This window comes from Zophobas morio, unplaced genomic scaffold (assembly GCF_036711695.1).
Source record: "Zophobas morio isolate AGI-343-1 ecotype UQ-CSIRO unplaced genomic scaffold, CSIRO_AGI_Zmor_V1 ptg000005l, whole genome shotgun sequence".
Classification (NCBI taxonomy): Eukaryota; Metazoa; Arthropoda; class Insecta; order Coleoptera; family Tenebrionidae; genus Zophobas; species Zophobas morio.
Window position 1 is genome coordinate 11,654,429 of NW_026972110.1, and position 288,358 is coordinate 11,942,786.

At 33.3% G+C, this 288,358-nt stretch overlaps 14 protein-coding genes and 2 long non-coding RNA genes across 28 annotated transcripts; 11 read left to right on the forward strand and 5 right to left on the reverse strand.

Moving 5' to 3' along the window:
• The first annotated feature begins 2,587 nt into the window (after window positions 1-2,587).
• LOC135122728 (zinc finger protein 271-like) lies at window positions 2,588-10,771 on the forward strand. Of its 2 annotated transcripts, none has more exons than XM_064047118.1 (8): window positions 2,588-2,904; window positions 2,999-3,260; window positions 3,314-3,763; window positions 3,824-4,044; window positions 8,178-8,548; window positions 8,673-9,346; window positions 9,394-9,728; window positions 9,778-10,771. In XM_064047118.1, the coding sequence occupies exons 1-8, from the start codon at window positions 2,764-2,766 to the stop codon at window positions 9,955-9,957; spliced, it is 2,634 nt and encodes an 877-aa protein (XP_063903188.1). In that variant the 5' UTR covers window positions 2,588-2,763; the 3' UTR covers window positions 9,958-10,771. The 2 variants fall into 2 exon arrangements, with proteins under 2 accessions (XP_063903188.1, XP_063903187.1); XM_064047117.1 differs by having other exon boundaries at window positions 2,728-2,904; window positions 3,815-4,044.
• LOC135122733 (ubiquitin-like-conjugating enzyme ATG3) lies at window positions 10,152-11,578 on the reverse strand. Its single transcript, XM_064047126.1, has 6 exons — window positions 11,403-11,578; window positions 10,973-11,305; window positions 10,795-10,920; window positions 10,598-10,744; window positions 10,412-10,539; window positions 10,152-10,362 (listed from the first exon to the last, which is right to left on the reverse strand). Exons 1-6 carry the CDS (start codon window positions 11,472-11,474, stop codon window positions 10,212-10,214), a joined length of 957 nt encoding a protein of 318 aa, XP_063903196.1. The 5' UTR covers window positions 11,475-11,578; the 3' UTR covers window positions 10,152-10,211.
• Window positions 11,579-11,597: 19 nt separating this feature from the next.
• On the forward strand, window positions 11,598-29,172 carry LOC135122734 (ankyrin repeat domain-containing protein 39). Of its 4 annotated transcripts, none has more exons than XM_064047129.1 (3): window positions 11,598-11,690; window positions 28,455-28,758; window positions 28,809-29,172. In XM_064047129.1, the coding sequence occupies exons 2-3, from the start codon at window positions 28,464-28,466 to the stop codon at window positions 29,030-29,032; spliced, it is 519 nt and encodes a 172-aa protein (XP_063903199.1). In that variant the 5' UTR covers window positions 11,598-11,690; window positions 28,455-28,463; the 3' UTR covers window positions 29,033-29,172. The 4 variants fall into 4 exon arrangements, with proteins under 4 accessions (XP_063903199.1, XP_063903200.1, XP_063903197.1 ...); XM_064047130.1 differs by lacking the exon at window positions 11,598-11,690 and adding an exon at window positions 17,966-18,096; XM_064047127.1 differs by lacking the exon at window positions 11,598-11,690 and adding an exon at window positions 18,955-19,079.
• On the forward strand, window positions 18,103-18,698 carry LOC135122736 (uncharacterized). Its single transcript, XM_064047131.1, has one exon. It carries the CDS (start codon window positions 18,281-18,283, stop codon window positions 18,611-18,613), a length of 333 nt encoding a protein of 110 aa, XP_063903201.1. The 5' UTR covers window positions 18,103-18,280; the 3' UTR covers window positions 18,614-18,698.
• Window positions 29,173-29,517: 345 nt separating the features above from the next.
• Window positions 29,518-31,770, reverse strand: LOC135122730 (ankyrin-3). 2 transcript variants are annotated; one of them, XM_064047120.1, is made up of 3 exons: window positions 31,531-31,770; window positions 30,392-31,453; window positions 29,518-30,300 (listed from the first exon to the last, which is right to left on the reverse strand). In XM_064047120.1, the coding sequence occupies exons 1-3, from the start codon at window positions 31,607-31,609 to the stop codon at window positions 29,762-29,764; spliced, it is 1,680 nt and encodes a 559-aa protein (XP_063903190.1). In that variant the 5' UTR covers window positions 31,610-31,770; the 3' UTR covers window positions 29,518-29,761. The 2 variants fall into 2 exon arrangements, with proteins under 2 accessions (XP_063903190.1, XP_063903189.1); XM_064047119.1 differs by having other exon boundaries at window positions 30,392-31,483; window positions 31,531-31,769.
• Window positions 31,771-31,872: 102 nt separating this feature from the next.
• On the forward strand, window positions 31,873-51,518 carry LOC135122731 (uncharacterized). Of its 3 annotated transcripts, none has more exons than XM_064047123.1 (6): window positions 31,873-32,051; window positions 32,166-32,803; window positions 32,856-33,071; window positions 33,128-33,163; window positions 40,007-40,712; window positions 40,770-41,367. In XM_064047123.1, the coding sequence occupies exons 2-6, from the start codon at window positions 32,347-32,349 to the stop codon at window positions 41,011-41,013; spliced, it is 1,659 nt and encodes a 552-aa protein (XP_063903193.1). In that variant the 5' UTR covers window positions 31,873-32,051; window positions 32,166-32,346; the 3' UTR covers window positions 41,014-41,367. The 3 variants fall into 3 exon arrangements, with proteins under 3 accessions (XP_063903193.1, XP_063903192.1, XP_063903194.1); XM_064047122.1 differs by lacking the exons at window positions 40,007-40,712; window positions 40,770-41,367 and adding exons at window positions 50,278-50,983; window positions 51,041-51,518 and having other exon boundaries at window positions 31,878-32,051; XM_064047124.1 differs by lacking the exons at window positions 40,007-40,712; window positions 40,770-41,367 and adding exons at window positions 50,278-50,983; window positions 51,041-51,518 and having other exon boundaries at window positions 31,878-32,047.
• A 7,090-nt stretch (window positions 51,519-58,608) lies between these two features.
• On the reverse strand, window positions 58,609-60,065 carry LOC135122724 (uncharacterized). Of its 2 annotated transcripts, XR_010279443.1 has the most exons (3): window positions 59,645-60,048; window positions 59,402-59,592; window positions 58,609-59,351 (listed from the first exon to the last, which is right to left on the reverse strand). It is a non-coding gene; the product is annotated as an uncharacterized LOC135122724 (long non-coding RNA). The 2 variants fall into 2 exon arrangements; XR_010279442.1 differs by having other exon boundaries at window positions 59,402-60,065.
• A 155-nt stretch (window positions 60,066-60,220) lies between these two features.
• Window positions 60,221-62,311, forward strand: LOC135122723 (zinc finger protein OZF-like). The gene is made up of 4 exons (XM_064047109.1): window positions 60,221-60,478; window positions 60,533-61,073; window positions 61,275-61,718; window positions 61,773-62,311. The coding sequence occupies exons 1-4, from the start codon at window positions 60,344-60,346 to the stop codon at window positions 62,222-62,224; spliced, it is 1,572 nt and encodes a 523-aa protein (XP_063903179.1). The 5' UTR covers window positions 60,221-60,343; the 3' UTR covers window positions 62,225-62,311.
• Window positions 62,312-62,875: 564 nt separating this feature from the next.
• Window positions 62,876-65,842, forward strand: LOC135122725 (zinc finger protein 436-like). The gene is made up of 2 exons (XM_064047111.1): window positions 62,876-63,090; window positions 63,145-65,842. The coding sequence occupies exons 1-2, from the start codon at window positions 62,953-62,955 to the stop codon at window positions 64,654-64,656; spliced, it is 1,650 nt and encodes a 549-aa protein (XP_063903181.1). The 5' UTR covers window positions 62,876-62,952; the 3' UTR covers window positions 64,657-65,842.
• An 8,649-nt stretch (window positions 65,843-74,491) lies between these two features.
• Window positions 74,492-76,539, forward strand: LOC135122726 (gastrula zinc finger protein XlCGF57.1-like). The gene is made up of 4 exons (XM_064047112.1): window positions 74,492-74,698; window positions 74,753-75,629; window positions 75,700-75,915; window positions 75,965-76,539. Exons 1-4 carry the CDS (start codon window positions 74,558-74,560, stop codon window positions 76,387-76,389), a joined length of 1,659 nt encoding a protein of 552 aa, XP_063903182.1. The 5' UTR covers window positions 74,492-74,557; the 3' UTR covers window positions 76,390-76,539.
• Window positions 76,540-76,769: 230 nt separating this feature from the next.
• Window positions 76,770-83,944, forward strand: LOC135122732 (uncharacterized). The gene is made up of 2 exons (XM_064047125.1): window positions 76,770-76,864; window positions 81,772-83,944. The coding sequence occupies exon 2, from the start codon at window positions 81,773-81,775 to the stop codon at window positions 83,069-83,071; it is 1,299 nt and encodes a 432-aa protein (XP_063903195.1). The 5' UTR covers window positions 76,770-76,864; window position 81,772; the 3' UTR covers window positions 83,072-83,944.
• LOC135122727 (period circadian protein) lies at window positions 83,376-105,483 on the forward strand. Of its 4 annotated transcripts, none has more exons than XM_064047114.1 (22): window positions 83,376-83,461; window positions 98,629-98,738; window positions 98,785-98,865; window positions 99,528-99,703; window positions 99,751-99,858; window positions 100,057-100,196; window positions 100,247-100,454; window positions 100,512-100,727; window positions 100,777-100,962; window positions 101,018-101,181; window positions 101,238-101,357; window positions 101,440-101,586; window positions 101,764-102,005; window positions 102,061-102,225; window positions 102,282-102,633; window positions 102,691-102,889; window positions 103,143-103,438; window positions 103,555-103,674; window positions 104,092-104,259; window positions 104,538-104,699; window positions 105,003-105,137; window positions 105,200-105,483. In XM_064047114.1, the coding sequence occupies exons 2-22, from the start codon at window positions 98,653-98,655 to the stop codon at window positions 105,284-105,286; spliced, it is 3,558 nt and encodes a 1,185-aa protein (XP_063903184.1). In that variant the 5' UTR covers window positions 83,376-83,461; window positions 98,629-98,652; the 3' UTR covers window positions 105,287-105,483. The 4 variants fall into 4 exon arrangements, with proteins under 4 accessions (XP_063903184.1, XP_063903183.1, XP_063903185.1 ...); XM_064047113.1 differs by having other exon boundaries at window positions 101,440-101,604; window positions 105,200-105,482; XM_064047115.1 differs by lacking the exon at window positions 103,555-103,674 and having other exon boundaries at window positions 101,440-101,604; window positions 105,200-105,481.
• A 6,633-nt stretch (window positions 105,484-112,116) lies between these two features.
• LOC135145500 (putative gustatory receptor 28a) lies at window positions 112,117-118,864 on the forward strand. The gene is made up of 6 exons (XM_064077619.1): window positions 112,117-112,529; window positions 112,580-112,848; window positions 112,902-113,299; window positions 118,272-118,340; window positions 118,398-118,487; window positions 118,722-118,864. Exons 1-6 carry the CDS (start codon window positions 112,117-112,119, stop codon window positions 118,839-118,841), a joined length of 1,359 nt encoding a protein of 452 aa, XP_063933689.1. The 3' UTR covers window positions 118,842-118,864.
• A 9,846-nt stretch (window positions 118,865-128,710) lies between these two features.
• Window positions 128,711-216,396, reverse strand: LOC135119515 (uncharacterized). The gene is made up of 7 exons (XM_064043926.1): window positions 216,260-216,396; window positions 215,900-216,206; window positions 166,456-166,661; window positions 149,782-149,917; window positions 149,587-149,720; window positions 139,080-139,344; window positions 128,711-129,441 (listed from the first exon to the last, which is right to left on the reverse strand). The coding sequence occupies exons 2-7, from the start codon at window positions 215,946-215,948 to the stop codon at window positions 129,353-129,355; spliced, it is 879 nt and encodes a 292-aa protein (XP_063899996.1). The 5' UTR covers window positions 215,949-216,206; window positions 216,260-216,396; the 3' UTR covers window positions 128,711-129,352.
• Window positions 133,683-134,456, reverse strand: LOC135119490 (uncharacterized). The gene is made up of 2 exons (XR_010278243.1): window positions 134,337-134,456; window positions 133,683-134,264 (listed from the first exon to the last, which is right to left on the reverse strand). It is a non-coding gene; the product is annotated as an uncharacterized LOC135119490 (long non-coding RNA).
• LOC135119498 (uncharacterized) lies at window positions 189,024-190,937 on the forward strand. Of its 2 annotated transcripts, none has more exons than XM_064043914.1 (3): window positions 189,024-189,489; window positions 189,575-189,684; window positions 190,397-190,937. In XM_064043914.1, exons 1-3 carry the CDS (start codon window positions 189,246-189,248, stop codon window positions 190,895-190,897), a joined length of 855 nt encoding a protein of 284 aa, XP_063899984.1. In that variant the 5' UTR covers window positions 189,024-189,245; the 3' UTR covers window positions 190,898-190,937. The 2 variants fall into 2 exon arrangements, with proteins under 2 accessions (XP_063899984.1, XP_063899979.1); XM_064043909.1 differs by having other exon boundaries at window positions 189,575-189,675; window positions 190,352-190,937.
• Window positions 216,397-288,358: the final 71,962 nt, after the last annotated feature.

Genomic DNA, 288,358 nt, shown 5'->3' on the forward strand with positions numbered 1-288,358 from the left:
ACAGGGTTAAAGCATCAAAACTGATGAGTGCTCTAATGGCTTAAGTTTAGTAATAGAATGGTGTAATTTATGTTTTCAAGATTGGTAGTCATTACAAATATCACTGTCAAATAACAAATAAAATAAACGTCAAAAGAATGAGCACTGTTTTTCGTATGCAGAACTAAGTTTATTGTGCAATAAATTCTGGATGCTACTTTGCTACTTTGAGAAATTTACCGTATTTTTGGTTTTATACATTGTTATTAATAATTTATTGTTATGAACATTAATTTCCAAAAGTTACAGTCTAAAATAGGTCGTACCAATCACTAAATTTAAAAATATATATATATTTAAAAATGGATGGAAAAAAGTGCGAATTAGAAAAAGTTAAAATACTCGTAAGTTTTCCAAGATATTTTAGCGCACTCATCTCAGTTTCGAATTTCAAAATAGTGCTAACAATATAATCCTAAATCTTGTAATTTCGAATTTTGATGTACAGTCGTTGCCGTTGAAAAATACTACACTTTGACATATCTAAAATTTTGTCGTTGTGAACTCCTCTGAAATTGAAGTTTCTAAAATGTTCCTGAAAACGGTGTAGTACTGCAGAAATTTCCTAGCTGCTAAAAAATAAGACCGATTTTGGCAAATGACATACCTTCTAAGAAAAGAGAGGGTGGGTGGGCGGGGCTAGTACCTGCTAAGATAAGACTCATTTAGGCAAATGAGATACCCTCGCAGAAAAGAGAGTGCTAGTGCTGCTTTAGAGGGTATATCATTTGGCAAAATCAGTTTTATCTTAGCAAGTACTTGCCCCGCCCACCCGCCCTTTATTTTCTTAGAGAGTAGGTTATTTACCAAAATCAGTCTTATTTGGCCAAGTACTAGCCCCGCTCACCCGTCCTTTATTTTCTTTTTCTTTATTTATCCTGCCATAAAAAATGCAAGACAGACTTTAAAAATAACCCTATTGCGATTTTTTCGTAAACCCTTCCACTAACAACAAATTTGAAGTAAAATTGAAATAACATCGGAATTTAAAACATAAACTGTAGTTAAAAATCTTAGGGGCACGTTAATGAAAATATAATCATTAACTCTACAACCTTACAATTTTGTGCTGCACATTAATTACATAATATTACTTTGTATACATAAAAAAATTGAGGACGGTTGTATGTTTTAAAATTGTCTTCGCGGAATTTCTTTGAAAGAATTCGACTACTAGCACGTTCAGATAACAAAGAATGCATGAGAATTTGGTTTTGCCATTTAGAAGTTAAATTGTGAAATGTTATTATACAATTTTGATTTTTTGACAAAATTTTGGATGTCTAGAATAAAAACTCAACACGGATTCATAAATAACATGGTATTTTATAAAATTTAAAGAACTTCATTATCGGCAAAATTGCAAGATTACGCCATCATTTTTTATTTTAATTTTTTATTTGTCATGCTTCCTACATACTTGTCAACAGCCGCAACTATACTTATCAAATCCTGCTATTTCAAATTTCAGAAAGTCGAATCCTGATGGACGGAATGCTTCAGTCTAAAATTTTGTTACACCTACCAACTGAATCCTGTTATACTAAACTTACTTGACATACACCTAGTAAAACTTTTATGACTTAAAGGTCTTAACCCAAACTACCCTTAGAAGTCAAACTGACTATTCTAAGCTTTGTATAACCGAACCGCAAGGATTATTACTGTCCATTGTTGTCATAATGAGTTAAGTTATACAATAGCCAGTTTCACTTATAAGAGTGGTTTGGCTTAAGCTGCTTAAGCCGTAAAAAGTTTTACTAGGTGTATGTCAAGTGAGTTTAGTATATTTCGTTTACTGTGACTAATTTCTGTTCATGTCGCTTAGTAGAGACAGAACGAATGTAGGTATACCAAACATTTTTAGACTGCTTTCTGCTGTTGACTGAGTTCATTTTACAAAACACTATTTTAGAATTCGAAAATATTTCAAAAGAATGAAATTTAACTCGGCTTTATGAACAAAAAGAACAAAGAATCAGACACGTTAATCAGAAAGCGGTAAAGAGTGGTTCACATTAAATCCGAACTATTCTACTCTAAAAAGAAATGCTGCAAAAAAAAATATGTTATCAAACACAAATATCAACAAATAACTTTTTATTAATGGAATCTAATTCTTAAATAACTGAAAATATTTTACTACAATTTGAAAATGTCCTTTGTTAGTTTTGAAATAATGTTAAATTGTATTGTATAATATGATTATAAAAAAAAATAATATGCATCATTAACTTCATTTTATAGGACAAAATGATTGAACATGCATGCTTGTCAAGCTTGCAGTTCCGTGTGTACCCTCCTTTACGGGCGCTCCTGTCAATAATGACAACTGTAATTCAGAATTGCCAACATAAAAATTCGCTGCAATATTCAGTCATTATTCAGTCAATTGACTGTTTGTGATTGCCACCTCATAAAGGAAAGAATATTATATTCATTCCTTCTTGAGTCACTCGCTCACTCGGTAGCTTTATTGTGAATAAGCACCTCTGTTTTGTCGGTGTTACGTCATTCTTGATTCTTAATTTCAAATTCATTTCCAATATACAGTTAATAATGTTTTTAATATTTAATCGGAAATGTAATTATTTAAAAATGAACTGAGATAACTTGGGAACTGCGTACAAGCGAGAAATAAAAACAATCCATACCACGTGACCAAACCTTCGCCTTCGGTTGGCTACTCGGTGACAGGAACATTTCCGACAATCTAGAAACAAAATGGAGTTGACAGCGCTGATATGTGAAATGTCTCTTTGTAGACTATGTGGCCAGGAAAATGTAAATGGAACAGAATTGTTCCCCACGACAGAAAACGAAACCGATTTAAGTGAACTCGTTAACAAATATTTGCCGCTAAAGGTAAGTACTAATTATGAGTAAGGGACTTGCTTTGATTCCTTTATTACTTTGTGTGAATTTGTGCGGGAAATTCAAGTGTGACAATTCTTTGCAGATCGAAAATGACAGAAAATTTCCAACAAAAATCTGCCCCGGGTGCAACATTCAATTGGAAGCTACGATCTCGTTCATGGACCTGATAGTTCAAGGGCAAGTAAAGCTGAGACAGTTGTACAAGTTGCAGCAAGATAAGTTGTATCGACAGGAAAAACAAAGGCAACAGTTGGAAGAGGCTTTGAAAAGTGTGAATCCTAGTTCGAGTGTGGACACTTATACTATACAGTCTGATGAAACCGGAGAGAAATTTCTAATACAAAGTATTGAATTTACTTACGGAGATAATTTGTGTTGCTACATGTGCCTGTTGCAGTTTTCTCACAAGGACCTCTTTTCCCTCCAGAGCACGAGTTATCCTTAAGAGCTGAAGGTCTTACAAGACCTAGGCGAAAAAGAGGAAGGCCACCCAAACCTATACTCACAAGCAAAGAGGATGAACCAGCCCCAAATATTGCAGAAGAATTAAAAAATGAGGAAAAAGAACAAATCGATGAAACAGAAGATGGTAAAAGAAAGAGACGGATTAAAGTACCTACTCGTTATTCTGAAGCAATACAAGGAAAAGAATTGGATAAAGTATTTAAACAAGAAGGTGTAATAGATGAAGAATCTATATCCGATGAGGATGAAGTATTAGAAAGTGATAATTCAGCTAAAGTGGAGGAAGTTATTGGTCGGTTAGAAAATGAAAATGGAGAAGATTTGGGACAACCAGTTATTCTAAACAAAAATTTACATAAAGCGAGGTTTAAAAACAAAACAGGTATAGTTAGTTTTAAATGTGTTGATTAATATTGTTAATTTGAGTGAGAAGTTGGGACAGGTAATCAATCAAAAAGAAAAAGGAAATATCAGTGTGAGATGTGTGGACGCGAATTTTTGCATCATGGAAGATATGAACTTCACAAAAAGATGCATGAACTGGAATATAAGTGCAGTCATGATGACTGCAATTTTGAAACTGATAAAAAGTCGTCTCTGGAACAACATCAGCAGGAAAGTGGTCATTCAGACTTTACAGTGAGCGAAAAAGTTGATAAATATGTAAGTTTCAAGTTTTTTTGTTTTGTTATTGTTAAAATTTTAACGTTCATTTAGCTACTGCTTGCGAAATTTTATTTTTTTTTGTCTTTAATACTGAGTGACAATTGATGCTTGTGATTTTTTTTTGTCAGGTTGGCAACCTAATTAAAATTTTATGATGGGATACCTGATTGTCAAAGTAACATTTATGACAGCTGCCACCATCTCAACCAATCAATACGTTTGTTAAGCGTGCTCATTTCAAAATTGACAACTGTGAACTGACCTACTGACATTGATACCGATAATTCAGAATTGCCAATATAAAAATTTGCTTCAATCATTAATAGTCACCTGGTATTAAAATCATTCAGATACTTAATTAGTAGACTTCTCCATCCACAAATAACAAGTTTAACTTACTTATTCTGTTTTTTAAAAACTATAACAAAGTGTGAAACTTTTTTAAAGTCGCACTTTATGTCTTACATCAAGACAAACTTTCGAAAATCCATGGCTGTCTTTGATCGTGATCGCTATTTGTAGAGTAATCTTTATATTACTGCTTGCTGTCACTTTCATAACTTTAAAAGAAATCATAAAATTAAAAAAAAAAAACACATCCTCTTAAGCCATAATTGAGTAGGTAACACTAAAAAACTAAAGATTTCAAATGTTTATGTAGCTTATTGATTTGAAGTTTTAAAATTTCGCAGATTACTAATAAGTCAATGAAAATGACTTATTGTAGAATAAATTTGGATTCCGTTTTATTTTTTGCATTCCCGCAAGAATACTATTTTTCGATATTTATTTACTGTGTCAAATTTCACAACTGTTTGTTTAAGATGAAGTTCGAATCGTTCCCATTCTCCTCTATTTTATACAGGATGGTAACTTTTCCGTTATTGCTTCTTTTAGTTTGGACGCTGTAAGAAATGCAAAGGTGGTGGAACTGATTAAAATAGTTGCTATGTTTTGCATATTAACAACCTGCTAACTGCTTATGAAAGAAACAAACTCGTAATAGGAACTATCTATGAACTATATTTTCACCATACACTACATATATGAATGTACTTTTTATTGTACCATATTGATAACATACTCCTGTACTTGTGGTTTATGAATACGTTTTAAGTTTACACTATACCCACCAAAAATCAAAATTGTATAGTAACTTTCTCTTTAGCTCCAACGGTTAGGCTTGCTAAGAACGCGAAGGTCGCCGGTCCAATCTCTTCATGGGATTGTTTTCGTACACTGTGCTCGATACATATTATATATTTTTTTAACCGGAGTTATTTTATTATATTTCAGGGGTGAGAGAACTTGTGCCTAATAACATGAGACCAAATTTTTGTTGTAGATAATGTAGATTACATTTTGAGAATTTTTGATATCTTGGTTGGTCATGCTTATATAAACTACGCCTAAAAATATAAAACGCCCTTTACCAATTTTTGATTATAAAATTGTAATTGCCCATATTGAAGTTATAAATAAATTGAAATTTGAATTCAGAAAGTCTATATATTTGACAAATTGACAGTTACGGTTGTCATTTTATGTTTTTATAAACTGATGAATCAATATAAATTTAAAAATACTAAACGCATATTTTGACGATTTTGCCAACATAAATTTGAATTTCCAACGCACACTGACATGTCAATTACATATTATGAAATATACTATTAATTCATATTTTCGTAAAAAAAATATATACCATTTCATTCGTTTTAGATTTGATTATAATAGGGTCCATCCAGCGAATGGTTATTTTCATGTTTTCTGGATATTGGATATGACCTATAGAATATGAAACAATAGATCTCCCATTTCCGTCTGTGTCGATTTTTGTTAGAGATTCTTCGAAACTACTAGATCGATTGTCAGAATTTATATGAAGTTTAGGAATATCGTGTGGATGGTACAACGTTAACCACACTTTTTCTAATGCTCTCCACCAAGAATGTGGTTACATCAGTTCAAAATTTTGCATAATAAATGTTATTTAAATTTTATAAAATAACATACTCCTGTACTTGTGGCTTATGAATTCGCCTATTATTATAATTTTATTTAAAAATTTAAAACCTTCTCTGGGGCGCCGAATGTCTTTTTTTATGTAAAACCTTCTGAGAGGTCCCAATTGTCTTTTTTGAAAAAGTGTAAAACCTTCTCGGGAGTTCCAACTGTCTTTTTAAAAATGTAAAACCTTCTCGGGGGGGTCCAAATGTCTTTTTTTTATGTGAAACCTTGTCGGGGGTCCCAACTGTCTTTTTTAATAATGTAAAACCTCGGAGGCGCCAAATGTCTTTTTTAAGAATGCGTTACCTTCTCGGGGCTTCCAACTGTCTTTTTTAAAAATTTAAAACCTTCTCGGGGGTCCAACTGATATAGAACCTTCTCTGGGGCCCCAAATATATTTTTTTAAGAATGTGAAACCTTCTCGGGGATCCCAATTGTCTTTTTCCAAAAAGTGTAAAAAAGAATAGAGCCCCGAAGGTCTTTTTTTTAAGAATGTGAAACCTTCTCGGGGGTCCTAACTATCCTTTTTTAAAAAAGGCGAAACCTTTTCGGGGGCCCCAAGTGCCTTATTTTAAAAATATTAAATCTTCTTTTTTTTTTCTTTTAGAATGTGAGACGTTCTTGGAGGTTCCAACTGTCTTTTTTAAAAATGTAAAACCTTTTCGGGGTCCCAGATGTCTCTCGGGGGTCCCAACCGTCTTTTTCAAAACGTGTAAAATCTTCTCGGGGGCACCAAATGGTTTTTTTTTTTTTTGGAATTGTGAAACCTCGGGGGTTCCAGGGTTCTAACTGTCTTCTTGAAACATATAAAACCTTCTCGGGACCCCAAATGTCTCTTTTTTTTTGGAATGTGAAACCTCGGGGGTTCCAACTGTCTTCGTGAAACATGTAAAACATTCTCGGGGCCCCAAATGTTTTTTTTTTTTTTTAGAATGTAAAACTGTCAGGGGTTGCAGCTGTCATTTTTAAAAATTTCAAACCTTCTCGGGGCCCCAAATGTGTATTTTTTTTTAATGAGAAGCCTTCTCGGGGGTCCCAACTGTCTTTTTTAAAAATGTAAAACCTTCTCGGGGGCGCCAAATGTCTTTTTTAAGAATAGGGTCCCGAAGGTCTTTTTTTTAAGAATGTGAAGCCTTCTCGGGGGTCCCAACTATCCTTTTTTAAAGAAGGCGAAACCTTCTCGGGGGCCCCAAGTGCCTTATTTTAAAAATATTAAATCTTCTCGGCGCTCCCAACTGCCTTTTTTTAAGGAGGTGAAACCTTCTTTTTTTCTATTACACTGTGACTAGTACCTTTTACATTGTTTTTACTCCATTGAGGTTATAATGTAAAGTAAAATTCCACAAAATCAATTTTTATCATTTTTCAGAGAAACAGTATTTGTTGGACTGTACTTCAGAAGCGAGGGAAATTTTGTCGAAATAACTTTCGTCCAATTTTTTTTTTTATTTATGAAATCAACAATTCACATGTCTCGAAAATTTTAAAATACATTAATGTTGCGCGTGCTTAAATTTAATAATAATATAATAAAATTTATCATAACAGCAACTTTTCAAAAATAATATTCATGTTTTTTGTAATTTTTTGTATCGTAATTAATAATTATTAATTATAATTAGCCCTCTCTTCTATTTGAGGAGACAAAATAAATCAAATTTCATTTTCTCTTAACACAAATATGTTTTATCTGGCGCCGCATATTCTGTATGTGCTTAATAGTGGAACTCTTTCAATGTATAAATAAATATAAGCAATCGAAACATGTACTGATACTTTTTTTTAGTAGTTATCTGCTTTAAATATACATATTTTATATTGTCCGTATCTGTATTATTTACGCCACCTCATAAAACAGTCCGCACTTCTTTATTTTAAATTATTTGAGTGATTATAAAAAACAAATAAAATTCGCAAAATTATTATAATTTTTCCAAACATTTTTAAGCTATTGGAATAGGCATTCAAATAAATTTCAAATTAAACAACTAATCATGGTTAAATAGCACAATATTTTGCATTATATTTTCGAAGTTTACAATGATCAGCACTAAAACAGCAATAACCTTGAATACCTAATACACGTATTAAAAAAAAACCTAAACAATTGTGCATTTCAGGGAACACTACAATTGCCAACAGAAATTCAGCCAAACCAATCAAAGAAAAAAGAAAACAATCAAACCGATAGCATAGTAAACGAGAAAAGAGAATTCGTCTGTAAACAGTGCAATAAAGCTTTTTCGTGTAAACAAAACTACGAAGTTCACTTAAAGGCAGTCCATGCTGGTGAGCGACCGTTCGCTTGTGAAATCTGTAATAAACGTTTCTCTTACGCTAATTGTTTAAAAGTACATCTTCTACAGCATTACTCAAAAACAGACAACGACGATCTCTCTACGCAATACAAGTGTCCATCATGTCCAAAAACCTTCCGCCATCCCAGCAGTCTGCAGTACCACAAAGACTCAGAACACACAAATGGCCGCAGGTAATGGTAATCGATGAATCACTATGCTCAACCCACTTCATTGAATGAAGTCAGGTTGAGTGCAGATTTTTATTATACGGTGTGGATGACATCTACTCATTTTTCGTTTTCTTTTTTTATACAGATTTGTCTGTAACAAGTGTAATAAACCCTTTAAGCACCGGCAGCTCCTCCAGCGGCACCAAACCGTCCATTCCAATGAGCGTCCTCACCGGTGCTCTCAGTGTAATTCCGCCTTTAAAACGCGAGCAAATCTCATACACCATACTCGAACGGTACACGCAGGACAACGCAGCCACTGGTGTTCACAGTGTGATAAAACTTTTGCCCACAAGACAGCTTTTACATTGCATCAGAGGTGGCACGCTGGAGATCGTCCATATCAGTGCGAATTTTGTAAAAAGTCCTTTTCACAAAAGGGTAATCTGGTGGAACACAGACGGATACACACAGGAGAAAAACCGTACCAATGTGATTATTGTGGAAGAGCGTTCACAACGTCGTCACAGTTCAGGCTACACAAGAAAAGACATCTGGATGAGCGACCTCACAGATGTGAATATTGTCCAAAGAGTTTTCTGTATAAGGTTACTTTAAGGTGTCATATGAGGAGGCATTTGGATGAGCGACCATTCAAATGCCCACACTGTCCCAAAACATTCCCAGAAGCTTGGACTTTGAAGAAGCATGAAAGGGTACATACGGGAGAAAAACCGTATAAGTGTGACTTGTGCTCTAAAGCGTTTGCTGATAGCTCGAATTTGGCCAAACATCGTCGCATCCATCGAAATTTTAAAGGTACGTAAAATATACATTGTAAATAATCGTGATGGGTTTGTTTTTAGATAAACAGATGTTGTTTGTTACTTATGAAAAAGATGTAGGTGATGCTATTGTCACCTATATTGAACCTCAAGACTCAGAGTCAAACACACTTGTTCATGTTACTGAAGATGTTGAGCATCAAACAATACAATTGCAACAGTTAGTTGATCAAGAAGGAAACCCCATCAGTTTTATTACACAAGATGGACAACAAGTTAAAGTTGTGACGAGTACTGAAGATGGTCAAGAGAACATTCAGGGGCTGCTACCTGATGGTACTTTGGTACCAATTAGCTTAACTACGGTTCCTGATAAGAATAAATCACTGTTGAATTCGGTGGACGATTCGGCGCAGGTACATTAAACATGTTTCTTTTATTCTTTTGATAAACGTATTTTTTTAGAAAATTGATGTGCCGTTAGAAGGGCAGTTATTATCTACAGATATCCACTTTTTACCCAGCGATGATCCAAAAGTTCCTGGCAACATCCAATTTGTCGCTGAAGATAATCAAAATATGTGCTTAGTAACAACTTATAACATTGAAGATTCAATTAATCCCCAATATCTTAATATGCCTTAGTGAGAAAGGTATACAATAATTAGACGAAATCTGTGTAATATAAGGTATATTTGGCTGTTTTTAGAAATTGTGTAATTTATTTTTATGACTGGTAGAGATACATATTTTTAACGTTGCCAATCACAATTGTAGATATTTATTACACAAGCGTTTTAATAAAAAAATAGAATAAAAAATCGCTCAGTATTTAAAAATAAACACAACAATAATAAGCTATAATGACTATGAATGTGGCGTGAAGCAGTATAACCTCATTACATAGTGAAATTCTGAGTATAATCATATTCAATTGTTGGTATAACAGATTGCATAAATTTCAAAAATATAATAAGATACATATGGACCCCTAACTCACCCCCACCCTCAGTCACTGTTTCAATAATGCTTTTCATCACTTCAGCGTGTCTGGAATAAAAAAATTATATCCAAAACTTAACAATTAAAGTTGTGTCACCTGCATGGATGAACTGATGCCATTTTTGGTACACTTAAGTGGGGATGAGTCTCCATTGTGACAGTCTTCATGGCATAATCTTTACTAACGTCTTGATACAATTCTTCTACAGTTAGAGGTTTGTGGTGCTATAGAGATTTCAAGAGTTCAAATATTAATAAAAAAAAATTGATGGGAAATTAGTACCTCATTGTAACCAGTTAGCCAAAGCCTCGGTGTCTGATAATATTTATCATATGTAATGTGCAAATCGTATGTGCGTGTATGAATAATTTCACCATCTTCATCAGCTTCTTTACTTGCAGATGATGTGGGTTGAATCACTGTAGTAGCCTGAATAATAGATATTTTTATAAAAGAGCATACTCGTTTTAACTAAAAACCTGTTCATCATCTAACATGCCACTCTCTTCAAACGCTTCCATATCCGCTGCCTCCTCATCATCTTCGTCGTCCTCACCATCATCATTCTTCTCATCATTTAAAGCCGCTTCTTCCATACTATCACCCTACACAATCATAATTTGAAATTTCATTATTACAGATGGCGCTTGCCTCTACCTTAGAAGCACTTAAAGTCATTTCTGAAATCTTCTCTTCCACCGCAGCGGTACTTTGATCCTGATCATAGTGATGTGTGTCTACCCAACCATTATCAGCATCATCTGACACAATAATCCTCTCCAACTCTCCAGAGTATTCCATTTGCTCACATCTTCTTGTACAAGGTACATTTCGAGTAACTAGAAATTGTTTATCTTTCGGTAAATATGGCTTAGCTTTACTTTCATCACCAGCTGCCCACTGCCAAGTTGGACAATGATGCACTAAGTGGTCTCCAGCAGCAACAAATTCTTCAGGTGTTAACACGCCAGTTTCTCTGAATTTGGATTCCTGTAAAATTCACAAAAAAAAAATAAAAAAAACCGCGTTACGTTTGTTCTATTCTATTACGACAATGCATGCATGCCCTTTGACCAGGCACAATTACCTTCAAAACCGGAGTTAAGTATTCAGCGACACCGAGTGCCGTGCCTTTCACACTATTAATAACGTTCTGCATTTTTCGTAGCTCTTAATACGTGCAGCAGTTATCAGCTTTTTTTTTTCGATTTAATTATGAACTTTAAATTCCATTCTTTGAGGTTATCGATCGTTCATTGAAATTTTGACATTTGACAGGACGATGACATAAAGCAGCTGATGCTGGGAAAACCTATTTTACCTATTTGTGAGAAAAACATCATCACGTCGTTACTTTGCGGCTTCAAAAGTTACGGTAAGATTGTTTGTTGACTTTTAAAATTAAGACTAAACAAAGTGGGACGATCATTATTTTCATCGTAACACTGCTTTTATTACTTGTTGTTATTTCTGAAACCGTTTTTACCGCTACTAAGAGCGCTGTCGGGTAAGTTTATTTAGAGCTCTCTGTTTACACTGTGAAGCAGTTTCATCGACCAGTGGCGTGCCAACTTTTTATTTCTTTTGAAATCGTAGGGTGCAGATTGGAATTGTGGTAAATATTTTATTATCTGAAAAATTTTTAAAGTTCCTGGATACCCAAATTTTTCTGTTTAATTTTTTTGTTTTTATTCTCCTTTAGTTATTATTAAAAAAAAAATTTTCAACTTTAAATTTAAGAAATATGGTGTTTAAGACGTTACATGTTTAACATTTCACAGTTTGATTTCCCTAATTTCAGTAAAAGCACTGTGTTGGTCCAAACATGCCGCCAAAATGAGATACGTGAAGAAATTTAAAAACCCGCGAAAAATTCAAACTGTTATCTTGAACTGTGGTTAACAAAATGGAACTCCACTTTTTTATGGTGGGATGCGTCCAAATGCAAACCGGAAATTGACATTAAATAAAATGCAAAATATGGAGGGCAAATCAAATATTACCAATCGATACAGCTATTGTGTGATACCACAAATTTAAATACCCAACGGAAAACAATCGTCATTAAAGTTAGTGGATGGTAATACACAAGTTATTACGGTGGTGTGATGGAAGCCAAAGACTATATGGGAACTCCAATTATAGATCACGGTTACGGAATCGATGGTTCTGATCAAGGCGATCGAGCTCTGCTCAGTTTTCAGCGTTACTCTGTATTGCGAGATTCACGAGTTACAACACATACTCATCCTCGTGGGGCAAGGGCTGTTGCATAATTAACCGCGACATCCACTTGCTACCAGACCGGAAGACCTGCTCATTCCAATGGAAACGGAATAGAAAATGCCTGTATAATTGTCTTAAAATTTCCCCCCACGACACTGTGGCAATTGACCGATGAACTTCAACTTGTTCATTCTATAATTGTTGGTTACAAACGTCCCGACAGTTGTTAAGTTAGAACAAGTCAGAAAACTGTCCGGTTTCAGATTCATGCCTTTTATACAGGTAACCGTATTAATCTGAAATTTGTGCTCCCGAAATTCTGATGATGTTTAATTAAACCACCGAAACTACATAGCAAACAAATGTCCGTTACACCACACTGCAGCAAGAACTTTAAACAACATTTTCGAATCTATGATAATACATATCAGCTTAAATGATGAACATTTTCAAGGTCTTTTCTCCCAAAATGGGACAACTTTTAAGATTAATTTAAATGCCATAAACGAACTATTTTAAATATCGAGTGAGAAGTGTGAATAATGTAATAATTTAAGTAAAAGTTAAGTTTTTATACGGACATTTACATTGTAGTGTCCCAGTTTGAATTAAAATTTCGCGCTGAGAGAAAAAAAAACAACACCGCGAAACCGGATAAACGATTTTTGTCCTCTATGTTTTGTGTCTGATTTAGGGACACTTTTCCAACCTCATGGTTCCCCACTTTGTATTTCATAGTATTCCGCCATTAAAAACACACAACGTAGGGTTCCACTTTGTTGACGATCATAATTCAATGCTAAATTTTTGAGTTTTTCGCGAGTTTAAAATTTTGTTCACATAACAAATTATGACGGGATGTTTGGGTTAACACACCTGATTTTTATATTTTTTCGACGTTTCATGACCCACCCCTACAGCACGAAAAGGTAGTCTCCCGTTTCCGTCTGTCTGTATGTCTGTCTGTCTGTCTGGTGTTTGTATCCATTTTTATTAGACACGTCATCTCCAAAACTGCTAGACCGATTGTTGTTAAATTTTTTATTTGTATTAGAAATATCATGCAGATGGTTAAATGCTAACCAAAGTTTTGCTGATCCTCCCCATCAAGAATTTGATGACGTTATTTTAAAGAATTTTATGTTTATTTGATTTAACTGCTATACAACAATGTACTTCTAGGTATAAGTGTTTTTCCCTAACCGTTTTTTCCCTATTCGATTCCAAGCTTGGCCATTCGTTTTTTTTTTTTTCTTTTTTTTTTCTCTCTCTCGCATTGTGTATTATCGATGTTTATGACGTCATAACAAATTTTTTATTGGTCAAATTAAGAACGAATCACTCCATTTTCTCGAAAATGTGTTAATACGCACGTCTTTATATAATAATGTTAAAATAAGTATTGTAATATTCACAACATTTTGTTCGATTGCGGTTTAATTAATAATTTTAGTCCTGTGTTTTGAGAAAATAAACTCATCCAAATCAAACTAATTTGTACGTGACATTCTTTCGATGTATAACCATAAATAAACACTTCAACTTCAGATTGCTATTACCTAGTGCTGAAGGACATTTTATCCCGTTAGTTAAGTGCTTTAAATATATTTTACATTGTCCGTATGGCGCAGGAATTGCGGGTGTGTTATGTATGCCTCTGGTTTTTACTTTACAGCGGTTATTTTAAAACGAAAATCGTAAAATAAAATTTTATAATTTTTTTAAAGAGCTGGATTTGTCAGATTATACTTCAAAGGCGGGGGAAGTTCAGTTGAAATAGCCTTCGACCATTTTTTTGTTTGTTTAAACAATTTCCCTTTAGTGAAATTGCAAACCAAATTAGACGTACAGTCGTGGTCATAGAAAACCGGAGCATTTAACATAACGAAGTAATTTTTTTTACTTCCTCTTGTCTTGTTAAAGCTCGTTTACTGTCGTCTGAACTAACTCGGTAAATTAGCCTTTACACGCACCCTGCCTGTAAAGCGTTACCGTGGCAGCTTTACAGGCACCTTGCCTGTAAAACGTTATCATGACAGCACCGGAATCAAACACACATTCGCTGCGTCGGCCTTTTTCTTAATCTCACTAATACTGTGCTAATACTAACGTTAAAATCACCTTCAAACTCTTCATCTTCATCGAATTCCACAATTAACAGAGCTCAGAAACAAAATTAAACTATTTAAATTATTAATCGAATTTACAAATTGACAGTCCCGTTATTTTCAAACAATTCAATTTCTATGACTGTAATTTCAAGTAAAATTTCTAGAGATGCCAAAGTTGTTCATTTTCAGGATTTTCAGCAAGAGGAAGTAAAACGTTGTACGCAGCTCGCTTGCAACTAGCCTTTACTGGGGCTCACCGGATTACAGAGCTCGCTCCTACGTCGCTCGCCCTGCAAACATTCCGGCTCGCCCGTAAAGGCTAATTTACTAAGCTTGCCACGTAAATAACTATTAATATCCTAATAGCAGTTTGAATGTACGTTCTTGATTTGAAAAACAGGAGAGTAACTTTGTCGAAATTGTTTGATTTGTCAAACAAAGCATTAATTTTGTTTAAATTTGGAAGTATGTGTTGAACCTACTGGTCGCGACTGTACTTTTAATTTTAACAAGTATTTTCGCTACACTCATCACTAAACAAAAAGTAACTAGGTCAAGTGACCTTAAATTTTTATATAGCTATTTTTGTAATCATCCGGTAATCTCTTCTGTTATGTGAATAAAATGTTAGTAAACCAATTACTTAACAGAATTACGTGGCCCTTAGTCACTGTTTCACGCTGTTTTTAAAAATATTTTTGACTACTTCACAATTTTGAGTCATAGTTTTCTCTAAAACCATTATTATAATTATTATTATTATTATTTTACTGTATTTGATGATATTTTTTGGTTTACCGCGATATTGTTAAATACCACAAGAAGTCATATACTATATGAATATTTTTCAGTCACAACACGTAAGACACGCCTCTTTTTATCACGCTTTTATTAGCTTGGGTTGTATCTATGTATGTATGTAACGGAATCTTTGAGCTTAATTTTCATCGGTTTCTAAAAGTCTGATCATCTTGAAACTTTGCACACGTCTCAAGGATCGATGACAATGCAATAATTTGAAAACAGTTTCCCATTATCCTTATTAGGACCGCCAGGATTTATAAATTCTTTTATGGATCCTGTGTAGTGGAGTAAAAGAGATAAAGCTATATACAAACAGAAATACAAACATGGAGGAAAATTAACTATTTGGGGGGTAAAACTAACCACAATGATGAATTGTGTCCCGTTGGTCCGTGAGGGCGATTGATTTCGAACTAATTCCCGTTGATCGATCATACGGAGACCACTGAGTGGTTCTTTCTAGAAAAATCTAAATAAGTAATTAATTCCCCAATTTATGAATTTGTCGCAGACTAAAAAATGAAAAATAAATAATAGTTTAAAAAACTAAAAAAACACGCTTTTATTGCTAATCGAACTAAAAACTAGAAAATAATTTTTAATGACAGAGTTTAATATTACAGTAGTAGAAGATCAAACAATCAATCATAATAAATCACCTCAAATTAAAATTATAATAAAATTTAAGTTATTAACAGAATAATTCAATTCAGAGTAAAAAGCGTGGGGTGCATTTTACTGCGGTTCATAACTATCCTCTCATAGATAGTTGCCAATAGAATGATTGTAATATTTAAAATATCAAGCACCCCACGCTTTTTACTCTGAATTGAATTATTCTGTTAATAACTTAAATTTTATTATAATTTTAATTTGAGGTGATTTATTATGATTGATTGTTTGATCTTCTACTACTGTAATATTAAACTCTGTCATTAAAAATTATTTTCTAGTTTTTAGTTCGATTAGCAATAAAAGCGTGTTTTTTTAGTTTTTTAAACTATTATTTATTGCTTTTAATCCAATTACATTCGAGAAACTCGTATTTATAGATGGCTGTTCCACGGAATTATTTAAATTAAAATAAGTCGATTTGTGGTAATCTGTGTGACGTATACCTTGATAATATTTCGTAAGTATGTGGTTCGGTGATGTTTGCGAAGAATTAACTTATTAATTAACAATAGAAAAAGTATAGTGCTGTTATAAACGGACAATACAGGGATTTCTACTTTTAACACACCTAAGATCTTCGGATTTTATGGGAAAAATATAAGAAAATTACGTATCCCTTTTATCTTTTGCTATCGTGCAATAACTCACTTGGAAACTTTTCGTGTTCCAAAGTTTTAATAAATAATGAAACATCTGTAATAACGCAGTGGGAACCAAACACTTCCTTAGAAATTCAAATTGATTACATTTTCAAGTTAAAACTTTATATATATCACCTTTACCTACTATTTTCGGAAATAACGTCAACGTTTTCTTTTCGAATAGAATGGAGTATTTTTAAGTAGTTTAAGTAGCAGCGTCTCAATTTACACATGCCCTTTTAATATCTCCCTTATTCGAAAAGATAAATAGGTACCTATTTGAAAGTTGGAAGGATGTAGAAAAATATAAAATGAATCTTTGATGTTATGTACCAGTTTTTCCGAAAATGACTGAACTTCTTTTTTCAACTATTACAATGTGCCACGTTTTATAGATACGTCAAATAGAATACCCACTTTTTTATTTTTTCAATAGTGTAGTACTTAACGTGAATTTGTTTCATAGAACGTGTGTATGTACCACGGTTAAAATACAGTTTGAACTTTTTTCACCAAATTTTTGCAACGTAAATGACAATTGACAAACACGAACAAGGATTTCTCCAAAAAATGGTCATTACTGAAACACATTACCATTGGGGGCACTGAAAACTGGGCAGAGGTGTCACACAATTGTCAAAATTTCTAAACCAGGCCTTAGCTATTCATAACCACGCTTTTACTGTCTGGCGTATTTCTCATTTTGACACTGACAAAGTTGAAGTTTTGTTAAATCTGTTTCAATTATATTAACATGCAGCTACTGCTCGAGATTTGTTAAAAATTGATACAGCTGGCATGTACGTAGAACCAACTGATACATTTCAAAGTTAATTTGACAGTTTTTTCGAAAATATCAATCATATTGACGCTAAAGGTGCATTTACATTGACAAGAACAGACTGCCCAGAATTCCATGTCCCATAGTACCAAAAAAAGTGCAAAAAGGAATTGTTTGCCAACTGTTGCTGTACATACTGTGTATATAGCATTATAGCATTAATTTTTCTAACATTGTTAACAGAACAACAGATAACAGAAGACATTCTAAATTTCCCACTAGATTTTTTGTTGGAATCCGACTCCCAGAACACCGTAAAGTCGGCGCCCATGCAATAAATTAAGCCTTTATTCCCAGAATTAACAATGAATTTAATAGTTTTCGGCCAACTTCATCCATAATCAAACAGCCTAATTTTGAAACAATGCCAACGCAGACCTTGACGACGTGAAGTTAATTCCACTTGACGAAAGCACCAATGAAAATCCCACCCTGCACGCCTCTGCACCTGCACACACTCCGTTCTCGCTTCAGTTCGAGAAGGTATGTTGTACACGTTTGAGTTGTTTTCTTGACTATCGCCCCCAGTTCCGTCCGGAAGCTTCCGGCTTTCGAACAATGTGATAAGCGTGCAACATATCGACAAACCATGTTATCGGCGCCCCAAAGTGCGTCATATTATCAGTAATCAAGCGTTATCCGTTATCGTAAAAGGAGGCGTGCCCCAATGCCCTATATCTTGGTGCGCGGCAATTTGGCGGCCTACGGACAACGTTACCCTTGGCGAGTGCTCGTTTCAGGCCTCAAAGCCGCAGACATCGAACAATTAAACCGCTTCGCTTCTGGGGGCTACTGCGACGATTGCACCATTGTTTACATGCAACACCCGTGTGTTATCCTCACGGCTTTAGAGGTTTTGGGGTACAAAGTGGTGGCTTCGTCCTCTACGTCGGTCAAACAAGACTACAACGAGTACATGTGGACAATGCGCAAGGATTTTTCCGAGCCAGAGCCCCCTGTTGGTGACGTGTCCGCCGCCGCTGAACTCAAAGAAGATTAATAAGTCATAAGTACACAGTGTCAAATCTTTTAGATTAGATTTATAGTCAGTCGTGACTTGTGATATGGAGATACCAGCAAGCTTACTAATGTCGTCCGGAACCTACGCCTATGTGGCTGTGAAAGCTTCGATACATGCTGCTGATAGTGCTGTCTTTGGGTTAAACGAAGCTGAAACTGTTGCCCTTGTGAAACGTTTTGATAACTACAAGAAGGACGTTATCAATGGGATTCTGCTGAAGGCGGCTCCTATGCAAGTTGTGAATGCTTTAGGGCAGTTGGGATATCGTGTTGTTGGGACCACAGGCGAGGCAGAAATCGTTTGGACTATGCAACGTGATATTTAATAATGAGTTTACAACAGGATTGCGTGTGCAGACTTAATGAAACTCTTTTATATCTGCTATAAAACCGTGGCATATCTCAGTGCTATGTAAACTTTCATATTTTTTAATTTATTATCTAAGGTGAGTGTAACCCAGTATTTTGTCTAATCGTAATTTTCGTGACAAACATTTATTGCGTTGTGTGGTTATGATTTTTCTAAAATTTCCTGCCAAATCGACGATAAGGTTCATTTGAAATGTATATGTTACGGTTAAAGTGAATACTCGGCTAGTTTCCAAACTATCCGGTTGTTATGCAAACTAACCAAGTCGCTAGTTATTATAGACGAAAAACTATTTTCTCTTACATTAGCAGGGTTTCTTGGTTAATTTGTAAACTGCCCAGCTAGTTTATAAACTACCGTACAAGTTTGGATAATTTACATACTTTTTTTAAAGTACATAAATTAACCGAAATAATTGGTTAGTTTACAAACCAGCCACTTTGTTCTGGTTAAAATAAGAACTTTTTCTCTAGTACGATAAAATAACTAACGAATTGTATCATATTTTAGGCAGTTAGTATGCAAACAGACAGTTGTTTTAGTGTTCAATGCAGGCAATGATACAATTCATTGGTTATTTTATCGTACTAGAGAAAAAGTTCTTATTTTAACCAGAACAAAGTGGCTGGTTTGTAAACTAACCAATTATTTCGGTTAATTTATGTACTTTAAAAAAAGTATTTAAATTATCCAAACTTGTACGGTAGTTTATAAACTAGCTGGGCAGTTTAAAAATTAACCAAGAAACCCTGCTAATGTAAGAGAAAATAGTTTTTCGTCTATAATAACTAGCGACTTGGTTAGTTTGCATAACAACCAGTTAGTTTGGAAACTAGCCGAGTATTCACTTTAACTGTAACATATATATACATTGTTATCACATTACTTTGGTATATAGGTGAATAAAGTACATACACTGGGTGTTGTTACATGATTGCCTAGGTATACAGGTAAAAAGGTAAAAAAAGCTACTGTGATTGGATTAGATTCAAATTTTTTTCTGAAACGGTTAAATAATACCTGATGGTGCCTTACTTATTCTTACAAATTTGTGATGGAGTTCAAACAAGTAGGTACAATCGGTAGACATATAAAACTGATGGTACAAAGAAAAATTTCCTAATGTGTATCAAGTTTGATTCCCGGGACCGTTGCCGGTCAAATATGCGTTATCCATCTGTCATAGCATAACATAAACGTGAAAAAGACAGATTTACACAAGATAATTTTTTTATTTTCCTTATAATTTTTATGACAATTTGTACCAGTTTTATATGTCCACCGATTGTACATACCCCTAATAGTAATATTTTTGACATTGGTACATACATTTTTGCCAAGTAGTAATATATTCTTATTTGGAACAGTTGGAGAAGGCTCGTTTTCCAAATAGAATCCGGATATGACAATTCACACTCCAGTGGCGTATCGCAGACGTTTGGAATACGGATACTATCGGGGTTAAAATATTAAATACAAACCAAATTCAAGTAATGAGTTTAATAAATATGAATTGACCCTTCTGCAGCAGGCCAGCGGAGGTCAAGTTGACCGTTTCTGGGTCGTTGCCAATGGTAGCCAATGTGAAAAACCTGCGTCACTTATTTTTTTAGATGACAAATTTTTTGTATGACACGTGCTGAAATGATTATAACTTTATTTTACTGCCTAAGAAATGTGCTTTCAATAATAATAATAATAACAATAATGTGACTACCCTATCTGGACAAGTCATTAATGCATGGTGGGCTACTGAATCTTCGTTATAATTTCCTGATTTTGGTGATTTTCAACTGGCTCCTGTGCCAACACTATTGATCTGAAACAGTTCATTTTTTAGGCATTTAATACTCGTACAATAGAAAATGTAACGGAAGTTTTAAGTTCCAGGACTAATATTTTCCTGGAGGAAAAAATGTCTGAAATGTGCAAACTTTCAGAAATAGTCTAATTTACCCTCTGAAATCGGTATGTCGAGGAAAAAATACAAATTTGAAACTTTCTGGAAATATAGTTCATACGTTCATCTTTTCGCTCCAGTAAGTCCTGTTCTGTTATTTTCGTCTCACTAAGTAGAGATATTTTTTTAAAAGGTAGTCTCAGGAGATATTAAAAAATTAAGTTCTAGAACACGCCTGTGAATATATTTGTATATTCACGTAAGTTTCTAACAATACAGGGTGATTTCGAAGTACATGCAATAATTGTAATCACTGTAGTAATGTGGAAATATAGAAAAAAGAAATTCGATGCGATGGCATTGATTCACCTTTTAAACAGTAAATGGAAAAAGGTTCGAATAAAAACGGCGGTGTATATTTAGAATTAAGAATTAGGAATAATTTTTTACAGTAGTACAGTCGCGGACAGTGAATTTCGTCCACACAATTCACGCGAATTCACAAAAATTCACTGTAGTCGGTGCTTTATTGTCATGATGACTGACGTAAGTATTGCCAAATTTAATTTAGCTTCGAACCTGCCATCGATTAGTTATTTTAATGAAGGTAAACTAATATCCCTTTTCCAAGACGGGATGTCGCTACACTTTTGGGCTTATCGCGGTCTAGTGTTAGTTATCGTATAAAAAAATGTTTGCCCCTTTATGTCGAAATGACAAAAAAAGGTTAGAAAGATCTAAGGGCTAATTTAGAGTTTTTTTCTATCAAAGAAATTGGGTGGACGAAATTCACTGTTCACAACCGTACATATTATTTATTAAAAATTGGTCAAAGATTACCTCGACAGAAGTACTTTACTCTTGAAGTACAGTCCAATAAATTTCGCTTTTTAAAAAAAAAAATGTTTTCTGACAACCTCTATACTTATATTAAAAACCAGTGATGTAAATGACACCTCGAACCACCTGCGCCGCTAGGGCGCAAATTCCAAGGAGATACCGTTCGCAGACATACGGACATATGAAATATATTTAAACCAAATAAACAACGGAAAAGAGTGTATTATTATCAGTGTGCATGCTTAACTTCGATTATTTATGTTTATACATCGGAAGAATGTCACGTAAAAATTTCTTTAATTAGAATGAGTTGCTTCCTTAAAACAGAGGACTAAAATTATTATTCTTATTTGATCATAATTAAATAAATACGGGGCTGTTCTCATATTTTCTACAAATGGTTCTTAATTTGATCAATAAAAAATTGGTCGAAAGCTATAAGTATAATCCGACAAATCCAACTCTTTAAAACAATTATAAAATTTAATTAAAGTAAAAGTAATAAAGTAAAAACCAGCGGCATAAATAACACCCCCGCAGCCTTTCCGCCGCATGGACAATGTAGAATATATTTAAAACACATAACTAAGGTGATAAAATGTCCTTCAGCACTAGGTAATAGCAGTCTGAAGCTCAAATGTTTATTTATGTCTATACATCGAAAGAATGTCACGTAGAAACTAGTTTGATTTGAATGAGTTTGTTTCCTAAAAACGCAGGACTAAAATTATTAATTAAACCACAATCGAACAAAATATTCTGAATATTATAATTCTTATTTTATCATTGTTATTATAAAGACATGTTTTCCACATTTTCGACTGGCTACTTTCATGTTCTCAACGTTTCATGATCCTAAAGTAAGAAAAAAGTAGTCTACCGTTTCCGTCTGTCTGTTCGTCGTTCGTGTCGATTTTTATTGACAGATAATCGCCGAAACTACTGGACCGGCTTTGTTGTCAAATTTTGTGTGTATATTAGGAATATTATGTAGATGGTAAAACGCTAACCAGAATTTAAGTAATCATCCCCACCAACAATTTGAAGACATCTCAAAACTTCCTTTATTAAAATTGTCTCAGTGTTATGCAGTAATATACTCCTACACTTGTGTTTTAATCCGCTTTTAGTTTTCCCCTAGGCATCCAAATTAAAAAACAAAAAGTCACAGATTATAATAATATGGCTCTTTTTTATCTCTTGTATATCGTTTTTACGGTATATTAGGGGAGAGGGAAGTTCTCTTGAAATAACTTTTGCCCAATTTTTTCAGTGGTGCATTTCATCGGAATTTGTTGGATAAAATGCTTTAAACAATTTTAAAATTCTTCGTCCGGTTTACTCGTTTCATTATATTAGTTATTTTAGAAAACAAAATTTTGAAACTTTGTACTGTTAATTGACGTAAAGAAATCTAAATATATAAAATTGTTTATGGATCGGATATCTCTGAAATTAATTGGACATTTATAAATGTGGAGTTCGACCTCAACCTTTTTACTAAATATGTATATAAAATTAGTACAAAAAATATACAATAAAATTGCAATTTCCGGTCACGACATTCATTGTTTTACAAATAAAATGGTGAATCTTTTTAAGTAACAGTCAAGTTAACATCTGGTGTGTTTTCAATTTGCGAGGTTACTGAGAGAACTAAGGTTTTCGCTCCGCCTTTTGCTATTATTAATTTTTTATTATTAATTTTGTATTTTTATTTACAATTTAAACCCAAATACAAATTTTCAAGCCCATTTTTGCTTCCTGGGCGTCAGCTAAGAAAATATTATGGACTCCATCGGACGAATGGCTATTTTTACGTTTTCTTGACGTTTCATGACCCCTAGAGTACGAAAAAGTATAGTGAACCAAGACCTATAAGGTTATATGGCCATCATAAAAGTAGTTGACCGCAAATAAATACCCCCTTTGTGTGGTTCGCACTAAGCTTACCGGTTGCCAATAAATTATCTTCTAAACATTTCTTGCTCATATTTAACAGGGCCGGCTTTCAAAGCGAGTGGTTATTTCGGAACCCTCAGCGGCTGCAGGTAGTAAAGAAATAGTGGAGTGGTGGATTTTCATATTTAGTGAAAGCCGCCCCTGAACGAAACCACAAGAGCCGGTCGAACTGCAGTGGACACGTTATTTACGACCCTAAAACCTTTTCTATTGTAAACAACTTAACTTCGACACAATGGGATGATTTTATGATGGCCATATAACCTTATAACTCTTGGTTCACTATAAGTCTTTCGTTTCTGTCTGCCTAGAAAAATTCAAAATTATATTTTACAATTTAATTTTGAAATGCTTTAAAATCTTGGAAACGTTTTTAAGGTTTTAGGAAGCATCAAAATTTATTCATTTATGGCCTCAAAAAATGATGACGTCCTCTTATAATTCGAAAAAATGTTCTTCAAATTTATAAGTGTTTTCGGGAAGAAAAACTGTGTGTAGTTAATTAATCCTCTCTGCTGCGTTGAGGAAACAAAATCAGTCAAATTTCATTTTCTTTTAACCGCTGATGCTTGTAATCTGAACGCGCTAATAGTCGAATTCTTTCGAGATATAAGCGCAATATAGATATCAAATTTTCGATGTGCCAGAAAAGTAGACACATCCGTATCGTGTGTATAGTTAACACAAAACTAAAATCACAAAATCAAATTTTATAATTTTTTTCAAGAACCGGGATTTGTGGAACAACGCTCCAGGGGTGAGGGAAGTTCTATCAAAATAACTTTAGACCAATTTTTATATTAGTTTTTAATTAATTTGGGAAAAATAATTCACATTAATCGTTTGGTTAACCACAAAGTGTTAAATAGTGAAAAACCAAACGTTTTCAACGAAAAGGAAGTGGGTATGCCCCATGAACACAATTTTCCAGCAAAACAAATTCTAAGCCGCATGTATTTCGTATGTAGGACTATTGCAACGATTGCACCTATATTTGCATACAGGATCTTACGTTGGCCTCACTGCTTTAGAGGTTAGAAGTTTTGGGGTGTAAAATGGTGGTTTCGTCTTCAACGTCGGTCGAACAGGGCAGTAAATACACGTGGACAATGCGCAAGGCCTTTTCCGTGCCAGAAACCCCCTGTTTGTGACGTATCCGGCGCCGCTGAATTGAAAGAGGATTAAGTAATAAATTCAGTGTCGAATCTTTGAGATTAGATTTATAGTTAGTTGTGACCAGTGATATGGAGACACCAGCAAGCTTACTCATGTCGTCGGGAACCTATGCCTATGTGGCTGTGAAAGCTTCGATACATGCGGCTGAGAGTGCTGTCTTTGGACTGAATGAAGCTGAGACTGTTGCTCTTGTGAAACACTTTAATAACTATAAAAGTGACGTTATCAATGGGATTGTGCTGAAGGCCACCCCTATCCAAGTAGTGAATGCTCTAGGGCAGTTGGGATACCGTGTTATTGGGACCACAGGCGATTCAGAAACCCTTTGGACTATGCAACGTGATATTTAATAATAAGTTTAGAACAGGATTGCGTGTGCAGACTTAATGAAACCCTTTTATACCTGCCATAAAACTTAGACATATCTCAGTGCTATGTAAACTTTCATGTTTTTTTTATTTATTATCTAAGGTGAGTGTAATCCATTAGGTTGTCGAACTGCAATTTCCGTGACAAACACATTTATTGCATTGTGTGATAACGATTTTTCTAAAATTTCTTGCCAAATCTACTGAGGTTATTTTGAAGTGTATATATTGGACCCTGTTATCGTATTGCCGACCTTGGTAGGTCGGCATACATACTTTGTGTTAAAGCATTGAATAAGTGAATTGTTAAAAACTTCTTTAGTAACTTTTTTGTTAGATTAAACTCACATTTTTTTTTTTTTTTTGAAATGCGATAAATAATGATTTATAGTTACATACAGATTCTATATCATTTTAGTCATTAAGAGGAGGAAGACTCCTGATTTAAATTCAGTTTATATTTTTGGGATATAATTTGCAAACACAAAAAATCTACCTACTTTAAATTTAACTGGTACAAACCCAGATAAATATTGTATGTATATTTTTAAATTCTTTTATAAATTGTACAAATTTACTGCTTCTGAAAAAAATTGTACGTGACACGTGATGTCGTTTCTTGACTCTGGTTCATCGTCATATAATAGCTTACTTTTCTTACGTACTGAGTAAATAACCGATTTGTGCGATCGATCTTTTAAACGTTTACCCACATTGTTTCTCGAGACGTTATAAGTAATGTTGACAGTCAAGTCTGGTTGTTAAGAGTAATAAGGCGCACAAAAAGCGCCAGGACGATAGTAAAAAACCTTGAAAATGAAATGGATAAATATGTAAATTTGCGAGAAAAGTGATAAAAGATAAAGTCGTTTTAGTTTTAACGTTGTTGGTAATGGGAACATTTTCTTTCGACAGACTGTTAGTGTGCTAATTTCATTTTCAATTCAAATTTGTTCGTGCATTTATTTAAGTGCATTGACATGTGGTGAGTCAGGAATCGATTCAAAATTTAGTTAGCTAACTTCATTTTACTCCTCACGAATTCCTAGCATGTACTTCAAATACTGCAGTCGATGTCCATATACTATGGTGTTTTAAATCTAAAACATTGACCTTAAATGATATTTTTGATTACGTTGCTCCACACATTTTCCTTGTGATATCTAGATAATAATTAGATACTTTTTCCTACTATATCGTCGGGTTATATCCACAACAGCTAAATTTACATGCAGTTTATACAGGGTGATGAAAAAATGACGTATTTGCTCGATGGTACATTGTTAAGACGGCTCTGCAAAACTCGAAAAAATGGTTAAAAAATCTAGAACTCCGATAAAAATTGTCAAAGTGACATCTGTCAGCAGTAAAAAAATGACTTTATCATTCGTATTCTAGCAAAATTATTATTAAATTATTAATAACTTAATTGTTTACCTGTCTATTAGAATATGCAATTCATTAAAACAAATCAGAATTACGAAGTTGATTCTTCAAGTTTGACATTCAATATTGTCAGAAGTTTGATGCAGGGATTTTTTAATCACCCTGTATTTTAATTAATCTGATTTACTTTATTATTGTGTTGATCATGAAGAAATTATAATAACCGATAATACACATCCATCGCCCTTGAAACTTAAATAACTAATATTAAAGCTTTGAATATTTCTAAAAGAACTACTAAGTGTGCATTTGTTCTATAAACTAACAGAGTGGGTTGAATGTAGGTTGTCACAACCGATGCAGCAATCATTTTCTAATATCCATCGTGGAAATAAACAATATAAACACGATGAATAATCTACAGTAGCATTTCATAGGAGATATACGTAACTTTTGTTTAAAAAAAAATGTTTCCGATACAATAATACAAATTCGATACAGGTGACTATAAAATATGCTTCATAAAACATTCTTATAAAACTTCAGCTTAATTAATAATGATATTTTATCACTTATGTACTGTCATTGGGACGTACTTCAATTGTCTTTGTGTGGATAAATAGTAAACTTGCTAATCAAATTCTAACAATACAGTGAAAAGTCTTTAAATTGTTTTCAATTGTCACCTCAGTCACCTACGTTAACGTAAAAGGCACAAATTTAATCATGTTGCATTTAATAAAAACAAAATACCACTGTTTTCCATCGATTCGGAGTCTTCAGCACCCCGGGAAAACAAATCTGCCAGTTTAACAAACATTCGGAAATGTGGTTCGATGGTTATCTTATGCGTTTATCTTCGTTTCCGAATCTTGAATTCGCTGTGAACGCGAATTAAAAAAGGTAATCGATTGCTTTTTGTGATAAAATCTGGCCTTCCAAAGTGTTGTTCTAATTCTACCATAGTCGTCAATAATTTTATTCTCAACTTTTTTATCTTCTATCGCTCTATCTTCACTTGAGATTGCGGTATCGTCGTCGTATTTTTTTGAAATTTCGCCAAAATTGCTTATTTGCCCTTGTAATCTGGCCATACGCCAGCGTTAAAAAAATACAAACCTTAAATTTCTTTATGTTTTCAACAACACACTTTTTATAAATTCTATTTAAACATGTGGTCCTAGTACAATTTCATAGTAAACTACTCCGGACTTGTATAACTTATCTTGTTTTCACTTCAGTTTCTTGTTGCTTTTACAAAGGTTCCTTCTGTACTCATGTAAAATTTTATTTTGTGACAAATAAGAGTAGTTTATTTAATGAATATGGAACTTCTTTAATAAATTGTAATTTTCTATAAAATCAGTAGCTAGGTTTTTTATATCAAGGATATTCTGTAATCACCCGGAAGTACATACTTTCCGAAAATTATAGTGTATAATTTCTTGAAATATCTATTTCATTATAGTTTCATTATTTTCATTATGTTCGTGACGAAGTTTATAGTAAAATGCCAAGTTACTTTCTCGAAAACGAGGCAATTCTCAAAATAAAATTGTAAGCCGCCAATGCCATTTTGTATTATTTAACCATTCATACATTTCTTACAAAAACTACGCTTGTACAGTGCGTGTTTCCCATTCTTAATTCCGTGTCTAATTTTTGAATCAAACAACTTTTAACGATCCATAAAATACCCATCACAAAAAGTGTTTACGCTTACTAAACCTCTATAAATATTCCTGACCAAAGTAATCGCCGTAAAACTCATTCACTTGACACTGACATGTAGATAAATTTATTTTTGAACTTGTTACAGATCTGCGCAATGTGCGAATGCGGACATTCAGGACCAAACTCAGTATCACAGTCATTAGATGAACTAGAATTCGAACGCGGACTATGGTTTGCAGCTCAGTATGGTGACATGGAAAGATCCCTCCACTTATTAGAAACAGGTTTCCGAGTAGATCAGAGGGATGCAGCTGGATACACCGCCCTTCACTATGCCGCCCGAAACGGCCATTTGAATATTTGCAAGCTACTACTGGACAGAGGCGCATGCGTGGACGCTGCCACTGCACAGGGCAAGGCAACGTCACTGCATCGAGCCGCCACTGTAGGTAATTTTTGCGAACGCGGAATGTTCAGATTTGCAATTTTTGTTTTTTAGGAAAATTGGACGTTGTCAAGTTGTTAATAGAAAGACGGGCGAATTGTCTTGTGAAAGACAGTGATGGCAAAACGGCTCTGCATAGAGCGGCAGCCAATAAGCATGTCGATGTTTGTAAATATTTGATGAAGATTGAGCCCAGTTTGAAGGATGAAGTGGATAACCATAAGAAACGACCGGTTGAATATGTTCAAAGTGCTGAGCTGCTCATGTTACTTACTTAGACAATATGGGTTTTTTAAATTTGTGTGGATTCAAGTAACATAATTTTTTACCTATCTTAATGTTTAGTGTAAAGGGTAATAAGTATACTATTGAGATTATTAAAGGCTGCACTGACACACGCAATAATGGTAGGCCAGAATTTTTAGGTGTGTAATTCAGATTTCCTTTCCTACGTTTTCCCTAAAACAAGAACACGTTTTATAAAAATTTATTTTATTTAAAACATTAAAATATCACAAAAAATAAAACATACATTATGTGTCTTGTTTCCAATAATAATATCTATCCTTTAAATTGACTAGATACTCTATATGAATAAAACAAGGGAGGGAATGCTACAAATCGTATGGGTGTAAAGGCAGTTTAAAAATTGAGACAAATGTTTAGATGGGCAACAAATACAATTTTAAATTATTTTTCGTAATGGGTGCTATAAAATTGCTTTATTTGTTTTGATGTATTTGTACCGACCTTTAAACCTACCTACCCTAGATTAAGAGGGCCAGATTTAGGCTTCACTATTCAAGGGCACTATTCTTTTTTTGTTTTTACAATAATCGTATCTCTACACATCAATGGTCCTCTTTTTTAAACATCTACTCATACTGAAATACTTAAGCCCATTAAGTTAAAACGATTCATATTTAACCATACATTAGTCACTTAATACTGGCTATAATAATACATAAGAGATCATTTCTTTATAAATGTAACAGATCATTAAGCTTTCAAATGATTTCTAAAGCTAAATATCTTTGCAACCAAACAGGTAACGGAAGTTTGCCAATTTTACCCATAATGTGTTTATTCAAACATTTCCTTATTTTAATTCTACAAATTTCTTTTAATTGTAAAGGCGTGCTTTTAACATAAACTAAGAAATCGTGTACGTGATCGTCTGGTTGATTTTTAAGAGAATTTAAGTCAAAAGCTAAGTTAGATAAGTGAAACCCCGCGTAAACTATCAACTTAACTAAATCAAGATTTCCGTGTCGTTTTGCCAAGCTCAAATTGTCAAAATAAGCTCTTTCGTCTCGCATGTTTACATCCACACCATGACGCACCAACGCATTCGCTCCATGAAGATTTTCTAAAATAATTGAATAAAACAGAACACTTCCTTGGTAGCTTGTTGCATTCATATCAGCATCATAAGACACTAGTAAGTCGATTAATTGCTCCAAGCTTCGTTTTTCCCTGATATCTTGAACGCAAATGTGTAAGGCAGTCATGCCGTTTATGTTGTTCACTGCGTTGACGTTAGCACCTACAAACCAAACAAAAAAAAAAAGATTATTTGTTTGTTGTCTATGCAGGTAGTAGTTTTGAAGTAGCAGAATAACATTTTTTTAACTTACCATGTTTTAGTAAATACTTTACTACTGTTAGGTTTTTTCTTGAACATGCCACCATTAAAGGCGTATTTCCCTGATCATCCCTGATATTTAAAAGGGCTCCAGATTCATGTAGAGCTCTGACCATTTCAGCATTATTACTCCTGGCAGCAGCATGTAGCAAATAATGGGACTGGACAACTCTAGCCCCAGCATTTAACAGCATCATAGCAATAGAAGTGCAGTCATTCCAAACTGCTCTCCGTAAAGGAGTAAATCCTGCAGCGTCCTCTTGATTCAATCTCGCTCCATTTTTAATCAACAACTGTACTGCCGTCTCCCTTGATCCTAAAACTGCCAATGATAAAGGCGACCGTTCTTTCATATCAAAAACATTGATGTCTGCTTCATTCTCGATCAACACTTGCATAATCTCGACATATCCATGTTGGGCTGCTACATGTAGAGGAGTCCTACGTTCACGACAAGTACAATTGACATTAGCACCTTTATCAACGAGGTAACGTACTAGAGGAAGGTGACATTTGGACGCTGCTATGTGTAGGGGGCTTACTGACGCTGCATCACTTTGATTGACACTGATTTCGTTGAAGGTTTCAACCAAATAGCGAACTAATTCCATATTGCCTGACCTCACAGCATAGTGAAGAACGTTCTTACCGTGACTGTCAAGTCTAGCAATATCATTATCTGGAGACTTCAAAACTAAAGAACTTCGATTCAATATGCTGGCATACCACTGGTAGATGTTCATTTCTGATGGTTCTTTCTCTGGTTCAGGTGGTGGTTCATTATTTACCTCCATGTCCCACTCAAGACCTTCCATTCCTTCAGGAGTAGGACCTTCCCCAAAATCAGGTTCATCAATGTCCTTTCTAACAACAAAATAACCAATATTTTTGTATTTTCTCTCCGTGCTATGTAGATCTAAATGCAATAAATTTGGCTTCGTGCTCGCGTCACTCTTTATCGTGAAATCAATACTAGAACAGTTAGAATAGTCGATCAACATTTTTACTATCGAGAGATTCCCAGTCTGAGCTGCTACCCCTAAAAGGGTCATGCCTGTTGAACATATTTTATTGATGTTGACACCTGTGACGGGAAATTAAGTAACATTTTGAGTAAATTTAATAGTTTACCTCTTTTTAAATAGCATTTGAGACACTTCGTATCATTTTGAAGGATGGCATGCATTAACAATTCATTTAGACATTCCATGACCTATTTCTTTATCATCTAACTGAGAACATGATGTGATTCTTGAAACTGTGTTCCTAGGTGCACTACGTTATTAATTTAATGCGCATTACAATCATTTGCTATATTTTTTTCTGAAGTAAAGTCCGAAAATTGTTTACTTTTTTGACATTTTGTTGACATTTACTTATAATTAATCAAGATTGGTGCTTTTGTCTAGATATGTTGGTACACTTAAAAATTTTAGTGTCATTTCTGTCACTTTAAAATACGTTATTAATTATGCATCATTTTAATAATTATTAACACTAATAATAAATAAGAATATTTTCGTGATTACGGATCGATGTCGTTATTTTTCGATCCAAATTAATAATTAAAACAGCTGAAAGATCTCTAGTGTATACAACCAGTAATGCAACGTCTTTCGGTTTCGGTGTGATTAATTTTTTGTTGGCGGTAGGTGAGTGTATTGTTTTATTAACGTGTTTATTGTTAATTTAGTGGTACACACACATTATTTAAAACCAGCAAACATTGTGAGATTAACATTTAAATAATGTTTTATATTATGCAGATGAGGAGAATCACGAACTCTGCTACATGACGTAACCGGTTGACCTTTTGAACTCAGTTGACTTGACCTCTCTGCCAGGAACCTGTTCAGTTAGTAACCGATTGTTTACGAAGCAGTTATTCGTTGAATTTATTGAAAAAAAGCCATTCCAGTCGACTCACTGACGAACGTCGCCTCGAAAATGAATACTGACGGTAATAAAGAATATTCCGTAAATTGGAAAAACCACATGAGCCACGTCCGCAAGGCTTTTGACCATTTACTCAATTCGAATGAATTGACTGATGTGACGTTGTGTTGTGAAGGTAAAAAAATCGGGGCGCATAAAATGTTGCTCTCGGCTTGTAGTGGTTACTTTCGGGACACTTTCAAAGAAGTGCCTTGTCAACATCCAGTTATTATTTTATATGGAGTTGAGTACAGTATACTGTCAGATATTCTGCGTTTTATTTACAATGGGGAAGTCAGTGTGGACACAGCAAAGTTGGATTCGTTTTTAAAAATAGCACAATTGTTGCAAATAAGTGGTCTTACTGATGATCCAAGTGATTCAAAAGTTGAACCCAGTGGTGTAGAACATTCAGATAGTACAGTTTCAAATTTGGGAATAGAAGAGACGTTTGTCGAACCTACTACTTGTGAGTATATTGCGCACGTTTCATTTTCAGTGAGTGATTTATTTTTGGTTAGCCACATCTAAAGCTGTAAAAAGAGTGAGAACGAAAGAAGTGGAGGGACCACAGTATAAAATCCTGAAGCAAGATGAAGATCCTGTTAGACAAAATGATACTGTACTAATATCAGATGTTAAATGTGAGCCGAGTGAATTAGTTACTTTTGAAGATCCTCTGGAGGATCCTTTACAATCTGATCACTCATATGATGGAAGACAGTTATATGGATTTGGTAAGTTAAATTATATAAACCCTGATTGTGTTATTTACTTGATTGATTTATTACAGCCACAGATCAGAATGCAGCTGAAGAAGACATGAAAAGTAAGTTTTGTTTACATATTTACATTTTTCATAGTTTGTACTTTTCATATAAGCTACATTCTTGATACCTAACAGCATTTTTAATTTTCAACATGAATGTAGCTTGCTTTAACCATTTAGATTTTACAATGATGATGTATAAAATTGAATATACATGTTAAAACCTATTGTCTTCCATTGGTGGACTTTTAGCGGCTCAAATTGTAACCAGTTTTATGACAGTCCACATCAGTTAAACAAAAAAATGCTGGTGTGTGAAGACTAAATAAAAAAATTATAATTTCGAGATTTATGACAATGACATTTTTGGTTACTATTTTTGGACCATTTTTGATAGTATCAGACTTGTGAAAAATCTATCTACAGTTTTCTAAGTTGTATGATTATGGTTACAAATAGTATGAATCAACAAAAATTAACTGAGTGGAATTCAGTTAAAAAATATATAACTAACACTGGCCAGATTTTCCATTACTATATTCTTTTCAACTAAATCGTTTACGACTACATAACAAATTATTTTTTGTTATTTGGTCCGCTTTGTTAAATATGCGCTGGACCGCGAACCATGTTTTTGAATATATTCTGCTATATATTTTATTAAAACACGTTACAAGCCTGCGGCGATATGTAGTGTATGGTACGCATTGCGCCACTGTAATTTTGGAAAACTCGCGATACTTTGTTATTTTCCGTAATATTTTTACAGTCCATTCAAAAATAAACATTTCAATGTACGAACGTGTTGAAACGAGAAATGATTATGCGTTATATTACAAGTTTCTATAATGATTGACCTAGAAAGCCCGGTTTTTGTTTATCTTATTTCAATAAATGTCATAAGTAACGTTACTTAAAAATAAGAGATGTTTTCGCTACGAAGGTGCAGATGTCGCACACGATGATTGGTAATAACGTGCACTTTCTGGACTCCAGCGATATGTACGGTAGCGAACAACTGTACAGATTTTGAATCCGGAGTCAACGTGTATAATCTTTTTGTTTGTAGTAAGATTCTGGTTGTTTTCTTTAGTTTTGTGGTTAGCAATCTACTACATAATTTTTACATGTATTTTTATTTGAAACTATGTATTTTTAAAAGGAAAGAATTTTGTGTTGGTTCATAAAAGCATTAATATTATGCCTTTATGACGCAATAACTTTTGTATATGTATGTTAATTTGATTATAATGCTCATTCATCGAAAATTAATTTGATTATAATGCGATGAATGAAGTTAATAACGAAAATGTAAGTTACTTGTATGAAATTACGCTATTGGCCGATTTAAATTACTGTTTACTAGTTTCATAACAGCGGAATTCAGTATAATACGAATTAACTAACTGCTAACATGTGTGCCATTCTGATTGTCTTGTTATATTTTAAAGCAGAACATACCATTGGATCTAAATACTAAAATATTTGTTTGCTTACAAATTTGTAGTATACTAACAAAAGATATTTGTTGAGATTATTTTCTCTATACACTTACCACGTAGAAAAGCATGTTTAGTTTCTGTGTAGGTGTATATACCTATCTGTCTTATGCTCCCTACGGAGATTTAAAAGTAATTATTACATTTTCCGCAATATTTTGTAAAAATTTTACGTACACTATCTGTGTGTCCATCAAGAAATGGGAACAGATATATGTATAATATTATGAACCAAACAGCCTTGATCCAGACTGGCCATGAAACCATACGAAACTCCATTGAAACGATTTGGTCCAATTAATAAAGGCTTGGTTAACTTGGTTAATAGATCGTGTGATCAAATCCAAGAATCAAACCCAAATGAGATTTGAAATATTTATTCAAGAACTCATTTTTAATTTGCTTCATATAAACTGTTTTATTGCCCGAGCAACACGTTGACTGCCACCTTATGTAAAATTAAATCAGGTCCCACACGCCACCTCAATTTTTTTTACGTCAAATATAAAAAATCAATGAACAAACGTATTTGCACTATTTTGCGAAATTTACCTTTGCTTGTTTTTAGTAAAATATAATTTTTTTGTTGTATTTTCCCGTCCCAACTTTCACAGATGCGCTGTTTTCTATGTCCACTTGCATTTGCACGGATGTAGGCAGATTTTCTGTTTCAAGTTGTAAAATTTACGTCAAAATAATCAAAATATTGATATGTCGGACCAGGCAAAAAGTTACAATTCTTCATTGCGAATAAGTTTAAAATGGTACAGAAAATTAGCTCTTGAATTATTGGCAGGAACGGCACTGGTAAATCCATATGTCCGTTTCAAATCAATAGCGAATGAAACTATGTCAGGAACAAAATTCAGGGAAAAAGTAGTAACTGAACTTATAAACATGGACGAAGCGCCTCCACCAACAATTCGAGCTACCCATAAATTAGAAGATATGGGGCGAAAAGGTAGAAGACGTTGCAGTGTGTGTTACGAAAAATTGAAGGCAGACATAGGCAGAATACAAGCGACAAGAAAGTGCCCTCAAACCGTTTTAAAATGTTCATTATGCGCTCAACACTTTTGCCTTGATTGCTTTTTTGAAAAACATAATGCTGTTACAATTTAATTTTGTATATGCACTAGTCAACTAAGAATTTTTATGTGTTAAATTTTGCTTGTTTTATATGTATTATTAATAAATTTCTATCAAACATTACATTATGCATATTTTTTTGACACACATGTTGCGAAGCCGTATGAATCCACCTTGGTCTCACGTACACACAAGCCAAATAATGCATCTGGTTCACTGTGTCGAGCACTTTTCAGTGCCATATAATTTAATGCAGTTGCGGAGTCCAGTGCTGTTTCACACGGCAAAATATGTCGTTCAGCGATGCGAGTCCACATAGGTCTCACACGGCAGTCAACGTGTTAAGCTAAGTCAATATTATCTCGTGCGACTGGCTACCTTAATGTTTTTTCGACTTTCTATAACCCCTAGAGTACGAGAAAAGATGGTTTTCATCTGTCTGTCGCCCGGGTCGATTTTTATTAAATACATAATCTCCGAAACTACCGGACCGATTGTCGTCAAATTTTGTATGTATTGTAGGAGTATCGTGTAGATGACACAACGCTAACCAAAATTTGTCAAATTGTCCCTACTAATAAGTTTACGACGTCCACTCATTATATTGCATCCTTAAGGTTATCTAAATTTTAAGAAATAAAATACTCCTGTACTCGTGGTTCATGAATTCCCTACGATTTTAATCACAATTACTTACAAAAATATGTGTGCAATATTTTCTCTGGTTTATATAGCCGATATCTCTTTTTACTGTCAAGTGCTTGATGGGGAAAGTGCTGATTTCGGACATGTGCGCTACCATATCCCAACCTTATGAAGTGTTTTTTTGCATTATTTATGTATATTTTTACTTCCCGAGCGTAAGCAAAGGAAGCATTGTAATCGAGTCCATCGGACGAATGGCCACTTTCTCGACGTTTCATGACCCCTACACTACGAAAAAAGTAGTCTCCTGTTTCAGGCTGTCTGTTTGTATCCATTTTTATTAGACACGCAATTTCCGAAACTGCTAGATCGATTGTTGTCAAATTTTGTATGTATATTAGAAATATCATGTAGATGGTAAATGTTAACCAAAATTTGGCTAATCATCCCCACCAACAATTTGATGACGTTATTTCTGTGAATGGTATTCTAAAATGATTTGAATGTTACACAAAAAATATACTCATGTACGTGTAGTGTACGAATCCCCTTTCAGTTTTTTCGCTAAACGTTCAAATTTTCGCAAAAACCTATTACCTAATACTCAAGGACAAGGGGTGTTATTTATGCCTTTGGTTTTTACTTTACAGCGGTTGTCACAAAACGAAAATCGTAAAATCAAATTTTGTCATTTTTTTAAGAGCTGGATTTGTCGAATTGTACTTATAGCTTTCGACCAGTTAAGAACCTCATTTTTCAGATTTGCTTTTACAGGGTCACTAAAAAAATTAATGAATCAGTCAATTTATTTGATTGAATAAGCCAAGAATTGCAAAACTGAATACTTTGAAATCTTGCACACGTTTTAAAGTTATTGGAAGCACGGTAAATTGTTAATCAAAATCTGTTTATTCCCCCCAAAAAATTGACGACGTCAACTCAACATTTTGCCGAATAAATTCTACCCAAAATGTGCAAAATATGATGAGTTTTTACTTGTGATTTATCATTGTATCCATATTTTTTAAATTTGCTTGTACAGGATGTTTTAAAAAAATTGTACTAATCCAAGTTCATATACGTGTCTTTGCAAAAATGTTGATGACGTCTTTACAAAATTGCGTAAAGAAAAAACTCAACTCGAAAATGCTGGATATGTTTCATTGTACTTCAGGGGCGAGGGAAGTTCTGTCGAAACAACTTTCGACCAATTTTTTTTGCTTATAGGGGTCTCAAAATAAATAAAATTTGGCGAAATGAAAATTTTATCGTTTTTCGAATAAACTGGATTTCTTCGATTGTACAGGGCCATCAAAATTGATTGAGAGAGTTGGTAAACCTGAACTAGAATAGTTTGGTTTATTTAGTCGTCGAAAAATATTATCTGTTGGACTTGAAATTTCAGATTTCAAACTGCAAAACGCAGTGGCGTCTTTTTTAGATCTTTTGTTTTGCAAAAAATATTTGTTGACAAGATTTGCAGTTTCGAATTTTCGATTTGTCATTTCTCTAACGTAACTTTTTTTATTGGACAGATGGTAACTGTCAAACTAAACAAGGAACGCGTTGGTGTTGCCAACATCATTGTTTTAAAAATAAATTGCACGGCCTACTAGAGGAGTTTTTTTTTCGATCATATTATAATGCATAAAAGTTCGCAACTTTAAGTCTGTCAGTTACGATTTAGTGGTTGTGGTATATTATTTATATTCTGGAAATGTTTAACACTTCGTTGTCATCTAACATTAAGGATTTTTTTTACATCCTTGTTGTGGGGATAAACGTTATGTTATTATAATGACAATAACGCACCGAGTGATTCCTACATTTGTAGATAATATACTTGAAAAATGACAGCTAATAATAAAAAAACAATTTAAGCAAGAAGGTTAATTCAGTGTCACTGTTTCACACGCGTGCGCATAGTGAACACTTACTTAATGCTCCTATTATGAGCATTGGGTTTATTGGGAAAATATTGAACTACCAGTGTAATGCTTGTGAGTTCGTGTTACCTCCTGCAACTTTTTAGTTACAATGTTTAATTTCTAGTTTCCGCAACTATCTATATTGTCTTCAGTTTTATGTACTCGCACAGCGTAGCTGCGGCAGGATGACCTCATAGGCGCGTTTGCCTCCTGCTAATTTAAATTAGCGCATGCGTAGAGGTTTCATGTTTGTGTGTCTCTCAGTTAGATTCTATGCTATAAGTGGACCTAAAACCACCGTCAACCATAAGCTTCTTATTACATATGCAACATACATTGCTTCAAAATAATAATTTTATTTAAAAGGCTGCATAATTTCTAACATAAAACAGGGTGACTTACGGACTAAATTAAGCAGAAAATTAAGAAAATTAAATTTACGTTTGTGCTAACATCGGACGGTGATATGGTGTTTTCTGACTTTAAAAATAGTTTCCATATTTTCTTTTAAATTTTTCAGTGAAAGTAATTTGTTGCAAATTTTTATTTAGTATAACTTTTTTACATATTGTCGATTTTATCGATCGGGGTTATTGAATGCAATATCTGCCTGTTGTCCTCCTTTAAAATATCAATTAAAGGGAGAGAAAATTAACGTTTAAAAAATACTGGTGAGATCCGAATTTTGATTTGAGAACATCAAATGGAAATTTCACGATTGTTTCCAATATGCAACCCAAGGGAAAATAATGTTTTTATCAACTTTTATTGCAGAATTTTTGTAGTAAACTTGTATGATGAACATTGTAAGTAGTCTCGTCATACTACTTCCATTATTATACCATTCAATTCTTGCTTCCCCGACTGATTACAGTCCGTTTGCCGAACAGATGGAGTGATGACGTGCGCTTCATGTGCCTACAAAGTGAGCGTTCAAGCTTTCTCGATTAAATCAAAATCGAACATATAAAATACTTCTGTGAGATGTCTGAAATATATTCGTTGTTTTTGGAATAACATACAGTATAGTCCAAAATGTTTTTCATAAGAACCGAGCATGGAAAAGAAATTTTCGGATTTCGAGATAACATAAAAATCTAAATAATGTGAAACAACCATTAGTTTAATGTAAAATTATTTCAAGGTATTTCAGTCGAAACATTATTATATCGTAGATTTCTATCTATCTATTTATCTACCTATCTATGGTAAGCAGTGGCACGGTTTTCAAACCGAATTATATTGCGATTGCGATATTTTAATCCCTTAATAACAGTTTTTAAAATTTTAAATTAGAAAAGAGCACGTTAAACTGACACTAAAAATGTTTTATGGAAAAAAACACACTAAAAACTGGAAAGAGGCACGACGATGAAAGGGCAGGTGTTATTTGTTGAGTTGTGTGCAAGGTGGTACCCCAAAATCTCTCAACAGTATTACGATTTTAAAAAATTACGTGAAAATCGCACACTTTTACAACTCCATCTGTTTGGTGAACAGAATATAACTGTATTAAAGAGTGTGCTATCTCATTATTTTACACATAAGGCTGTGTGTTGACAATAACTACCTCTGTTGTGCATACATATTCCTCATACACTATAAACCACAAGAGGAGCAAGTATTTATTAATTCAACAGATCATGTACAACATTATTGCGTGCGTCAAACGCGGTAGTGTTCGGGAAATAGTCAGATAGTGTGTGCATTATTGACTAATAGATTTGTTTGTGTTGTTTAAGTTGACGTGGAAGAAAGCCAGATATTCGAACGATTCGGAAATCAGACTCAGCCCGTGCAAAAGTTAATCCCTAAAAATACAAGCAAAACCAAAAATTACATTTGGTCGTCTTTCAAAACATTTTGTCAGCACCGAAATTATACGTTGGATGAATCAACGTCAACAGAAAAAATAAGCGAAATACTAGCTGATTGGGGTCTGAATATGAGAAAGGCCGACGGCTCTGATTATAAGGAAGGTGTAGTTAAAACAATCTGGAACATTACAGCGAAGATGATTCAAGAAATGTTTTACGATAAATACAAGATAAAATTTGATCCGTTTCGGGATATCGATTTTAAGAAGGCAAGAGATTCACGCGATATTAAAAGGCTCCAGCTGCGATGTTGCCCAGAAAAGAGAAAAGTCAGTTCGATAATTTTTACTGAAACGGAACGTTATAAAATATATACGCTCTGGGACGAAAATACGCCTATTGGTTTGCAGCGAAAATTCTTCCACATTGTAGGATTTGAATTAGCTTGGAAAGGTCGAGAAGCTACAGATTGTCTGACCTATTATTTTCGACAAGAATTTGATCAAACAGGAGTGTTTACTGGACGAATTGAATACAATCCCAGTTTTGGTAGAACGTCTAACGAAAGCGGTTATAATGAAAGTCGATGGTTAGTTGCTAATAATGCCGATCCTAACATATGCCCTGTAAGGTTAGTGTTAGTTTTACTTTTCTAGAATAAATTTGTAAAAAAGAGGAAATGTTACAGGTTATTACTAAAATTGCTAGACAAAAGGACTGCATATAGCAACATAAATACTGATAGGTTGTTTTTGACACCAAATCCTTATTGGAATAAATCTGAAACGAGTGCTTGGTATAAAGATAGCCCAGTAGGTAAAAATCAGATTGCCTCGTGGACTAAAGAAGCTGCTGAAAGAATCGGAATCAACACAAAACTAACTAAAATCACCAATCGTTCCAACTGCCCCACAGCTAGCAAGTTAATTTAGGAAAATCATTGAAATATTTTGTCTATTTTGTACACAATGAAAACCATTGTTCGGTAAATTCGGTGTTTAGAGTTAGCTGTGCATCGCTAAACCGTCAGTTTAAATATCAAATCAATGACGGCGACCGGGAAATTTGAAACCGTTCAGCAATGCACAACCAACTTGGAATGTGAAATTAAACAACCATTAATAAGCACAATATATTTGTACAAACCTTGCTCCAATTACAATAAAAGCAAGAAAAAACTGATCTGTGGTTGTGATTTCGTTTAATAAATGTCGCTGTGTTGACGCCAAGCGTGCTTAACATTTAAACAAACAAAATTTGGAACATATATGTGTACCTACTCTTTTATATCCAACGTTTTTAGCAACATTTGCAATAAAGGAAGAGGAAGAGGAAGGTAGTCAAAGGGAACCAGAACAAGAAGAAACACCTGTAATATTGATGAAATATCACTCATTTGCGAAGAAGGATGGCCTGACAAGGAGGTATTGTAAAGGCTGCTACGCTAAAAAAGCAAGAGGTGAAATATCGAAGAATCGTGTGAGAAAGGTGTCCACTTATTGCAGTGATTGCGAAAATCAACCTCACTACTGCCGGGACTGTTTCAATTCAACGCACGAGCTTGATTTTTTTTGCATAAGGTGATGTTTCTTTAATTCAAGATACGTGTCATAATTCTTATCTCACGTGGTAATTCAAGTCTTTAGTAATAGAGGTGGTTCTTACGGAAGGGGAGCCATACTTAATGTACTATGAATATAAAAATTACAAAACCACCATATGAAAATAAACTATATCTACGTATATAATCGTTTCACGTATTATTTTTCAATTTATGCTTTACCGTTGTTAAATTTTAATAAATAAAAATATTTACACAAAGGACTATTGTTTTTTAAACAACAAAAAAATAATTTGAAATATTGCATTTAAATGGACACGTAGTTCTATAGTTCATTTTATTTTTTATGCAAGTATATTTTATATGAGCGAATTTGTGGTGGTTTTGTCAGTTGTTAAAAAAACATATAGGATTTTTTTAAAGTAATTTTAAAAAACACGTTGACTATGTTACAAGCCTCCGGCGATATGTATTGTCTCAACTTGCAATAGCTATAAATTTGTTATTTTCCCTAATAAATCAATTAAAAAAGTAGTCAACCAGTTTCACTCTGTTTTTCATTATCACTTCAAAAATTGGCACATATCACCAGAGATATGTACGAACGTGTTGAAACAAGAAATATTTTGTCTTGTACATGTACAAATTACACGTTCATTCGTCAGGTCACGCAGATTCACGGATAGAAAACTCAACTGATATACCAAGAAAAAGAGCTAATACATTTATGAAACCTGAGGGATCAGGACGTAAAAAGCGAAAGGTTTGTAAGGGATGTTATAATGAACGCCGACAAACTACCAAGCAAAAAAGCAGGGAAAAAAGTGCGTTGTGTTACAAGTTTCTGCCTTAGAAAATCCGGTTTTTGTTTACCTGGTTTTAATAAATGTCATAAGTAACAAATTTTTTAACTGAAGTGTATTGATAATTTTTTATTCATTTACAACGTGTTCATATGTTTTAGTTAATTTTCTAGGCTCCCTGTTTTGTAATTTATACTTTTTGTATAATTATAAATACACAAATAAACGTTTCTGTATCCTATATACAAATTTTACTTTACCGTTTCTTCCATGTGGTTCTTGTCCTCTGGGGTCGGTATGGTCAATATGTTTTTCATTGTCTTCTGTCAAAAAAACAAAACCAACTTGACGATTTTTTCAAATGAACAGCGAACGACAAAGTGCTAATTTTGAGATCAGCGGTCAACGTGTTTAATACATTTTTATTTTTACTTCCCGAGTGTAGCAAGCGAAGGACGTATTGTAATCAAGTTCATTGGGCGACTTGCTACTTTCATGTTTTCTCCACATTTAATGACTCCTAGAGTACGAAAGAAGTGGTCGCCCGTTTCCGTCTGTCTGTCGTCTGTGTTGCCAGAAACAGAAACTTCTAGACCGATTGTTGGCAAATTTTGTATGCGTATTATGAATATGTAGATGGTCAAACGTCATCTCAAAAGATTCCAGATTAAAATGATTTAAATGTTATACAGTGATATACTCCTACACTTGTGGTAAACTCTTATGGTTTATTTTTTTTTATTATATATCAATTGGTTATCGTATTTTTCTATTGATTAGATCTCAAGAACGGTACAGGCCAGTGTTTTATTATTAGTATTACTCTGCACATGTCGGAATTGTCTTTGGGACAGCTCACTAGAAATATAGGCATAACTTGCCTTTTGTCAATGCATTCATATTTTTGAAGCAATTATTAATCTGCTTCCAGGGGTACCTTGTCCTATGAGGGAGGTGAGGCAATGCCTCAGCAATGAATTTGTGTTGTATTATTGTTATTTTTTTGACCGATACATTTCTGGCCTGTAACTTTTTTCTAATATTTTATAACCAAATGTGAAACATTGTTATTTTTATTTTACAGTCTGCAAACGGTTGACAGGTAATGATATTTCAGCGCGCAGCACGTGCGACTGCGGTGTGCTTTCCATTATTGCATTAGTATTAAAAAGCAGAATATTCAAAATTACGTTACTAAAAAAAATTCACTAAAAAAACGAATTTACTTAATCTTAATCTTAAGTGAGTATAATGACAAAGTGTATTTTTACTTCCTAAAAAGGTACTGTAATCGAGTCCATCGGGCAACTCGTTACTTTTTGTTTTCTCGACGTTTCATGGCCCCTAGAATAAGAAAACATAAGTTTCTCGTTTGCGTCTGTCGATTTTTATTAGACTTCTAAACTACCGGAGCGATTGTTGTCAAATTTTTTATGTATATTAGGAATATCGTGTACAGGGTCGGATTGTGTCCGGTGGAGACCGAAACAGTCTACTTTTTTTATACAATTATTTACATTTACATATGCAGGAAGTTACAATTACAAATGCAATAAATATTCCTAAAAATATAACAGACACAAAAAACGATATATGTAAATATTAAATAAGAGCATCTTTTTACTTTCAGAGCGTAAATTCAGTACGAAACAATAGGTCGCCCGTTTCCGTCTCTCCTGTCTGTCCGGATTTTTATTAGACAGATAATCTCCGCAACTACTGAATCAGTTGTTAAATTTTATATGTGTATTACGAATATCGTGTAGACGATCAAAATTTGGCTAATCATTCCTACCAACATTTGTAAACGTTATCTCCAAAATTTACAGTAGTAAATATTATTTAAGTTTTATAAAATACGATACTCCTGCACCTGTGGTTCATGAACTCCTGTTGAATTTTTATTCTAGACATCCAGATTTTTGCAGAAATAAACCAAAATTTAAAACAATAATCACACGATTTTACAATTTTACCGATTTAATTCATATTTACCAAATCTAATTTTTGGTGATTTCAAAAGCATTGTTTATTATTTCAAATCCAATTCGATGTGAATGACTCGGGTTTAGGATTGGATTATCGGACATTTTAGATGACATTTCTAAACTGAAATCAGTAGAAAGTAAAATGGTACGTTTCACCTTTTTTTTTTTTTTCAATCTATTTATGCTTTTTTTACCTGTTTTTTCATCTATTTTAAGCAGGGGCGGCTTGTCCTATGAGGCAGGTGAGGCAGTGCCTCACCAATGAATTTTACGCCTTATTAGGATTTTTATTATTTTATACGGACACATTTCGGCCAATAATTAGTGTCTTTTTTCTAAAATTTTAAAAATAAATATAGAAAATTATATTCTTATTTTTATTTCGGTAGGTACTCGTTGCTCCCTTAATTAAACAGCGCGCTTAAACACTCGGCACAACATGTATTTTGTGACGCGAATGAGGCCGACTCGAAGCTTGCCTCTACAGCATATATAGAAATCATGTCGTTAATAGGCAAGCAACCTGCTATACACTCATAAGCGGTATGAGTTGAAAAAAGACAAAATTGAGGCTAGCCTCATTTCCGTGCTTGCAAAAGAGATGGAAAACTATAATATTTGCGCGCGGGGAACGTGCGATTACAATGCAGTCTGCATTCGCAGGAGTGTTCAAAATTAGGCCGTTGATTGTTTTGCCACAAATCTGTGTGTATATAAATTGATTCAAAATTTCGATAACAGAATTTTGTCTTAAAAGTGCCTACGTTTGCGTGGCGTTAGTGCTTTGTGCTTGTCATAATTTGATTTGGGTAATCGTTATTTAAGATTACGAGTAAATCGGAATTTTTCTCTACTAACGTTAAATGACAATGGCAGTTCTGTTTTTTCTACTTTCACGTATGATGATAAATTGTATGTAGTTAAGGAATTAAAACCGCCGGTTCCTGATTTGAGTAAATCGTTAATTGATCCATAAAAAAAATTTAAAATAAATCCGTATTTATATTTTATATTTTTTTCATTTTGTTTTTTGTTATAAATCAAATTAGCTTTATTTTATGTTGTATTTGATCTTTTTCGATATGTTTTCTTTAAAGTTTATTTTAATTTTGTTTTTTGTTAGAAGTTATATTAGTTTTTTCTGACCACGCTTCCCTTTCCTTTTGTCCTCTCATTCTCATCCTTTCCTTGCAAGACCTCCTTACACCTTCACGTTGGTTCTTTGTGGACAGTTAAATGAGTATTACAAATTTGTTTATTTGACTAAATAGAAAATATTTAAATAATCTTGATTTATTTATATTTTAGAGCGTTTTGTACTTTGCCTCATCAATTTTTCAAGTCATGAGCCGCCTCTGATTTTAAGGTACTTTATCATGTTTTAAACAAACTAGCCAATTTTGACTTTGAAGTTTTTTATTGCTTTTTTATAAAATAAAAAAAGTCAAGTTTTTTTTAATGCATTTTTTTAACATTTCACCCCATTTTTAAGGTATTTTTTTAAAAAGTTGTGGATTTCTAAAAATTTTGACCATGATTCCAGCGGATCCATATAGAAGCCGCTGACTTTTTTATATATATTTATAAAAAAATTAAAAAAACACTTCAAAGTCAAAATTGCCCTGTTAAAAATGAGAAAGCACCTTATAATAAATTAAAAAACAAAATGTGGGGTGAACGGTACCATTTTACTTGGTACTAATTTCTCCCTTTTTTTTTGGTGTCATACAGGGTATTATTTTACTTTTAGCACCCATACCAATTACCGATTTTATTTTGTACATACCTTTCAATAACACGCTGTACATTTAATTTTATAGGATTGTATACTCCTGCTTGTATGATTCATGAATCCGTGTCGAGTTCAGGCGCGGATACAGGATTTCGTTCAGGGGGGGGGCAATTTTTGTGTGACTATACCTATCCACCAGAAATTCGTTCTAAACAAAAAAATTTATAAAATTTTAGCTAGTATATTCTTTTTTACATAACATGGGTGACATTTGGTTCTTTTCATTACACGTATAGTGTACAGTAGAACCTCGATAATCCTAATTCCTAATTGGGAAAAAGGTGTGTTCGGATTAACGATTTGTTCGGATCAGCAATTTTCCCAAAAATCTGAAAGGAAATTGAATAACAACTTCATACACAACTGAAAACAAACTTCAAGAAATAAACCTAAGTTTTATTAAACAAAAATTAAAGAATTCTTAAGCAACAATGGGTAATAGATACATTCTAAAAAAATATTACTCCGTGACCATAAACACGCTATCTTTTTGGAATAAACACCCCGGGATCTATACCCTGAAATTTTTCAGAATTTTTAGATGAATTTTTCAAAAATGAAATTTTCCACTATGTATTCGTATTACCTCCATTATGCAAATTTCGACCCATTCTCGACGATTTTCGAAATTTAACTAAATATATTTTCTTGTAGATTTTGGACCTCAGAAGTCACTTCTGGCTTCATTTCTTCAATAACTTAAACCATTTTTCCAGTATCGTCCAGTTGAAATATCGCAATTTTTAAAATTGTCGAAAAATTCGAATTTCACAGCGAATTTTCCGAAAATATTGCTCCGTTACCATAAACATGGTATATTTTTGGAATCAGGGTTATATATCCCTGAATTTTTTTAGAATTTTTTGGAAAATTTTTCAAAAATAAAATTTTTCTCATGCAAATTTCGACCCATTTTCGACGATTTTCGAAATTTAACCAAATACTTTCCCTTGTAGATTTCGGGTGTCCGATAACTTCATCCGTTTCTCCAGAATTAGTTAATTAATTCAGTGCTTTGAAATATCGCAATTTTTAAAAATTTCAAAATATTCCATACAACATATGCAGAAAGATCTTGCGTCATTTTTGGAAGTAGCTGCATGTTTTCAAGTTCAGTTCGGGTTGCAGAGTTTTTGTTCGGATTAAAGCGGCATCGACTTCAAATAGCCTCTGTTCGGATTACTGGATGTTCAGATAATCGTGGGTTCGGATTATAGAGGTTGTACTGTATTTACAAAATGAAATATGATTTCAAAATTTTGAAATTGGTCAAAATAAAGTACCTCGGTCGTGTGTCAGGGGGGGGGGCAATTGCACCCATTGCCCCCCCCCCCCCTGGATCCGCGCCTGGTCGAGTTTTCACCCTAGGCATCCAGATTTTTGTGGAAAAAATCAAAATTGTGGAACATTTTACAACTTAACCTTGAAATTGGAATACTTTAAAAACTTACTAAATCCTTAATTAAAATTTGTTCGTTTAAAGCCTTCCCAAAAAAATAATGACGTCATCTTAGAATTCTCCCGACAAGTGTTCCTTAAATTTTAGAAAATAACATGTGTAATTTATGAATCCGTGTTGAGTTCTTACCCTTAGCATCCAGATTTTTGGAAAAAAAATCAACATTGTATAACCATATTACTTTGAAATTGCAAAAACGGAATGCGAAATAACCACTCGCTTTGGAAGCCGGCCCTGTAAAATGTAAGCAAGAAATGTTTAGAAGGCGATTTATTGCCAACCGGTAAGCTTAGTGCGAACCACACAAAGGAGGTATTTATTTGCTGTCAACTACTTTTATGATGGGTAAATAACCTTATAGTTTTTGGACTAGTATAATTTTTTCGATGTTTAGATCTTGGAGGGTCTTGTGCCTTACCTCATAAACTTCTCAACTCATGAGCCCCTCCTGTCCGTTTCCTAAAGACAAGTCACTCCACACCAAATATAAACAAGTGTGTTTTCGCAATATAATGCGTTCGAATCATAGAAAGTGGCAGAATATGTGTAATTAAAGTATGATGGGTTAATGAATTTAGAAAAACAAACTCTGCAAGAATTCTAAAAAATAATGTAGTGTCGTTAAAAACAGTTGCATGTTAGACAAACATTAAAAAATGTATGGGTTGTCAAAACACATTTATAGGATATCATTTAGCTTCTTACATTGCTACTTATTACTTTATTATATTACTCACCCAGATTTGTTTTAATGTATCATAAACAAATAGTTTTTTTTTCTTTAATAAAACAGGTTATTAGCTTTCGATACCGTCTTAAGTTAGTTCTATTAAGTGACATATTGTATCATGTTCGCTAAAAATTTGCTAATGCTATATAATTACTAATTCTTTTAAAATATGCTATGAAGCTTTCCAAAATATTACTGCTTCAATTAACTTCTGTTATTTGATTTTTAATACGAAAATTGAATTTCAACAAAAAAATGTTCGGGTCCGTTATTAGTAAAACTGAATTTGAAAAACCATTTTTTTTTCGAACTAGAGTTGGTGCAGTCTGTCAAACGTTGAGTGGTGTTATTGCCGTCAGTTTGACGTAAATTAATGTCAATATAACCTTTAACTAACTAACTACTTGTTATTTGGGGATGTTGACATTTGACCCTGTTTTTATTTTATTAAAGTACAAGACATTTCTCTGGCGAAAAGATGAGCGAGAAAACGTCGTCTTAACTCAGTTTTGCTGTACATGTTTAATTTTTGACATTGATCGGTGTCAAATTTCAATTGACAAAATGTGTCAGTTGTGCAGTAGTACCACCTGTAGAGTTGATCTCGCAGTCAACTTTAGTTCATTTTAATTTCGAGTACGTGGTATTTTATATGAGAAACTTTGCAGCTGTTGTTAAAAACGCATGGATTTACTTGAAAGTTTTTTTTTTTTTTTTTGAAAAATAAACAATATTTTAACACGTTAGGTACCGCCGTCCAGTCAGTTGGACACGATCTCAGAATACTGGACGTTAATTTATATTTAGTTCCAAAGTAACGGTTATTTGTGGGATTGTTCCAATATTTTCTACCGGTTCAAAAGCAGATTCGAATTTTTGCAGATTTCTGTAAAAAAATATATATGTATTTTGCGTATTTTAGAGTTCCGTGAACACGTTAAAAGAGGATCGTTACACGTACCCAATATTCAAGCACAACAAAATCAAGTAAGAGAAACTATCCATTTTCTGCAACCTTGTCCCGCTACCGAAAAAGACAAGTCTCCAATGAGAAGATGCCGTCAGTGCAGTAAACAGAAAAAAGGATCAAAAACGCGGTACATATGCCCCATTTGCCCGAACCAACCTGGGTTATGTGTATTCCCGTGTTTCAAAGAATGGCACTGCAATAAAGCACCGGCAGACTAAAGTTTACACATTATTGTACTGTCATAAAAAAAATGTGAGTTTTTATAATAAATTGCACTTTATTTGATATGATGTGTGTTTACTTTCGGATATACTACTAGTAAATAATCACATAATAACCACGTCTACTTAACTAGACGTCGGTTCGAAAATATAAATTTTATTACCACAGACCGACGTCCACTAAAGCGCATAGTGCCCGACACTCAAATTTGAATTTTTTTTATCAAAAAATCATTGGGTCCAAGTGTTTTTATTTTTTTATCCAATCAAAAAAGCCGTGGTCCAGAATGAAAGACTACCAAACATGATGCGGTCCTTAACGTGTTTTAAATTAATGTTGGGAGCTTTTTACAAAGTGTGTTAAACACTTGTTAAACTATCTTTAAATAAATGTACTAATATATAAAATAAATACTTGGGGTTGTTTGTTGAAAATGATTATCGACTATTTCCCCTTTAATTAAAGCAATCATGCAGTGCTTCTCATATAAACCAAACTTAACTGTGAGAAGCAGTGTATATATTTTTTAGCTATACAGATTTTATATTCGTGTTAGTTCGCGTTTCTTTTTTTCAAAAACCGCCAGTGTATGTGTCAAACGTGATGGTGTTCGGGAAATAGTCAAATAAGTGTGCACAGTCAAGCTAATTATTTTATTTGTATCGTTTAAGTTGACGTGGACGAGAACTGGAGATTCGAACGATTCGGAGAAGAAGCTCATCCCGCGCAAAAGTTAATCCCTAAAAGCACAGTCAGAACTAAATCGTGCATTTGGTCAGCTTTCAAAGCATTTTGCGAGCATCGAAAATACACGCTCGATCAATCATCGTCGACGGAGCAAATAAGCGAGATTCTGGCCGACTGGGGTTTGAATATGAGAAAGGCTAACGGCTCGGATTACAAAGAGGGCGTAGTTAAAACGATTTGGAACACTACAGCGAAGATGATTCAGGAAATGTTTTATGACAAATATAAAATAAAATTTGATCCGTTTAGAGATATCGAATTTAAGAAGGCAAGGGATTCGCGGGATATTAAAAGGCGCCAGTTGCGATGTTGCCCGGAAAAGAGAAAAGCCAGTTCGATTATCTTCACTGAAGACGAACGATATAAAATATATACCCTTTGGGACGAAAATACGCCTTCGGGGTTACAACGGAAATTCTTCCATATTGCGGGGTTCGAACTGGCATGGAAAGGTCGAGAAGCAGCGGATTGTCTAACGTACTATTTTAAACAAGAATTTGATCAGTCGGGAGTGTTTACTGGAAGAATTGAATACAACCCCACTTTTAGTAGAACGTCTAACGAAAGCGGCTCTAATGAAAGTCGATGGCTAGTTGCTAATAGGACCGATCCTAACATATGCCCTATAAGGTTGGTGCTTGTTTTATTTATCTAAAATCGATATTTAAAGGTGAGGAAATGTTACAGGTTGTTATTAACACTGTTAGACAAACGGACATCCTATAGTAGCATAAACACTGACAGATTGTTCTTAACACCAAATCCTAATTGGAACAAGTCTGAAACGAGTGCTTGGTATAAAGATTGCCCAGTAGGTAAAAACCAGATTTCTACGTGGACTAAGGAAGCAGCCGAAAAAATAGGAATTGATACGAAAATAGCCAGAATAAGTAATAGATCCAACTACCCTACAACTAGCAAGTTCATTTAAAACAATAATTGAAACATCGTCTGGTTGAACATCGTTGACTTGATTTGGTGTTACCACAATCTTCAATTTAGTTCGTACATTATTTGTCAAATCAACTTGACAGGGACCAGAAACGCTAAAGTACATATAGTTCCAAGTAGATATAAAACTTAACAATATCCGTAAGTAGACGCTAATGTAATAATAAATTTGTAATACCTTTACTCGAACAAAATAAAAGCAAATTTAGACTAATATGTCGTTATAATTTCTTAAATTTCACTGTGAACCGTAAAAATGCCATTTCTGATTAACGGGAAAACACCAGAGATAACAAGAAAAAACCCAGAGTTACGGATACAATACAGTCCAGAGTAGTTTAACGCAGCGTAGCTGCTGAAACATCCAATACATTTTTTTCATTGTTGTTTACTAAACCTAAAATAAATTTTCATCATTGTCAGATGAGAGCTGTAATATTGTTTGAGTAACGCTGAAAATTTATTTTAGGTGGCCCATCGTGCAAGTTCGAACCTCTGCGAATCCATGCTGTTAAAGCAGGTACAAATATGTTTTTGCATGGCTACAGATACGTAATTGACAAAAGGGACTATGTTTTGTCCCGAATATACTGGAGATGTCACCAGTACAAAAATGGACGTTGTACTGGACGTCTTATTACTGACTTGGACCACGATTTGATAAGAGTTACGACACCGCATATTCACCCTCCCACGATTTCATAAACCGTACATAAGTCCTCCCTGGTAAGGTCTAGATTGTGCCAAGACGACTGAAGTTTGGTATGAAATAGCTGCATCAAATATTCATATCGTATATTTTACATCATTTTTTTTTGCTACTGATTTTTTACTTCCCGAGCGTAAGTAAAGGAAGGAATCTCCCGGTTCTGTTTGTCTGTCTGTCTGTCTGTCTGCCGTCCAGATTTTTATTAGACAGATTAAAATTTGTCTAAATTGTATAAAATAACATAGTCCTACACATGTAGTTTATGATTCCGTATTGAGTTTTTATCGGAAATGTCCAGATTTTTGGGAAAAAGTCAACATTTTATAACAATATTTTGCAATTTAATTTTCAACCTGCAAAACCGAATGCTTTGAAATCTTGCAGACGTTTTAAAGTTATGATGACGTCAGCTCAAAATTTTGCCGAATAAATCGTATCTAAAATATCCAAAATATGATGAGTCTATACTTGTTATTCCATTCCATTCATAATTTTTGGATTTGCTTATAGGGGGTGTCTCAAAAAAATTAATGACTGATGAGTCAATTTATTTTATTAATTAAATCAAGAATTCCAAAACTGAATACTTTGAAATCCTACAGACGTTTTCAACTTATTGTAAGCATGGTCACTTTTTATTCAAAATGTATTTGTTTATCAATCCCAAAAAACTGATGACATCATCTCAAAATTTTGCCGAATAAATAACATATTCAGTCAACTTCAAATTAGAAGAAAAAGAAAAAATTTTATTAATGTTGAAAAAATTAAATCAACCATTTTTATTTAATTAATAAAATCGCTTGATTTATTCATCAATTTTTTGCCTGCTTTTTCATACTTACGCGAGTGCGATTAACATTCGCATTCCTGAGACTTACCTCCATCCCCACAAAGGAGGCCAGCTAGACGGCGTGATTCACTGGCGGTGAAAATCCGGGATTGCACATAAGCATTCACATGAACAGTGACAATGAGAAAAAACTACATTTAGGTGCGGGTCCATCACTCTTCTTGCGCCACGCGTTCTCGTGCGTTTTATCTCTCTTAAAATTCAATTTTCCCAAATTTTGACGATAATGCAGTGAGTGCTCTAATTATATAAGGAAGCAAAATTTAATTATGCCACACTCTACCAACAAAGAATTTAAATGATGTTAAGTTATACATTAATTCAAGTTATTGATTAAATCAAAGTGAGTTCCGAACAGTTACATCGTGGACCGAATTCACGTAGGTGAAACAAATCACATAATAAATACGGTCAGAATCAAAATAATAATTCAGATTCAAACTGTAAGAAAATAATTAGGTTGTTAAGAAAATAACACATTAATATAAGACAACGTGTATATTATTCTGTCTTCCAAAATAGCTCAATGTTTAATGTTAGTATAACTGACATAAATGAACTATTGGAAACCAGTTACTTAAATAAAAATATCCAGAATTTTAGATACCGTTGTTAAAATAACTTGGCCTGAATAAGGAAATTTTGGCCACATTTTTTATGTGAAAATGTATATTATTTTAGTAAAACAGATTAAAATTATGGACGGTAAAAGGGATTAAAGTGAACTGTGAATTTACAAACAATGAAGTAAAAATTTGAGGGTGACCTTCCAAAATCCCCTCTATTCGTGATGATGATTGCCTATGTCATTGTGTGTTTTTTTTTTTTTTTTTAAATGCGGTTTCACGGCGTTATCTTTTTCCCTAAACGTCAAATTTAATTTTTAAATCGGAACACCACATTGTAAAATTTATTTATATACATACTTAATTTAAAAATGGCGATGTGTAATTCCCTATATACACTACATCCCAAAAAACCGCAACACCCAAAAGGGGTACTTTTAATTAAAGGTTTTGTATGTCATACTGCAATTAAATTCCGCTCCTTTGGCTCTCGACGATTAAAAAAAGTCATAACAATTGAAAGAAATTCAAAAACATGTTTTTAATTTCTCGTAGAGAAATAAGGATTTTACAATTAAGGTCTACCTTTTTTTTTTTCTTAATATACATAATATTCTTTGAACAACACGATACTTAAAAACATGCTTTAACTTCTTGTAAAGAAATAAGTTTGCAGTTAATTTCCGCCCATTTGGTTCACAGCGAATAAAAAAAAATCATCACAATTGAGATAGGGCGGGTGGGCGGGCTCATATTTTGCCTTTTTGTTTTAATATGTGTAGACTTCTTTTCACAACATGAAACTTAAAACATGTTCAAAATGGGAAATTTGTATAGGAAATATCGATTTTGCAATTAGGGTCCGCCCCATAATTTTAAGTTTCTTGTTGTGAAAAGATGGTTATGTATATTAAGAAAAAAAGGAAAAATATAAGCCCTGCCCACCCACCCTGTTTCAATTTTGATGATTTATTTTTATTCGTCGTAAGCCGAGGGGCGGAGCTTAATTATAAAATCCTTGTTTTTCTACTTCGCTTTATAACAAATTATGATCCTAATATGTATTATGGATATAAATTAGTGTGTCAAGGCAGACTAAATTAAGAAAACTTATGATCAGAAAGTTTGTACAATTTTTTTTTTTTTATTCTTTATATTTGTCATCGAAATCATTATTATTATATTATATAAAACATCAACCTCTCCTAATTACTCATTACTAAAATTTTTTGTTTTCTTTGGAATTTATAAAAAAAAATTAAGTGTTGCTTAACATACATACTTACATAAACATATCCAAATTCACTTGTTTTGAAGATCAAATTTTTTATTTTATATTTTATTTGAATCCATTTGGGTTAAGGTATAGGGTTTTCATAAATGTTTATTTGATCCAATCTAGTGACCTGTGAAATGTTGTAGATTTATCACTTTTTAATAATTGTAGGTAGACATTTTTTTTTTAGTTTTAATTAAGATTATTAAGATCTCATCTGTTAGAGTAATTATGACATTTGAACTTTCGTTGCGATGAAGATGATTAGAAATGTAGTCACTATAAATATATGTACACTCCGCAAGAGGTGGAATAAATCAAACCCACTTGGATGTTACAATCATTTATGAAACCCCTGTATAACTAGCACATTTTCAAAGCTGTTATTTCTCCAAATCGCCTTTTGTTATAAATTAAAAGTATAATTCTGATACATTTATATTTAAAATAAATTTTAAATTGAAGCAAATTTTTGTGTTGGCAATTCTGAATTATTGGTATCCGTGCTATATTAGTTCACAGTTTTCAAGTTTGACATGAGCATAAGACGATGGTGGCTGGAACTTTGACAATCAATTATACCATCATAAAATTTTAAATAGGTAGCCAACCTGACAAAAAAATCGGTATTTTGCATATAGTGACGAGACGCAGCCGAATCTCACCTAACGTTTTTCCACAGCTGCTTTTACAAAAAAATAATGAGAAAACTAATTATTTCTGAAATGCTGTCGTTTTATGTGTAAAAGAGTCGCAGTTTTATATATTCAAACTTGAATGTAGACCACGGAACGTGAGCATCACAACAACTGGATTTGTAACATCCATCTGCAAGCACCGACACTGAGGAAAATAAAAAGTGCTACTCAAAATCGCTAACAATTTTAGATTAGTGAGATACTTATTTCTTTGTAATTTTTAAAGAGATGTACATATGTATATATCTACGTAGTCTAAAAATGTAACATAGTAGATTCGTTCTACGTATAAATAAATTCAGTATCACGTGAGACTTGTAAACTGAAACCATTCAAAAACACTAAGTTCCGCCAGATTGAAGTTTTGCGTTCAATTTACAAGTCTTGCAGATGTAAGTTACTTTTCCTGATTGTTGTATTATTTTCCAGTTGAATTCGAATCGACTAGGCTACTGGACCTCAAAACCGAAACAAAGGTCAAAAGTAATTTTTCGGAGGAGTGCCTCAGATGTACCGTGTGCAACAAAATGTTCTCGCATCCGTACAGCCTGCAACACCACAAAGCAGTGCATTCGGGGAACACCAGGTGTCCGATCTGTCATGCAGTGCTGTCGCGAAAATATAACTTGAAAATGCATATGAGAGCTCGTCATAACCTTTAGAACTAGAAATGTGCCGGAAGTGGGTTTAGTAGAGTGAAATATTTGTTTGTGTTGTTACAGCGGAAGGAAAATTTCCCAAGAACCCTTGGCCGATTAGTACTGTAAAGTGTAATATCTGCGACAAGGTCTTCTCCCATCCATATAGTTTGCAGCAACATAAACCGGTCCATGCCGGTAACACACGATGTCCAATCTGCCATGCTGTTCTTTCTAGGAAATATCATCTCAAACTACATATGAAAGCCAGGCATAATCTGACATAGTATAAGAATTGTGAGTTTTTAAGGGTTTGTGAATTGTGGGATTTAAGCTTTATTTTAAGGTGTGTATGTTTATTTAAAATGTTGAGTGTGTCAAATTGATTTCATGGGTGAAATACTTGTAAGGAAAAGAACGTGATTTGATATATTATGAATTTTAATAAGTTGTTAAGTATAAATGTTGATATCGACCACGTTCACTTAGTTCAGTGACTACACTTTATTCTACCACATTTCCTTTGTTGTCAAAAGAGTGGGCAAGAAATAACAAAGATCAATTCATATTCTAATATTTGCGCCACAACCTTACCAACCGCCAAAATTGTTCTATACAATAAAGACACTTTCATTTGAATTAATATACATCATGTAGCCAACAATCTTATGTCTACAAACTGGCCTAGTACATTATTCAATTAATAAAAGTCGTTTGAAATTGTGATCAACAAAGTTGTATGATACTTGTAATGTTTTATTACTTTATAATAAGTTTAAATAATAATAGTACGAATAAAGTACCACTTTTGTCTTGTTTTCCGTAAGTGTGTGTATGGCGATAAGTCATTCCATACATGTTTTCACTCAGTTCTAAGTCTTTTTTTCATAAACTTGTTTTTAATTACAAATTATTTCGTAATCTCATCCTATTAAGTTACCAAAATGTATGTTAGATAAGTACAAATTCCATTGTTAAATTTAAAATTATATTTTTGTAAATAGTTGTTAAAAAATAGGTAACTTCTTTACGGTTGTCAAACTAGGGGTTGTTAACAGAAACCCAGTTATATTGTGTTCTATCAATTTGGTTGTTCCATTTTAATAATTATGAAATTTAGTTTAAGTTTCAAAGACCATGACGCGACGGTAAGTTTTTAGTAATTTAATTTAATAATTTATTAAGTTGGCAGAGCCAACTGAACGTTCGAATACATGGCTATAGTCTCTTTTTTTCCTTTATACAAGAAAATGTTATTTATAATGCGGATTATGCCAACTGATGGCTTTAAATTAGTTCTGGAATCTGTGTATGTACTCAATTAATTACCTTTATTATTTGTTAACACTTTTGTGATAGTTTTGTGTAAATAAAACAGCAGATTTTTTAGCTGAGGGGTAGTGCAATTTATTTCTTCCCTAAATATTTTTTTTGTTGTAAATACAATCTTTCTTAGGTGGTAAAATAAAATGCCCGAAGAAGGTAAGATAAAAACTGTAATAACTTCTTTCACTGTCGCCACCTACTGTTTCAAGATTTACAATAATATGCAAAATGCATGTTAATGTTAAGTGCATTTTTATGCATATTTTAGTATTTTTCCTGGTAATTGGTGAAAAATCGTAATTATAATATAATTTTAATATAGTTGTTTATTGGCTGTATACAGGTAAATAAGTACCAACTTTTTCTAGTAATGCGGACGGGTTTTTCCAAGACTTCATTTATGGGCACCCCTAATTAGGCGTATTACTGAAATTCTTTAAAAGCACTCCGCTAATGCATCGTGCTCTTAAACCCGTCGTGTTTTAAAGGCTTGCTTGTACACCCGTGTTATAATTACTAATCTATTTAATTTATAGGGGTTGTAAGAAATTATAGATATAAAATATTAATGTGTAAAAAAAGTAAAACATATAGTCGTCGGCAAATGGATAAAACCACTTGTTAAAACGTCAGGTTGGTATTATTGCCATGGTAATTTTAAGCCCCTCGGATTGGCAGCGCTTTGACGTTTGTAACCGACAATAACGTCAAACGACTCGTAAACGACTCAAAGAACTTCGAACTAGCGCAGCGTGCTTCAAATTCAAAAAGAGAGCGTTTCAATTTGAAAATAATTATTATGAAGCCAAGAACGCGAACTTTGTTCAAAAAACAAATAAAAGCTGCTATTGTAAAATGTTACGAAGAGTTTCAATGGGCATATCCTTCATCTTCCCAGCGTGAACACGAGTTACGACTAGCGAATATTTTTTCAGTACGAAATCTTGGTAGTAACCAGTAACTATAACATTTCCAACGTTACTTGTCCACCACACAGTTCACGTTGTCCATTTTTCACACCAACCAGTGACTCAGTAACATCCTTTTATCCTATCATTAACCAGCTCATTTTCCTGCAGTGTTCAAGAAGTCAAATAAGAACGCTTTTACTCCAACACAAATCCGGACAACTTCCCGAAGATCCTAGACCTTCCCCACGAAAGAAGTCAAAATGGTTTACGGATTTTGAATTCAAAGAAGACCTAAACTTTCAAATATTTGAAAAAAACTCGTCAGAATGAGTTTTTTACAATTCAGGATTTATTTAATTTTGCCACAGAAAATCTTAATTACAACGCAAGTATCCGGACTCTACGAAGGGTTATTAAATCCATGGGTTACAATTTAAAAAAAGTTGAAAACAGGAAAATTATAATTGAGTCGCCCCGCTTACAGGGATTAAAAATTAAATTTTTAAGGCGTTACATACAGTTAATGGAAGAAGATGTGACATTTGTTTATTTAGACGAGACGTGGTCAGCATGGTGTACCAGTAAGAAGATGGGTGCATGAGAGTGATCAGAGAGGCATGCCTGCGAAAATAGTAATGAATGAGGGTAGGAGGTTTACCATACTTCATGCAGGGGGTAAATTTGGTTTGAAGTGTGAATGGATGAATGCAGAGAATGATATAGAAACAATTATTGTAGAGGTAATAGGTGATTAATTTACCTTGCTAAGTAAATAAATGTCACACCTTTTAACAGTTATTGTATTAATGAGTTAGTTAGTTGTTCCTGTTTTATTCCATTGTTAAAGTTTTTGACAATACACTGATTTGTAACAGTTGAGACTACTGTTTACGTTCCTATAAATTATGTTCATTGAGAATTGTCTTTCTATCACATTTAGAACATTTCATTTTATTTAATTCCCTCCTGTTATTCAACCTTGGTGAATTGATCTGCTTCTTTACATCACTTCCTTTTGCTTCACGCTTTATCTCTTTAAATACTTCATGTAGTTTCTTATAAATTATAACCTACAATTTTCTCATATTTATTTGTATACAGTGGGCTCAAAATACTCAACAGTTCTGGTAATATTTCATTAAAATGTGTAAATCTTCTAATGACGCATTATTAGTACAAGCACCAGAGTTCTGTGATTCAGAAGAACCAAGCCATAAGTCAGTATCGTCCATGGCAGCACAAATAAGACTGATGGAAATATTAATACAAATTACAAACTGCCACTCATGTGGTGATTCTTCGTGCACCATCCTTGTACATAGATAGGTAAAAATACAAATAAAAGTTCCAATTTTCACTATACCTTTGGGTCGCACTTGCCCATTTTATTGATGTCCACCTTTTGTTAACGAGATGGTAAACTGTTAACTGCTTATACCATCAATTGTGGCAGTGCAGATTTATACTGCACTTTCGATTCCACAGTTTGATAATGGCGGTGTATGTGCACTGAAAATGCGTACCCTAAGCTCTAACCCACATAAAAGAGCCCCTTAATTAATAAGCCGTCGCCTTGTAAGCACAGAACCTTGTAAGACGGCGATCAAACAAATGTCAAAAAAAAGTAACTAATGTCATTAATCGTCGGCCATTTTCTCTCTAAAAAGGTACGGAAAGCCGTTTACACCAGCGAAATTTTGAAAACTTACACTAGGGAGTGGTTAAATCGAAATGCCGACGACTGTATATGCGCATATTTTAATACACGTTTTTTTCTGCATACAATTCCGAGCTTTATTAATTATTCACAACTTTCTGATTTGTTGGTCAATAACAGTTTTATATTTCAAAACGAATTCAAAAATTACAAATGTCAGCGTATACGATTGAACGAAGTATGTGCAACTCAAGTATATTTTATCGTTCACACCTCGTACATCTACGCCTCTGCTCAATGAAATGGTGTCACATAAAGCTGTGCGAATTATGTGGTGTACAGAAATATTTAATTTGCCTGTAAATAGTTACAGACTATGTCTACAACACTAAACTTTTTTATATCATGGAGAAAAAACTGAGAAAATTATGTCGAGTATGTATCAAAGAAGTGAGTGAAAATATAAATTTGTTTGATACAAAAATACACAACAGCGACACTTTCATTGTAGACTTTTTACGTCAAATTACGAATTTGGAGGTTATGTCGACGTAAACACTAGTTTTCTTAAATTAAAAACTATAATTCTTGCAGATAATTGAAACGGATGGATTAACTGATTCTTTATGTACAGATTGTTTCCAAAAGTTGTGTACAGCACACGATTTAATTCAAACCTGTGTCACTTCTGATACAATACTACGAAATGTTGCCAAAGATGAATGTGAAGAAAGCGTAATCCTAGAAACAAACTGTGATTCAAATGAAGGTGACCATGTGGATTCTTTAAAATGTGAAGAGAATGCTGATGAGCATGATGAACAAAGCATTAGTACATCGAAATGTGTGAAGTACACATGTAGCATATGTCATGTGTCGTTCAATAACAAAGCAAAATTTACAAAACACAGGAAAATTCACAATGACAATAACCCTTTCAAGTGTCATGAGTGTTCACAGACTTTTCCAAAGAAGTTACATTTAAATGTGCATCTCAGATCGCATATTAAAAATGAAGACAAGAAGTTCAGCTGTGGAAGTTGCAATAAACAATTCATGTATGAGTATTTATTGAAGCAGCATGAGTACAAACACACAGACGAAAAGCCTTATCCTTGTAAATTTTGTACTAAAGGTAAGTAACTACAAAAAATATGTAGTGCGTTCTTTGTAACTTGTGTTGGCAATTCTGAATTATTGGTAGCAATGTCAGTTGACAGCTGTCAATTTTGAAATGAACGCGTCTAACAAATGTCAGATTTGTCATCGTAAAATTTTAGTCATATTGCCAACCTAACCAAAAAATAAATAATAAAAGTTTAACATTTTGTTATAGGGTGCCTTACTGCTGAAAGTCTGAGACGTCATATGAAAATTCATGATAAGAATTACGTAAAAAAGAAGCACGCCTGTCAGATTTGCTTTAAAGAGTTTGCTTATCCCAGTTTTTTGGCAGAGCACATGAAAAATCACACTGGAGAGAAACCACACTTGTGTTCAATATGCGGAAAAGGTTTTCGTCAAAGTGGTGCGTTACACTATCACCAAAGAGTACATACAGGTTATAAACCTTTTATATGTAAAGTTTGTAACGGAAGTTTTATGTCTCAGAGTGTTTTAAAGGTGCATATGAGAAAACACACAAATGAAAGACCCTATGTTTGCCACATTTGTGGAGTTGCGTTTAGACAATCAACAGATTTGAAGAGTCATCAGAGGACACATACTGGTGATAAACCCGTTCTATGTACAATATGTGGCAAACGCATGTCTACTACAGGTATGTCATTTTTTGAAGTTGAGTGTGATTAATTTGAACCTTTAATTCTTTTAGGTCAACTGACTATTCATATTAGATCTCACACTGGAGAAAAACCATTCGTTTGTTCACGCTGCTCCAAAGCCTTCACTACTAAAACTATGTTGGTAAAACACGAACGAATACATACTGGCGAGCGCCCTTATGTCTGTGACATTTGTGGAAAGACCTTTAATCAGAGCAGTACTTTAAGAACGCATCGAAATACTCATCAGACGAATCGAAAAAGAAGAAAAGTTGAAAAACACAAAGAACCTCTAAGTACAAACGAAATAATTATAGAAAAAGCGTACGATACTGAGAATTGCGTTTTGTATAAAAATGAGATTGTGAATTTGGGGACCGAAATCGTCGCTCAAGAGTTTATGGGTAACAGTGTTCAAGACATTGAAGTAAAGAGCACTGACGGAAAAACACAGTTTACAGTGATTTTGCCGGCTCCTACACCTCTTCTTCACAATCTTTAATATACTTTGAAGGTATTACAGTAATAAAATACCCATGTAAGTTATTATTTTAATAAAAAAAGCCTTTTAAAAAGGTCAGAACAACCATATCCTTCGTTTACTTTAATAATCTGACGTGCGTAAACTAAGTTGACATCAGCAAACATTATTTATTGTAAAAAATTATGTTAGCAACAACACGTTCCTTGTGTAGTTTGATAGCGACGGTCAATTAATTATCAAATAGCCGCAATTACAACATCAATTTAAAAATAAATTTCATGGCCTACTAGACAACTTTTTTTCTATCATGTTACTCGCAAGCTAGTAGTCATAACTGATAATTGTTATGCATTATTAACTTCATGGACGAATAAATATACTTATATTTCTACCTCCATGTTTCATGATTGATCCAAGCCGTGAAAGATCGTAACCTTTCAATTCAACTGTGGGAATTTACCAACAATTATGAGTGAGAATTGTGTGATCTATATAACAGTTAGCCCTTCTGAATTGTAATTGATTTTTTATTCCAAGTTATAGAATTGGTATCAGAATTCGCAGGTTTTGTAACGAATTTCAAAGAACACTTGAATTCTTAATTCCTTTGTAATATTTCAGCAAGTACGCCACTGTTTTGACAGTTCTTCGATGGTCACGTGACCCTTTTGGACTATGCCGTGTAAACAATCAAACGAAAACAAGTGTCTATTAAAAAAGGCTTAACAAGTACATCGATACCACAAATGTCGAAAATCAAAATGAGAATGCGGAAAATTAACTTGAATAAAGTTTGTAGAACATGTTTGAGTGAACGTGGTCATTTAAGAGAAATATTTTCGACGAAGTTACCAAGAATGATGGAAAACTGTGCAGCTGTACAGGTAAATAACCACTATCAACAAATCATTTTTCGCTTCTAACATTCAAAACTTTAGGTTTCTGAAAAGGATGACCTTTCTCCCTACGTTTGTATCACTTGCTTTCATTTAATCGCAAAATTTTACACGTTTAAGAAAAAAATGGAGAGAAGTGATCGCATCTTAAGAGCCTATGTTCAACAAAGTGAAATTAAACAGAAGGATATTTTAGATATAGCAATTAGTGAAGCACAAATTGAGCAATCGAATAATGATGAACTGGAAAGTAATGTAAGTGAAGAAGATATACCTCTGAGTAAGAGGCAAGTTAAACAAAGTCCACGTTTAATGAGAAAAAGCAAAGTTAAAGCAAACAAAATAATCGACGATATTCTTAAAGACGATAAAGACAATAACTCTGAAGCCAGTGAAATTTCATTAGACGCAGTTAAAATCGAAATCCCTGAGGAATGCAGTTTTGATTCTCGTAACACCCAAAATTTCACTGATGGCCCCCCACCATTGGTACCTCTTGAGCCTACAAAAAAAAGTGACAATAATGGAAGCACAATTGTAAGAGATTTACCAGAAGAACCGCCTCCGTTAGTACCCATAAAACCGCTAATCATACCGGATAAAGCATTAACGAACGTGATAGAAAATCCAATAGAAATTAATCTGTGCTGCCCTACATGTAATCAAGAATTTAACTCATTGTCATCTTTAAAAGACCACAAGTTGAATAATTGTAAAGAGAATGCGTTGAAATGCAACATTTGCCGTAAAGAATTCAAAGAAAGGAAACGTCTGATTGGCCATTTAAAAGGTCACATGGTTGTGAAGGATTATGGTTGTAAAATTTGTGGGAAGCGCTATCCAAATCCAAGTACTTTCAGGGTGCACATGCGCACTCATACAGGAGAAAGACCCTTCAAATGTCAAATATGTAATAAAGGTTTTATTCGATGGGCAGGAGTGGTAGGACACATGAGAACACACCAATCTCACAAACCTTATAAATGTGACACCTGTGGAAAAGGTTTTAAAATATCTTCCAATTTAGAGCGGCACAAAGTCTTGCATTCTGAAAGCTTGCCATACTGTTGTAATTATTGTGGTAAAACGTTTAGCCAGTCAGATAATTTACAGCTGCATATACGTACTTACCACACAAATGAGCGACCATATCTTTGTAATGAATGTGGGAAAGGTTTTGTAAGTTCCACCAGACTAAACAGACATATGTGGGTCCATACTGGTTATAAACCATATCGTTGCAAAACGTGTCCAAAGGCCTACTCTAATTCCAATGATTTAAAGTATCATGAGAGGAATCATATGGGAAACGCTACTGATGATGATAAACCATACATGTGCAAAGTTTGTGAAATGAGGTTTTATCATCCATGTAGACTAAGTAAGCATATGAAAACTCATGAGAGGCCCTATTCTTGCTCTGTTTGTTTTAAGAGTTTTAGTACTGATACTTTATTAAATAAACATTTGACAGGAAAGAAAAGTACCCACTATGTGCAAGTTGAAGAAGTGCAGTCAGACAATGGTGTTAATCAAATATTCTTGGAATATTAAGTTGTTTATTGTGACGTTTGTGTAGGTTAGATTGTATATAAGAAAGAATGCACACATCTTGTAGTGAAGAATGGGAGTTGGTAATAGATAAAGTTTCTATGTTTATACACAACTTACTGTTAATGAATTGTAATAATAACGTGCCATCATTAAATACCTGGTGTTAATGGTAAATGTGGTGAAAATTATGTAGTTTAATTCTGTGCTGTGTACAGAGTTATTAGTTATAAAATATAAATAAATTTTAGCGCTTAGTTCCACATTTCTGTTTTATGAATCTTATGTTAAACACCGCAATTTCAGTGTGGTTATAGCTAGATCACGTTTGGAAAATGTTTAAATAAGACTAGTCATCAGTATTAACTGACCATGCAGGTATAAACTCAAACGCTTAAAATTACATTTTTTTTCAACTATTGACATTGCAACTCAAATTACTTAAATGTGAAGCTTTGAATCAAATTTTTGTGTCTTAAATTTTAGTTGTCAAATGCTGGAGGGATAATTTCATGTTTTCTCGATGTTTTATAACCTGTCGAGTGTGAATAAGTATGTCTCCGTTTCCATCTGTCTGTCCCCTGTTGGTGATTTTACTGGACTGATTTTTGTAAAATTTTATATTATTTTAGAAATATCGTTTAGATGGTAAAACCAGTGAAGAGTAAAACGTTAATCAAAATTTGTATGATCACCCCCACCAATAATTTGATGACGTCATCTAAAAATGTTCCAGAGTAAATCGCATTTATTATTGATAAATGAGTATATACCTGTGGTTTATTAATTCGCCTTTATTTTTTACCTTGAATACCAACATTTTACATTTTAGCTTAGGAATTGCAAAACCGAATATGTGCAAACATTTTAAGTTTCAAATCAAAATTTATCTGTTTACCTCGCCCCTCTATCTCTCTCTCTCAAAACTTGTTGTCATTAAAAAAAAAATGCTGGTTAATCCTATCTAAGTAAAAGGTGTAAAGCGTATGTGGTCGTTATGAAATTTTAATATAAAAAAAATGCAAAATTTTGTAATTTAGGTAATTAATATTATTTTATTATTGTATTTTAGAATTTTTATAACTCAGTGGTTATTAAATTCGAAAGCAATTCTGTTACTGTGGAAGGAAAAGCTCTAGTTGACAATTTCGATGTATGTGTTCTTTTTAAAACTACTAAGAAGTTGAAATGGCTGATAACTGATAATAAATATTTCACCTGAAGTGTTGTTTTTATCTGATGTTTACTAGAAATATTGAAAAATAAATTCATTCATTCAGTTCTAAGAGATGTTTTTAAAAACTCTACTACAATCTGCTACAATAATGTTTTGACTTATGATAACCCAACATCCCGCCATAATGAAACGTGCACAAACCGATAAAACCTGCGAAAAATTCGAAATTTGGCCTTGGATCCCAAGATTGGAGAAGTGTCTCCAAATAAAAGTAGTTGAATTGTATTAGAACCAAGAACATTTAAAAACCTGAAGGTAAACATTTCAAATTAGAAAAACGCTAATTAACTGGTTTTACACTAATTACACTCGTTGAGAGGATAATGGCGTCGAATACGTTTCATTTTATTTCCCGAGCGTAAGCTAAGCTATTTGAATATGATTATTATATAAATAGTAATCGAGTCCATAGAACGAATAGCCACTTTTATATTTTCTCGACGTTTCATAACTCCTAAAAATCTAGTCTCCCGTTTCCGTCTGTCTGTTTGGTGGAAATATCATGTACAATTACATAGTTTAGATGTTTAAAGGCTAACCAAAATTTTGCTAACCATCCCCACCAACAATTTGATGACGTCATTTCAATGAACCATATTTTAAGATGATTTGAATATTATACAAAAATATACTCCTACGCTTGTAGTGTACGAATCTGCTTTCAATTTTTTCGTTCAACGTTCAAATTTTCGCAAAAACATCTGCAAGGTATAATAATTTTACCAACACAGGGAAAGAGTCTCCGGACAATAGGCGTTGTGGGTTTCATGCCGAACTTGGCCCTTTACTTTTTTTTTTCTTTCACTGGTAATACACTGTGACTACTTTTCTTTTGTGCTGTGACTAGTGTAGGTAAGCAAAGAAAAATGTTGCTTCTCCGGTGGAAATCGAACCACACGTTTACCGCTTGCCGGGCGGGTGCCCTTACCACTAGACTACGGATGAGCTTATTTTCTCCACTTACCAACGTGTTATTGTGCCGCCACAACTAGTATTATCCATGTTGATGACGTCATCACAAATCTTTTATTGGTCAAATTAAGAACGAGTCACCCCATTTTTTCGAATGTGAAGAATACGCACGTCTTTATATAATAATGATAAAATAAGAGTTATAATATTCATAACATTTTGTTCGATTGTGGTTTAATTAATAATTTTAGTCCTCTGCTTTGAGACAAACTCGTTCAAATTAAACTAGGTAATTCTACGTGACATTGTTTCGATGTATAATCATAAATAAACACTTGAGAGATTGCCATTACCTAGTGCTGAAGGACAAGGGGGGTTATTTATGCCTCTGATTTTTACTTTACAGTGGTTATTACAAAACGAAAATTATAAAATCAAATTTTACAATGTTTTTAAAGAGCTGGATTTGTCGGATTATACTTATAAACTGGTCAAATTAAGAACCTCGTTTTTTAGAAAATGTGAGAATACCCACGTCTTTATTTAATTATGGACAAATAAGAATAATAATAATCATATTCAAAACATGTTGTTCCATTGTGGCTTAATTAATAATTTCAGTCTTCTATTTTGAGGAGGCAACTCATTCAAATTAAACAAATTTCTAAGTGACATTCTTTCGATGTATAATCATAAAAAATCTAAGTTAGGCATGTACACTGATAATAATACACCCTTTTCCATTGGTTATTTGCTCTGAAATATTTTTCAAACCTCCTTGGAATTTGTCATTTCCACCAGTGGTTTTTACTATATGTATAAAGGTTATCAGAAAACATTTTTTTTAAATAATTTTTCAAAGAAGCGGAATTCTTTGGACTGTACTTCAAGGGCGAGGGAAGTTCTGTCGATGTAACTTTGGGCCAATTTTTTATTTAAACAATTGCCCTTATGTAAAGTTATAAACAAAAATTGAGACGTACCAATTTTATTTGACTCGTGTTAACCCCCATAATAGCAAAACAGGAAGTGACGTGCGAAAAACAGGAAGTGAGTGTCTTACAGAACTCTCTAGAATAACCAACCTAAGGGGATTTTTTTGTTATTATTATAAAACGTTACTGAGATTTTTTTTTTTTATTTTTCAAATCGGGACACCACAGGGTCTTATAGAAAAAGAGGGATACTACGGTGCATGAGGAGGGGTTAAAAAGGGACCCTTCCTTAGGAAGAAAAGACGCGAAGTTCGAAAGTGACTCGGACGTGCCCTTCTGGCGGCCCAGCAGGGCCAAGTCGCCATCGTTCCTCATCTCCAAAAACCCCCTAGGGCTATATTCAGAGATATATTACATTTCAAACACCTTAAAAATATGAAAGAAAAGACAATCGCGAATTGACAGACATACACATATGAAAAACGAACAAACACAAAATCCTATACATGTGTTTGGAATCAATGCAAATATTTGAATATCACAAATTTAATAAAAACAAAGCTAAATCTGAATTAAAGTAACTGGATGCAAATACACAAGTTATTACGGGCGTGTGGCGTCAGATTTTAAAGTTACGCAGATAACAGGAGCACAACAAAAGTACCCCTGAGGAGTTCTAGCACAGGCGGAGTTTGGGGCTACCGGTCAGGGTTGTTCTCCCCCCTCGACGGTGATTCTATCTATCACAAAGCCTACCCAAACAGCACGTTACACGTCTCTAGGACGAACATGCCGTTCGAAACTAGGCTCAATCTCTTATAACTCTGATATTAACAACAACTGAATAAGTGTTAAAGTTTCAACGAGCAATAAACAACCTTTAAATTCGCCATACAATCTTGTGAAATTTTAAACAACAAATAATTCTTATATGAGATTAAAATTGGACATCAGATAATTTATACGGTGGAAACATTCATCAACAAAATATTTATAAAACAAAACTTAGCAAAGATTTATGAAACAAAAGACCTGGTGTGAAATAAACTTGTGTAAATAAAAATATTATGTGCGGTTAAAATTGCAGTGAATGAGATTTACGTTCAATTAATATTATACAATAAAGGAAAAACTGAGGTTAAAACTGTGAGATTAGAGAGATATTGTATGAGGTGAAAAATTGCAAAGTTAACAAGAATTAGCCCCGCGATTTGGGGAAAACTGGGTCGTTATAGAAATTACGATTGATTGTAGTTAAACGAAGGCTTCCTCCCTTTTATTAACTACCAAACCAACTAATTTAAACTAGCTCTTACCACGTGTTTACATTCACAAAAACACATTCAGACTGACTCTACGCTATGCCGCCCTCTGTCTCTATCAACCCTCTAATTAAAATCCCCTAGCGCTACGTGCATATTTGGTTGCCCATGATTGAATTTTTTTCTCTTTCAAATTTAGATTATTCAAATGTGATTTCGCGCCGCCGTTAATTAATTTCAGCGCGAAAATTTTGATTTAAATTCGGTCACCACAACATATAGTTACATATTTTGTTAAATTCATTTTAAAATTCAAGATTATGTTCTAAAAAAATACGCATTTTCAAATACAAAATGTCTGCATCGCAATACCTCTGTGAATGGTTTATAGGTTGTGTTTATAGTGCGATACATACCACTTTTAACAATTTTTGTGACTTATTCACGGTTATTGTATTGTATTTGAAGGTAAAAATAAAATTGTATTATTTCTAACAAGCTGCAAAATTTTTTAATTAAAAAAAGCATTTTTCCAACGAGTGCTGAATGTAGGAATATTTTCTAGAAACTCCGTACTTTTTAAGATAATTTGAGATAAAATATTTTTAAATCCTGCAAAATAAGGCAATCAGAATTTAATTCAAAATTGAAAAAATCAATATTCCATATTAAATTAAGTACTTAACATACAGGTTTTATGAATTTCAGTAGTTTATTTTATAAAGCGAATGTAATAATTCTTATTATGGGTGAAACGTCGTATATAAAAATACATACTATGCTATTAAAAATTAAATGAGTTAGAGTTGACCAGGAGATCAGTTGTATAGGTGGTGGTACTACAGTACAAATGACATTATATCATCTGCTCTGGTAAAAAAAAATCGAAAAATCCGAAACAATGTTAAAAAGAATGCTTAACAGATAATGCTAACAAGTAATTTATTTTATTTTCGAACGCACGGTATTTATCTATGTTTTAAGAACTTAACGGAAATATGTTTGTAGTCAAGTGAAAATGTTAAAATTTGATTATCAGTCCAACTGTATTATAATTTATACAATAACTAGCGGAACCCGGCAGACGTTGTCCTGCTTGTGTATATATTTACTTTGTATATATGTGGATATAAATGTATGGTCTGGAGCGCAGAATGCGTTGTAGAAAACTGAATAATAAGATAACTCATATTGATGCTATTCCATTTATTTTCATTAGTATACACAATGTACACATTTTTGTATTAGTAATTCACGTGAATGAACAAAATTTTTGACTATTGTATGCGCTATATATGCTAGTCCAAAAGGTATAAGGTTATATGACCATTATAAAAGTAGTTGACCGCAAATAAGTACCCCCTTTGTGTGGTTCGCACTAAGCTTACCCGGTTGGCAATAAATCGTCTTCTCAACATTTCTTGCTCATATTTAACAGGGCCGGCTTTCAAAGCGAGTGGTGATTTCGGAACCCTCAGCGGCTGCAGGTAGTAAAGAAATAATGGAGTGGTGGATTTACATATTTAGTGAAAGCCGTCCCTGAACGAAACCACAACAGCCGGTCGAGCTCCATTGGACACGTTATTTACGATCCTAAAACCTTTTCTATTGTAAACAACTTAACTTCGACACAATGGGATAATTTTATGATGGCCATATAACCTTATAGCTTTTGGTCCACTATAACTGAAACAACTTGAACACATTTTAATCAATACTAACATCTATCGTAACGCTAGTGGGTAAACAATATTTTTGGTTTTTCGATTTGGTGTATAGACGTACAGAGTTTTTGGAATTCCTACTCTGGAGCAAGCAACATACAGTTGACCATGCGAAAAACATGGATTTCCTAAATTTAATCCGGCAACGCGCAGAGACTGCCCTTGGGCTTTGTTGATTGCCATCGCGAAAGCAAGACGCACAGGAAACTGTAGTCGTTTGAATGTAAAGGGCAAATCAGTAGGAACCATTGGAATGCGCGGAATCAGTTTGATTTTTTGGATGGCATTTTCAATAATCTCTAGTAATTCACTCTTTGTTATTACTGAGGATTGTAGACAGTGAACATCACTAATGATTTTATTTTGCGGTCAATACGATTTTTGTTGTAATACCAACGAAAACAATGCTGTCATTGGTGCCGCCATATATCTAATACTTGCTAACTCTTCAGAAGTAACATAGAAACGGTGTTCACGGACAAAGGGAGACGGAAGATATTGTTTTCTGTCTAGAAAAGTACCGAGGGTCTGTGCGCACGTACAGAAAATAGAAGCGAACGTATGAAATGTCAAAACACATCTAGTCACGTTATCGACTAAAAATCAAGCAAGTACGAGTATATGAGCAGTACTGTTTGGTACTATAGAGAGACCACGGCTGTAGAATAGATAGGTTGAGTATCTTTCATTCATTCACGTTCCGGTAGGTGGAATAATTTCTTTCCGTACCAGTTGGCCATGACGCGCGTTGTCAAATGGGTCCCTCTTACGGTATTTAGAGGCATTAACTTTTGCCACATCAAAAGGACACGATTATACCGACATAAATGACAACTTTGACATTTAATAATATTTTTTATGTTAAACGTTCAATATTTTGGAAGCGTCTTCGATCATTGTTTACACAAGCCACTATGCGATTTCTCTGAAACCGTTTTTACAAAACTCTCGTATGACACCCCTGCCCTGATCACGTTCCTACTCTTCAAATGTTGTGAGAAATGTTTGTAGATTTGAAAGTTAGGAACGTGATCAGGGGTGTTGTATGAGGTTTTTGAAAAAACGTATTCGGCAAAATCGCAGTAGCTAATGTAATCAGTTACCGAAAAGTTCTTAAATAGTACTTGTTTTTCGAAAGAATCTGTGTTTACCTGGTCACCGCACATGCTTGTTTAAATGAATGTTTACATCACGTTTATATGAAACAATAGTGCTTGAAATATCAAACAAATCTGCGGTTTCCGAGGTTTGTTATGTAAATGTACGTTCCTCTCTGAATTGGCGATCTCGTTAAACTAATTTAAACAGTAATTTCTATCAATAAGTTCATAATACATCAACTAGAAGTAGAATGACAGTTTTGGCAGCCTGTCAGTTGTCAATTTGGCACTGCAGTAGTGAAAAATTTCATTCATAAAGATGTTAGTGCGTAATAGTATTTCACAGATGGCGATACGGTCGTAATCGCGCCTAAGCCTCCTAGGACCACCATATTCTATTCCACCAAATTTCCCTTAGTGTACCAACCTTATATTCTACAGCCGTGAGAGAGACAAAGAGGTCCGATATATTGCTTTGCCGTTGTGTTTTCGGACTCTTTTGAGGCCTGATAGCAATATAGTAGTATTCGATATATGGGTGCCGCTGATTCTCTAAGTTCATAATACTTTAACAGAGAGGCTGATGTGCTGCAGTGCCATCTAGTGGCAAGTTACAGCAAAATCGATAACGCGAAAATATTCTCCATGGTCAAATACCAACGTATATCAATTTTCATGAGGATCGGTTGATTGGTACAGAAGTTGATGTGTTGCAGCGCCATCTAGTGGCAAGTTACAGCAAAATCGATAACGCGAAAATATTCTCCATGGTCAAATACCAACGTATATCAATTTTCATGAGGATCGGTTGATTGGTACAGAAGTTGATGTGTTGCAGCGCCATCTAGTGGCGACTTACAGCAAAATGGATAGGGCGAAAATATTCTCCATAGTCAAATGCCAACGTGTACCAATTTTTATGAGAATCGGTTGAACGGTGTAGAAGTTGATGTGCTGTAGCGCCATCTAGTGGCTAGTTACAGCAAAGCGGATACCACAAAAACCTTCTCCATGAAAAACCACTTACATGTGCCAAATTTCATGGTGATCGGTCAAACGATTTCGGAGTCTATCGATCACAGATATATATATATATACCAACATCCATTTTTATATACAGGGTGTCTCAGAAATAAGTACATTAATTTTAACCAGTAACAGAACTCGTGAAACGGAACAACTTTTTTATCTAGCATTTTTTCGAAAACTCAAGTCGAATTTCGAATTTTCCCACCCATATATTGACGAGCCGTCTATGTTCACCTTAAATAATAACTTAAATAATAGCAACACTACAACAATGAAGAAGGTACCGTAGCAACCGTTTTGACACTGACAGTCATTTTTATGTCAATGTTTTTATTAAACGTTGTCTCTTTAAAGTTTGTTTGGCACAGATTTCTAATTTATAGTCGAAATGTGTTGAAATGGCTTTGTTTTCAAATCTCGAATGCACCGATATCGTTTTAACGTACGGTGAAGCTCGGGGAAGCGGCACTTGCGCCCAAGGAATTTTTTCAGAAAACCTTCCAAATCGTCTGCCAAATGTGCGCAGTTTTAAGAACGTTGCAGCATTTTCGAGAGTACGGATTTTTTAAACCTGCACCTCAGTATCGGGGTAAGTTACGTAGTAATAGAATTGCTAATATTGAAGAGGCTGTTTTGAAGAGTGTCGAAGCTCGACCGGGCACTAGCACGTATCACTGTCTAGTGTGATCTATCGGAGAGTAGTATTTGGAGGATACTCAGAGAACAAATGTACCCCTTTCAGGACCAGAAAGTTCAGTTATTGAAACTAACAGACTTACCACGTACGCAAAACTTTTGTGAGTGGGTTAATAGAAAAATAAACGAACAAGCAAATTTTGTATCTCTTATACCATCAACTGATGAGGTCGGTTACACGAGGGAAGGTGTTCAACACCCATGTTTGGGCCGATGAAATTCCGTACGCCATTAGGGAGCAGGATTTTCAATTTCTCTCTAAATGTTTGTCACATTGACAAGATTAGGAAAATACGTATCCTAGTAACTGTTTTTGACCATAAATTATTAATTATAATAATTATTAGTGTCCATGGGTGACTGAGGATCCATGGGCGGGTAACCTTAATTGGGGTATAACTTTAACAATTTTTAACTTGATAATTAAAAAGTTCTTGACAAAACTCTACTAAGAAAAGTTGTTGAGTTCAAAGCGCTCTATAACTGATTAAAATTAATGTACTTATTTCTGAGACACCCTGTATATAGATTATGTTATTGAATGATAAATTTTGCTGAGGACTATTTTTTTTTTATTTTGGATACTACATACCTGTGCTACATACGTATGGAATCATATTTATAGTACAAATGTAGGTGTAGCAACGAAAAAGTAGTTTTGTAACTGTCAGATATTTTGAAGCTACTTAAAGGTCTTAAAAAAACAAAGGCGAAAAGTGAGACTGTAGTATGGAACCGTAATACATACCTTTACATTGCGGCAACGAGAATTGGTGCTTTTTTTTTGTTCACTCCTTTCATTTTTGAAAAAAACTTATGTAGGGTTTAAATCTCTGCCGTTATTATCATTATGAAATTATTAAATTTAATATTTCGCGCGTTTTGGACATTTAAACTGGCGCCATCTATCTCACTTCAGCAATAATGTAAAAAGGTGCCAATGTCAAAGCCTCCGAAGCGTTTTGTTGATTGATTGAAGTTTTTGTAATTTTAACCTATTAAAACAACAATGTTTGAAGAAAATTCGCGAAACCTTTGCCGAGCCTGTTTGACGGAAACGGGTGAATTCCAATCAATATTTGTGCCAGACGAAGAAACGGGGCTTTCAATACATCTTTCAGAAATGATAATGGCTTTTGCTTCAGTCCAGGTAAATAACAAAGTTGTAAACTAAATTGTACTTTGATTCTTAACAATTTTCTAGGTAACACTTGGAGACGGTCTACCTGAAACGATATGTTCAACATGCGCCAAAGATACCGTAAAATTGTATTTATATAAATTAAAGTGTGAAGAATCGGATAAAACGCTACGAAATCAATTAGGTAAAAGCCCCCCCATAGAACCTTGTACAGCGGAAGAGAAACCTTGCGTAGAGGATAACGATAACGTGGACGTTTTTAACATAGTGATTAAGCCAGAATTAAATTCGGAAGATTCGCAAATTCATCAGGATGTGGATGATGACTATGACGGTTTTAATATTCAAGAGAAAAGTGATAGTGATGTAGAAGCTACTGAGCTGATTCCAAATAACAGTGGAGAATTTAAATGCCCCCATTGTCATAAAATATTTAATAAAGAAACCACATTAAACCGTCATGTTAAAACACACACAGCAATTAAAGCATATAAGTGTAATATTTGTAACAAATCCTTCTCTCGTAATGATTTGTTGTTACGACATAAAATAGCACATGCAATGAAAATGGCAGATCAGTCTTTTGAATACGATAATAATAGTGATGATGCAGATCAGGATGATGAAGGTGAAACAGTGGTAGTCAAAACAGAAACTGCTTTATATCCTTGTGCAGAGTGCAACCTGATATTTGTAAAAAGGGATGAATTAGATGCACATGTACAGGAACATAAAGGCAAAAGTGATATAATTTGTAAAATTTGTGGAAAAAAATTTAGTAAACAGGCTCACCTCAATAGGCATATGAAGATACATTCACAAAATAAACCTTATGTGTGTTCCACTTGTAATAAAGGGTTTGTCAGATCTGAACAACTTAACAACCATATGAACATACATTCTGGCATTAAACCACATGTTTGTGCTATCTGTTTGAAAGGTAAGACATTTATAAAATTGTCTTTACACAACTTAAAATCTATTATTATGCTGTTTGTTTAATTGTTTAGGCTTCAACCAAATATCAAATTTAAAGGACCATATGCGCACACACAATGGAGAAAAGCCTTTCCTATGTTCTACATGTGGAAAGGGGTTCAACCAATTAGGTAATCTTCGCCAACACACCATTAGACATAGTGGCATCAAAGCTCACCTCTGTAGTACATGTGGAAATGGTTTTGCAAGTAAAGGAGAACTATCAGCTCATCTTCGTAAACATACAGGTGTTAAAGAGCAGTAATATTAGCGATTTATACCAAATGGTGTTTGCAGGTGCTCGTCCATTTGTGTGCCCCATATGCAATCATGGTTTTACAACTTCAAGTTCTTTAACAAAACATAAACGAATTCATTCAGGAGAAAAACCATATGAGTGTGATGTATGTAAAATGAAATTTTCAAGGTCGGGGATTTTAGCGAGACATAAACGGACCCATACAGGAGAAAAACCATATGTTTGCAAGTTTTGCACTAAGGCGTTTTCACAGTCAAATGATTTAACTTCACATTTACGAATTCATACTGGTGAAAAACCTTACATTTGTGACGTTTGTGGACAAGCATTTAGACAAAGTTCAGCTTTAAAGACACATAAGAAAACTCACATTGACAGGAATCCTATACTGGATACAAAGCCTCTCATAGGGGTTTTGCATGCGCCGTTTTATAATGTTAACAGTATAATGAATGCCAATTAATTTTGTTTACACTTTATTTATTGTAAATATACGGAGTTTTACATAATATATTAGTTGTAAATATTATCAATGCCAGTGACAACAGCTGCATTATTGTTATTTGTTTTAAATATATTGCTCAAAATAAAGTCCAAGGAGTACCTAATTGAATGTTTGAATGTTTTAATATTTCCTAGTAGCTTTTAAGGAAAATTTGATTTTGTGTAAATAAATGTGGTTTCCAACATGAAAAGAGTTGATGCATTTAAATTGTTTGGAATTTTCTTGTTGACAGTACATGTCGGTTAGTTAGTAAATGATATTATCGATTTAAACCCCAATAGGCTTTATGGCATTGTGATTTAAAGACTATTTTTGCGTGTTGCGTGTCGTGACTTTTTGACATTCAGTATCGCATTTGTAAACAACGTATACAAATTTGAATTGTTTTAATCAGTAACGTTTTTGTGTTCATTTAATTTGTGCTGCAATCAAGGTAAATCTTTACATTCAGCAGGAAAATTGTTATTTTATTAATTACTACTCTTGCACGCCCGAAAAAGTGGCTACTGGACGTTTTTCGGGCGTTTTCATTTTTTTTTGTAACTGCTTTTAGTAATAACGACTGTCAGAAATCATTCTTTGTGATATTGTTTTAAATTTATAAAATTAAATGGATATATTAGGTAGAAAAAGATATTCCTCGCCCCACGTTCAGTACCATAACCTCAATATTTGACACATTTTTTTTGGTAAGAAGAAAAATTATACCAACCTTTGTATTTGTCTGTTTTGCTTCAGACTTTTTCTTGTAATGATTAATAAAAATAAACTGACGTTTTTCTGTTCTTAATTTATGAATAACAATTAGGGGAGAGTGGTGCTGAATGAAATAGTGGGTACATTTGAATAGTTTATTAAATTTGTGCCGACCAGAAATAAAGCGAAAAAAATATAGCCGCATAGTTTGTAGAAAGGCAAAAAAGCAGTACTTGAACTTCGACGAACTGGAAAATAGGTCTAAAATATATTGATAGAGGGGCGGGAAATATAAATATCTTCATCTTGTATTATATTGCTGGTTGCATATACAAAAATATAATCACAGCATAGATAACAATCAGTAGAGACAGCTCGTGTCGGCGCCTTTGTTCTTTCTGACCCGAATTTTAAGCCGTCATGGGTGGTCGTTGCCTAAACTATTCCTAGATGTCGCCACCCAATTTAAGAAGTATCACTGCATTTACAATTTCAAAAATTGATTCGTACGCAATTTATTGCAAACTGTCTAGTTTGCTCAAATCGTATAATCGTGAATCGCAATAAGAAAAAAGAAAAGTCCATATTTAATTTATAAACACGCTGATTTGTTACAGTTTTTATTTTATTCATAACCACCGTTGTTGTTCGTTTGCGACGACTTTTTAAACAAAAAATGTGTTATGTTTACTATCTTTTCCAAGAATTCCAAACACGAGGGAGAGAATAAGGCGCACAACAGGGATCCGGTATGAAAATTCATCGGACAAAGATTTTACCTTTTATTGTGAAAATTACATTTTTATACTATTTGTACAATTCTACCGGAAAAGCAGTCTTAAACAAGCAAAACTGGCAAAAATATTGTAACAAAACTGCCAAATTTCAAATATTTTAGACGTCAGTTGGGCGCCCTCATTCGGTCATAATGCGAACAACCACCCACGAAAACGGGTCACGAAAAACGGCGAGCCGTCTCTACTGATTGTTATCTATGCTGTGATATAATTTTCTTTTACAGTATGATCCAAAATTTTTCAGATAAAGGGAGGCTGTGACGATAACACGTAGGGGATGATAGATACAGGGCTGATGTATTGGAAAGAAATAGGACAAACTTACGTGCATTAATCAGAGCCTCCCTTTATCTAAAAACTTTTGGATCATACGGTATAAAATTTAAACTTATAGACATAATGAACAATCGTTACTCTAGAAACAGTTACGTCCCGAGACAGCATTAAAAGACACGACCACAGATAGCCATGGATTTTTGAAAGTTTGTCTCTGATCGTTGGTTGCATTTTCAACACCTGAATTGACAGTAATCTGACAAGACCAAAATTCTATCAAAGACAAGTGTTCAAAAGTCCATATATTCGAACAAAATTCCGATTCAACAATTTTCCTGTTCTCCTTTGTTCTGTTCTACATAATAACACCCTACATTTTTTTTCTTCTAAAATTCGTTTTGCCTAGGAAATTTTCATATAAAAAATTTCATTTTTTTGTCATTTTGGTAATTTTTGTTATTAGCGTGAACACCTACTGGTTACAGTTTGCTGTTTCGATAGCGCATCAGTTATACAAGCGATTATAAAAAATTGTGCATACATCAAGTTGGCTTTGAAATTTTGTGAAATGTGCCGTCTCTTTGTGATAATTGATGACTACTCGTCGCTTGTCATAAATGTTACTCACAATCTAACTTTTTTCAGTTTTTGTAATCGACTCCATCGGTCGACTCTCTACTTTTACGTTTTCTCGACCTTTCATGACCCCTAGAGTACGAAGCAATAGGTCTCCCGTTTCCCTCTGTTTGTCCGATTGTCTGAAAATACTGAACCGATTGTTTTCAAATTTTGTAGGAATATCATGTAGATGGTAAAACGCTAATGAAAATTTGCCCCACCAATAATGTAATGACGCCACTTCAACATTGTACATAGTAAATGGATTTTAAATCGTATAAAATATAAAACAACATTTTGCAATTTAATTTTGAATCTGCAAAACTGAATGCTTTGAAATCTTGCAGATCTTTTAAAGTGATGATAAGCATGATAAATTTTTAATCAAAATATGTTTGCTTACCCCCTCCAAAAAATTGATGACGTCAGCTCAAAATTTTGCCGAATAAATTCTACCCAAAATGTGCAAGATATGATGAGTTTTTACTTGTGATTTATCACTGTATTAATATTTTTTAGATTTGCTTAAACAGGTGGCTCAAAAAAATTAACGTATGAGTCAGTTTATTTTATGATTAAATCAGGAACGGCTTACTCCATTTTCCCACAAAATTTTGGGAATACAATACTGTTATTTTTAGTATTACACTGCAGCAATCCAATCGTACATTTTTTTAAAGAAATGTGGATTTTGTAATTATACTCCGTTCTTCGAAGTAACAATAAATGAAAAATTCATCACAATTGGGATAGAGGCGGGTGGGTGGGGCTTAATCATTGACTTCTTTTCCTTAATGGTAAGAGTCTACTTTCAACAACATAATACTTAAAACATAATTCTAACCTAGAATTTTCGATTTTATAATTCTAACCTTGAATTTTGATTTTTTCGATATTTTATGTATTTTATTATTGAAATGGATAAGCCCCACCCACCCGCCCCATCTCAATTGTGACAAATTTTTTTATTCGTCGTAAGACCGAGGGGTGGAGCTTAATCGCAAAGTCCATATTTCTGTACAAGAAAATATTGAGTGAAATATGTTTGAAGCATTATCGTACTGTTTTGAGAAAAAATAGGAAACGAAGAAGAGAAAAAACTTTACAAAAATAAAACTTCACAAGATTTTGCTAATAAACAGATTAAGCAAAAAAAATGTGCAATTTAGTTGGACCGTGGAATGTCAAAACTCTTTTGAACATTGAAAAATGCTTCCCACCGATTTTACAATATCCAAATTTTGCAGAACACTTTTATTTTAAAAACTGACGCTTCTTCTGTTGCATTAGGAGCCGTATTTATATATCTTTTATATTTGTTTTTCACGAGACTAAAGTGCAAAAAGAAATCGTTTAAAATGCGAGCGCAGCGAGCATGCGTGGGTGTTATTAAAAATAATAACAGACGGAAACGGGAGACCTATTTTTTCGTACTCTAAGGGTTATAACAAGTCGAGAAAACATGAGGGTGTAGTCATAGAATTTCACGGAACACCAGAAAAAATAATCCGAATTTTTTAACACTTTGACAGAGAACTTTTGTAAAGTTTACGTTACTATAGTGAGGGTTACAAATCTGTGTAAGGAAAAAACTCAATTCGAAAATGCTGGACATGTTTCATTGTACTTCAGGAACGAAAGAAGTTCTGTCGAAACAACTTTCGACCAATTTGTTTAGTGTGTTTTTTGCGTGATGAGTAGGCAACCAATAATTTAGGTGGCATAATAGAATATTAAAAAAGCCGTGAAACATTTTGATGTACGACATTTCATAGTCACCCTGTATATGACTATGTAGCTTTATAAAAAGCAGTTTTCACTAGGTGATAATAATTTCTTTTGAATTGGTATAAAATTTTGTTTTTTACTTCACTTTCCAAGCGTAAGCTGAGCAAGTATTGTAAAGACTCAAAAACAATTATTAAGTTAATAAGAAATAAAGAGAAGAATAAGGATTAGTAAATATCACATAGACATAGACACAAGTATTGTCGTTTGTTACACGTATTTGTACGTACTGAACATTTTTATTTAATATTTCTTATTTTGGAATTGTGTTTGGATTTTAAAAGGGTCCATTCGACGAATGGCTAGAGTCATGTTTTCTGTATGCATCATGATCTCTAGAGGACGAAACAGAAGGTCTCCGTTTCCGTCTATTCGCCTATTCAACAAATAATCTTCGAAACTACCGGACCGATTGTTCAAATTTTAGATGTATGTTATGTAGATGGTAAAACGCTAGCCAAAATTTGTCTAAACACCCCTACTAACGATGGGTGACGTCATCTCCATAACTTACAACAGTAAATGTTATTTAAATTTCATAAAATAACATACTCCTTCGCTTGTCGTTTATGAATCCGTGTTGAGTTTTCCCCTGGACATTCAAATTTTTGAAAAAAAAAAAACAAAATAGTGTAACATTTTTCAAAGTTTGAAACTGCAAAACTGAATCCTCTGAAATCTTTAGAACCTTTTAAGGTTATCGTAAACATGGTAAATCATTAATCAAAATTTAGCCGTTTATCCTCTCTCAAAAAATTAATGACGTCATCACGAAATTTTGTCCAATAAATGTTATTTAAATTTTATAAAATAACGTATCCTGCACTTGTAGTTGTTTTTTGATTATTAGTTTTTAAGATTTATTACAATTTTTAATATGTTCCACCGTTACGGCGTGGTGATAACGCAATTTTTGTTATACAAAAAAATTAAGTGACGTCATCAATTATTGGTAGTAGATAAATAGACAAATTATCTGTAAAAATTGAAGGTTAGTGTTGTACCTATACATAAATTATTACAACGTGGTTGGCGAAACGCGTAGACAATTTTTGTAATTGATGAACTCTTTTAGTCCTGACAGAATTATATCACTGTAGCTATGCTAATTTTGGATTTTTAAATAAACATTATATTAAATCGTTTGATTTTTTCTCGTTTTCAGAATGGCAGTACCAAGCGACGCTCCGAATACCATCCATTTAATCAGAGATTTCTGGCCAGACTTACAGTTTCATAAAGACGACATTTTACGAGGCAATCCTGATTTCATTAAACTCTTTTACGTGTATCTCATTAACGATTTCAATGAAAAAATTGCGTTTTTGATAAACGAGGACCTTGGCGGAGACGACTTTGATAATCTGAATTACGACGATGAAGTAAAATTATACTGCAAAGTAGCAAACGTGTTCAAAAGGATGCAGCAACACTCACTCAGTCTAGTGGACTTTTATGCCTCAGCAGGCAAAAAAATGTACCACTTGGTGAAGTTTTCCATACACTTTGTAATTTACGTGAACAATTGTGCAGACGAGGTGTCAGTTATTATAAATGACCATTTAAAAAGTCTCGCCGATTTTGAAAACAACAAAATGGAAGAACAACAGTTGCTGCAGACATACGCTGAAATCGTTGAGAGTTTGGCGCACACCAGTGACTTGTCAGAATCCTTACTGCAGAAATTAGACCAAGTAAAAGAAAACTATCAGAAGGTGTTGGAACACAAAGCGAACGATGAGAGAGTTTCTGCACAAAATATTCTCGAAATGAAGGAACTACAGAGCGAAGTCGATTATCTAGAATATGAGTTGAAGTTGCTAGAAGAAAAGGAAAATGAGCTACAGGAGGCCGTAATTTCCGAAAACGAACTCGAACATTTAAAAGAAACTGAAAAATGTTTGGAAATTGAATTGCAGGAACTAAATCGTGATTTTTGTGCTACATGGGATAACGTGACGGATTCAGAAAATGTGAAACGCCACGAAGACTTTGCAAAATGTTTAGCTAATTTGGATCTAGAAGCTTTGAATGTTCATAATTTACAGGAAATTAGACAGGATGATAACCAAATGGCAAATATTGTGAAAACAAATCAAGATGAATTAAATTCGTTGAACAATACTGCGTCTGACAAGAAGGCGAAACTAGACGTTTTGAAACAAACGCTAGAAAAAGCTCAAGCCTTTCTCACAGAGTTAAAAACTAAAGTCGCCGCTGACGAGCAAGAAGAAAAGGAATGTATTTTTCAAGAAACTCAAAAATGTGCCGCCAATTTCGAAGAAAACCAGAGAATAGAAACTCTTAAAATTCACCTCCAAGAGGATATAAGCAACCTAGAAAACGACGAACGGAGATTGAATACAGCAGTCGCCCAAGAATATCGGAGAATATTAATGTTAGACAAGAAAACTACCACCAAATTTCATAAAATGCTGCTAGATTTAACAAACCGCCATGTTTAAAGTTTTTTGTTTTGTACTTTTTTATTATTAGAACTGGAATAATTTTTGAAGTGAAAGGGTTGTCTAAAATGTTGTATAGTTTTAGAGTTGATTCCGAATTGTGGACAAAGGACGATAATGCGAGCTTGCTGCAGGAAAAGACAGCTCACGTTGCTTGAAGCGTGAGTGGTATTCACCGGCTGCGTGCTCCCCTGGTGTATTATTTTGTTTCCTTGTCTCACATACTCTTTACCAATGTCAAGAAATGTTGCGCTAGTAAAGTTCCAGCCAAGCTCGCGGTAATACGAAATAATTTTGTTACGGTCGAATAGTGCGGTTCTATAGTGAAAGTTAAATATTGGTTTCGTATTTTTATAGTTATGGTTAATATCAGAATATTCAAAGCCTTGTGTAAGTATAGCATTTTGCGTAGATTTATACTTGGTGATTTAACGGAGATTTTTTTTTCCGGAAATAATGATTTCATTCATATAACCTCACGGTAATAGCATGTCTTTTGTACATATAATTAATAATAGTAATAATGACGGATAATTAATTTCAATTTAAATATATTAATAAAAGTCTGTTTTCTAATGAATTTAAACTAATACCAAGAGCTAGGTAACTTTACCCTTTTACACTTACACATCTAATTTTAATAGATCAAATTAGATAAAAGTGAAGGTAAGGAAGATGACTGTATGAATATAAAGTGCTGAATTTCTGAATACCCAAGTATATGCTGCGTAATGAATAGTAAAAAGTTTCGTATACCTGGACTCTATATCTAGTCTATATAAATCATCTATATTATAAAACGTTAATATACACCATTATTTTCTACCCACATAGCGCTAAAAAATACACGGGCTTTATAATCAGTCAAAATAATGCAACGTCTTCATTTTTGTACCTCATTTTTCCCAGACGGAAGTGATACTGTTGCAGACAATTTGCACAATACCATGTATAAGTAAGTGTTGTAATAGAGTTGAAACTTGAGTTCAACTGGGGACATTGGAATGATCTAAGGAAATGTAATTAGTGAAACTGTCGATTAATTGTTAATTAACTATTGATAAACCTGACCCAACTGTCAATTCTCTGTTACTACCTACTTTTGCACAACGACGACCTTGGGATAAAAAAATCTTCAACAGTTGGTCTGAATGTCATGCAGTCTAAATTTGTGCGTCAAACTTTTTCAGTATTTTTCAAAAATTGCAAAAGTTTAAACTTTATTCGTATTTTAGAGATCCGCTAAAACTGCAGTTTACTTAGAAGATGTGTGGAAGTTCTTGAAAAGCAACATCAATTAAAACTGGTTAAAGAAATCATTTTTATAAATATTGAAGTAAAAATAGCTGTTTTTCAATATTGATATTATGTAAAATTCTTTGACAAGTTAATTGTCGTTCAATGAAGATATCTATTGCCAACGACAGAACTATTTTTGTATTGTATTAAAGAACTAAGAAAAATTGGTGGAAAGCAATTTTTGAGATTTGATTTACGTAGGTCACCCTTTAGAAGTTGTACTAGAACTATAACTCTTTAATGGCAACTCCCCATGGTTGTATAAGAGAACAATGTTTTGTTTATTATTACCTATGTATTTATTTATAGATTTTTTTGGTTTTGTTCTGATACCTAATAAAAATTGCCAACAGACTGGAAGAAGAAACTTGCACTTTCGTATTCTGGTAGTTATGAAGAGCTTAATGCATACTATTTATCCGTATTTCTTTAGCTTTTTTCAGACAGAAGATTCGTTAACATCACACTTGACTGAACTTCGATTCCCTTGAAAGCACAATCGGTGTCATATTTTTTACGAATATAATATATAAAAACACTAAAAATGAATCTTGGACGTCAATTTTCCGTCATTTTGAAAATTTTGTAGCCTGTGACATTGACATTGACATCGAAGATTTTGTGCTGCAATTGTACATTGTTGGATTTTTTAGATTTTTTTAAATAAAATAATAGTTGATTAGCATCCTTTCGTGGTATTTCCTCTAAAGAGATAAAGATAACTATTCTTAAATTATGGTCAAAGTAGCATTTAAGAATATGGATTTTAGATCAACTTTAATAGCTTCGTGCTCTAAATGGACATAATTATTTAATCTACTTTATAAAATAAACGCTTATTCGCGCCGGAGTTGCATTTTCTCCTGCTATAATAATTATTCTTTTCATATAGAAGGAAAAAACTGTTATTAAATTATGTATGTAATTTGATTGAATGATTGATTGATTAATTCATTGTCTCCTTTTCTTAAGACCATTTCATTGCATCCTGAAAATTTCAAAAAGTCCGTTATAGTAGAATTGAAGTGAATTCTTTTTTTATCGGTAATTAATAATAACAATTATACGACAGGACAATAAATAACACCATCAAAGACAACGATGGATTTTTGGAAGTTTGTCTTTGATTGAAAATCCCATCAAGGACAACTCTTCAAAAAGCAGCTCTTTCATTGATGTATGGTTTTATTAAAAAAAAGTAACTACATATTTTTGAAACTAAAATTTCAATGCTAACTTTAACAATAGTTTCCTTAGCTGTTATTTGGACACTAAGTTTTTTTAAAGCGTAGGAAAATATGTTAGGTGAAGATTTTCTCTTGTACGAACCGAAAGGAAAACTTGAAACACTATTCACAAATTTTATTGATTAAGGAAATTTGGAAGGAACGTGTACAACCACATGTTGATTGTTATTCCAAATATGTTTGAATTACCGGTTTATTTCAAGTGAATATCACAATAAATATCTAACAGATGGTTACGTAAACATTATTTACTTCACCATTCAGTTCACTTTATGTGCTGCACGTTCATTACAACGTGCATAAATAGATGGATAGGTGGAAACCTACAAAGTTTTGACAACTTTATTTTTGCAGGTGCGTGTGGGTATATTGGTTACTATACCACGTGTTGTAAACACAAACACACGCTTTTTCTGATATTTACCGTTTGCTGTGAAGTGTGACTATGAATAAACTTCCTAAAGACTTTTAAAGTTTCAGTTATGTAAAAGTCAAATATTAAACACAACGTGACTGACTTGGAAATTTGAATTGGGAGTTTTAGACAAAGAAAAACTTTGTTTACGGTTGTGCAGAAAATTTAGGATAAATGTATTAATTTTGTTACAATGTGAACAAAAAAATTGGTCTAATGTTATTAGTGTTGCTCTTATATTAGTAATTATAAAATGTTGCACAATTTTGATTTTTTTTTATTTTTATAGGTTTCACGAGTGCTAGAAAACGAAAATGCAAATTTCTCTTTTTCGTCTATTTGCCCGCGAGTACCTCATCTCTTTGTTGTCTCAGGAACGGTTTTTCTAATTTCAAGTTCGCATGTAGATACGTCGACCAAATACCTGAAAACATCATATCATCCAGTTCATATTAAATTTATTGAAAACCTTGTTTGCCTGAATTGGACATATGTATACAACGTGACCTGTGTTCTACATTCAAATGGATAAAATATACTAAAAGTGTGTCTAATAAATCGGTGAACTATAACAGCCGCTTATAGCATACACAAATAAGTAACAATTGCTAATAAAAATAGCAAGTGTGTTAAGGTGATCTTCTAGACACCATTGGGAATGGGAGAAAGGTAACCGCGATCAACTCACTATAAATAATTCTTCCATCTTTTATGAAATCAAGAACTTATTTTTTTCTGTAAATATGTCATAAAAAGGCGATGGTATAAAGTCCCAGTTCACATAACAACTTTGCAGCTGGCATTAACAGAGGTGTCTAACCGAACCTCGCAAGCACGTTGTTCAACATGCGATTTTCTGTTACGACACGTAAATTTACAGACGAGTATTAAATTGCAATGCGATGAATTATGGTTCAGTTAGCCTTAACATGGTATTAACCTCGTGATACACAGGAATACCTAAAATCAAAGAATTGACAATATTGAAAGTATTCATTTATAATTATGAGTTACGTGTTGAGGAAAACAAGTTGTTGAAAATTGAATACCGAATTAATTTATTTTTTATTTAGCGCATTGAATCCTGTCATTGGCAGAAAAGCCTTATTTTTATCCTGTTTGGGATATTTCTGGATTTCAAGGGCGCTATTTAATTTTCAAAGTGTTTGGAATGTAACTCGCTAATTTGCAAGGACAATACATAATATAAATACTCTTTTTACTTCCCGAGTGTAAGCGACTTTCTACTTTTACGTTTTCTCGACCTTTCATGACCCCTACAATACGAAGAGATAGGTCTCCCGTTTCCGTCTGTCTGTCTGTCCGTCCGTCTGTCCGTTTGTCCATCTGTCTGCCGTCCCGGATTTTTATTTGGTAATCTCCGAAAGTACTGGGCCGATTGTTGTCAAATTTTGTATTTATATCAGGAATATCATGTAGATATTAAAACGCTAACCAAAATTTGTCTAATCATCCCCACCAATAATGTGATGACGTCCCTTTAAAATTGTACATTACTATGTACAATTTAAAACCCATTTACTAATGGGTTTTAAATTGTATAAAATCATATAATCCTACACATGTAGTTTATGATTCCGTGTTGAGTTTTTACCCAAAACTTCCAGATTTTTGAAAAAAAAAAATCAATATTACAAAACAACATTTTGTAATTTAATTTTGAATCTGCAAAACCGAATGCTTTGAAATCTTGCAGATCTTTTAAAGTTGTGATAAGCATGATACATTTTTAATCAAAACATATTTGCTTATCCCCTCCAAAAAATTGATGACGTCAGGTCAAAATTTTGCCGAATAAGTCCAATCTAAAATGTGATTTATCATCTCATTCATATTTTTTGGATTTGCTTATACAAGGAGACTCAAAAAAATTAATAAATCAGTCAATTTATTTTATTGAATAAATCAAGAATTGCAAAATTGAATACTTTGAAATCTTGCAGACGTTTTAAAGTTATTGTAAGCATGCTTAATTGTGAATCAAAATGTGCAAAATATGATGAGTTTTTGCTTGTGATTTATCACTGCATTCATATTTTTTAGATTTGCTTATATAAATCAGGAACGGTTCACTCCATTTTCTCAGAAAATTTCGGTAATACAATACTGTTGTTGTTAGTATTACACTACACCAATCCAAGTTGATATACGTGTTCTTGCAAAAATGTTGATGTCATCACAAAATTGTGTAAAGTAAAAACTCAACTCGAAAATGCTGTATCTGACACAACCTGTAGTGTCATTTGTAGTAAAAGTAAAACTTCATTATTGAGGCCAGTGGGTATAAGACTTTCCAACATTTGAAATCATTATCAAATTTATTTACGTTATTTTCAAAATACAGATATAAAAAACCAAATTTGGAGTTTGAACATATAATGGAGAGAACTAGTTGCTATAATGTTTCACAAAAATAATGAAGAGATTTGAAAATACTTACTGAAATAGTAATCGGCCACTTGTGTAATTATCTAATAAGACATCTTTATTAACAATTTTTGTTATGTGTTGAAGTTAGTCACTTGTGTTAAAATATAAAATTATAAATACAATTTTTGGTATGTAGGTATACACTGCTCTCAAAAATATAAATTTGATAAAATATCCGCTTTGAAACTTCTGTCGTATATAATAGATTTAACTTTATCTGAAAGTTAATTTAAAGAGCGAAAATAAAGAAAGGGAAAAACAATGCTAATGGCTAATAGTAATAATAATAAAAATCATCTTGTTTCGATCAGTCTTTTGTGAATATATAAAAATTATCTTGCTATTTAAATGTACCTGCGCACACAGAGAGGATTATTGCTTTTTGAAAGATTCAAAATTCATATATACATTTTTTTGGTTGCTGAAAAAAAAAATTACAAAACTGCAGGGAAATTAGATGAACCGTTCTTTAGAAAATCGCTATAGTAAGTCTGTTCGAACAATCATTTTTAGAAACATCATATTTAATGTGAAAAATAAAAACATAATGCGATTAACAAAGATCAACACAAGTAAATAAAGAAATGCTGTCTAACTTGAGGACATTTTTTTGCCATCAACTTTTGGAGGTTAAGATTCTGTAGCTGGTGGTAATTTATTGTTACACTGAAATTAGCAAAATTTGACAATTATAATAAAAGTTTGGAGATTTAGCCCTAATATTTTAAAGTAAGATTAGGTACTGTGTGATTAACATTTCACAGTCAATTTTCATTCAATTTTAAAGTAATAGGTTCCATAGTTTTTGAGTTTTACCCGAAGGTTATTTCGACAGAATTTCCCCCGCCCAGAAGAAAAATGATAAAATTTGGTTTTGCGCAATTTAATTTTTTTTTGTGATATCCTACATAAATTAAAATAAATTACCCCAATCTTTAATTCTCTCTAAAAACTATGAGTGCATTGATAAATCACAACTATAGAGCCATAATGTTTTGTATATTTCAGAGAGGATTTAGCCGGAAAAATTTTGAGATGGCGTCATCAATTTTTTGGTAGGTGATAAACGAAAGAATTTTATTAACAATTTAACAAGATTACGATAATATTAAAGCCTTTGCAAGATTTCAGAGTATTTGGTTTTGTACTTTCGAGGTTAAACTGCAAAATGTTGTTATAAAATTTAATTTTTTTCCAAAAATATGGGTATCTAGGATGAAATATCAACACGAATAGATACACCATAAGTGCAGGAGAATCTTAATGTAAACATTAAAATGTAAATTTTGGAGATGATGTCATCTTATTGGTGGTGAGGATGATTAGCCCAATTTTGGTCAGCCTTTTACCATCTACATGAGATTTTTATTATACATACTAAATTAACAACAATCAGTCCAGTACGGGAAACCACGTTTTTTCCGTATTTTACGGGTCATGAAACGTTTAGACAAGTGGCCACTCGTTGGATGAACCCCATTACAACACTTCCTTAGCTATCGTAAAGAAGTAAAGTTGCTGCATGAATTTCGCAATTAAGACATTTTTTATCATCTGATAGGGTTAATATAAATGTTCAAATGTTCACAATCTTCACATTACAAGTCCGAAGCCGGCACGTCAAAGTCTCTCCACGTTCAGAGTTGCTTATAAAAGGTGGTAATACAATTTAAATTTTTTGGGAAAAACTTGGATGCCTAGGTGAAAAATCGAGACGGATTTAAAACCACAAGTACATTATTTTATAAAACTTAAATAATGTTTAATGTATAACAATGAGACATACACTTTAGTCAGCGTTTTACCATGCACACGACACTCATAACATGTATTTAAAATTTGAGAACAATCGGCCCAGTAGTTTCGGAGATTATTCTGTTTAATAAAGATGTCAAGCAGACAGACACGGGGACCTATTGTTTCGTACTCTAGGGGACATGTAATGTCCGGAAAATATGAAACTAGCGTTTTGTCGAATTATGTAGTTACTTAGCTTAGGTTCGACAAGTAACAAAAGGTTTGTTTGAATAAAGTAAGTCAATTTGGTGCGAAAGGATAATTGATTAAAAAAAAATGTCGAAGGTTATTTCGACACTTCCCTCGCCCTTAAAGTCCAACAAATCCTTCTTGTTAAAATTTCATTTTGCGATTTTGCGTAAATACCCCGCAGCGTCAGTGCACATGCTTAACTTCGATTGTTTATGTCTACACATTGAAAGAATGTCACGATTGAGCACGTATCAATTTGTTTGATTTTATGGCGAGTTTGTCTCCTCAGAACAAAGGAGGCGACTAAAATTATATTTATAACTATATAAACTAGTTAAGCTACAGTGGACGGAAATGTTCTTATTATTAAATACAGACGTGTGCAACATTACTGTATTCACACATGTTCGAGAAAATAGAGTGACTCGTTCTTAATTTGACCAATAAAAAATTAGAGACTAATTAACCACCGATTCGTTTGTCGAAGTTACAAATTATGTGTGTAAAGATCAAGACGGATTAAACAATACAACAATCTAAAAATAATAAACAAATTATCTGTCTAATAAAAATAGACACAGTCGACAGACAAACGGAAACGGTAAACCAATTTTCATGTAAATAAATTTTGTAATCATAAAATTTGGCCGTTTTTAAAAAATTCTTTGTATAGAGTATTTTGAAATATTCGTTTTTTAGCGTATTTGCCTGATGGAAATACGAAGATCTACATTAACCCTCCCCAAGACACACCTGCAGTATGTTCTTCATCTGTTTCCCGCCCGAAAAAAAAAGACTGCGTTTCTTTTTGAAAGCCCGATATTGTTCAAAATTTTTTTGCTAATCTTGCGGAATACATCCAACTTGGTTGTTGGCTCTCCGAAAATCCTTCTTCGTATATTGTTCTGGATTGCTTCTATTTCGCTTACACTCTCCGTAAATAAGGATCATATCTAACTTTTCGACATTGCTGAATCTTTCGTTTTCCATTTTGTGACATTAAAATATTTCATTTATTTTAATCTAAAAGACAAGCCAGAACACGAGAATAAGAGGAAACGTTGTTTGAGAAACACCACTGTATATTTTTTTTTAATTCACAAGCGTTTTAAAGCTTCTAGATGAATACTGTTATCCTGAATCATATGTCATTGAAAAAAAAAGCTCTCTTTTGTAGTACTACAAACTGTATTCTTTAAATTTAGAAAAAAAAAAGATGTAATTTCCGGTGAAAATGAAGCTAATGCGGTGCCAATAGTCTACTCATTTCATATATTGTATTATATAATATATTGATCATACGTAAGTTCAAATTTTTATGTTTTAAAATAATTGAGATATTTGAGTGGAACGCGTACGCTGGAACACCCGGTGTATATCAGCTAAATATAATCCATTCTTTTAATATATTTTCACATACATATTTTATAATATTTACAGTTAAAAACTAATGTAAGACGTGTAAGTGTTCATACCAAAATCATATTTGCGGTGTTAAATTCAGTTTCTCCTTTCAAGCTAAAAACAATGCCGTTTACAGAATTTCCATACTTTATACTTTTATCTACTCTAAGCTATAAGGCTGAGGACTTTTTTAAGGTATTTTGAGAACGAATTAAAGACCAGTCAACTTATATTTTACAGTTGTTATGAGTCACTTACCATTAACTTATCAAAATGGAATTTACTTATGTAGAAGGTCAAGATTTCACAATTAATTCGCTTAAGTAAATGAATATGAGCATTGTAGTATTTAATACCAAAATATAAACATATTTTTTATAAATACACATTTATTTTCTAATTTTAAATATGTCAAAATATCTTGTGCTTCGAAAACAGATTTTGCTTGTGTATGCGCTAACAATATCTAATTGGAGCCCATTAGTCAATGGATTACAAAACAAAGTTGTAAGAGAATTTTATTTTTATTACACCTTGCTGTGTCTTTTTTAATAGATTGATTGGAACTCAAATACTGAAAACTGAAGCTATAATTACTACTCTTGTTCAGAGTCTCAGATTGTGGGGATATGTTATGCAATTTATAGAAGAGATGAGATTGCCATCTTGGTTTTCCAGTTCAACTGGGTTATATAAAGCATTTGTTACAACTTAAATGTATTATATAAGAAAACTTAATTATCTGAACCAAATCAAAATTAGAACGCTGTTAAAAAAATTGCAGATTGTTTGTGACAAGGACATATTGAGTAATGTGTTTAAAATTAAAACTATACCTACTGATTAGTAATTATATTGTCACTGTCATGCGTTTGTAATGTTCACAGAAAACGATTGAAGTTGGTATCACTATGATGAAATGATAAAAATAAACCTTGGTGTTAAAGTGAGTTATATTTTCTTTTCTTCCTAAATAGGTATATATTTAGCACAATGTAACTCGAAACAGAGTTAATTGAAAAGACCGAAATAATAGAGCATGAACAGTAATTGCCCACGAGTTTATATATAACGAGTTGGTGAAATTATATGCCCTTATTGTACGTTCAGTCTATTCTTGCCTTCACGTTCACGTAATCGTGCTCGCAAACACAATCAAATCGATAAATAAGTTTAAAACGCAATTTAAGAATAATCTTTGTCTGTGAGGTTTTTCGATTAATCGTTTAATACCACGTTATATTTGGTTTTTTTTTTTAAATAGATGATCCACTGGTTGATATACGCACTTGTGCGTCTATTTTCCTTATAAATTTATTAGTAACATTTTGGATTAATTGCAGTCCAATTAATTAATACACGTTATTTGGTATCCTTTAACATTCAAGCACGTTTAAAATAAAATTTACAGAGAGACGATTGTGAAATGCAACCGATTGGTTACTATCGTTTGAAAATCACGTGCAGTGTAAAATGCAATTAAACACGTGTTTCAAACTGAACTTTATGTTTTCTTGAAATTTTAAGCCTCTATTGAAACTTATTTACCGGTAACTTCCAAGTACTGACTATTCGTGTTTGCTTTAATGGTAGGTATATAAATGTGTTGCAATTTTAAACATTCTAAAAGCGTTCAGCTGGTTTCGGTTTTAAAAGGTGGTTTATTTTGTGGTATCTACATATAAAGTAATATGAAGAAGGGACAAAAAATAAATGCGTTTGGAAATTCTGGTTTTTGCATAGTCACAGAATAGTTTAACAATAACAATTATCAAAGTTTAATATTCCTTAATATATCATGGGCAAGGTGATGAACAAAGTACTAAAAAACGGTTTATTTAACATTTGATTCGAAAATTTTGACGGTTTAACCAAAATTGCAGTACTTTTAAATCAATATTATTATTGTTTAAGTCACTGTTAATAATTTAAAGTTATGTAAAATGAACTGCAGCAATTAGAAGTGATTTCACCAATTTTTGGTAAGAACATAATTATTTTTCTGGAAGGGGGTATGCAGTATAGAAATTTTAAATTTTGGTACAACGGGTGTGTTAAGGAAGATTGATAATTTTTTTTATAACTTTTCACCCATGAGCTTAGTGCCGGATTGAGGACATGTGGGTCCACCGGAAAATTTACAAAATGGGACCCTGTGGTATTGTACACAAATGTTCTTTGGGTATTGGTCGTTTCTTTAAAAAATGATAAAATTAGATTTTACGATTTTCGTTTTGTGAATGAAATGTATTTAAAGCGGATAACTAACGGGGAAAAATGTAGATATTTTCAATTTCTCAGTATAAGCTTAATTTCGACTGTTTATGTTTAACTTCAACCGAATTCGACTATTAGCACGTTCAGATTACAAGCATCAGCTATTAAAAGAAAATGAAATTTGGTCGATTTTGTGTTCTCTAGGCAGAGGAAAGGACTAACTGATTAATTTGACGAAATTCGGTAAAAATGTAAGGTGACTAATACACTTTGATTAACGATTAACATGTTTCTAATAATCTTAAAATATTTCCATGATTTTACATCATTCGGTTGTTAGATTGTAAAGTATTGTTACTCGTATACCTACAATGTTGATTTTTTTTTCCAAAAGTCTGGATGTTAAGGGTAAAAATTCAACACGGATTCATAAATCACGCATGCAGGAATATGTTATTTCATAAAATTTAAAAAACGTTTGTTCGGCAGAATTATAAGATGACGTCATTATTTTTTGGGAAGGCTTTTAACGAACAATAAACAACGTTTGCAATACTTGCAGTATATTCGCTTTTGCAATTTTAAAGTCAAATTGTAAAATACAATTTTGAATTTTTTCCCAAAAATCTCAATGACAAGGGTAAAAACTCAATACGGATTCTAGATTAAACATAATTTAAGAAGCATTTGTTCTGCAAAATTATGAAATGACCTCATCATTTTTTAGGATGCTTACGATAGTGAATTTCACCCCATATTTATTTTGTTTTTTAATTTATTATAAGGTGCTTTACATTGTTTTTTAAGAAAACAAGCCAATTTTGAGGTTAAAGTGTTTTTTTTAATTTTTTTTTTGCAAAAATCTCAAAGTCAGCGGTTTCTATATGGACCCGCTGGAATCATGGTCAAAATCTTTAGATTTCCACAACTTTTTAAAAAATAATCTTAAAAATGGGATGAGACGTTAAAAAGATACATTAAAAAAAATTCATAACAGAACTTAACTTTTTATTTTATGAAAAAGTAAAAAAATTCCATCGTCAAAATTGATCTGTTTGCTTAAAAGAATGATACAGTACCTTGAAATAGATGAAAAAATAGGTAAAAACTAGCTTAAATAAATGAAAAAAAAAAGTTGGTTGAAACGTACCATTTTACTTTCTACTGATTTTAATTTAGAAATTTCATCTAAAACGTCCAATGTTTTTGGAATCATCCAATTTATATTTGGTGTAGTGTAAAATGGTGTCATTATCATTTTAGAAGAGCATAAACGAAAAAAAAAAGTTTCCAAGTTAGATTGCAAGATGTTGCAATTTTGATTTTTTTCACCAAAAATGTGGATGTCTAAGATAAAAACTGAACAGACGTTCATAAACTACATGTGCAGGAGTATTTTTTTTTTTATTGAATTGAAATCATATTGATACTGCAAATTTAGGAGATGCGTCAATAAATTGTTGGTAGGGATGATTAGCCAAATTTTGATTAGCGTTTTACCATCTGCACGATATTCGTAATACACGTAAAATTTGACAATTGGTTCAGTAATGTCGACGATTATCTGTCTAATAAAAATCCGGACAGACAGCAGACAGGCAGACAGGCAGACAGACAGACAGACAGACAGGCAGGACAGACAGACAGACATACATGTGTTGTATAAAAAACAGGAGTAGACTGTTTCGGAAAATTTCCCGGTGTCCCGGCGGCACAACCCGACACTGCATGAGCTAACGTATTGTTAAAGTATATTAAAATATACAAATTAAAAAAAAGTCTTTGTCCCACTATAATATCTAGTTGGAATTATTCTTGTAAAGATGTCTTTCACGCAGAAAAACAAAAACTCTAGGAATTTTTATTTATTTTAATAAAACTCAAAAGTGGATTAGTAGTAAGTGGAAAGTAGGCTACGGATTTTTAAGTTTATCGTAAAAATGGTTAATCGTTAGTCAGAATTTATCCAATTATTTCTTTGGAAAAATTTTGCCGAATAGATCTTATTAGATATGATTTATTTGGCAAAATATGCAAATCTACGCTTGTAGTTCATCAAAGCGTTCATATTTTTTTAGAATTACTTATACAGGATAGCTTAAAAACATTTGCACATGTGACAATGTATTTTATTGATTAAGTCAAGAGCAGCACACCCTATTTTCCTGAAAATTTAAGTATACAGTATTATTTTATTAGTACATATATTACACTGCACTCATTCAAACTGATATATGTATGTGTCCTCCCTTAAATGTTGATGACGTCATTCCAAAATTTTCAAATGGAAAAACTCATTTGAAACTTACGGATAGCATGCTTCTTTACGTGTAAAAAATAAACGTTTAAAATTATATTTGTATTTAGTTTGGGATGGAAGACAATAATCCTCTAACCTTTTCAATTTATAGAGGTTATCACAAAAAGAATATATATAATTTTTAAAGAAGTTAGATTTGTTGGACTGTACTTCAAGGGCGAGCGAAGTTCTGTCTAAACAATGTTGGATCAATTTTTTTGAAACTCGTTTAGTCTGAGCAAATTTTCGATTACTAAAAAGAATTGCGAGACATATTGTTGAATATCAGTTCAACACCTTGTTGGTCGTATTTTAAAACATAAGACAGTGAAAATAAAATTTTCTAATTCGGTGTTCTTATAATAGAATCACATTAATCCTACTTTCTTGCAGTATTGTTTTGTAGGTTGGTATTTCTGACTTCATAACAACGTGGCATAATTCAAAATTGAAGATAACTGATATTTGTCACCGCGTCTTTTTTAAGTAAGATTTTTTACTTCTGAAGTCTAAATTTGTAACGTAAACTTACGCTTAGTCTCAAAGCTGATTTAGAATTGGAAAGAATGAGAATACAAACCTTATTTCTTAATTTCACGTCAACCGTGACATTTGTTGGAGCTCGGTGTGCCAACATTCGACAGTAACTTGCATGTCTGCCAACCAAGGCTGCAATTTATCTAAATTTCCTTAGAAAAAATATTATAAAAAACGTATTTTATAAGGTCACTGTTACACTCGTCCTTGAATTCCTGTGATAATAGTGGATCTTATAAAACCTGTATATTGATATGTTATTTTACATCGATTTCAATCATAATTATGACACAAAACAATTTCAAACGCTTATTTTACATTTACATCAAAATAAAAATGTTTAATTTTTTAACGACCAAAGTAAAACTTAAACAATACAAAGTATATATCCAAAAGTTTTTAAATATAGTGATTTGTATTCACTTACTTATGTGTATATGAAGATTTGAATGACAGCGAGCCAGATGGTATTGTACGAAAATTTTTTTGGTCTCTGAGGATTTATAAGACTTGTACACTTTTTTGTTAATTAATATTTCTGTTCATTTATTCATATTTGAATGTAAAAGGCAATTATCCAACTGTCACGTATTTATATTTTTATCTAATGAAATCATAATGGTGATTTTCACTGTATTTATGGGGTCCATAACACACTAGTGTCTTACAATAAACCCATAAGACACTAGTGAAATTTAAATCATTAAAAACAGTTTAGTTTAGAAGGAGCCCGAAATAAAAAAATAAAATCACTTGTTGCGATTGATGTTAACATTTATGTTAAAATATATTTATTTAATTATCTATGTCTACTATATCAATACCATTCCACTTTCATTAGACTTTCTCTTCTCTATTCATATTTGCCGAGGTGATTCCTTCTATTCCTGAATTACACCCAAGATCAATCTTACTTAAAACCGATTCTTAACGATTTCCTTCGGGCGTGACGTTGGAACATAGTAAGATCCCCCCAGCATTAAATAATAAAGTTGCCGAAGTACGTCGCATACTATGCCCTATACGCACTCAAAGTTAAATCTCATCCTTACCAACAATTTATTGACGTCATCTCCTAAATTTGCAGTATCAATAAAAAAAATTGGGTACTTCTTTTAGGAATTGTTCAAGCACTTTTTTTTTTAACTTGTAAGTTCTAGATTCGTTCGAAAAAAGCAATTAATTTCCCATATTTTGAAATATCTGTGTTCTTATAAATCTTCAAAGTAATTTTTAATATTGAATATCAATGACTTAATTTTAGTGTTGAACAAAATTATATCTTATTAGCAAATAAGTCATTTAAGAAAATTTAAACACTCGACCTTCGGTGTCCTGTCGGAAAATTTCTTTCATAACTTATTTGCTATATGAGACACTCGTATAATAAACTATGATTTTAATTAATAATTTTGCAACAACTGTAATGTGTCATACTACATTACCTTTCCGTATGTGGTTCTGATTAACATAATTCTTAAAATCTGACAAATATAAATATCAATAAAAAGTAATTTGCAACATTTAATTGGGAAACTAAAAGAAATCTTACGTGGTATGCAATACTTTTATACAAAGAAATAATTGCCAATTAAACGTAACCTCTAATTACCTACAAGGAAATTATACTTCGGTAGATTGTGTTCCACAGCATCCATGTCTACTTAATTTTTGTGTCTATTTCAAATTAATTTTACAGATTTAATAGAACATTAAAAAAATTATGGAATCCGAATCCGGAACCACGAACACCAAGATTTCCGATTCCGGTTATTCCAATAGCTGCAGCAACAGTAATTCACAAAGAAGGTAAGAATAAAACATACTGTATAGAACTTTTTTAATACTCTTTTAGTGCAAGTTCTAAGTCAAGGCACAGTGGAAGTAATTCAAGTAGAAGTAGTGGATATTGCGGTACTGCCAATCCTGACGAAAGGTATTAGAAATACGATTAATGTCCACTCATCAACTACAATACAATACGACATTTTTGCTTGCAGAAATACATTTTCGAAAACGATTGCATTTTTTAGGATTTAGAATTGGACCTTTTTTTATTTACTGAGTGTACGTCATCATGATATTAAGTATTTGCTAAGATTATGAATTATCACAGTTTTTATTAAACTATTTGTATCTTTCTACAGTAATGATTCGAAAACATTAGAGCTTTTTCTGCCAGTTTTACAGTTCAGAGGCTTAGTGAATACTTCAAATGTCACTTTTGTGTTATTTTTTTAGTAATGTAGGAAAATAAGATGTGTGAAAACTGTTACAGCCAATTTCAGCATCTTGATTTTCATTTTCTGTTTTGTGTTAATTTACTCCTTTGTCATCAACTTTTATTTGCTGCTTGTATATACAGTGGCGTACCTAGAATACTTGAAGTGTATTTATCAAGCGACATAACAAAGTTTTGAAGACTTCTTTGAATGAAGTGTTGGTGGCACTTCAATCTATTTTATTTTCCTAATTGCGCCACTGTATATATATTCAACTTTTTTTTCTAACTCAATGTTATTAACATTCTACAAACGACACTATACGCATTTTATAAACATCTGGCATCACTACGTCTAACTTATTTATATGTAACAGTGGCGAAATCGGTTTTCAACTACCAAAACGCAACAAAGAACACAAAAAGAAAAAATTAAAGACAACAAGTTCCAATGCTAACGTGACCAATATTTCATCCGTAACTGCGACTGCCCCTCCAGATAACAGACACACTTGTTTAACACTAATAGAAGATACAAACGAACAAATTATGGGTAAGAATATTCTTGTCAAAATGCAGACATGACATAGTTACCTTTAGGTGTGGAAGTACTGCCAGTACCTGTTGCAGACACAGCAACGCCAGTGACTGATGCTGTAGAAAAGAATGACACTGTAGTCAGTTTATCTCCAATGGTGCCAGTCACAGGTAATAGTTATGCAATATTTCTTGCGAAAAACTCGCTAATTAATTAAATCATATAATTATTTTGCTTTTCTAACAAAATTCACAACTTTTTACGTTAACACACAATGATTAAAACAAATCGGGTTTTTGCGCTTGAGCTTGGTTTAAAGATTCAGGTGTAACACATTGCCTGCGGTATGTTCTTTTTGCATATGCCAGCGGAGACACCTCCTCCACCTAAAGAACCATGGCCTGACCAACAGTGTCAACAGAAGGAAAACGAAAGTCCTTTGGATATCATTACTACGTCTATTGAAACCTCAGGGGACAAAAGCAAAGTGTCGTCGTGTCAACCAGAAGTAACAACGAACAACTTTTTTTTTAAAATCTTTAACTAATTTCGTTGTAGGGTGGTTTTTGTTGTGTGATCTCCATGTACGATGGTGTTGTGTTATACACAACTCCTAGTTTAACAACAGTATTGGGTTTTCCTAAAGACATGTGGTTAGGGAGATCCTTTATAGATTTTGTGCATCCCAAGGACAGGGAAACTTTTTCTAGTCAAGTTACCACAGGTATTGCCTTACCGCTCGTAGATTCTCAAGGAAAATATAAAGGTAAATTGCCTAAAATACCCTTTTCACATGTTCCTATATTATATAACCACTTCGTAGATATAAAAAATTGTTTACATGTTTGTCTTCGAAAGTATAGAGGGTTGAAATCGTCTGGTTTTGGTGTTGTGGAAAAGGCTGTCTCGTACCAAGCTTTTCAGCTGACAGTGACTTTTAGACACTTAACAGAAACCCCTGATTCTAAAAAGTTTTTTGACACCAATGGTGGGATGTTTTTAGTAGTCGTGGCCAATCCCATCTTTTCTTCCTACAAAGGTACGTACTTAAGGTCTGTCGCGTTTAGTATGCAAAATTTCTGTTTTAGTTCCTGATGAAAGAGTCAAATTTGGCAAATTTGGAATGAGGCACACTGCCGCATGTATTTTTAGTCATGTGGATCCCGATGTAGTTACGAATTTTGGATTTTTGCCGCAAGATATGTTAGGAAAATCTATTTTCGATTTTTATCACCCTGAAGACATGTCCTTTTTGAAGGAAGTATACGAATCAGGTAAACTTAACTATTTCTGGTTCGTAGGTACACCATGTTGATTTTTTATTTCTAGTTATGACTATGTGCCAAATTGCTGGATCAGTTTTTCGCAGCAAGCCTTATAGATTTGCGGTACAAAATGGTGGTTTTGTTATGATAGAAACCGAATGGTCTAGTTTTGTTAATCCATGGTCTAGACGACTGGAATTTGTAATTGGTCTTCACAGAGTTCTTCAGGTAGATACATCTCCTTGCGAGCATAAATTTTTTATAGTTCCATGACTTGTTTACAGGGTCCAAAAAATCCGGACATTTTTGATCAAAATCGGGAAGACGAAAAGAAATATATTCCCGAAGAAGTTATCAAAGAAAGCAAAGTGATTCAAGGTGAAATTTTACTACTACTGAACAAGGTGAGATTTATATGTTAACAATATGTTTACGATGACCTTGTATTTACAAAGAATATATAAATTATATATATTTTATTTGTAGGAGTTGTCAAGGCCGTCTGAGGCTGCTAAACACGAAGTGTCTAGAAGATGTAAAGACCTTGCTAATTTTATGGAATATCTTATGGATGAAGTAAACAAAACAAATTTACAATTAGACTTACCTCAAGATACCGATCCAACTATTTCGGTAAGTCTAAGACGACGGGTAAGTGTTTTTTTTTTGTTTTTATTTTTTTCGGGGATGGGTAACTAATTTGAAATAACAACATACTTACACAGTTTTTGTCGTATATAGTAGCGTGTTTGTCTTGGTGCTTCAATCTGGAGCGCATTTGTTCTGATGTTATAGCAAGTTAATTTTTAGGAACGAGATTCTGTAATGCTTGGTGAAATCTCTCCTCATCACGACTATTACGACAGTAAATCCTCTTCTGAAACTCCTCCAAGTTACAATCAGTTAAATTATAACGAAAACATACAAAGGTTTTTTCAAAGTAAACCAAAAACAACTGCTTCCGATGAAAGTAGTGAAAGACCAAGTGCTTCAAATGATACTGACGCGGAAGGAAAAATTATGCCTTCTGTACAGCATTGCACCACCAATCAGTACGTCGACTTTAAATATTTCTCCTTACATTTTGTTCTTTTTTTTTAATTTTAGGAAATGCCTTTCTCCTGTTGAGACCAGTGGAGCTTCTGGCAGCGGAAGTGCAGGAAATCTGAGTTCCGTCAGTAACCCGAACATGGAAAGTGCCACCACAAGTGCGACTAACACGTCCAATGATTCATATAAACCCCTCCATTTAACAGAAGCAGTTCTGTACAAGTACGAAGCTACAATTAGTTGAAGGTTATCTTGTTTCTTATATAATCTTTAAACAGGCACAATGAGGATATGGAAAAGATCATGATCAAACGCCACAGAGAACAACGTTCAGTGACAAGAGACCGAGAAAGCAAAAAGTCGCATCATAAAATGGATAAAGTGAATGTTAGTGATAAAAATAACTTAGAGAAGAACGAACAAATAATCCAAGGTCATGGGATTAAACGCAGCGTCTCCCATTCTTGGGAGGGCGAAAGTCATAAAATTTCCAAACATAAACATCAAACGGGTCGTTGCAACTACAATGGTAATCATGAACAATCAAATCACATGCGGCCGAAAGCTTTCCAAACTCAACAAGTGCCCACTAATAATGACACCAGCAATGGCAATACGTTTAAGCAAGGGGTTCGTTTTTAATTAGATGGTACGGTCATTTATTCTTACGCTTTTTTTTTTTTTTAGCTCAATGACGTGAATTTATGGCCGCCGTTCTCGGTTACTGTGACGCCGATGAACAATACCCAAGCCATGAATGTTAATTCCAATCCAAATCCATTAGGTGGACTTGCAACAGGGATGTTTCCAGTTTATTACATTCCGACTCAGCAACGGAATTTTGACGGAGACGCTAACAATCCTTTAAATCCGTCTAGATATCAAGGTAACACAGAATGTAAAAACGCAATTCTGAATTAATGCCGCTTATTAAATTTCAAAATATGCACGTGATAAATTAAAACTGGCGGCTGCACAACAATCAATAATTCTCACTATTCGATACCATGTACAGTTAGCAAGATTTCGTTTGTTATATTTTCTTAATCATTAGAAGTCAGTAAGAAGTTTAGTTAATGCAAGTCAGAGTAGGCAGAAAATAAATGTTTATATTCTAATTTTTATTATTTTATTTTCAGTTCAATATATGCCCGGGATGGTCTACAATTACAACCCTATATTTCCTGCTTCCCCTCTAATCTGTTCACCTCTACCGGTCCTTTCGATTCCTGTAACTCCTGTAAATCCAGATATGTCCCAAAGCAAAGCCCCTAATCCCACAGTGAGTGTCGAAGTTCCAACCGAACATAAACCGAGTCCTCATAGTGTGCGTTCAGTTCACCAGTTCCAAAGACCAGCATCTCAGGCCACCTCTGTTAAAGCGGAACCTGGAAGTGCGTTGGGATCTATAGCGTCGGCCAGTGTTGCTAACAAGGTACTTTAAGTTGCTAGAATTTCTATAGGTATAATTTTAAGTATCTAACTAAAATGGCATTGGGAGCTTTTCTGGAGTTTTGATTTTGGGAATACTTGCAACTACGTTTTTTCCAGGCGATGTCTGAATGTTCACGCAAGGATTTAACGCTTCAGTCAGTTTGTTCGCCAGATTCTCCACTGGTTAGTCCTCCCGATGGAGAGACCAATATGGAGAATTTTCATTTGAATTCGAAGGTTAACACACATTCTGTCTGTGTTTGCATGTTGTAATCATCTGTAGAATTTTCTCATTCTTATAAATACCTATAACACTCTAAACTGACACTTTTTTGTCTGTATGTCTTATCATAACTGTTAACATACTTACCTCTGGGCCAAAGTAGCCTTTAACAAAAGCCTTTTTGGAGGGTACTTCATATTAATGCTTTTTTGTTGTGACCCATGATGCGATTTGAGGTAAATGATCCCACCATTCACGTGAGTATAAATAAACATTTTTGTAAATATTAACAGTCAGTACCTATCATTTTGAGCATCATTTAAAGTCATTACATAAATTTAGTTTTCTGTAATGTTAGTGAATCAGAAATGCTTATAAACTTTATCATTCATAAATTTGTTACATGCTTTAAACATTTTTGATACTTTCAGATTTCTAATATAAACGAACATGGTGCCACTCTTTTTCGACAAAACAATGTGATAGATGATGAGAGCTGCTTCTCATCATCGTATTCATCATTCTTGAAAACTGATTATGGATCAGGATCTAATGATGATACGAATGTTACCGAAAGCAGAATAGTTAAGAAAGATGATGTAAGTTGCTGCATAAAGAGAAAATCATTAAATACACGTCGTGAGTTGTTTGTAGGTTTAGTATCATTTTATCAAATATCAAAATCAATAAAAGTTAAATCAAAATATCACTACCCCCACACTTTTAAGTTTGTTTTGTATACTACTCAACTTGGAATAAAATCCACGACACCCAAAATTTAGTTGATTCAAACGTAAAATAAATATCAAAAATTGCAACTTACGACGTGTTTGTATGATTATTATGAAACATTTGATATTGTTTTGCTTGGTTTAAGGCATGCAAGGATCGTAAAAGTTTTCCAGTTCGAAAACGAGATCCACCGTGGTTGGAAGCTGTTAGCGTAACTCCTGACATTATATACAAATATCAGATGACCGTGAAGGGTTTGGATGATATTCTTGAAGCAGATCTCCATGCTCTGAAAAAAATAGATCAGGTTTGACCTAATATAATACAATTTGTAGCAGATCAAATAAAAAAATATGTTGTTACTATTTAAAAAAGGGAAAGCATATGCTATCAAAATCATGTTTAAACCTGAAATTATGTCTAATAAATTTTGAAGTGAAGTTTAACGTAGGCAAGATACAAATCTGGGATTGGCCATTAAATTAATTTACGTGATAATGAAAGAGATATTATTATATACCCTTTGAGCACATAACAGCATACATAAAATTTGGATATTAACTCTACACAATGATAAAATGACATGGAGCTATAAAAATTGTGATTGCAGCCGATGCTGGTGAACGACCAATTAAACCAGCTTTATATCGAAATGGAATTAGAGGGATTATCGACGAAATTAACGTTGGAGGAAGGAATTACATCAAGCAGCAGTGGGGATGAAATTAGTACTAACTCATCAAAAGTAATTTTCTACTATCATCGTTGAGTTCGCTCTCTGATTTACGATAAAATGTATTATTGCAGCCGAAGAAAAAGAGGAGGTCCCAGAATGCAGTGATGATGATGTTTTATGAAGAAAATGCTCCGTTACCTTCTCCGAATCAGACGTAAAGTTTTCCTACAAACAAACAAATGTTACTATTTTTTATAAAAGGAAGTTACCGTGTCTGCGCATTTGCAGCGTTTTCATTTTTATATTTTACTAAAGTCGCAAATTTTGATGTTGTGAAATATACAACCGACTTTATATACTTTCTTTTCTAAAGTTTAGATAAAATGTGTATAAAATATAATGAAAAAATGTGTGTAGATGGTCGCAAATAAATATTTAATTAAAATAAATTATATTAGGATATTTTATTTGTTCACACCTCTTTTTGAACGGAAATAACTGAAAAATTTGTACGTGATAAGAATGCGAAGTTCTTATTTTTTTGTTCGTTATTCGTTTTCTTAAACTGACCGGTGTATCTTAGATAGTTGAAAGACTATTTTATCAAGAAAAAAATGTTTGTCGATTATTATGGACATTAACATTGTTCAAGGATTTTCTCGCTGTAGACGGTCGTACAATTTTAAAGCGGATTTACGTGGTTATTTGACATTTTGTTTACATTTCAGAGACATTGCCATGTTTTATCTACATCGTTATTATTTATAAAATCTTGCATTTATTAAAATCAAGATTTAAAAAAGGTTTTGGATTATATTTTCAGAAAAAACGGTGTTGTACATTTATGGTTCATAAAAATATATATGCATAAGGTAGGAAGAGTATTCTATTTTGATGAAAATAATTGAGATTGAAAGATATCTCGTAAGGGTAACAAAAGATTAGAAAGACGAAAAAGGCAACAAATTGAATAAGTTGACAGAAATCATGATGAAATTGATAAATGATGTAAGAGATTATTTCGTTTACATTAACAGACCAGAAAAAGTATCAAGAGGAAATTATAACGACGAGAAATGAAAATAAGTAGGAATTAAAAGAAGAGAATGAAGACATGCAGAATGATACAATCAATATGAGAAAGAGAGAGAATTCAGAACAAAAAAAAGATAGACAGCTACAACAGACAAAAATTAAGAAACCTTCATGATACACAAACTTGTAGTAATAGTATAAGTCAAAGAGGCCATGAAGATAGGACAGAAAACGTGCAAGATTAAACTACAATATATGCAAAAGAAACGCGAGATAATGGCAAATAAAAATAAATAAACTGAAGACAGTGAAAAAGATACAAAGAACGTAGAAATGCAATAAAAAATTCGAAGGAAAAGAATAAGGGAAGAGAACTCAAAATTAAGTACCAAGAAAAAACATAGACGGAAAGGAATGGAAATGGGAAAAAAAACTCGAGTAAAAGAAAGCTACAAAAGAATCTAAGCGGACCCAAAAAACTAAGAAACTAAGATGAATAAAGTGGATATGAAGAGAGAAATGAATAAAACACAAGAAAAAGAATAACAATTGGTAGAGGAAATGACAATAGAGACATCAGGAATTACGAGAACAAAAAACAAAGGAAAAGGTATGACAAAAATACGTACAGGATATTGGTTATTATGGTCAGGGATTAACAAGGTGAACAAGAAAGAGTGGAAGAAGGGGTAGAATTAATAATAACACCAAATGAGCTAAAGACACAAATAAAAAAATATTAAATACAGAAATGAAGATATCTGACGAAGAACAGTGGACAATTGTAATACTTTGTGAAAAAATTGGTCGAAAGTTGTTTCGACAGAACTTCCCTCGCACCGAAAGTACAATGAAACATATCTAGCATTTTCGAATTGAGTTTTTACTTTACACAATTCTGTGATGACCTCATCAACATTTTTGCAGGGACACGTATATGAACTTGGATTAGTGCAGTGTAGTACTTGGTAAGATAAGACTGATTGTGGCAAATTACATACCCCCTACTAAAATAGAGGGCGGATGGGCGGGGCTAATACTTGTTAAAAATAAGATTGATTTTGGTAAATGACTGAACAATATTATTACGAGTAATCACTGGAATAAAGAGGGGGTGGATGGGCGGGGCTATTGCTTGCTTATAAAAGATTCTGTACGAAAAAGTTAAATTTAGCTCCACCCACCCACCCGTTATCTCATTTTTTTCTTCAGAAATAAGAAATAAATTTTATAGCAAATCAGTAGTATAACAAAAAAATTACGATTAACGCTTTTTTTAAAAGCCTACGTTCTATTAGTTCCCATTCTCACTTTACAAAAGAAGATATAATTCATCATGCCCACCCATCCCGCGTCCATTTTAGTGGTTTATTTTGTCTAGTCCGAATTAAACGTGGATATCAATTAAAGAGAGATAAAATCGTTAGAAATCAATAAGATTGATTTTGCTAAATGCCATACCCTCAAAGAAAATAAAGGGTGCGTGAGGGAGGGGCTCGTACTTGCTAAGATAAGACTGATTGTGGCAAATGACATACTCTCTAAGAAACTAGAAGGCGGGTGGGCGGGGCTAGTACCTGTTAAGATAAGATTAATTTTGGTAAAAAATTTTTAAGAAAAAAAAAGGGTGGGTGGGTGGGGCTAAAACTTGCTAAGCTGGGACTGAACAATATTAAGAGTAGTCAATGGAACGAAGAAGGGGTGGACGAGCGGGGCTACTGCTTACTCATAAAACTAGAAAAAATCTAAAATTTAGCCCCGCCCACCTCCTTTCTTCATTTCACTGACTTATTTTATTTAGTGTAAAATGGAAATTGAAAAATAACAGTAGTGTATTTCCAAAACTTTCTCAGGAAATGGAGTGAGCCGTTCCTGATTTATTCAATAAAATAAATTGACACATTCATTAATTTTTTTAAGCTACCTGGTTAAGCAAATTTAAAAAATATGAATCCAATGATAAATTAGAAGTAAAAACTCATTACATCTTGCACATTTTGGGTAGAATTTATTCGGCAAAATTTTTGGGGGAAATAATTAGATATATTTCGATTAACGATTGACCATGCTTATATTAGCTTTAAAACGTCTGCAAGATTTCAAAGTATTCAGTATTGCAATTCTTGATTTATTCAATAAAATAAATTGGCTTATTAATTTTTTTAAGTCGCCCTGTGTATGAAAATATAAAGAATATCAATGCAATGATAAATTACAAGTATAGACTGATCATATTTTGCACATTTTAGACAGTATTTATTCGGCAAAATTTTGAGATGACGTCATCAATTTTTTGGGGTAGATAAACAGATACATTTTGATTAAAAAATTACCATGCTTGTGATCTCCAAGATTTCGGTTTTGCAGTTCCTGATTACATCAATAAAATAAATTAAGGCATTTATTATTTTTTTCTGTCACCCTGTATAAGCAAATTCAAAAAATATGAGTGGAATGATAAATCACAAGTATAGACTCATAATATTTTCGACATTTTAGATAGGATTTATTCAGTAAAATTTTGAGCTGACGTCATCAATTTTTTGGAGACCATAAGCAAACATATTTTGTTAAAAATTTCATTATGCTTAACATAACTTTAAAGCATCGGCAAGATTTCAAAGTATTCGGTGTGAAAGATTCAAAATTAAATTTCAAAACGTTGTTTTATAATTTTGATTTTTTTTTTCCAAAAAGCTGGACGTTTCGGGTAAAAGCTCAACACGGAGTCATAAACTACATGTGTAGGACTATGTTATTTTATACAATTTAAAACCCATTTACTATGTACAATTTTGAAGTGACGTCATCATATTATTGGTGGGAATGATTGGACAAATTTTGGTTGTCGTTTTACCAACTATTCCTACATGATATTCCTAATATAAATACCAAATTTGACAACAATTGCTGCAGTACTGTCGGAGATTATCTGTCTAATATAAATCGGGACGGCAGATGGACAGACAGAGGGACAGATAGACGGATAGACAGACGGACAGACAGACGGACAGACAGACGGACAGACAGACGGACAGACAGACGGAAACGGGAGACTTACTCTTGATACTCTAGAGATTATGAAAGGTCGTAAAAGTAGAGAGAGTCGGCCGACGAATTCGATTATAATACTTCCTTCGCTTTCGCTCGGTAAGTAAAAAACGAAGATGCCACAAAGGAAACTAAAAACGACGAACTGCGGAAAAAATAGGTGATGGAGAGAAAAATGTGACAATAATGGGAGCTTTAAATGGCAGAGTGGGAAACATAACACAGAAAGAATATTGAAATTACAAAACTAATAAACAAAAAGATAAAAAGAACAGAATGGTAGTTGGTAAAGATTCATAAATTATACAAAGAAGAAACCTGAAGATTATGAGGCATATGAAGCAGAATGAAAAAAAGTGAAGAAGACAAAAGGACGTAAAACAAGAATCATAAATAAGAGTCGGAGAGAAGATGACGCAAAACTGCAGACAAAATCAAAAACTATTTTTCCAAAAACCTCAGCAGCTGAAACAAAAGAAAGAATATAATATGACTAACACAAAAGACAATGAATCAAGAGTAGAAACATAATCACAGATGAAGCGAAAATAATGGACAGATGGGAACAGCGTTTCCGAGAATTGATGGAGAATGATCTAGAAGAAGAAGAAGAACATGAGGAGTAGACTGAATTAGATGAACTAGAAACATTACAACAAGAAGAAAGAAGAGACAAGAAAGAGCACCGGATGGATATAATATGACATCCGAAATGATAAAAGAGAACAATTAACAAGCTAATAAATGAGATAATGCAGGAAATAAAGTTACCAAAGATTGGAAGTACGGGATTACCACAATATCAAGTATCTCCGGAAAAATTTTATCTAGAATAGTATAAAGGAGAACAAAAGAAACGATCGAAACTAATACTGAAGACACTCAGTGTGGATGTAGAAAAAAAAGAAGCACACAATTCAATATTTGTGATCGGACGGACGGACAGACGGACAAACGGACTTCCTTAGCTTACGCTCGGGCTGTAAAATATATGCAGGGATTCCAAAAATGATGCATAAGCTCGATGGTACGTTCTTAAGGAGGCTCTCAAGATCTCTAAAAAATGGTTAAAAATATCAATTAACCAAATTTTTTAAAATATTAAACTTCAAAGTTGAAGAATTAACTTCCTAATTCTGATTTGTTTTAATGCACTGCATGTCTAATAGACAGTTAAATAATTAGTTATTGATCGCATTCTAGCAAATTTAATAATAATTTGCTAGATTACGATCCATAACGTCATTTTTTGTGTTGACAATGTCATTTTTGACAATTTTGATCGAAATTTTAGACCATCATTTAAATTTATAAACATATAACATTTACAAAGTTAATTCTTCAATTTTTTACCATTTTTTCTTAAGTTCTTAACCATCGAGCACGTACGTAATTTTTGGAACAACCTGTATAATAGTTTCAGAATCTACATATGTATATCTGCATGTGCAACTTACATGAGCTTTTGGTAAGACACTACACTTATTTATCTTATCAAAACACAAAAGGTGATAAATACCATAGATCTAAAAATATATTAATGACATCTATATTTTTTCGGCGGATATGAAATCAATAACTTTGGCTGGATTTTACAGTCTTCATGATAAATTTAAAATACTCGTCATAAGCCGAGACAGCACAATTAAAATCTGACAAATCGCAGTCAAAATCACAAACAAATAAATAACAAAAGAACAATACATTATTCGAATTTATTTTATGTATGCATGGATGAAATTTAGTCTTCGCTGTGAATAAACTCTTGAATTCATTGCTACGCAGCTTTATAAATCGATAGGAAAGAGATCAAATTAGTGTAATTGGTTGCTTTACATAAAGCTTTAAGATCCTACGCTTTATAATTGTGATGAAATTGATTAAAAAGCTCTCTGTAGCTCGATTACAAAGCGCTTAAGACTTTAAGCCAATAATATCACCATTTAAGAGCAATTTCGATTTTAAAGAACAGTATTAAAGGTAGATAGGTGAATTTCTAATTTAAATTTACGGACTGAAACTTGGAAATTTATCTCTTCGGGTGAAATTAGCATTACGCGATAATATTTTTACACGATTTATTCAAATTCTGAAAAATTACGACCTATTTTAAACAATTTCGAGCCTTTGAAGTTGTTTGTTTTGTGCGTAAAAAATTAATAACCTGTCCTTTTAATTTGAGACGTGTTTAAAGTCTCTGATAGCAGCGTGTCTCGGTAATGTGAGAAGCCATAGCGAAAGAAGACCAACATCTGAAGCGTTGAAAAGGTTTATTTTGAATAGAAATGGTGTTCAATTGACTTGATTTCAATTGCAAATTCAGCGACATTTTAAACAGTTCTCTCTATTTGAGATAGCTTGCTTCCAGGGATTTTCACCAACAGTCTTTTATGTTATTGCTCGATGTCAGACCTCAAAACTTCATTAATTTGCTTCCAGTCTTTCGGAATTTTACAATTATTTCAGGAAATGATTACAACCGACTTAACGAGCAGAACCTCCATTAAATAAACTTTCTCTCATATAATGCTAAGTTAATTGAGCAAAACGGTGTGTTCACACTTTTGGTGGTTTTATAGCAAAATTTAATCCGCCGTCGAATCTTCAATAACCATTATTTCAGTTACTTTATTAATTCGTTTTGGTTACGGCAGACTGAATAATCGATTCTGTGAACAACACAAGAAAAAAGATCCGTGTTATAACTCCTAAGATAAAATCAAATGTAACGAGACATCTGGTCAATTAAAATAAAACGTTGAGTTTAATTTTGTTAAAGCAAGGAGTGGATCAATTCATGAATAAACAACAATTCTAGGTCATTTCGCCACATTGTATAAATTAGTGTTAACTCCTACAACATAATTACAAAAAGTCATCTAATAACATTAAGTACTTATCGATTTATTCGGGACAGTTTCCGTGCTCACCCCATTCTAGTTTGAACCATTTACAGAGTAAAATGTTTATGGCAAAGATATCCAAATTTTTCAAAGACCCTTGTGATGTGTACTCTGCAATACACCCTTTATTTAACGTTTGTACCCTTTTCGGCCTTGCCCCTTATTCACTGATAAGACTTGAAAATGGAAAAAAGATTTTTAAATTTGCTTGGTGCCCTTTGTTTAGAAACGCACTTTTGGCTTTAATACTGTTAGGTAGTCTTACCTTTCATGCGGTATATGATTTATTTCCTTTGAAAGAGGGCGACCTCAAGCAAAATTTGAGATACGTTCAAGAGACATTTTCAAGCTTACTGTCATGCTGCGCAGTTATTTTTGGGTGCATTTTTGCTCTGAAAATCATCGAAGTGTTTAAAAATATAGAAGAAGTGGATGTGTCGTTTCGGAGTTTGGCTGTCTGGGTGCCATATAAGTACGTTTCAGTTTGAATATAAACCATGAATCGATGTTTTTTTTTTCTAGGAATTTGTATGTCAGAATTATATTGCACTTAGTGGGTTTGCTATTGATTGTGGTTACGCTTACTTTGGATTTCGTGTTTTTTGCTTCTTTGGAATATGGTGATCACATATATTCCTTCTTTATCACGTTTATGACAATAATTTTGCCCTATTTTATAAATTTGTTGATGGAGTTACAGTATTGTCACTACTTGAACATACTGCGAATCAGGTATAAATTGTTAAACGAGTACTTGGAAACTCTCGTTCAGGAAACAAAATGTCCAAACGGTGAGTTTTAAACATCAACAAGTTTTACAGGTGGTTATAATTTGAAATTTTAGTGATTGAAGGCTGGACAGATGACGCAGTTCCTACGATTACCACGAATAAGAAAAAAGAGAAGAAGGAAGTATTTGGGTCTGGAAGTAAAGTACCTAAAAGCATGATGGCTATTTCAGATCCGGTTTTCATAGTAGATCAAGTGGCTGCGTTACATATAAAATTGACGGATACGGCTCACATGATCAATTATGCTTTTTGTGTACAACAACTTTTGAGAATTACTGTTGCTTTTATTAGCATTGTTACTGCTTTGTTTTTGGTTGCGATCAATTTCAACAAATCTTCTTCTCAAAAAGATGACAAAGCTCCACTGGATTACTTCTTTACATTTTGGGCGTTTTCTAATGCTTGTGAAGTGATGGCCATTGTGTGGATTACAAGCGAAACTTGTGAGGAAGTAAGTGAAAATATTTAAGTTATCTACAAATTAAGCAAATACTCTTTATTTCATGAAAATGACTTAAAAGTAGTAGATGTTCAAACAAAAATGAGTTCTTATTCATAAGTACGATTTTTGCTGACATTTCGTAGTTTCGTAGGTAAATTACAATAATTAATTCTCCTAAATTTTGCTTTTTTTGAAATTTTATAAAATTTGATTTTGCGAATTTTGTTTTTTATGACAATCCCTAGAAGCTAAAATAAAGCTACTCGTGGAATATATGTCTCACGAGAGTTTTTCCTTAACAATCCTTTAGCAAGGACACGTACATCTATTTGAATAAGTGCAACGTAATACTATTAATAATTTGATTCTTACGCAAATCTTCAAAATTCTCAAGTTTTCAATACCCCCGTATGAATTTTTTAACCGTTTTCGGAAATTTCGAGATATTTAAAAAAATTGTTTTTCAAACCAAAATTTTCCAAAATCTTGATCCGATCTCATTAACACGTTGTTTTGGAAGAATCAGCTCATCAAAATGTATTTCCCAGATTTTTTGAGAATATTTAGGCAATTTTCCAAAAAACTCAAATTTTCAATTTTCAAAATTTTACCATTTCTTGAGATTTCGAGATATTTAAAAAAATCCATTTTCAAACCAAATTTTTCGAAAATTTTGCTCCAGGATCACTAAAAGTTTATGTTTTTCGAGGCAGGATCGTCGAGATCTATTTCGCAAAATTTTCCGAGACTGAAGAGATATTTTAAAAAATCAATTTTAAAACTGAACTTCTCGAAAATCTTGCGTTATTGATACTTCATGTTTTTCGAATCAACTCGTCGATATTCATATCCCAGAATATTTTAAAAATTTTTAGGCAACTTTTCAAAAGTTTCCGCACGGATTTTTAATCCATTTTCCAAAATTTCAAGGTATTTAAAAAATGTATTTTCAAGTCGAATTTTTGGAAAATGTTAATTTTGCAGCATTAATACGTTGTTTTTTGAATCAGCGCAGCGCATCAAAATGTATTTCCCAAATTTTTTGAGGATTTTTAGGCAACTTTTAAAATCCCAATTATTCAATTGTTGTTTGAATGTTTCGACCGTTTCTTGAGATTTCAAGATATTTAAAATATTTAAAATCCTATTTTCAAACCGAATTTCCCGAAAATTTTTCAAATTGAATTTTTTGGAAATAGTAATCCAAAACCACTGATATCTTCATGTTTTTCGAATCAGCTCATCGAGATGCCTAAAAATTCTTAAAATGTTGTGAGATATGGTTCCAAAATATTTTGGAGAATGTATAGGCAACCTTTCAAAAGTTTCAATTTTTCGATACCCCGGTATGAATTCATCTTCAACTATGTTCCGAAATTTCAAGATATTAAAAAAAAAATCATACCGAATTTAACAAAATGTACCTACTTATTTCCCAGATTTTTTGACGATTTTTAAAAAATTTTTCAAAAATCTGAATTATTGTTTATTTGAATTTTTTGACCGTTTCTTCAGATTTTGAGATATTTAAAAAATCCCACTTTCAAACTGACTTTTAAAAAAAATTTGGTTGGGGACCATTAACGGTTTATGTTTTTGGAATCAGCTTGTCAAAATCTATATCTAGACCAATCCCAAAGTCTGACGTCCACTGATAATATTGCAATTAATTACAACATTAAGGGCCGGTTTATACATAGAACAGCGAGTTAAATATTTAATCCTCGATTAGTTTAACAGAGAATTAAAATGTGGATTGGTTAAAATATGCGCTTTGCCTCGCAACGGACCTAAATTAAAAGTTAATCGCGAATTAACTTTAACTTGGCTTTCTATAAATCGGGTCTAAAATTTTATGTTTCTCGAGTCAGCTCGTCAAGACTTAATTCTCAAAATTTGTTGAGGACTTTTAGGCAACTTTTCAATAAATTTAACTTGCAAAACCCACTTCCATGATAAATTTTAATTTTCCGAGACTGAAGAGATATTTTAAAATGTCATTTTTCAAATTGAACTCCTCGAAATCTTGTCTTATTGATACTTCATGTTTTCCGATATTTCTATCCCAGAATATTTTTAAATAATTTTCTTAAATATGTATCTCGAAATTTTGGAAAATGGATAAAAATCCGTACGTGTTGAAAAATTGAAACTTTTGAAAAGTTGCCGAAATTTTTGAAAATCTTGATCCTGCACCATAGGTACGTTGTTTTTCGAATCAGCTCATAAAAGTATTTTCCAGATTTTTTGAGGATTTTTAGGCAACTTTTAAAATCTCAATTTTTCAATTGTTGGTCGAATGTTTTGATCGTTTCTTGAGGTTTCGAGATATTTAAAAAACGAGTACATATTTAAAATACCATTTTCAAACCAAATTTTCCGAAAATTTTGGTTGCGGACCACTGACAGTTTATGTTTTTCGAATCAGAGATTAAATTCCCCTCCAGAGATTTTGCCTATATGCCGAGATTTCAAGGTATTTTAAAAAACCCAATTTCACATTGAATTTTTTGGAAATCGTAGTCCGAGACCTTAACACTTCATGTTTTTCGAATCAGCTCATCGAGATGCCTAAAGATTCTTAAAATAGTGTGACTTTTTTCAAAAGTCTCAATTTTTCAATACCCCTGTATGAATTCTTCAACTATGTTCCAAAATTTCAAGACATTCAAAAAAAATCATTTTCAAACTGAATTTAACAAAATGTACTTATTTCCCAGATTTTTTGAGGATTTTTATAAAACTTTTCAAAAATCTCTATTGTTTGTTTGAATTTCTGACCATTTCTGGAGATGTCGAGATATTTAAAAATCCCAATTTCAAACTGAATGTTTCAAGAATTTTGGTTGGGCAACATTAACAGTATATATTTTTGGAATCAGCTTGTCAAGATCTATATCCCAGATTTTTTGAGGATTTTTGACGAACTTTTCAAAAATCTCAACTCTATAAAACACTCCCGTCTGAATTTTTTTTATAGTTTTTCGAGATTTAGAGAATAATACATATTTTAATAACATCATTTTCGAATTGTTAATAATTCTTGGTCCGGTACCATTGACACTTTTGTTTTTCGAATCAGCTCGTCGTATCTATATCCCAGAATTTTTTTATTTCCAAAAATCTTAATTTTTCAATAACCTTCGCCCATTTGAATTTTTTGCCTGTTTTTGAGCTTTTGTGGTACGAGTATTTACTCTATTCTCAAATTTTCTGGGAAATTAGGCGAACCGTTCTTGGTTTGATCAATAAAATAAATTGTTCTATTAATTAACTTTTTTGAATCGCCTTACATAAGTAATTCTACGCTACGCTGTTCCACATTTACAAAGTAAGGAGTAAGAAGTTATAAAATACAGCTCGCAAAATTTATAAAGCACGGCGTCGGTCGTGTAAAAACTAAAGGCGGGTTCGTAAACCATGAAAGTATATAGTATTCGTAAGGCATAGAAGTATGTTATTTTATGAAATTTAAATAATGTTTACTACGCAAAATTTTTAGATGACGTCATTAAATTGTTAGTGGGGCCGAGTGGAGAAATTCTGGTTAGCACTTTCCCATCTGCATGCTATTCCTAAAATACATACTTGTAAAATGTTATCAGTCCAGTAGTTTCGGAAATTATCTGCTTAAGAAAATCGCTAACAGACTACACAGAGACGACAGATGTCAGACGACAGACAGACGAAAACGGGGAATTTATTTTTCCATACTCTAGGGATTCTGAAACATTGCTGAAATATAAAAGTAGCCTCTCATGAGGTAACAAGAGTAGTCTTTCCAGAATTTTGTAAAAATTGGATAAAAATTTTTTCAAGTGAAAACTTCAATCGTGCATTCGTTTTGAAATGAAACATTGTGGGTAGTGAATGGGTCTGATCCGTCAGATTTCGGGATGAAACGCTCATTCGAGTAAACTCGGGTTGAGAACCGAGAGAGTCAGTTCATCTAACATATATTTTCATATAATATACTATATTACTTCGAATTGATTACATTCATTCATTACACAAGTTTTCACTTTGGTCGTGCGGTCTTAAGCACATTCATTTTTTATTTAATTAATAAAATTTAATCTACTCATTCAGTAATTTCTTTGTAAACACCCTATGGGAACAATTCTAAAACTATCATCGCCTGTAATCATTAAATCAATGTTGGTTTCTTGCTGAAATTTAGAAAAGTTGTTTTTGCAGACCTTATATTGTTTACTAAATCCATCTGGTGAACGGCTATTTCATGTTTATAACCAGTATACGTATTGTTAAAAATATGGATATAGTGTCGCTTGATCTAAAAAACGTCGTCTAGTCAGCCATGGTATTATATAATTTTGTAAAAACTGTAGTGGCACTACTGTTGTTTTCCATTACTAGCTGTCATTTGACACTTGACAGTGTAATAAAAATAAATGCTTGAAAGATAAAAGGATTTCACAAACACCTGTGACGGTGCAAATTTTGTCAACACAATTAAAAGAAAAAAAAAATTCCATGGGATCCTTGGCGACGTTTTTTTTTAAGCATACAATTGATTTACAAACAAAATTTTGAGATGTGTACAAGGTTGAAAGAAGACGTCCTAATGGATGTTAAACGTCATCAAATTTTTGGTGGGAATATTGAGACGCAGTTTCGGAGCGATGACAGATGACAGATAATAGACAAATAGAAGCCGGACCTATTTTTCCAAGTTCTAAAAGCTCTGAAACATTGACATATACATATTATTAAATTAGAATTATGAGGACTGCCATGGCAACATGAATAACGATTTTTTATTTGAAAATATGTTAAACAACATTTACAATTTGTTTAATTCACTTTTACCGTAATTAAATAAACAGTTTTATGAACTAATTTATAGTCAATATGTAGTTATACGCAGCAAAATAATTCATTGATTAAGTAAATGCGTTCAGTGTACACACCTAATACATTTTGATAAAGATTAATTAATCTTTCATGTAACTGGTTTTAGGCGAACACGTGCCCTAGAATTTTACATAAGATCAGAAACAACACAACAAATACTAATCTTCAAGACACGGTAAGAATTCGCACGTAACTAATTTGTTTGTGATTATAGATTTGATGAAAATTACAGATTGAAATATATTCTCTTCAAATGTATCATAACCGACTTTCTTTCACTGTGTGTGGTTTATTCCCACTTGATTATACATTATTATATACGGTAAGTTAAAATGAAAAAGATGTATACATATATAACACAATAATGTTGTCTGGTCGACTTGATTCTTTGTGTTGGTGTGCCTGTAGCCGTTTATATATTTTTCGTGGTCTAACATTTTTGTTTCTGATCTTTGATCATAACAAAAAATAATGTTGTTATACAGTTCTGAAATTACTTCAGGCTACTCCTACTTCATGTTTTTTATAAAATAAATATTTTTGCTTTGTGTTTCAGATTGTCGCCGGGGTAACAACTTACCTTGTTATTTTAATCCAGTTTAATAACGCCGACTTCATAAAGAAAGTTCCACAAAATTCGTCATTTTCCAACAACACCACCACTGAAAGTTATTAAATACAGTATCACCACATTCACTTAATGAAGACGTTTTGTGTTTGTGAATTGTGCCGTGTATATTCTAGTATATAATATTTTTGTTAAATGTAACGAAACTCGAAATAGGATAGAGTGTAATAAAGTGTGTGAAACAAACCTCTTGCGTGTTATTATTTCGCAACAGCGAGGAGAAGAATGTCATTTTCATATCATCCCACATTCCTCGCCACTCCACATATTAATTCAATGATTAAATTCAAAAATACAAGGGACGGCGTTCCTGCTAATTGAAATACGAAACCCCTTGTGCTTTCAATTGAATATTCAACGATTTCATAATTAATATTTCTCTCAAATTTGGAGAGTAATTGGCAAGTTGACACTGGAAATTGTTTTAAAGTTTGCTAGATTTAATAACCAAATATTAGCTTGGACTAGGGCGCACAACTAAAATAACACCGTGATTTATGACTTACTCGGCATAGCCAAGACTTAGTTTTAGCTATTATGTATAAGTTGAGGTCACACGTGATATCTAGACCGATCCCAAAGTCTGGCGTCCACTGATAATATTGAAATTAGTTGCTCCTAACGGTATCACACTTTAAGTTGCTATCTATACTCACCTACATTTAAATACCCATCCCGCAATTTGTGCTAAACAAGGAAACTAAAGCGACTGCATAAAATACTTGCCCAACAATATGAAGGGGGCAAACATACACAATCAAAACTTTTCACACTGGTCAGTAAATAAATTATAACGTTTCGCAATTGAAAAGAAATAACTAGTTAGTATTTATTTTCCGTAATGATTAATGATAGAACCCAAAAAAGTTAAAAAAAAGTGTCTTAAAATTTACTTTTAGTATTTTTTATTAGAAAAAGTCTTCCCATCATAAAAGTGACTTTGCAATGTAAACCTTAAGATTACTTAATTAAATTAACACTTATTAACAGCTTCCGCTCATGTTAGCCCTCCTTTAACAAATAAGCTGATTTTATTAATAAACATTGTAACTAATTATATTATTGTGGCACTTTACAAATTAGCGACGTCATACTGATTATAAAGTTAATTTAAATTTCATACACACATTCAACAACAACAAGAATATATTATCATTCTCGTAATTCGCTTAAAGTTTCAACTTAACCAAATAATATCGAACCGTTGGTAAATATTTCATTTGAACATGTTGAGCAACTACTTAATATGCTACAATGGTTGAGCTGTTACCATGAATTTTTGAAGGAAATATTTCTGTCTGTGGCTTTATTAAAAGCAATATCTACGTTATACAGAAAACAGAATGTTGTGTACGTTTTTGAAAAACTAATAAAAGTGAAATTTGTCCTTCAAAGCGTTTTTGAGATTTTAAACAAAATTTTTAATTCCTGATGTCGTTATTTAGCTTTATCAGTAAATTATTAACGTATTATAAATACCTACACACAACCTTGACTAATTTTTAGCTTACACTTTACATTTTTTTAATAACTTATGTTTAAAACATCTTGTTGTTATAATTATCTGAAGACAGTCATACATATTTTTTTGCCATAAAATTTTATTTTAAATGATTTCATGGATTGTTAACGAAATCTCATCTAATAAAATGGTTTTCACTGTTTTTTTTTTTTTTTAAACGAAAATAATTGTAGACAGATTCAGAATGACATTGGACCAATAGTAGTTAGAATTCCATGCCAGGGACATGTATATTATTGTTTGTATATGCTCAACTATGACTGTTATACAAGAATTCGACTATTAAGCATGTATAGATGCTGCTTGACCAGAATAAGCGGTGGTAGATAAAAATAATATTTGTTTTAAAAGAAAATGAAATTGAATCGATTTTGTCTCGTCAATACAGAAGAAAAGCGAAGACTAATTATTATTATTAATAAAGCTATAATTATTACACTGGAACAAAACCGTTTGAATATTATTTTGGGTAAGTAGCTAACATTATGAGAATTATTATTGTATTATTATTAAATAGACAGGAGCAACATTGTAATGCTTGTACTACAATTCTACCAGGCACGCTTGCGCAGTTTTCTTTTATGTGTATAAACAAAAAGAAGGACTAAACAGTAAAAATGATAATAACAATAAACAGAACAAGGCGGATTCACAAACCACTGCACAGGAATATGTTATTTTATATATTTTTTTCTTAAAATGCAGATAAAATTTGACAATCAGTTCAGTGATTTTCGAAGTTCTCTGTCTAAATAAAAATAGACACAGACAACAGACAGATGAGGAGATATATTTTTTCGTATTTTAGGGGTCATAAAACGTCAAGAAAACATGAAAGCAGTCTTAATTTACACTCGGAAAGTAAAAATAAATTGTTATGAATAAAATAATTGTTACCTATATAAATAAGAAATTAATTTTTCAGTTTGTTTCAATAGAGTTGTACATTATAAGCTACACTCAAAACCGTGTGCTTAGCCACAATCCAATGTGGTTACAATTTAGGTTAATACTGTAGCGTCACTTAAATATATGTATGTCAAGTGAATGTTTAAACTTTGGATTACAGTGGGGCACAGTGAATCTGCGGCAACCATTTTGAGAGTCAATTTAGGGTATTTTAAGTCTGCTGGGTACGAACAAAATATTACAATGGGTAAATTGGCTCTATTTTTTTTTTATTTTTTGTTAAAATTAATGAAGACAATCATTGTAGACAGATTCAGAATGACACTGGCCCAACAAAAATTTTAATTCTCATAATATTATTTTTTTGAGCCTTGTTTATAGCTGTTCAAATCAAATAACTAATATCCGTTAGGCATAATTATTATTTTTAACAAATTAACAAACATGATCTAAGGTTATGTCGACAGGATGTCTCTCTCCCCTGACGTAAGGCCGAACAAATGCAGTGTCTTCGAAGAATGATGACACTTATATCAGTTTGAATAGGTGCAATGTAATATTTACTTATAATAACAATACTGGATTTTCAAATTTTCTAGAAAAATAGGATGAACTTGATTTGTTCCATAAAAAAAAGCATGGGACCCGCGGAACTTTCATCTGCCGCGACCGCTAGACTAAAACTGTAGGGCTTGTGTCTAAACAATAAGGAGGATTATACAATAAAAATTATAGTAATAATAAATGTATCACAAGTACCTATACTACGTACCGTGAGAGATTGAGTGACAGAAAAGTCACTAAAAATCTCCGCTAAGCGAAATTTGAAATTTCAAAATGAATCTAATCTCAAGCATTATGAGAAATAAGTTTTACGTTACTCGAGAATTTTTATAGTGAGTTTCGTTTAGGAACTATAACTTTACGATACGAAAGTGAATTCCATCGAGTTGATGTTTTTTGGTACAAAGTTGTCTTTTAATACCAGAACACGATGTCTATTATCATTATACCTCTGAATTCTCCTGAAAATTATTTGAAATATCTCCTAGAACCGTTGTCAAGTTCCCGTTAATAGTAACTTTGATGTTCAACTTTTGCCGTATTTAAAGGGGCTGTAGAAAAAAGTGCAGGATTACTTTTTTCTTGTTGTCGAAATAAGTCTACACATTTTAAGAGAAAAAAATTGGTCTAAAGAGTTTAGACAGTACTTCCCTCGCTGTCGGAAACATGATGACTGCATGCCTATTTTGTTTTTTTCTCATTACATTTTTGTAGCGGGGCAATTTAAAAAAAAAAAATTGCGATGAAGTGATCAACATTTTGCAAGGATACGTATATCAGTTTGGATAGATGTAGTATAATACTAAAAATAAAACTACTGTATTCCCACATTTTCGGGTGAATGAATTGGGTCGTCTTGAATATTGATTTATAATCAATAAAATAACGAAACAGTTTACTCACGTATGCCGCGTGTATTAACAGAGGCGACTCAAAATCATTTATGTATAAGCATTCTTAATTTAAGACAACAAGCTGTAGCACTTGTTGAGATTGTGCACATGAGAGTCAAACAGAGAAATTGCAAACAAAACCGATGGTCACCCAGATTTTTTTATTGCTTCGACTTCCGCTTATTATATAAAACGTTGGATTTTATTTTAATTTTTGATGGTTTTTGAATGGTTGATTATAACTTGTCTATACCACATTCATGGAACCTAGTCAGCGCAACAAAACAAATGCACGTCTGTAATGTTAAAGTAAATTTATTTACATTTACAACGTAGTCGTAGTACACTTAAATTTTTACTCGAATTTTTACTTTACAAAATTTTGTGTCTATCAAATTGGGTTGGTGCATTGAATTACTAATAATAACAGTGTTGTATCTCCAAATTTTCGGGAAAATGGAGTGAACTATTCCTGATTTAATCAACAAAATAAATTGACTCATTCATTAATTTTTTGAGTCACCCTGTATGTGTAAATCCAAAAAATTTGAAGGGAATGATAAATCACAAGTACAGACTCATAAAATTTTGTACATTTTAGATACGATTTATTCAGCAAGTTTTTGGGGTGGCGTCATCAATTTTTTAGGGGGGATGAGCAAATACATTTTGATTAATAATTTACCATGCTTATCATAATTGTAAATCATCTGCAAGATTTCAAAGCATTCGGTTGTGCAGATTCCGAATTAAATTGCAAAATGTGGTTTCATAATTTTGATTTTTTTCAAAAAATCTGCACGTTTCGGGTAAAAACTCAATTCGGAGTCATAAACTATATGTATAGGACTATGTTATTTTATACAATTTAAAATCCATTTACTATGTACAATTTTATTTCTTGATTATTTGTCTAATAAAAATCGGGGACGGCAAACAAACAGACGGAAACGGGAGACCTATTTCTTCGTCTTCTAGGGGTCACGAAAGGTCGAGAAAATGTAAAAGTACAGAGTCGGCAGACGGACTCGATTACAATACTTCCTTTGCTTACGCTCGGGAAGTAAAAATGCATTAATATCATTACAAAATTTAGTGTGTTTTCATTGGTCCATGCGGGAAAATGTTCGCTTGATACTATGCTGTCATTGGTTGATGCAGGGAATTTATCGATCGATAAGTTTTTGACTAAAAAAATATTCATATAAGTCGCCTATGATTTGTCATAATTTGATTTTTCTTACAATTTTATTGGACGAAATTTTCTGACGGAAATAGTCTGCCAAAAGACCCCCAAACCTCGAAAAATTGTCGATAATTTTTCATCAATTTTCCGGGTGAGCGCAGCGAGTTTTCTCGGTCTCAGGATCTTACTAGTGACAATACTGTACTTTGAAATTTTCTAGAAAATAGGATGAACCGTTCTTGATATGTTCAATAAAAAAAAAGCATGGGACCCGCGGAACTTTCATCTGCCACTCTACTAGTAAACTACCACTGTAGGATTTGTGTCTGTACAATAAAAAAAATTGGTCTAAAGAGTTTAGACAGTACTTCCCTCGCTGTCGGAAACGTGACGACTGCATGCTTATTGTGTTTTTTTTTATTTATTATGCTCTTTATAACCTTAAAACATCTACAAGATTCCAAGCATTGGGTTTTGTAGTTACTGATTAAATCAATAAAATAAATTTACGCATTCATTATTTTTTTTGAGTCACCCTGTATATGCAAATCCAAAAAATACGAATGGAGTGATATATCACAAGTATAGACTCATCATATTTTGTACATTTTGGATAGGATTTATTCAGCAAACTTTTGAGCTGACGTCATCAAGTTTTTGGAGGGGATACCCAAATATATTTTGACTAAAGATTTATGATGCTCTTTATAGCCTTAAAATATCTGCAACATTTCAAAACATTCGGGTTAGCAGATTCAAAATTAAATTGCAAAATGTTGTTTTATAATTTTGATTTTTTTCCAAAAATCTGGACGTTACGGGTAAAAACTCAATTCGGAGTCGTAAACTACATGTGTAGGACTATGTTATTTTATACAATTTAAAACCCATTTACTATGTACAATTTTGAAGTGACGTCATCGCATTAGTGGTGGGGATGATTAGACAAATTTTGGTTAGCGTTTTACCATCTACATGATATTCCTAATATAAGTACAAAATTTCACAACAATCGGTCCAGTACTTTCGGAGATTATCTGTCTAATAAAAATCCAGGACGGCAGACAGACGGACAGACGGACAGACGGACAGACAGACGGACAGACAGACGGACAGACAGACGAAAATGGGAGACCTATTTCTTCGTCTTCTAGGGGTCATGAAAGGTCGAGAAAACGTAAAAGTAGAGAGTCGGCCGACGGACTCGATTACAATACTTCCTTTGCTTACGTTCGGGAAGTAAAAATATATAAAATTTGTTAACAATCGGGCCAGTAGTTTCTGAGATTAACTATTTAATATAAATCAACGCAGATAGGCAGACGACAAACAGACAGAAACAGGAGACATACTTATTGGTACTCTAGGAGTCATGAAACGTTGAGAATACATGAACTAGCCAGTCGCCCGATGGACTATGTTGCTACCTTATATTTCCTTACTTCTTACAGCTTACGCTCGCGAAGTAAAAACTAAGCAAACAATTTTTTTTGTAGGATTTTGTACAATTTTTCTGACGAGATAGTCGCTTTCTAAAATCCAACTGTAATCTGCCATCTTATTATGGTTCCAACGACCTCGATATCTTTCTTCCATCACATTTATATCTTGGTGGAACTATATCGCGATGCTTTATAATTTCCCAAAAAATGTTTGACCACTCTTTTGAAAGCTTATTTTATTCTACACGTGATACAAAAGTTAAAAAAAAAACATCGACTCAAAAAAAAAAGAAAAAAATTATTTTGATTATGTTTTTTATTGACCCTTAAAATTATGTACATTTTTCTGACCGTTGTGCGTAACTGTCCCTTACCTCTGAGGTAGTTTGCATATTTTTCTGACCACGGCGTGGAACTGACCCATGCCCAAAGAACCGATATAACCGATAAGCTGCCGCGGTCCTATTAAATGGCTTACTCGGTCACCGGATTTAACACCAACTGATTAACCTCAGATCCTTAAGGATTTGCGCCAAAGAATAGTAAATATTTGTGCTAATATTAAAGCAAAAACGTTAACTCGGACACGAAAACCAACACTTTACAGGTTTTACTTCTGTCGAGATATATAGTTTTGAATTTCAAGGTCATAGCGTAACCCTATGATGACAGCTGGGATCATTTAATTACTCTTCCTGAAGAAACTCTTGATTAGTTTTACCTAATGAGTGGAGTTGTACTACGTGTTATTACAATGAAAACTATAGCTATTCGGCAGAATGTGTGAAGAATTTACGTTGTTTTTTTACATAACAGACTTTATAACTGTGGACATAATGTAGCTGATTTGAAGATGGTACCAGATTTTACAGAAACATGTAAGCTTGTGTCCTGTTTTTAATAAATCTTCATATTTCTGACGTCAACGTAATTTTTAACCCGGCTATTGCTCCGTCCAACCTTTCATACTCACATCATGAAATTTTAGCGGCTACAAAGATAACGTCCTTTCAACAACTGTGGTTTTAAAATTTTTATTCTGCCCTGAATTTCATAACAGTGATGGTTGTCGGTAAAAGGACGCATTATTGTTATTAACTCTTGACGCAAAAAGGGGATGTTATAACTTTGAAATCTTTCTCTGCATGTGAGTGTGTCTCTCTCTGTGTGTGGCACCGAAGCTCTCTATAACGAATGAACCGATTTCAAGCGTCTTGTTTTTGTTTGAAAGCTGGTTTAATCAGCTCATATCACAGATGTGGTAGGAAGCAGCTCGGTTCGCACGAAGGTGAGGCTAGTGTGTCGACCGTCGCAGCGAATCTTAACCAATTTCAGATATTTAAAGTGTTCATTGTTTTTGTTTGGGTTTTTAAGTATTAGTACTTATTGAATTAAAATTTTATTTACGTTCGTCTGTTTGTTACTATTGATGTTGCTAAGCATACACTAACCCAAGTTTGTTACTAAGAAAGTGCGTTAATAAAATTACAAAACATTCAGTCAATAATAAATAGGAGTATTTCGATCTGTGTACAACTATTATGGCGTTATTCCTATTAATTGCTTTTGTGTATTTTTATATCTATTTCAAAAATGTAATTAAAAATTGATAATTGACGATTGTTGACAGTTGTGGAATCTCATATTGCAACCAATAACAATTCCTATAATAATTGTCAAAAACTCACTCTTAAATCGCTAACTATTCCGACAACGATACAAATGTCATGTAAGATCGGTTCAGAATAAAACTTTAGCAAGATTGTTTTTTAACCAGAACATGGTTATATGTATAGGCAATTTAGGCACGGCCAATTTAAACCTACAGTTGAAAATACAATGTAGTAGTTAATGTATTTTTGTTGTTTTGTTTAACGATTTAATAATTTATTCAACGTAAAAGAAAAATTAGTAATTAATCATGTACATCTTAGTTATAATTTATCCAAAATTGAAACTCATTATCAAGTTTTTGGAAGAACAAACTGATATATTTTGATTAACGATTTTCCATAGTTGCAATAACCTTAAAAGGTTGCAATATTTCAGAATATTCGGTTTTGCAGTTTTTAAGTTAAAGTGTAAAATAATGTTATACAATTTTAACTTTTTTCCCAAAATTTTGCGCAAAATTTTGAAGTGACGTCATTGAATTGTTGGTGGGGACGATCAAATAGATTTTGGTTAGTGTTTAATTATCTATTTGATATTCCTAAAATACTTATAAAGTTTTACAATAGTCAGTCTAGTAGTTCAGGAAATTATCTATGTAATGAAATCGCCAACAGCCCGTAGACGACAGACAGACAGCTTACAATCGTGAAGTAAAAATCAGTTGAACTCTAAAATAAATGTGGGTAATTGAATACGTTTTAATTTTAAGATTTCGTTGTAAATTGTTCTAAATATAAAACAAATATTTTTCGCTTATTTGTTGCTGTAACAAAAATCGACAATGCGAGTATATGCAAAATTAAATGCAGTTAAACTTATACTTACTGTTTATTTACAGCAGCACCACTCGTTACCTCAGAGAACACATTTACATATGAACATAAAATTTAAAAATAAATTGCACTCTCAAATGATGTCAACGTTAAACTTACCTGTATGTACATACATATGCATCCATTTCTATATAAAAATGTTCGTGCATTACGTTTTAATGCGTTGAAATGTGCAACGTATCCAACAGTAAGAAGAAATGTTCTTTTTGCACTAATGATTCTTTATCTTCGTCAGTACCGTCTTTACTTCGAGTGCAAAACTAATTTAAGTTAAGGAAAGATGTGCATCAACCGTGCGAAACTTAAAGATGACGATAATTTTGATAATTCACTTTGATAAGTTCGTTTTGAAACGAAAGTTTCATGTTTTAATCTCAGCACCCAAATAATAAATTAAGAAATCATAAGCAATTTCCGTGGATTTTATTAAAGACAGCATCCTGTATAAACGTTGGAGTGTGAAATGCTCGTCCCCAGGTTCCATTGAATGTCGCCCAAAATTAAGTTGAATTAAATGCAAACCTGCAAATAAAACTTTCCTACCACTCAACATTTAAATAAATTTTTATCTCGACACAGTTATAATGAAGTCGCGCCGGCACACAAGCGGCCAAACTTGCAGTAATTTAGATTTATTTCAGCCACTCGACGCCCTAACTTCTGATTCTTTACACGCTTTCCACAAATAAAAAGCGTTTTTATCACAAATACACACCCTCGCGATATGACCATCTTCCTTTATATGGAGCGTTAAAAGTAATTCCGCTGTATTTGTTTTATTACTAATAAAAGAACGATTCCTCGGGCGTAAAAGCTGAGTGTTTTTTGAAAATATTTTATTAACTTTTCACTTTACGCAGGAAGATGGAGGAGAAAAGCGGCGTGTAAAGGGTTCAAAACTTTATTGGCTAGATTTAACTCAACATCTACAGAAATTGCGTTACCAGATATACAAACGAAATTATTACTTCGAAAGCGGTTCATGTATACATTCAATCGTGCTTCTAATTTACACGACCATCGAATAACGGCTATAAAAGATGTTACAAAGTTAATTCAGTATAGTTTTTGACCCATAAATTAAAAAACTACCTGCTATAACAATAACATGGTATCTTACATTCTAAAAGTATCACATTTGTACATACTAAAGTATTTATATTTATAATGTTTTTTACAGGATCTATTTCTTCCACTTAAACATTTCCACGTCGTTTATTGCCTTTGGATATAAAAAACAATTGTCATAAAATAAACGTCTTAATCAGTGTTGTTTTAAGATTTATGCTTCTTTCTGATAATTCTGTATACGTTTGATCACAGTTGGAAACAAAAAACTGCTATATTAATAACAAATGTCAAAAATTTTAATAAGTGTGGTTTAAACTGTACTTCGTAGTACACAAAATTATCAGTTTATAATTCCACATTTCAGCATTATTTACAATACATAACAACTAAAATTAATACATAATCATTAAAATTTCATTAAAACAAAATTTAGGCACACTTTGTTTTCTGCTGATCACCATTTCATTATCTTATTAACAGCACGGACATAAACACGAATAAAAAGTTTATTACACTTATTATACTTAAACCTGGATGGCCGCTTCCATCTGTTTCTGAAAAAGAATAATTTTCTATTAAACAGATTTCTCGTTTTACTGTTATTATTTTTTTTTTCGATAATGATCGAGATCAACTATATTTACTTTATGAATCAATTTCTTGTGTTTCTCTTTGCATAGGCTAGAAATAAATAATGAGTAGCAAAAATGTGTAAATGGCACTAGTGATATACCGTTGACGTTATAAAATACTTCCTTTACGCTATTAAAAATGGTCACGTATATCATAAATGTTTGAATAATCGATTAGCTAGTTGAGCACGGTTTGAACTGTAGGTACATCAAGTGTGTCAACAAAACTCTAAATCTGGGTTTAGCAGATAGTATTAGTGCTTCATTCTCAAATACGGGATAAACTACTTGTTATCAAATGTTACGTCAGTAAACAAAATATCATTCATGTCTCTGTGTTGCCGATTACAATTAGAATTCGTTGGTTTATCGTCGGATTTTACAAATTTGGCTTATTTTCTAGTGTCCACGCAAAGGATATCTCGGTTACGCTTGAGAAGATACCAGAGAAAATCAGCTAAGAATATTTCTTAATTTGATCTTTATGAAAATATGTGGTGTGATAACTTAAAAATTGAAATTAAAAATTGAAATTAACTGATACTTATTAGTCAGCGTCATTGTTAAATTTAAGGTAGTTTCACTTAGGCACAGTTTTTTTTATCGTTATCTTGGTATCGCCTTTTCCATGCAGAGAGGCGAATAACAGTTGCTTTGTATTTACGTTTTAAAATAAGCATTAAACATGCTTAAATTCATCAGGCGACCCACCGATGCGAAATTAAACCTGTAATACGTTTTGTGGTTTTGTGACTGCTAGGAATACTCGACTGAGTGAAAATAATCGTTAAAATGTCAGATTTATCCTACCGTAAGGAAGGTGTAAATTGGGATAAACAGTAAATGTGACAGACAATTTCGTTAGTAAATACTTTTTTTATTCACAAATTTGTCTCTTTAAGAAAAAGCCCAATGGTATTTATTTCAGGCAATCCATTATAGTAAGAACACTATATTTTGTAGTAATAAACCTACAACCTAAAGGTTATAGAGCCTAAATCGCAGCCATAATCTGTAAAACAATAAATTATAGACCCTCGGTCGAAGTTTAGCTGCCGGTAAACAGTGAACAGGGGCGGATTTGTTTTATTCGGTAACAAATTTAACTGAGGTGGCTGCACTAATAAAGCATTAAGGTTTAGTTAGTGTTTGTAAGTTGGTATGTTGTTGGTATTAAGGCCCGTTACACAGATGATTAAAAGCGCTGTGCAAACGCGCATTAGTCAAGTAAATCTATGTCGATCAACTATTGTGCTAAATACAACGCTGAAATTTACCCAGATGTCACAGACGTGAACGATTGACGAATTTTCCTACTGTGAAAATTGTTCGATCATTGTTCAAAAGCTTCTTTGATCATGCAATAATAGGGTTACAGAATTTTATAGTAGATAAGTAGTATGTATTAGTATTTAGTATACACTAAATTTTATTATGCAGTGAAATAGAATTTTTGTCAAATGTTTAACAAACTGTGTTAAATGCAAGTGAATTTATTTTGTAGAAAATCTGACAATAACACCTGAAATGCAAGTACTAAAATCTGCTACATAATATAAGACATCAAGAAACACAGTTCGATGTAATAAAATACAAGTGATAGAATCTTAACTTATGATGATTATAATATTGTAAATTTTTTTATTAACATTTTGTATTAAAAGACTCAATTTTATTATTTAACAAAGTGTGTACCTTTGTTTATCTATCAACTATTGCAACACAAATGTTAAAATAATTTTGTTGCGTAGTAATTCGTCCGATGAACTTGATTACTCCTTAGCTTATTACGCTTGGGAAGTAAAAATTCTAGAATACTGAAATAACGTGCCAACATTACATGTAATTTCAAAAATAAACTATGGTTATAGATCCATTTAGAGTACTTATGAACATTTTTTTTTCATATAGGACGTCCTATATGATTTTAATGTATTGTTACGTTGAATGGGTATTTAAAATCGACATGGGTAAAACTCAACAATTTATTTTTTAGTAGCTCAAATTTACACAGCGACTATGAACAAAATAATTCCGGCGCAACTTTAGTGGTTTCTGTCAACATTCGCTGAACTCTACTCGACTGAATCGTTCCCGAAGGTGGCCTCTATTTAAACCCATACTTCTTTCTAGCTGTGCGGCGATCGGGGTCTTTTTGGAATCCATCGCGAATTCCGCTTCCAGGCATTTCTCTAGCGAGCACCCATCAGAAACGTCAACGGTGTCACTGTTATATTTCATGAGGCGGCCTAAGTGAACAATCTTCGTTTTCTTTTTCGGCCCTCGTCGAATTCTGTAAACGACATCGTTGATCCTGGCCACGATAGTATTGGGATCTTCCCATTCTGCTGATAAATTCGGGCAACGACTTTTCCTTCGTCGGGAGTTACAAAACCACAACAAATTCCCTCCTTGGAATCGTATTGAGTTGTCCATAAGGTCGTAACGTGTCTTCATTCTACCAGTCGGCATTCTATTTTGGTGGTGCAGCATTTTGTAAACGCTCGGCAACTTCTCCTGTGAGCCATTCGTAGCCCTTGTTCTCTTCTTCAGTCACTGGGAGGGGACTCGCTATATGTATCTCCTGCAGTTCTTCCAAAAGGCGAACCGACGTTCTGTGGTTGCATCGGTCTTCTCACTTTTTGCACCAGCTCTCGACGTCGTTCTAGAATCTCTACGTGACCTTGGAAAGCGTCATGTTGATTCCAAAATGAACGCCACTAACTGCTTAGTGACATGCCTTCCATTCGGACTTTCCCAGGCTCGCTTAAACAATCCGTTCTCGACACACAAGGAGTCCCATTTAGCCCATAACGCTTTGAAAGAAGGTGACTCGTCTGGTATTTCCGAACAGCCAGGTCGTTCCCTTCCAACTTTTTTCCGCCTGACGAGCGGCCGAATATCCTTGTCTTCCTCCTGGTCCTTTCTACACCGAGTTGTAGTCCATTCATCATCTTCTACAACTGCTTTCTTCCTGCGGTTCAACAGTGCTTTGGACTGCTCAACCTGTCACAGTGTTTGCAGTTATGATAAGCGATCAATTTTGCAGGCTTCGCTTCAATACAACGCTGATTCAACTTGAACTCTTCATTTCCAAGACGTAGGACTTCCCTCACTGGATCCCAAAATGAAGTTTCTTCCATGAGATCGCAATGTCTTATTCTCGGCTGACCAATACAGATTTCTACCGATGCTTCGCCAATGATTGGCGTCGACTTTCCAGTTACAGTTTTCAATCTGATCGTTTCGGGTATAGGTTCTACATCTTTAGCTCTCGTGAGTCCTTTACGTACAAATACCTCAGCATCAGTATCGATGGTGATTGCTGCTGAATTTTCATAAATTTTCCCTGGTATGGTTGAACCACTACCTCTGGTGAAACCTCTTATTTTCACTTCGCTGGCGGTCTTATTCTTACCAGAGAACCCATTGCCCAAAGTACCGGCTCCTTTTCGATATCGGTGAGGTCTCTGTTTCGTGGTTTTTCGTGGAACTGGTAATCGAGCACGACAATCACGTTTGAGTTCCACCAGCCCACACATATAGCATTCCACACTTTGCTTACGAGACACATCATTCTCCCGTCTTCGAAAGACAACATCTATTTGCGCAGCTTCTCTATCTTGTTGTTTTCTGCTTTCTCTGTTTCTGCTGCGCTGACTTTGTAACACGTTCTTGAAGAACTGTACGCCGCCTCCACTTCCAGCGCACGAATCAAGGTATCAGATGATGTCTGATACCTTGATGGTTGTAAGACCTTCTTAACTTCAACGTCGCGAACGCCATTTATGAAGGGTTCTATCGCAAGCTTCTCTTGAATAGTCGGTGGTGCTTCAGAGTATGCTAGACGTACCATTTTTTTGACATCTGCGGCAAATTCTTGTAGAGATTCTCCAACTTTGTGTGTTCTTGTCCTTAATTGGGCCGCAAAAACGAAGTTCTAGTTAAGGCACTACATTTGCTTATATACAGGGTGTTATTGAAATACATGGAAACAAAAAATCTGGTGAATGTAGGGAACCTAAGAAGTCTAATGAACGTTTGTTGTTTTAGTAAAATTTTGAAAGGAAAATTTAACCCCTATCCAAACATTCATTCCTCCACTGATAAATAATGGTTTCACGAAAAAATGTGAAACCTAGTAACTGAAAACTGCCGAGGTGTAACTACTGTTGCTATTAATTTATTGCTAGCAACAAATAAACAATGACAATAATTAATGAACTGACAATTAAAACTTCAAAATCATAATTTAATCAACCATAAAATGAAACAAAACGTAACGTATGCAACTAGAGCAAGTTTTCAAAATGTCCACCACCATTTCGTATACACGCTTCCGCACGTCTAATCAATGATTGTTGCCTTGTTCATGTAGAGTTCTCCACACCACAAAAGGTGAAACTCCCACTCGGTAAGACAATCGTCTAATGCTTATACCTGGATCGTTTTCAACGACATTCAAAATTTCTTCTTCGGCATCAAGTGTCTGTTCTGTCCTTTCACGACCACGATCACTAAAACAAGGTCAAAATTTCCCATTTTCTCGTAGACGCTGAACAACGTTAGCACATGTTTTATGATTTGGCAATCTTCGTTCGGGAAATGCTTCTTGGTATAAACGTCGAGCTTCCAAGGAGTTTCTTAAGGCTTGTCCATACATCAGAACCATGTCAGTCATTTCAGAATTAGAAAAATTCATTTTGTTCTTCCAAAAAATTGCAAAAACGTCAAAAAATGATGGGCTAATAAATGTATTGTCATGTTAACAAGCAACAATTTTACCTACTTTAAATTACTATAGTGATCAAATTTACCTTTAACATTTTTGGAATCAGTAGCGCACACGCAAATTTTAACAGATTTTCAATCAATTTTATCTCGAAAACTAAAGGATTTTTATTAGATCAATATTTGATGCATAAATTCTCTACATCATGACCAATTACCTTAAAAAAAGTTTCCATCTATTTCAAAAATACCCTGTATATCTTCGTCAGACAGGGTTTGAAGTATCTCTAGCGCTATACCTCGCAAAGCTATTACTAAGGCTGTGGGCTTCTGTTCTTCTTCCCAAAGATTCGCTGTCGCTGCTGCCTCAAACTGCTTCTTATACGCTGACCACAATGTCTGGCCATCATAGGTGGGTGGTTGAATTGTTCTGGAAGCTGACGTCAGGTTATATGATCCAGTGGTAGCTGCATTTTTTATTATCTTTTCGAAGTTTTTCATTTTCTTTTCTGTTCTATCTTTTGTAATTTTAATGCGATCTTCCATTCATTTCTTGACTTCTTTTACTTTTTCTTCCATTCGAACCAGATTGCATCCCACAATTTTTTCTTTAACTTTCATTTGTTCTTTAATTTCCTCTATTTCATTCTTCTTTGCTTCCACGTCTATTTTTCGTCCATTTTTTCCATTTTTACGTCCATCTTCTAGTCCACTGCTTTGATTCTTGCGTCCGATTATTCGTCCATTTCCTTGTTTTTTCCATCCATTTCTTCGTTCATTTTCGCAAGCACAGCCGCCATCTGTTTTAGTTGTTCTTCCAACATCGCTGCAGTTTGAGTTCTCGTCTCGATCAGCATAAATTCTTCCGAATTCTTGTTCGATCTGCCCGCAGTTCGCCGTAAAACCACTTATTAAATTCAAATACCACTTCTGACACCAGTGTTACGTTGAACGGGTAAAACTTAATGGTTTATTTCTTTGTAGCTCAAATTTACACGATTAATAAATCAGCGACTATGAACAAAATAATTCCTACGCAAATTTTGTGGTTTCTCTCAACATTCGCTGGACTTGACTCGACTGAATCGTTCCCGAAGGTGGCCTCTATTTAAATCCATACTTCCTTCTAGATGTGCGGCGACCAGGGTCTTTCTGGAATTCATCGCGACTTCCACACATACTAGAAAAACCCATAGGCGTCGCACCGGAGCGGCGTATAGGTTTATTTCGTAATAGTATGTTACTCATGGAACTTTGTAGTTTTAGCCTTCGAATTTTTCTATATTTGAAACAACAATTATTGAGATATAGAGGAATGTTATACAGGAAAAAAATCCAGGAGGTTATTCCTCGGGTTAATTTAAGATTTTTTTGTCTTTGGGTGATTTGTGTGAAAGACGCGTTGTTTCGAAGATACAGGGCGATAAACACGGTTCGAAAAAACCCAAAATTTTATTAATTTATATGAGATGTAAACATTCCTAATACACTAAAACTCCTAAAAATGACTACTTCCAGTTATAATGTATTCTTCATTGACTGCCGAACTTTTTCGAAGATACCACTGTTGTTTCGTATTGCATTGCACCCTTCAATTTCTCAAATTTTCTTGATTTGCTACTAATGTTTTTAAATAGCTCCATAACTAAATATCCAACGGATTTAAGTCTGGGGTTCGAGCGAGGTTCACCTCAACCAATGGAGCGATGTTCGTATGTCCGGTATATTGTAGACAAAAAAATTTAATATAACCCAAGGAATAACTCCCTGAATTTTTGCCGCATGTTTAGTAAACATAGACAACGATGTGTAAGTTTAGTTCTCCTAGGGAATTTCTGGGTAGTATCTAGTGAGAGGGTGTGTAGAAGTTGGTTTGCTTAGTAGAGGGTTGAGGTAGCTAGCTTAAGTTTAGGTGGTTTGGTAGTTAATAAAAATGGAAATTACATCACCGAGAAGCTTTTTTCGCGACCCGGGATGCATTTTGTGTTTATTTACCATGTGTTTGTTTGGGGACAGTCCACGATATAACCTCCCAAAGCTAATTGTTTTAAGTAACCAGTCATTTGGCTCATGGCATAATTTAACATCATGTAAATTCTTTGTTTGAATCGTTGATAAAGTGTGGCATAATTTAATATCATGTAAATTCTTTGTGTAAATCATTGATAAAGTGTGGCAAATATTAACCTCATGTTATTTTGTTAGCTTTGCAATTTTTCACCTCATGAGATTTTTCTCTATCTCACAATTTTAGCCTAAGTAATTTTCTTTGCTGTATAAGTTAAAACGAAAGGAAGTTTTCATGCTCCGCTGTTCCTAACCTCACGTATTTTTTTTGTCTGCACAAGTTTTACTTCACACCAGATGTTTTTTTGTTTTTATAAGTCTTTACTAGTTTTTCTGACCACGTAAATATTTTGTTGATTAATGCTTCCATCATATAAATTATCTGATGTCCAATCTTAATCTCAGATAAGAATTCTTTGCTGTTTAAAATTTCGCGAGAGTGAATGGCAAATTTAAATGTTGTTTATTACTCTTTTTGAAACTTTAACACTTGTTTGGTTGTAGATTAATATCAGAGTTATAGAAATTGAACATTTAAATGGCATTGGGGTAAATAACACAGGAACATGTGGCAGAAGCGGAGGGCGCGGTTCCTAGTCCAGCTAGCGAGATTTATGGCGCCATCTGCACAGAAGACGCGGATGTTGAATAGAAGTAGGTAATTTTGTTGTGCTTTAGAATGAAACTGATATAGTTCGATCGCCAAACTCTTATAGCGACCCAGGTGTCTCCTCAACTTGAGGCGCTCTGGTGCCACTGTCGTTGTGCGCCCCCCTGCATAGTTTTATTAAAATTTTGTTTTCTTGTTGACTGCCATAATTTTTCATTTTTTTGACAGTTTTGACATACACAGCGAGATATTGAAGAAAGGACAAAAAATTGAGTAAAATGCAGCATTTAATAAAATACAGGTGACTCACTCTGTATAACGTTGATAGTTTTTTAAGAAGCACACTGATCTATCGAAAGAAAGAGAACAAAAAATAGAGTAAGGTGAAGTAAAATAAAAGAGGTTATTCTATTTAAAACTGATATTTTTAGTATTTTGGTATAAACATTCTGTATAGTAAAATTTACTTTAATCGATATCACAACAAAACGTGTACCTCTGTTTATCTCTCTGTAAAATAGTATAACACAGATTATAAAAATAATCCCATTGTGATTTTTTTTTGTATACCCTTACATCACTAAAAAATTCTCATCGAAATTTCAAAAACAACCTAAGTATGGTTATACAACCCACAACGAACCAGTCAGAGTATGTTAAATATATAGGGTGTTCTATTAAAAAAAAAAAAAAAAATGCTTGTTACGACTCAAAAACATATAACACTCTATATAGCTAAAAATATTGTTGCGAATATTACTCCAAGAAGCTTATAACCTGATGAGTATTTAACTTTTTTTCTATTTTAAATATAATTAATGAGATATAAGGACAGAGAGGTTAATAACTCACCCTGTATATTAATAACACTATTGGCACAAATTTTTAAATTTTTTTGCAAAAAATGAAGCGTCGTTTATAACAAATATGTGAGCGCAAAAATTTACTCGACTCTATTAATTTCAATAAAAAAATGTATATTAGATTTTTTCAGTTTGGGGCAGTTGCAGAAAAAATTTAGTATGTCATACGCGGGATATAACATTGCTGTGATAACGTGTATCATTTCTACACTCGTAGTGCTGTACCTAATAAATATATCTACCCCCTTATTAAGATAAATATCTACTAAATAACGATATCCTTGTTGATCCGTTTTCCTTTATTTTAGATTTTTTGTTGGTAGGTCCAAATAATTAAAGAAATGTCAACTGTGAACTGTCACATTCTTATTATTTTATTATTATTTGCAAAGAGCAAAAAATATAATGTTTGAAATATTTAAAAAACCTAATGTATTCTAATGGTAAAAATATATACGTAATTAATTGGTACTAAGTATAAAAATTTAATATTATAACTAGGATATCGAAATTTAAAAATTCTTGGGGCATTTTATCAAATAAATTCATATCAAGTATTATACCATAAAAAAAAAATAAAAAAAAAATCTATTCAACCTACTCAAATTGCAAGGCCCACTATATTTGAAGTAAAAAGTTGATGTCAATTTCGAAATAACTAAAGGTTATGTAATGTTTTGGGTCTTAAATTTCAGACTTCTACGTGTTCAAATAACTAATTGATATATTAAAATAGAACAGATATGATTCACATATCAAACATTATCCCAGAAAACATATTCTATTTGTTTTTTGAAAGGAAAACTCGATGCCATTGTGAAAAGAAACAAAAATGATCTAATACTGCACGTATATTCATTTTATAGATTCTCCAAATAACTGAAATATTATAGTGGAATAACTGAACTGGAACATCCAATAATATTACGTAGTTTATATAAAATGTTTAAAGAACCAATCGCTTTTTCTCTAAATTTTCATGTCTTCAGTTAGTAGCCAAATGTCCAAAAGTAAGGCGTTTTATATAAAAATGGCATATTTTTTTATAGATTAATTTTAAATGCTGTTGTTGATATGATAGTATGTAGAAATTTTCTATGCCGTCAAATAATACTAGAAATATAAATTATTACAAAATTTAGTGCATAAAAGTACATAAATTGTTTGACCAAGAAGAATCTATATTTTAGTTGGAGAACCATTTCCAGAACGCAAATATTTTACGAGCGCGATCATAAATTCAGACGTGAAATACTTGCCAAAGCCGCGTATTATGAAAACAGAATTACCTATTATCTCATCAACCTGGCTTTGTGACGATGTTGAACCTAAAACCGGTGCTAATTGGGGTGTATCATCTCTGACATGATCTTCAACGACCTTCTTCCACAAAGTGTAAATTTTTGCTTCGCATTTTACAACCATTAAGCCGTGAATGAAATGAGCCCTGTTTGTTGTTATTTCTATCCGAGACTTGGAAGAATGCAGACCTAGAGCGCTGTCCGTTTCAATCTCCATCGCGAAGAGTTTTACGCTTTCGTTTTCCTCCGTAATCTGAAATAACGTTAAGAGCCATTAGCAACTCGTTGAAAATTTTATCAGCCTAAGAAGAATAAATTCGACGAGATAGTTGCTCATATTAAACAACAAAATAACGGCGTGCTTCTTGAAGTTTGTATGCTCGGGGGCGTCTCAAAGATTTCTTAGACATAAATTGGACATGTCTGTAAACGCCGTAAATCGATTACGGTTACATGACTGAGCAATTGTAGATGTCAGAGAAAAACATCGCGACAGGACAAGAATTATTATGATAGTTCAACATCAATGATTTACTTCGGTACAACTCACAAATTACAGAGAGTGTCAAGTTTAGAAAGCGATATAATAATAAATAGCTGTATCACAAGACAAACATCTATAAATCATACGTTTAAAATTAAAACACGATATTTTGTACAAAGCTGTGCAAAATATAAAGGGGTTTCAAATTAATACATGTACAGTTTAATGCTTATCACGGTACCTCTGACATAAGAGAAGATTAGAATTTGATTAATTTTCGGATGCAGAGTCGGCTGGTGCAGTTAAAATCATTTTGCATACTACATCTCAATATATTTATTCATTGGATCAGAAACACAAAACAGACGCTATTCAGTTTTAATTTGATACTAGATGTTGTTCTATTTTTGAACTCTTGACAGAAAAAAGAACACATAATTGTTTGCTGCTTTTCCTAGCCAAATGTAAATTGCAGTAATTTGCAGGTTTTAACAGAATTTTTATAAAATTAAGTTGTGTTTGACTCATGAAGAATGATTTGCCGCAAGCTAGTAACCCTTGCATAGTGGGCACTTTCAGGAACAATGTATACATATATTCAAACTTATGTCGTGCATGTTCTCTAATTGCGAAACTCTGAGGTTTGCATGGATTATCTTCATACGTATTTAAAAATTGGATTTCTGATTATACATAACTCTTAGAATGCAAAAATTGCTTTAATCCTTATTTACATTACAAGTGGGTAACCACACGAGTAGTGTATTATGCTCTAGCCCACGAGTGCTGTACAATATTTTATCTGCGACTGCTGTGATAAGACACAAAACCAATAAAAATAAATATTTTACAAAAAATTTAAATTTGGCGTCAAAGTGCACTCAATTTTTTGATACCATCATTATGAAATTCGTGTCACAAAAAACGTAAAATCAAGCGTTGTTTGTGACACGAATTTTATAATGAGTGACTCGGACATAGAAGTGTTCCCTCAGATATAGAAAAAGCTGCGACCAGTGTTCTATCCGCGTTATTACCAGCAAATCAAAACAAGTATGAACAAATTTACGAGCGGTATCTGAAATGGTGTAACGTGAAAAAAAGTGCAAAATGTAACCAGTGAGGTTCTGTTGGCATACTTCGACAATCTGTCGAAAAAGTATAAATCCTCCAGTGTCTGGGCTTTCTATTCAATGCTGAGAGCGCCGATTTCTAAAAAACCAATGTTGACGTAAGCAAATGCGAGTAGTTGATTGCATTTTTAAAAAGGCGGTCGGATGGGTAAAGACCCAAGAAGTCAAAAATATTTAGAAAGTTAAGATTGGGAGATTCCTGAAAGGAGCGGACGTTAAGCAGTTTTTGCTTACTAAGATATGCCTAAAATGTCTTTAAATTATTTTAATTAATATTTCTCCAGGTTGCATTGATAATAATTTGCATCGCTGGAGCTTGCAATAAAGAAGCTTGCTTCTAGAAAATATTAAGGATGAAGAGTTGGTTTTCCATGTACAAATCTCGAATACCAAAACAAAACTTTCCAAAGAATTTTTTGTAACAGTTGGTGGTATCCAGGGACTTGACACTGTAGAAATAATTAGGAAATATTTGGCATTACGTCCTCAGTATACCAACCATTGAAGATTTTTTGTTGGATACAGGAAAGGTTGTTGTACAATACAACCTGTGGGCAGTAATACAGTATGTCAAAAAACATGGCTACATTTTTGAGTTGATCAGATCCTAAAGAGGACCCTGGGCATTGCTTCAGACGCTCTGCCACTTCCAGACCTCTTAACCATAAATTGCCATGGAGGCTGAAAATCGAATACAGTGGCGGGGGGGTACACTGATACATCAAAAGAAAATATAAAAAAGTTGTTCTTGTACTTGTTTGTTATTAACTTAAATAAAATGTTCCATCTCTATATTTATAAATTTATTCTTGAAGATCAAAATGAGTTGTGTAATGTCATTACACCACTAGTGAAATAATATTGAAGATTACATAACTCAAATAGCCGTCATAATAAGGAATTATCACGTAGGTAGCAGATAAAGTTATTTATTTATACAGAACTTCCCGCGTCCCTGAAGCACAGTCCAATGTCTTAGATGATTTATAAAACTTTATTCTGGGAATGTAGTCTTTTTATGATAAGTTAAAATAACAAGCTGTTGATAGGTGACCCCCACAGCAATCTTAAACATCCACCAAAAATTATTTATGTATAAGATTTATCGGTGTTCTAACAATAAATTAATAGTGTTCTACAACTATACCAAATTCGATAACTGATATCTTTCTGTAAAGGTAAAGAATGGCCGCACCTTTTAACATTTTAGAAGCGGAAACGTATACTGCCTAAATACAGTTTGTCCCACGAAGACAGAAACAGAACATCCCGTTTTACAACACTGGCAAAATTAAAAGAATTTTACTATAGTGATCATTTAACCCTTCCAGTTTCACGAACATCGTGCATGAAAAACAAGCATTATAATCTCATTTTTAGTTGAAAGTGTGGTTTTTGTGATATTTTTACTTCCAGAGCGTAAGTTAAGGAAGTACTGTAATCAAGTCCATCGGACGAATCGCTACTTTTATGTTTTCTCGACGTTTCATGAACCCCAGAATACGAAAACATAGGTTACTTGTTTCTGTCTGTCCGTCTGCCGTCTGATCATGCCCACCGCCAATGCGATGACGTAATCTTCAAAATTTACAATAGTAAATGTTATTTAAATTTTTTTTAAAATAACACACTCCTCCACTTGTTCTTTATGATTAGGTACGTGTTAACTTTTTAAACTAAGGATCCAGATTTTTGTAAAAAAAATCAAAATTGTGTAGCAACACTGTTTATTGCCTCCAAAAAATTGATCATCTTAAAATTTTGCCGAATAAATCCTATCGAAAATGTGCAAAATATGATGAGTCTATATTTGTGATTTATCATTGCATTCATATTTTTTAGAATTGCTTATATAGGGTGACTCAAAAAATTAATGAATATGTCAATTTATTTCATTGATGAAATCAGAAACTGCAAAAATGAATGCTTTAGAAGTTTACAAACCTTTTAAAGTTATCGTAAGCATGTTCAAATTTTAATCAAAATATATCTGTTTATCCCCCCCCAAAATTGAGGACATAATTTCAAAATTTTACCGAATAAATCCTAAATTTCTACTAAATCTAAATTATACAAAATAAATGAGGAAAATTTGGAAATGTAATACTGTTATTATTACACTGCACTTATCCAAATTGACATACATGTCCTTGAAAAAATGTTGATGACGTAATCACAAAATTTTGTAAAGTAAAACCTCATTTGAAATATACGCGTAGCATGGTTCTTTACATTTACTGTAATATTACACACGTCCTTATAAAAAAAATCAAATTTGTAATTCGTTCGAAAAAGCTGTACTGTTTTACTGTACTTCATGGGCCAGAGAATTTCTGTCAAAATAAACTTCGACCATTTTTTTTAAATTACAAACTAACAGGAAATTATTTATTTATAATTCTTTTATTCGTGTTTTAAAATTCTTCAAATGGCGTCTTCAATTGTTTTTTTAATTATGTTTCATAGATATAAAACTGTGGCTGTAGTTATTTAGGGATTTAGTGGACATATTAAAATTTTGAAGACTAATAAATGTCGATTATAAATTATTATACCGGGTGTCTGGAAAATGACGCTACGCTCTTAACAATCAACTGATGAGTCTGGGAAAAATTTAAAAAAAAATTCCATCTCATATTTTGGTGGAGTTATCATGATTCTAAAATTGGTTCTTTTGCTACGTTTAATAACTCAACAACACATTCATTATCATAACAACTAGTAATAAAACTTTTTGTTAATTTTTCTCTCGCCCATGACCATGTTTAATTACCATTTCAATTAGAATGTACAAAGATATGGTTGTGTTGTTTTTCTAATAATTTCATAAAATTCAATTCAATAACAAAGTTTGCCTGATGTAGAGCGAAGGTACAAATTAGCAAAAATCGAGTAAGCAGTTAAAAGTGTTTGACCTATCAAAAATTGTCAAAGATTTCAAAACCCTACGTTTAAAATGTTCGCGGTTAATTTTAGGTCCCCTGGTGTTTTATTTTCGGATAAATTTACAAGAATCTGGTGTTTTGTTGCTGGATGAACTTGAAAGAAACTTTTGAGCTTTTAGTGTTTTATTTTTTACGAATTTGAAAAAGTCTTGATTACCGCAGTGTTTTTTTAAATTCGGGACACTCTTGGGTACCCATGATTTATTATTTTAGGAACCCACGGAGATTTTTTTGTAAATTATTTAAAATAATTTTGGCGAACTTTGGTGTTCTATTTTTGGAAAATTCTGACCTGACCTGTTTTTGAGTTAATTTTGGGACCCCGTTTTTTTTTGAAAAATTTGAAACAATCTTGAGGTTCTAGGTATTCCTGTTTGGAAAGAACTTAAAAGTGCTTAGGAGCCTCTATGGTCTTTTGTTATAATAATTTAATTAATTTTCTTAGAGGATACATCATTTGCCAAAATCAGCCTTATCTTAGCAAGTACTACCCCCGCCCACCCACCCTCTTTTTTTTTACAAAAAATGATTAAAATTTTGAAACATTACGAGCTTACTTATATACCTTACATAAGGCAGGAATTTTGATCTTCTTTAGTGTTTAGTTGGTTATGCTTTAATGGATTTTTCTTTTGTGGGTTTTGTTTTCGTTTATAATTTATAATTGTCTTATTAAATGTTTTTTTTTTTGTTCATTTATTAATGAAAAATAACAGCTTGTTTTATTAACAATAATGCACAACGATTAATGACTACTGGTTTTTTAGTCATCATCATTACTCAGAAATCCGAAAGTAAGCCGGAGGTATTCACGCATTAGGTGCGTGCAGTGTTAGCCAATTTTACTTTTATAAAATTAGGGTTTCTTCGTAATTTACATCATAAAGAATTTTTTTATAATTTTTTTGGGACTCCCGAAACCCCCGTACATAACGTACTGAAGAGTTAATTCTCCATTTTCCAGACACCCGGTATAAAGGGATGTATAGGGTGATTGTTAATATGTGGGAATAACTTGAAGATTGTCTGCCTCGAATGAAAATGAGAGAAAAAGCTCTTGTCAATATATACCTAAAAATATACTTTTAACGTTATAGGACAGATTAGTTGTAATAGTTATAGCCAAATCCACTTGCGAGTAGTCACATTTTAATAAATGAGATATGCTACCAAGGTGGAGCATATGACACTTATCTGTGTTAAAGGGAAGAAGCCATTCGTGCGCTCAGTTCGAGATAGTTTTAATGTTAGCATTTGTAAGATCATAACTAACACTGGCATTATACATTTTCGCACCATTTGCAAATAATGACAATGGACCCTGAACAACTCATGGAAAATCGGTTGTATCAATAACAAAAAGGAGAGAGCCCAAAACGGGACCTTGTGGAACTTCGCTTAAGAATTCTTTTTGAAAACTAAAGAAACTGCCAATTTTCTAAAAAGTTTTCCTAAAAGTTTTCTAGGGTCGAAATTCTTGAATCCACTTTAGTAAATAACCCCTGAACAGACGGCGAGTGGGAACATCAAAGTAGGCAACATCGACCAGATTGCCGTTGTCTAACTCTCTAGGCTACAAAGGAAGTTCCTAGATAAACCCATGCTGTTCAGAAGTATAATAAGTTTTAATTCAGTAGGAACTACATGATACGATCGCTGACAATAGATTCCATCACCTTCTCAAGAATACCCCCGGAACTGCAAAGTTCGGGCTTCCTAAGAGATCCATCAAGAGAATCTCGAATATATTTATGGAAGGACTTTGGCTTTTTAATGTCAGCAAGATGAGTTTCATAGGCCACTTTGGCGTCTTTAATCTTAATGGCAAGTAACTTAAAAAAATCTCTATGAGTTGCATAATCCATCCCGTTTCCTGTTGCTTTGTATACTTTCCACAAGCTTCTCTTGGGTTTAACCATCTGTAATAAGTGGTAGTTTATCCATAGTTTTTTGGTCGATCGGGTGAATGTTCTTTAGGCAGAATTTAGAAGAAACGACTCAAGTAAACGTGATTTGAAGACTTCCCAGTTTTTCTACATGGTGACATGCTTTAAAATTAGTGATGGATACCGTGAATATTAGTTATCCTGTGAAGGGTGATTTGTAAGCTGGCTAAAATCGTGACATAATCTGATTTACAGACAGGAATAGTAAACTCTAAACTGGAGAGCAAGCCTAAGTTGGAATAAGGTAGAACCAAGTGATAATTTCGAAGAGAAAGTGGGTATAATCGTTCGCCAAATTAGATATTATGTCAAAGGGTTTGGAATCACTATCAAAATCAGTAGAGGGAACGATTAGAAATATTTTTAATTAAGCAATCGATGCTTAACGTATGTGTATTGTAAAGTGTAAAGTTTGACATCACATGGTCGGATACATATATTATACAAACTCGTGCTCCTCTTCTAAACTACACATTTTTTCTGAATAAATGACAGCCAAAAAAGATATTAAGGCATCATGTAACTTAGGGTATTGAGACACGTTTTAGGAATTAAAACCGATGAAGGCATTTTGACTATAACGAAAGCAGAGAAGCAAAGGGTTAAGTGACGTCCATGGATTGTTGTTACTCTTTCAACTACAACTTTGGTGCATAAACCGTTTTAAGCTTCCGCTGTACATTTAAAGAACGATTTCGTATACTGCTTGAGAAAGCAAAGTAGGGGTAGGTTCGGACCGGACACTGCTTGGGGTTCGCTAGTGTGTTGGCTGGCGAATGACCAGCCTGATGACACTTGATTTGATGACTCATACAGCGTGACAAACATATGACGTCTAAAATTGAATCCCTGCCCTTAATAAAGACATAGGAGAAACGGGAATGGTAGGACATCCTTACGTTCAAATAATAATTATTCACTGTGCAAGTGTAATCAGTCGCCGAATCCCAACTTCTCGGTTGTTTATAGTTAAAGAAGATATTTCGTCACAAACTCGTCTACTAAAAGATTATTCTTCAAATAATTACAGATTTTTGAGGTGAAGAGGACATTTTTGAGCTGGACTAAACTGCCAATGGCGTTGAGTACAACAGTTTAGTCGTTTTTGGGGAAAGTATCATGAGTACCAAGGTAGGTAATGATCATATCGGTGAATATATAGAAAATAACCAGTTCAAGTGTATAACAAAGCAAGTTGCCTGATGCTTAGTTTTCTTGAAACCCAGTATATATCTACTGGGATGTTTTTCTGAACAAGCAGCGACAACTGATTATCCATATGAGGTTAAAGTTGTTAGCTAGGAGTGGACACTTTATCTGCGGCTCCTCCAACCCCTCTCTCTATGTGTGTTTAAAAAAAATGGTCCAAAGTCACTTCGATAGAGCTTCCCTCGTCCTTGAAGTACAGACCAACGAATTCCGCTTCTTTAAAAAAATATAAAAAATGTTTTCTGATAATCTTTATACAGGGTCTCTAGAATGTATGGACACCGTTAAATACTTTGAAAACCAATTGTACAAATTAATTGAAATTATGTTGTGGAGTACAAGAAGTTTTTCGAAATCTGGGCTTTCTTGAGAACCCAACTAGACAAACAAAGTCATAAAAATTCATCGATTCTTTTCGGTGAACGGATGAACCGTGCCAATAGCACCTCTCAACTTCTGCGCCACGGGAAGGCAAATTTCAGTTATTATTTTATCATTATTAAATATCGCTGGGCTCATTCTCTATTTTCAAGAAAATAGGGGGACTCATTCTTAATTTGATGAATAAACAATTCTGTGATGACGTGATTAACATAGATAATACTACTAACAAGCCGGACAGAGAGACAGGCAGACGGACAGACGGACAGACAGACAGACAGACAGACGAAAACGGAAGACCTATTTCTTCGTACTGTAGGGGTCATGAAGGGTCGTGAAAACATAAAAGTAAAGAGTCGTTCGACGGACTCAATTGCAAAAATACAAAAGTGGTCAATAGTTCGATGGATTCAATTACTATATTTCCTTAGCTTACGCTTGGGAAATGTAAGTTGACTACATGACACTTCTAATATATGCACAAAATTTGACAACAATCGGTCCAGCAGTTTCGGAGATTAAGTGTCTAATAAAAATGCATACAGACAGACAGACAGACAGACAAACATACATACGGAAACGGGAGACTACTTTTTTCGTACTGTAGGAGTCAAGAAACGTCAAGAAAATATAAAATTGGCTATTCGTCCGACGGACTCGATTACTATACTTTATTAGCTTACGCTCGGGAAGTAATAAAGATAGGAGCTTCACCAGACATGAAACACAAAGTAAACGGTTATCAGAACTGATACTACAGGATTTGGAAAGAGATATTTTAGTTCAACGCCTCATGGTGCTAGTAAGTATGCCATATATTAACATACATGAAATTTAACTAGACATCAAGGTTCGTTCAAGATGTTCATCCCGGCGTTTCTGTTGCCTTTGTTGTTGGACGTTGAACATACAATGATATGATCATGAATTTGTATACAAATCGGTAGGGACTCTTTCTGTCAGCGGAATTTTGATTGTTGATATACGAAAATCAAGTTAAGAAAAAAAAATCAGAAAGTTATTGGTATTTTCCGCACATTCCGCCGGAAGTTAACAATTTTCTTTTCAAAAAATGACTTTTGAAAAGCGACATTTTCAAAAATAAGGTAATTTAATTTAAATCTTTATTCAGTTTATTTTTTTAAACATTTTTTGGATCTAACCCTATGACTATATTTGACATCACAAAGTAGTTAAGCTAACAGAAAATTTTCAGTCATAACTTTCAAATATTAGCAAATGTTAATTATAAAAAATTCATCAAAAAATACAGATTTTAAATCGTTGATGACTCTACAATAGACGGATCTTTCATTATTTTGTATTTCGTTTATGAAGCTTTATTAATAACCACTTTAATAATGGAATGTTTGTATATGAATTAACGCTGTTGTTGCAAACCATTGTGTAAATCGAGCTTTGTCTGTGTAATATTTTTTATTTATCTTACGACATTAACTTTCTAATATTTCCGACAAAAATTACAATAAAATACATTTTTCAGGATAGACATCTTCATTCATAGGCGTATTTGGTCAGTGGAATTAGCCTTGATATGTGTTATTTATATGACATGACAAATTTGTTATGACTTCCCATGGATAATAAATTATTGTTTGTAATGGTCTCAATTTTCTCATTGACTGTAAACAAGTATACATATGTTTGCATGCATTATTTCCTCCATTGTCCTCGATTGTTCGGGCTGCATTAATTAATTAAATTTTTAACGCAACTTTTTTTAAACTATTGTTCTCTTATATTTAAATTTTCAACTTTATTTCAGATATGTTTTGCAGAATTTATTATGATAAAAAATTCAATCCTCAGGAATGTAACATATTTAGATGAACTGATAAATTACTATTATTTTTTGTAAAAATTCTTGAACACTGAAGCTCTAGCGAGAAAAACAAAAAATTAGCGAAGACGTTAGATAACAGTAAAATGCGTATATTAAATAACGCAAACAATCGGACTTAGACTACTGTAATAATTTGATTAACGTTGCTACTGCTTGAAAATGAAATTTAGCGGAAAATACACCTGCAAGTGCCATATGTTGAAAGTGGGCATTTATGAGATGAGTTTTTAAAAGCAAGTTTTACGAGCAAAAACGTGTTGAATATTATATCCTAGTTTAGAACTAATTAGACCTCCTCCAGAAGCACTCGTACATTCTAAATAGCCACAATTAATTCGGAAATAATGTACAACTCTAAAGAACGAACACCGTATGGAGATAATTAAAAAGCTTTATTCCAACGAATTCCAACTGCATTGCTCGCTCTCTGGATAAATACAAAGTTCATCAAATACTTTTTGCTCATCTTGATAAATCGCGCCGTAAAGCATCCTTTTTTCCGGGATTTATTCTTTGATAAGAACTTTTTATACCTGCTCGTCGTTGATATACCAGGTGAGGTTGGCAGGGGGATCGGACCCTGGTGAGTAGCAATCGGCCTTTATCTTCTTCCCAATCTCCACCTTGGTCTGCTCGATATTCATCATGGGATTACCGTTAGGCAGCTCTGCAAAGGTGACTCGTTTATTAGAATGCTCTGGACAGATCCGCAAAATAAAACATCTAACCTGCAACTATCATGTGAGCCACTTTGATATCCGTGTGAAATAGGGGTGCGTCTGCGGACACTTCGCACTTGTAGTCCCCTGTAAGCTCCCGCCGGACCCCCCGCAGGGTTACCTGTGTCGGACCCGACCGGGATATCTGCAAAAAAGGAACAGGATAGGTCTTATTTATGATATCGGAGAACCGATTTATTGTGAAATTTCAGTGATTTGTGCGGCGTGTCCATCAAAATTCGGAAAAGAAATATCTTTACTGCGATAAAAGTTCGGTCGTCGCAGAATGAACGCATGCAAACGTCGAGTGGAATGCAAAATATGCCGGAGTAAAAGCACAGGGCCATAGTTTTACGAGACGAAAATAACGAGATGGAATTTTGTAAAATTTTGCGTTATTATTCATTAGCTTTGTCTGAATTTTCGTTGTGGACAGTTTTTAACTTTTACATTAGGGTAGATATTTTATATTTTGAAGCCACGTGAGTATGTGTCTATGTGCTTTTTTGCATGATTTCTATCTCTTTCTCTTGCTTGTAAACTCGAGAAATACTCTAACAGGGACGTTTCATGATCCTCAGAGTATATATAAAAAAATTGGTTCCAGTTTCCGTTTTCTGTTATCTGTCGTTTATCTGTTTGTCTGTATTGATATTTATCAGACAGATAATCACCGAAACCACGGGATTAATTGTTGTTAAATTTGATATGTACTTTAGGAATAACGTGTAGATGCTAAAGCGCTCATCAAAATTTTTCTGATCATCCTTACCACCAATTTGATGATGTCACCTAAATATTTTGCATAGTAAATACTATCTAAAGGTTCTAAAATAGCTTGTCTAGCTGTAGTTTATTATATTAGTTCGGGTTAAAATAAGCCTGGTAAACCTTTAATCAAATTGTATATGTTTATTCTCCCCAAAAATATATATACTTGTGGTTTTTCAGTTCATTCATATTTTTTAAAATTGCTTACACAGCATCTTTTAATTCACTATTTTGTGTTGGATATTTGAAATCGATCGGACTTTCACTATTCAAAATAATTTTGGAATTACCTTGTCTTTGTCCATTGTTTTCTTTACTTTATATTATAACAAGAAATTTAAAAATTGTTTAGGATGAATCTGAATCTGAATCAAATTGATGTAAGGAATTTTTCAATTAAAATGACAGAAAATAATGTCTAAGATTTTCTGGCTCCAACTGTATGTGTAATCTTGGAAAGACTGAAATTGAATTTTACGGATTTGAATAAATAAACGGTGGAAATGACACAATTTAAGATTACTAAGTGTTTAAGCAAGTGTAGTATGTATATCAATTCCATCCATCAAATTTTTGGTTTGGATCTAATCGAAATCTCAATTTCAAGCTGTTCTAGTAGCATAGCTTGAAGTAATCACATCTTCAAATCATCACACGTAGAAAGATCTTGTAAATATATGAATAATTTTTAATTACTTAAAAGATTTATAGATAATTATGCGATAGAACAAATGCTGATTTTGTAGTATATCATTAGTATATTGATATTTGAAAGTCACCAATGTGACATTAAAGAGTGGCTAGAAGAAATAAATGAAAATGAATACAACATTCAGTAGTTACGTTTAGCGGTGTTTCTTGTATCCTTATTGCTTGGTTTCCAGGGTCGGATTAGAACGCCTCGCCTCACAAAACAGGATTAATAGAACCATTTTCTTTGTTAGTCCAAAAATGGGCCAGCGAGCATGCGACTATCGACAGCACAGTTCAAAAAGACATCGAAAAAACAATGGTATTTTCGAGGAAATCACAGAAGGACAAAAGCTCTTAAGCCCAATCTAAAACTAAATTCCTAGAAGCGTCGATGCAGTTAACAAATAATAATTAAGACAATCTCTAAGTAAACAATAATCGGGCTATCATGTGAGCAACGAAAGAAAATTCAATGGTTAAAATTTTAAAAAACAGGTTTGTAAATATCTTCGACAACTGGCAACAATCAGTCTTTTGGTATAAATGCACTTCTATTGCAATAAAAACGTTGATTAACGTTTCGAAGTCAGAAGGCAACGTTTGTTTTCTCAGTTATTGTGCGCTTAGTAAAGTTCAAGAAAACGGACGGTTTTTGGTTGAAAACGACATCGAAGAACACAACGTTAGAGTGGAAGAAAATGGTTGGGAAAGGATTCTAGTATGTACGGCGACGATGACTCATTGTCGGTGATGACGGCTGAGCGGCGCTCTCTAGGGAAAAGCCTGGAAGCGGAAGTCGCGATGGATTTCAGAAAGACGCTGATCGCCGCACAACTAGAAGGAACTGTGACTTTAAATAGAGGCCACCTTCGGGAACGCGTCAGTCGAGTGTAGTCCAGACAACGAGAGCTCAATTAACAAGTCGAGTCCAACGAATGTCGAGAAAAACCCAGTGAATCTTGTGGGAAATTATTTTGTACATAATCGCTTCGTAAATAGTCGTGTAAATCCGAGTTACTAAGAAGTGTATTGTTGAGTTTAACCGACGCCGATTTTAATACCCGTTCAACGTAACAATATTAAACAAAACAAAAACAAATTAAAAAAAAATCGAGCTGACCAAAGACTAGTAATATATTATTACCGGTTTCTATTAAATGCCTGTTTACATTTATAAAAGTTGGCTGGTAGGAAAGCCATAACCAGGCTTCGGCATCGCGCTATTGTAGTCGTGGTTTACAACTTCGGGAATTCCTAATAACAATTACTACTTTTCGATGTTTTCCTCAGTTATACGAGTTCTAGATGTTAAAATTGCTTTAAAAATTAAAAATGACTGTTCAACGTCAAAATTTTTGTGATGATCTTGATCACATAAACCTTGAGTCTTGAAGTGAATCAAACGCCACTGAGGTTGAGACTGCACAATCGGCTAGCCAAATTTAACGCCTGACGTCGCGCCGTCGTATTTAATATTTGTCTGATTGCTTCCTCATCACTTCGGCTTTGCCTAACTCTGGCCATAAATGTATCCTGTATGTAAAATGCCAACTGTCAACTTTGTCAAGGAATTGCAAAGTAATAAATGTGAAAACCAATAACTGTAAGTTACTTTATTTAAACTGTTTAATGCTTGACTGGCTGCATTTTTGACATTTTCAGGCAATAAATCCACCATTTTTCTAATTTTGTTCACAATTTTTTTTTGAATAAACAACAAAATGTAACCATGGGAAACATCTCATGATCAGGTCTATTTTTTTCAAAGCAAATTGCCTGTTTTAATTGTTTTCAATTTTTGGCTCAATGAACTAAATCCGTTGAAACTTTGAACATACAACGGATGTAACAATGTCATAACAGCCCTAAATGTCTCAAAATCCTCGCTATCGCTCGGATTACGAATTTACATTTGCGGCTGTTATGATTTTTATTACATCCTAGGTATGTTAATTGCTATAGATGTAACCAATGATGCAGTAAAAAAAAGTTGGAGGGAAAATAGAAGAAATAGAGAACAGCGAACTATAATACTCAATGCAGATCACAATCGGAGCGAAGGTCAGAAATGACCTATTTTTAGCCACAAAAAGCATATATATCAGAGGATGTTTTTCAAGTAATCTGCTGAAAGGCTCTTGCAAAATTTATCCGTTCGGAGTTAGCCTGAAAAAGTTTCTTCGACAAATCTCAGAAAACTAGACCTTTTGGAATTCATGTATAAGCATGATTTATATTGGAGAGGGTTGTACAAAAAAAAAATAGTTAGTAGAGGTTTTCTACACAAAAGAATACGCCAAAAATTATGTACCCGATGAAGAAGTTCTTCGTTTGTCACCTTACCATTGGGAATCTACAGAATTACACAAAGGGTTTGGAGTGTTCTAGAGGGAAAAATCCAAAAATTTAGTAGCAAAGCCATTCAAGTAATTAAAAGTCTTGAGTCATCGTTATGACACCATTAATAGAGGAATGGTTCAACTGCGTAGATGGTAAAAATTGAAGATGAAGATGAAGATGAATACTGTTTTGCGCTTTCCTCCAGTACATACCCCTATTTAAATATGCGAAATAAACAAAATATACCTTGCAATTGTTTTAAGTTGTACATAATCACAAAATATAAAAATAATACTCCTATGTATAACGTTCATTTCAATGTGTTGACACTGATCTCTTCGCAGGCAAGGAAGCTTGGCGGTATACAAATTTTTATTGATGTTTGAGGTTAATCACACTATGAAGGATCCTAAAAGTTGGAACAAAATACCTCAGTCATTTTCACTTATTTCTAGTCGTACGTAAAATTTTTAACATAGAGAAGTATGAAATGAAATCTTAATGTCAAAAGTCATATTAGCGAATTTTTCAGTATAGCAGGTAACTTAAAACAACGGTTTTATAGTTATATATAGTATTGTTATGAAAGAAACCCATACGCCACCCCGGTACGACGCCTATGGGCCGTTGAGAGCTTTCTAGTAGGTATGCACGGCAATAACGGGTGGCTCATCGTTGGTGACGGCGGGCGAGCGGTGTTCAAAAAGCCTGGAAGCGGAAGTCGCGACGGGTATTCGAGAAAGGCCTCGATCGCAGAAGTATGAGTTTAAATAGAGGACACCTTCGTGAACGATTATGATTCAGCCAGTTGAGTGAAGAGAGTCCAGTCAAATTGCGCTGGAATTGTTTTGTGCATAATCGCTGTAATAGTTAGTCGTGTAAATTCGACTGTTGAAGGACGTGCTATGTAATGTATACCTGAAGGAAATGCCATTTTTACACGTACTGTAAGAAATAATTCGATATTTATCCTTCTTAACCGTTAAAAAATTAATACTATACACCAACTAAGAAATTGTTTGTGTCTTCTTGCAATAGAAAATAATTGGCATAATTTGAAATTCGACGAAGTATTTTGACATCATCAGCAAACATGAGGACTGGAGTGTTTAAGCGAGTCTAAAACATTGTTGATCTAAAGACAGAACAATAATAAAGGACCTAACGTAGATCCCTGTGGTGTACATGGAGTGGCAGTATAACAATAATATGAAATGAAGTCATTGTTGTAACTGAAATCAGATCGTAGAGAGATATGGGACAAAGAGAATTAAAAGAGAAGGACAAAATCCAAAGGTTTTAATAACGCAAAAGAGAGAAAATGAAATCGTAAAAGTACCACAACCTAATAATCTAAGAAAAATTAATTATTTCTGTTTAAAATCATAATTTCAAGAAAATTTCAATGAAAAGCGTCAAAGAAAAAAATTCAGCACTACATAATAAGGTAAGAAAAACTGAATAATTGCTTTTAAAAATAATCGTTTCAAGAAAAGTGCACACAAAAGTAGATTTTTCGATTACAGAATTTTGTGATGATGTTGTCAACATTTTAAGAAGTAGCCCTAAAAAAACGGACATCAATATTTTTATTCAATATCACACGTTTAAGATCAGTCACGTCCAATTCGGTTTGTGGGTGACGTCCTATACTTGAAATTAAAAAGAAACAATGTTATTTTATCCACCACACAACCATTTGTCCTAAAACTCTTAACATCGTTTATTGTTAATCATGGTTTTTTGAGCGCTACTGCTGCTATACAATTTAGTTTTCGTTTTAGAAACTCGGATTCATAAACCACAAGTATCTACGGAAGAATGTTTTGAATCAATTTTAAATAGTATTTACCAACTAAACCTTTGGTAACATCTTCAAATTGTTGGTGAGGATGTTCAGATAAATTTTGGTTAAAATTACCATCCAGATAAACAGGTAGACGAACGGAAATCGGAGAGCTATTTGATCACTTTATGTGTCATGAAACATTAAGAAAACTTGAAAGTAGCCGTTCGGATGGACGCTAGTATAATACTTCTCTAGCTTACGTTGGGAAGTAAAAAGAAATAAATACGATGGCTCCAGTAAATAGAATTGATACTTGGACAGTAGTTGTAATTGTGGTACCTACCACTCCATAATTTAAAAAATTGTGTCACCTATATATGTAGGCTTAAACAATGGCGAGAAACAGAAAGGGCGATGAGGGTATTCTATGAGGGCAATTAATTTGCCACAACAAATCCCGGAAGATGAAGCGTGCATTAAAGAAAAATTGATGGACAGACCCTTTTCTTCGTATATGTAAGTAGCGTAGAGGACTGTTAGTATTCAGGTCAGGCTGGGGGAAGGGAGTAAAATTGGCGGAATTGCGGTAAACATGTTAGTATGTTGAGGTTCTGCAAACTTGAACGTCGTTTCACTTTCAAATTCACATTATTTCTTGACTTTTATATTCGTAATGATTGTAGTCTAACTTGACTACTAATAATCTCCTGGTCGGTGGTGAGTACAACATAATATCCGCTTAACTGTGTCTGTCTGATAAAAAATACAGAGAATCATATATTGTGCATTTCAGTTTAAATGCAAATTTTTTTTTTATTTTTTTAAAAATCTGGCACAAAACTGAAAGAAAACTATTACACATACCACATACAGAGAGTGCAAAATTATACGCAAATAGGGAAAACTGGTCCTTAAATCTAATGATCCGTGTTCTATATGTATACACAGAAATGTGCTTTAGTATCGAAAAGTGTAAAAGATGAGTGACTACATAAATTATTCAAAATTGGTCATTAACTCAGAATGATGAAATCCTTGAAGAGGATTATGTGCGTATTTTATCACATAATGAATTAATTTTAAAATAATGTGTTAGTTTTTGTCAAAATTAACTTCAAAAAGCTAGATCGGAGTAGCCTCGCGTCGATAATCATAACGACCATGAAGGTGAGGCAAAGGTATAGAACAAACAAAATGCAGTTCTAGCAACTCGTAAATATTAAAATAAAACATTAATAATAAATAGGGCAAATAAAAACAGAAGACACTTAAATACAAACTTATGAAAAAGTCAACCTCTTAGTGTGTGTAATCTATGGTATATTAAGGACATCGACTCGTCGTAGTTAATAATTGTATACGACGTAAAATATACGTATGTGCTCTAGGGACGCTGAATGTATTTACATAATTTGGAGACATTCGTGGTACGTTAAATGCCACAGTGGAAGATAATGTTCTGTGTCATATGCAGAAGATATTAGATGATTTCAATCTGCTTAACGTGAACGTGTAAACAGTGCTTAATTAGACTTTAGTATTCAAATTATTTAAAAGATTTGAACCGAGCAGAGAAGTAATACGAACAAAAGTATAAAAAAATATGACGACACAACATTTAGAGTTGTCTGAAATATATATTAGAAGAAACAGTTTGGTAACATCAATATCCAGTTGAAAAATAAATTGAAAATAAACAGACGAAACCATGGACAGTGGATGCTGCATTTTTTTTAAATATCTATTTTGTTATAATAACATTGACGTAATATCAGATATTACCAAGTGAAAACTGAGTTTTCGGGAAAATTGAAGCAAAATGTATTCAGCAACCAAAAGACTCATACGATTTTGACATTGGGTGAGTGCAGGTAAAACATAAGGTCCAACTTAAAGGTCATTTACGATACCACACATTTATGGAAAACTGTCGCTGAAGTCGTACTTCTTGACGAGCAGAATGCAATTTAAAAAAGGGCGTTCACGATATTGTTGTAATAACCATTTGCAACAAATTACATGACGTGGAAAATCAACGGGCTCCAAAGCTTGCCCTTTCTGAACGTGGTGTGGATGTAACCCTTGTTATTTTAATGTACGATGTACTACAGACTGTCAAACTCCAACTTCAGCTGCAAGTCGGCGAGTACTGATGTCGGGCTCTTCTTAGACGTTCCAAAATTTGTTCTTAAGCTTGTAGTATTCTTTCGGCCACGATCGTGAGTTTGAGGCTTGAAGGTACCATGATCTCGGAAATACTGTACACCATAAAGCATTGTTAAGACGTTAACCGAACATAACGACGGTAACCAACTGATACATGACTGGCCCTTATCGTGTTTTTGCACGTTTATATTTAATTTTAAATAATTTTTTCTAGACATTGCTATCCTAAACTTTATTGCACACATTTCGAAATCACCCTGTATAGTTTCTGAAAAAATAAGCATTTCATTACTGAACACATTACCCACCTATAATATGCTTTCATACATTTCTTTCTTTCATTATACTAACATGAGTAATAAACAAAAATAACAAACCATCATTACATTATAATAGGAATGAAGTGAATGGTTCATATAAAATAAGACTGCCTTTTATAGTTTTTTTCAACAAGACATTTGACACTGTGTTTGTTCACAACATGAAAACATCTTGACTTGAGCGTATTTTGTTTCGTTAAAAGTTTCTAAAATACTTTCGTCAGAAGAGCCATTGATGTGGGTTATTACAGTATCGAGATTAATTTATTTTTGTTGTTATCAAGAGTAAAGCAATAAAATATTACACCCTGTTGTAGCGTAGCAATTAACTTTTTATTACATTTTATTTTATAAACATTTTCCCTCTGCAACCTCATTTTGATTTCAGTACATGTAGTTTTTATTTTAATTAAATATGTGGATACTTTTGCTTAATAAAATAAAATTTGAATATAACAAAAAAATTCATCACACTGTAATTTATTCTGGAGGTTAAACAAGCACTAATATGTAAATTAATGCTTTTGTTGCCCATACGATGAAAATACACATAAAACGTCCGCATTGTTAAGGGTATGCGCACTTAATGTTATACCACAATGTGTTAAGAGTGATGATATTTAAAGAAACTGTCTCCCAAGTCCAGACTGGTAAATACATAACATTAAAATGTTGTAGTATTACCCCTATGGATTACAGTAGGTACATAAAATATAGTTGGTAGTAGTTTCATTCTTGAAGTTTTTTGGAAACTTTTACTGTATTTGTTTTCAGCTCTTTTCAGCATCCCTTTTTATGTTTTTGAATTATTATTCAAATCAGTGAAAACTAAATTGCCTAAATTTGATAATTTACATTTTTAGTCTAACACAGTCCTCAACTCGGTTATCATATTATATTTCGAGTTCTATAAAGTTTCAAATTTATTTCGCGATGCCAAATTATAATAATTTGGTTCGCCCCAATTAGCCAAAAATATCTCCCCTCGCTAGAGCACAAGACGTTTGTTTGTTACATGAACATTCGACGTTTGATGTTGGGCTGCTTTATTGAGGTTAATAGCGCAATTCCGTTTATAATAAAATATACACAACGACATTCTCTTAATTCGCTGAGTTTCTGAACCATGATTTCCTGCGAAATTACAGTTGAAAGCTAAACAAGTTCTTCTTCTACTTCGAGTCACGTTTAACTACGTGTTTCGCTCAGCGGGTGCAGCAGGTGTCTCAGCTGTCGTATTACTATCAAATTAGTGAACTACGTATTTGGAAACTAACCGAAAATATTCTTTTCCCGATATCAACAACAATTATTTCTGAAGTGAGCAACTTGAAGGAGGATATAAGCTCCGAGGAACGAGAAAAACTTATTTAATGATGCAGCTCGAAAATTCAGAACTATTCTGTAATTTGACTTTTATTTCAAAAACTTCGCCATAAGGGGAAATGAGCAGAATTTCCGGACAAAGGGTAAGGAGCGAGCAGATATTTCTTTTTATCACTGTTTCTCGTTTTGCGTAATTGTGCTTTTTCCGGACTTGAGACCTAGGTGCACAGGGGCGGACTGGAAAAAATGCGTTTCATTCCCTGCAAAGACGGTACGGGTATCGCTGTGGCCGTCCAAAAGGATAGGTTTTCTATCATCGATTCACTGTATCTGATGGTTATTTATTAAGAAAATCAACTGTTATGGAATTATTTCATAACTAAATGAGGTGACGATTGATTTTTTTCCAGAAAGGTCTATGTATGCAGTTAAAAGTAGGGTTGGCTGAGTAAATCACAAAATATCGACAATTAGACACATACTAGGTACTTCGTACATTTTACACAGCATTTGCAAAATTTTGAGATGACGTCAGCAAATTTTTGATGAAAATCCCTATACGATATGATTGAAACAAGCCTAAAATTTCACAGCAATCTGTCCCGTACTTTCGGAAAATAGTTGTCTAATAAAATCATCAACATATAAAACACATAATCTCCGAAACTACCGGCCCGATTGCTGTCAAATTTTATGTGTATTTTAGTAATATCGTGTAAATCGTAGAACTCTAACCAAATTTGTCTAATCATACCCACGTCAACCAAATTTTTTTCGTAGTAAATGGTATTTAAATTTTAGAAAATAACATACTCTAATGTTTGTGATTTATGAATCCGCCATTGCTTATTCAGACAGCCAGATTTTTCTGAATAAATCAAAACTGCATAAGAAGATTTTATAAGAGAAAAATGACATATTACTAACGCGAAGGTCGCTGATTCAATTGATTCATGCGCCACTTTTACAATAAAAGTTGATATATTAACAAAATGTTGGGGTCAGTAACTAAAATAATTGTGTAAAGTATTAAAGAAAAATGTTATTCTTGAATTGGAATAACCGCAAAATGTTTCATATTTTTTCATGTGGGTATATACAATATGCAAACCTGCATTTTTAGCAACAACTTTCAACTTAGAAAAGGCTGCATTTGGTGATTCTACTTTATGTTAAAAAAATTTCAGACTTGAAAAGGGTTGTATTTTTTAACGTGTTTTATATTATTGATGTGATGACGTTTCACATCATTCTCGATTACTAAATTGATTTTCAATTGGCGGAGAAATGATGACTAAATCTACTTTAAATGGAAATGATATTGAATTTTTACTCGCCGTTAAGGAAAGGGAAAGTGTAAATATAATTCTAGTTTAGTTCCATATTGTTTTAAAATACGTAAATGTAAGTTTCCCGTTGCCGTCTCTGTGGACAGACAATTTTAAAATGGTAACTTCAGAAATTACCGTACCGATTAATGTAAAAAACAAAGATAATACCGTTCACAGTGTAATAAAAAAATCTTTGAAAGTTATTTCGACAGAACTTCCCTCGCCTGTAAGATATAGTCCAATAAATACGACTCCTTCGAAAAATTATAAAATTTAAATTTGTAAGTTTTATAATGCTACTCCCTATAAGTTAAAATAAAAATATGTGTGGACCGTCAAAGTATAGGTAAAGAAGCATGCTATGCATATGTTTCAAGTGAGTTTTCCGTAACAAAATTTTGTAATTACGTCGAACGTCATGAACATTGTATGAAGAGCACGTAGGAATAACAATTTGAGTAGATACAGTGTAATACTAATAAGTACAGTACTGTATGCTTACATTTTCGGGAAAGTACGGTGAACCGTTCTTTATTTGATAAAAAAACAATTTTCTAATTCATTAATTATTTCGTATGACTCTGTATACACTGCATAAGTAATATCAAAACTATGAATCCATTAATAAACTACAACTAAAGAGTCATAACATTCTGCGTATTTTAGATAGAAATTATTCAGCAAAATTTAGAGATGACGTCATCAATTTTTTGGGGAGGAGATAGACGGATATTATTACAGTATTAGACATTTGCAAGATTTCACAGTATTCGGTTTTGTAAACTCAAAGTTAATTTGTACAATACTGCTATACAATTATGATTTTTTTTCAAAAATATGCACCACAACACTGTTTTATAAATTACACTTGCAGGAATATGTTATTTTATAAAATTTACGCAAACTTGTAAGATTACATCATTTGTGTGGTGGGTTACAAGGGATAAATTTTGATTAACGATTTACTATCCCTAAGATGACCTTAAAACGTTTGTAATATTTCAGAATATTTTAAAAGTTAAATAGTAAAATGTTGTAGTCCAATTTTAATTTTTTTTTTTCAAAAATCAGGACGTCTGAGGTAAAAACTCTTCTATCTCATTTTATAAAATTTAAATAATATTTAATATTGTACATTTTAGAGATGACGTTTTCCGATTGTTGGTAGGAATGATTAGGCAGTTTGGGTTAGCGTCTTGCTATCTACACGATATTTCTAACATACGTTTAAAATTTGACAACAATCTAGCCAGTAGTTTCAGAGATTAATAAAAATTGACACAGACAAACAGACAGATAGATAGACAGACAGAGGACAGACAGACGGAAACGTGGGACCTACTTTTCGTGTTGTAGGGCTTTAGCTTACGCTCAGGAAGTAAAAATTGGCACAATTGGGATCATGGAATAGTTTATGCTTCCATTTGTCTCGGTTGGATAAATTAAATCTTTTTCGCAGTGTAAAACGGTTATTTAATGTCAAAATGACACAACAGTGGCGTTTAGGTTTAAAATAATACGAATAAGTGACAAATGATTTGACATTTTATTCTATATGTACGCCTATGATTTTTTTTAGTTAAACTAGGAAAATTAACGCATGCATTATTCCGTGCTCGCAACTGTACAATTTGTCAAAATTTTTCGATAATTTACAAAGTTTGATTTTGAAAATTTGATTTTTTATGATAATCCCGATAAGTTAAAATAAATAAATGTGTGTACTAAAGTAAAGGTAAAGAAGCATTCGCATGCATGCATGTAAATTGTAATATGTTCTCAAATTTTCTGGAATATCGGGTATTCTTGATTTAGTCAGTAAAATAAATTGCCTTATTCACTTTTTTTAACCATCATAGTGTATTACAACAACCATACAGATCGAAATATCGAAGAAAACAGTGGATTGTTAACAGGTCTTCTGCTATCGAAGACGCGGTTTTGCATTGATACAAACTCATTATTCTAAGAAACCATATACTCAGAGTAGGAAGCGAAAACAACTGTTTGCTAACTTACTCAATTTTTTTACAAGGAAAAATTTTTGGTAGCATTTTGTAATTAAAGATGAACGGGATTTTATTAATTCAAAAAAATCGATCGAAAGTTGTTTCGACAGAACTTCCCTCGCTTCTGAAATACAATGATATTTTTTTTTGAGTCACCCTGTATCCGCAAATCCAAAAAATATTAATGAAATGATGAATCACAAGTACAGACTCATCAAATTTTGTACATTTTAGATATGATTAATTAAGCAAAATTTTGTGGTGACGTCATACATTTTTTAGGGGGGACGACCAAATACATTTTGATGAAAAATTTACCATGCTTATGATAATTTTAAAACATCTTCAAGATTTCAAAGCATTCGGTTTTGTAGTTCCCGATTAAATAAATAAAATATATTCACGCATTTATTGATTTTTTTGAGTCAACCTGTCTATGCAAATCAAAAAAATATGCATGGAATGATAAATTACAAGTACAGACTCATCATATTTCTACATTTAAGAAAGGATTTATTCAGAAAACTTTTGAGCTGACGTCATCAATTTTTTTGAGGGAATAAGCAAATATATTTTGACTAAAAAAAAAAGCATTCGGTTAAGCAGATTCAAAATTAAATTGCAAAATGTTTCATAATTTTAATTTTTTTTCCAAAGATCTGGACGTTTTGGGTAAACACTCTACTCTGAGTCATAAACTACATATTTAGGACTACGTTATTTTATACAATTTAAAACCCATTTGCTATGTACAATATTGAAGTGACGTCATCGTATTAGTGGTGGGGATGATTAGAGAAATTTTGGTTAGCGTTCTAGCATCTACATGATATTCCTAATATAAATACAAAATTTGACAACAATCGGCCCAGTACTTTCGGAGATTTTTTATTATAATTTTAGCTTTAAACAGGCTCCTTTCGGAGATTATCTGTCCATTAAAATCCGTGACGACAGACAGACGGACAGACAGACAGAAACGTGATACCTATTTCTTCGTCCTGTAGGGGTCATGAAAGGTCGAGAAAACGTAAAAGTAGAAAGTCGACCGACGGACTCGCTTACGCTTGGGAAGTAAATATTGATCCAAGCTTGTTTGCAACCAGTCCAACAGATTCATCTACGAATGGACTGCTAAAGTACAGGTAAACCTGTACGAGAAATATTGAATAATAAAAATTATAACAACAAAGAAAATCAAGGCAAATAATAATCTGCAAGTACAGGCGTATGTTATTTTATAAAATTTATATGGCATGTACTAAGCAAAGTTTTAAGATACCGTCATTAGATTGTTAGTGGGGATGTTTAAATAAATTTTGGTTAGCGTTTTACCATCTATACAATATTCCTAACATCCGTTTAAAATTTAACAATTATCTGCCTTCACTCGATGGTTCCTACTACAAAACTTATTTAGCGTACGCTCCAGAAGTAAAAAAAAAGTGGTATATGAGAGGATCGAATCCGCCATATTTAAACCAATCAACCATTAAAATGTTGTTATACAAGAATTGTTTTTTTTAACAACAATCAGTCCAGTAGTTTCAGATATTATGTGTTTAATAAGAAAGTTGCCGTTACAATACTTCCTTAGCTTACGGCCGAGAAATAAGAATTTATTATTTCTCAATTTTAGTTAAAATTTGCTTCAAATTTGGATAATCAAATGTTACATTTTAAATAAACACCAAACAATCCCAGTTTCTTAAATAAATTATAAAATTTTATTCTGCAAATTTCTTATGTTCTTAAAATATCAATAATATTTCATACTCCAGTAGTTTCAGGAATTACACTATGCAACAAATTAAAAAAAAATAAAATTCACAGAATGCACAGTATGTAGTTAAAATTTCTTGCCTCAAACTCAATTGAGGATTATGCTTGAAAGAATCGTATCACATCAGGTTTCAAAATGAAAAGTGTTTATTGAATTTTTTGAAATCATACAAAATTAATAAAACAAAACTTCATTTTTCATTGAAAAAGGTCTTTTTTTTCGAACGATTGGCATTCTTATTGTAACCAGATCTGGCAGTATCCCTCTGAAGACACCAAGAGAAGTCTGCAAGCATGGGTGGATACATAAAAGCGATATTTTTACGATTAAATGCAATCAAGTGTCCCAAAAAGTAAGAAAAACAAAACACCCGTTATCTATGTTTTGTGGTATGATATGGGTATAAAATATTTTTTTCGTTAGTATATGAATTATAGGTACCCAACCTATCACATCAGGTTTCAAGATGAAAAGTGTTTATTGAATTTTTTGAAATCATAAAAAATTAATAAAACAATACTTCATTTTTCATTGAAAAAGGTCTTTTTTTTCGAACGATTGGCATTCCTATTGTAGCCAGATCTCGCAGTATCCCTCTGAAGACACCAACAGAAGTCTGCAAGTATGGGTGGATACATAAAAGCGACATTTTTACGATTAAATGCAATCAAGTGTCCCAAAAAGTAAGAAAAACAAAACACCCGTTATCTATGTTTTATGATGTGATATGGGTATAAAACATTTTTTTCTTTAGTATATGGAGTATAGGTACCCAACCTATCTCATCAGGTATCACAATGAAAAGTGTTTATTGAATTTTTTGAAATCATACAAAATTAATAAAACAATACTTCATTTTTCATTGAAAAAGGTCTTTTTTTTTTTCGAACGATTGGCATTCCTATTGTAGCCAGATCTCGCAGTATCCCTCTGAAGGCACCAACAGAAGTCTGCAAGCATGGGTGGATACATAAAAGCGATATTTTTACGATTAAATGCAATCAAGTGTCCCAAAAATTAAGAAAAACAAAACACCCGTTATCTATGTTGTGTGATGTGATATGAGTATAAAACATTTTTTTCTTTAATATATGGAGTATACCCAACCTCAAACATTATCTGAACTTTCTGTGAATTTTTTAGTGTTGCATAGTGTTATTTGCGTAATAAAATCGTCAAAATACGACAGACGACCGACAAACGGAAACGGTAGACCTATTTTTTCATATTCTGAGAGCCATGAAACGTCAAGAAAACATGAAATTAACCGTTCGTCAAATAAATCTTATTACAATACTTGCCAAGTTTACGCTTGGTACTGCACGTGCTTCGCTAACATCAAAATGTTTAAAATATCATTGTATAAAAAGATTTATTTTATTGATTAACCTAGAAAAGGTTTATCTAATTTACCTGTAGTTCTGGGAACGTAGTAAGGTTTTCATTACCCTCGCATTTTACATATCAAAATCAATACATCTTCCCAGCCATAAAGTTGTTGACATCGTCTTGAAAAAATAAATTTGTTGATAGACGGGTTATTGCCGGTGTTTCGGTACAATAACATTTTTTTATTTTCTGAAACTGCTTTCACAGATGTTAAAACAAATAATCTGTGAATGTCACGACTTAGAATATTAGGAAAACAATTTTTCTAGTTATTAACATATTGTTCATTTTTAACATAAGGCTTTAAAATATGCAGTTGTTCAGGACGGTAGTATTTCATGATGTCTTTTCTTGACTATTAAATTCTTTTTTAATATCTTGAAAATCGTAAATTTTTAATCCAGCATGAAACTAGAAGTGACAATTAGACGGAACCAAAGCGTAATATTAAACGTTGAAATTTTCAAGAGATTTCCTTAACACTGTTGATCTCTGCGCTGGATAATATTGGTCGAAGGAATATTACCTGTCGCTGAGCCCGTGTGTGTACAGAGGCACTTATTACAATCCCTAAATCTGCGCTACTTAACTTTTATTGCCGGCAAGCTCATCTTCAAGCGGATTCAGCCATACTGTAACTATGGCAATTCCAATTTCAGCATTTCCTCGATACACTCAAGCCAAACAAAACAAACATAACGTTTCCGCGCACAAAGAAATACGTTTTTGTTTTCGTAATTGAACATAATTCATAAATCCGACTCACATCGACGTTAATGTATTTCATCGTGAAAGCTCGAAATGGTGGAGACTCTTTCGGGACGAAGCGGTAGAACTCCAAGTCTTTCCAATACCATTTGATCGTGTATAGAGCTACCTCTTCCAGATCGTATTCGCACGATAACGTCACCGTTTCTCCAGATTTGACTACTTCCGGCACTCGGATCCTCACAGATTTGAGAGACGACGATTCTGAAACAAAGAAAAGCTTGTATGAAAAGGGCCAATATGCTACATAATTGGCACAATGGGATTTTTTGCTTTCTAATGAAAAAAGTTCTATATGAGATTTTTTCACTAGGCTCCTGGTGCAATATAGACGTTAAGTTTGTTTTCAACATCTAATCCTTGAATCAATAACAAAAGTAACAGCACAAATTGTTTCTGCTGGACGAACAAATTGTTTTCTATATGATGTCACGGTAAGACAGGGTTGTTCCATTTTAAAAATATACTATTCATTATTAATTAGTACGTTTTATATTTAATCAAAGTGGTTGGCCGACTTGGTATGCTGAGAAAAAAAAACAACTTTCATAGTTAGTGTTTAATAAATCATTTACATCAATGTATTGTTTCGGGGATAATTTATGATGATCTATTTTAGGAACAAATGGCCTTAATGATGACAGAACAATTTTCAAACAATTTAATATATTCTTTATGTCGATGAAACACATCGTTGTTCCACACGTATCTATTTGGTGGAGGCGCCGGGACACAATATGTCATCCCAGTCTTATATTTTCGGGAAGTTTTATTTATTGCAACAATTCTTAGTGAGATTAAAATTTATCGACATTCAATAGGCAACTATAAATTAATCTTTGAAAAGGGTTTTTTCCGCTAACTTTAAGTGGAATACAATAGACAACTTTTTCACTTTTGTTGCGTTATACATCTTTTGTGCCACCAATTTTTGCTCTAAATCCATTAGGACTGAACGTTTTTTCCTTTCTTTTATAGAACGTTTTGACTGATAATAATTGATGTTGACAACCGAATTCAACCCCATTGTTTTTACCTCGCCATAACAAAGTTATTATTCTTCTGTTCTCTACCTAAGAACGACAGTAAATTTTATAAATTTCGCAGTTGTTTCTCTTGAATTATTCAATGAGTAGAAAGTTTTGTTTGTGAGGCGTAGAAATATCACTGAATAATATTTAAGAGGATGTTTATGCTTTAAATAAAATCGAAGAATTAATTGTGACAGGTATTTATGTCACATTAAAAAATGATTTACTTATTAATTACTTTTATTAGTTTTTTAGTAGCCATTTAAAAAATATTTCTTTGTCAGATATCAATAGTGACTGCGTTATTTTATTACAAAAATGGCAAAATACGAGAAGCAATTTCACGAAGAAATCTGACTTTCAGTGTAGTAATTTTTAGATTTATAATAACAGTATCTCTTAATCAACATCATATGAGAATAAAAAATATTAACAAAAGTTTATTTGTGTATCCGATCGAGACGTCATCATCATATTAAAAAAAATGAAATAAGTTGCTGTCTAACTAGTTTCTGTTTCAGCAGTATTTTTTTAATTTTTTAAATTTTCTATCCAAATTTTTTTTTTGCTTACTTCAAAAAGGGCTCTTATATATATTTTTTAATTCTGCCGATACGTAACATTATCTTAAATTGTGTTGTATTTTATATGCCAGAGTATTGACTTACTAAAAAGTGAATCAAAGTTATTTAGTAAAACGTATATCAAATGCATGCTCACCACTACTTTTAAATGGCTAACAATTTTTTTTTCTGATTCTTGTCATTAAAAATGTGATGAAGTGATCTCAAAATGTAAGAAAGTAAATCATATTCAGGGTATTCACAATAATATATTTCTATACCAGTGATTTACCCTTATTTTTAATCGTATGGAAGTAGATATTTAGAAAAGAAATAGGAGTAAATTTTACAAAAAAGTTTTACAACCCAAAAAATACAACAGCGATTGCTCTAAAAATTTTTGTACACATTTTAGAGTTATTGCAAACGTGATAAATCGTTAATCAGAATTCATCTGCTCATGTCTTAAAAATTTGATAACATCATCTCAAAATTTCACTGACTAAATACAATTTAACTTACATACACTAATATGTTTGTAATTTATAGATAGATAGATATAGATTATAGAAACTACTGAATCGATTGGTTTGATTTTCGCAGGTTTTGAAGGTTACCGTTAACATAACACACTAAGAAATATTGAACTTCTGTAAACGTCATTGTTTTTAGCCTCAAAACGGGGAAGCTTGAAACTAAAATACTTGCTAATACATTGCCACTAAAACGTATACATAGCGTCGGCGTCGTGGCGCAAACTTATATTTTTTTAAATGCAATATATACAGGATGAGTCACTAAGTGCGACATCTTCGATATCTCATTTATTATTAGAGATAGAAAAATAGATTAAAAAATTACAATCGGATTATTTTTAAAATATGTGTTATAACATTTTATAGGGAGTTGAAGAGAGGTACATGCTTCGTTGTGGTCTCAATTAAACTAAATTTTAATGCACCAATTGTTTATAAAAATCTAAAGCATTACAATTAGCAAATATCGGTGTTTCAGTTTTGAACACCCTGTATTTTATTACTGCGTCTTACTCTGTTTTTTATTCTCTTTCTTTTGATATGTAGCTGCATTTCGTAAAAAATGAAAAATCGCAGAAACCATTAACTTACACCCCTGCGCCGTACGTAAAATATATTTAAAGAACTTAACTAACGGGATAAAATGTCCTTCAGCACTAGGTAATAGCAATCTGAAATTCAAGTGTTTATTTATGTTTATACATAGAAAAAATCTCACGTAGAAATTAGTTTGATTTGGATGAGTTTGTTTTCTCAAAACAGTGGACTAAAATTATTAATTAAACCACAATCGAACAAAATGTTCTGAATACTATAAATCTTATTTTATCATTATTATATAAAGACGCGCGTATTCCCAAATTTTCGAGAAAAGGGGGTAATTCGTTCTTAATTTGCCCAAAAAAATTTGTTATTACGTCAAAAAAATCGAACGCGCCACGTCCGGTCCGCATTCCTCAGCCTCAATCATCAATGGTGTTTATGTGTTTGCAAAAATTTGGACGGTTAGGGAAAAACTCAAATTCGTATTCCACACTTATAGGAGTATATAGTTGTATAACAGTTCAATCAAGGCATAGAATTCTTTGAAACTACGTCATTAAATTGTTGTTGGGGATGATTAGCAAACTTTTGGTTAGCTTTTAACCATTTACATGATATTTCTATTATATATACAAAATTTGACAACGATCCGTCCAGCAGTTTCGGAGATTACGTATCTAATAAAAATGCATACAGACACCAGACAGACAGACAAACGGAAGCGGGAGACTACATTTTTGGTGCCGTAGAGCTCATGAAATGTCGAGAAAACATAAAAGTGGCCATTTGTCCGATGGACTTGATTACTATACTCGCTTAGATTACGCTCGGGAAGTAAAAATGTTAAGAAAATTTGAACAACTTGCCAAAATCGCATTGAAATTTCAAAAGAAAGCTACGGAACACACTGTTTGAAACTAATCGTAGTGTATATATAACAACTTTAGCCTGTGACTTTTTTTCTATTTTCAATAATTACTGAGATATCGAGAAACGCGCGCTTAGTGACTCACTCTGTATATATACGGTTCTTTAAGGACTGTTCTTAATTTTTTTTAACTACACAGAATGTTGTTTCTAAGGTGCACACAACTTAGTTTTTTAAATGAAACACCTTATATGTTTTTACATATTCTTGTTAGCTTCTTCCTAGGTTTTATAACAACAGTTTCCTCTCAAAATTCTGATTTGATGTTACCATGTTATTCTAGTTTTCTTGGAATTTTTTGGCAGTGGAAGTATTCACAAGAAAAGTCGCAATAGAATTTTTTCTAAAGTATGTCTTACAATATTTTCAATATACAGAGTGTTTCTAAAACTTCACAGTTTTCAAGTATCGATATTTCAGTTTTTTCAAATACTATTATTGTATCACTGTATCTTACTCTATTTTTGTTTTCATTGTAATATTTCGATGTGTCTCTTAATAAAGTAAAATATCGTAGTAACTATCAACTTTAAATATAGGAAATACTTCAAAAAAATTAAGAAAGAGTAATAACATATAGGGTATTCTATTCGAAAAACTGAAATATCGATATTTGAAAATTGTAATAAATACAAAAAATACAAACACTCTGTATATGAAAATTTCATTTAAGTTATACCACAACAAAGCGCGGACCTTTATTTTATTTTTCCACAAAATATTGTAACACAGATGTTAAAAATAACCCTACTGCGTTTTTTTGTGATTGTACTCGCAGTTCTAAAGCCTGATAAGAGGCGAACCAATATATATATATATATACATATTTATCAAAATGTATAGAATAAATCATTAAAAAAAACGAGGTTGTCTGCTACGACTTAAAAATAAACACTGTATATGTATGGTTAAAAATAATTTTAGAGTATAGTCCTCAAAGAACCATATAAATTTGGTCTTCGACTTTTTCTTCTATTTCTAATACTTAATGCCAGTCGCTATGTTTTCTGAGTAGAATTATTGTTTTGAAATTTTAAATATGTGTTGTCCATAACTTTTTTTACATATGTATAACGGAAGAGCAATTTTGTTAAAAACAATTTGTGATTAAACTTTTCTTTTAATTCTAGTAAATTTTTGTATAACGTATTTTTAAAAATCAATATCTCAATTATTAAAGGAAATTTCAGAACACAGTTTTCAACACTGTTTTCAGCTTACAAAACTCCAGAAATCGTACAAGTTATATCGCCAACTTTTTTTGTTGGAAACGACACACAATAAAAAAAGCTTGTGTCGTAGCTTATTTTAACTATACCTTAGTCTCAACACTTAAAGTCAAAAATAGACCTGGTACGATTTCTAAAGTTTTGCAAGCTGAAAACAGTGGTGAAAACCAAGTTCCAAAATTTCCATAAATAACTGAAATATTGATCTTTTAAACTACGTGATGCAAAAATGTCAACAAAATTTAAAAAAAATGAGAATAAATAAAAAAACTGTCCTCGCAGTTATGTATTGAAAGTTGTGAACAACAACAAATCAAAACGGCTTACCCTATTTTCCCGAAAATTTGAATATACAGTATTGTTATTATTAATATTACACTGCATCTCTTGTAATTGATATATGCGTCCTTGTTAAAATGTTGATGACGTCAACACAACATTTTATTATGGGGAAATTCACCTGAAATATGCGCATAGCATGCTTAAAGAAGCGTGTACAGAAAAGCCCTGTGTTTTAAAACTCCACACAAATCTTTATTTTAACTTATAGATGTTATCGTAAGAATATAAAATACCCAAATTTTGGTTTTATAATTTTCTAAGAACCTGTATTTCTTCGCCAATACTTCAGGGGCGTGGGAAGTTCTGCCGAAATAAATAGGGCAATTGGTGTTGAAATTTGTCGTCTTATATAGGAGATATTTCGTGCTGACACCATTTAATTATATATCTTTTGAGAAACACAACATGTAACAAACTCTGAAGTTAGACACTGTAATTTAAAAAAAAATCAAATTCCCTTTACATTCCAATGTTAGCATCTAAAAAATCCAGTTTTAAGACCGGAAGATATCGAATGACAAATTACATGTTATTCGATGCGGTAGTTCCGACAGACAGACAAACAGACGGGAAGGAATACTTAAATTTCTGTTTCTATGAACAGTAAAACCCCAGAACATTTGAAATTAACATTCGTCAAAATAAACCAGTCACGATACTCTTCTTATCATTCGGGAAGTTAAAAGTGCTTTCATTAAAAAAACGACGTTATAATGTCCTCACGCAAAGAAATTCCAGCCATCTTATGAGCAAATTGTAAAAGTTTTAGTCTGAATTGTTTTAACTGTATATAATTTATGCGTTTCTTTGTCGTCGACTTGTAGTTTTTTAGTTGCAAAAAATCTTGCTTAAATTGTTTTAAATGACTTTATCTAATAATAAACCTGACTGGGCGGTTTAAGTTAAGATTATAGTAGTGAGTATTATTCCATTTTTTAGAAAATAAAACTTATAAAAACGGTATGTTAATGAATGAATCACAAGATAACTGCAAACAAAAATTTTGGTTGTGTGAACATGTGTGTCAAAAGTATAATACAAATAACACAAATTCATGTAAATTTAATATTTATCATCGTGTCGAAATGTTACATATATTAACAACGGAATGGTAATATTTATTGTCAAATGGCAAACTCCATAGTAATAAATATGTAAATATATATTTAATTAGTTTAAAAGAGTGATATATTAGAGTAAATTAAAACGAATTTTCAATTAAAATATATATTTAAATGTGCTTATAATCGAGAGGACTGGAGGTCCTGTTTGATTCAGTTCTGCACCATTAACATACTGACAATTAAGCATCGAAAAAAAGACAAGGCTAACGCCATTTATAACGAACAGAAACAACCCTATTAGTTAGCTACAAAAAGAAAGCACAGCTTTCCGACAATGTATATTGTATGGAAAGAGTCCCGTAACGACTGGAAACAGCGGACGAATAACTGAAATCGATGCCAACTGGTGAAGTGCATGTCGTCAAGTTCTTTATTTTGGTGCCGGACCGCACTCATAAACAGATCCCAGCGGATTTGATTGGATTGCTATCAAGAGTTGTATAACTGTCGAACAACTATCTTCTTAACGAGGCTAAATGACCAAGCCGACAAGCATAAACATAATCATTAACCGCAGAATACTGTTTCGAAATTTCAGCGAGATTAATCCCCAAATATTGTTCAGATGTTGTGATAAAATTAAGCCTGACGGTGGCGTTTTTATATGGTCGATTTCTAATTGGGTCGGAAAAGAAGGAAACGACTCTTCGGAGAGGGTGTGCCAAGCGTTTGGAATCAGGTGGCGAAAACAAAGCGGCCCAGAAATTAATAATGTATTATTTGGCGAGGCAGAAGAGGCGAAAGGGTCCCATAAAAGTGCAATATTTTGCAATATATCTCTGAAGAGGCAGAACTAAGTAAGCCATTTCTAAGCGCATAACACATACAGCAGACTTATTAGAGTCCGACTTCAATATAGCAGTTTTGTCGGAGACTATAAAATATCTTTTATTCAAGAGCCTGCCGCACATATTACATGATTAGTTTTTGTGCATTCAGAAGTTATACATAAGAACGAACCTAGGCAGCGCCGGATTAACACTCTGCCAAGCCCTCACGTAGCAGGAAGAAATTGTAAGTTCCCTGGCAGAAAAAACTGAATATGTACTTTCAAAAGATATGCAATTGGTGCATTAATTGAACACTTTTAGGCATACACATTGGTCGTATTTTACGATGCATATAAACTTAATCTATATACTAGAATAAATTTTTATGTTCACACTTAAAGGAGGTATTGCAGTTTTGACGACTTTCACGTTTTGTTGGCGTTTCACAAGCCGTAGAATACCATAATGTGCAATGTCGTTGTGTAAGAAACAATTTTCGAAATTATGGACCGATAACAGTGAAGTTTAAGTGCACTATTAACCAAAATTTCGTGTAATTTTGTTCACAAAATTTAACGAACTCACCTAAATATGGTATCTAATAAGACACTTTACGGGAAACGTTCAAAGTCTTATTAGTCCTTTTTACTTCCCGAATGTAAACGAAGGAGTATTACAGTAGCGTCACTTTAACGAATGTTTTATTTCGTGTTTTCTCGGAAAATGCTGATCTCCTGTTGTCTAATCCAACTGTCGTCTGTCTATCAACGATTCTATCATAATAATTTCTGGAATAACGACTGTGAAATTTTGGGTGTATTTTCAGATAAATACTGAACCAAAATTTGGATTCATACCCAAAAAATTTTCAAGATATCCCTTTTTCAAGTTTCTAATCTTACACCAAACGGACCTTTTTGCAATTTTGGTAAAACATTAAACGTAGTGACTGCAGTGCACGAGCTAAAACTTTTCTATTTATTTCCTCCAGAATTTTGATAAGGTTATCTAAAAATTGTTAATGAAATGTTTGTTTTCTCAACGTTTTAAAACCTCTAGGATATGAAAATGTAAATTTCCTATTTCGGTCTGTCTGTGGTGTTGGCGATTTTAGTTAAAGAACAAATAATATCCGAGAGTACTGATTGTTGTGATATTTTAGAACATCATGTAAACTATCAAACAATCAAAATTTATCTAATCGCCACCGCCTACAATCTGATGATGTCATTTCAAAATTTTACAAAGTAAATTCTACTTATATTTTATAAACAACACACTTGTATTCCTAGTATGGTTTACACATTCGCCTTGTTTTTATTTCCGAAGCGTAAGCTAAGAAAGTATTGTAATCGAGCCCATCTATCTCTAACGACTAGGCACTTTCATGTTTATTAGAAAAAAGCGTAATTTCTTCTACAACTTATCCTTTCACGTTAAATTTTCTTAAGAATTTTGGAAATGAGTGATTTTACAAGCCTCCTATTTATCATCCCGGCGCCTCCACCTTTTTATGCGAAAAATTAAAATTGTTTCAACTGTTGTGAAAATAGTCAGTGCTTACCGGGAATTTTACCAGGATCATTGTTTTGGGTATATTTTACTCCCATTTCTAAAAATAACCAAAATAAATGCGTTTAATTGCGGTCATTTAAATTTGATCGAGTATCCGAAAAAAATAGATTTTCTATGTTCAGATTTAAGTTATTTTGTTATTTAGTTCAAAAATTAAGTAATATGTTTTAAAAGAAAACCTTAATTTTTTTAAAAAATTCATCGTTTAATGTCACAAGTTTCTTAAGATTTAAAAATTATCCCGGCGCCTCCACAATTTGTATGCAAAAATTTAAAAACACTCAAGCTATTGGAAAATATGTAGTTTGTTCTTACGGGGAGTTTTTTCAAGATCGAGAATATGCGGGTATTTTACTTGGATTCTTTAAAATCATCGAGAAAATGCGTTTGTTTGCAATAAATTAAATTTGATTACAGACAGAGGTCCGAAGTTCAATAGATTCTCTTAATTCAGCTTTTGGGTATTTTGTTATTTTGCTCAGATATAAAAATATAATTTGAAAAAAGCATAACTTCTTCTACAATTTATTGTTTCAGGTCCAGGTTTATTCACATCTATAAAATAATAAAAATATTTATTATCCTAGTGCCTCCACCATTTAAATGGAAATAATTAAAATTGCTAAATCTGGTCCGAAAATAGAGTTATTTCTTAACGGACATTTCACCAGAAACACGATTTTATGTATATTTTACTCATATTCCTAGAAGTAACCAAAATAAACCTGTTAAATTGCGATAATTGCAATTTGGTCGAGTAAGACCGAAAAGAAACAGATTCTCTATGTTCAAATTTAAGTTATTTTGTTTTTTAGCTCAAAAATCAGTATGTTTTGAAAGAGAACTTGAATTTTAAAAGATTTATCATTTAATGTTAAAAGTTTCTTAAGATTTTTCAAAAAATTTTTTTAAAGATATTATCCCAGCGCTTCCACACATTTGTATGCGAAAAATTAAAGCCACTCAAACTTTTGGAAACAAGTTTGTTCTTATGGGGAATTTTTTGAAGATCGCAAAAGTGCGGATATTTTATTTGGATTCTTTAAAATCATCGAAAAAATGCGTTTGTTTGCAATAATTTAAATTTGGTGAAAAAAGTCCGAAGTACAATAGATTCTCTTGATTAGGATTTTGGTTATTTTGTTATTTTGTCTAGATATAAATATATCTTTCAAAAAAAGAATAAGTTCTTCTAGAATTTATCGTTTAACGTTCAGCTTTCTTCACATTTATAAAATAATAAATAATTTATTATCCTGGCGCATCCACCATTTTTATGAGATAGTTAAATTTACTTAAAATGGTACCAAAATAGTTAGTTGTTAACAGGAATTTTACTATTTTACTCGGACTCTTAAAAATAACTAAAATAAATGAGTTTTATTGCGATAATTTGAATTTGGTAGAATAGCTCCGAAATTAACAAAATTCTTTATGTTCAAACTTAAGTTATTTTGTTATTTACTTTAAAAATAAGTATGTTTTAAAAGAAAATTTGTTTTTTTTTGTACAGATAATCTCCGAAACTACTGGACAGATTGTCGTAAAATTTTGTACGTATATTAGGAATATCGTGTAGGTTGATAAAACGCTACACAAAATTCGTCTAATCATCCACACTAATAACCTAATGACATTCCCGCAAAATTTTGTGCAATGAAGATAACTTAAATTTCATAGTATACTCCTACACTTGTGCTTTATGAATCCGATATGTTTTTGTCATTATTATTATTATAATTGCTATTGTTTGAACATACTCCTTCATTAGTCACATAATATATACGTTACTACGCAAGCTGTCAGCTTTGCAGGCGAAAGGTCTGTGGTCGATTCCATAACGTTTCGAATATTTGTTAAATCAAATTAAGGACGGTTCACTCCATCTTGTCGAGAATGTAACAATACAGTAATGTCGCGCCCGCCTATATTTAAAAATATAAAATTTATCATAATAACAGCTCTTTACCCAAAACAATATTCGGACCGTTTTGCTCGACTGTGGTTTAATTAATTATTCAATCCTCTCCGCTCCTTTAAGGAGACAAAATCAACCAAATTTCATTTTCTTTGAACTCAAATGAAGGCGCTGATGCAGGATGCTTGTTATTTGAACGTGCTAATAGTCAAATTCTTTCAAAGTATAGACTGGTAGGAGCTGCGGGAGTGTTATTTACACTGCTGATTTTTACTTTATAGGATTTATCATAAGGCAAAAAACGCAAAATCAAACTTTTTAAAAAAGCGGGATACGTTTGACTGTATTTCAGAGGCAAGGGATGTTCTGTTTGAATAAGCTTCGACTAATTTTTTAGTTTGGACATTTTACAATTGGACAACGGTAACTGAGAAAGTACTAAGCGTCAAATGCAAATAAATGAGTTCAAGATGGCAGTTGGCAGAATTTATTGTACATACATAATTTATAAAATATTTTACTTGTTCAAAATATTTTGCGTGGTAAAATTTATGGTAGAACTAACAGCCTTTAGTAAATCTGAGATTATCTTGTTATCAAAAAAGGACTAAGGGACACGAATCAATTTTATGAGAGCATTTTACTGAACTGATTCTTTGGTTTTTGCGAGGGTTAAAACATAAATATAAAAACAGTATTGTAGTGTTCCGGGTTAAAATTTAAATTTAGCACCAAAAAATATCCATTTTAAAAAGTATAAATCCTTTAGTAATGTAGACAACCCACATGTTTTAATAGGGTTTTACATAAGTTAATATTGAGAGTGTGGACCTGTTCCCACTAGACGGGCAGAGATTTTGTTCCTCGAAAGTGTATGGTGCTCAAAATCGCATGTGTTTTTGAAACCGGTACGTTCCATTTTATTTGTTAAATTTAACCAAAGGACAAAGCTACAGTAAATTAAAAAGTCATCATCTTTATCGGAATCTCGCACATTGCGTCATTTGTTACGACTAGACGCTTGAAATCGCCACCAATCTGTGAATTATTCCTGGCTCGTTTGTACTTGTACGAGTAAAATAGTTTTTTTTTCATGCAATCTCCAGAAGCAATGCATTTTATTTTCTTGTATGACAACGGAGGAATTAGTAATTTTATACAAGAGATAATTAATAATTAATAAATTTGTCTCCATATTGTAACACATTTCTCTATTTTATTGAAAACAAGCTCCGAATATTTGATCTTAAAAATTTTGACCAGATTTTATTTGCTTTTTAAAATAATTATTGTATCGATGGAAATGTGAATTTACAACACATGAAAAAATCACTTAGTCAGGATTAATTATTTTAGTCATGATACATCTGGATGGTCTTCCCTAAATTATTATTTACATTTAATAATTTCTCATATGGGATTTTAAAATAGTAAATTATTCAAAATTTGATTTCAACATTGATCTAGTTTAAAAGATGAAACTTTAAACTTATTACCAGTTAAATAAATATCATCGTGGATTCGAAACGGAAAGGGGTATTTTATACTTGTTTGGTGTCATCGTTTATGTGTTTTACGACTTGAATTTTGAATACTTATTCTCGGACATTCCTCTCACAGCGAAGGGTGTATCAAAGCCACGTTATACTTGTTGTGTTTATTTCAAAGCGTTTCGTTGGCACGATGAGGTATTTGGTCACGATGTAATCTCGATGAGTTTATTTTTTTAGTAACTTGTATTAATGTACCATTCAACCTTTTGTAGATTCTTATTATTGTTTTTAATTTCTATAATGTGGCCTAAATAGAATTTAATTGTTTAGCAGTTTTCGTTAATTCATTTAATTTAGATGTTAACTTCGAAAGTACAAATTTCAGATGAATACGGTCAGATGTATAGAGTAACGTCAGCGCAGACTATTTTCAGATTCGTTATCAACTTGGCATGTGTTAGGTTTTTTTATCACCACTGGTTAAATGAACGACTTATAATCTGATTTTATAAATTTCTAAATTCTTTTTCGTACGTGGATAGGCAGTCTGACTTGGGTTGATATTCTACGAGGGCCCTGGACAACGTGCGTAATGTGGGAAACTAAAAGCGCTCGATCGCCTTGATCAGCGGCATTGACCGAATAACCGTGGTGTACGATTTGGCCTCCCGACATAATGTTGGTTTGGTTTGTATTTCAGTTTGTACCATAACAAGTCATTACTTGGATATTCCGATCCACTCAGAGTAGATAAGATGTTGGAAACTAGTGAATTGTATTAATTTAACAACGAAATGTCCTTATGTGATATAAATTTCTAAACTAGAAGGGTTTTTAACTGAGTAGTTTTTCTCTCTTACCGAGGGGAACTTCATCTTTAATTTCGACAGCGCCTTGTTCAAATTAATAAGGATGTTACTTCCAAATTTTTTAATTTTGAACCTGAAACCGTTATTGTCTTTTTTATTTCGAAAGAGGAAGAAACTGGGTTAATTTGATTGTAGGTCAGAGGCGAGTGAAGTTCTGCCTAAACAACCATTTTTGGAATATCGCCACAAAATTTTATTACAAACTTTTATTTCAACAAGCATTCTGTTTGTGATTTTATAACAATTATTTCCATTATATTTCAACAAATCACGATTATCATATAAAATAAAGAATCTTATTTGCTCATCTCGTTGATAAAATTGATAAATCTCACTTGAAATATGTACAAGATGATATGTGGTTATATACAGCTACTTTTAATTTTACTCATTTGGGTAAATGACAATTTTACAATAAAAACAAAAAAAAATCCATATCGAACACTTTTGAATCGTTGGTATGAATAAACCTTTAATTTCAAATATACAGGCTGGAGCAAAAGTGGGGACCTGTGAAATATTACGAAAACAATTTATTCCAATTATTTAAAATTTTCGGCACAAGTTATAGAATTTAAGGTTCATAATACCTATGTAATTTTTTGAAAACGATTGTCTTGCTTACTTTCTGACATTCAGCGTGTGTCATTTTTTAAAAGGTATAACTTAAATTTAACGCAGTTGGAAGCTATCTTTTTTGAGTTCAGTTTTGTCTCGTACGAACAGACTTTTGTCTAATAAAAAAATGTGTCTCTATTATCAACAAGCGACCCAGTTTCGAACTGCTGCGTTAACGCAGATGTGCGACTGTTACTGGATTCTAAGCATACTGATTGATGTTGCTGGGTGGCATTTCAATTTGCGGCGACGCAAAGACAACTTGAGCTCAGCCGATAAATTTAGTCTATGAATAAAAAACCCCGGCAAATTTTTCTTTCAGTTAATTAAAATAATAATTAAAATCAAACAATTAAAAAAAAAACGTTTATTTTACAACAGGTACTCAAAGGACTCGCCACTTACATCGGAGCGGTAACGAAGACGTTGAATAAATGCATTTTCTGTGGAGCTCAGATTCTAGTACGCACTAACGTCTTGATTAGTTATATTATAGGCATCAAAATGAATTTAAACTTCACAAAATGACAAATTGCATACATAACGATAGTCATTATGGAAAAATTGGGCGGGTTTTTTCTCATCAAGATTTCTTTAGCAGAAAATCGTTATGAAAAAAATACGCGCTGACATGCAACGAGTCACGCTTCCGAGGACGAAGGAAGTAGTGTCTAATCTAATTTTTAACTTTACTACGTGGGTCGTCCAAAAAAATATAAGACCGAACATCAAATTTTATAGTTTATCTCAGAAATTACATACTAATGATGTTATAATAAAATTTAGTAAGATGCTACATTGCCCTAAGATTGTACACAATTAACATTAAAATAGTTACACTCAATTTTCCTAAATTTTTTGACTAAATAATTATGACGTTATCTACTCGTCCACATGTTCACACATTGAGCCTGTTCCGAATCAACGGCCCATCTTTTTCTACACTGCGCCTTTCTTGCGGGTCATATTGTTCCACTAGCCTTGGTAGTCTCTCTTCATCCATTCTTTTTATGTGAGCATGCAGTGGGATGTGGTAATCATTTGCTTTATCTGTTTAAAGATGTTCGGTTCATCTCTGATATCATCGTTTAGTTTCATCCATTCTGATGCCGAGTAGATTTCATAGCCGGTCCGGATCAAGGTCTCCTAACAATTTGTGGTACCAGCACGATACGATAAAAATGTAAGTAGGCGAACAAAACCAACCCTATTATGATGATTCAGATGGTATAAGCAAATATCGTTTCCTAAACGTGGCATAACGTTATCACATCATTATTAACGAAATAAACACAAAAATTGATAGTACAATAAAGATGATTTGTGAAAGTTAATGCCAAAGAGTGAATAAGTCATGAGCCTAAATTATTAAATTATGGTTATGTACTTGGATTCGTCGTTAAACATAGAATCTGTATCAAAAGTGGAAACATTTATCGCATAAATTGTTAACATATTAAACATAATCTGTCGTAAATTTGATTGATTTTGCCATCAATATGACCTGTTTTGTCGTAAATGGATTTATTTATCCATTTGAAATTTGTCGTATAATTGATTACTTTCGTGGTGTCGGTCCACATTTTACCTTAAAACAACCCGATAATGCACACACTTTTTTTTATCAATGCATCGTCTGTATATTTGTACCAACATAATTTAACCAAGTAATTGCAAATATTTATTTTCCGTTAATAATAATACAAGATTTCATTTATCAATGTTTTGGTAACAAGGAACATGTTTTCTCAACGGTTTGTTTTTTTTCCCTGTTAATTTATTTACCCTCTCATACTTATTTATAAATTAATCAATTGTCATGTTTAAACAAGTTCATGTATTGTGACTTTGACAAATTGTGTATACATTAGTTTTTCTGAAACGTTCTATGTACGGAATTGTAAAATTCAGAGCAAATAAGAGCTTATTTTTTAAATAAACAAACATTTATTTAATACCTTTGTTGAAATGACGTCATACGCTTTCTAGAAAGAATAATAAGGATTATAAAATACGACTGAAAAATTTCCTAAAGAAATATTATTAGCTTTCAAGGATTTTAAGAAGGCTGATAAGTATTTAATTTCTTAGATAAAATTTAAAATTTATAGTATATTTATTTACTCGTCCCTAAAGCATAATCATTTTGTATAAACTTTTGTATAAACAGTTAGATGAAGTTTTTACTTTTGGCTAACGTATGTATTTCAGACCCACTAACGTCTAAAAGGTCGCGAATATAATATACGATATGTAAATAACTTGGAGTGTCTTCAAGGAATGCACTCTCCGCCCGTTGTTATTTTTATTCTTTATCAATGATATTATCGACTTCACATTGTCCGATAGCTATAGAGACTCAGTTTTACACGAGATCTCATGTCTGTCACAGTTATTCATTGTATAGCAGCCTGATTAGGAAATCTTCTAACGTGAGAAACTACCACATACATCCATTACAACAACGTGAATTCAACTAGGAATTTTTATTTTCAACAAGAATTTGTCCGATCAAAAAACTTTCATTCTGTGAGTTGGTGCCACATTTACGTACAACGATATAGATTGCAAATTCTCGCACTATGCAATTTATGTTAATATTAATGACTAATTTTTTGAAAAGTTTCTAATATGATTCAAGTTAATTAAATTAGTTGATATCTTATAGAATTTTAAAATACTAAGAAGACACTGAAGACCATTAACTCCGGGGCCACCGGCACGTGCCTCGGGTACCTTATACATAATCCGGTACTGGAAAGTCTTTCGTTCCTTCTCTCCGCCACTTTATTCTTCCTCATAATTCATTTGCCAACTTCACTGCGTATATTTTATGAAGTTGGCGTCGATAGCTCACGTCCTTTTCAGATTGTGGTTTTGTTTTGTTCGTCTCAATACATATTTATGATTTACGGCACGTATGTCAGGTGGCATCAGCTTTTACTACAGTTATCCTCGCTATAAATAACGACGCAGTTCATCAATCCCCCTTATTAATTAATTCAGTGCCGCCAACATAAAAACAGAATCGCCAAGCAACGCTACGAGTCAGCTTAAATGTCCACTCGTCGTAAATTTATTCTAAGTATTATCCAATTCTGGATCTTGTTTGTTTTCATGGATGATTTGCTGCCCAAAACAGGTAAATATGATAAATTGTGTATCAAAATTAATTGCATGTCATCTCCAGAGGTCTATTCAAGATGAAGACCGTATTGGAAATGATAAATTTTCGACTATTACCTGCCTACTTATAAGATATTGCTGCTGGCAATTTCATCGACTTGCATAAACACACTGAGAATGAGCTTTACTCTGTAATGGTAGTGGCGAAATTATAGTTCGTTATATTTGCTCGGAGTGTAATTAAATTTGACTTTTATAACACCGACTGTAGCTTTTCGTTACTAATTTACTGGTCGCACTGTAATGGCTGCGCTGTCGTAATACCTTTGTGTCAAAACTTTCCACAAACATCCAATACGGGATCATAGTGGTCGTTTACGTGCACTTTATGACCGAGGATTTGGCAAAGTGATTTCAAACTATAGAGTTATTTTGTAAAAAAAGGCGTATTTAAACATGTTATCCCTCTTTGGAAAGTTTTCCCGTTATTAACGTCTTTAGAAACATCTACGTGAGTATTAAATGGACATTTATGAAGAAATATTTAAAAAATCTGTTTCATCGTATCTTTGCTACTCAGATTCTGTATTTGACATGACTGTGCGTAAGTTGTTCAGTCATTTTAATGCAAACTGATTTTTTTTTTGAGGGTGAAAGACTTTAATGTGTATTATTGTTGTCTTAAGACAAATTTTTATGTCTTTAGCAGATACCATAAAAGGCATAAAAAATTGTAAAAGAATATTAGTATATCGTTTAATAAAGTTAACAAATGGATTCCACTGTTGACGAATAACTGTATTAGAATGTTAAATTCGATATGGAATGAAACAAGAAAATAGCGAATGGGAATACTCCGTCCAGCTTTGTGACAATAATTTAGATTAAATATTGTACCTAATTGTAGAAAAAGAGGATATATTGTAAAAAAAGGCCAGGTCGAACTGTTTCAGTTAGAACTTGAGAAGTTATTGAAAACGTTAGGGCAAAAGTGAAAGAAGACCTGTCCATTTCGTTAAAAAGTTTTAAGTTGATATTAATTAGTTAATCATTTGTCAAAGAATTTTGAAGAACAAGTTACAAATGTAATGTTCAAGTGTTGCAAGAATGAAAATTCCCAAATTATCTTAAACGCTTGGATTACTCTCGATGGTTTGAGCAAAATATGAATGATGACTTACTAAATTTTACGTTCTATAGCGACGAGACGGATTTATTTGGATTATTTTATAAATTCCAAATTATGAGAATATGGTGAGTTGTAAATCTCCGTAAATTTGAAGAAGTTTCTCAAAAAATAGATATTTGGATGGGGCTGTCTCGTAGGCGATTAACACAAATAAATTTTCTTAAAAATTCGAAACGACTATAAATTTAGATATCGGCAAGTGATTTTACAACAACCAACTGGATGACAAGAACTGCAGCGAGGCGGTTCTACGTCCCATACAACTAGTGCAATAATCACATACCTTCAATACTATTACGTCCACGAAGTGTAAAGTAAACTGTAACTGTAACTGCAATTTTACAGTTTACTTCTCACATCAAAATGTAATTAAAATTCTTTTGTGACTTCACCTAGTTTTAGTTTTTAATCGGTTGAAGATGACATTAAATAACTTTAGAATAGACCTAGAGCTTTTTTAATCATTGGTGACGCAAAATTCCATTTTGAGAATGATGGACTTCCACTTATGACTTTTTTGGATCCACTTGTAGTTTTTTTTGGACTGACTTGTCACTTGTTTGTACTCAGGTATCGAAAACTTACTTTTGGGTCCTTGGCTTTGTAATTTTGAACATCTTTTTAAATAAACAAGTCAAAAGTGCCGTTATTTGAACTCGACCTTTATTGAATATCGTTGTCGAGCAAGGTAAAGCTTTGGTTTTTATCAAATCCACAGGACTTTTCCTTCAATAACGAAAAAAGATTTTCTAACCTCAAAACCACGTACATAAGCAATTGACGAACACTTGATCTCGGTTCATTTGTAGCCTTTCAAATCCTTGTCTCCTGGATTTTTTTCTATTCAGCCACATTAAAAATACCGTATTCCAGAATCACACTAATGACATTAATGAACTACAAAATGCTAATACTAAAGTTTGTCAGGCTATATTATCTCAGTGTTTCATTAACGTGTTTGAAAATATGAAAAGATTTCGAATTAGTTAATTGCAACATGAGGGGGACATTTTGAACACTTTTTCTAAATTTAAATAAAGTGTATTGCGAAAATTTTCCAAAAATAAATTTTATTTCGAATTTTCAGGCCACCAATCAACATCCAAATAAGCAAAATGTGTAAAATAACAATATGATGTTAGTAAAGACAAACCGTATACCTTTCTAAAGGGCTCATTGATTAAGGATCATCTGAATCACCCGATACTAGACCACAAACCTAAGCTTCTTATTTATTGTGTTCTAGAATAAATTAGGATCTTGCATTTTTTATTATCACTATTATTGTTATATTAGATCCACCACTGACCTGAACATGATCAGAATTCAGACAAGACTTTCATCAGTACGGGTACTGTGACCAATTGATAAAAACTGATATAAAATAAAACAACTTTCAACGACCTAGAATTAAGTACAACATTCAGATTCGTCTACTTTATTCTCCAATCTCGCCCCATTCCCATGAGCCTAGCGGGATTACCGATCATCTATGCGCCCATCATCTGAAAAGTACCCTAGTGTCCCTATATAGATAGAGTACCGCGATTGCGTGATTGGGCTAGAGCGGAAAAATCGTACCGAAGTGGTCTGGTGGGACACCTGCATTCAAAGGAAGTTGTCGAGGACTTCGTTCCCAAAATGTTCCAGCCGGTGCGCACCGCAGTGACAAGTCGCCACACCCATCAAGTCGGGCGGGCCAGGGAGATTCGCCAGAGGTTCGACCTTCAGCCGACGCAGAGCATTCCTTCCCAGCTGGTGGAGTGAGGCCCGTGATGGCCAGCGATAACACGACGTAATAGATGTCAAGGTCCAGTTGCATCATCCCGTAGATGAAGAAACCGATGTGCGCGGCATCATCTTCGAAGACAAACGCGATCAAAGTCGTTTCAGAGCCCCAAGTCGACCGGGGATAATCGAAACAGGACTAAGATCCCGGTGGAAGAAACAGCGTCGAACGGACAACTGCGAGACGTTTGCCTCGAGGGGAAGTGTAGGAATGTCATCTCCATTTGAGGATACGAGTCTCGGTTGTCTAGACTCTAGAACATTGTGTGGAGAGCCACGGCGCATCTGAGAGACGCCATGTTAGACAAGCAGACAAATTGGTATTGACGTCAGCACCATGTTGTCCGTTGGTCTTTTACTAATATTTTGTGATGTATGCGGTTGTTGTTAATATATACTTTGATTTCGTTTATGTTTCCCTTGATTGTATGAACAACCTAAACTACTCTGATCTACTCTAACTAACTAGGAGAAACTTAGAAACAGCATGATATATTCTTAATAAAACAGCTTTTTGACTTTTGACAATATTATTGACACGTTTAAATATAAAAATTTCAAGTTCTCAACTAAGTTACTGGGTACTACACTGACCTTGAAAACAGCATTGCCTTCATAACATCCATAATTGTAGACATTTGGAAATTCGATTTTGTTATGTTAATGTTAAGTTGTTTGTGTTAGGAATAGTAACGTCAATAGGAATGGCTTCGTTGAAGTATTTCTTTATAAGGATGATGTCTGCATCTGTTGGTTGTAATATTAATTCTCAATTAGGTTGTACAATCCAAAGATAACGCGATTCGGAGTTTTCAAGCAATAGGGGTAGGAATGAAAGTGTAATAAGATGTCTTATCTTGAATTTAGTTCAGAATTTTTAGTAATTCTTCCTGAATAATCTCGTATATGTTGTCCTGTCTAACTTTGTGGTCAGTTACAAGACACTACAGGATGAAATAATTATTATATATTAAACCGTTTCGGGTTTTTCTTTACAAAGTCGAAAACAGTGATTTCTTAGGCTTGCATCTTTAGTGATATCTTTTCTGTAATTAAGTAAGTCGAAGACATTTTCTTGTTAATATGATTTTCACGTAAATCTTGTACGTGTAGTGGTCTTTGTTATGAGGTTTTCTAATGTTTATGACGTGTGCAGTTTTTCAATATTAGATATATTTAAGGGTGTGTGGTATAAGTTTGCTCTTGTCATAACATCTAAGACCTTTCTCCTCTGATTATGGAGTACATGTGGTTTTAGGACGACCTCGAGCATGGATCTGGATTTCAACAGGGAGCAAGCTGTATGGTTGACGAAATTTTGTGTTCAGTCGATCTTTGTATTCGCCAAAAACAAGTACCTACATACAGAGATTTCTTAGTAACCTAGATACGGCTATGAGCAGCAAAGTGTGGAACAACATGTATGAAAATAGTGTCGACATACTTTCAGTTCTCTGTCTTTCTCTTACTCGTTGTAGTGTGCACTACATACTAGTGTTATCTTCGTCTACTTCTAGCGACTGTTAACATTGGTTGATAATTTGGCGCACTGATTTAAAATGGTATAAAAGAGAATAATAACTCGAGTTTTTTAACAAGTGGTAAACGAAAAGTTTCTAAGCAATGTTAAGATTAAAATATTACACGGACAAGATCGTTGGAATAAATTTGACTGTCGACTTCACTTTTTTCGTACTTTTTCTTTATCATTCACACCGGCGAAACTCTTGAAAAATGACATAATACAATTTTCTTATAGTCAAAAGTTTTTGTTGCCACGAACGTTTCTAACATAAATAGAAAATAGAGAATCGTATTGTATTTATTTGCATGCACAATGTTGAGAGCTTAAAACGAAAAAGAAAAAAGACGTACAGCTGTGGTATAAATTTATTAACATTATTATTAAATATTGGTGATTTAATGTAATCTTAGTTACCCATTATTAAATAAAATGTATTTTACTAATTTACTTCTTATTTTCGCCTGTTTTGAAGCAAAATTTACCAGTTTTGCTTCGTGTTGCAAGCGGACTTTTAAATTAATAATTTTAAATTTGCGCTCTTGCCTTCATCACTTGTATTTTGTGATTATCTAGTAATCCCTGAGAAATGCACTGATTGTTCATGTCGGGATTATTAAAAATCTTTGTAATATTTTTGCGAAACAAAAGAATTATTAGATCTTTCTTTGCATACAACACACACTCTGTAACCCATTTTTAGAAATTCTATGCAATTTAAACTTATAACCGTGATATAAATCTTATAACCTAAGAAATCTCTTAGAACAAACTAACAAACACACAAACACCGGAGATTGTATGAATTAAGAACCGACTTGCGCTAGCAGAGTTTAAGGGTTTACTGCGCAAAATCGTAAATTGCTAGGTTTAAACAAAGACCTACAAAATCATACTCCTGCGTTCCCATGCTGTAAAAGAAGATGGAAAGCAAAACGCATAGTGTACATGTTGGCCAAGAACGTATGTTCGCTTTTGCATAGGATCACCGTATCTAGGTTATTAAGAAATCTCTGCCTACATATTAACATACATATCTATTATCTGCAAAGAGTTTGAAACATAGGTTCTTGCAAATTTTGACAATCTTTTAGCTCCTTAGTTGAATTTCGCTGATATGTACATCCGCCAAGAGATGTTGTAGAATGGAATTATTAAAGGACGGTAAGGTAAAAGGGCAATAAAAAGCCGCAGGAGCTATGACCGAACATATATTGACTTACATACTATACATAACTATAACCATCTTAACCGTACGGAAGTCGCAAGCAGAGAGAAAGTACGACCCGCTACCCGGTACCACAGCGACCTGCGGTTCGCACATGCGCCAGAAGAAGGCGCGAACCATCGTCTTCTTCAACATTTCCCCTCGATGCCTGGGTCGCGTTCCTCACTGTTAAGCCCGGTATACACTTGAGCGCACATGCAGCGAGAACGCATGAGACGTGCGTGCGTTCTCTAGTGTGGACGGGCTTCTCGCCTTTTCTCGACACATGTTTTTTGTTTCACGAGACACTGCGAGCGCACATGTAGCGAGCCAAAACGTGTCGGTCTTTTGACATTTCTCAAAGGACTCAACGCATGCATGTGTTCTCAGTTTGGACGGTGACAGTGCGAATGCAACATGTGCGAAGAGTGGAGCCATGAAAAATGTTTAGAATTGGTGGATATTTACGAAAAATATCCGCTATTGTGGAACGCGAAACATCCACAATATTTTTCCAAAAAGAAAAAACATGACGCTTGGGTGGAAATTGCGACAAAATTGGATATGGAGTTGCAAGAGGTGAAAAGCAAAATGAATAGTTTGCTGGGTTCCTTCAGAAGCCAGAAAAGCAAAGGAAAAAAAACAGTAGGCAGTGGAAAAGGTAAGTGTACAATAAAATGTTATTATTTCACAAATTTTATTAACTTCAGTATCTAATTAAAATATCTTAATGACTTCATTTGCAGGACGCCAGGAAGTATATGTGTCGAAATGGTTTGCTTTCCAGAGAATGATGTTTTTACTTGACAAAGATGAAAGTCGGCCCACTGTCGACACTGAAACTCTGGTAAGTATAGTGAAAAATGAATTCAACTTAAGCGTAGTTGTTTTGCCAAGGTAGACGTCCAGTAGTAGAAAAGTATTCTGTAAATTCGTGTCGAACTGCCTTTGCATTTTCTGCTGATCTACGGGGAAGATTCCTGAGAGATAATAGAGATGTAGTTTGTTCGTTTAACGTTGTTCTCCAGGTACCAGGGACAAAATTTCCTGTTGTGTCATCAGAATCGAATGTTCCAGGTGGACTATAAAGATTTCTTGACAATGGCGATTTTCGTAAAAAGTTATGCAGGTACACCACTGCTAACACAATAATTTCTGCTTTTTCTGGTTGTAGTAGCATTGGTTTTCTTAACACTCGGAAAACTGAAGACGCAATCCCGAAAACATTTTCAACGACTCTTCGTGCTCTACTAAGTCGATAATTGAAAATTCTTTCTGGTGAACCCTTGCTGAACCATAGCGCCAATACAATGTGGAAAATTCCACATTTCTTCATATTGCTTTGCTATAACCTCCCACTCATTAGCCGTTGATGGCATCTAAAAAAAAAAAAAGAACAAATCACACTAGATCAGTTTAATAATTTTTTATAAAGTAGATATAGTTAAAATTCTAACCGAAAATATCGATAAACAAAACGGCAATAAAAATTATGTTGGGAATTATATCATGGTGATTTGTAGGATGAAGTTGACGACTCGCAGAATGAAGCCGGTACGTCTCAAGAGGACTATGGAGAGGATACACTAACTGAACCATCAGAAAATGTTCCAGAAGATGTGCCTGTTCTTTCCACGGAAAATGTGAAGTCTCCACATGGAAGACCACCTAAGCCTAAAAGAATGAAACACGATAAAGGCGACACGCAGCTGAACGAGGCATTGCAACTGCTGAAAGATACTCATAATCGGTACACTATGTCGCAATCGCAGTTACCAGCAGATAGGTTTAATATTTTTTCTCAACACGTAGCAGCGAAGTTGAGAACATATACCCCCAGAACGCAGGTGTATGTAGAACATGCAATTAATAATATCCTATTTGAAGCCGATATAGGATACTACGATATTCCGACGACCAATCCTTTGTTAGCTACTGGTACTCGCCCCAGCTCTTCGACTAGCAGTGACCCACTACTGTCACCGCAATCGCAATATGTGTCTGATAACTGTGTGCTTAGTCCGCAGTCATCACATAATACGGTTGCCGATGGAAATTTGTATCACTAATATAGTTAGTTTTACACAATTAAATATTTTATTAAAGAAATTACTATAGTTTCATTATCTAATATATATATACATACCTTAACGTAATTCTGTAGGGCCTCGATTAAAACACGACACACTTCTGGCACTATCATTGAAATTAACTGTTTTGATACTTTAAAAAGATATTGTAGGCTCGTGTAGGAATCTCCAGTCGCAAGAAAACGGAGCGTTATAGCAAGACGCTCTTTGACTGGAACCGAATTTCTCAAGAATGTATTTTTCTTTTCAATCTTTGGACCAATCAAATTCAGTAGCACCTCAAAATCCGCAGACGACATGCGAACAAAATTCTTAAAATGTCCTGTATCTTCTTCTATCAGCATGGACTGTAGAATATTAGAATCACTTTTTCTACTACTATATAGCGGTGTAATCCACCATCGTCTATTTTTCTTCTTTTTCTTGTTTAATGCAAGTTTATACATAATGATGAAAGCTGCCCCCGCAATGACCACTTCATCTGCCATCTTTACTGCGAATGTGGTGGTTACTGTGTGGTCGTACGGGCTGAGCTCTGCCGAGAACGCACGCATGTGTTTAAATAAAAATACCAAAATGGACACAGTACCTGAGAACGCACGCATATTCATGCGTTCTCACTGCATGTGCGCTCAAGTGTGTACCGGGCTTTAGGAAACATAGATGGAGCGCGTGTTCGGCGGTAGTCTGAGCGACTGCGCCAGCGATGACGTAGCCATGACGAAGACGAACGTCACAATAATGGCTGGTCGGTTGTCCGCGCGCATGTACATAAGTTCACCGTAATGTATATTTACTTGTGTTTGTATAATAAATGTGTTAACTGTTGTTGGTGTTTTCGTTCCACGTGCCTCATATAACTAACAGGTTATGGGCCCAGAGGAACCACGTGAGCGAATTAAAAAACACGTGCGGAAATGTCGGTCCGCGAAACGGTGAACCGGAAGCTGTGCGCGTCGGCCATTGAGGACTAACACGTGGTGTTAAGTCGAATACTCAAATTGCATGTGCCGTGTTAACGTAGCGCGAGTATTTGCTGGTTCTTTTCTCTATTCTCGAAATTATCTGTGCGGTGAATAAACAAAATGGCATCAGGTGCGGTCAGAATCGAAGCTTTGGGGAAGGACAACTTCGACACGTGGAAGTTGCAGATGGAAGCGGTACTGATTAAAGGGGACGCCTGGAATTACGTCAATGGGCAGACGCCGAAGCCGAAGTTATTGGCGGATAAGTCGAATGTTGCAGCCGTCACAGACTGGGAGAAGAACGATGCTAAGGCAAGGTCAGACGTTATTTTATCTATTAGTCCGCCGGAGTTAAAGCAGATAAAAAACTGCGGTACGTCTAGGGAGATATGGCTACGACTGGAGGACATATATCAATCCAAGGGACCAGCCAGGAAAGCCACTCTCTTGAAAAATTTAATTTTGTGTAAGATGCCTGAAAACGGCGACGTGCGCGAGCATTTGCGGGAATTTTTTGATACAGTGGACAAGCTTGGCGATGTGGAGATCGCAATAAATCCAGATCTTTTAGCAATTCTATTGTTATACAACTTGCCCGCGAATTTCGAAATGTTCCGATGCGCGATTGAATCGCGGCATGAACTCCCCACCCCCAAAATTCTGCGTATTAAAATTATAGAAGAGAGTGACGCGCGCAAGAACAGCATGCGCGGCAGCAATGGTCGACAGAACTCCTCTGACGCAATGATGGCAAAAAACCAGCGGCGGTGAAACAAGGGCAGAGTAGATGGGGCAGCACGAATGGCGCAAAACAGGGAGACCGGAAAGAGATTCGCTGCTTTAAGTGTAAGAAGAAGGGTCATAAAGCGGCGGAATGTTGGAGCCACAACAAAAATGACAGGACGAAATTCGCAAATATCTGTCTAAACGCTTCGAAGGACAAGTTAACCTTTCCCGCCGACGCTAGATGGTGCCTGGACAGTGGCGCGACGGCGCACTTGTGTTGTGACGTGCGAAGTTTCGAAAAACTTAACGAACGTAATCGCGGAACTTTAAATCTCGCTAACAACTCTACAACGGAGATTTCTGGCGAAGGATTAGTGCGGTTCAAATCAAATGTGCGCGGCAAAGAGACTATGGTGACACTTGACGAGACATTATTCCTGCCTGATCTGCGGACGAATCTTCTTTCGGTGAGCAGAATCGCGGATCGGGGCTTCAGCATGAATTTTCGGAAAAACGAGGCAACAATTGCGGACTCAAAAGGTAAAATACACCTTGTTGCCAAAAGGGTCGGGGATTTATACTTTGTAAGCGAGGACGAGCACGACGCTCGCGTAGCATTCTCGAAACCGATCGACAGCGATGACGTCATATCGCTTGAGCTGTTGCATAAGCGATCGGGACACGCGAACGCGAAGGATTTGTTGAGTGCCGTTTCGCGAAATGTCGAACGCGGAGTTCGCTTAAAACCTAACAGTGGCAACTTCGAATGCGTGACATGTCTTCAGGGGAAGATGATAAGGACCCCGTTTCTCAAAAAGTCGAATCGGAACACAGAGGTGTTGGATATGGTACACACTGATCTTTGCGGGCCCATGCGAACCGAATCTCTAGGCAAGGCCAGGTACTTTATCGAGTTCATCGATGACAAGTCGAGATGGACAGAAGTTCGCTTCCTAAGATACAAAAGCGATGCACTTCAAGCGACTAAGGATTTCATCACGCTGATGGAAAATCAAAAGGGCAGGATAGTTAAGTGCCTTCAGTCGGATAACGGAGGCGAATATACGGGCGGCGAATTCGATGCTTACCTTAAGTCCAAAGACATCACCAGAAGGTTGACCGTTACTTACAACCCGGAACAGAATGGAGTTGCGGAGAGGAAGAACCGGACACTGTTGGAAACGGCAAGATGTCTTCTCTTGGATGCCAGGTTGCCTGACTCATTCTGGGCAGAGGCGGTTAACACCGCGAACTATGTTAGAAACAGGCTGCCGACGAAAAGTCTAGATAACAAAACCCCATTCGAAGTGTGGACCGGTAAGGTGCCGAACATCTCGAACTTTAGGGTATTTGGGTCAAAAGTCTATTACCTGAATCGCGAACCGGATAACGGAAAATTTTCTCCCCGAGGAGAAGAGGGGATTTTTCTCGGATACGACGACTCTCACAAGGGGTATCGCATTTGGTCTCTTAAGAAACAGAAAGTCATCATCAGCAGAGACGTGAAGTTTTTAGAAGATTCTTCGAACGAACCCCGCGAAATTGAAATCGATAGATGTTGCGAGGAAGTGAACGACACGAAGAAATTTGTCGACATCAGATTTCCTGCTCGCGAGAAGCGAGAGATTCCTGAAGAAGTCGACGAGAATTTAGGCGCAGATCCCATACTAGAAAACCCACCTCAGAATGATGCGGAAATCGAGGAAGTGACGTGAGACGAACCAATTCCGATCGACGACGACGGCGACGAACTACCTCAGGTGCAGCCCCAGACATAACGAGGACCCGGTCGCCCTAAGATCATCAGAACTGGAGAGAGGGGACGACCCAGGAGGGAATTCAATCAAGTGCGCGAGGCCCTAAGAGACAACGTGTTGAAATTGGACTACGTGTGTACTGAAGAACAAGTGGCGGATTTCCTGACCAAAGGACTGTCGAGAGCGAAACATGTCGAGTGCGTGCGGGCTAGCGGTTTGAGTGTCCTAGGCTAGAGGACTAAAGTGCGGTTACTCGCGACCCTTCAACACGAAGGGAAGTGTTAGGAAACATAGATGGAGATCGTGTTCGGCGGTAGTCTGCGCGACTGCGCCAGCGATAACGTAGCCATGACGAAGACGAACGTCACACTAATGGCTGGTCGGTTGTCCGCGCGCGTGTACATAAGTTCACCGTAATGTATATTTACTTGTGTTTGTACAGGGTCATTATAAAATATTGTAGTCGAAGAAGGCCATGATTTTGGTGACATTTTGTGCCGCCTTTTTCAGTTTTGTGGAAAGGATTACACTAATATTGGAATTTTTATTTTTAGCGCCACATTAGTTGACATTAGCGGCTGCACTGTTTCAACGCTTCATCAAATTCTGTCAGATGTCAATAATTTTTTCGTTTGTACTGGTACGTTTTCCCTCACTTTGTGCGTTAATTGCCTTGTCTTGTTTTCATTTTTGCTGTCTTCCCCTTTGTTAGAACTTTAATAAGTGTCTCAAAAAACAGTTTTTATCAAAACTAGAGATCATTGTGGAATAATCTCAGGTAATGAACAGAGAGGAATAACTATGGTCAGTGTTACAAATGATTTTTTTAGTCCTTTGGCGCAATCATCATGCCTATTACCGTAATGGGGTGTTAAATGAGGATGGGGATGGAGTGTACTCTGTGGAGGCGTCTAAAAACGAGTATCTAGTGAAATGTTCTGTTGTCATTGATGAAGAATCTTTGAAGACGCTATATGGCGAATTATGGCCAGATTTAACGACACTGGTAGCATTTCTAAGTGAAAACCGACGGGGAGACCTCAAGTTAGTGAAGACGTTGTTGAAGATTTAAGGATGAGAATGGAACAAAGTCCGAATAAAGCTTTGTCAAAAATCTTTACTGTCCGGAGTACCATACAGCCCATGTCAGAAAATCGTAAAAGAGAAGTTACATATGCATCCATACAAGATTTTGTTGGTTCAGGAGCTGCAACCAGCTGATTTTCCTTGCCGCGTTGGGTAGTGTAGTTGGTTTCAAGCTGATATGGACGATGACGGGATTCTCGATTTGTCGTTCTTTTCTGATGAAGCCTGGTTTCATCTGTTAGGCTATTATGTCAACTGACAGAACTTCAGAATTTGGTGTATAGAAAATACTCACGCTTTTGAAGAAACACCATCACACGCAATGAAGGTTGGTGTGTGGTTAGCAGACGACGATTCATAGGCCTGATACTTTTTCAAGTAAATGAATGTGATCAATAAACAAAATTAGATGTAGAAAGTGTATGTAGGTACTGCAATAAAGTTTTTTATTTTCAGTAACTTTCATTTTTCTTTCGGTGTTAGTTGCATTCTCTTAATTTAAAACTTACTTCAACTTACTGTTTAGTAATAATTGTAATTTTACTATTAGGAAAGTTAAAAATCTTTATTAAACATTCTGTTGTTTCAAGAGATCTCATAATCAGCTACAGAACTCTTAACACTATGCTCCTGAAATTTTATTGGTTTTTTCATCTTTTTTCTTATAGAAATTTTGAAAAATCTTGATATTAGGATGGCCATGTGGGCGTGTTTTGGGTAGAACCTCTTTGACATTCCTGTTATGCAGATCTGGCATGTTTCAGATATCTAGAAACTGCAAAGCTGAAGGTAATGTTTGGACATAGCAATTTTCACCTATTGTAGGGATGAAGATCAAGGATTTCAGTTGTGTTTTTTCAAGAGAAAAGCACCGGTCACAAACCATGTCTGCACCAATATTTTGACGATTCCTTACAATTTACAAACAGAACTTTCGCGGGATCACAACTTTGGCAAAATTATTTACTGCAAAAACTCATTAGGTACTCATAGTGTTCGTTAACTGTGATAAGACTTGCTCTGCCATTGTCCATTACGTGATTTTTCACAATTTTTACCTTCAGGGTACCTATAAAAATGTAATTTTTTAAATAATTACCGTGTTCATTGGTTTCGACAAACTTAACCTCACTTTTTGGATTTCATTATTTGAAAAATTATTGCTTCTTTGCAAAACAGACCAGATGATTTATTCTGTTCAACTCCAATCGACTTTCCAAGGTGTAATTCATGACAAAGCCCTTAAACGTTTTTCTCACAATTTACAATTTTTGAAACTGAAATGTATTGCAGTGGCGTTCACAAATGCTCGATAACACTGCAACCCTTAATGCTAATTGTCTATTTAAAATGAAATTAAACCGCGAACCGGGCATTTCAATTTTTGACACATCTGACAGATTTGTTTGGACGTTCGTGACATTTCAAAACAGTTCAAATCATTTTGGTGATTAGCGGCACGAGAAAAATTTCATTTGTTTTTCATAGGTGAGTTGACTACAATATTTTATAATGACCCTGTATAATAAATGTGTCAACTGTTGTTGGTGTTTTCGTTCCACGTGCCTCATATAACTAACACTCACGGGTGGCTCGTTCGAGCTCCTACTCTGTGGCGATGATTCCCGAGGTCTCCAAACACCACGAGTGCTTCGACTTGGACAGCCCCTTCATCAAAAAACCGGCAATCTGGTTCTCCGTCGCCACGTAATCCTACACTTATTCCACTGATTCCTCTAGGCGAAATTGGTGTTGCCGCAGTCGGGGTTCGGGCACTTCCAGTCGCCCTCGAGGCTTTCTTGGTCCCTGAGCCGACTTGGGGCTCTAACTGGACGACCACCATCGTCATCCCCTGGATCTCTTCCACGTCCAACTTCGCGTCCTCTGCCGCCCTAATGTCCGCGTCGACGTCGCCTTCATCGGGGATCGTTAAATGCCCCGCATCGCCGTCTCCTAAGTCGAAAACGTCGATGACGTCCTCGATGATCAAGAACGACGAGTGATCATCGAGGACGTCACTCTTGCCTGGAGTGGCTTGATGTCGGCCGGCGCACATGGGAACATCGTCGACTGGGAGTTGGCGCTTCGTTTCCCCCAGGAACCTCACGTCTCGACATATGAGGACCTTCTGCTTCTCTGACGACCAAACACGGTTCGCTTTCGATTCGCTGGCGTAACCCAGGAAGATACCCTCTTGACCTCGAAGTTCCAGCTTCCTTTTTCCAAGCTTTCTCTCCAGGTAAAATACCTTGCTGTCGAATACCCTCAGGGGGAGATGCTCGGTACCTTGGCGGTCCACGCCTCGTACGGCATTCGGCCGCCCAAATTCGCCGTGGGTAATCAATTCCTCAGGTAGTTCGCGGTGTTCACCACCTAGGCCCAGAACGTGTCCGGTAATCCCAACTCAGCTAGAAGACATCGAACGGTGTCCACGAAGGTGCGATTCTTTCTCTTTGTCGTGCCGTTTTGCTCTGGGTTATACGGCACCGTTTGGTGGTTGGTGATTTTGATGCGGAGGCCCTCTGGCGTCCGTAATTCGTCGTCGATGGCGCATCAAAAAACTGGCAGGCTATACAGGAAAAAGATCGTCAAAAGGTCTGGGTTGATGCGCACGTCCATGTCGCTTAATTTCGAAGAAATTAGCCAGGTGTTCACGCACGTTGTTGCATTCCGCTATTTTGTGCAGTGTCAAGACTTTCAGCAATGTCGCGTTCCTTGTCGGTTCTTTGGATTGGTAAATTTCTTCCAATCGCATCCACATTTCTTGCGATGTCTCGCAATGTTTCACTTGCTTCAGCTTGGTCGGGCTGATCGGCAGGATGATCTCTGATCTTGCTTTAAGATCATTTCTGACCCACGTGTTCGAGCTTTCCGTCTCCGTTTCGGGTTTTTTGCACTTTCCGCAGACGTACTCCCACAGGTCGCTTTTGATGAGCACCTCCTGCATCTCAACAATTCATTATTATTATTAAGTGCGTAGAGAAAATTAATCCACCATTTTCGAAACATCCGGTATAGCAAGTGACTTTTTCTCTTTGTTGTTTTGTCATTAATTCTATATAGAAGCCGTAGTTGCAGCAGTTATTACTTAATATTATTATTAATAATGTTGTTATTTATATTTAGACTCACCACTGACCCGGAAATGACCGGCATTTGGGAAAAACGGGTACTATAAGACTAAGTAATGATATGCATTGATTGATTGATCACTGAATTTCAGATGATTTCAAACAAGTCCACACCTTATCAACTGTAGATGTAATTTTGTTTTAAATACGTTCAACATTATTAATATTACATATAGGTTGCAAGCGGATCCCTAGATGGCCTTTTGAAATTTAAATTTTCCAAACAAAATCTATATTTTAGATGTCAAAGATGGCACATTTTTATTTATTAATGGGAATTAGGTAACTATTTAAATCTTCGCTAAGGACTTTGTGATTTCTAGTAGAAACGTTAAATATATTTTAAAATCATCTGCGCAACAAATAAAACCAATCGGTTTAAGAACAAATTCCTGTGAAACAGCAAATTTTTCAGCATTTAAGTATAAGTTTCTTTTACGTCACCAACTCTGACGTAAAAGAAACTTATAGTTTCCACAATCAATTTTGTATCGTATTTAAAAACAGCTGCAGCAGAATTTTTTAACTAAAAGACCTAAAAATAAAAACTGAGACATTAAACGAGCGAGTGGTTTGACTAATTGGAGAGCATATTTTTTCTAGAAAGACTCAGAGACGTTGTTAGCGCTAGAAGTGTTATGTTCACAACGATTTAGTAGCTCATTAAACTATCGCTTCATTTATCTACAGTACCAAGATACGATGATACGTAACTTGGCAGTGGAGATCTAAGTAAATTCTGAGTGTTTTCACTGCTGCATGTATTTTCGAAAAATTCTGCTACTATTTCAGTCGATTCGAATCTAGATTTGGAATATTGACCGTCGCTATTTTTTACAGTGCGAATAGAAGCTTTCGAACATAGTTTGCCTTTAGTATATTTATATACAGCTCACCAGGGAATTTTAGAACTTTGCTTAGTGTATTTACAAAGATGGAGTCAACTGCAAATCATTTGTTTTCTTTGTCAGTTTATATTTTCTCCACAATTTCCTTTTATATTTATTTGATCTGCCATAGCTAAGTTTCCCGTAATCCAAGGTTTAATTCTAATCGTTTCCTTGTATCTAATGTTAGTAACCACATTATGTACTGCATTTTGAATACGTTCCACAAAGTTTGAACATGTGATCTAATATTATTTCGTAAAACTCTTTGACATTGTACATTTAAAATTTTAAAATACGAAATTAGAAGTAAAGTTTGCTAAACATACACTGGGTGTACATAAATTGCGGTTCATAAAGTGGACGAATCATCATATTAAGTAGCTTCTAACTACTTCGATGTGCTTCTAAATTTATGTTAACTCTGTTATTACATTTATTTCGTCCCGTATGCCCAAGTATTTATTCAGCGTACATAATTTGCGCATTATGTTCAAGGTGACTAATTTCAATAAAATCCTGTGAGACGTTAAAAAAGATTGTACATCGTGCTGTAAAACTTATTTTATTGCACGGCAGGGAATGTGTAAAGTGGAAGCGAGGTAAGAAAAAGGTAAATGGACGTTAATTTCTCTTAGGAAATTTAACGCAACGGTAATTACGTGCTTTTGTAGGTTTTGCTACCACAACCCATCACTTAACACACTTACCTAAAAATGTTTCTTGAAAAGTTTAACTAAAGAACAATTCATAATTAGCATTAACGCATCTAAATAAAGCACGCCGAGCTCGTAAAATTTGAAAGGACATTTATCAATTTAAAATGCGCTGTTTATAAAAAATATCCCGAGGCAAAATAAATTTCTCTACTGTCAGTGGTTTCAAGAGATTGTTTGTATGATGTATTATGAGATAAAATGCCAGAATATTTTTATAGGTTTTCCTTGTCCGTGATAAAAACAATAAAAACAATCGCTGTATTTTTTATGTCTTAATATTGCCTTTTGGTTCGAACTTTTCATCCACATGAAAAGTTGTAACATCTGCTGTTACGTTTCTACCTACAGCCAAATTCCATTTTTTTTGTCGGTTTTCTCGTACATGCAATAGAACGAACTTGTAGATTTTTTATTTTTACGATTATATCCAGTGACTTCACAATTTCACGCATCAACCTCGTGCCATAAATCTATTAAAAACATTGATTCTTTTCAGTTTCATTGGAACGAGGTGAGAAACTTATAAAAAATCAAGTCACGATTGCAGTTTCTACTCAAGTAGTCCCAAGTTTAAAATTTGAATTGGTAACAAACCAACCTTTTGTAATACATAATTTAAGCAGAACACTGGAATAAAAACAATTTCATATTCTTTTCGTCGAAATTGTGCAGTCGAAGTTCAGTTTCAAGAACTGTTATTACCATTCTACAATTACTTCTGCATTTTTCCAATAGTGTTATTAATACATTTAAGGACAGAAGTTTTCGTTTTATACACGAACTTTGAAGTCGTTGGGAGGTAAGCAGCTGCAAATAAAAAACTCTAAAATAAAGACAGGAAAATTTTCTTGTAAGGTAAATGTACGCAAAAATATTTTCTCAAAAGTTCATTTCATGCTTCACTGTAATTGCTGTATATTCTATTTTGTTTTATTTGTTACAGTTATTACACAATAATTTTTTATACATGATGTTCTGATGTAGCAGTCGATATGAACCAAAAATAAAACATTTGCTCTCTCGAAATTAATAATTTGTATTGATCTAGAGCTCGTAAAATTTGACGATTTTGTATTAAAACTTCCTTTTTTAATTTGCATCGCACAAAGCACACATAAAAATATTTTTCACCGGTTAATTGGAAAAGTTTTTAATTTCACTCCTACAACATCTGCAAAAATGTACTTGTGTTGGAGAGAAATGAACATGCACTGTAACTGTCAAATTCTAATTTTCATTCAAAGGTAGAACTTTTTACACGTGTACAAAAAATGCACCAGATATTTTGGCAGGATTCTAATAAATGTAGAAGACACAAAAATAATATGTGTCAAAAATACTATTTTGATTGCTTGCATCATTTCGTGATTTAGATGAATACATTGCTGTGGTAGCAATAGCTAGAATTTCAGTTCAAAAGTAGAGTACAAATTCTTTAGAGTATCATATTGTCTGAAAGTAGAGCAAATTAAGAAACAAGGATCTAATTTTCAGCTTGCTTTGAACATGAGGTATGAGGCACTGTTTAGATAAACAACATTAAGCAACGTCTGATACTCCTAGAAGTTTTGGAATACATATGTAAATAGTAAAAGCATGAGTGCAACTACTTAACTGCAAGAGTTTGACTGCTTTATCATAAAATATTAACACTGTGTTTGCAACACACTAAGTGCTCGTCTACACTAACTAAACTAACTAAATTTCCCCATAAAAGAAGGTGCTACCTGCAGCAGTACACATGCATATTCATGACAATCCAACAAATTACTGCATTCGTTTAACATAGTGAAATTAACTCATATGTTTACACTATTCTGTTTCTGTTACCAAAAACAGTCACCATGAATTCAGATATTCAGTCCTGAAAACGACGAAATTCCTTATTTAAAATATCTGCAGCGTCCTGAAATTTAAAAAATGTTTATCGTTTTAATAAACGCTGAAATCTGGAGCATTAATTTTAATTTATTTGATAACGGACGAGCAGTAAGCAAGGCTTAAATTTCAGGTTTAATTAATCTCCAGGAACTTGAAAGTGAAATTATTTGAATAAGTATCTCAATCGATTTTAGTGCGTCTGCAAAGAAAAACTTAAGCAGGTGCGCAGCAATTTTTCGTACGTGCCGGATTTAGGCGGTTAGAGATTTAAAAATTAAGAGGCCATTATTCATTATAATTAAGTAATGCGGCACCTCTGGAATTTTTAAAAGGCACACCGCGGTGTAAAATTTTCCTACATTTATTTCAATCTCTTTCTCCGAATAAAGAATAAACGAGAGTTTATATAAACTATGCCCTTGGGGGGGTTGTGACCTGTGATGCGAGAACTCGCAAACTTCCACCCAATGGGTAGACAGGGCCGTACTTAAAGAGAAACTCGCCATTTTGATATCCTAATCTAAAGTCGATAAAGTCGCATCAATAGGCAAAACTGATAAGGAAAGTTTTAAAAAATGTATTAGTTGCTTTGAACCACACCGGGGTGCACTCCATTCAGCATATAGCACAGTTAGGCATATCTAGAACGGAAAATATGCCTAAGAGGGCACAGCGGAAGGGTTGGCTTAGTGGACCTTTTTCTATCAACGTGTTTAAAAAACCCCTGAGAAATTAACAACCAGTGTGTACTCATGCGTTGTTAATATTAAAAGCTTGGGTAATTACAAGTTTTATTTAAAGCTGTTCTGAAAATTTACCCCTGGGAGAAATCCGAGTAATTTTCAAATTTTACTCCTTTTTTTACTGACTGACCACTTTCATGTTTCCTCCACGTTTCATGACTTCTAGAGTACGAAAAATAGGTCCCCCGTTTTCGCCTGTCTGTCTGTCTGTTTGTCTGTCTGCCTCTCTGCCCTCTGTCCGGATTTTCATTACTGGACCGATTGTTGTCAAATTTTACATGTGTACTAAGAATATCCCGTAGATGGTAAAATGCTAACCAAAATTTTCCTGATCATCCCCACCAACAATTGGATGACGTCATTTCAAAAATTTACAGTAGTAAATATTATCCGTGTATAAAATCAATCAAATTTCGTTTCTTTTTAACACAAATGATCAATGATTCTTGTAATCTTAACGTGCTACTAGTTAAATTCTTTCGAAGTATAAACATAAACACTCAAAATTAAGCATATACTGAGAAATTGAAAATACATTTTTCCCGTTGGTTTTCTTCTTCAAATATATTTCATATTGTTCGCACTTGTGCGGAGTTGGAATTTGCGGCGGGCTTATTGAAAACGTGAATTATTGAAAAACGTTTTTGACACAGTCAAAACAGTAAATAAGTCTACTTTTTAAAATTATTTTTAAATATACAGACTAGTTGGTTTAAAAGTTACATAATATAATTGCCTTTTCTAACCATAGTAATCTGTATACATATTTCAACAGATTTAGAATCCATTTTTTAAAAATTGATCTAAAGTAGCTATTTATTCAGTCAGAACTTCCCTTGCCCTTGAATTTTTTTTATTGATAACCCCTATAAACTCAAATCAAGATATATTGTATGGATTGTTAGACTATAGGTAAAGAAACATGATATGCGTTTGTTTCAAGTTAATTTTTCATAATAAAATTTTATTACTGTTATCAAGTTATTAGCAAGGACATATACAAAAAGTTAAAGAAGTTAAAGTTGTACTATTCTTTTTTAGTTTCAGTTCTCTTTTCTTTTAAAGAAATAACGTATATATTGTTAAACATTCTCATTAACCTCTCCCTAGGTTTTTTAATAATCATTGTTTATTTTTTAAAATTCGTTGCGACGTTGACAGGTTATTCCAATTTTCTTGAATTTTTTTTAGCAATCCGAAAAAGTCGCAATAATTTTATTTTTAAGATAATCTGTATTGCAATATCATTGGCGAGATAAACAGAGGTACCCCAACTTTTGTGCTATCCATTAAATAAAGTTTTAATATACAGGGTGTTCATAAAAAAATCTAAATCTTTACAATTTATAAATATCGAAATTTCAGTTTTTTAAAACAGAAATCCCAATATTTTATTACTAGTCTACATCTAACTCTATTTTTTTGGTTCTCTTTCTTTCGATATGTCGGTGTCTCTTAAAAAAGTAAAAATCGCAATAGATCTGTCAACTTTAAATATAGAAAATACTTGGCAAAAAAGTAAGAATTTAAAAATAAAAGAACAGGAGACGAAATGAGATGCATTAATAGGATGCAGGGTATTCTATTTAAAAAAACTGAAACATGATATTTGAAAACTGTAATAATTTATTTTTATAAACACTCTATATAACAAGATTCAATTTTATTTATATCAGAACAAAGCGTATACCTCTATTTATCTCTCCACAAAATATTATGCCCCAGATTTTAAAAATTGGTCAAAAGTTACTTCATAAGAACTTCCCTTTCTCTTGAAGTACAGTCCAACAAATTCTGCTTCTTTGGAAAATTAAAAAAAAATTTTGATTTTCTGATAACCTGAATATAAAAAACCAGATGCCGTTCGCAGACATACGGACAATAAATAAATAAATACTTTATTATAAATAAATAAATACTTTATTCCCAACAGGCTAATATACACCCAATTACAGGGAACGATGTAATTAAAACTAAAACATTACTTACATGATGTTATAACTAAAAAAAATAATTAAACTAAATAAGCACTTAATTAATACCATAAACTTCCAATATAGAATTTTGCAACATTTTAAAAGAATTAATATTTATGTCACAAACTTCCGCTATCCCATTACATAAGTCACACATTAAATTAACTGGAGATTTGCGTAAAACATTGGTTCTATTCGCTGAACAATAAAATATAGTACTCTGTCGAGAGTTGATTCTTGGTACTTTAAAATTGAGTTTATTAAGCAACTGAGGCACATCAACTTTATTATTCAGCATATTGAACAAAATCTTGACGACAGTAACAATTCTTCTAGTTTTTAATGATACAAAATTAAATCTAGTCAACAAATTTAAGTGACTAAATCCTCTTTCCGGATAGAATCTGTCTAAACGAAAACATAAAAATTTGAGGAATTTGCGCTGTACCAACTCTAAATTATTAATATGGACATCATATATTGGAAACCATATAAGAGCTCCGTATTCTAAGCGTGATCTTACCAAAGTAAAATATAGCGTGGATAAAGTATGAACATTGCAAAAATCACTACAATTTCTATAAACAAAACCGTACATCTTATAGGCTTGTGAAATATTAGTTGTTATATGTTCAACAAAGGTTAATCTGGAATCAAAAATTATTCCTAAGTCTTTGTAAGTATCCTTACGGCTTAACAGAATATTTAATATTTGATAATTAAAGATTAAGGGATTTTGTTTTTTTGAATATGAAACAATATAGCACTTGTCTCTATTTAGTGTTAAACGATTATCTTTACACCAACTAATGACAGCATTCACATTACATTGAAGAATTTTACAATCTTAATATATGAAATATATTAAAAGCAAATGACCAACGGAAAAGAGTGTATTATTGTCAGTGTACATGCTTAACTTCGATTGTTTAGGTTTATTTATTGAAAGAATGTCTCGTAGAAATTTGTTTAATTTGAGTTGTTTCCTCAAAACAGAGAACTAAAATTGTTAATCAAGCCACAATGGAACAAAATGTTTTGAATATAATTATTATTATTCTTATTTGATCATAATTAAATTAAAACATGGCTGTTCCAATATGTTCTAGAAATGGTTCCTAATTTGATCAATAAAAAATTGGTCTAAAGCTATAAGTACAATCCGATAAATCTAAGTATTTAAAAAAAATTATAAAATTTAATTTTACGATTTTCATTTTGTGATAAATAGCACCCCCGCCGCCTTTGCGCCGTACAGACAATGTAGAATATAGTTTAAGGCACATAACTAAAGTGATAAAATGTCCTTCATCACTAGATAATAGCAATCTGAAGCTGAAGTGTTTATTTATGTTTATACATCGAAAGAATGTCACGTAGAAATTAGTTTGATTTGAATGAGTTTGTGTTCTCAAATAGAGGACTAAAATTATTGATTAAATCACAATCGAACAAAATGTTCTGAATATTATAACTCTTATTTTATCATTATTATTTTAAGGATGTGTTTTTAACATTTTTAAGAAAAGAAAAAATCAAAATTTGTACGAGCCCATTGTCTCGCGTTCTCACTGCATTTAGCAAGAGTTAGAGAGTTTAAGTAACTAAACCTGAATTAACCCTGTGTACGTTAATAGTAATTACTGTTCTCTCAAAATTTTCTACTATTGTTAGGAAAAGGGTTACTTTTCCTACGTCAAATGACTATCATTCTATTTCAATGTTCCAAACATTAGTAGAAAAAAGTGTTTTGAACGTATTTATTTATACATACGAGATTTGAAGCTCTGAAAGTTTGCACAAATGTTTTCAGTTATTTTGAAACATATAAAAATGAAAGTATTTCCCATATATTTTAGGCTAGGCAGTAGATTTTTAGTAATTTATTTTTTTCACAGTTCTTTAGACCCGAAATTCTGAATTCTTTGTACAAAAACATTATTCTGGTACTTAAGAATCCTAACACTGGCTGGGTTACTTAGTTACAGCCTCGCCTATAACTGAAAACGTGGCCAAATAGAGTGATTTATCCCTTAAGAAAATCGATTGCCCAATATAATATTTTAATAAATCGCAGGCTTGTGAGGAGTCTGCAAAACTCTCCTTTGTCTCGCTTTTTCATTATTCAAAGCGTGTCGAATATTGACACTCTTTTGCAGATTCCGCTCCACTGTGGTCCCACGATGTCCCCAGATCTCAACACGCCCGAGAGTATTTCCGGAGAACTCCGGGACCGGAGATAAACTCACTTAGCGTACAAAAAGTTGCACATTTTTACATTAGAGAAACTGGTGGAAAGTTTATTCGGCAATATTTGGAAAAATGTAAACTTGTAGGGCGCCCTTGCCTATTTAGTACAACGCAGGTGTCCGATGGGGATTAATTATCTAACAGTAACGTAATAAATTGTCATGCAAGGGTGAATTATAAGTTGGAGACAAGGATTTAGCGATGCACGTCATTTGGAATGTAAATGTTCCAGTCTGTATTGATAGTTGGGGGTGTGGAAAGGCTGGATATTTCAGGGGAGCCTGGAGCTATAAAGACCCAGATTTACATAGTGTGATTTACATGTTTAGTGCTTCTGACATTTTAGTATTATTACACAATTATATTTCTTTGTTGGAGAGACCGCGATTGCTTATTCGAAATTACCATAATAATACTTAGATGATGTGATTCTGAGCAGTCGGTGGTGGTTTCAAGTTGACAAATCAATATTAACCCTTATTTACATAAATGCCAAACTTAAAAACGATACGATTAAAACTTGAGGGTGGCGTTGTATTAAATTTAATTAATTAACCAATTAATTCGCTGTGAAAACATTATCCTGAAACTTGACACTATTAAACTCTTGTAACTTGATTAAGAGTTAATTTACAGAACAAATTTAAAAGTTTGCTTTGCAAAAACCGCCAGAGAAGTATAAACGAGTTAACTTGGGACAAAACTCGGTTTCACTTCCGATCCTTTTAAATTATAATCTTAATTGTCCCACAAGATTAGATGCTATCAAAAAGAACAACGTCAATAAATAGCAATAAAGAAGCAATCAAGAAGCTTAATTGCTTTCTTTATTTGCCATCCACCTACGTCTACCTACATGGGGCAGAATAAATTTTAATTCGACGATTTTTTTATTGCAAAATAAAACCGCATTTCCAACAGACGCAGAGAAGGAATTTATCGAGAACTTCGGAGGAATTAAATCTTAAATACCATTATTCAGGAAACTGAGGCTGAAGTTAGGTTCAACAAACCTATTTCACTGCATAGGACTGCGGCCGGAAAAGACCACTTCTATGAACAACAACCGTGAAAGCCTATATTTCAGTTTTTTGTTTAACATAGAGTAACATAAATGTCGGAATGCGTAAAATGCGACGGTTTCTTACGGTCGAATGTATTACTGAAACAGCCCTATACCTAAATAGATAATTTAATTTTTGAAACAGCTATGCAAAAGATTTAATTTTCTAGCGCAGATATTCAAATACAGCTCGGGGTTTAATTTGATCAGCTGGGGTTTCTGCATCTTAAATTCGTAGCACAAACACGAAAAGATCAACTTAAGAAGTAAACTACCTACCTATTCTAAATATTCGAAGTAAATATTATCAATATTTAACGTCACTTTTTGTCACTAAGAACCATTATATAAAATTTTAATAACTTATAGTCAGAAATAATAGTAACTTAAATCTGAAACTTTTTTCTTTCTAGCTTTGTTTCTATATATTATTAACAATATTGTGAGATCATTGAGTTAAATTATTATTAAACAAATTTTAGTAAAAATTGTTCTGACATCTACATATATCGTATTTGGTATGCTTCAAAGGTAAGAACAATTCTTTATAATTACTTTAGTTACTTTCTTAACTACTAGAGACATATTTTCTAAAAACAAACTGATATACTAACACTATAGACGAAAAATTTAATTTTTATAATAAGGTATATCGTTTGAAATGTCCAATCCAGTTCCATCGATGACAAATCTTGTATTATTTTCAGCGAATTGCCCAGTACGAACAAACATAGAATGAAAAATATCTTATTTCTGTTGCAGGTGTAAAATTTAAGTCATTCGTCAACGAATCAAAAATATTGCGAAGTTTTTGTTTACCGCAAACAAAATAAGTATTTGTGACACGTGCGTCAGAAAAAATTAGGTTCACAAAGCATGGATTAACAACTCTGTTAAAAAGCTTATTCCTAATTTAAAAGCACTTTCCATAAAAATTTTGTTTTGGTTTTATTTTATGTTTAACCCCGTTCAACAGTAAACAACACCGAATGATTTACATCGCATGTAGGATTGTAGGTGAAATTGTTATTTTATTGCAAAATTTAAATGAAGATTTGTTTTTAATAAGTCGAGGATAAATTGGAACTCGACCTAAATAATTATTATAAAGCATGGTTGTATATTTAATTTTGTAGGTTGCATCCAATTAAAACGCAATCTTGCCTGGTATGAGCTGGGGGAATGTTAAGACTCCAAATGGAAGCTGCACACACCTAATCCTTTCATCATCTTGAAGCAGTGAATGAATTTTTAATGGAAAAATATTTTTTCTAAATTTTTCCTTAATTAAAAGATAATATTTTGCAGCTCGTGATGCGTTATTCGCTAATTCAGTTAGTAACTAAAGACAATTTCAGTGTTTTTCCTTTCAGAAGAAGGCATTTACTCGTAAAGTACCCAGAACATTAAAGCCATACCCATAGAGAAAAATTAGTTTCATCAACTTGAGAGTTTCAAGTCATTATCGAGTTTTTACACTTCAGAAAAACTATCAAGAAGCAAAAAAATAATAATTACGTCCTTTTCAAGCTAAATGCCGCACGCCATTTATTGAATTTACCCTGCAATTGTTGACCTAATGGTTTTAATACGCTACAGCAGAGAAGGAAATTAACCTCACTGTTGGAAATTCCTTAAAGCAATTTTCTATTTCCACTTTTAAGTGTCTCGATTTGCTACTATAGTAATGGAAAACTGTGCACGGTTGTAGGGAAAGAACACTGTAACCAGTGAAAAGTACGCATTTGAAATTACTACAGAGAATGTAAATAATTATTTACATTTACATCAAATTTTAAAAATGTCTAAAACACAACTCAATATTTCAAACGAGGCGGTTTACTAAGCTAAAACTCAGTTATTATTTATTGTTGGAAAAATTATTCTCCAGATGGTACACCTTTGCTAATGAAACCCTCATCAAGTTTATCTCCATTCGTTGGGTCATAATTGTACGAGTTATTCGTTTTGTACACCGCACCTGGATGGAAAGATCTGTAATTTTTTATTTTATTATTGTCTGCGTTATATTGTTTACGAAAAAATATTTTTAAACAGCTACACAGTGATTTCTTAAACCTTAATTTCAGCTACAATGAAAGACTAGTTTTATTTTAATCAAATAGCCAACATTGTAATTTAAAAAATATTTACGACACATTAAATGGACCCACGACGCCCAACTTAGACGATTCAATATCCATGGTTACGATTTTTCAAGTTGCTAATAAAGTGGATAACCCACAGTATAATAATTTTTTGCAACCTGTTTTACACATTTTTAATTAAAACTTTATTTTGTAATTATTGTTTCGAATACACTACACGTTGTGCATTGTACAGTTAGCACTGGACCTGTTTATCAATTCCCTGGAAATGCATCACCGTATACTATAAGCATCCACAAACTTATTAGAAGTCAATAACAATCGATATTTATACAGCAGTAGGTTCTGTAACATTACTTTAGGTGTGCGTACGTTATTGTGGAAACAATACAATAATATATTCTGTGATAAATACAAACACCAAATATAACCCTATGGAAGGTGCGTTTTCCAATTATTTTATATATGCGCAAAATGTGTAAGTTGATGGAAGCTTGGACAAACATGCTGTGTATTTTAATCTCATTTATTTTGAAGAAATCTTCAATATTTATTTAATAATTCTCTGTATGTGTATGTAATTCCTCCACCTGTTTTCTATACACCACCTAATAGCACTTGTGGTTATTACTTTGTTTTTGAAAACTTAAATATTCCGAAATTTCATAATTGTCCGAAGGCACCATCTCTCTATAATACCACCAAGCCAAAGTTTGCTGTTACTAATAACTTTATGAAGTATTTTGACTTGATAATTCTATAATTAATAATTAATAAGTAACATACTTTGACAGACTTCTAGACTTAGTAAATGCTAATAAACTTTGTATAGTAAACAAGGATTCTGTATGTCTTGGACCTGAGAACGAACTTTTAAAAATTTATGCTACTAATTTAATTGACCTTTAATTTAAAAAAAAAATTGGTCGAAAATTAATTCGACAGGACTCCCCTCGCCCTCAAAGTGCAGTGCCACAAATCCCGCTTCGTCGAAAAATTAAATTTGATTTTACGAATTTGTATTCAATTTCTATTTTATAAAATTTATTGTAAACATTTTTGAGATGTCATGACATTAAGCGGGAGATTGGGCAAATTTTGGTTACATACACGATATTCTTAATATTCATATTAAATACAATCGGTCCGGTAGTTTTGGAGATTATCTGCTTAATAAAAGTCTGAACAGACGGCACACAGATTTTATATTTTATAGAACGTGTATTTCCACAACACCGAAAGCACACTGACTTCAATACGTCAATATTTCGCAGTATTCAGTTTTGCAATTCTTAATTGATTTAATCTATAAAATAAATTGACTTAGTCATTAATTTTTTTCAGACACCCCGTATAAGCAATGCTTATGATAACATCAAAATATCTCCAAGATTTCAAAGCATTCGGTTTTGTAGTTCCTGATTAAATAAATAATAAATTCACGCATTCATTAATTTTTTTGAGTCAACCTGTATATGCAAATCCAAAAAATATGAATGAAATGATAAATCACAAGTACAGACTTATCATATTTTGCACACTTTAGATAGGATTTATTCAGCAACACTTGGTGACTTCATTAATTTTTTGGAGGGTATAAATAAATATATTTTGATTAAAAATTTATCATGCTTATCATAACTGTATATCATCTGTAAGATTTCAGAGCATTCGGTTTTGCAGATTCCAAATTAAATTGTAAAATGTTTCATAATTTTGATTTTTTTTTTCAAAGATCTGGACGTTTCGGGTTAAAACTCAATTCGGAGTCATAAACTACATGTGTAGGACTATGCTAATTTATACAATTTAAAACCCGTTTACTATGTACAAATTTGAAATGACGTCATCACATTATTGGTGGGGATGATTAGACAAATTTCGGTTAGCGCTTTACCATCTACATGATATTTCTAATATGGATACAAAATTTCATGACAATCGGTCCACTACTTTCGGAGATTATCTGTCTAATAAAAATCCGAGACGGCAGACAGACAGACGGACAGACGGACAGACAGACGGAAATGGGATACCTATTTCTTCGTCTTCTAGGGGTCATGAAAGATCGAGAAAACGTAAACGTAGAGAGTCGGCCGACGGACTCGATTACAATAATTCCTTTGCTTACACTCGGGAAGTAAAAATGATCAAACGTTATTTAGACAGAACTTCCGTCGCTCCTTAAATACAATTTCCAAAACTGATAAAATTTAATTTTGGAAAATCAATCAAAATCAAAGTTTATTTATTCGTTTATCCCCTCCTAGAAAATTGATGATGTCATCTCAAAATTTTTCTAAATAAATTATCTCTATAATATACATAATATTATGACTATAATTATAATTGTGGTTTATCAATGTACTCATAGTTTTTACAATTACTTATACAGGGTGATTTAAAAATTAATGAAAGAGTTAATTTTATTATTGACTAAATCAGAAACTGCATAACTGACTGCTTTGAAATCTTGTAGACGTTTTAAACTTATCGTAAGTATGGTAAAATTGTATGGGTTTATCCCCCACAAAAATTGATGACGCCACCTCAAAATTTTGCCGAATAATTCCTATCCAAAGTGTGCAAAATATAATGAATCTGTCCTTGTGATTTATCATTGCGTAAAATTTTGTAAACTGGTTATACAGGGTGATTTTATTTTATTGATTGAATCGGGAGCGGCTCAACTGTTCCATGCGGCTCACTCCACTTTCCCGAAAATTTAGGAATACAGTACTGTTATCATTTGTATTACGTGCACATATCCAACTTGATATACATTTTCTTTCAACCTTCGACCAATTTTTAAAAAAAATCTAATAGTAACAATATAATCACTATGCTTTTTCACATGTCCTTTACAAAAATACTTCATAGTATGATTAAAATATAAAGCAAATAGTGACAGTGAGTGTTATTCTAGTTTTAAAGAGTTAACATCAAAACTTAGAAAAGATATTCGAGATAATTTATAAACTTTAATAAATATCTAGGACGTTAAGAAAAACATAAAAATAACACCACACTCATTACCAGAATTGTACTGAGTTGTTTTACTGAGTTGTGATGTTAACTTTAAGCGTAGTCCTCGGAATATATTTGATAGTTTTGAAGATTGTATTTCTTACTCCTTTTCTGAATTTTCAAATAATAATTACCGTAATCAAATACCCGATTGTTTAAATGTTCTACATATAACACAACGAACGAGGTGAAGTCTTAAATGCAATAAAAACAAGTACAGGAGTATGTTATTTCATAAAATTTTAATAGCATTTACCATGCAAAATTTTGAAGTGACATTATTAAATTGTTGATGGAGATAATCACACCATTTTTGGGTAGAGTTTTACTCATCTACACGATGTTCCTAAAATACCTATATGTATATAAAATTTGAAAATAATTTTTCTCGAACCCTAAACTTACACTCGGGAAGTAAAAATGGCGAATTTAATTCCAGCGTTTTTAATTTGCAATTGCCAGTGTTTTTTCTGGAATTATTAATCATTTTACTTTCCGAATGAAAGCTAAGTAAGTATTGTAGGAGGGTCTATCCGGCAAACGTTTACTTTCATATTATCTGGAAATTTCGTGACTCCTAGAGTATGAAAAAGTAGGTCTTCCGTTTCCATTTGTTGTTAAATGTTATATATATTTGTCTAATTATCCCCAACGACAATGTTACATAAAAATGTTTCATAGTGAATGCTACTTACATTTTATAAAATAACACACGCCTACACAATCATGTGGTTAGTGAGTTCATCTTGATTTTTTTAATGCAGACATTCTGTTTTTTTTTTTTTATAAAATTGTATAACAAAATTTTACAATTAACCTTGAAACTGCAAAACTAAATGCTCTGAAATCTTGCAAACATTTTAAGTTAATCGTAAGCATATTAAGTTGGCTCTCCGTAAAAATTGATGATGTCATCTCAAAAGTTTGCGAAATAAATTCTATCAAAATGTGTCTTATGAGTGTGATTTATCAATTTTGTGAATGAAAAAACTCTCTTGAAACATATGCTTCTTTACCTTTACTTTAACACTATATACACATTTTTATTTGTGAAATTTGTGTGTGCGGAACTCTTCACAAATCTTTTGGTTTTTCCAACAGGTTGATCACTTTTTTTCAAAACTATGTGATGGATAGATACCAGTTTGTGCACTAAAATGGCTACAGGTGCAAATTATAAACAGTATTATGGCTTGATGCTTCGCAGGGATCTGGCTTAAGCACCCTGTTCTTTGCCGTGTTCATTAATGACATTACATGTTATTTTAATGCCTACTATTTACTATTTGTCAAGGAGTGGAAGTATATTTTTGGATATAATTAATATTAAATAATTACTGTGAAACACTGCAGAATAATATTGACAACACGTGGCGCTTGTATACGACCACTGAACATACTAAATATTTTGTGAATTCGTTTTAGCAACGAACGTTGTTCAGTTATACCAACGCAAAATAAAATGCATAAAGAGCTTGAAGTGATTTTTAACAGTGAATTAAATTTTCGTCAACATCTTGATGCAAATATTGCTTCTGTTTTCAAGTGTTTAGGCTGTGTAATTAGGAGTACTAAATATTTATGAATGTCTGTTTGGAAACATGTTGAGATATATGTAGATCTCAGATTTGTGAAGGTAATTTTGTCCTTACCCATTACCATATGTAATAAGTTTTAGAATAATAATAGTCGTATACAAAATGTAATCACAATTGTTTGTAATATTTAAGTTGCTCATTTTGCAACCGGAACTGTAATGATCCAATTTTCGTGTGGCATGGGAAAATTACAACTGGTAAAGAAGCTTTTAAGTATAACATAATTTTCAAAAATTCGATTGTTTTCTACCCATATAATTTAACGCTAATGCATGTGTGAAACAATTTAAAATAACATACATTCCAAAGAATACAGACATAACCGATTCGTTACACAATACTGCATGAAATTTTATCAAATTAATCAAAGGTTAAAGATTAGATGTCAAATGTCTTAAGATAATTGTATTTTTGCATAGAATTGCATTATAATTTACATTACTAAATTCTTAAAGATAGTCTACTTAATGTCTGCTTCATACTTTAACAGAAATTACTGTAGGTACCTTCAGTAGACATCTTTAAATACCATATAAATTGCACAAAAATCTTTAAATAAATCACCCTACACAGTCACGGCCTTTAAATTTAAAATGCACATACATTGACCATCAAACACCAAATGTGCAGGCGTTGATTTAATATTGGAACCGAATAAAATTGCCTTTATATTCCGGTGAGTACACAGTTTTGAACACAGAATCTTGAAATTGTTCGTTACAATAATTAAAGTTGGAGAGTTATAAAACAGACAAAGTAAAGTAATTTTTGTACGCAAAAATTCCAAACTAATAAAAAAACTGTCTCAATTAAGATAAAGGATTCAGTGCATGCGGCGTATAACGATAGAATCAAGTCATACGTTTTCGGCCGGAAACAATTATCGGTAGATTCAAGAGTCAAATATTTATCAAAAGTAATTTATTTATGTTCACTGCTCTGATCCAATTTCTCTATCCGCCCAGAACACGAAACAAAAATAAAAATCTAAAGGCGTCCATCGGGAAATGAGTCGGTTACAGCACCAAAACGACACGAATTTATCTTACAAACGCTTCACTTACCTTCAGCCAAGAAGAAAAGAACCGAACAAAACAGTCGTAGCCAGAACATAGCTGCACAAAATAAATACACAAAACTAGTTCAGTTTTAAGTTTCGTACGTTAAATGTGCTGTAGCACTTAATCTGGCATTAGTTGAATTGTAAACACTTTTAACGATGCCTAAATGGCTTAATAAAGTTTTATTTCTTATTGCCCGGCAATTTGCAGAGCTTTTAGATTTGCTTTATGGCCAGTCTGTCCGTTTTTATTTATTTCCTTTACAATGGGAAGACGCCACCATAAAAACTTTAAATTAATTCAGGAATTCCTGAAAAATAGGAAATTTAAAACGGCTGTCAGTCCGCCGCTGGCTTTTGTTACGTCAAATAATTAACGAAGTTTATCAAAAACTAACTTCGCCGATTTTCGGGAATGGCCAATTCTGCTGCGACTCGATCACGTGGACGAGCGTCGCGACGTCGCTGGGTATTAGCAAGCGCCGTCGTCTGTTCGGCTCGGAAAACAGCGCATCACTAAAGGAAAATATCAGCGAGGGGGCAAAACCAGAGTCGAATCGCATGCTCCCTTCTATAGTGTGGCCAACTCCCATTTGCCTCTAACTCGAAAGTGTACCAAGTTTAATGAATCATTAATTTAAATTAACTAGTAAATTTTTAAGTTTGCGAGCACCAAACTTGCAAAAACCATTCCATTTCATACCTCCAAATGATTTTATTATACTATTTCTACTCTACAGTTGGCCGTATAGTGCAGGAGCAGAACAGTGGAAATGAGGTAGCCGCGAAAGTTTTCCCTTCTGAAATGTGAAATTAATGGTGGCATAAAGATTGTAATTAAATCACACAATTTTAGTGTACGTTTGTAACCAACGAATAAATGTTTAAAAAAGCGGACGGAATGATACCGTACAAGGTTATTCTACAGATAAGTTGTAAAAATAAATACGTAGAAAGTTAATCAAATAACACAACAATGGTATTTATAAAATATTTAAACGTAAAAAATGTGTAACAATAACCACAAAAAGCTTGTGGAAAGCTTTATTCAGCTTATTATTTCATAATTTTTGCATGAGAAATTTTTTCAGTGGTGAAAAGGCTCACAACTGATTAAAATTTTCTTTAACACTAGGAGGACGGCGTTTAACGCATACCTCTACGGACGGCTTGCGGTCATTTGACCGCTGTACTTTTTTTTCAGTAAAACATGGCCAATAGCGTAAATACTTTATTAATATTAATTAAATAACTAAATTACAGTAACATAAACATTAGAAAGTGGAAATCATAAATGAAACTTATGATTCAAAGCAATTTGCATACAAGAAATTTGTAACTTTAATATATTTTCCGTATAAATTATTTTTGCATCTATCACGCGTTCGGTTTGCTTTATTGCGGCATTTAGTTGCATGGCATTGTTTTCTTTTTCCTGTGAACTTTTTCTTAGGCAGTAGGTCATTTTATTATTTTGACCTGACCTGACCCAACATCACTTGCTGGGAGTTCTTTTCACAATTTCAAGAGGAATTTTCGTCTGCTTATTTTCTTCGTTATCACTTCCTGATATAAAATCCATGCATTTATTACAGCCAAGTCTAAAATGTTATAAATAACTTGTCCTTGATCCCGCTTTGAACGAATTTTTTCCAGCCACTTGGTCCACAATATCGTCGCCATATTTTGTAAAGTTGCAATAGGCTATGGTGTCCAGAAGCTTTTTTCGATTATCTTGAATTATTATTTCAGGATGCATAGTGCTCAAAAGCAGAACATTTTTGTTTTTTTCTCTTGATATACAGTCGGCGTTATAGTATTATACTTCAGAACTTTTGTGTCATATACATTACCACTATCCGTCTCGAGGCGAATTATTCAATTCTGCGAGTAATTCCAAATCTATCATATATTTTCTCACCGAATGTTGCGACATTTTCAAAGCAAAAATCACCAAGAAAAAGCACACACTTCACGAAAAGAACAAGATCCAAACCAAAGAATGTAATCACGTGCAATGCCAAAATAAATTAAGTTACCACGAAAATTACCAACCATCTTAGTGGAAATTAAGTCCAGATGTTAACAGTATGTGGTATGAGGTAATTTAAATTATTTCGAGAATTTTTGAAGCGATTTTATTGCAGCGGTCAAATGACCGCACTCCGTCTTTCTAGGAAGACATATCCTCACACAGGTGACGAACAGTCCTATTGAATTGCGATTTTTTCCACATACAATCAAGAACAAATAAATAATTGTCACGAAGGATGATAACGAAATACGTTATGAAACCAGAGATATCAAGAATAAAAAATTCGAAAGCGGTCAAATGACCGCCTCCGTCGTTCTAGAAACGGTAAAGAATAAGCTCCAAATTTTTTAGCGTTCAACCACTTGTAAATTTAAAATGCTTTGCTAGAACCACTTGTTTGCTTATTCAGCAATCACAACATTTTTATTAAAACTGCACATAAATATAAAGAAAACTTAAAAAAGCAGGACCATTGTCAAATAGCTTTAGAAAACTTGACAATAAAAATACGAAAATTGGTATAAAGTTATTTAAACAGAACTTTCCTCTCACGGAAAGTACAATAAAAAAAAAACAAATTCCTAGATAAATTACCTAATTATAAAATTTGATACTGCGAATTATGTTTTTCAATGATAACCCTATCAGTTAAAATAAAGAACGTTAACCCACAGATAAAAAAGTTTCATATGGGTCATTTTTCATAATGAAATTTTTTTACATCATCAAATTTTTAGGAACGACACATATATCAACAACATTCCCAAAATTTCAGGAATATATGGAAAGTCCTTTCTACTTCCCAATCAGAAGCTAACAAAATATACTAATCCAGTCCAGTCAGTGTTTTCTTGAGGTTTCATGACCCCTAGCATACAAAAAAAAATTATCTCCCGTTTCCGTCTATCTGTCGTCTCTCTCTCTCTCTCTCTCTCTGGCATCTGTAAATATCACCTACCCAGATGGTGAAACGCTAATTAAAATTTGGCCAATCATTCCCACAGTTTGATGAGGTCATCTCAATCAATTCCATTTTAAAATGATTTCAATGTTATGCAACAATATTCACCTATACCTGTGCTCTATGAATCCGCTTTCAGTTTTTTCTCTCAACGTTCAAGTTTTCGCAAAAACATTTGCAAGGTACTACATTGTACTACCAACACGTGATATAAACATTCGTGAGGCAGTGCATTTTTTTGATGCCGAACGTGGCCATTTCTTTTTGCTTTCTTGTATTGGCAATGCGCTGTGACTAGTTTTTTTGTGTTATGACTAGTATTATTTATGTTGATGACGTCATCACAAATTTTTTATTGATCAAATTAGGAACCTCACCTCATTTTCTCGAACATGTGAGAATACGCACGTCTTTATTTAATAATGTTGAAATAAGACTTATAGTAGCATGAAAATTTTGTACGATTCTGGCTTAATTAATAATTTTAGTCTTCTATTTTGTAGAGACAAACTCATTCGAATTTCTACGTGACATTTTTTCGATGTACAAATACTCGAAGTTAAGCTGAGAGGACATTTTTCGGTTGGTTATCTGCTTTAAATATATTTTACATTGAGCGTCGGGGCTACAGGGGAGTGTTATTTATTCCATTGATTTTTACTTTATAGAGATTATCACAAAACGTAAATCGCAAAACCAAATTTTATAAGTTTTTAAAGAAGCAGGATTTGTCGGATTATAGTTCAAAGGTGAGAGAAGTTCTGTCGAAATCACCTTCGAATATTTTTTTTATTTAATTAATTTTTTTCGAGAGCTCATGACCCTAGAATACTAAAAAATAGGTCTCGCATTTACGTCTGTCTATCGTTTGTCGTCGGTGCCGATTTTTATTAGACAGATAATTCTAAATTATTGTATTTATTATTGTCAAGTTTTATAATTACTTCAGGAATACGATACGATTTAGGGATTAACCAACTAAAATTTGTTTAATATAAATGCAAAACAGTGATGAAAACCGCGTGCTAAAATTTTCGGAAATAATTGAGATAGTGGTTTTTAAAGATACATGATGACTAATTTCACCAAAATTTTAAAAGATGATTAAAAAATGTGTTAATCGGTTGAGACGATAGCAGCTGTCATAAATGTTACTTTGACAACCAGGTATGCCATCATAAAATTTTAAATAAGTCGCCAACCTGACAACAACAATTGCAATCAACAATGGTCACTCGGTATTTACTAACCTCAAAAATTCACACATTTGAGATAAATAGGCTTCTCGTTTCTAATTAATTGCCATGATGCGACTTTTTTAATTTTATTTGTCGATCTGCACAGTAACTATTACTACTCACTATAATATGTAATGAATTCCCACACTCTTTAACGCTTATGTTAACTCACGTCCCGCTATATAAAAAGTAGAGAAATGAAATAAAAAGTCAATATAAACGCTTACTGTAGAAATCACACTATAGTGATTTGAGATTGAAATCTAAAATAGTTATAGTGCAAATCACACTTTGAATTCAGCAAAGAGACTCTCGGAAAAGCAGTCTACATTGTCGGATAGTTTTCGGGTCACCAGGGTCGTATTCAATTTATTTGCGCAGGATAAAATAGAAAATACTCTATCTATAGAGTGCAAACTTTAAACTGTTGAAACATTGAATTTTGTACTTTAAGTATTATGTCGGAAAGTGATTTTTAATCTTTAAGACGATAAAAAATTTAACAGCAAACTTTAAAATTCACTGAAATATTCAAATTGATTTGTTCGCTGGACGGAAAGAGTAAATTTAAGAAAGACCAATCATCTTTTCCGTTTCGGTCTCATTTTGTAACTTATAATTTGAGCAGTTACTGTTGTGTGACAAGTGCACATTTTCAGACAGTCAAGGTTACTTTTTCTACGACAGATAGAGAGGTATTTTTAGCTCTAAATATCATAGAAAGAAGCTTATTTTCTTTAAAAAAAAATGGCAAAGTATTTGATCGTTATTTTTTTCTGCACTGACGTAGCAGTTAAAAATAGACACAAATTGTAAGGCGAAATTATGAAGCCCGAAAATAGACTATTTTTGTTGTTGTAAACAACTTAGCTTTGTACAATTCTGATTTGCTGAATGAGTTTACTTCCTAAGCTTTAACCTCGGGTCTTATGTAAATTCAATAAAATCTTGTATTACGAACTTAAAATTTACAAAGCGCTTGAGATTGCTATGTAAATTTGTTGGTGGTATGTGTACTTTTTAAAGAACATTTTTATTGTGACTAAAATATAATTGGTGCAGTGTTAATCTCTCTAAAAAAATTACAGCAATTACTACGTAATAAAATACGCTTTAACTTTATGAAGCTGTTTACAAATACATGCAAAAATATTTTCAAACATCCCGCCAAAGCTTCATTCAGTTTTGATGTTTTCATAAGCTTGAACGCTCATTTTGTAGGCATCTGAAGCGCACGTGAACACTCCATCTATTCGGTAAACAGACTATAGTGAAATTTAAACCCTCTTCTTCCAGTGTAAAGTTATACTACTTGGTATGTATTGTAGACGGAATATATTGGATTTCTAATAAAGTCGACTGAAAACCCCAACGTAAGTAAAAAAGTATTGTAATAGGGTCCATCGGACGAATAGCTACTTTCAGGTTTTATCGACGTTTGATAACCTCTAGAGTACGAAAAATTAGATCCACGTTTTCGTCTAACAGTCGTCTGTTGTCTGACTGTTTCGATTTTTATTACAGAGATAATTTTTAAAACCACTGGATCAATTGTTGTCAAATTTTAAATCTGAAACGCTAACTAAAAGTTACTGTTCATTTCCACAAAAAATTTGATTAGCATTACACAAACATTTTCTCCTTTTCGTCTGTCTGTCTGTCGTTTCTGTGTCGATTTTTATTGGACTAAAAATAATCCCAAACCATTGTTGCCAAATTTTATGTGTCATTTGGAAATATCGTGTAGATGGTAAAGTAGTAACCAAAATTTGTCTAATCATTCCAACCAAAAATTTGACGAAGTCACCTCCAGATTTTACATGGTAAAAGCTAGTTAATTTTATAAAATAACATACCCCTGCACTTGAGTTTTTCAACATTTTATAAGCGAACGTTCAGCAACCGCTCGTTGGCGCAGCGGTAAGAGTAATGTTAACAACTCAAAGGTCGTGGGTTCGATTCTCTTATTGGCCACTTTTTCATTCTTACACTGTGACTGGTATTATCTATATATTTTTTTTAAAAAACTGGATTTGTTTTGTTGTACTTTAGAGATAAGGAAACTTCTGTCTAATAAATTGAAACCATTTTTTTTATTTTGTAATTAATAACTCCTTTGAATCTTTGGTAATTAGTAAGTTAATTAATTAGCAAAGACAAAAATATGCAGAATAGAACCAAAATATGGAAAAAAAATTGGTAGAAGATTATTTCGACAAAACTGGGGTGCGACTGAAGACTGAACTGAAAATCATTTATGGTACTCGTAATTGAAGACAACTAGCGATAACACTTGTCAAAGTGTGACGTGAGAGTGAAACAACAAATATACTAAAATATGTTTTCAACGAACTGCAATAACTAGATCACAATGCCGACGGTCCAGACATTTTTATTGCCATGACTTCCGCTTATTGAAGAAAACACTACATTTTATTTTGATTTTTGATGTTGTAATTCACATTTGGTTAATTATAATTTGTCTAGATCTTGGGGAGGCTGAGCCTCCCCCTAGCTACGACCTTGTCTAGGGGTTATGAAATATCTAGAAAATATGAAAATACCAAATTTCCAGATGAACTTCATTACTGTACGTCCTTAGCTTATCCTCGATAAGAAAAACGACTTGAAAGTGTTTATGTTTATACATCGGAAGAATGTCACGTAGAAATTAGTACGATTTGAATGAGTTCGTCCCCTTAAAACAGAAGATCAAAACTAAAGTAGGAAGCTACAATCGACAAAATGTTTTAAATATCATTATTATATTTCTTGTTAAATAAAAACGTTTGTATTTTCACATTTTCGGAAAAATGTGGTGACGCGTTCTTAATTTGATCAATAAAAAATATTAATGCAATGATAAATTACAAGAATAGACTGATCATATTTTGCACATTTTAGATAGGATTTAATCGGAAAACTTTTGAGATGACGCGTAAGCAATTTTTTGGGGTTGATAAATAGATACATTTTGATTAAAAAGTTAACATGCTTATAATAACTTCAAAACGTCTGCAAGATTTCAAAGTATTCAGTTTTGCAATTCTTGATTTAAACAATAAAATAAATTGACTCAGTCATGAATTTTTTGAGACACCCTGTATAAGCAAGTCTAAAAAATATTAATGCAGTGGTGAATCCCAAGTGTAGTCTCATCAAACTTTGCACATTTAAGATAGAATTTGTTTATCAAAATTTTGAAGTGACGTCATCAATTTTTTAGGAAGGATGAGGAAATATATTTTAAAAACTTTAAAACATCACCAAGATTTCAAAGCTTCGGTTTTGCAGTTCCTGATTAAATCGATCAGACAAATTCACACATTTATTAATTTTTTTGAGTCACCCTGCATAAACAAATTAATATAAATGGAGTGCTAAATCACAAGTAGGTACATCATATTTTGTACATTTTAGATAGAATTTATTCGGCAAACTTTTGAGCTGACGTCATCATTTTTTTGGAGGTGATAAATAAATATATTTTGATTAAGAATGTATCATATCTATCATAATCTTAAAACATCTGCCAGATTTCAAAGCATTCGGTTTTGCAGATTCAAAATTGAATTGCAAAATTTTGTTCTATAATTCCGATTTTTTCCCAAAAATCTGGACGTTTCGGGTAAAAACTCAACGCGGCACCATAAACTACATACCTATGTTATTTCATACAATTTAAAACCCATTTACTATGAGTTTTAAACGTCATCATATTATTGGTGGGGATGATTAGACAAATTTTGGTTAGCGTTTTACCAACCACATGATATTCCTAATATAATTACAAAATTTGACAACAATCGGCCCAGTATTTTCGGAGATTATCTGTCTAATAAAAATCCGTGACGGCAGACAGACAGACGGAAAAAGGAGACCTATTTCTTCGTACTCTAGGGGTCATGAAAATTCGAGAAAACGTAAAAGTAGAGCTTACGCTCAGGAAGTAAAAAATTTCTGATATTCACCGTCATGCTTTTAAATCGTAGCATGAGATAAATTTATCCTTACTGAAACATGCACTTGCTGCATTAAAGCAAATTTGGGATTATTACATTGCGGTGACGCAAAGTCAACTTGAAACTTACTGGAGTATAACCCGATAATTTAGTCTACGAATAATGAAAATAAACAAATGTGCCTCCAGTTAACCACACTAAACAATTAATATTCAAAGAACGAACAAATTTTATTTTACAAAAGGTGCTCAAAGGGTTTGCCATTTACCTCGTGTCAATAATGAAGACGTGGAATAAGCTTCCTAGGAATATCAAATTCTAGGGAGCAATTGTATAATAACGTTTTAATTAATATATTATGGCTATCAGAATTAATTTAATCTTCTCCAACAAGTTCACAAATTACATGACGAAAAGTGTTATGAAAAACAAGCCTGCTTTTTTCTTATAAAATTTTCTAGGACGAAAAATATTTGCAAAAAAATAACACGTCCTAACATGCAAAGGATTTATCTCCTGTTAATTTAAACCCACAGAAATATAATAATTACTTTCCTTCGATTCTGACCTGAAAAAATATAAGAAACACATTTAAATTAACTGGAAAATTTATTAGTTTATATACAAAAAAATCTATACCATACATCGGTTTCTGATTAATTCCACCTGTTGAACAATCATCATAAATTTCGTTTTGTAAAACCAGTTTATTATAAATTCACTCTGTTACCGTCAGCTATGAAAATATACAATTCAGATTTATACATCGATCTAAAAAATCAAACACAGTTTAGACAGCAATGCAAACTATTACCTGCTGTGAAAATGGCTGTTATTTTGTACCATACCTGTATTTTGTAGAGATACATATTATGAATCGTTTGAATTCTGCAATGCCAACACTTCAAGTCAGAGTTTATTTCTTATAGCTGGGAAAGACAGCGTCGATTCATTTCCAAAGCTTCTGGGAAAAATTAATTACCTTTCGAGTTTGATTATACCTTTGCGGATATTGACGATGGTGATATCCGATGCGTTTGCAATAGGCTTCTGGATGAGCGGTTTGAATCCTGAGGGACAAGATAAATCTAGACGGCTGTCCACTTTCACGCTTCTGATTTTCTCACGACCTACCTTGACGGCTTATTGCTATTTGTCTTTGACGCCGCATTGGCTTCTTGCAGATAAATTAGTTGAACCTTGAAGAAGCTCAATCGTGAATGTGCCTTAAAAGCTTAAGCACCAAGCCACAAAAGATCGAATTAAAGCGAAATGAGACCGTAAAGTAGAGCAATTCAGAAAAACTGAAACTAATTTGATTGTCTCGTCCATGAATTTTCATCAGGATATTTTTATGGTCTAGACCGATGAAATTATTTTTATACAAGCGAACAGTAATAAATCTTTAATTATGGCAGACGTTACTCGAAAGAAAAAGCATTTTTCATTTTGAAAAGAATCAGAATTGAGGTTTTTATTGCTTGCTCACATTGTTGAAATCACCATTTCATCCACCGAAGATTTTCGTTTCAAAGCGTCAAGTTTGCTGTTGCTCCATCGATTTAATCTGTTAAGAGTGAACTTAAAATAATTTGTCTGTAGGATTGTTTAGATCTGTGAAGAGGATGTCAATTCTCTGAAACGGAGTCTGTAAATCAAACTTTCTTTATTTTATTTGATTGATGGGTTCAGCAATGGTCAAGAGCTAATTCAAGTTTTGAAATATTACCAACTTTCAACTCCTGCGAAGTTTGAAGTTTCTAGTGTGATTACATACGTTCAATAACTTTAGTTGAAAAACTAATTTTCGAAAAAGCCTTTCACAAAAATATAATATAGATGACATTTAAGGTATTACACTTCATACATAACACATTCATAAAAACTTTGTCCTTTGAACAAGTGCAAACAGTTCCGTTCAATAAATTTACCCACAAGCAATCTAGCTGATTTTAACGAAATTTTATTAACTTGAAACTGTTTAGAAATACAGTTATTATTTTACGTATAAAAGTCAAGTTTATCTAAAATAAGAAAACATGCATAAAAAAGTATATTCGCCTTTGCATTATTAATATCTAATCAATTTATTTCTGAAATATTACAGTTAACATAGCAGAAGTAATATAAGAATATTAAAGTATAAAAAAATGCTAAATAATTTTTCAAGTTGGTTTAATCTTATTTATTATAAAAAATTAATGAAAAATGCATATATTTTTTATCATTTATTGGTACCATTTAGTATCGATATGTTTACATTTAAACGTATAAAAATTCCCCACAGTAACCTTTGTTTGCCCACATCCGATCTTTCCACACTTTTTTGACAAATATTCATCGTATAAACGCTACGCTCGTCAAACCCTAGCTTTCGTATTCTAAAAGTATACATTCGCTTGCCGCGTATTCATCCTTTGGATGGCGATTGCTTTATTTGACGGTCCAAATTAAAATCAAATTAGGTTAGTAAACGTGTATTTCTGTGCGGTTGTAACTTGTATTTACAAACTGGGTAAATGTTATACTTAGCTCCGGCGTTTATAGCCATGTTAACCACCAAAGTGTTTGTGGTTTGGTCGCAAAACAGGAAACAATGCTTAATTAATGAAATCGAGACGGAGTAACTGAACATATTTGGAGAGGTTGGTTGTTTTTAATAATTCAATAAATTAACGAACTGTTAACATTCTGACATTTTCATTTTTGCTGCTCTCAGGTAAGATAAAAATTTAATTTTTGTTTGCAGAAAATACAGTTGTAATTTTTACACCTTCCGGGAGAAAAAGTTAAATTCTACATTCTTTGATTTCACAGCTTTATGCAATAAAAAAATTCTCGTTGGGTGTACTGATAACAAAGATGCTGAGTAATCGATCAAGTAACAAAATATTACTGTCGTTCATATTTACACAATAAGATAAAATATGTAAGTCAAAAAACAAGAATAATACTGATTAGAGAAAAATATTTCCGTAATATATATTTCTTTGATTTATTTTATTGCGATACACATGGTACGTGTAGCTTTTGTCATAAAAATACTATACACGACTATATTTGTAATACCTGTTTTTAGTAATCAGTTTATTGCGAGGAGATGAATTATCACATTTTTGTTAAGATTTTATCATCTCCAAAATAGTCTTAATGTATACATAGATCCTGCTCATAATCCGATCTAAAAATATACTGTTAACAATATTTTAAATATATGTTTTATTATATGTAGGTGTAGGATACATGAATCAAATATTTTTGTATACGTTTATACCGTAACGAAGCAAATTTTCGGAGAACCGTAATTCGTGATAAGGGCAGGGATGAACGGGAGTTTCGTGACAACCGCGCCGCGCCGATGTTGGAAAATCAGCTTTGGGTCTCAATGGAGAAGAAGCAGCAATTTCATCTGCCGTAATTTTTGGGACTTTTGAGCTCCAACCAATCACCGTGTACTGTAGCGTAAGTACCTACCCTATTGGGCTCTGCATCCAACCGTTCGCTGCCATTTTGTGAACACCCCATACATCCACCACCGATAAGAGCCGAAAACCACCTCTTTCGGTGTACTGTTCTCATACCGTTCCCGTTTCAGAGTCGATGCCTCCCCCGGATGCAAAGCAACACCGTTCGGCGAAGAACTGCCCCAGGGAGACCAGAGGACGACCTTGACTAAGTTTCCATTTCTCTTAATTGCTGCAAGTCTTTTTTACTCATATAATTTTTTTATTTAACTTTCTCAGTAATCACTGAACGACTCAAATTGAATTATTTTATCCAATATGACGATTATTGTAGGTTAATTTAAACGGAATAAATGCACAAACTGCACAAAATATTTTATTAGGTTATGTTGCTGGTGCTGGTCGAGTCTTTATTACTAAAATCTCATTAAAATGCCATGTTCTACTGCGACTAGATGAAAAAGCGACGGCCCGCTTTTCTTATTGCGTGATGATTAAAAACAGCTCGCGCGAACCTTTTAATGAACCGTTTAGATAACTACAAATAACAAAACTTAACAATTGTTGATGAATGAAGTAATGAAATATTGTACGAATTTGGAGAAGTATTGCACTATTTTCAAGAATTTCTCAAAAAGACTGCTCTCAGCAGCTGTACAGTAAGTAAGCCGATCTTCAAAGCTCCTAGGCGTGTTGATCGTGGAGACAATATTGCTGGATTGCTTGTTTCAGCGCGTCTCTGTTTGTATAGCTGGTATTATTCGAATACAGATGGTCGTGAAGAAATTTCCAAAGAAAAAATTCCCAGGGGTTTAAATCCGTCCAATGCACAGGCCAATGGGGCAGTGTAAACTTTCCATTCCAACATTGCGGGAAAATACTGGTTCAAATAACCAACATTTATGCGAGCTGTATGGCTGGAGATTTGGTCCTGCATTTAAAAGACCTGCTGCAGATGCCCAGAAAGTATTTGCTGAGCTAACATATTGTCCTACTTCTGAGCACTCAATCCAGATTCGATGAAAAAAGGTGCAATGACATGATGTCCTAGAAGCCCCAGTCACACACTGACTTTGATAACGATGGTCATGGACTACGTGAGGGTTATCTACGACCATTTAATTATTCACTTTTGACATCATTTATTTGAAATAAATTATCCTAGTCATAACTGATATGCGTGTAGTTATGAAATTCAACAGCTTTAACTGGTTAAAAATTGTCGATCATAATGTGATCATACCTCAATGGTTCAACAATTTATCCCAGTGTTCCATCTAAAAAATTGTTACGTTTTATTATGACAACCAAAAATTAAATTAATATTTTTAAAGTGTTGGTGCATTTCGTACACGTAGATAGATGATCGTAAATAAAGTATAAGTATTACACTCGCATGTTATGGTTCTTATTCACTCAGATAATTTATACCTTATATTGCTCTTGTGAATAAGACCCATGCTCGTATCATAATATATTAATAAAAATAATATTATAACTATATAGTTATATAAGTAATTTTGTTTCTGCTTCAGATGTATTTACTGGACTTTACAACTTAGTTCAAGGAAATCGCATCATAAATGTTCCATACTTCCTAGAACAACTGAGCAAATCTGCGAACATGGAAAACGTTTTTGTTGTTCTTTTATAAATTTAACACTAAAGCAAGAAATCAGAACAGGACTTGGGTCTAAATACATTTTAAAATGTGAAATGTGTCAAAATGTTTTCTATGTACATTTTCAAGAAACTAATGAAACCATTGATCTAAATACTTTAGCTGTCAAAGGCATTGCAAGCATCGGAGGTGGATACTCAAATTTAGAGGAGTTTTTGCGATGTCTACATATACCTTGCATGGCGGAAACAACATATCAGAATAGACACAAAATGGTTGCTCGTGCATGGGTGCAAACAGCTATGATCCAAATGAAGGCAGCGGCGGAGGAAGAAATCCAGCATGCTAAAAAAACAGGATCTGTTGACAACAAGGGTGTTCCTCTTGTTGAGGTAGTTGTGGATGGCGCATGGTTAAAGAGATCATATAGAACCAATTCTAACGCTCCATCAGGTGTTGCAACAATAATCGAAAATCACACTGGAAAGGTTTTATACGTTGGCGTCAAAAATAAATACTGTGTGCATTGCGACCGGGGCGAAACAAAAAAAAGCCCTCACATTTGCACGAAATTTTTTTCTGGAAGTTCCACAAGTATGGAGTCGGAAATATTAGTGCAGGGTTTCAAATCTAGTTTAGCTATGTACGGAATTAAAAATCACAGATTAATTGGCGACGATGATAGCAGTGTCTACAGCAAAATTGTTGAAGCCAGACCATATGTCGACACTACGGTCGAAAAAATCGAGTGCCGCAATCATTTGGTACGGAATTACAGTGCAAAGCTAAAAGATCTAACCACCAACACCAAATTTAGTTGCAAAGAAAGGAAGCTGCTGGAATTTCGACTGTTGCGGTTGCGAAGTGGAGTGAAGCATAATAAACAAGTGGCGAATTCAATTAAAAATTTAAGAGATGATATTTTGAATGGTGGGGCTCATGTCTTTGGCTGCCATTCCAAATGTCGCGAGTATTTTTGTAACAAACTAGATGAAGACAATATCTTTGAAACACTATCTCCAGTTTTCAAAACTAAAATAATGGAAATTTTAAGAAGACTTGCAAATCATGCGAAAAGTTTGATGCATGACGTGGACAGTAACGTTGTTCAGCACTACAATTCAATTGTTGCTAAATTTATTGGAGAAAAACGAATAAATTATGCATTGAAAAATTCGTATTCCGCTCATTGCTACGCAGCAGTAGTAAGTCATACCAGCATGACACATACGTTATTTAAAAAAGTGCTTCTGCCCCATAGCAAACATGGGCAAATTATCAGTCGAAGAGAAAGTAGACGAAAAATGAAATGTTCGAAACGGAAAACAATGACGAAGAGGAAGACATTGGTACCGAAAACGCGCAAAATGAATACAAGTCAACCAGGTAAAGACTATGGATCTGAATGCCAGAAAGCAGATATGGACCCTGAGACGTTTCAGTTTGCGGCGGCCGAATTTCTAGAAAACCTCCAACGCAGTGAGCAAGAAAAAATTCAACTGGAAGAAAAAACTCGGTTACAAGACGAAAATGGGCTATGGATGGAGGAAAGAAGAAAGCTGGTAACAGCATCCAACTTCGCCAAAATTTGTAAAAGAAAAAAAAATCGAGACACATCGAAATTAGTGCAAAATATTTTGTATAGTTCAAGAAATTTGGGAAACATTGCATCAATTAGACATGGAAAAGAGCATGAAGACGAGGTAATAATTGTACTGGAAAACGTGGAAAAAATCAAAATAAAAAAATGTGTCATTTTACTCATAAGAGATACCCATTCATTGGTGCATCGCCCGATGGATTAGTGGTGGACGATACAATAATGGAAATAAAATGTCCATATACAACATTTAAAAGTGAAATGACAATAGAAGAAGCTATTATTGCGAAAAAAATTACATTTTGGAGATACAACAAAAATAGGGAAATCGAAATAAATCGAAAACATGACTGGTTCTTCCAAGTACAAGGGCAACTACATGTTACTGACAGAAGGCAATGTATTTTATTCATTTGGGCTGGGAAATCATTTAAATTGCAATACATTCAACGAGACAAAGAGTTCTGGAGTTCTCAAATGGAAACAAATCTACTAGAATTTTACAAAAAGGCTTTATTACCTGAATTAGTAGATCCCAAGCGAACAAGGAATTTACCTCTGCGAAACATTATTCTATGAAATACTATCAGTTTCAATTATTCAGTCAACAATTTTTTACGCATTTATGTATCACAATATGTATAATGGTAATTGTACCTACTTTCTTATTGTGTTTTTTAACTTTTAAATTGTCCAGACAGTTTTTTATTCTTGAATAAATAAGTTTATACGTATATAGAAACTTTGTCTTGTTTGAAATCTCACTATTTCACGACAATTCAACTGGAAAATTTTTAATCAATGGAATGACGGAATAGTTTGAAATTCATCCATTTCAGCTGATTAAGGACTGAGGGACATCAGGGACTATGTGATTCAGACCCGGAAAGCGACGCTCTTGAAGAAGCTGATTCTGTTCAAAATGGCGGGTGGCTATGATGCATGCTATCACCTCTTCGACACCGTTGACAAACTCGCAGAGATGAAGATGGAGGTAAAACGTCGAACGAATGGATCGCGCTCGAATGGATAGGATGCGATGCTGACAAACAAAAGTAGTGCAGGTAGCGAGCACGAGTGCTGAGACCAAGAGGTGAGTATAAGGTCGCGCGAAGTTACCATCCTTTAAGTACAAAAGACTAGGTCACCAAAAGCAGGAATATAGGTCGAACTACAAGGGAAACAATTTGCCCAAAATGCCGAAAATTTATGTTTCAAATTAAGGAACAGAATCGGAAGTGGTGCCTCGATATTTGCATGCAGCGATCCAGGTAGTTTTCACAAAATAAGTGACGAAAAACGAAGTATCCTAAATCTCGCTAACAATTCGACTACAATGATTAAAGGCACGGATACAGCAGAGTTCACGCTAGGTATGTCTGCAGCAAAGAAGAGCATTTCGCTCGCAAAGTGGCAGATATTCTAGATTTACGGACAAATCTGCTATCCATAAGTAAAATGATCGTCATCGGCTATTTTCAGTAGGAATGGGGCAGAAGTTGTGAACAAAAAGGACAGCATGGTATCACGCACAGATAGAACACTGCTATGTGAGCGAACCCAAGGACAATGCGTCGACGATGACGGTTCATTCACGACGCAACACACATTGACCTAGTTTAAGGCATAGACGGAATCGTCTACGAAATGAAAGGAATCGGCAGCCAGGACCGAGAAATCAGAGCAATCTGATAGAAGAAGACGGAGAAGTCCACGGTCAGAGGAATCGAAACTTCAGGAGAAAACAGTGAAAATGAAGATGAAGAGGATAGCAGAGATAGTTGTACAATCCGACAACAAGTCCTGTTGGAAGGAAGGTACATAATAGGAGACAAATCTCTTAACGAAAAAAGTACCGAGGGCGAAACATGTGTGTGCAATCCATGGTTATCGGTTAGTATATCAATATCCCTGTATACTATGTTTTGTACACAGAAGTAGTTAACGAAAGTTAACATTTCATAACATTTAAAAATGTGACCCTTGACTCGAGGGGAGGTGTTGGAAATGCTAAGCATAGTGCGAGTTACAGCGTCATGGCCGTCAGTGGTGGGCACATATGTCAAGAAGGAGCGCTGTTGTACCAGATGAACAGTTGATCGTCGAATGTAGTTCTTTTGTACCAAATAGTCTTCGTTTTGTTTATTTATTTCAATAACATAAGACAAAATAAAATGAGGTGAAATCTCTTTTTGGGAAAACTAAAAGTAAGTACATATTATTGTTTTTGACATATTCTGCAGTCGTAAAAACTAAACTTATTTTACTAAAATACCCACAAAACCTATCTTTTGAAGGATATTGTAACAAATAATAATAATAAGTATTAATTTAAACATTGTTTCAAACAATGTGATCTGTTTTATATTAAGTATTCAAATAAATAAAATTAGTTAATATGTTACCAAAATTTTAAACTTTTTTTTCACTTCAAGTACTTACCTAGTTTCTTGAATAAACTATAAAATAAAAATAAAAATGGATTATTAAGCCAGAAGTAAATGAACATGTTCTATATGTTTCATATGGCATTTTCTTAATAAAATTGTATAACGATGTCATTAGTTCTTTATTATACTGATTATATACATAGCTATTAAATGCAGAAAATGCAATAAGTACATCAACAAGAATGAGGATTACATTAATGGAATGTGGAGCCAGTTATGATTTGTCTTGCGCTAACCTAAATAAATCTGCAATAACATTATTCAAGAAAATAGGGTATTCAGCGTAATAACTCTGATGAACTGATGAAATTTAAAAGTAATAACTATAAAAGACGGCGATGTGGTTTTAAAATGTTAAAATTCAGACCAAAGAACCCGTATAGTTAGAATACAATTTGAGAAAAATACAATATACCGGGTGTCGAAATACATTTAAGATATCAGTGATCGAACATCAAACTGTATCGTACTTGTTGACCCAAAACAAATATAATGACTCGTATCTTCAGTGAATCATCTCAATGTACTCTCCTGAATTAACTACCTATTTTTAAAACGTCAAGCATTAACCATATATGTACATATATTAATTATTAGTTGTATTTAACTTAATGTATCACCCCATTTTGCCCTCCCCTCGTTCCTGTCGCTGTCACCACTTCCAATATCCTTCGATGTTAACCTTCGTTGGGTTCTACCTAAGCCTGGGTCATCTAGATATGATTGATCGGTTAAAGCACTGTAAAAAATGTCAGGAAAACACGATTTTAAACAATGTTTGGTATTTTGTACCCTGTATTTGACTCTCTGATACATACGAGTGGTAGAGAGGCCATAAACTTTTCCTGCTGAAATTTTCAGTTAAATTGGTAGCCTCTATGCATTGTGCTGTGAAAAATGCCTGTTGTCGACATCATTATAAAGTTACCTTGTCTATCAACAGATACTGTACGGGCGAGCAACAAAATTTCTAATCGAACGATCCTTCGAATTGAATCCGTATGTTTTCTCTAAAATGATATGTTTAACGCTGCACCTAAAGCATTGTTACATCAACTTTTTAACAACATTAATAATTTTAATCCCCGATGATAATTATGTAAATCTAGTATTTGAAACAGACACACAAAAAAGCAAAAATTAAAATTCTTTATAAACCGATTTTTAACTATAATCTAAATTTTACGTCAATTTATTAATCAGTTTCGCTGTAACTATAACAACTTATAAAACGTTCCTTCTAACGTTACTTTTCTTGTTTTCTTGGCTGCCGTTGCTTTGTGGAGAATTAATCTTTACATTAAAAACAGTTCTTTTCAGATCTTTATTTGTGTTCACTCCAAAATGGCATTTCCTTTGGATCAAAAAGCGTCTATAGTTGAATCGAAATGGACAGTACGTAAAAATGGTGTCGGAGAGTACTCGATTCAAGCGGTTTGGGAGGAATTCTGGAAAGAATTTCCCAACAACATCCTCGACCTGCCACTATGCCGATTTTAACAACACTTTAGAACTATGTGTGACATTGTTCCATAAAAATTTGCTTTTACAAAGAAACAAGTTTGTGTAAATATAAAAATAATACTGTACGCATATTCCTAAAATTCCCAACTTAAACTAATTAATTTATTTTGTAAAAAAGTAATTGCTTTAAAAATCCATATATTGTCAAAATAATACATATCTATGTCGAATAACCCTTTAAGTGCTACTATAAAAATGAAATTTAGAATAACGTTTTGTCTTATTTTAGCACAGTTTAATGTTAGGTCAAATTTGATCCAAATCACTGTCCTCTAATATTTATCAGTGTAATATATTCTACTACCACAATTGTAAGCAAAGTATTATAATAGTTTATTTTATTATTATTACCTATCAAGCGCTGGTATTATTAATCAAACATCATAATGAAATATTTGCGCAGATTATTTCGTTATCAGGATTTTTCTATAAATTTTATTTCTAGAATCGGAGAATTTAATGCTAATTTAAGTCTGCTGGTAATATGGAGTTCATCCCCTATGTGAATTAAATAAATCCGAAACGTAGATAGAATTAATAAATTGCAAGAAAACACACATGTTATCTATTCCACATATCAATTTCTCTTTTTAAAAATACGCTCAATATATGGCGTTTTTATATGAAAAGTAATGTGATTGTAAGTATATACATGGGGACAAATAATCTGCACAAGTTTCAAAGTAGCATAACTTTCTTTTTAAACGACGAATTAAAAATATGCTTGTTAACATTTATAACACCAACACAGTTTGCACCATATCTACTTGCTTCGGGATTTTTTTTACAGCGTGTTAAATTTGTGAAAACCGATATTTTATCTATCAGATTTTCAGTAATATACACAGCTTAATTCTGGATGTTTGGAGACTTCCAACCCAATTTCACATAAATTCCTCTTTGGATTCTTCCAAAAGCGTTCAATTGATGGCAGTTGAGGAACGTTCGAAACATTTCTTCATTTTTGCTTTTATTCAAATTTTTACTTTCCGAGCGTAAGCAAAGGAAGTATTGTAATCGAGTCCGTCGTCCGACTCTCTTCTTTTACGTTTTCTCGACCTTTCATGACTTCTAGAAGACGAAGAATAGGTCTCCCGTTTCCGTCTATCTGTCCGTCTGTCTGTCTGTCGCTCTGTCCGTCTGTCCGTCTGTATGTCCGTCTGCCGTCCCGAATTTTTATTAGACAGATAATCTCCGAAAGTACTGAACCGATTGTTGTGAAATTTTGTATTTATATTAGGAATGTAGATGGTAAAACGCTGGCCAAAATTTGTCTAATCATCCCCACCACTAATGTGATGACGTCACTTCAAAATTGTACATAGTAAATGGGTTTTAAATTGTATAAAATAACATAGTCCTACACATGTAGTTTATGAGTTCGAATTGAGTTTTTACCCGAAACGTTCAGATTTTTGAAAAAAAATAAAAAAATAAAAATAATGTAACAACATTTTGCAATTTAATTCGGAATCTGCAAAACCGAATGCTCTGAAATCCTGCAGATGGTTTACAGTTATGATAAGCATGATAAATTTTTTATCAAAATGTATTTGCTCGTTCCCCCTAAAAAATTGATGACGTCATCCCAAAATTTTGCTGAATAAATCCTATCTAAAATGTACAAAATATGATGAGTCTGTATATGCAATTTATCACTGCATTAACATTTTATAGATTTGCATATACGGGGTGTCTGAAAAAATTAATGACTGGGTTAATTTGTTTTATTGATTAAATCAAGAATTACAAAACTGAATACTTTGAAGTCTTGACGTTTTGAATTTATTGTAAGCATGCATAGATAATGCCAACGTGGTTGGCGAAACGCGTCGACAAATATATTGTGCGTTTTCGGTGTTGTGGAAATACACGTTCTATAAAATACAAAATGTTCGAAAAATTATAAAATTTAATTTTGCGAATTTTATTTTTACTTCCTGGGCGTAAGCAAAGAAAGTATTGTAAACGAGTCTATCGGGGGGCGACTGGCTATTTTTATGTTTTCTCGACATTTCATGCCCCATAGAGTATGAAAAATTAGGTTTCGTAGCTCAGTTTTTTTTGTCTGTTCAGATTTAAATTAGGCAGATAATCTCCAAAAATATCGGATTGTATTTTATATTAAGTTAAGAACATCGTGTAGGTGGTAAAACTCTAACCAAAATTATCAATGTCATGACATCTCAAAAATATTTACATAAATTTTACTGTATAAAATAGAATACTCTTGTATTTGTTTTATTGAATACAAAATCAATTTTTTTAATTTTTCGAGGAAGCGGGATTTGTGGCACTGCACTTGGGGGGCGAGGGAAGTCCTGTCGAAATAACTTTCGACCAATTTTTTTTGTTTTTCTGAAAATTTGTAGACTGATTTTCTCTTTGAAAGTATGACTTTGTTCTTCCTTAATATGTTACTAAAATAATTCTTTCCAAATTTCTTAATGAAATTTTAAGTTTACCATGACTCTGACTGATCAAGGCTTTTCTCTTCTTCTGGGTCATTTTTCTTGCTGGCATTCCAGTTCCCGTCTGTCTGGAATTCCTATTCTCTAGACTTCTACAAATACTATGTATAAGTTCTCCTTTTTGATGTCCCCATTTGGAAAAAGTGGGTAACTGTGAAGGACTTTTTTAAATGGTCTGTATAAAATTTGACAAACAATTTCGGCGACGATTTTCACGCAAAATATTGAAACATCCAAGAGAAACTATTGATAACAAGTGTTGATAAGTGTCAAAAAATAACAACGTAACCAAATGGCAACTAGTCATTTTTCTGCGATTTAAAGTTTGTACGGATTTTTTATCACCACATCCTTAATATTTGTATATTTTTAGACAAAGGCAGGCGATGTAAATCCATTAAATTGGTTGGGAACCAATTTCGTATATGCAAAAATCCCTAATGAAAAATTAAATTATCATATTAGGTTAAGTTGTGGTTAACCACGTTTCTTGTGGTTCAGATGTATCCTAGTTCTAGTTGATGGTGCTCAAAATTTGGAATACATAGATCAAGAGACAAAAGGCAAAACTACATGTTTTTACAGCCGTTTGAATAATATCCAAATGTAACCATTCTCGGATAAAAAATAAACTGTAATAAAGTGTACCTAATTTAAGACTAAATGACGAATTCTACATACTTACATAATGTCGGAAATTTTTTTCTCAATAAAATGTGGAATGCTTTACTCAAAAACTTGTGAAATACTTATGCAATGAGATGCAGAACTACATATAGAATAATCAATATAAAACAATACAACATAAAATGATCATTTAAAGAATGATAACACCTATTCCTTACAGTTAAACAATTTGCAAAATAAAAAAAAAAAACATCCTCTGGTAAGTTACGCTTTATAGTATTTTATTTATTCCATTTAGATATTTTTCTAGAAAAGTTTGAGTCATCATCATCGGTCTCTGATTCTGACTCTGAATGAGATTCGCTTAGTGAGGTAGTGAAAGAAACACAATAAATTAACATGCACTCAAAACTGTACAAGATACTACGGAGTTAAATTTTTTAATATGTTGCCACCAAAAGTCTGTATTTTGCCACTGCCCAAATTTAAAAAACAAGTACGGTCTTTTGTCATTAGAAATTGTTTTTATTCATTTGAGGATTACTTTCTATGTAATTTTAATTGTAATAATGTTATGTAACTTTAAGCCGGCATTATGTATTTAATTTGGAATTTTGACTTATGTAAAACTGCGGTTGTCACATCAATAAAGGTATTTGATTTGATTGATTGATTGAAAGGAAGAATGTCTTTATACGAAAATTTCCCATGTTTTTTTTCAGCAAAGAAAGATAAGTTTTTCACAATATCAACCAAAATTTGACCACATGTTTAGAGTACATTTAGAGAAAGTTACAAGCCATAAATTCTCCATCCTACCCTCGGATGACAGTTGGGAACATATGTGCTTGTTGTAGTATTTTTTACAAAACCCGCATGCCATTTCAGTTGAGTTGTATTGACAATGGTATGGGGGTAATCTAAGAATTTCATGACTACTCTCTATTAACGTTTCGTGTACCAAATAACGCTTTTATGTGTTTGTCGTAAAAGGTTTAATTATTTCCCACAATTGTTTTTTCGATTTTTTTTTTCAACTACATATTATACAGCAGCCATTCTTGCAGTTGACTTATTTTACCAGAAAATGTTAGTAGCTTGTCCAACTGCAGTGACTAATAATGCGTTGTCCATAACCACCACACATTTTTTGTTCCACTTAGTCAAGAGTCAAGTTAGAATAAGTTGATTAACCAAATATTTACAATCTTTAAACGTTTACTATTCTCATCATTAACTCTTCATGCTTGAGTTGAGGAGCATCTTTTTTGATTTGCAGATAGCACCATTTTATTGAAATTTTTTGTTGTAACAAAATAATTTTCGGTCTTTTAAATTTAATGACAGAGGTTAGAAATGTTGCAACTTGATAATATGATTTCTAAATAACAATAAATGTGATAAATCAACCTCAAGTGAACGTCAGTCTCACGCACTGACAAACAAACCGTTTTGTCAATATATCAGTTTATCCAACATGAAGAAAAAAATATGGTTCACTTTTGCCTAAAAACATCCTAAACTGTTTATAATTAGAGCAGGATTGTAAATTATCGTTCTCCTCCAGAGTGAATTTTAGCAGTAAGTTGAATTGACACAAATAATCTCCAAACCGCATTTTTGTTTCCTTTTTAAACTCTCCCTGAAAGTATAAAAAAGGAGCAAATGGCCAAATCCCATTTTCATGCTTATGTATGTTATTAATAAAATTCCGCACGGGTTAGAACGGTGCTATTGTTGGTAAAACGTTTTAAACTACGAATAAAGTAACTTTACGAAGCAGGATAAAGAAATTTGTTCTCCTAAATTAGTTAGAGTAAGGGTTTTTCCTAAATGAAAAAGGAAGAGCGTGGAAGTTGTGAGTTCGCTCAGAAATTTTATTTAGATATGCACGCCTTGTTAAATTATTCCGATGTATTGAATTGTAGTGGAGAAAATTTCCAGATGGATTCTTGCAGCACAAAGGGCTGTTTGAAGGCGGCATTGATCTCGCGTGTGGCTGCAATCACGACCTCCGCTTTTCCGTACTTTCAAGAAAGCTCGCAGAGAGAACGAATCGACGTCTGTGCGACCACAAATCAGTGCTGAATTAATTTGATAAATTGTGTTGTAATGATGCGAAAGATCCATAATCAAACGTCAGTGGAGCGATACTGCGAGGCATAATATTCCCCTTGGTAATTAGAAAACCAAATTGAGAAGTGGGTAACCGCAGCTGCTGGCGAGAATCCTGCTACACCGTGTGTGGGAAATATACATTAATTACCATAACAAACCGGGATAACAAGGACGAGGATTGCTGTGTAGTGGGCAGGTTCTCTAGAGAGTTGGAGTCCTTCAAGTCCACTCGGGGATCGAAGCCCTGGACCGGGCTTCAGACCATCTCAAGAGACGAACTATTTTCGCCTCTCCAGCATCGCGCGCTATAGAAATTTCAGATTACCTGCGACGGGACTCGAGTGTAAAACTTTTCTGATCTTCTCATTTAAATCCAACTGAGATGCCAGAGATAATATAACTTGTTAACGACAGCAAAAGTCGCCTAGAAATCTTACACAGAAAAGGCAGAATCGGCGCAAATTATAAGTTCAACACCGAATTTTTACCTCCCTTCACCACAAAACGAATATACTTCAGTAAACAGAAAGCCTGCAAATTCCCCCATTTTATCTAAAACGAAAGGCGGACAGCACAAGATTCGAAAATCAGTTTCTTTAAAGGAAACACTGGATATTTTTTTGTTAACGGCAATTAATGGTCGATATATTCATCATTTTAGCTATGTTTTTTATATATTCACGATTATTTTCACTACCATCATTGGCTACTAGTGATCATTCATTATTTTTAAACTTATTACAACTTATGATGTTTTTCATTTAAATGTTCGTATTAATGTGTATAATTCTAATTATCTAAAATTTCCTAAATTTTGTGGTCTTTAAAACCGATCTCATCGAGAATTAATCTGGAGTAATCTATTCCGATAACCTGAATGATTCATCGAAAAGCAGCTTTAATTCAGCTTAAAAAGTTTGCTGATGTCAGGATTCTCTTTAACTAGTAAAACTATCTCTATCAGACAGTATTATAACAAAGGAAGTTGGTTGTAGGGACTGGTGGATAATTGTTAGTTTGAATAATGAGGTACTGATTTTCGCTTTCATCTTATTATAAATTAGAGCAAAACTCTAAAGTTTTAAGTCAACCGTAATTCTAACCGTAAGTATAATTAATCCAGTTGTTTAGAGGATGTTGGCCACCTGAGACCCAAATATATTAATTTTAACATAATGTTCGATGCCACTGTCAATATAATACTTTATATAACTTGTCGAGATCTAGTGCATAAACAATTCCGAAAAATAGAAATATATTAAATATAAATTTTCTAGTAAACATGTATTAATAGTACTCTTAATTTATTTTGTGATGATGTCACTCACTTCTTGAAGGAAATCAGTATTTGTGTCTCATTAAATTTTGAAAAGTTATAAAAAAATCATCTTTTTAAAACCTCTTCCAACTATCCTTGAAGCAGTAGAAATAGAAAAAATTGTTAAATCAAATAACTTTCGTCTTAAAAGCATAACAAGTGCTATAGATGATAAACACTTAACTCTGAAATTCTATCTGCTTATCTGCTGTTTAAGTGTCACACCTAAGAATAAATGTAGAAAGTGACAGTTTAACTGATGAGAAGAAGAAATTGTTGAGACTCCATAATATCGAGGACAAATTCGAAACTGTTAATTACACTCACTAATATTAAACAATCTTCGTCAATTCGGCAGCAACTTTCAAAAATCGGTAATACTAATAATATCGACTGTACTCGATTTTTACCTCTTGAGTGTAAGCTAAGTATTGTAATAAGGTCCAACCGGTGACTGGCTGGTTTCATATTTTCTCGACGTTTCATGACCTCTGGAGTACGAAACAACAGGTCTCCCGGTTTCGTCTGTTTGACGTCTGTGTCGATTTTTATTAGACAGATGATCTGCAAAACAACTAGACCGATTGTCGTAAAATGTTATACGTATTTTAGGAATATTGTGTAGATGATGAAGTTTATCTAAATTTTATGAAATACAAATACATACTCCTGGTTTATGAATCCTCCATGATTTTTATCACAGTTACTTTACAATTTTTTTTTGTGTAATATTTTCCGCTTGCTTCATATAGCCGATGTCTGTTCATACATGAAATGCATGATGACTTATTAGTTGGTTAAGCGTCAGATTGTCTATCTTGTGCTCTGCCCCTCGTGGGTTCGAATCCCTACATCTTTACCAAATGTTTTTTTTTTCACTGTGTTATCTATATTTGTTTTTATTTATAAGAGTTTTCATAAAATAAATAAAATGTTGCAAAATCAAATTTGATAATTTTTAGAAGAAACTGAAACATTCATTGGATCGAACCTGATACAATACCTTAGCTTACGTTCCGTATTTTAAAAATTGGCATTATCAACGACATGACTTTTTAATCCAAAGCGTACCTAGATTAGAAATTTAAAGATTCGCACATTATAAAGAAATTGTTGAATATTGACTCAAAATGTCCCCTAGTCAGCCATGGAATTATTTACAAAAAAAATGTGTACTGCACAACTGTTCGTTTTTGAGGTCATGGAAAATTATTCGCGAAATTTTTCTATGCATTGCATTAGAGAGTAAGATCATTCACTGTTTTCTAGACGTTTTATGAGTCATAGAGTACAAATAATAAGTCTTCCATTTCCGTCTGTCTGTCTGTTTGTTTGTCTATCTGTTTGTCTGTTTGTTTGTGTCAATTTTTATTAGACAGACAATTTTCGAAACTACTGGATCGATTCTTCTTTTCTTTAACTTTGAAATTGCAAAACCGAATTCTCTCAAATCTTGCAAATATTTTAAGGTGACCTTAGGTATAGTAAATAGCTAATCAAAATTTATCCCCTTTACACCCTCTGCCCCCCGCTCCTCAAAAAAAAAAATGAAACCAAGAGTTTTTAAGTGTTGAGGTATTACACTAAACAAGCAGATTTTTGGAAAAAAATATACAAAATTATTGTATAATAATATTTTACAATTTAACTTTGAAATTGCAAAACCAAATGGCCTGAAATCTTACAATCATGCAGCGTAATCAAAATTTATCCGTTTACCCCCCTTTTCCAATTGACAACCTCATCCCAAAATTTTGCTGAATAAATAGTATCTAAAATACGCAAAATCTTATGACTCTTTACTGGTGGTTTATCAATGGATACATAGTTTCTAACATTACTTATATGGGGTGCCACAAAACAATTACACATATTTTGATTTTAACACTGGCACATAAAATTTGCCAAATTAAATTTATAATACCCTTCAACATAAATAGTAGATTGATAGGTCTCAACAATTTTAATCACCCGTTCAACGTAACAATAATCTATTTTTCATTTAATCAATAACATAAATTGCTTCATCAATTCATTAATTTGGGACAGGCTGTATAAGCATTTCTAAGAAATATATACGTAGGTTCACTAATAGACCACCGATATGAACCCATATCACTTTACAGACATTTTGATAAGATCTATCAAGGAAACTTTTGAAACAACGAAATCAAGTTTACTATTTTAGAGCAGTCGATTTTGAAGCTTCTAAGTTAAAATGAAAAACGCTGTTGTGCAATTCTGAACTTTTTTTTTTTTCAAAAATCTAACTAATCTAATTTTCTAAACTAAAAATGACGGCGAATTAATAAACCATAAGCCTACCTAGTTTTATTACCTAGTAAAATTTTCAAATGATGATGTCAACAAATTGTTGAGAAGACCTGCTTTTCCATACTTTAGCTGAAGCGCCAAGAACACATGAAATTAGTCCTTCGTCAAATGAACTGTATTTATAATGACTTCTACCACTTAAATTTCTAAAATTAAACATTTGAGATGAATTTCTTAGAAAAACTGAAATATTATTCATACAAAACGAATTTGTTGAATGTGTTTTCAGCACATTTCACACATTAGTACCTATGTTTCAGTATTCTAGCTAACTGCACATCAATAAGTTTGATTTATTTTAATTCTTAAACTCTTGTTAAAAAATTAAGCTTATGAATAAGTTGCAATACAATAAAAAATTTGCGGCTTTCCATTTTTTTTTATTATTAATATTATTATTAATTATGTTATTATTACTTTAAATCCACCACTGACCCAGAGATGACTAGCATTCAGACACGATTTCTATCAGTAACGGCCAAACAAAATAAACTACTTTTGAGATCTTAGAATTATTACAGATTCATTTGCTGTTATTCTCTAATCTCTAAATTATTATTATTATTATTATTAATTTCAAAATAACTGATTTTTAAGTATATTTTCCGACAAAAAGAGAGATATATTTTACTTCTTTGCTGTCTTATGAAACAAACATTGCTATAATGGAAGGTACTATCTGTTCAAAAATTAAAAGACACGGCAAGATAGCACGAAAACTCAACCGACAACATTGTCCAGGGAGATTTTTGGTGCCAAGATGTGCTTTAAAAAATTGTGGTTATGATAACTATGGTTTTTCTTCAAAATATGTTGTTTCGGTTTATTTTATTTTAACATTTTTGCTATGAAAGTTCAAATTTGAAGTTTTTTATACTACCACCTTGCCAGTGTAAAAATAAGGCCTAGAGTAGTTTTTTTTGGTACCAACTTAATTCAACAGGTGGTGTTTTTTAAAATTTTGAATAAACAGTATAGTGGTGGAAATACCTCAGCTAAAACTTTTTCTTTTTCTATCTTATACACTTTGTATGAGACAAAAAATTATCAAAGTTAGAGTACCATCGTTTCCAAAAAAATTCCTACAAATGACATTGAGATGAAAGTCATATTCCCATTGCTTTTCATTGATCTATGAGAACCAGATTTGCTCATCTTGCCCGAAATTTTTGGACTGTATGTCTTCGAAATTTTATATCAAATTTTGAAATTTATCATCAGAATTATTTATCAAACAGAATTTTTGGTTTATTACAAACAAAACAAGTCATATTAAATGTGCTGGATTGTCTAGAAATTATCAAGTAATTCAGTATCACGTGATCAAAATTCAGTGTTCTTATTAGATCAAAAATATCAAAATGCAATTCTCCATAAAATGATTCGATCTAACGAACACGTAACTATTACGTCGCTTCATGCTATAGTTATGGAAGACATGCCGGACTTTAAAGTTGAACCCAGGGCACTAAACATATAAATTAGAAAAATTGGTTTTAAATTTTATTAAAATAATAATCAATTGTTTCTAATGGAGAAACCATTAAGAAGAACAAAATTTTTGAGTGAATATCAGCACCACGTAAAACAAAATTATACAAACTTCTTTTTCTGGATGAAACATGGATATCAATATTTGTAAAAAAAAACATGGGAAGACGGTTCAACACAAACTGTAATTAAAAAAAGGAAAAAGGTTGTAGATATATTGTAGTTCACGCTGGCAATAAACACAGATTTACTGAAGGAGTATCTCTAATTTTTAAGGCAAAAACAAAATCTGGCTATTATCATAATAACATGAACTAGAAAAATATCCGGAACCGTCTCTTATTATAATGGATAATGCATCTTGCCACAGTAGACTTATGATGTTTATTTTAGTTTTGGCTATACTACATTTCTGCGTTATTTGTAGCAAGAAATTTCTAGAAAGAGTTGGACAAAGAAAAAAACGGTGACATGATTAAACAAAAAAAAAGAGGGATTATCCTGAAAAAGCGATGAAATATCAGATTTGGAATATTGTGCGCAATATACTGCCCGAAAAATTGTCATTTAGATCACTATGTTCAAGACCATGAACATTGTGTCCAAAGTCTTCCGCCATACCAATACCTTTTTAATACAGTTGAAATGGTATGGTCAGAATGTAACGAAGGTACGGTAAAAATATTCCAAAAACTAATGCTTCTCTTGTTGATGTACTGAAAACTTGAAAAAATACACTGGGAAAATTACATATATTAAGCACACGAAAAAAATCATAGATTCGGCATGGCAAACGGAAAATATTCTGGACAATTGTGAAACAAACAAGTCATTATCAATATTAATTCGGTTTCAGATGATAGTGATAGTGAAGATAATGGCAGTAGTGTTGATCATTTAGAGTTGTGTTAAAAATTCATTTCTATTTAAAGAATAAAGCTTATAATTATTCAATTAATTCCAAACCTCTACAATTTGCATTGATATGTTACCATAGCAAGTCATCCGTAACATACAAGAAAGCACATACTTTGGGTCACTAAAAAAACGTCACAGTCTATGTATTTTGTATAGGGATATTTCTACGACTTTATTTAAAATTTCTACGTAGGTGGAAATTCCGTACGAATAACAAACAAAATTTGTTTTGTTAAGAATTCATAAATTTTTAACATCTTGTTTCGAATATAGCTCCACTTAAGTTAATTTCAACTTAACCAGATTCCACAAATTAACATTATACAAGATTGATCCTGATTAGACACTGTAAATCATTAATTCTACCTCTATGTGTGGAATGCAGAATTTCACCGTCGGGTGCATAATGCATCCCTGATAACTTGCATCCCCGTGAATAATGCACACGTGTAAGGCAGTAATTGTTGCAGGAACAAGTCGTGTCAGGTGTAAACATGCAGTGCAAAAGCGCAATACTGTCGGAGTGATATGTGCTTGGTTGCAGTTTCCAATTATCCAGGTTGGAAAGTCAGAGTCATAAATATTTAGGGCAATAAAATAAATTCGCGGAACAAACCTCTTTGAAAAATATCAATTTGCACATATAACAATAAATCGGAAACAATTCAATTTGCATGCCGGCTATATATTTCCGTTTCCCCAGTTTAAGATCGAATCTGTGGCCAAATAATAAAATATAGCTCTTAGGCGCTATTCGTCTTCCAAATTTATCTTGTATATTGGTTTACAATACTGCGGCCACCCTACATAATTCAATAAGAGAGGAAAACTAAGTCCTCTTCGACTTACTTTGGCGAGAGACATCAGCTGGAATTAACTTTGAAACCGCTTGCGAGCATGCAAAACATTTTCAATAGGACCCTTGAGGTTTATGTGAAAAAATTTGTTTCTTATTTTTTTATACAAATCCTTATTAACATTTCAGCGCGGTGTTTCTATAAATATTTTTCACTTTCGGACAATGGAAATGGTATTTTAAGTATCATTCTACAGCTAAGCTTGCTTTTAAAAGAGTTTTCTCAAAGGTATATATTTCGATTACTGACCTTAGAATATTCTCAAGGTAAAAAGGATCAATAATTTGAAAATAAATATCTCCGCTGAAAAGCTGCCGCTGCCACACAGTTCGTAATAATTACACCCGAAAAATATTACTGCAAAAAGCATAATGCGAGTCAGACTACCTGCACAGCCCCCGAGCTAATCCCCAAGAGTGGAAGTATTGTTGTCAATTAAACACTCCATTTACTTTTTTAGTAAACATGTATTTATCATCCGATCCAAGCTCTCACTCGTAAAAAAATTGGCCGAAGGTTATTTCAACAGAACCTCCCTTGCCCCTAAAGTGTAGTCACTATACACCCCGCTCCTATGAAAAATTATAAATATTTCTTGCAACTTTTGTTTTTTGATAACCTTCTAACACTCCAGCAGCTTTTTAACTTGAATTTTTCAATTCTCCAATTTTTTTCCGTTTTTCGATTTGCAATTTTTCGAGTTTTCAATTTTTCGTTTTACAGTTTTTCGTTTCGGTTTTTATTTTCTTTGTTTTTTCAAAAACATACTCGATTTTAATATTTTTCGATCTTTTGATGTTATAATATTTTGTTTTCTCAATTTTAATTTTTTAATTTTTCGATTTGTGATTTTGCAATGTTTCATTTTTTTTGTTTCTTCAGTCTTAGATTTTGCAATTTTTTCATTTAAAATTTCTTGAGTTTTCAGTTATTAATTTTTCAACTTTTCGATTTGCAGCTTTTGGTTGCGGTTTTTATTGTCTTTATTTTTACAACTCATCGATTTTTCAATGTTTCGATTTTATAATTTTTTGTTTTTACATTTCAATGTTTTCAATTTTTCGTTTCTTCAATTTTTCAATTTGGAATTTTCCAATTTTTCGTTTTTTTTGTTTCTTCAATTTTATGATATGCATCTCTTCAAGTTCTCATTTATAATTTTTTTAGTTTTCCGATTTTCCAATTTTTAGATGTTTTAAGTTTTAGGTGTTGCACTTTTTCGATTTGCAATTTCAGGAGTTTTCAATGTTTAATTTTTCAATTTTCAGATTATTCAATTTTTCATTTCTTCAGTTTTTCGATTTAAAATTTTTCACTTCAATTTTTTATTTTCGTAGTTTTTTATATTTTTCATTTTTCTATGTTTCATTTTTATAATTTTTCTTTTCTTCATTGTTAAATTTTTAAATTTTTGGATTTTTCAACTTTTCGACTTTTTCATTTTTCGTTCTCTCAAGTTTAGAATTTTACTTCCCGAGCGTAAGCAAAGGAAGTATTGTAATAGAGTCTGTCGGCCGACTCTCTACTTTTACGTTTTCTCAACCATTCATGACTCGTACAGTACGAAGAAATATGTCTCCCGTTTCCGTCTGTCCCTCTGTCCGTCTGTCCGTCTGTCCCTCTGTCCGTCTGTCCCTCTGTCCGTCTGTCCGTCTGTCCGTCTGTCCGTCTGTCCGTCTGTCCGTCTGTCTGTCTGTCTGCCGTCCCGTATTTTTCAGTTTCTCGATTTTATAATTTTTCGTTTCTTCAAATTTTAATTTGAAATTTTTCTAGTTTTCATTTTTTCATTTTAAATATACTTTTTTATTGATTTAATTTTTTAATTTTTCGATCTTTCGATCTTTCGATGTTAGTTTTTCAACTAATTTTAATTTTTCGATTTTACAGTTTTGAGGTTTTTCAATTTCTCGATTGGATTCGTTTTTTCTACTCTCTAATTTTTCGATTCATGAATTTTTTTCGATTTTTAAGTTTCTCGATTTTTCAATTTTTTGTTTTTCAGTTTTTCGCTTTTTTAATTTTTTTTTATTTTTTAGTTTTTCTTTTTCCAATTTTCTAACTTTTGAAATAAAAAAAATTGAAAAATTGTAAAATTGAAAAATCAAAAATGAAAAAACTAAAAAGTATAAAATAAAAGCTTTCAAAAATCTAAAAACTAGAAATCAAGAACCTGAAAAATTGAAACTTCGAAAAATTAAGAAATGAGAAACTTAAAAAAGTCGAAAATACGAACTATGTGTTGTAAAATCGAAATATTGAATATTAAATAAATCGAAAACTCGGATAATTAAAAAATCGAAAAATTTATGAACTGAACCAAATTTAAAATTTGGAAAATCGAGGAATTAAAAAATCAAACGTTGAAACATTTAGAAACTGAATAAACGAAAAATTATAAAATTGAAAGAAACATTGAAAAAATTAAGGAAATGAAAAAACGAAAAACTGTGACATAAAATCGAGAAAATGAAAATTAAAAAATTGGGAAAAACAAAAATAAAAAAACAAGTACTGAAAAATTGAGACAACGATAAATTGTAAAAACGTAATATTAAAAATTGAAAAACTGAAAATTCGAAAAATGAAAAATTGTGATTTCGAAAAATTTCAAATTGAATAATTAAAGAGATGAAAAATTGAAAAATTTGAAAGTCGAAACATTGAAAATTTGAAAAACTTAACGTTGTAAACACGAAAAATTATGAAACCGAAACACTGAAAAAGGAAAAATTGGAAATTAAAGAAACAGAAACAACGGAAAATTGTGATATCAAAAAATTGCTTGAAGGTAAATAAATACAGATTTTTCAAAAAATATTAAGATTTGATTTTGGGAATTTTATTTTTTTATGATTACTCTTATGAGTTAAAATAAAAGTATATGTATGTAAACATAAAGTAAATGTAAAAAAGCGTGTTATGCGTTTGTTTCAAGTGAGTTTTCCTTTATGAAATTTTGTGATGCAGTGTAATACTAATAATATCAATATTGTATTCCCAAATTTTCAGTGAAATAGAGTGAGTCGATCTTGATTTAATCAATACAATAAACTGCCTCATTCATTAATTTTTTGTCATTCTGTATAAGGATTTATTCGGTAAAATTTTGAGATTAGGTTATCAATGTTTCTTTTTGGGGAAGGGAGAAACGAATAAATTTTAATTAATGATTTGTCAAGCTTACGATAAATAACCTTAAAACATTTGCAAGATTTTAGAGCATTCGATTTTACAGATTCAAGGTTAAATTTTAAAATGTCGGTATACATTTTTGATTTTTTTTTTCCAAAAATCTGGATGGGTAGAGTAAAATTCTCCATCGAATTTTTGGTGGGGTTGATTAGCCAATTTTTGGTTGGCATTTTACCATCTACATAATATTCCAAATATTCATACAAAATTGGTGCAATATTTTCGAAAATTATATGTCTAAAAAAATCCGGTCAAACGGCAGACCGACAGGCAGAGAGACAGACATACAGACGGAAACGGGAGACCTATTTCTTCGTACTCTAGGGGTCATGAAAGGTCGAGAAAACGTAAAAGTAGAGTCGGTCGTTGGACTCGATTATTGCTTCCTTAGCTTACGCTCGCGAAGTAAAAATTATTACGTACACGCTTTTTAGGTTAGCTTTTCTCTACCTCTAACTATTACTTTTATTAAAATTAAATGTAATCGCTAGAGTAAATCATATTATTTTTTTTTTTTTTTAGACAACGTCATCAACTTTACAAAGGAAAGAATAAAAAAATCAATGTCTTCTAACTAATCGAAATTAATTTTTATGTCTTGCCTAAATTTTCAGTAAAAAATATATATGATTTCTACGATAAACCGTGAAATTGATGAACTATTATAAGCGGTTAGTTGTGACTTTGATGTGAGTAATCGGTTCGGTAGTTTAGATGACTATGTGTCTACTAAAGTTGTCAAACATCGATTTCGAAAGAAAGTTATAGGGTGTAATAATTTATTACTTTATGAAATGAGAGTTTAGACAAGGCTCATATCTTAAGTTGTTTGAGCTTGTATGTACAGTTGAAAAAATGTAAAACTTGTTTAATTGATTCTCCACTAGCAGTTGCATTCTAATTTAGAAATACATTTTCTTGGACCTAATTTCCATTGCTTTCCCAGAATAAATGGCAGTTCTTCATACATAAGACAAACAGTAGGTACTTGATTTTTTATACTGTAATAAAGAAGTGTAGTGGTTTCAACCCGGAGATCTATGTGAAGAATTTCGACTCGTTTTTCACGCCCTTATTAACAATTCATCGCGGTTCTTCTATACATATTTCTCACATTGGGACAATTGAAACAACCTTTAAAGTCGTATTTTATTGCTAAGCTAGCTTTTAAAAAGACTTTCCGCGGATGCATTTTGGTTAGTGTTCCGAGAAGTTCATGCTGCCGCTGAGGAGAATTAAAATATTTTTACTGCGTCGGCGACCATTACCTCCGACGCTAATTAAGTAAATTTCATTCAGGAATTCTCAAATCTCAGATAAAGAGATTTTATTGGAGTTCTTTATTTTTTATTTTTCCAAGAGATGCTCTTTCTGTAATTAAAAATTAATACACTTCTAAGCGCTCGTTTAAAAGTAATGATTGCCAACATTGTAAGATTGTTTGAATAACGACGCTGTAAAAATTCACAATTCATTAGAAGTTAATGTAATGGAGCCATTTATACAAAATAAAGTAATCACCTAAATTTAGCATTTATTCTTGTAATTTATAGCGTAAATCATTATATTTTTCCAAAACAATAACGTGGATTTATACATTAAAAGAAAATGTCAACGCAAATAACAAGAGAATGAAAATAAACCCGGCAAAGTAAAATGTATAGCCTCCTGAAATTCTGCGTTGTTAAAAAACCATAAAGTCTGCATCATAAACATGATCCCGTATTCCACACCACAATAGCATAAAAATTTCAAGCACCTTTTACAAGAAAAGTTATTGTACAAAAACCGGAAATGAACTGTTTTTAAGTAGAAAGTTTCGAAGAATATTGACGTATCACGTTCTGTAAAGTTTGACAAATGATAAATTATAGCTCGCACTAATTTAAAATTCCGTCATAACTGTAATGCCGAGTCTCATAAGCACGTAACACACTATAAATTCCATTTGAAAAGGGTAAGTATATAATAAACGATGTAGTACGACCTCAACAAATTAAAATGTAGCAACTGTAGCAACAATACTTCACATGATAAGGTACGTAATTTCTACTAGTTTAATTTAACATTTAATGCAGATGCAGTTTTATATCACGATTGTGATATTCTTTTAATTATGTTAAGAAAAATACTAGTTACTAATTTTACTTGAACGAGTACTCCTATCGAAAAATACTACAATTAATATAATAACCACTTTCAAGTCTTTTCAGTACGTAAAACGGACAAGGATAACAACTTTCCAGCTTAATTAATATGGTACGAACTTATAAATTATAATAAGACGAGAAGCTAATATTAAGTAGAGAAGAGAATGTCTCTTAATTTTAGAATGTATCTAGGAAGGTAATATTTTTGAAGAAATATTTGGCACAAGATTACAAAACACACTTGAATACTTTCAAAAAATATACGACACCTAAATTTTTCAAATATCTATGTATATAAAAAGCTTAAAATACAGCACAAAATTTTGTCAAACTAAAATTGTGACTCGTAAAATGTTAGGCGGAATAATTAGACAGGTCATTTACAGCGTTAAATGAAGTTTGCATTTTTCTATTATTATTATTATTATTATTATTATAGTAACATATGATTAAAACATTGTTACGATGATCGGTAATTTAATATTGGCGTGGGTAAGCTCAACAATTTATTTTTGAGTAACTGAAACTTACACGACTAATTACACACAACGATTAAGTACAACTTGACTGGATTCTGTTTTGACTGAACCAACAGAATAATAATCGTTCCCGAAGGTGGCCTCTATTTAAACATTTTAACTCGTGATCGAGGTCTTTCTGGAATATCATCGACGCATATACTAGAAAACCCAAAGGCGTCGTACCGGGACGATCAGAAACGTCAACGGTGTCAGCGCTGTACTTCATGGGGTGGTCTAAATAAACAATCTTTATTTTAGTCTTCAGCCCTCGTCGAATTCTGAAAATGACATCGTTGATTCTCGTCACGATAGTATATGGACCTTTCCAGTCTAGTGACAACTTCGGACAACAACTTTCCTTGAAGGTCGTAACGTGTTATCATTCTGTCACTCGCCTCCCGAATCATGTGGCGCACCGTTTTGTGAACGCTCAACAGCTTCTCCTTCAAGCCATTCACGTACTCTATGACTTTCTTTGGTTCTTCACTCGGACAGCCGAACAAGATGTCACAAGGCTGACGAAGTTCTCTTCCGAAAACTATATGCGCCGGTGTTGACCCGTGGTGTAATGGACAGCTGAACGATAAGCCAGTAGAAACACTGGAAAGTGTCGATCCCAATCTTTCTGATGTTCGGCCACCACCTTCGAAAGATGTTATTCCATAGTACGATTGAACCATTCCATCTGACTGTGGGTGCAACGGAGTAGTCCGTGTCTTCTATATCGCTAGGACCCACCCTTGATTGGATTCCGGATTCTTAATTTATGAGGGCTGACCGTAGCCAGCCGGCTTCGTCTTTCCCCAAGTCGATATCAGGGTGTTTTCCCGCTCCTCTACTCAACTGCTTGAATGTACTTGAGTAATGCAGAGGATGGGTACTCCCTTGTGTTTGCCATACTAGGCCAGATGTCCCCTAGTATGGATTTCCTGTAGGAGGCTAGGGCTGGACACTCACGAAAAATGTGCTCAGCTGTTTCCTCTTCTTCATTGCATCCACGACAGATTGGGGCTGTTACCACTTCTATCGTATTTAGATGTTTGTTAAACTGGTAATGTCCCGTAAGGAATCCTACCAGTTTACGCAATTTGTCCCTTGAAAGTGAGAGATAAAATTTCGTCAACTTACCGTCTGGTGTCGTCATACAAGCTCTGCTCTCTCCACAGTACAGGAGAGAGAACTTCTCCCTGAGGATGTCCCCTGTCTACAACATTCTCGATCTCAGTGCCACCTACATTAATTAGTACTTCCCTATTTCTCAACATGCCGGCCACTCACCTCAGTGTGGGGTTCATTGTAGGGCTAGTCCTATGCTGTTGAAGGTCGTTTTATCAAACGCTCCTTCCTATTCCTTTAGAATAGGTTTGACTCGAAGTTTCTGCCTTGATCCGAATGGAGTTCCATTGGGACCCCAAACCTGCTGATCCTGTTATCAATCAGCGTTATTGCAACCGTCGTCGCTTCTTGGTTCTGTATGGCGTAAGCTTCGGCCAATTGCTGAAGTAATCGCTGACGACCATTATGTACGTATTGCCATCCTCGGTCACCGGGAAAGCACCAGCTATGTCCACTGCAATTCTTTCAAACGGCGAACCAATGTTGTATTGTTGCATCGGCCCTCTCGCTGTAGTCCTCGGTCCGTTGACCGCCGCACAGGTTGTACATTTCTTGCACCAGCTTTCGATGTCTTCTTGTTGATTTCAAAATGATTACCAGAACCCCCATTGTGTATCTCTAGAAGTACTTCTTTGATTCTGGTGGCCGGAACAACCAACGGCATGGTAGTATGTTTTCCATCCCGATTCTCCCAAGCTCGCTTAAGCAATCCGTTCTTGACACGTAGGGAGTCCCATTCAACCCATAACGCTTGGAAAGAGGGTAACTCGTCTGATACTTTCGACCAAGCTGGTTGTTCTACCCCATCCTCTTTCCATTTGAGCAACGGCCCGATATCCACGTCCTCCTCTTGGTTTTTTCTAAGCTGGGCTGTAGTCCATTCTTCGTCTTCTATGACTGCTGCTTCCCATATTTGAAAGACGTTTCACGCTGCTCGATCTTGTCGTGGTGTTTGCAGTTCTAACGCGGTTTTCTCGACAAAGAGTCCGCATTATTGTGAAGCTTACCAACCCTGTGTCGAATTTTAAAGTGATACTGTTAAAGTCGTTCAAGCCACCTGTCCTTCGGGATTCTTCATCTGAAGGAGCTATGTAAGATGATCGGTTCTAATCAGGAATTCGCGTCCGTACAGTAGTTCTTCTCGGGTTTCGAAAGTACGCTGCTGAAGTACTCGATAACTTTTTCTTCTTTGTCCTGCACCTGTGACAATACGGCACCTATTCCGATGTTACTCGCGTCTATGTCCAAGATGAACATTCCCGATGATTGAGGATAGGACAGAATAGGACTAGAGCATAGTGCATTCTTCAATATTTTGAAGGCTGCCTCACTTTCGGCAGTCCGGTTAAACTGAGACTTCAAATCATGTCAGCCTGTGCAGAGGAGCAGCAATATTAGCAAACCCGTTCACAAAACTTTTGTAGTACATCCACAATCCCAAGAAACTTCGAACTTCGTGGCCAATCACGAATTGCATTGATCTTCGTTCCCGTAGTCTTGATCCCAGTTGCTGCAACACTATGCCCAAGGAATTCTACTTCTTTTTGAAAGAGGAGGCATTTCTTCGAATTCAGCTTCAAATTTGCCTCCTTGATTTAACTGAATACACCTTCTAGGTTGGTCAAGTGCTCCTCAAATGTCTTTCCCATTACCATGATGTCGTCTAAATGAACAAAACATGTTTTCCATGTTAGCCCTAGTAATACTATCTCCATTAGTCTCTCAAAAATAACCGGAATTACACAGTCCAAAAGGCATTACAGTAAATTGATTCAAGCCCCGCCCAGCAGAAAAAGCGGTCTTTTCCTTAGCTTCTGGAAGAATACCAACTTTCCAGTAGCCGCTTTTTAGGTCTAACGTGGAAAACCAAGCGGATCCTGATAATGTTGTGAGCGTGTCATCAATTAGTGAAAGCGGGTAACTGTCCTTCCTGCTCATATCGTTTAGTTTCCTGTAGTCGACCCAGAATCTCGTCGACCCATGTTTTTTGGTGACTAACATTACAGGTGAAGACCACGGACTGTTTCATTCCTCCGTACCGCCGTTATCCAGCATTTTCCGTACAAGTTTCTCGGCCTCTTCTTGTTTTGCCAAAGGTAGTCTTCGCGGAGCTTGATGGATCGGTTGCGCATCTCCAGTGTTTATCCCATATAGCAACTATGTTTGCACGCCCAGAAAAGTCTTCAGATGTAAACGTTCCACTGTGTTTCTGCAGAAACTCTCTTGCTACATTCCGTTGATGATCGGTTAGATGACCAAGCTCTAGGGCAGGATTTTCTAAGTTGCTTTTTCTTTCTTCATCAGTGTTATCAAAAAGAGCTACGTTATGATGAACTATCTTCGTGACTGGTTCACAGACGGCAAGAATCTCCCCACTCTTAATGTTCCTGGGTTTGGGATAAACACTTGCGACGCGTACAGGTATGTCATTTTCGGTATTGATTAAAGTACAAACAATCATGAGATTCTTCTTGAGGGTGTGCGGTGGTTGAATAAAACCGAGGGCAAATCCGAGATTGATTTCTGCTCTGCAAAAATCAGTTCTGCATCCCACTCCTGACACCAGTGTTATGATGATCGGTAATTTAATATCGGCGTGGATAAACTCAACAATTTATTTCTTAGTAACTGAAATCTACACGACTACTTACACAGCGATTAAGTACAAAATAATTCCGGCGCAATTGACTGGACTCTGGCTTGACTGAACCAACTGAATAATAATCGTTCCTGAAGGTGGCCTCTATTTAAACCCATACTCACCTTCTCGAGGTTTCGTAATCGAGGTCTTTCTGGAACACGAACGCCGCTCGGCCGCCGTCACCGACGATAAGTCACCCATCATCGAAGCACATACTAGAAAACCCACAGGCGTCGTACCGGGGCGGCGTATGGGTTTATTTCGTAACAATATATACAGGGTGATTCACGAATCCGTTTTAATAATCGTTTTATGCAACCCCAAATACATTCTCACAGGATACTTCTCGAATTATTCATTTGAATATTTTTTTAATTTTAGAGTTTTCCAATTTTGAGAAACGTCAAATCTGTCAAAAATAGACTTTAAATTTTCAGTAAAAATAGGGCAAAAAATTCAATACGTAAAAACAATAGCAAAATAATAAAACTAATACAATAAATACTCAGAATGTGCACTACTTACATGAGCTTGTAGACTATAGACGGTTCAGGCAATATCTCCAATTAAATTGACTCGTTTATTTATATTTTTAAATCACCCGGTATAAGCACTTCTAAAAAATATGAATACAATGATAAACTACAAATATAGACTCGTCATATTTTGCACATTTTCGATAAGATTTATTCGGCAAAATTTTGGGGTGATGTCATCAATTTTCCGAAGAAGATAATCAAATATGTTTTGAATACAAATTTACCTTGGTTACGAGAACTTTAAGAACCTGTAAAATTTCAAAGCATTCATAGGTGTAGAATTATCATCTTTTCCGCATTTTAGATATGATTTATTGAGCAAAATTTTAAAATGACATGATCAGTTTTTAGGGGGGTGGTAAATGAATCAAGTTTGATTAAGGGTTTACCATGTTTGCGATAGCCTTAAAACATTTGCAAGGATTCATAGCGTTCGATTTTGCAATTTCAAAGTTAAATTGTAAACTATTGTTATAAAATTTAGATTTTTTTACAAAACTCTGGATGAGGGTAAAAACTCAACACGGATTGACAAAATGTTGTTTTATAAAATTTAAATAACATTTACTATAGTAAAAATTACGTATGTACAAAATTCGATGTTATATCATAAAATTTAAATGTTGTTTACTAGCTAAATTTTGAGATGACGTTCATCAAACACACTTTGATTAGTGTTTTACCACCTACACGATATAGCAACATAAATATAAAACTTGACCACAGTAGGGACGAAGATTTTCTGCTTAATAAGAATCGCACAGACAGTCAGACGGGGGCAGGAGATCATGAAACGTTGAAAAAATACAAAAGTAGCTATCCGCCGGACAGATAATACTTCCTTAGCACACTTGTTAAATTTAACAGAACAGTTTTCTGGAGACATAGGAATGAGTTTTTGAACTATGTGACAACTAATTCCACATGTAACGCAGAATAATGATCTCACTGAACCACAAGAAAGTAATAATATATACGCACAGACATATGGATTTCTATAAATATCCTATTCAAAGAAAGCAAAAAAAAAAACTAAAACAAGTATTGGAAAACTAAAATTAATTTTAAAAGAGGAATTAAGCAGAGAAAATCTAGTGAAAGCAGTCAACACATTCTGTATTCTCGTAAATTAGACACTTTGTCTGACCACAACTAAATTTTTTTCCTCAAAACAATGCTACGGGGTGTCATTCTTTAAAATTTCTACGAAAGGCATCCCTTCAACTAATAAGGTGCCAGTAACATCAGATTGTTTTGGATTTAATGTAAAGCGTACTTACCTAATGGAAACAATTCTGGTTCCATTCTTTCAGGGAAATGGTGCTAACATACTACCGGGCATGTTAAAAGTTCTGGATGAAAGGATGTCGTCAATAGGGGTAACAATTTCTTTTTATAAAGAAATTATCACAGAAAAACGAGAAACAAAAAAAAATGTAATAATGAGGTATGTAACATGTTAGACATTTTTAAGTTAGACATGTATTCCTCACAGCAACTAAGTAAAATATTCGTAAATCATAAATAAGAAGAGAAAAAGCATTCGTCTTTCGGTTACCCGATAAAATGACACATCTAATGCAATAGTAACCAAAGAGGTTCTTGATAATGCGACTTGTTATTCTTGATAACTGATCCTAAAAATTGACTTCACTTCTTTATTAGATCACTATCATTATTAATAAATGAGATACCTCTAAACGGAGTAAATTTGGCAACGATCTTTTAAAATGGCAAAGTTTTAAGCTTACAATATTTTCAATAAGGTTGTGCAACTTAATGGCCATTTAATATAGGTACCAAGCAAAGTCAAAACCTTCAGATTAAAATCTTCTTTAGCCGAAAATGATAAATCTGGTATGTTTAATTTAATCGAACTCACCTTCCAACACGAGCAAGTAGCTTTCCTTTATGATTTTTTACTACAAACTTGGCTTCGAGAAATTAGTTTCTACAAAATAAGTTTGCCGTTGTTAACCCAAGAGCTGTACAGAACATATTAAATCGATATAAGCAATAGCTTAAAATTAAATTAACCTTGCACTTGTTTTCTATTTCTAGTTGTTGGAGGACTTTATAATTAAGTGTTGCCTATAGAAGCTAATAAATGTTTGTTTGTTTCATTTTACTGCTTAATAAAATTGAATAAGTGTTTCATTTTTCCTAGGGTATAAAAATCATAAGCGCGAGATTCAACCACAAACACATTCATCTTCTCTTTCTATATTTTTTTTACTGAAAACTAACTTTAATAAACTGAAATAACAAAATAAATAAATACTTTAATTTACAAACGTTTCTGCTTAAACAAAATTGCCATAATCTAATTTTTTCAATTACCAAAATGACTACATAAATCACTTACTTGCCATTGTACATAGCAACCAGCTATACTATTCTTTATATAAAATTGAATTACGTTTACCAAAACAATGTATTATTGAGTTAGTTACCACGGCAGGCGGAAAAAAATATTTAAATGTTTCGCTAGTAAATATAAAGACTAAAGTTTTCATTGTTATTCAAATCCATTGCCTGCGGTAATCCTAAAAATCCTGAGTTGAATGCCTGCCGCTTTTTAATTACACAATGATACATTTGCGAGAAAACAAAATTTATTACCTATATTATTAACCAAAGATGAAATAAATGTAAATTCCTATTTCATCCCCCTGGAGAAATTTATGCCCTCTCATTGTTACGAGAAGAGGTATTTAAAAGTCTTGCAATATATAATAAGATATATTTGACAAAATTTTCGTTCTGCTGGAGAAAAATAAGGGAAGGTCATTTAGTGACAAATTAGGGTTGTAAGCTCGTAACTTATCATCCTCCTGAAAGATAACTTAGAAGCTGAACCACAAAGCGTAATAAATTAATAAAAAAAATCACATTTATTGATGATACCTCAGCTGTGCCAGTGTCACATTTAATGTTGCCTAAAAATGAATAATTTATTCACCTACGTAGGGCGTTAAAAAAGGTGCGTCACCATAAGTGGCACGTAGTGAATATTTAAACCGTCAGCGAAACCTCGCCCCCGAAACAAACAGTTTCAAGTAACAAAAATGATGTAAAGCGTATTTTGTAAGTCGCTGATTTCTTCCTGAATTCCATTATTGATGCTTTGTAGAGACAACAAACAAGTCTCTATCGTTTAAGCAGAGCGTTCTCGACGTCCCTCATCGTCGCAAACAGGAAACAATCTCTCAACTTTCAGCCGACCCTAAACCCATTACGTCCCATTTTTCGGGATCAAAAACCATGGCTGATTAAATTCCTATTACGTTCATCTGGAATACGTCCCATTGTCGTAAATTGGCGGAGGCGCCGGGAAAGGTTCACCTCGCTCATCCCACCTCTAACATACTTAGGAAGTCATTCGGATGGTTCGTCGGCAGGGGGCGGACGCTCTCAACACAGTGGCGTAACTCCCAAAAGGCTGGAAAGACTAGCACATCAGTCGTTCTAATTAACAGGCGAAAACGCAGAAACGGTCCAGAATGCTGCTTTCTAGTTGCTGCTTCTGACAACGAAACAATTTATTTTTTATATTTTTGTCACGTTGGTTTTAAAGGTAAATTGCAGTGTTAGTAAATCTTCAATAAAATAAAAAACCTTGAAGGAATTAATTATTTTTTTGATAAGGGAAAATCCATTATTTATATCACAATGGTCTAACAGAAATGACCCCCATAGGAACAGATAATAAGTTTTCAAATACTGACGGGGCGCCTGAGTTTTAAGTATTTCACTACTTCTTCTTATCATCAACTTTGTTCCTCATAGTTTGGTTTTTAATTAAAAAATAGTATATTATTAGCCAAGGTTGCAGAGCCAAGCATTCTAGACCGAGCGCAAATTAGAACCCGAGACGCGCAGCGTCGAGGGCTCTAAGTGCGAGGTCTAGAAGTGGCTTTGCAACCGTGGTTAATATACTATTTTTTTCACTAGTAGAAACCATAAGACAATAGACTGAAAAATAAACGTTCAATTTTTTGACGCAACATGATTTTGTTTTGATTTCTAATCAAACTTAATCTAAATCTTCAACACTAAGAAAACCGTTTATACTTGTCGCTGAGTTAATCATTTTATCTTCTACCGTCTACCAACTACCATGCGTATACTCAAGTAATGTTTGTAGCACACATTTGTTCATTTTTTAAGAAATAATCACATCAAACATTGCGTACATAACCTCAATTTTTCTTTTTGAACCGGTGGTAGCAAAAGTTGAATTTGCTACCACTAAATGAGTCGACATTTGCATGCGTCCAGGCTGCTAGTGAAAAAAGACATTATTTATAGAAGGTGTTCCAACAGTCTGAATTATTGAAATGATTATTGACGTAGTCTGATAAATTTCTTTGACGGCTACAATTTTTTCAAATATACAGAATGTTTCTTTTGAATATATATTTTTACAGATTTACGTCCCTTGTTGAAGAAAAAGATAAATGATAGACACAATGGCCTTACATAAACAGCTTTTAACATATTTGCATTTACATGTGCAAAAATAGTAGACTCAAAACCCTGGATCTTGGAGCCTAGCTCTAAGTAAAGTTTCTTTTGATATCAGAAGTGTTGAGATTTATCCTAACGGTTTTTATTTTTACTTCCCGAGCGTAAACTATGGAAGTATTGCAATAGGGCCCAACCGTCGAAAATTTGTAAAGTTGTAGTCCGATTACGTGAAATTTAATGTTTGTAGAAATAAAAAATGTAAAAAAAAACTTATTATCTTGATTTTTTTCTCGACGTCTCATGAAAAAATAGGTATTTTGGAAATATCGTATACATGTTAGTCATATTTAAATTTTATAAAATAACATTTTCCTACACTTGTGCTTTATGAATCTGCTTCTTTCGAAAATTGTATAACCTTTTATGACATTATAAGAGGAAGGTGGAAAAACAGCCGAATAACTCAATAATTAGAGCTTCTTGTTAATAATGCGAAGGTTGCAAGTTTGATCCTCTCTTGGGTCACTTTTTTTCTTACTGTGACTGTTATTATCTATATTTTTTAACTTATAGGTGTTACTGTCCAAAAATAAAACTTCACAAAATCAAATTTTATCTTTTCTTGAAAAAGCCTAGGCGAGGAAAGATCTACCTAAATGACCTGAGACCAGTTTTTTTTGTAAAATGTTATAATGTCCTATTTAAAAAAAATAAAAATACTGAGAACTGGCTAATTAATCACGCTATTCAAATAAGTTTACATCTTGTCCGGGTTTCAAAATTCCAAATCATTATTTTTAAAAATCATAGGTTAGTGAATTTTCAAATACCGACTAAATATTAATATTAATGTTTATGTGTTTTTTTTTGTTAGGTTGACAACAGATCTAAAATTTTATGATGATATACCTCATTGTCAAATTGAAATTTAGAGCACCCGTAGTCGCTATTTTCTAATCACGCTTGTTAGGTGCGCTCATCTCAAAATTGACAACCGTGAGCTAACATTGCTGTCAATAATTCAGAATCGCCAATACAAAAATTTGTTTCAGATTACGATACGTCCTTTTTTTCATAAAAGGAACATTTATTGATAATTATTGATCAAAGATCTAATATCTTATATGACTTTTTTTTTTTATTCAGAATCTAAATCTGTAAACATTTATAACAATAATAATTCGTTTATTTCGAACAAGAAAACGAAATTAAAGGAAATATACAATGGTTACATAACTTGAAATCTAAAACTAATACAGTATAGTTTTGGAAATTTCATTGTACCCTATAAAATTTTATTGACAATAACGAGACGGACAGTAGTACAATGGTAAAAACTATTTATGGCTCATATCAGTTCACCCGAATTTGTAGGAGAACATTTAGCAGGTAGTTGTGTTCATAAAATAATGGTCATTTTCGTTCGTGAGTGACGATGGTCCCTGTCCGAACCTGGATTATTTATTATTATTATTGCAAATAAAATTTTATATGGTAGAATAAAATTTCCAAAACTACAACTATTCATGAATCATTATTATTATATTATAACTACTATTACTAATATTATATGTGCTGATATGAGACAAAGTAAATGTCATAAAAAGAAATTATTTTAAATAAATCCCAATGTGCGATAAACATAAAATGTCTCCTACATATCTAAATAGTAATTTTTGTACAATGACAGTGGTAGATCTACAGAATATTGATGAGTGATGACACAAGTTGGTGACAGCTCTGTCGAATCAAAAAAAAAAAATTTAAACATGCCTCGCAAAGAAAATGGTTGTCCTAACGTAAAGTAGTAAACTAGCATAGAAAGTGCCAGATTTACAGATGTCATAAAACTTAACCTAACTTTAGTTTCGCTAAAAAATCGTAACCGTGTCGCTGTTTATGTTATTGGTAGAAAAAGGCGACGTTGCTGTGAACTTAAAAAAAAAAACTTGCTTTATTTGCATTATATGTAAGAAGTTTAAATAAAACGTCAGTCTTAATGAAGTCTCTAGAGTTTCTGAACATGTTTATGTGGTTTCAACAGTGTGATCACTGATTACTAGAGAGCGGATTTTATGAAATTTGCATATCCTTTATTTTTTGCATATAAGTCTTGATATTTAATATGTGAACGAATAATGCTAATTAAAAATGAATACAGCTATAAAAAAATTGCATATTTGCATATATTTGTCTTCTGCTGCATATTTCACGTAACGGGTGCATATTTTGCATTTTTATCGATTTTTGTGCTAATTTGAAAAAAAAATTATTGTCATTCAATTGGCATTTATCTAGAAAGACGAAATTTCATTAATCATATTGCAAATATTTTCCTGAGTTTCAAATAACTAGAAAAGGTCTGGGTTTTATGGTACTTTGGAGAAACTACTGGGTGTTAAGCCACCCTTCCAGGTAAATTCGGGTCCTAATTACTTTTGGAAATACCGTTCGTTCCCAAATTTTTGTTCGTTACTTAAGTGTATTAATGGTATGTTGTATGGTAGTCGAAGGGACGTTATCTTATTATTTTTCATCCTAAGTGTGCATTGAAAGCATTTAAAACGACACAGGTGTGTCAATGTGTCGAAGATAACTCAAGTTAATTTATGGATTAAACTTTTTCCTGATCTTATTCTTCAAGAAGGAACTGTATTTTGTCGCGCCTGCTCTAAACCGATAAGTATTTTTACATCTGTGGACGTAGTTTCTCTATTTCCAAATACATACTTTAGAATTACCGGAAAAACTTTTTGTTACAATATTTCCAAAAATATTTAAAAATAAATTGTTGCCAAAATAGTAATTAAATAGTCGACTACTACTATTTTTTTACATCTGTGGACGTAGTTTTTCTATTTACAAATACATACTTTAGAATCACCGGAAAAACTTTTTGTTACAATATTTCGAAAAATATTTAAAAGTAAATTGTTGCCAAAGTAGTAATTAAATAGTCGATTACTACTATTTTTGAATTTGTTCTGTTTACCTATATTTATTTTTAGTATATAAATTTTATCTTTAAAAATGTGATATATGTGCCAGTGAAAACTAATTAAACACTTTACAATATGATTTATGTATTTTTTTTTAATAAAAGGTAAGCACGAGAAACCTGTTTTTGTAATTTCTAAATAAATTTAGTTCGGTTATTACGCTTTTTTTTTAATTTTTGGAGCATATGCAACTGCATATCTCTGCATATATTAAGAAATTTACTGCATATTTGCATAAATTTGTTGCATATCATATGATCATATTTCCCAAAATTTTGCTGCATATTTTCCGCTCTCTACTGATTACTCTTTGATAACGGGTGATCAAAAAAATTTTAAATTAGAGTTGGCCAAGGAAATATTTATCATGTCTTTGATTAAACTGCAAATGTCATGCATAACCTCATTTGTATTTCAATAATTTGAATTTTTGACATTTGCATTTTAATCAATGACATGATAAATATTTCCATGGCCAACTCTAATCTAAAAACTTTTTGATCACTCGTTATCTAGAGAGTGAGTAGAAGAATAATATCTTGAGCTTTGTATGGGTATATTAAGTGACTTTGCGTTCCAGCTGCTAAAGATTCATTATGGAATACTCTGAATAATTTTAGAAGAAAACGTTTCGAAACCACCTATTGATTATATTATTAATGATGACTTGAAGGATCTCATAATCTATGGAGATGATCCGTGGACAATTTCTAATCATCTGCAAATAACAATTTTCTGAAGATATCAACTACATCATTTATAAAAATTAAAAAAAAAATGGTCTTAAGTTCGAACTTTGCATTAGTCAAGGGGATTTAGTTGTTATATTACTTACTATTACTAGAGGGCTAAAATAGGCGCTTTAGAATTTTTTTTTATTATTTTACACAATCAGTGACCCTAATCTTCGTTAAAATTTACATAACAAATCAGACGTCAGGTCAGGTCAGGTCACATTAGGTCAAGTCAGGTCAGGTCAGGTCAGGTCAGGTCACATTAGGTCAGTGCATGAAATAAGAAATAAATTTTAGAGCAAATAATATGTGAAAAAAGTTATAATTAGCCCCGCCCACCCATTCGCTCTATTTTTTAGTGATTGATTTTATTTGATCTGAATAAAAGGAACAATCTTATACTGAACGGAAATAAAATTAGTCGTTAGAATGAGAAGAAGGGGAGGGGGTGGGCCGGGCTAGCACTTGATAAGATAAGGCTGATTTTGTCAAATGACATACCTTCCAAGAAAAGAGATAACATTGATTTTGGCAAATCACATACCCTCGAAGGAAATGGAGGATGGGTGGGCGGGCTTAGTATTTAATAAGATAAGACTGGTTTTGTTTGGCATTTTTCACATTCTCGACTACTTTTCAGCTATACCCGAAAATTGGTTGAAGATATTTTCTTGTAAATTTCGATATCCAGAAGTCATTTGCGGCTTCGTTTCTTTGGAATTTCCTACCGTTTTTTCAAAATTGCTAATTAAAATATAACAATTTTTACAGTTTCGTCAAAATAGCTTGGTATACAAATTTTGTACGTTGATAAAAAAAGAAATTATCAATTTTTGAATTTTTTTAACTCTTTCACATCTTAGATGCTATTATTAGTTTCCACTTCCACTTGACAGAAAAACATAATTATCCCCGTCCACCCACCCTGTCTCTTTTTTATTGATTGGTTTTATTCGATCTGAATAAAATGAATGATCTTATATTGATTGGAAATACAATTAGTCGTTAGAATGAGAAGAAGGGGGGTGGGCGGGAATAGATTTTGATAAGATAAGACTGATTTTTGCAAAAGACATATCTTCCGAAAAAATAGAGGGCGGGTGGGCGGGGCTAGTACTTGCTAAGATAACACTGATTTTGGCAAATGACATACCCTCCAAGAAAACAGTGGGCGGGTGGGCGGGGCTAGTATTTGATAAGGTAAGACTGATTTTGGCAAATGACATACCCTCTAAGAAAATAGAGGATGGGTGAGCGGGCTTAGTATTTGATAAGATAAGACTGGTTTTGTTTGACACTTTTCACATTCTCGACCATTTTTCAAATATATCCGAAAACTAGTTGAAGATATTTTTTTGGAGATTTCGATATGCAGAAATCATTTTCGGATTCGTTTCTTCTGAAATTCCTACCGTTCTTCCAAATTGCTAATTGAAATATATCGAGCAATTTCTACAGTTTTCGTCAAAATAGCTCGGCATAAAAATTTTCTACTTGGATAAAACAGAAAACTATTATTAATTTTTGTTTTACAAAATACTTTGTGGTTTTTATATAATCAGAGAAATGTTTAAAATTTGTTTGTTTGTTACAATAGAAAAGTCAGGACAGGTCAGGTCACGTTAGGTCAATAAATTTTATAGGAAATAGTATAACAAAAAAAGTTACGATTAGCGCTTTTTTATACTTTTACTTTTTTCACATCTTAGATTATATTATTAGGTTCCAATTCCACTCGACAGAAGAACATAATTAGCCCCGCCCACCCACCCTCTCTCTTTTCAGTTGCTGATTTTATCCGATCTGAATGAAATGAATGATCTTATACTCATGTTATGTTATTTGCCAAAATCAGTCTTATCGTAGCAAATACTGAGCTCGCCCACCCACCAGCTATTTTCTTAGAAGGTCTGTCATTGGCCTAAATCAATCTTGTCTTATCAAATACTAGCACGGCCCACCCGCCCTCTATTTTCTTGGAAGATCTGTTATCTAGTCAAATATGGTCGGATAAAACTTTCAACTCTTGTCGATGAAACAGAATTGATTTAATAAGAGCAATTCAGCAATAAGTCAAACCGCAATAACATGATTTTGGTAAAATAACGAAATCTGACGTAAAAAATTAGGTACTATCCAAACCTGAATTTATAGTGTTTTTGGAACGTATTAGCACTGCGAGAACTTCACATTCAGACAAAATATTGACCTAAATTGGTGCGTTAGTTGAGCTGGATTTTAAAAAAAATAACAGGCATTGGTGGCATATGGCTGAATATTGACGTCTATTGTTTTTCACTTCCCGAGCATAAGCGAAGGAAGTATTGTAATCAAGTCCATTGGGCTACTTGCCACTTTCGTGTTTTCTCGACGTTCCATAAGTCCTAGACAGTATGAACAAGGTGGTCTCCCTTTTCCGTCTGTCTGTTGTCAACTTTTACATGTATTAGGAACATCATTTAGATAGTAAAACGTTAACCAAAATTTGCGAATCATCCCCACCAACAATTTGATAACGTCAGCACTTTATATTGCGTAATTATTAACATTATATAAATTGTATTAAATAATTTGTATTTGTTTATTACTATTATAATTGTTTATTATTTAATCCATCCTGTTCTTTAGACATATAGTACGCAGTAGTATAGAGCTAAATAGCTCATTGCTGGCGCACTCGCCTCTCAAATCCAAAGTTCGGGGTCTGAAGCTGGCCGCAGATCTTTTTTTTAAATCAAGAACGGTTAACCCCATTCTCTCGAAAATGTAAGAATACAATCATGTCGCGCTCGCCCATACTTAATAGTAATAAAATAATAATTATCATAATAGCAGTTTGCCCAAAATTAAATTCGGCCCGTTTTGCTCCATTCTAGCTTAATTAATTAAATTAATTCTTCCTTTGCTTTGAGAAAACAAAATCGATCAAATTTCATTTCCATTTAATGCAAATGCCTGTGATTGGTACGTGCTAATAACCGAATTCTTTCGAAGTATAGACATAAACAGTCGAAGTTACGCATCGTCAACCAAATTTTTTAAGTAGTTTTCAAACGTATCAAAAATTTCTTTAGATTTGAAAAACTCACAATTATTATGTAGCCACAAATTAAATTCAGTACATCCAAGTAACTTTTTAATTAAACGGGTTTTTAACTATTTGGTTGGTTCCAATGGGCAGTTAATAATTCATATATTTAGTATTAATTTTTTAGTTTTTTTTTAGTTAATAGAAAAAAGCAATTTGATTAGTTATCTAATCCTACTCGAATGGTAGTTTATAAAAGTATAGGTATAATTGTAATTATAATTTGAGCGGTAAAATAATTGAATGGTCAGTTAGATAAATAGTTGGTCAGTTCTCAGGATTCACTAAAAGTTAAACGTTATTTTATCTCTCTACTATACAATAAGTTTAACATATTTTTTAAAGTTTCTATTTACATCTTTGGAATTATTTTATTTATACTTGGATTTAAAAATTAAAAAAAAATGGTAAGAAAATATTTTCTTTATTTCACTCAAAATCGACAATGTATAAAAATACTGCTAGATATTTCAGTAATTAAATAATAAAAATAAAAACTTTCAAAAATAATTACTCGTGTTTCGCTAAAATTGAATAAAAATTATATGAGAAATATTTAACCCAATATTTCTATCGGACTGATTCTGATTTACGCGTAACTGCCCAGTTATTCATTTTACTGTTCAATTATATTTTCACCCATTCAAGTACTTATTCAGCTATAGCACTTCTTTGGAGAACATGTGGAAATGAACTTTTTAAAATTAAATTGATTGTTAGTGACGTTTAAATAAAATTGTTGCGATTTAACTTCCACGTCAATATAACTTGCATGATGATGTCACCTTCATCAATTAGAAGCCACTCAAATTAAAAAAATATACATTCCCGAACAGAGAAAAAAAATCCAGGACATTATCACTACTCTTAATATTATAAAATTTATCGAAATTGTGAAACTATTCAAATAATAATATGTATATCGATTTTGGCGGATCCATTAAGCACACAACATTAAAATCACCTACAGTTCATAGGTTGTTGTTAATTAGTCATTTAATTGACAATGTGTTCATTAAAAAAAATGCAGCTTTGTTCGATGAGTTGTATCAATCAACAAGTATGGGTTGGGTGGTAGTATGGTTTTTACCAAAAATCCAAGCCACGCCACTGATCCTAGACAATATCGCATCGCACCCGATTGTGTTCTGTTTTTCCCCGCAAACTGTGATACATGCTACGGCATTCACTCCGAATCTGATGTCATAAATATCCGCTTGAAAAAACTTGCTGTCAACACAGAGCCGTACTTTGCTTCTTTTTATCGCTATCACCTCATGAAAAATTTATAACCGTATACGGCGGGGTTTTTTCTTGGACGCTACTTGAAAGACCATATGGAAATTGGGTAATGTCACCGATAATGTTTACAGTTCTAATAAAAAGCCGCTCGGGGTTACGACTCCCAAAAAAATATATTGCGGACCTGTGCAAACAATCGAACGTTCACGAATACGGAGCATTGACAACTACATAAACCATAATACTTCTACAATTTTGGTACTCATGCATGAAAATTTACAACCGGATTTATCATTGTTTTTAACTACGTTAATCATAAAACTCCAACTTTTACCGTCAAACGGCGATTTAATGTCGCCCAAGATATTTGTTGATTCGGGGTATTCAATAACAAAAGGAAAAATCGTGGCACGGATAATGGATCGTATCATCAAAACTGTTTACCTTGCGCAATATCATGTACGTTTAGCAAATTAATTAACTAAGCGAAGGTTTGCAGCTACTCATCGAATTGATTAAATTAATTTGATATAAAACACCCCGATCCAATTACTAGAAACTATGTTTAATAAATCCATGGGAGAAACGAGCTCGATTACGTATAAAGCTCATTAAAGTGTTAAAAATAGTTATTTATGTAACTAGCGCATGAACTGATACTTTAACCCGCGTTTTTTAACGAGACGCCATCCAAGTAAAAGGAAAGTAAAAAAGGAGTCGCCACTAAAAAAGTTGTATCTTAACAAACGAACGTCGACATGAAAAATTTACTTTTGTTGATAATTGTAGAAAAATCTGTTTCAGCTTGGCTGAACTCTGTGATTTTTATATCGAGGACAACAATCGAGGAGTAGTGTAAGGGGTAAAATCTTAACATCTACGGTGACAGCTTAAACAAACAGACATAATCTCTTCACTTTCCATTGTTCACTCAGTTCCTTTATTCTATCAATTGCTGTAGATGGACACTAAAAGCCCTCACAATTAAACGGCGTCCTTCAATACAAAGTATAAAGTGTATGTCGACCCACATCTAAAATATTTGCCAAATATTTAGTTTGAAGAAACGGCTCGTTCTAAAATGCCAAACACAACAACTTAAATGTTAACTACAAAATTTTATTTCAGCGTAATTCTCACAATTGTCTGATTTGACAGTCTGAGTTGACAGTTTTATTAATTAGATGTATAATCGCTGAACTACCGAACCATTTACTTTTGTGCTATTTGAAATTATCCAGGAATCACAAATAATAATTTGTTAATTCATCGTCACCTCCAAAAATTCAAAACGTTACATCAAAAATGTTCGTAGATAATAAATCTTCCTTGAAATGTACAGTGCATAACTTGTAACCTGAGACTTAAAAAAATATCTCTATATTTGATTATCCATACGATTTATTCTAAATAAATAAATAACTGAATTTATTCGTCCTTCCATTTAATTGTTATACTTTTTTTCTCAAATCACTGGGATAATTTTTACTCTCTAGCCTAAGCTTAAAATTTACACGTACGTTAGAAATATCTTGTAGATGATAAAACACAAATCAAAATTTGTCTAATCATCATCCCCACCACCAACGCGATGACGTCATCTCCAAAATTTACAATAGTACATGTTATTTAAATTGTATAAAATAACATACTCGTGTACTTTTGGTTCTGTGAGTTTTTACGATTCAGATTTAAAAAAAAAATTAACTTTGAAACTGCAAAACCGAATGTTTTGAAATCTTGCAAACGTTTTAACGTCGTAAATCGTTAATCAAATAATTTCGTTTATCCCCTCCAATAAAATAGATCACGTGATTTAAAAATTTTACCTAATAAATCCTCTAAAATATCTAAAATATCATCAGTGTATACTTGGGGTTTATCAATTCATTCATATTTTCTACAATTACTTATACAGGGTGACTCAAAAAAATACAAATGAATGAGGATATTTATTTTATTGGTCAAATTAAGAACGGCTCACCCCATTATCCCGATAATTTATGTGTTCAATACTATCGCTAGTAGTATTACACTGCACCTATTCAAATTGATATACCTACCTTTAGTAAATATTGGTGACATCTTCACAAAATTTTGTTACGGAAAAATTCACTTGAAATATACGCATAGCATGCTCCTTGACCTCTACAGTCCACGCTATTTTTTTTTAACTTATGGTGATTGCCATAAAAATAAATAAAAGTCGCAAAATTAAATTTTATCATTTTTTTTATCAAAGAATATCTATTTGTTTGCCTGTACGTCAGACGGGAGGAAAGTTTTGCTAAATAACTTTAGATCATTTTTTTTACAAATCTCTTCATTTTATCAATGGTTTCAGAAAGAGGTCATCTAATTTTTCTTCGATGCTGGAAATACTGTTATATTACGTTGAGCTTGCTTTGTTTATATCAAAATTAATATATTGGAACGCAATAAACCTATACACCGCCCCGGTACGAAACTTATGAGTCTTCTAGTATGTATGCGTTTCTTCTAGTGTGTACTATGACTCATCAACGACAGTGGCCGGCACTCGCCAGAGAAAAGCCTGTCGCGACGGGCCCAGAAAACCCTCGACGCGGGGTTCTGGATCCGTTATAGATTTTAAATAGAGGCCACCGTCGGGAACCATTATTATTAAGTCATCACGTCGAGTCCAGCGAGTGTTCAGACAAGTTACGCCGGAGTTATTTCGTACATAATCGCTGTAATAGTTATTCGTGTAAATTCGAGTTAATAGGGAAATAAATTGTTGAGTTTTACCCACACCGGTTTTAATCACCCGTTCAACGTAACAATATTTTCCCTTCCAAAACTTTAATGACGTCATTTTCGGAACCATTAAAAATTTAATTTTGCGAATTGTATTTTTTTGTGATAACCCTTATAAGTTAAAATAAAGATATGTATATAGTGTTAAAGTAAAGAAGCGTGATGTGAGTAAGTGAGTTTTGCTGTTATAAAATTTTTGTCGTCAGGTCAACATTTAGCAAGGACACGTATATCAGTTTGAATAGGTGCAACATGATACTGATAATAACAGTACTGTTGTCTCAAATTTTTGAGAAAATGGGATGAACTATTTCTTCTTTTTTCATTAATAAATTTTTAGCTATTCCTGTATAAGTTTTTCAGAAAAATTTTGAGATGACGTCATCAATTTTTTGGGAGAGAATAAACGGATAAATTTTTATTCACGATTTAGCACGTTTACGTTAACCTTAAACGTTTGCAAGGTTTCAGAACATGCGGTTTTGTAATATCAAAGTTAAATTGCAATTGTAATTAATTATAAAATATTGATTTGTTTTTCCAAATGTCTGGATGTTTAGGGTAAAACATCAAGACGGATTTATAAATCACAAGTATAAGAGCAGGTTACTTCATAAAATTTAAATAAAAGTTCCTGTGTAAAAATGTTAACTAACCTCAGCGCACTATTGGTGAAGTGATTTTGATCATCCTTTTACCATCTACATGATATTTCTGTAGCATATATACAATTTGACTGTAATAATCGACCCAGTAGTTTCGGTGATTATCTGTTTCATAAATATCAACACATACAGATGACAGACAGACGGAAACGTGAGACCTACTTTTTCATATTCTGGAAGTTATGAACTGTAGTCCCTACAACAATAGTTCCTTAAGAAGTAAAAAGACGGTTTTTTCATCTTTTTTTTTCATTTTGTAATCGAGTTCGTCGGCTGACCCTCTACTTTCACGTTTTCCCGACCTTTCATGATCCCTAGAGTATGAAGAAATAAATCTACTGTTTCCATCTGTCTGTCTGTCCGTCTGCCGTCCCGATTTTTATTAGATAGATAATCTCCGAAAGTACTAGACCAAATATGATTTCATTGATATTTTTTTGATTTGCTTATACAGGGTGACTCAAAAAAGTAATTAATGCGTAAATTTATTTTATTGATTTAATTAGGAACTGCAAAACCGAATGCTTTGAAATTTTGGAGACGTTTTAAAATTATCATAAGCATAGTAAATTTTTGATCAAAATGTATTTGCACATCCCCCCTAAAAATTGATCATGTCACCTCAAAATATTGCTAATATCCTATCTTAAATGTGCAAAATATGATCAATCTGTACTTGCGATTTATCACTGCGTTAATATTTTTAGATTTGCTTATACAGGGTGTCTCAAAAAAATTAATGACAAGTCAATTTATTTTATTGATTAAATCAAGAATTGCAAAACTTAATACATGGAAATCTTGCAGACGTTTTGAAGTTATTCTAAGCATGGTAACTTTTTAACTAAAATATATCTGTTTATTCCCCCCAAAAAATTGATGACATCATCTCAAAATTTTGGGAATAAATTCTACCAAAAACGTGCAAAATGTGATGAGTTTTTACCTGTGATTTATCACTGCATTCATATTTTTTAGATTTACTTAAACAAGTGCCTCAAAAAAAATTTATGAATGAGTCAATTTATTTTATTGATTAAATCAGGAACGGCTCACTCCATTTTCCTAGAAAATTTTGGGAATACAATACTGTTATTTTTCAATTTCCATATTACACTAAAAAAATAAGTGAGTGAAATGGAGAAAGAAGGTGGGCTAAATTTAGCTTCTTTCTAGTTTTATGAATAAGCAGTAGCCCCGCCCGCCCACCCCTGCTTCGTTCCAGTGAGTACTTTTAATATTATTCAGTCCTAGCTTAGCAAGTTTTAGCCCCGGCCTCCTACCCTTTTTTTCTTACAAGATATGTCATTTACCAAAATCAATCTTATCTTAACAAGTACTAGCCCCGCCCACCCGCCCTCTATTTTCTTAGGGGATATGTAATTTAGCAAGTGCTACACTCCACCAATCCAAGTTCATATACGTGTCAATGCAAAAATGTTGACACCATCACAAAATTGTGTAAAGTATAAACTCAACTCCAAAATGCTGGACATGTTGCATTGTACTTTCGGTGCGAGGGAAGTTCTGTCGAAACAATTTTCGACAGGGTGAAAAAATTAATGAATCAGACAATTTGTTATTGATCAAATTAAGAACGAGCCACACCCCATTTTCTCGAAAATGTGAGAATACGCTCGTTTTTATTGGTAAGGTATGAATTATAACAATAACATTCAGATTATTTTGCTCAACTGAGATTTATTAATAATTTTAGTCATCTGTTTTGAGGCGATAAACTCATTCAAATAAAACAAGTGGATACGTGACATTCTTCCGATGTATAAACATAAACATTTGAAACACTACGCATATTTCTCAATACCACTATTCCCCTTGGTAATATATTTTACAATGTGCGTACTTGTGCAGAGACGGTTTATACGGATATACTTCTATATTTGTTTTTAATTTGGTTAGATTCCGTCTTCGACTGACCGTTTGTTGACACGTATGATCTCGAGATTGTCCAAAATGCAAAATTGGCCACTTCTGGGCGTTCCAATAAATTATGACTTGCATCCAATCAGCCACCTGCACAAAGAGCTGCCGCCTAAGTTTTATTTGCAGTATCGTTTCTCATCGGTAGAAATGATCTTTAACACTAGCGTTAATGATTTTAAAAACAAGGAACACACGAGAGAAAATTTGAGACAAAAAATACGTTTCTACATATGTTCTTTCAACATCTATACACTAATTCGTGTATAGTTAACGTTTTAGCTCCAAGGAGATGCTTTCAGAAAAACATTATTTGGATAACTCCAAAATAATCATGAATAACAGTTTTCAGATCATCATCAGAAAAAAAGTTTCGGTCCTTCTAAGTGTTTTTTCAGTGTAGGGAAAAAAGAAGTTGCTGGGTGCCAGATCCGGACAATACGGCGGATGTCTCGATGTGAAGAGGTTGTAAAATATGTGAGCCTTCATTTTTGGTGATTTATTTGACATTGTTTGATGCACTTACAATAACATCCTCCACGTCCTCCACATACACAGTCCTTGGTACTTCTTTTGTGTCTCCCCTAAATCTTCATGCAAAATTTTCAAAACTATTGTCTCTGATATCTAAACCTCCCTTGTAATAATCGAAACCTTAATTGTTCAATCTGTGCGCATTAAATCTTTAACTTTCTTTATTGTATGTTCTGTTCTTTCCTCAAGAGGTCTACCACATGTTTCAACGAAAAGTTTACTTGATATAATGGCACAGTTTCACCATATAGGTACAACAATCATTCATTCAAGGATAATTTTTGGGTCATTACTAAAAAGCGAGAGAGAGAGAGATACACGATGTTCTTAAAATTCCACAGTAATCAGTCGCTAATTTCGGATATTATAAACAAAATCACCACCCAATACCTAAGCAAATGACAAAGACAGACGTAAACGGACGATCTACTTTTGCATATTCTAAAAGTTATGAAACATCGAAAAAACATGAAATCAGGCTTTTGTCAAAGTGATAGTGTTACAATACCTCCCTAGTTCTCTTCGATATCTCGTGGAAGTACTCACAATAAAAACTGAACAACCTAAAAGTAAAACTGAAGCCAGTTTTTAGTTAAATGTTTCATAATTTTTGTCTTAAATTTCTTTAAATTTCGAATAATCATAATTTAATTTTCAACTGTGTAAAATACGTTGCATACATATTTATTAGTCGATGTTGCATCTCAAGTTAGATAGCCAATACTGCTGTCGACAGACGTCGTCAAAGAAAGTTAATATTATTGTGAGGCGAGGAAGTGCACTAACTGAATTAACTACAAATGCAAATTGACAACGCTCTATGTTGCTCTCAGTAATAAGCAACTTACGTGTCCAATTTTTTAATGGTTTTCATTAATTGAATTTCCACTGAATCACCTAAATTAAATTACATTTCTGAAAATACATTTTTAAAATTGATTGCTTCTTTCTTCGAACATGTATCATCTAAATGTTCATGCTTATTTTCAAATATAGTTTAATTATTATTCATGACTAGTTCCTTTATACCGGAATGTCGGTTCCATTCTAACCGTTATTAAAAATTACTGGCAATGTTTCATTCTTTTGGCTCGAATAAAAATGGAAGAAGTCGAACGGCCATAGATCGGATTTTTTCGTAGTAAAATATTTATCACAGTGCCAAAACAATAAAATCCACATGGACATGAGTGAAGTGCACAGCATGGGTCCGTGCTAGGGCCCAACTGGCGCGCCATAAATAAACACAGCATGAGCGAATGCAGATATCTTTGCGGCGCGTTTTTACGAATCAGAACTTAAATAAATCCATTATTCTTCTCCTAATCCAGTGCGCTCGCTTTATAAATCATCGTCGAATGAACAACATCCCGAAAACACATAGCCTTCCGACTTATTGGAATTTTAAAGTTGGACGAGATCCGGAGCGCAAAAATTTTAACGATATAAATTTTTAGATAGCAGTCGACGAAAAAGCTCGAGCAGTCGAGATATAAACTAATCAAAATCTGTAAAATGCATCCTTGATGAAGTCAAACCATTCGTCAACTTTACCCTGTACAAATAATGGAAAATCAGTTTGTTTTGTATCACCTAATGCGATACATTTTTCTATAGTCCTAGTGTATGAAAAAATAGGTGCTATTTAAATTTTATAATATTTTTATATTTGCGGTTTATGAATCCACCTTAACACATATCTAGGAAAATCATAAAAAATGTTATTACCGATTCCTAATTTTTTAAATTTGTTAAACTCGTTTAAATTATAGTTGTATTACTCGTAAACTTATTCCGTGATAATTTATAGTTAAAATTGTCAGAACTCACGCGTTGCGGTGGTCACAACACTGAGCAATTATTGACCACTGATCACAAAAAGCCTGGCAGCTTCCAGATAAGTCGAACTCTTGTTCGCGATGTAAAAAGAACGGATTCTGTTCATTGCTAAATTTAAAGCAAAACAATCAAACTTTCATGTCGGGATTTCACTTGATCGAAGCTAGGACAAATTACTTCTTAAGGTCTAATTAACAACATGGCATTGATGCCAGGAGCCACTCTAAATCGTCTTCCTAAATCAATCCTCGAAGGATTTATATATAACGTTAAACACTAATTTGGTCCTGCAGTTCACCGTTACGGCGTTTCTTCGTTAATGCAAAAGCGAGGGTTATTTCCTTGTAGAAATTAACGAAACAATCTCAAATCGGATTTTAATCTGTTCGCCGTTTCGATTTTTTATCTCGCTGTAAATGTACAAATATTATTAAGGGAATAAGAATTCCCCATGCAAGCATTTCATATTTAAATCTGAAAATCAAACACCTTTATACAGTCAATTTGATTGATTTATATTCAGCATAAAACTTTCACGTTCGGATTGTTTGCAGAAAATTTCAACATAGTTCCAGCCAGCATTATTTATTTATATACTAGACGCAGAGAATGGTAAAAATGTCTACTTTATATTTACGGCAACGTCTTTATTCCTCCTGCCGTCCACTGTTTTATTAATTATTTCAAGAAGTACAACTTGACAGGATGATACATTTTACAGTAAGTTTATTAAGGAAGGTTAATAATTTTTATTGCAAGAGTTATTACACTTATTCAAAAATGTCATCGACGTAGAAAGATAACATTATAATGGGAACGGGATAGTGTAATACAAATACAAATCGTAGCTTAAGAGAATCACATCAGATTCTGTTAATATTTCGTAAGTTTTCAGATAACATCCAATACTATTTCTTGACTCTTAACTTAGAGGGCGTTGTAAATCTGTTTCTAACTTCTGACAGGTTTTATAAAACGACTTTGTAAATATTACCAAGAGATGTTGTCGTGGTAACTAACTTATTTATTATGACTTCATATCCAACAACCAACCAAGTGAACAATATAATTTTTTCAAGACTAAGTATTGAAAAAATGGGTCTGGCGTTTGTAGATTCAAGGAATTCATTGAAAAACTTCAGAATTAATTAATTCTGAGGCCAGATACTAACAAGATCGCATTGATAACTTTATTTCATTGTCTTTCTATGTTCCACCAGGTGTTACGCAAGGTACCCATTGCGGACCCTTTCTATTCTTATTGGCCATAAATAATTTGACGCAACGTATATGATATTTAATTATTTGTTATACCCTAACGAACTAATCTTTTAAAGTTATGCGAGCACAAAATATAGAATAAATAGAAATAGATCTTAACAAGCTGTTCGACTAAATTTAGATAAATGTTACATTATCTTATTCTTTAATATAAAACCTAGCAACTGATTTGATTACCACCTAAATAACTGTTTAAACGTGTATCTGAAATTAAGGATTTAGGCGTAATTTTCGACCCTTCGCTCTCATTTAAAAGTCATTATTTGTATATCTCTGGTCCTGAAAAGTCTAGCTAGAGAGCAGTCTGGTTCAGACTTATAATGAGATTATTGTCCATCTGTTTGGTCACCACTATACAATGATCATCTAGAGTTTGCTTGAAAAAAACCTAGAACTTAGTCGAATGGATAATTCCATTTTAGTGACTGTCTGTTTTTCGTTGTTGTATTAGTCAAGCCATGGATCTTTCGTTTCTTTTGTTTTAAATCAGTAGAGAATATTATTGTTTCAAAATATCAATTATTTAGTCATTTAAATTAAATTTGTTTTTTACTTCAAAAGCGAAAACATTGATCGGTTCAGGAGTTACTGAATTCCCAACAGTTTCTCCAGTCGGTATTCCCACTGGATCCTGGAAGTATCCTTTCCATGTTTGCAGAAGTTTAATTGGCTTGGAGAATATTCTAGATTTTTAGAAATTCACCTTCAATGTTGGAACATGAAACAAGTTTTGAATATTGATATTGACACTGAGTTTTACTTTTCCGTTTTTCGCGAGTTTTAAATAGTGTCATCACTTGCAGAATTTAGATTTAATTGATCCCATCAATATTATCAAAAGATCAATATTTAAACTAATAAATAACTATCACGATGATTTTTAAATGAGTTTGTAGTTATTGGATCATTTGAGTTTCTGAATATATGCTAAAGAAGTATTGCAATAGGGTCCATGAAGCGACTAGGTCCTTTCAGGAGTTCTCGACGTTTCATGATCCCCAGAGTACGAAATTCCGTCTATCGTCTGTCAGTGTCGATCTTTATTAGACAAATAATCTCCGAAACTACTGGACCGATTATTATTAAATTTTGTATGTATATTAGGAATATCATGTAGATGGTAAAACGCCAAGCACAATTTGGCTTATAATCCTCATTAAAAACTTGATGACATCACCTTAAATTTTTTTAATAAACAATATGTAAATTGTAAATTTTATAAATGACATACTCCTATACTTGTGATTTTTGAATCCGTCTTGATTTTTTTCCCGAGCGTAAGCGAGGAAAGTACATATTGCAATCGAGTCTGTCGGCCGACTCCCAACGAGTACGAATAAATAGGTCTCCCGTTTCCGTCTGTCTGTCTGTCCGTCTGTCCGTCTGTCTGCCGTACCGAATTTTTATTAGACAGATAATCTCCAAAATACTGAGCCGATTGTTGTCAAATTTTGTACTTATGTTAGGAATATCATGTAGATGCTAAAACGCTAACCAAAACTTGTCTAATCATCCCCACCAATAATTTGATGACGTTACTTTAAAACTATGCATAGTAAATTTTAAATTGTATGAAACGTCCAAAGTTTTGGAAAAAAATCAAAATTATAAAACAACATTTTGCAATTTAATTTTGCCGAAAAAATTCTACACAAAATATGCAAAATGTGATCAGTTTTTGCTTACGATTTATCATTGCATTCATAAATAGGTGGGTCAAAAAATTAATGAATGAGTCAATTTACTTTATTGATTAAATCAGAAACGGCTCACTCTATTTTGCCAGAAAATTTTGGGAGTACAATACTGTTATTTTTAGTATTACACTGCACCAATTCAAATTGATATACGTGTCCTTGCAAACATATTGATGACGTCATCACAAAATTGTGTAAAGAAAAATTCAACTCGAAAATGCTGGATATGTTTCATTGTACTTTAGGAGCGAGAGAAGTTCTGTCAAAATAGCGTTCGACCAATTTTTTAGATATTTACTAGTATAAGCGACACGGGAATCATTACCTCAATAACTTATAATAACTTGTTACACGTGTTATTGGGCTGTACTTCAGTGATGAGAGAAGTTCTGTTTAAATAATTTTAGACCAATTATTTATTTATAAACTTAACTAAAGGCGTAAGTCAAACTTTAAAAAGATCTCCAGTCTCCAATGAATAAGAAGTGGTAAAGGTAGAGACGACTGGCAACAAATTGCAATAGAACTACCAAACCCATGAAGAAAAAACAAATTTTTAAGTGGAGTTCTTTAACAAACTATTGATCAAAGGCAATATAAGAGATAGCACCCGGGTAATATAAAGTAATAATTGTCTACCGCTAGTTCTTTCATACAAGATCACTGGAATGTATAGTTGGATTCATGTATCTTTTTACACACGTGACCAAAAGCTAACGTCCGAACTAATAACTGTTACTTTGGAGTAATTAGTCAAAAAGATGACAATGTTCATAACGTCAACATGACACAAATGTGTAGGCTCAGGCAGGTCTTTTGGTTTCGGTGCTTTCCGATTGGGTTATGATTTTGTCGGACTGGGAAAGAGTCTTTCTTTTCTAGTTTTAATTTTCGAAACCGTTCGGCGAGTGACGCCTAGAGCATCTGCAACTCGCTAAAAATTTTAGCGAAATTATTAACCATGAACCTTCAAGTGGTTTTTACTTACTTACTTGTTCTGTACCATTTAATGAGATTAAAGGACCACCGTTTTCCTTCTCAAAAGCAATACTCTATAAAGTTGGACACGATGTCCTGGGCACGGTAACTCAAACGTTTGCCCTCCATGTTGTAGACCAAACACGAACAAGAAATAAGATAACAAAACATAAAAAATAGGACAACGAAACAAGAATCTTAACAACCAACGAACTTTACGAAGAACTGAATAGAAAACTTGAATAAAACAACGAAAAACTGCGATTAACCACTCTGAGTAAAACCAAAAATGACAGTGACGTTTGATGAAAAATCGATGAATTATTAACAGTCACTATATTGACTACATCAGTGCCTGTCGCACTATGTGGACGCATTTATTACGTATTTTATCTTTTTCTAATTCAAGGGACTTTGTGGAAGAGAATATCTGACGTAGAGCGTAATTTGGCCTAATTTCGGTAGACATACTATTTGTCTGGCTCTTCGTTTTTGTAATCCTTAAAATAAAGATTCTTATGGTAGGTCCTGTCTGAGCTTGTATGACACTTCGGTCACGTGTGTCAAAAGATACATGAATTCAACTATAGGCAAAAATATTTGCCACTTTATTAGAAATTTAACATTTTAATGATAATATGAAATATTTAATTATTTTTTTTGTTTTTAGTGTTTAGCAAGATGATCTATATAAATTTTCTTTTGGTTTTTACTTGCCGAGCGTAGGCTAAAGAAATACAACAAGGTGCATCAGACGATTGGTTACTTTCAATTTGCTCGACATTGCATAACTGGAGTACTGTGACGAGCCGTCACTAACTCAGTTCACGAGAAAATCGCAACAAAAAGTCGAAAAACGAATCCCCAGAACATAAAAACAAAATTCGCAAATTTGAAAATGTTGATTACTTAACACGCATGTACAAATCTGCATATAGTACCACTCAAACAGATAATTAGAGCCGACCACATATCCCCAAACGTGAGAACAAAATTCGCGTATTCGCAAATTTCAAATATCATTGCGCTTGTCAGACATTGCGAACAACATGCGCGTAATCATACACCCACAAAAAAACACCAATCGCAATTACTTTTATTCGAATTCGCACAAAAAACATATCAAAGAACGCCGTCTTTACTAACAGAGATGCAGCAGGCTGATGCAACGTAGCGATGACGACATGGGAACCATGAGGCAAGTTGAAAAAAAACGACAAATTTACGGCACCGAACCCGCATAAATCCATCAGAAACGAAACACTATTCGAATTAAACCAAACCTTATAAAACAGCAAAATAAGACCGAAAAGTTGCATTCTGAGTAACCCATAAAAATAAATAGACAAAAATCCCTATAACAGCAGTAGCGCAGAGGTGCCGTGGGCCACGCTGTTCGTTTGCTGACCGATTTTTCTACTATTTTTGGCTGAATTTTGAAGAAATCCGGACTTAAAAAAATTTGCTGAAACCGAGAAAAAGATAGAAAAATTTCTATTCTGCATCTGTGTAAGTCTACCATCAGTCTCACTTTACTTATTTCGCTCTCTCTACCATGTGTTCTCGACTTCGGCCGTACCTATTAAGCGTTTAATTAATGTATTTTTGTCGTATGTTTTCGATCCGTTTGGTGTGAACAGATAGCGTCGGAGGCAGAAGGAATTTTTAGTGTTAACAGATGCTCTCGTTTGCGGGCGGTACTCTTGACCTTGCGTCAGCTTTTGGTCGTCGGGGAGGATTTTTTCGATAATTTACCGATCTCCGACAATCCATTATTGTTGTCACCTGACCACCGCATAATCGCTGATTTTCTCGTGAACAAGTGTTCGTGCCCAACGTATTTAGCGAATTAATTAAAGTCTTATCTCTTTTTTTGAATGTTTTATTTTCATAATTATCGTAGATTTAAATGCATGTTTTAATCCGGTTAGTTTTTAGATTTTCTTTATTCTCAGAGGAAGATGTCTTTGATTTCCACTGAATTTTTAGTTTTAATTGTTTTTAGCAGTTTTGATAGTAATGTTACAAAATAAACCCATATACCGCCCCGATACGACACCTATGGGCCGTCGAGAGCTTTCTAGTGTGTACGGCGAATGATGGGTTCGCATAAAGACAAGTCTAGAGCGGGTTACCGGAAATCTCGATTGCCGGGTCTAGAAAAACCTCGAAGCGGGTTCGCGATCCATCCAGAGGAACGTATAGGTTTAAATAAAGGCCACCTTCGGGAACGAGATTATTCGGCCAATTCAGTCAGCCAATCCAGTGAATAAATTCAGTCAAGTTGCACCGGAATTATTTTGTACATAATCGCTGTGTAACTAGTCGTGTAAATTTGAGTTACTAAGAAATAAGTAAATTGTTGAATTTTACCCATGCCGATTCTTCAATCACCGATTGTCGCAACAGTACTTAACTAGCGTGTAAATACCCAATCGCAGTTTATTAAATGATTAATTACGTTACTCGAATTCGTAGCTTGCAGTTTTCGGGGTTTAGTTACCAGTGTTACCACGCACGTATTACTATGACTATGTTTCAGAAGGTATCGCATAAATTTGGGGATTTATTAGGTTATTTTTTAAGTTTTTATTTGCATGAAGTTATTAGAGGACTTTTAGGATTAATTTTAATTAGTTTCATGGGTCATTTTTCATAGATTTCAAGATTTTGATAATAGAACACAATTGCGTAGCACTTTTACTACAGTTATGCATGTCTTAGTTATGTAAGTTTGACCTTATGTTTTATTTTGCCATTTTCCATATATATATTTACTCATCTATTATTTTATTAAGCTTGTAGTTTTTATGTTTCAATATATGTATCAAAATGTTAGAAGTGTTTATTTATTTTCTCTTCCTCCATAAGCAGTTTAGCTCTTCCATTTCCAAGGAAATGGGCCTACACCCAAATGCTAGGCCGCGGTCAAAAACAATTTCGCACGACAGTACGAAAATATAGGTCTCCCGTTTCAGTCTGTCTGTCGGTCTATCTGCCGTCTGTCGCCGTCCGTCACCATCTGTATCAATTTTTATTAGACAGATAATTTCCGAAACTACTGGAGCCACTGTCGTCAAATTTTAGATATAAAACGCTAACCAAAATTTGTCTAATCATCCTCACGAACAATGTGATGACATCCCGTCAAAATTTTTCTTAGTAAGTAAGGCGTAAATGTTATAAAAATCATACTTCTGTATTAATGGTTTATGAATGAGCCTTGATTTTTAACACGATTATTTTAGAAAAAATAATTGTGTGGAATATTTGCCATGTCATGTAGCTGATATTTAGGTTGCAGGCATAACGAGCTCCTCGTTGGATTGTGGATTTATTTGCACCTCGTTGAACCTGGGTTCTGCTGGCGTGAGTTGGAATCCCATCCTCGTCGACAATTTTTTTTAACACAGTGAATTTGCTTCAATGTTTGATTTGTGGTTCGAGGGAAGTGGAAGTCCTGTCTAAATAATTTTAGAACAATTTTTAATAATACATAGTTGAATTGACAGTTTCTTCTAACATAATCTCTAGATCACGAATACGTCGATATTTACACCACAAACACTGTTTATGTTGAATAAAGTATTATAACCTATCAATGATTTTAGCACATTTTATTTACAATTTTCGTATAGTTTCTTTATAGTACTTAATCTTTATTACAAATAGGTATACAAAAGTTAATGGACAGATTCGCAGAATTTAATGACCAACACGGATGTATATATTTAATGTAGTTTATTCATTAAGTTAATTTACAATTTTTTTCATGTATGTACTACAGCTGAATTTCTGTATGTTATCTACACAGATTATAGTCTCTTGGTTTGGTTGTCGGGTAAGTTATATTTTTTTTATTTACCGTTAAATAGATCTTACACTATAATTTTTTCAACTTTCTTCATATAGAAATTACTGAGGTGAAATAAAATTTTCAAAATATATATACATTTCAATATATATATTTTCTTTATTTTATAAATGTCATCCATTATTTTTAATCCTATCGTGTTTTTTTTTTTCAATAGTAACAAATAAGGTTTTAACACAACAATATTCTGTTATGTTCTTAATCTAACAAGTGTTCAGTTTCATCAAGTGGGCGTTGTTTATTTGATACAAGAAAATTTCGCCAAAAAAATGGCACAGTTGTTGAAGGTGTTAATAATTTTATTATACGAAAAAATGAGGTTAGACTGTACTATTCCGCTTTGCCAGCTGTCCTCGCTTAAATTAAATTCTGCGTACCTAATGTTGACAAAAATTCAATTGATAAAATAAAAAATAGGAAGGTTATTATTTAATAAGTTTTTCCACACTTTTGCAGTAAAACCATATTTTTAATGCTCAATTGAAATTTTATGTTAAAACAACAGAAAACTTAAAATATGTAAAAGTACACGTAAAGGTCCTTATAATATTCGACTCAGTTGACTATATAATCGGTATAATCCTAAAACAATAGCTATCAATAGATAATATTAAACCTGTAATTAACTAACAGTGTAATCTCAACCTCTTTTGCCTCCATATGTAATCTATTTTTCATTACAAGTTCACTGATAGACAGGCTCAGGCCAAGTAGCGAACGCTTTAACTTTAGTTTGATGTGTTCCTTTTATGTTTCCAACATTGATTTCAGTTGACAGTTTCCTGCCGACTCTTTTTGTAATGTCAAGTAATGCACTTCTCGAACGCTCTTATCTATCATCTGTACTTAAAGATTCACACTTTATGTGCCACTTACTAAAGTTTTATGTTGCAGTAAAATGTGCCAAACCATAGATATTTGATAATGTCTACAGACAAGAGCCATAAAGATCATTCGGTGTTTATATTCAATAGTAAAACCGCAATTATCATTCCCAGTCCAATGTTGTATCAAGATAATGCACTGGCGCTAAACAAAATATGAAAACAGTTATCCACATATTAATCAGTGATAATAAAGCGAAAATTAAGAAAACAATACTTGAAAAATAATACCTGAGGTTACAAATTGGAAATCTCCGTATTGACTTCATCGCTGAATTAAATTAAGCCTTTGTCCACACAATATGGAAGTTGTCTGAAATACCAGCTCGGTCGGCTGTGGATCGTTTGGTTCGGAAGTTAGAACATATTTCGAAATAACAGGATCAGGAAACGGCGTATTAAGTTAAAAAAAAAAGAACCAAAAAGAAAGTCCGCTAAACTTCTAAACGCGAATGAGGAAGATAAAAAGTATCGTTGACGAGTGTTTGAACGCTTCACTAACCACATTTCATTTTATGGAAGAGCTTTTTCTCATGTTTTGTTAAACTTAAGATACTTTTTACAAGTGTTTAGGACGTTTATTTGGTTTGATTAAATGCAGAGATGGCCGCTGCAGTAAAGTGCATCGCCAAACTTTCAGTTAATTGGAAGTTTTTATTTAGCTACGATTTTCTATTCGTTAATATTAAAAGTCGAAGCGACCGGATCGCAGTGTTTAAAAGTTTCACAGTGAATGGAACATTTTCACCACGTAAAGATTTAATTAACTGGAGCGGAAGTGTTACTTATAATGCCAAATAAATTAAAGTATTAAGCTGTTGTATAAGTTTTCTAAGTTTTATGCTTATAGCGTTGCAAATTGGATAAACAATCTACCGGCGTCTAATAAATAAATAGATCTACGAATCCTTTGGAGATGTATTGTGGGTTGCATTCCCAATTCTGTCGAGCTCTATAGTTCGTCGTAAATCACTCTGTATATTAAATAAAATTTACAGAAGTATATATTCTAACACATTACTGATTCACAACTGATTTTGCTCCAGGAGCAAAGAAAGTTCTGTCTACTATCGTAACATTTATAACTTTAGACCTACTTTTTCTGCACTGTATGGAACTCGTTATTTGCGGCGCTGCTGTACACTAGCTTACTTGTATAAGACATTTATTTTTGTACGTTTAGAAGTAGTAAGCTATAAAGCGGTTAATTTTGTAAGTACTACGCGAAACCCTTTCTTAAACAACACTAAAACAGCTATAAAGAATGATAAGTTGCCTTGGGAAGGATAAAATTGCCATGTTTTGCAAATAAGTCACAGAGCATTTTCAGCAAGACCACGTACTACATTATCGTCCGATTTTTATTCGTTTTACAAATGAGTTTGGTGCTTTATTGTCCTAATTACCATTTCATCCCGCATTTGCTTGTTTTCTCGAGCTTTCAGCTTCAGTTTTGCCCAATTGATTCCGGGTTTGCTTATTCTTATTTCGCACATGCCGTAAGGAGTGCGTAAAAGGTGTAACAAATAGGTAAGTAAGTGGTGCCAATTAACTAAATTGCTTCAGGGGGCGCCAAAGGCACGCCTCAAACTGAGCGTACGGGAGAGAAGCTTAGATACTTTAACTAACTTATCAAATTTATTGTGTTCACGATAGCGTCCCGGTTTTAAGTTGAAATATCAGCGCCCCTCAGGTCATCGATATCAAATTTGGGTTTCAAATTAAAATACATACCTAGTATTAAATTAGTGCCCATTATCCCGCGAAGTTAAGACCGAAATGGGATTTTGGCAAATCCCTGAAAATACGAATGAACGAGAAATTTCGTACATTTTGCTACTAAATAGGGCGCCTGCATTCTCAGTTTATACATGTCGGTTCTCTTTTTTAAGTGTTAGTTTTTATAGCCAGTTAACAATATTTAGCAGATTCTTAAACAAAGCAATGTTATAAGAAATTCTTTAGTACCTAACTCAACCTTAAGAAAAGTCATTTGCTCATTTTTACTCTATACTGAATTCAGGTTCCGCCCTAGTTCCTCTCTGTTATAGGTTATAATTTCTTAAAATGTGCCATTAATGACAAAGCTGCCACTTTTCGAAATTCTATTCTTCTAATAATCAGCCCCAAGCCATTCTTGTAAAATTTTTTAAGTACTTACTGGAAACGCTTCCCGTTGATTTTTTGTCAGTCTGAGCTGTAAATATAAGCATCTTAGAACTTTATATATAACTAAAAATTTGCACAAAATTGTTTACCCAATTTTAAGCGAAACACTCTGGCGTTTAAATAGTCTTTTAGCATTAAAATA

Excerpts from the sequence above, each read along its gene's own strand:
- LOC135122728 (XM_064047117.1), top strand. The coding sequence starts at position 2,764 with ATGGAGTTGACAGCGCTGATATGTGAAATGTCTCTTTGTAGACTATGT. Across the intron at positions 2,905-2,998 it reads ACAAATATTTGCCGCTAAAG|ATCGAAAATGACAGAAAATT; the intron begins GTAAGTACTAAT and ends AATTCTTTGCAG. Across the intron at positions 8,549-8,672 it reads GAACACACAAATGGCCGCAG|ATTTGTCTGTAACAAGTGTA; the intron begins GTAATGGTAATC and ends TTTTTTATACAG.
- LOC135122733 (XM_064047126.1), bottom strand. The coding sequence starts at position 11,474 with ATGCAGAACGTTATTAATAGTGTGAAAGGCACGGCACTCGGTGTCGCT. Across the intron at positions 10,921-10,972 it reads TGACTTTAAGTGCTTCTAAG|GGTGATAGTATGGAAGAAGC; the intron begins GTAGAGGCAAGC and ends ATGATTGTGTAG. Across the intron at positions 10,745-10,794 it reads GCATGTTAGATGATGAACAG|GCTACTACAGTGATTCAACC; the intron begins GTTTTTAGTTAA and ends TCTATTATTCAG.
- LOC135122736 (XM_064047131.1), top strand. The coding sequence starts at position 18,281 with ATGCCCTATATCTTGGTGCGCGGCAATTTGGCGGCCTACGGACAACGT.
- LOC135122734 (XM_064047129.1), top strand. The coding sequence starts at position 28,464 with ATGTGCGAATGCGGACATTCAGGACCAAACTCAGTATCACAGTCATTA. Across the intron at positions 28,759-28,808 it reads GCATCGAGCCGCCACTGTAG|GAAAATTGGACGTTGTCAAG; the intron begins GTAATTTTTGCG and ends TTTGTTTTTTAG.
- LOC135122730 (XM_064047119.1), bottom strand. The coding sequence starts at position 31,609 with ATGGAATGTCTAAATGAATTGTTAATGCATGCCATCCTTCAAAATGAT. Across the intron at positions 31,484-31,530 it reads CAAATGCTATTTAAAAAGAG|GTGTCAACATCAATAAAATA; the intron begins GTAAACTATTAA and ends TTCCCGTCACAG. Across the intron at positions 30,301-30,391 it reads AAAGTATTTACTAAAACATG|GTGCTAACGTCAACGCAGTG; the intron begins GTAAGTTAAAAA and ends TTTGGTTTGTAG.
- LOC135122731 (XM_064047123.1), top strand. The coding sequence starts at position 32,347 with ATGAATACTGACGGTAATAAAGAATATTCCGTAAATTGGAAAAACCAC. Across the intron at positions 33,072-33,127 it reads AAGACAGTTATATGGATTTG|CCACAGATCAGAATGCAGCT; the intron begins GTAAGTTAAATT and ends GATTTATTACAG. Across the intron at positions 40,713-40,769 it reads CCTAACATATGCCCTGTAAG|GTTATTACTAAAATTGCTAG; the intron begins GTTAGTGTTAGT and ends GAAATGTTACAG.
- LOC135122723 (XM_064047109.1), top strand. The coding sequence starts at position 60,344 with ATGGAGAAAAAACTGAGAAAATTATGTCGAGTATGTATCAAAGAAGTG. Across the intron at positions 60,479-60,532 it reads GTCAAATTACGAATTTGGAG|ATAATTGAAACGGATGGATT; the intron begins GTTATGTCGACG and ends TAATTCTTGCAG. Across the intron at positions 61,719-61,772 it reads CAAACGCATGTCTACTACAG|GTCAACTGACTATTCATATT; the intron begins GTATGTCATTTT and ends TAATTCTTTTAG.
- LOC135122725 (XM_064047111.1), top strand. The coding sequence starts at position 62,953 with ATGTCGAAAATCAAAATGAGAATGCGGAAAATTAACTTGAATAAAGTT. Across the intron at positions 63,091-63,144 it reads AAAACTGTGCAGCTGTACAG|GTTTCTGAAAAGGATGACCT; the intron begins GTAAATAACCAC and ends TCAAAACTTTAG.
- LOC135122726 (XM_064047112.1), top strand. The coding sequence starts at position 74,558 with ATGTTTGAAGAAAATTCGCGAAACCTTTGCCGAGCCTGTTTGACGGAA. Across the intron at positions 74,699-74,752 it reads TGGCTTTTGCTTCAGTCCAG|GTAACACTTGGAGACGGTCT; the intron begins GTAAATAACAAA and ends ACAATTTTCTAG. Across the intron at positions 75,630-75,699 it reads TTGTGCTATCTGTTTGAAAG|GCTTCAACCAAATATCAAAT; the intron begins GTAAGACATTTA and ends TTAATTGTTTAG.
- LOC135122732 (XM_064047125.1), top strand. The coding sequence starts at position 81,773 with ATGGCAGTACCAAGCGACGCTCCGAATACCATCCATTTAATCAGAGAT.
- LOC135122727 (XM_064047113.1), top strand. The coding sequence starts at position 98,653 with ATGGAATCCGAATCCGGAACCACGAACACCAAGATTTCCGATTCCGGT. Across the intron at positions 100,728-100,776 it reads CATCTTTTCTTCCTACAAAG|TTCCTGATGAAAGAGTCAAA; the intron begins GTACGTACTTAA and ends TTTCTGTTTTAG. Across the intron at positions 105,138-105,199 it reads TTAGTACTAACTCATCAAAA|CCGAAGAAAAAGAGGAGGTC; the intron begins GTAATTTTCTAC and ends GTATTATTGCAG.
- LOC135145500 (XM_064077619.1), top strand. The coding sequence starts at position 112,117 with ATGTTTATGGCAAAGATATCCAAATTTTTCAAAGACCCTTGTGATGTG. Across the intron at positions 112,849-112,901 it reads GGAAACAAAATGTCCAAACG|TGATTGAAGGCTGGACAGAT; the intron begins GTGAGTTTTAAA and ends TTGAAATTTTAG. Across the intron at positions 113,300-118,271 it reads CAAGCGAAACTTGTGAGGAA|GCGAACACGTGCCCTAGAAT; the intron begins GTAAGTGAAAAT and ends AACTGGTTTTAG.
- LOC135119498 (XM_064043909.1), top strand. The coding sequence starts at position 189,246 with ATGTGCGAAGAGTGGAGCCATGAAAAATGTTTAGAATTGGTGGATATT. Across the intron at positions 189,490-189,574 it reads AACAGTAGGCAGTGGAAAAG|GACGCCAGGAAGTATATGTG; the intron begins GTAAGTGTACAA and ends CTTCATTTGCAG. Across the intron at positions 189,676-190,351 it reads CTGTCGACACTGAAACTCTG|GATGAAGTTGACGACTCGCA; the intron begins GTAAGTATAGTG and ends GGTGATTTGTAG.
- LOC135119515 (XM_064043926.1), bottom strand. The coding sequence starts at position 215,948 with ATGTTCTGGCTACGACTGTTTTGTTCGGTTCTTTTCTTCTTGGCTGAA. Across the intron at positions 149,721-149,781 it reads GGCTCACATGATAGTTGCAG|AGCTGCCTAACGGTAATCCC; the intron begins GTTAGATGTTTT and ends TCACCTTTGCAG. Across the intron at positions 139,345-149,586 it reads GGTATATCAACGACGAGCAG|ATTACGGAGGAAAACGAAAG; the intron begins GTATAAAAAGTT and ends ACGTTATTTCAG.